Source organism: Zalophus californianus, chromosome 4, assembly GCF_009762305.2.
Source record: "Zalophus californianus isolate mZalCal1 chromosome 4, mZalCal1.pri.v2, whole genome shotgun sequence".
NCBI lineage: Eukaryota > Metazoa > Chordata > Mammalia > Carnivora > Otariidae > Zalophus > Zalophus californianus.
Genome location: NC_045598.1, coordinates 16,721,261 through 16,944,612, shown reverse-complemented (window position 1 = coordinate 16,944,612; position 223,352 = coordinate 16,721,261). Strand labels below are relative to the sequence as shown.

The window sequence follows — 223,352 nt, the reverse complement described above, 5'->3', positions numbered from 1 at the left end:
ATGTACCTTTCACCCAGTTTCTTCCAATGGAAACATCTTGCAAAACTTTAGTACAATAGCATAAGCAGGTAATTAACATTGATAGAGTCAAGACACAGAACATTTTCCTCAGGGCAAGAATCCCTCTTGTTGCCCTTTTCTGGCTGTGCCCATTTGCTTACCAACCCCACTCCCTCCTTAACTCCTAGCAACCACTAATCTGGTTTCCATTTCTGTAATTTTGTCATTTCAAGAATATTATATGTATGGAGTCATGCAGTATGTAATTTGGGGGGATTTTTTTTTTTTCACTCAGCATATTTCTCTGGAGATTTGTTCAAGTTGTTGCAAGTATCAACACCTTTTTTCTTTTTGTTGTAGAGTAATGGTTGCATGGTATGGTTGGGCCACAGTGTATTTAACCATTCATTTGATGAAAGACATCTGGCTTGTTTCCAATTTTAAGCTCTTACGAATAAGGCTGCTTTGAACCTTTGTTTACAGGTAACTGTGTGAACATAAGTTTTATTTCTCTGGGATGAATGCCCAGGAGGACAACTAATGAGTTGAATGGGAGTTGTTTGCTTTTGTTTTGTTTTGCTTTTAAGAGACTTGTCAAACTGTTTTTCAGAGTGGCTGTACCGTTTTATAATCCAATCAGCAATTTAGGAGTGATCCAGTTTCCTGCATATTTTTTTTCGGTTTCCCCGCATTTGTGCCAGCATTTAGTATTGTCACTATCATTATTTTTGTAATTCTGATTTCTTAATAATGAATGAGGTGGAATTTCTTTTCATGTGCTTTTTTTGCCATCTGTATATCCTCTTCAGTAAAATGTCTCTTTATGTCTTTTGCCCATTTCCTGATTGGACTTTTTTTTTTTTTAAGATTTTTGTTTATTTATTTGACAGAGAGAGACACAGTGAGAGAGGGAACACAAGCAGGGGGAGTGGGAGAGGGAGAAGCAGGCTTCCCGCGGAGCAGGGAGCCCGATGTGGGGCTCGATCCCAGGACCCTGGGATCATGACCTGAGCTGAAGGCGGACGCTTAACGACTGAGCCACCCAGGTGCCCCTCCTGATTAGACTTTTTAAGAAATTGTTGAGTTTTGAGAATTCCTTATACATTCTAGATACTAGTCCCTAGTTTGCAAATATGTTCTAGTCTGTACCTTGTCTTTTCATCCTCTTAACAGGTGTGTGGTGGTATCTTATTATCTGCACAGCTTTGGCCCCTGGGTCATTGCCATTGTGTCTGGCCAAACGCTAGGCTCCTTGTATCTCTACTCCTGACTGCTCCCCTGATTCCAGACTCATGCATCCAACTGTCTGCTTGATGTTTAGGAGGCACCTCTACCTCATCTCCAAAACGGAACTCTCAGTCTTACCCCAGACCAGCTCTTCCTGGAGTCTGCCCATCTCAGTTAGTGGCGGCTCTGTCTTTGTTGTTGCTCAGGCCAGACCCCTGGATCCCCACTTTCTCTCACATCCATTCCACCTGCAAGTCATGCTGGCTTACCTTCACACTCTGTCCGGAATCCAATTCCTTCTCACCACCTCTGCTCTTCCTGCCTTTCCCGAGCCATCATCCTCTCCCTCCAGGGTTATTAGAACAATTCCCTGTCTCCCCACTTCCACCCCCGCCCCCCGTGATGGTTAGTTTTCTGTGTCAACATGACCCGGGTAGATACTCAGTTATTCAAACGCTCATCTAGGTGTTGCTGCGAAGGTATTTTGTAGATGCGGTGAACATCTACAATCAGTGGACTTTAAGTAAAGGAGATGACCGTCGATAATCTGGGTGGGCCTCATCCAGTCAGTGAAAGGCCTGAGGAGCAAAACTGCGGTTCTCAACAAAGAAGGCATCTGCCTCTGGATGTGGCATCGGCTCCTGCCCGAGAGTTTCCAGCCTGCCAGCCTCCCTACAGAGTTTGGGATTTGCCAGCCAAATCATGTAAGCCAATTCCTCGAAATAAATCTCCTAGTGGTTAATATATATATCCTAGTGGTTCTGTTTCTCTGGAGGAGCCCTGACGAATATACTCCCAGACATCGTTCTACAGAGCACTCAGACTGATCCTTTTAAAAGTCACATCACAGTATTTGTGTTCTCAAACACTCCCAGGGCTTTCATCTCATTCAAAGAAAAGCCGAGGTCTTTATCATGGCCTGCAGAGGACCCCGGTTCTTCCCACTCTTGTTCTCTCCCCCTCAGCCTCCCTGGCCTCCTCGCTGCTCCTTGAACCCGCCAGGTGTCCATTGCCTTTACTTCCGGTGTCACCTCTGCCTGCACAGTTCTTTCTCCAGTGAGCGACTCACTGCTGCCATCCCGTCGATGTTTACTCGCCGGTCACCTTCTCAGTGAGGCCTTCCCTCACCACCCCGTTCTTGCAAATTGATGATTTTTTTTTTTTTTTTTTTTTTTACTTATGTCTGTATCTGCGTAACTGCCACCTAGATCAAGGTGTGCAATGTTTCCAGCCCTTCCTGTAGTTCCCTGGTCTACTTCCTGGAAATAACCACTCGTGAACTCTACCACCATTGGTTGATTTGGCTGTTCTTGATCTTTTTTTAAAGATGAAATCTTAGATGGGGCACCTGGGTGGCTCAGTTGGTTAAGCGTCTGATTTCTGCTCAGGTCGTGACCTTGTGGTCCTGGGATCGGGTCTGAGTAGGGCTCCCTGCTCAGTGGGGAGGCTGCTTTTCCCTCTGCCTCTGTCCTTCCCCCCACTCCTGTGCTCTCTCCCTCTCTCAAATAAATAAAATTAGAAAAAAAAAAAGAAATCTTAGACTATGCACTTTTCTGTGCCCGCTCCTCTATTTTATTTATTTTATTTATTTTTTTAGATTTTTTATTTATTTGACAGAGAGAGACACAGCAAGAGAGGGATCACAAGCAGGGGGGTGGGAGACGGAGAAGCAGGCTTCCCGCTGAGCAGGGAGCCCGATGCGGGGCTCGATCCCAGGACCCTGGGACCATGACCTGAGCTGAAGGCAGACGCTCAACAACTGAGCCACCCAGGCGCCCTGCCCGCTCCTCTATTTTAAAATTACAGCACAGCCCCCCTGCCCTGAGAACTCCCCAGACCCTTTGCCCACTAATTTTCCTCGTGGTTTCATCTCCACCAAACATATTTGCATTCAGTTGTTTAAGCACCTATTTGCCCCCACCAGAATAAGAACTCCACGTGGACAAGGCTTTTTGTCTGTTTTGTTCATCACTGTATTCCCAGTGCCTGGTGAACTGCCCACCACTTGTAGGCAGTCAATGCATATTTGTTCAGGAAATAATGAGTCTCCATTTTCTAGATGACGACGTTGAGGCTCAGAGAGCTGAAGCAACTTCCCCATGTCACACAGCATTGGTGGCAGAGACAGGATTTGAACTGTCCTCCGCCTGAACCCAAAGATTTTGCTCTTAAGCTGCGGCGTTTGTCCCTCCATGAATGAGAATCTAAGCACTCATATTCATAGGTCTTTATGGAAGGAATGTGTATTGGGCACGGGGGTATTGATTCATTCAGAATATTTTCTGAGTGCCTACTCTGTGCCAGGCAGTGTACTAGCACCCAGGGACATAATAATTAGCATAGACACATCTGTATGTTTGTACCTGTATTTCTGTGTGCATATGTGTGTGTTTACTGTAGTGGATAAATACATGCGTGTTTGTGTCTGGAGTGCTTGTCCATACGTGTATTTGCAGGTGTGTGTCTTCTGGTGTGTATGTGAGTATAACTCTGTGCCCAAGTGTGTAGGGAGATGAGACAGCACAGTTTCGGGACAGACCACCTGGGTTCTAATCCTGGCTCCTGTAAGCGGTGTAACTGTGGGCAATCTTCAAAATGCTGTACCTCAGTTTTCTTTTCTATCAAATGGGGATAATGCCCGTTGTCCACTTTCTGGCATGCCTTAGGGGATTGCTACTCAAGTTAGAGACAAGATTGGTGCCTGCCCCAGGACTGTTTGTCTCTGGTCTATGACAAGACAGGCACAGAAATTTCAGAAATATTTGTGGCATCGTGATATTGCCATAGCACCCCAGTGTGAGATCAGGGACTGGTCTCATGTTACAGGGTACAAACAAGTTTGGGTGTTGAGTTCGCAGTCAGACCATATACTGTTCCTCAAAAGACTGGAAATTAAAAACAAAACCAAACAAAACCCCTCAAAAACAAACCTAGTCTTTCACCACAGATAGTTTGAGAAGCAGGGGTTTAAAAGATTAAGCAGGACGATACATGTAGAGTACTCAGAACCACGCCTGGCACAGAGGAAGGATTCTGAGGGTTCCCTGTGGTCATGCCGTGGGGGTGAGTGTTGTGTATACGTGACTTGATGTGTACGGGGTGAGTCTGAATATGAGCCTGCAGCTATGGGTGTGTGTGTGTGTGTGCGTGCGCGTGCGCGTGCGCGCGCATGAATGTGTGGGTGTGTACCTGTTTGTAGCTGATGGCAAAAATGAGTGTGTATAAAAGATACAAATGTAGGGACCCGAAGGGGTATGTGCACCCCAATGTTTATAGCAGCAATGTCCACAATAGCCAAACTGGAAAGAGCCAAGATGTCCATCGACAGATGAATGGATAAAGAAGATGTGGTATATATACACAATGGAATATTATGCAGCCATCAAAAGGAATGAGATCTTGCCATTTGCAACGACGTGGATGGAACTGGAGGGTGTTATGCTGAGTGAAATAAGTCAATCAGAGAAAGACATGTATCATATGACCTCACTGATGTGAGGAATTCTTAATCTCAGGAAACAAACTTAGTGTTGCTGGAGTGGTTGGGGGTGGGAGGGATGGGGTGGCTGGGTGATAGACACTGGGGAGGGTATGTGCTACGGTGAGCGCTGTGAATTGTGCAAGACTGTTGAATCACACATCTGTACTTCTGAAACAAATAATGCAACATATTTTAAGAAAAGAAAAAGAAGAAGATAGCAGGAGAGGAAGAATGAAGGGGAGTAAGTCAGAGGGGGAGACGAACCATGAGAGACGATGGACTCTTAAAAACAAACTGAGGGTTCTAGAGGGGAGGGGGGTGGGGGGATGGGTTAGCCTGGTGATGGGTATTAAAGAGGGCACGTTCTGCATGGAGCACTGGGTGTTATGCACAAACAGTGAATCCTGGAACACTACATCAAAAACTAATGATGTATGGTGATTAACATAACAATAAAAATTATTAAAAAAATGAGTGTGTATAAACACATGGGTGCCTCTGGGTGAGAGGGGGGTCTTATGCATGTAGGTGAGTATGTAGGGGTGGGGTCTGGGGCAAGGGGATTGGGGCAGGCTCCAGCACATTTCTTGCTGCCTCAGGACCCTCCATCACTGGTGGGCGGGGAGGGGACCATGGCAGGAGCAGCCACAGAAATAGAGTCTCAAGCTTTACCGTTGTGCCATCCAGGGGGCAGCAGGGAGAAAGTGTCAGCAGTGGGCGGGCGGGGGCGTGTTACTGGCCCCTGGACTCCGTGTGCTGAGTCATCAGGGATTCTCAGGCAGGGCTGTTCCAAGCAGACACTTTAGTCTGATGGGTTTGGTGGGGATTGGGGGAGGAGGTGGGGGTGGGGGTGACTCTTGCTACAGTCCCACCTGGTGTGGGGGGAGGGGTTTCTGTGACTATGATACTAAACCTAGTAAGAGTCTTGGGGGCGGGGAGCTCCTTCTCTGTTTCTCTTTTCTCCTTGGTGACATCTTTTGTCACAGGGATGTCTCTGTCTGTATGAAGTGACTGAGACCGTGGATGCCCATTTAGAGTCAGGAGGGGCAAAGAGAGGTTGCAGCTACTCCCTGGGTGGGAAAGAAGAGGGTTGAGAGGAACAAGGGGTTGGTGAGGGAGCTGGGGAGGGGGCAGGAGACCTGGGTCAGTGTCTCTGAGCTGGAGCAACCCCCCATGAGATTGTGCTGGATCTCGGAATGGGCAGGAGAGTCTAAGGGGGAACCTGGGGTGGACCAGGGACCGAGGCAGGTGAACTAGTAAGGGGATCTGGACTTCTCAGAGGAACTGGGCTAGGACAGACAGAAGCTGTCTCTGGCATTGGGTCGGAGGCCCCAGGCTGTGTAAGGCAGGCCTTAAGTTTGCATGCTGGGCTCTAACTGGGCTGTGTGCCCGCAGGTGCTGTGCGACCCAACTGGCCTCACTGGGGGTTCTCAGAATCTCCTTCACCCAGTACCCCTAAGCCCCTGATAGGAGCTGGCAACCCTGAGGTCTGTATGTACAAACTGGTATAAAGAATCATTTATTATTGTTTAATATGGTAGTCATGTTTATATTTGCATTACTTACATAGTAATTCACAAAATATATCTATCTTGACTTGACACCTTTGTATCTGCTGTTCCCTCTACATGGAATGCTTTATCCCTGGCTTCCAGGAGAACTCCTAGGCATGTTGTAATGACCTGAGTACCTACTGGTTTCCTCCATTGACTGGGGACGTCCATAAGTGAGGGCACGTGGGTAAATCTCTACAGCATTCCTGGCACCAGCCTCATGTCTGGCACTCTGTGGGTGCCCAACTCATGTGCAGTGAGGTGGTACAAATGTCCTGAGAAGCTCTCCAGGGCAGGCTGCACATGTGGATCGTTTCTGTGCCCCCGTTGCATCTAATACAGCACCTTTTGTGTACTTGGAATACAGTCAGTACTTTGTGAATGAATGAATAAGTGAGTATTGAATGAATGAATCAAAAGACAGCCTCCTAGATGCCATTCTCTCTGACTTGCTACCCCATCTTGTTCCCAGGCTTCAGCCTCAGCCCTGCTCTACCTCTAACCCCCAGAGCATTACCCAAGCACTGGTTTGCTTCTCCAAGTCTCCCAGGGACACTGGTCCCATGAGATGCTCTCTCTAGAATGGGAAATGCTGCAAATGATAACACCTCCCCTTTTTTTAAGATTTATTTATTTGAGAGAGAGAGAGAGAGTGAGCGAGCAGGGGGAGGGGCAGAGGGAGAGAGAGAGAATCTAGCAGATTCTCCACTGAGCACAGAGCCTGACACAGGGCTTGATCTCATGACCCTGAGATCATAACCCGAGCCAAAACCAAGAGTCGGACGCTTAACTGACTGAGTCATGCAGGTGGCCCGATTACACCTTTTTGGACTTGCCCTTTTAGCATATTTAAGGCTCTGTAAAATCCTGAAGTAAAGAATCTGGTCAACTTGCCCAAGTCCAGATTTTGCCTAATGTATTTGACCATGAACTCTCTCTGAATCTGAATCCCCCCAGCCTTTTTCCTTTTTTTAGCTGAACTTCAAATAACATTTATTTGACAAATGTTTATGGAGAATCTACTATGGGTCAGGCTGTAGAGCGTGTATGTCCTGCAGAGCGTATGACAGACATGGATCTTGCTTTCTGCCCAGCAAGTTACTAAGAGCTGACATTTGTGAGTGTGAAGGACTTGCGATGCTCCATCTCATTTACTCCTCATCTACCCTCTAGGTGTTAGGTATTATTGCCCCATTTTACAGGCATGAAAGTGAGGCTTAGAGCTGTTACACGACCTCTCCAAGGACACAGAGCTAACAGATGGCAGAGTTGTGATTCCAAGGCTAGGGTCCCAGACAGCAGAGCTCAAAATCCCAAACATGAGTGAGTGTTCTTAGTATTGCTCCAGTTCCACACCCAACTGCAGCCCAGGCCAAATCCCCGCCCCACCCCCAATCCTGGCCCTAGCTTTGGCTCCATTCTTAGCCCTGGAAAACTCCTAGTCATGCTTCACGATCCTGCTGAGAACTTTTAGGAGCACGCATTTGTTCCCTTGGGAAACGCAGTGGAAAAAAAACCACCACAAACCATGAGTCCAGGCGATAATTTTTACAATTCACATTTATTTTGGAAAAAAAAAGTTCTGCTAAAAATACTCCTACAAAGGTGTTGGAGTAACAGGGTCAGGGTTGCTCATGGACACAGCTGGTGAGATTTCCTTGGTCACAGCAGTGGGGGCCTGGAAGAGCCAGATCTGACCCACAGCCCTCGGAACCCCAGCTGCATCACTTCCCAACCCCCCCCCCCCAGCATTGTCAGGAAAACCCATGTTCACGACCAAAGGAAACAGGGTTCTGTAAACCCAGCCAGACCCCCTGGCCCCCCCATTGGGAGCTCTGGCCTGCACGGCCCAGGCTTGAGTGGACACCTGGGATGGGGAGGGGGGAGTCCAAGTGCTCACCTGCACTGCCCAAGGCTCCGGGTTCCAGGAAGGTCAAAGTCAAAGAAAAGGTGCCCTGAACAGAATGCCTCCTGGAGATCTGGGCTTTGATTGGCAAAGGGTCTGATGGGAAGTGGGGCTGAGTGGGGGCCCCCGGTAGCAGCAGAGTGCAGTGTTTATGAGCGCAGGTACTGGGGTCAGAGACCACTAGCTGACTGTGTGACCTGAGAAGGCCCCTGCGCCAGTCTCTGAGTCTCCTAGTCCGCGGTGTGAGAATTATAATTGTACCTGGCTCACAGAGCTGTGTGAGGGTTAAGCGAGCAATGTGTATAAAAAGTTAAGCGTATTTCCTGGCACATTGTTGGCACTCGAGACATAGCAGCTATGATTAGGATTTGGGGCTGGGCAGGATCCACCAGTAATTACTCTTCTCTAGAGACCAAAGAGGCTGGCTGTCAGGGAGTGTCCCGGCCAGGCTGACCCTGGGCCAGCCTCAGGGACTCAACTACGTGCCCTCCACTCACCGGAGTCCCTGTCCACAGAAGGGAGCGCGGCCAGACTGACCACTAGTTCTGACCAATCCAGAGGCACCTCCCTGGCGTCCCAGATCCCATAGGCTGTGGCCTCATTGGAAAGGCTGAAGGGGTCCTTGGAATCGGGCAGGGGCTGTGTGGCCACGGACACTGCATCCCAAGGGTCCGTGGGAAGGCACCTGGCTCTGGGGTTCGTAGCAAGACCCTATGGTTGCCCAGTGTCAAGACTCTGGCTCTGAATGGGAAGGTGGGCTTGGGGTAGTTTCCTCAGCAAATCCCTTGCCCTGCACCTTCCACCCCAAATAAGTCCCTTCCCAAATGGAGCCACTGGGGCCCCCACTTGGCTTCTGAGCTGGACTGTCGTGCCCACCAGCTAGTAGGCACTGTGACCCACGTGCAGGCTTCGCTCGGCTGGAACACTGGCCCCGCTGGAAACCGGGAGGGCCAGGTGTGGGCATTTCTGCCACCTACCCGGGACAGAAATTCAGCATCACACCCAAAAGGAGCGGTCCTGGGCCCTTGCTAGGGTCCATACCTGACTCAAAGAATGGAACTTTGCTAGTATTTGATTTTAGCTGTTTTTCTCGCCGTCTTTCACTCTCTTTGTGCTCCATCAGCTCTAGGGCCCTCAGCTTTAGGGACCCGTGATGGGCCATGGGACTTGAAGTTTTAAGAACTGTCAGTCTAGAATCATATGGTGATGGAATCTGAAAAATGTGAAATCCTTCTGTTAGAATCTTACAATTATAGAGCTTGCAATCTTAAAATCTTGGGGTCTTTCCTCCGTGGAGTGTTAGACTGGATTCTTGCAGGCTCAGCTAGGCCCCCAGAGTGCGTGTCCTGGCTCTGACTTCCTCCCTTTCCTGTCCTCTTCCTCCAGCAGGGGCTGGGAGGCCCCGAGTAGAGGCAGGGTCCTTCGCTGGCTCCTCTCCCTCCTGGGAAAGCCATGTCTGGGTCTGGGCAGCAGAGCTTGGGGGTGCGGCGTATAGGACGCGCCAGGCCCAGCTGGAAGACCCACCCTGACTTCGCCTGGCCCACCTGGCCAGGTATTGAGTGAACAGGCCTGGATTGTAGCCTTGGGAGCTGTGGGGTCTCCATAGGGTGGCTCTGGGTGGGATGCTGGGCCCCTGTGAAGTATTAAGTTCCTCTTTCTTCTTACTGTATCGGCTTTCCCGAGGCAGCCTTCATGCTGTGAAGCTAAACTCAGAGAGACTCCGGGTCTGGCGGCGGGGGGGCGGGGGGGGGCGGTCTTTCTAATTTTCCTGAAAGCTTAGCTCAGTCGGAACACATTCCTGAGGGTCAGCCCAGCCCCCACTTCTTGGGTCCTAATCCATGTCTGAGTTCGGGCATCTTATCCGACGATGTCTTGCTTTTTGCTAATCCCTGTCTACGCCAGACCCTCCCTCCCAGCAGACATCAGGGCACAGGTTGTCATGGGAGAAGTGAAGAGATTTCCGTGTCTGGAGGAATCTCCTGGAGGAGTTTGTTAAAAGTAGATGCCCCTGGGGCTGGCCTCGGGGATTCTGACTCAGGGAATCATGGTGCAACCCAGGAATCCGTAAGAGGAACGGCCCAGGAGACTCTAACACAGGTGGGCCATGGCAGACATGTTGAGAGATCCCATGAGGCAGGAAGGAAGGAACCCTAAAGGCAGATGGCTTGGTTGGAATGCTCTGGGAATCACCTCTGGGAATCTGTTTCCTCACTAGAGGAGAGGGGCTGATAACACTGGTTAGAGCCCCACATGTGGGGTCTGGCCTATAGACCAGCAATTAGTGCAATGTCTGTGGCATCAAGCTCCTGAGGCGAGCCTCCCACAGCAGCGTCCCTGAGCCTTCCTGTGTCACAGAGCAGAGGCCAAGTCACTGTCTTTGGTTTCCCTGAAGGGGAAACTGGCCAGCTCCAAGGCCACTCTTCACACCAAGGGTTATGGCAGGAGCCATTTCATGGGAGGCTGGGTCAAGGCCAGCAAGTGGTCTAGGCATGCGAAGTGTGGCTCCCTAACCTCCCCTTGGGTTGCCTCAGCATAACACACTGTTGAAAACAGCAGGACCCCAGACAGGCCTTTCTACCATGTCTGGGTAATCTCAGCAGGGCCAGGCCTCCCAGAGCAGAGATGGGCTTCCTGAGCAGTGTACATGCCACCCATCCAACCCCTAGGCCCTGCTCACCCCTGCACTCTGCTCTGTGCCCCCAGGGCTCCGTCATGATCACCGGCCCGCCTTCCCATGCCACCACCGCCATCCACACCCACTCAACTTGGGTCATGCCTGGCGGCTCTTAGCGAGGCCTGGCAGAAATGGGGTGAGCATCAATTGGACAAGCTGAATTAAGAATCAGCACAAGTCCAGCCCTGCTGCTGCAAGCAGCTGAAATGACTCTTTGGATTATCTGCCTCAGTGAGTGAGGGTGGAAAGTGAAGCGGCAGGGCTTGGGTTCTCCTGGAGTAAATGAGGGCTTTTCCAGGGGGCTCTTCCTCCAGGAAGAGAGGGGGAGATGTGAGGCATCCTGCCCCCATCTGATGGCTGAACTGACTGTTCCTTCTAGGACCCACTGCTCCTTCTGCCGCTGCTCTTCTGCTCAAGAACTGGCTGTAGCTAGCCTGGGCATCACATTCAAGCTACCTTACCCTCCTCTTAAATCAACCCCCACTCCCCACCGCTCCTTTGGCTCATCCACACATGACTCCTCATGGTTGGACCATTCTGGCCTCCGTATCCTTGGTTACATTGTACCTCCCACCTGGAATGACCACTCTCTCTGTTTCGGTCATTTTCAAGACGGCCTCCTCCATGAAGCCCTCCCTGACGACCCCAGCCCATTTGAGCTCTCTCTTCGTTTACCAGCCAGCATCAGACACTGCGTGCCTTATGTCATCTAATCGAGTGTGGTGGAGTGGGCATTGGGAACAGATGAACACAGCCCTGCTCTGCCCCTTCCTGGCTGTGCAATCCTGAGCAAGCTACTTCCCCTCTCTGAGCCTCAGTTTCCCCCCTACCCATGGGAGGAAATAGTCCCTCCTCACAGGGCCGGTGATGTACAAAGTGTTTTGCATGCCTGGTGCACCCAGTCCAATTTTCTCATTTCACAAATGGGAGATGGGGGCTCAGTGAGGGCAAATGACTTACCCAGATCCACGTCTCAAGTTAGCGACAGGAGCTAGACTGCCACTCTGGGGTCAGGAGGCATCTTCCCTAGCATCATGGGGCATCCTGTCCTTTGAGTGCATTTACATTATTCTCTCTGGCAAGAATCTTCCAGCCTTTAGTACCGTCTCGGAACCACAGGAACCCGGGAGAGAGCCAGGAGAGCCTGAGGGCCTAGCACTGGGGCGGGGTGGGGGTGTGTGTGTGGCCTGGGCCCTGGGTCCTTTCTGGGCTTCAGCCAGGCAGGGAAGGGCTGCTGGGCAAGCACAGGAGCTGCCAGTCTTCTGGGATGAGCCCCTGATCAGAGAGGGTACAAGGCTAGTGACCGCACACAATGGGGTGGCAGAGAGCTCCCTGAGAGGTGGCAGCATGGGGACCAACCAGAAATGATGGGGAAAGTCCAGCCGATGCCATCTGAGCAGGAGGCACCGCTGGTTAATAAACAGCACTGACCCAGTCCCTTAAGCGTCTCCAACTGCCCTTGCCACCCAGCCCCTACTCCGAGGCTTCTTGGTCTATAGCACTAAGACCATCCTCTATTCTGATAGATCTGCCCACATCTTACCAGGTGATAGAGATTTTGAACATGATTCCCCAGGAAGAGCTCTGCTGATTAACAATAACCCCATCTGGGGGGCTTCGTGGGCAGTAGGAATACCAGCCTGGCCCTCCACAAATCTGCTTGTCACACCCCCTGAGAGCAGCTGGTCCCTATTTCCATGGTGCCCTGGCCCCTGTTTACAAGGCAGCTTTCTTTCCCCCAGTACCAACTGTGTGCAGAGCAGCCGGAAACTCCTCTGACACTGCTGGGCAGGTGGGGGCTGGCACTTGGGGAGGTTGAGCCAGGAAAGGATTAGTAACCAGGCAGCGGGAGGCTCAGAGTTGTGTGCCCAGGCGAGTGGGCTGCGTCAGTGGAAGGCGCTTGGCAGCATGGCCTGCCCCTCCCCGCCGAGCAGTGAGCAAGAGGTGGTGGTGGGGGCTGCCCCGGCAGCAGGGAGAGGTGGGCATCCGCCCGCACCCGAGATAGTCACAGTGCTATCTGTTAACCCTGAAGTGGGGACACAGAGGGTCTGGGTAGCACCCTCACTCCGAGAAGCAGGCACATGGGGGCCCAGGCCCACTGAGGACTCGGCCCTCAAGGGTGGATGGGCAAACGAGCTGGCTAGCAGACACCAGCCTAGCAGCTTAGGACAGGAAGCCATCTGACAGCAAGCACCGAGTGCCAGCCCCCCCTGTGGGGCCCCAGAGTAGTGGGGGGTGGGCTGGGGAGATGGAGTTAATCTGAGGAGCATCAGGGCAGCTCCCTCCAGAAGGTGACCTTGTGTGCTGGGACAGCTGCCACCCGTGCTGGGCAGCTTTGGGGCACAAAGGGCGGCTGGCTGGGCCAAGGCTAGCCAGTTTGTGGGCAGCCAGCCAATGCCTTCCCTGTGGCTCACTCTGCTGTTCCCCCCAGGGGCCCCTGCTCCCCTCTTAATCCCTTCCTTCCCTTTCCATCTTGGGTTCTGGAGAACAGGTGAGTGACAGACGACAGGCTGGTTCAGGCTGCCCCACGGGCCACCTGCGGCCAGGATCCTTCCCATGGGTCAGTTTCCATGGACAAAGGGGGAAGGTCCCGAGATGTGGAGTCTCTGCCTCTCCCTCCCCAGCTAGACTTGATATCCACAGCACATCCCCGCCTCCTCCTTCCACACAAAGATTTCTGATTACATGTGAGTAGGAGCCCATTTACAGAGATTAGCGTTGACCAGGATAAGGTGATCTTACCTGTGGCTTGGACTCGGGGGGTGGGGGGTGGGGTCCACGGCTGCTCCAGGACCCTCACACTGCCACTATCACAGCTTACATAACACCCCGACCCCCCCTTCCTCTGGCCCGGGAGAGCAGAGTGCACCCCTGTCAACTCCCTGCTCCCGATGGCTCCCGTAGAGGATTCCCCCTCCTTTGCAGGGCATCGGATGCTGAATTCTGAGCCACTTTCAACTTGCTGCTTTTGTTGCCTGTGCTCTTGACAAGCTAGAGCCAGAAAGGCCACGTGGACCTTTGGTGTCCTCCATGTGTTTTCTCAGCCCTGGGCCTTCTAGAACCCCGAGGAAGGAAGGGTCCCTTAGAAGAGCTCCATGGGTCACTGGACATGTCCCAGGGTGCCGGGGTCTCTCTTGGAACTTACAGAGAACAGGGGTCATTTTATAACTAAAGTGTTTATTTCCATTCAGTTCACTAACCGATTGTTCTGCTCACATGCCTGCTTGTTTGCTCATAGGAGGGAGTGTGTGGCCAGACCCCATGGCTGATGGATTCCTGCCCACCCCCCCACACCGCCCCAGGGCTAAGACCTTGAGACTCAGGCAAAGTTGTGGGGGGTGGGGGGGAAGGGGGTCGGAGAGAAACCATACACTTTCCCCTGGTAGAGGAAAGGAGCGTCTGCACATGTCTCTGAGGGTGACACTCTGCAGGGCTGGGCTATCACAGTGAATGATCCAGAGCCCGGCTTAGGCTCCCAGAGGCGAAACTGGGTTCTGGCCATCTGAGGGCACTTGGGAAACTCCAAGGGGGCCTATTTGCCTGGGAAGCACTGGGCAAGGAGGGTGGAGAAGGGACAAGGTGTGTGGTTCTGCAGCCCTAGGGCCTGCTTCCTTCTCAGTCTGGTGCTTTCAAAAGCAGTCCTGGGTTGGGGGCTCCTCCACCCTGGCCCCTCATCCTCCCAAACCTCACTCAGTCTCTGAATGGCCCAGATGGGCCCTGTGGCAGTTGGATTTGGTGAGGCCTGGCAGTCGGGGGCGGGGGGAATCTCTCTGCAGGAGGAGGAGGGAAGAGTGTCAATGAAAACCATATAAAAAATCCAGAAATGTGCATATAAAATCTCGCCCTTGGTGTATTGCCTAAGTCAGTAAGCAGAAAGCACCTTCTTCTGGGAGAAGGATCAAGTCCTCAAAAGGTAGGAAATGTCAAAGTGTCACTTCATTGTCATAAAAAAAACCCCAACAAACAAACCCCCCAAACCAAATCCACCCCTGACCAAAATACCCCCGAGTCCACGAATTGCTGTAAACAAACCCAAATGCAGGAGCAATCCTTCTCAGTGGCAGTCATAGCTGATGGCAGTCACCCTGCGACAGGCCTCCAGGCGGGGGCTGCCGGGCACCGCGCGTGTGCGACAGGGACGTGGCGCTGCAGTCTTGGGGGGGCTGGTCATCCTCAGGAAGGCTGACCTTTCCGGTGTCCCCATGGTCTCCCTGACTGAGGAGGACAAAAGCCCCCTTTCAGCCCCATGAGCCGACAGGAGAAACGAGTCTTTTTCATCGGAGTTTCTGAAATAGTCTCCAAAGACAGAAATTCTCCGGTTTGCCCAGTGGCCGCGGGAATGGCTCCCGTGGTGGCTGCCCGTCTGCCCGCCTGCCCCGTCTGCCTGGCATGTGGCTGCTGGGTGAGGCCTGGAAGAGCAGCCCAGGGACGGGGGAGAAGGGTGGCCCCTGTCTCCCCCTTCACATTGGTTTTCCTGAAATTGTTTCTTGGCTCTGGCCAGGACGCCTTCCCAGAGGGAGTTGGAGAGAAACTGCTTTTGGTCTCCGATTGGGACAAATCGCGTGGATCTCCCAAGCCCTTTTTTTCCCCCCTAAGAACAATGATCGCTTTCCTTATGAGAATCCTCTTTAAAAAATATTCCTTGTATTTCCCGCCCCCTCCCAGGATGTGTTTGCTTTTGTCCCCGTTCCCTTTTTTCCATCATCTGAGTTGCACATATTCCTGGTGACATCTCATGGCTGGAGCGCTGCTCGGTTCTTCCTGCTGCCCGTGGCCTCCTGGCAGGTGGCTGAGCCTGTGGTGGACGTGGACGGAGAACCAGGGGGCCGGCGTGTGGGGCGGAGGGGGCGGGGGGCCTGGAGGAAGAGATGAGCCGAGGCAGGTGAACGTCAAACCTCCACAGACTGGATCTGGTTCATCTGTGCCCGCATCACCTGGATACTGTTCAGGATTTTTTTCTGGTGGCCGGCCAAGGTGACCCCAACCCGGAGAATGTCCCTTTGGGAGAGAAGCATGTGTGTTAGGGAAATGTGGGGGTGGTGGGGGACTTTGGGCCAGGTGGAGAGCTGCCTGGGCTTCTCCAGGGGTTTCCTGCTGAAGAGAGCAAAGGACGGGGTGAGTGGGTGGATTCCCAGTGTTGGAGTGACTAGTGGAGACGGAAGGAACATGAGAATGGGAGTCAGGACACTCAGGGGCCCGGGGCCTCCTCTACGCCAGGGAAGGAGAAGGGAACTTGCATTTATGAAGTCCCCACTCACTTTATATCCCTTTGATCTTCCTAACAGCCTCCGGTTTACAGAAGATACCTGGGGCTCGGGGAGGTTCTGATTTGCCCTTGGCCACAGGCAGACCTGGGTATCGATCTGAATGTGACTCTAAAGTTGGCCATCTTGCTCCTTGGTCCCACACATCCCTGCGGGGACACTACCTATTCCTCACCCTCCAGAGCCCCCTGCTTGGTGGGATGGCTGGGGAGGAGTACTGGTAACGGTGGGTGGAGGCAGCTGGGCACTTACTCCATCATCATCTGTGACACAACGTCGAAGGAGGTGAAGCCGGCATTGGCGAAGCTCTCCTTGTACTGCCCCATCTTGATGGCCTCCAGCCACTCATCCACCGTGTTAAAGCTGGTGTAGTCGGGGATGGTGCGGTCCAGCAGTGGCAGGTTGATTCTGGAGGCAGGGGTGGGCAACAGAGATGGTTAGGGCAGGTGCTGGGGGAGGGGCGAGGGTAAGCATGGGTGCCACTGCAGCTTTGTACCTACACATGTGTATCCATCCGCGTGGACAAAGGTGAGTGTGTATGTAGGTATTTCTGTGTGAGAGTGGGTGTGCGTTTGCACCTTTATCGGTGAGCACACGTATGTGCGTATGTGAGCGTGAGTGTGTGTGCAGGACTCAATGCTGAGGCCACCTGGAAAGCCCGGGGATGCCTCTGAAGGGGCTGCTGGGAGGCTGGACACAGTGGTGAGGAGCGAGATGCTTCTCTGAGCCTCTGATTGTCAGGAGGAGGTAGTTCAGCCGGACTAAGTGTGCTACAGTTCGCTGCTTCCTCCATGCTTCTCCACCCTGGGTGTGCTCTAGGAAGCTGTGGATTGCTCCTCCAAAGTCTACCCAAGGCTGGCGGTGCTCACGGGAGCTGGCCAGGAGTGAAATGACCCTCACAGGGCTAAAAGCTCAGAGTGATTTTATCCGGAGAGTCAGGAGTGGCTGATGCAGGGTCATGGTGGGGAGTGACAGGTAGAGGCAAACGCAAACTGTGGGCCACAAAAACTTGGCAGGTGAAGGACTTGGGCCCAACGAGTCTCTGGACCAAGCCAACACTGGACCCCGAGGACCTCTGGCTGGACACCCCTCAGAAACTCTGATAGGGTCCCAAAGAGAAAGAGTGTGCAGGGCCAGGAGGGACAGGGGTCGGGGACAGCCACCCAAGCAAGGCAGTGGTGGCTCCAGGTCTGAAGGAGCATGCCCGGGGACCACTGGGAGGGGGCAGGCCTCAGCATCGCTGGAACCAACACTGGTCCAGCTGGGCCAGTCTCTTTGAGTTGGGGATGGAGACTGAGCGTAGGTCTGTGTGCGTGTTTATGTGTGGTATGTACTTCTGAACACGTGTGGGCTTGGGTGCCTAGGGAGTGTAGGCGTGAGGGCCTGAGAAGGGGTGCGTATCCATGTGTGTGCGGTTGTGTGTATGGGAGCATAAGCATGAGCTTTTGTGCCTAATGATGTGCAGGACTGTATTTGTGTAAGCATGCCTATGTGTGTGCGTGCGCACGCACGTGCATGGCTGTGTTGAGGAAGAGGCAAATGTAAGTTAGAGGGTCCAGGTTTGAGTGTGACGGCAGCCAGGCAGGAAACCCGGTGACCAGTCAATCTGTTTACCAACCAAGATTCTGGTAATTTTTCTTTAAATGCTGTCCTCTCTGACCATGCTTTAAAAAGTGCTTCCTTTACCATCTCTACCACTTCCTTCTCCTCTTCTGTGTCCTGGACTCCTCTGCACCCCAAGGCAGGTCTTCCCTGACCCCAAGCTGTAGTGCAGAGCCTTGCCTCAAGCAGGGGGAGCCTGGGCAGGGGGCAGGGGTGTGGGGGGGATTTGGAGAGAGGAAGGGCCGGCTGGGGATGGGGCGGAGATGTACTGGTAGGAGGGAGTGGGGCCAGACCAGAGCCATACCCAGAGGAGAGGGGTGCCATGGCTTTGAGGCTGTTGGGGTTTCGGATCATCTTGTCCAGCGTGTTGACGATCTGGCCAAACTTAGGCCGGTGGTTGCGGTCCTTCTGCCAGCAGTCCAGCATGAGCTGGTGCAGGGCGCTTGGGCAGTCCATGGGGGGCGGCAGCCGATAGTCCTGCTCGATGGCATTGATTACCTGGGAATGACACAGGGCCGGAGTGGGGGGGGGGGTGGGTGGGATAAAGAGCATCTGCCTCTGACCTGACCCATCCCCCCGCCCTCCATAGCGCAGGACAGACCTATTGGGTTGCCATGGCAACTGCCTCCGCCTCCTGGATGCAGCCCCAGGGATGGGCCTCACCTGGGTTCCCACCATCTATGGCCTCAGTCTGACCTGGGGGCTGTGTGCTGGCCCCCTCTCCCAATCTTGGGAAAACCAGCACCCTGAGATAACTTTTGCCTCAGGGTCTACCAGGCTGACCCTCCTGTGGACCACTTTTCCCCTCCCTTTTCTGAGCCTCCTCCTGGCTTTGATGGCCCTGAGGACTCCTCTCTCTGTCCCTTCTCCCCAGGGTGACAACAACTCTTATTTTCAGTGCCATTTACTGCTCCAGGTGAGAGATGTCTCTCGGGTCAGGCCCCTCAGCATGGCTGCACAAGGCCCCACCTGGCTCCTCTGTCAGGAAAAGGAGCCTCTCTCTAATCTGTCCTGCCACTAGGCCCAGATTCGCTTTCCCCAGCTGGACTGTGGCTCACCCTCCCTGCTCAAGAAGCTTCTTCAAGTCCTTCCTGTTCTGTGTCATTGCAAATCAAAATTTGTTGGGTTGGCTTTCAAATGCCCCATTACTGAACCTTATCATCCTTTCTGACCATGTTTCTACTGCTCCCTAGCATGATCACTTAGCATCCCACCTCCGGGCATTTGCACAGCTATTCTGCCCATTCAAAGCCCTCATGTCTCCAAGTCCTACTGCTATGTGTGTTCCCCCTGTCCTGGGAAGACTTCCTGACTGATCTTGCTCACGTGGCCCTTGCCTCAACACCTACAGGACTCGACACCTGCTTTCTCCAATTTAGCACCTGATTGTAAAGTCCCTGATGACAACAACTGATTCCTGGAATAATTGTCTTGCCCCCCAGTTATGTGGAAAACACCTCAGGGGCAGATACGGTCTCATTCAGGTTTGGCCACCAGGTGAATGCATCTTGGAGATTTGCTGAATTGTGGATGTGTAGGCCTTTCCTACTCTTGACCCCTGGGGAGTCCAAGGTCCTGTGCAGACATTCCAATCAGCCAGCACTGGGCTGGACCCAGCCCCCTTGGACACTTACGTCCTGGTTGGTCATGTCCCAGTAAGGTCGTTCCCCGTAGGACATCACCTCCCACATGACGATACCGTAGCTCCACACATCGCTGGCTGAAGTGAACTTCCGGTACTGGATGGCTTCCGGGGCCGTCCAGCGGATGGGGATCTTCCCACCCTGGGGAACAGAAGGAGGAGGGTTAATGGGTGGGAGGCTGACCCGTCCGGCCTCTACTCTCAGGACTACTCCTCATCCTATATGTCCTGTGCTGTATCAATCCCACGAAGCACCTCATTCTTTCTCGAACTCACCATGCTGCTTCAGGCCTTGGGAATTTGCACATGCTGCTCCCCCCTGCATGAGATGCCTTTTCTCACTCTGCCATCTGGAAACCTCTTCTGATCCTTTAAGTATCTCTGAAAATCTTTCCCTAAGTCCCCAAAAGTTGCTCACTCTTTTTCATCCTACAACTGGGTCCCATCTCTCTCCATCAAGGAGGCACTTCTAGAGAGCAACACTCAAATCATTTGCCTGGGTGCTTGGCTCTTCTTGTACTATTTCTGAGCTCTTTGGGCAGGGGCTGTGTTGTATTCCTTTCTGTTTAAAACTCTTAAGCAGGAGGGGGCGCCTGGGTGGCTCAGTTGGTTAAGCGACTGCCATCGGCTCAGGTCATGATCCCGGAGTCCTGGGATGGAGTCCCGCATCGGGCTCCCGGCTCAGCGGGGAGCCTGCTTCTCCCTCTGACCCTATCTCCTCTCATGCGGTTTTCCTCTCTCTCTCTCTCTCAAATAAATAAATAAATAAATAAATAAAATCTTAAAAAAAAAAAAAACAACACAAAACTCTTAAGCAGGAGAGAGCCCTGAGCTTAGGCATCAGGGACTCCAAGATCAGTCCTGCTTGCCTCTCTCGAGTTACTGCCCACCACCTTCCCGCTTACAGTCTGTGTTCTAGTCACATCTTGCCTTGAGAACATCTGACAACCTTTCACTGGCCCTTCAGCTTTTAGCTCCGATGTCAACCCCTCTTAGTAGGGGCCTCCCAAGACTGGAGTCCTGACTTATAGCTCTGTTAGTCCATGTTTCTCTGCACATCTGTGTCCCTGGACAGCCTATGAGCTCCAAGGGGGTAGAGACTGTGGTTTGTGTCTCTATGTCTCCAGCGCACAGCACGGTGCATGAGCAGGTGTCGGTGAAAACGTATTGTAGGGAGAGATGGACCTCTATGCCCTCTCGCCTGGTGCTGCGGCCCCACTGTTTTCTGCTTCCATCTTACCAGCGCACTGGTGTAGGTGGGGTCCGAGGTATCATCCTCCAGAAAGCGTGAGAGCCCAAAGTCAGACACCTTGCAGACCAGGTTGCTGTTGACGAGGATGTTGCGAGCGGCCAGGTCGCGGTGGACATAGTTCATGTCTGCCAGGTACTTCATGCCGGCCGCAATGCCCCGCAGCATGCCCACCAGCTGGATGACTGTGAACTGCCCATCATTTTGCTTTGGGAGAAGTGGAGAAAACATACAGTAAATGGAAGGGCATGAATCGGAGCTCTGGATCATCCACACAATGGAAAACCAGAGCAGGACCCTGCCACCCTGGCCTCGTGCTCGCTGTGGGAAGGATTCAGATGCTTGCAGGGGGTGGAGGCTTAGAGAGGCCCAGGAGAGGTCAATTTCAGGGTGGTGGAAAGAACATGGGCTTTGGAGTAGACATAGCTGGTCTGACGCTCGCTCTACCCTTTGCTAGCCGTGCAACCTTGGATAAGCGATCTGACTTCTTGAGTCTGTTTCTCCATCTGTGAGTGAAATGGGGATAAGTTGTACCCACCTTCCAGGGCTGTCTGAGTTAAATAAGAAGGTGCATGGAAGGTGTCTGGCACATACCAGATGCTCAGTAAATGTTCGTTAAATGACAACTAGTCTAGCAGCATGCTTCTGTGCTCTTTGTCCAGCTGGTTGACTGTGATCTGGGAGGGTCCGGAAACTTTCCTCTCTTGACCTTGTGCTCCGGACTCCAACCCCCAGCACACAGAGCTTTGGAGAAATCCAAAATCTGGTGAAAACCCTGGGCCAGGGTTCAAGAGATCTGGTTCTAGTCCTGGCTGTCACTTTGACCCTCTAGGTAAGCCTGGGCAAACTCTACCTGTCTTGGAGCCTCACTTTTCTCTTGTGCATAATGAGAAGGCTGGCTAAGAGCATAGATGGTAACAGATTTCAGGTTGTATGCCAACTCTGACTGACCGGTTGTGGTTTCCTAGATTGAAAAGGATTCTGAGATGGCTTCCTGATTTTGTGGGACAGAGTTCTGGGCTTGATTAGCAATGCCTGCCACGGGGAAGGGAATGGAAAGAGGCAGCATGCAAGCCATTCCTGACTTAGATCTTTCCCAAGACCCCATCAGGCTTTGACGCCATGAAGCTATGTCCACCGCTCCTTTTCCTCCCCATCCATGGGCCCCTGGCACTCTTGGCTTCTCCTACCCGGAGGAAGGAGTCCAGGGAGCCGTTCTCCATGAACTCAGTGATGATCATCACAGGCGTGCTCTTGGTGACAACACCCTCCAGGTGGATGACGTTGGGGTGGTCAAACTGGCCCATGATGGAGGCCTCGCTTAGGAAGTCCCGGCGCTGCTTCTCAGTATAGCCTGACTTGAGTGTCTTGATGGCTACAAAGATCTCTCTCTTGCCTGGTAGTTTTAGGTGGCCACTGCATACCTCGCCGAACTCCCCTAGGACACGCACACACCAAGAGAGGCAGGGTGTCACTTGCCAGGTGGAAGTGCCATCTGCCACTCCTTGTAGCCTCCACTCCTGGGTCCTGAAGGAGCCTTTTCTCCCCAGTGGTCAACTCATCGTCTTAGACAAAGAACCCCTTTGTAGAATGTGGGGACCCAGAAAGGTCCTAGCCATCACTAGGAGTAAGAGTAAACATTTCACAGCTGTCCCATGGTATTTGGCTGGGCATGGGATAAGGCTGTAGGGGAGGCCGGGGACATGGAGAATGAAGCACTAGACTGAGTCCAGAGAATGGGGTTCTAGACCTAGTTCAATCTCTGACATGATATGCAAGCTCCTTCCCAGCCCCATGCCTCAGTTTCCTCATATGTCGATGAGGTGATTTTACTGTATGTCTTTGAGGACTTTTCTACCTTGGGTATTCTGAACCTTCAGGTCTTGGAGGATCCTCTGAGGTTCCTGCCCCACATCCTATGCTCTGCCCCAAGAGTACTCCCCACTCATGGCTGAGGCCATGGTACCTGGGAGAGCACCAGCCACCTACCTGCTCCAATCACCTGCTCAATTTTGACACAGGAGATGTCAATTTCCTTGGCAAACTCCCGCACTGCCTCATTGGGGTCCTCATAGGTGAAAGGGTCGATGTAGATCTTCATGCCTGGGGTCACTGGGGGATAAGATCAGGCTTGGTCACATGCACAGGCTCAAGATGTGGACAGATGGAAAGGCAAGAGCTAGTCCCTCTGTGGAGGGAAATACACTCCCTGTGGCCCCACAAGAACCGGGCAACCCTGTGCAGGTCACCTGACCTCTCTGGGCCTCAGTGAGCAGATGGGCATTGAGCTGAGTAGAAGGGTGAGGAGAACAGAGAGCTCAGCAGAGAGAACAAATAGGCTCTAGCTCTTGTTCCAACTCTAACTGATTAGTAATGTCTTCCTAAAGGAGCTAAAGGACTGTCGGGATTGATTAGCAATGTCTGTTAAGGGTATGGGCATAAAAGGATAGATAGGTTTGTCACTCTTGTGTTAGAGAATCAGGGGGTGCAAAGTAAAGGAAGAGGAAGTCAAGAAGGAAGAGAGAGATTTGGAGCAAAAATACAGAAAGAGCAGGCAATAGCCCATGTTCTTGGGAGTCTGCTAAGGAGACCTCCCTTTCTTTTAAGGACCAATTTAAGCATCCTCTCCTTTTAGGAAACTTCCTGGCTGTCTCAGCTCTCCCAGGCAGGCCCCAGAGCCTGGAGGGCTGCCCACTCACCAGGGTCTGAGGACCTATGGTTTCTGGGTACACTTCCCAGGTCCCTCACTAGCTAGGTCTCAAACCTTTCTAGATCTCAAATTTCCTGGTGATCAGTGTGAGGCTGGACATGTGGCCTATTAATTTGACTCTTGATTCGATGTACTTTTTTATTTGATGCAGAAATCAAGGATGTAACTTGGATGCCGAACACCTAATTCTGACCCTACCACTGAGCCAGCAAAACACTTGGAAGGAAGGGAAGGATGATCCATCCCACATTCTCCCTCCCATATAACTGGTCTTCTGCTGCCCAGGTCTCCCTCTGGCTTCCCCAGCAACTTGCCCACATTCTCCCATTGCTCCAGGAGCCATGACTTTGGAGGCAGTAGCTCTAGGAGTAGGGAGCTGGAATTCCTGGGCCATAGTAAGGCTTGACTGGCTGGTGAGTGGGGCCATCAACCCTGCTCAGCTGTGTGACCTTGGACATGTTAGTTGACCACTCTCAGTGTCTATTTCAGACATTCCAAGAATCTAAAGTTGGAACCTCTAACACATGGGTTGACAAACTGGCCCACTGACCATTTCATAAATAAAGTTTTATCAGAACACAGCTGCATGCATTTCTTTGCCTGTGGATGCTTTCACACTCCAGCGACTAAGTTGAATAGACACAATAGAGATCGTAGGGCCATCAGAACCTAAAATATTTACTCTGTGGTCCTTTACAGAAAAGTCTGTCAACTGCTGCTCTAATACATTAGCTTTATTTTGGATTATTTGTGTGGGTGTTTGTCTAGCCCTTCATTTTATTTATTTATTTAAAAGATTTTATTTTCAAGTAATCTCCACCTGCAACGTGGGGCTCGAACAACGCTCTGCACGCAATATACACTCAATGTCTATAGAGCTGAGAAGAATCCAGGTGACAGAGATAAAAGAAGAATGACTGCAGCTACCACTGACCGAACCCTTGTGCCCAACACTGGGTCAGGCTCTTTATATGCATTATCTCATCTGTACGCAACAACTCTTGGAGGAACGGAATCATTATTCTCATTTCATGCATGAAGGAACTGCAGCTCGGAAAGCCTAAGTCATCTGCCCATGGCCACACAGCTAGCAAATGGCACAGCCAGGACTTGAATCCAGGTCTGTCAGACTTGAGCCTAGGGCCAACGCTCTTAATCATCATGCTCATGGCCTCCTGCATGCAATCCAACCAGATCTGGCCCAGGCCTCCTCCTCCTGGACTGTTCAGCCATGACTCCTTTCCCAATCAGCGCTCCTCAGAGCGGGGACATCAGTTCCTCGGAGATGCTCCTTTTCTCCCTCAAACTCAGTGCCTGCCCTGTGGTTCTTAGTGACTGACTTTCAGCCTCCCTCCAACAGGATTGAAGGAAACCCTTTCTGTCAGGCCAGCTGCAGAGGGAGGATAGGGATAGGTCAGCCCTGGGAGCTAAGGAGAAGTGCAGCAGGAACTCAAAGCTAACTTGGGCACTGCCAACCGATCAGATGTCATCCCCAAGCCTTGGCCAGGAGGGCTCTCTGTTGCTTGCAGAACTAAGGCAAGTGCCTTCACCTGGCATGCCAAGCTCTCCGTGTTGGGCCCCAACTATAGCTCCCTGCCCCTCTGTATGCCAGCAAAAAGAATTATTTACCCAAAGGTCCCAGACACACCTTATAATTTCTTGCCTCTGTGTTTTGTTTGTGGGGTTACCTCCACCTGCAATACCCTTCTCTTCCTCTTTGTGTCCAGATCAAATGCCACCTCCTCTGTGAAGCTTGCCTGGATCCTTCCAGGGGAGATCCATGCTTTCCCTTTAGGCTCTGAAGCCCTGTCTCTGAACCCACTTGTATTAAGTCTCCCAGATACACATGCCCACAGCCTCCTGCCACCCCTTTCCAGAACACTGCTGCCTGTGAGGACTTGCTTTCCACTCTCTCCCTCAGGGGGATGGAGGCCACCTCTGTCTAGTTCATGCTAAATCCCAGACCCTGGCACACAGAGGGTGCTCACGAAATGCTTATTGAAAGAGTAATAGCATTACCTACTGGAATTTCCTCTTTTTCTCTTTCTGCCTGTTTGGGATCATGAATACCTTTGAGAATCTGACAGAAGCTATGAATCGGCTCCTTGGAAAATTATTCACCTGTGTGTCACACTCCCAGATTCGGCATATAATTTTGGAATGTTCACGGGCCTGTGAAGCTCTCGGGGTCTGTGAACCCCAAGTTACGAGCCCTTGCTCTAGAATGTTTTCTCTGGAGTACACATGTGAAGGTGGTATTCAGTAGATGCTTAATAAACACTTATTGAATGTATGGCTCTGAGCTGTCCCTGCTTCTATGACCCTCTGGTTTCATCTCATCATTAATAACACAATCCGCTCACAATTCAGTGTGGATTTGCCAGGTAGCGGGCCCTGGTCTAGGTACTTTACAGGTACCTATCCAATTAACCCTCCTGACAACCCTACCAGGTAAATGCTATTTTTAGCCTGAGCCTTATGAAATTGTTAGTAGTTGACTGTTTCTGACCTACAAAACGGGCAATTTCATTTGGCTCAACCTAATATTATCCCCATTGTTTGGATGAGGACATTGGAATGAGAAAGGTTAGATGACCTGCCTAAGGGGACATGGACAGAGCTGATAAGTGGCAGATGTGGGGTTTGAATCCAGGTCATGTGGCTGTGAGTCTACACTTTCAACTGCCAGGCTACTGTTTTCTTCTGGATGCTTCCCCATCCTGTATCCCGGAATGGAAGGGGAGCTCCTTGCGGCCGAGCCTTGCTCAAGGCCCGGCTCCCAGGACGGGTATTTGCTGCACTGAAGCTGGATGAGGATCTCTGGAATCAGAGTCTTCAGAAAATACTGGGCTGTTGTTTGGGTGACTTATGACTGTCAGGGCCGCGACCTGCTGTCCTGAACCCAAAGGGGAAATTCAGGATGAGGGAGGCAGGAGGAACCATACATTCAGAGACCTGGTTTGAATTCTGGATCTGCCAGTACTAATAATCATAAATAAGCTCCTTTATGAGTTTGAATTGAGGATCAACCACAGTACTGAACAGTACTGATACTGCTGTGTGCCCTTGGGCAAATTACTTAACCTCTCTGTGCTTCACTTTTTTCCATATCTACAATGGAGCTCATAAACAGCACCTACAAGGTGCTGGTCTAGGTACTTAACTGCAAGGATCAAATGAGAATCTTTTTAAAGGGCTTAGTATAGTAGTTGGCAAATAGAAAACACTGAATAATTGTTACCTGCTATAGAGAAGAGTTGGCTATTATTAAATATCATTAGGAAGCACTTTCATATCCATTAATTCATTTTTTTAAGATTTTTTTTCAAGATTTTATTTATTTATTTGAGAGAGAGAGAGAGAGAGAGAGAGAGCACAAGAGGGGGGAAGGTCAGAGGGAGAAGCAGACTCCCCGCTGAGCAGGGAGCCCGATGCGGGACTCGATCCTGGGACTCCAGGATCATGACCTGAGCCGAAGGCAGTCGCTTAACCAACTGAGCCACCCAGGCGCCCTCCATTAATTCATTTAATCCTCACAATTCTGTGAAAGAAGCATCATTCTGGCTACTTCCCATGTAAAGATGCCAAGGTTCAGAGAGGCTCGATGACTTCCCCGAGGTCGCAGAGCTGCCCAGCGGTGGAGCAGGGATGAGAAACCAGGTTGGTCCCTCTGGGCCACACCCAGGTACCATAGACCGTGGTCCTCACTCAGCACCTGCTGAACGACGGGACACGTGAGCCAGTGAGGGTGACTTCAAGCCAGCCACACACATCTCCAGGCCTCAGCTTCCTCCTCTGTCCTGGCCACACAGGGTTGCTGGTGGGTGTGGGACCACAGGGCTGGTAGTGCTTTGAAAAAACCAAGGCCCTTTCTTAGATGCAGGGAGTAGGAGCTTGAGCTTTAGAATGTGTTGATCCATGAACAAATCCTGGGCTCTGTTTTAAAAATAAATCCCTGCTGTCCCCTGTTTCCTTGTTAGTGACTCACATGTTCAATAGTGATGCTCCCACATGGCTCCAGGTGACAGAGCGTGTGAGCCCACCTTGTTCCAGCTTAGTCGGATGTGGACAGCACGGCTTGGTGAGGAGTGTGGACCTCAGCTCTGGCCCTGAGCTGCTGTGTGACCTCTCTGAGCCTCAGTTCCCTCGTACTCAATTATATTACAAGGATAATTATAAGGATAAAATGAACAAACGCACGTAAAGCATTAAAACAGTTCTGGGCACACAGAACACCCTCAGTACAGTTGGCTCCAACTATAACCATGATTTCATTACTTGGGGAATAGGAGGGGGCGATGTAATTTATGACTTTTACTTTTAATGTACGGGTGATTTTTAATTTCGGTGTAGTTAAATTGTTCTGCCTTTTTCTTGTGAGCCTTCCATTGCTTTTAGGTTTAGAATGTGAGTGAAATAGTTAGCTAAATTGTCTTCTGGAAATTTTAATGGTTTAATTATTTTTTACATTTATGTCTAAAATGATTTTTTAAGCTCAGGAACATTTACTTCAAATTGACTGTTAACCCAGAGGCTTGATATCTAGAACTCCTCGACTCTGCTCTTTCTTGCACACGCAACATCCAATCCTGCAGCAAATCGAGTACTTTCAGAACATGTCAGAATCCAGAATCTTCTCTGGATGATTCCAACAGCCACCTCACAGATCTCCCTGCTTCTGTCCTTCCTGGTGTCCTGCAGCCCCTTCACTCCATTCTCCACACAGCAGCCAGAGAAGTCCTATCAAAACTGTAACTCAGACTGTGTCAGTCTTTGGTTCAGAACCTTCTAGAGGTCCCCCATTCCACTCAGAATAAAAACCGAGGCCCCGCCATGGCTGACAAGGACCTGCAGGCTGGGGCCCCTCATACCTGCCCTTCCTGCCTCCCCACTCTGCTCCAGTCACACTAGCCTCCTGGCTGTTCCTGAAACCTGCCAGGCACACTCCAGCCTCAGGGCCTTTGCACTGGCTCTTCCTCCTGCCTGGGAGGCTCTTCCCTCAGGTCTGTCCATGCAGCTCACTCCCACAGCTCGTTCGTGTCTTTGCTCAACTAAAACACTCTCAGTGAGGCCACCCCCAACTGCCCTATCTGAATAGGCAGTTCTATTGACCTTGCAGTTCTCAGCCCATCACCCTGTTCTACTTTGCCTTTTGCCATAGCAGTTTCATCTTCTAGCATGCCATGTGCTTTTCTCATTTACTACCTGTATTCCTTTTGTTCCCCCGCCCTCTCACCAGAATCTAAGTTCCTCAAGGGTGGGGATATGTGGTTTGCTTACTTGTGTATCCCCGGCTAGCTAAAGCAGGTGCCTGGCATACACAGCACGTCACAAAGACTGTGTGACACGTGAAGGGCTATGCCGATGGCCTCTCTTACCCAGCGGCATCTCAGAAGCCCCAGGGTACCCCACTGAGTACAGTTTGAGAAGCTACATCGGTCCCATCTGGAATTCCCTTTTGCCGAGAGAGTGGAAGAGAGGATGAAGGTTCTCCCTGCCCCCCTCCCCCCAGCCCGCCCCATGTTGGTTCTGCCAGGGTAAAATCGAGAGGAATCTATGCTCTGCTTTTGCCTCTGCCGGGCCCCTAGAGAGGGGCTGTCTGCTCTGGGTGTGCAGCGCCTGTGCCCCCAGTCCTGGCCTGGGATGGGATGGGGCCGTGGGGGAAGTGGAGGCACTGGGTGGGGGGCAGTGGCTACCAGAGGGGTCACCAAGGAGGAGCGACAGGGCCTGCCACCTCCCGGGCCGAAGCCTGGGGACCTCAGCATCTCATGCAACTCATGGATTTATTGTGTAAATAGGAATCTAGTGTCGGCTAAGTGCCGGGCAGCGTGCTGGTGTTTGGGGGCACAGGTGAGTGTCAGAGTCACTTTCACGTCTCTGGGTGCTCCCACCATAATGCTGGGGAGACAGGGACACGGCCATCACGATGCAGTCAGGTAAGGGGGCGCTGTGCAAGCACAGACGGGGCCCTAAAGCCAGGGTGGGGCAGGGGTCAGGGGAGGCTGCTCAGAGCGGTTTGTATACACTGCGGCTGAGGGAGAGGCAGAGTTACGTGGGTAAAGAGAAGGCGAGCGATGCTCCAGGCAGAGAGGACAGCAGGTGCAGAGGCCAAGAGGGGACAGTGAGCTTGGCCTGTTCAGGGAACAGCTTGACGTTGAGTCTGGCTGCAGCAAGACGGGAGGCAGTGGAAGGAGGCTGGAGAGGTGGCCGGGGAACTGACAAGCAAAGGGCCCAGGGGTGCCGGCCCTGCTGGGGTATACATACTGTGGCCACTGGTGTAGTGCTGCAGCTTGTCCGTGTACTCCGAATCAGCACGCTCAAACCCCCGTCTTCTGGAACAAGAGCAAAGGGCTGGAGCCACCTGGAAGCCCCGGGGAGCTGGGAGCCACAGTGGGTGATAGGGAGAGGGAGGGCAGGCCCTCAAAACCACACCCCTGCCAGAGGGCTCCCTGCCTTCCCCTGGCCCAGCAGCCTCACCCTTCCTGGCCACTACCCTCCCCCCCATCCCTTCCCACCTCTCCCACCTCAAATCCAGGCTCACCATTGCCCCATCCCCTCTCCAGCCAAGCCCTTCTCAAAGCCATCTCTCATGGCCCCAGAAATCCCAGGGCTTCTGTCCATCTGACCTTATGGCCCTGTCTGATCTAAGGAAGAAGAGCATTCCTTCATGCTGAAGTATTAGTGTCTCTATGCACCACCTCCATGAACAGTGGGCTTGTCAAGGCAACTCTAGCCCAAAGGGATGGACTGGAGCTAATGGTGGCCAAGTAAGTGGGAGAGTATCCAGGCCTGCCCAGGCCTCTCCCTGGCCCTGGGAATGATGGGACTATCTCTTCGGCTCACAGACACTGTTCAGGAATGGTTGAATAGATGGACAGTCAGGTCTGCACGGGGCTGGGGACACCCACCCACCTGTTGCACACAATGGCAATGACAACCACAGCAATGAGGAAGACTAGGCCAGCCGCCGAGGAGCCGATGATGAGTGGCAGCTTCTCCTGGATGCTTGTCTGGTACTCGGCTGGGGGAGAAAGCATGTGCAGTGTTGTCAGCCTGGCTCTGGGGGTCCTGACGCCCCCCACCCTGCCAGGCCTCCTGGGATCCCCAGACTCTGTTCCTGCTTCTGGGAGAGCACCTGTCCCATGCCGAGATGGAGAACAAGCCGGGACACACTCACAGGTAACCTTGGACAAGTCCGCGGACTGTCCGACCCTTAGTTTCTCATCTATAAAATGGGCATAATACCTCAATGTTGGTATGAAAATCAATCATAGTAAGAAGCTGACATACAGAGAGGCAGCTGTAAGCACAGACTCGGAGGCCAGACTCCCTGGGTTTGAGCCCTGGCAGTGCCTTCCTGTCTGTGATCTCTGGTGAAGTGACTTGCCTCTCTGCAGCTTAGTTTCCTCATCTGTAAAGTGGGGAGAATAGTCCCTATCTCAGAGGCTGGTTGTATAAGCACTTAGAAGGACAGGTGGCAAGATAGTAACCACTCAGTAAATATGAACTATTATTGTTATTCAGTGTTTCATTTTTTTGGTCACTGTGCTAAGTATGTTATGTATCGTGTTTGGTTCTCAGAATCCTCCTGTGATGCAGTGCCCATGATCACCCCATGTACAGATGAGGACACTGAGGTTTAGCGATGCCATGACTAGCCTGGGGTCACACAGTTAGAAAGTGGCCAAAGCCAGCATGTGAACCCAGATCTGTGTACGGGCTTAAATGAGATAATGCATAAAATGCACTCAGCATTGGCCCGGCTCTTCGCAACCACTCAGCACATTTTCAATGCCATCAACACCATCATTGTTTTTAATTTTATTATTATTACTTCTCATTTGCTTCCATGACCAGACAAGAGCTTGTGGCAGTCGGGGACCGGGTAAGTTCTGGGTCCTTAGCACCAGCGCACATTTGCTGAGTTAATAAAGAAAGGATCTTGGGACAGTCCCCCACACTCCAGGTTAATGACATCCATCCAACATGCAAGAGGGCCTAGAGAGGTGAAAATGCTGGCCACAAGGAGGTGGGGCTTTACAGAGGGGGTGCCGTTAGCGTTCCAGCAGAGATGGTGGATTCATTAGGGAGGGTGTTTGTGATAAGACGAGAATTCATGGGTCTAGGAGCCTCTGAGATGTTCAGCTAGGCAAAGGCCAAGGCCCATGAGCAGTGGTTAAAGCAGATGCCAAGAGGGGACGCTGGAGTCTGGTCATAAGTCAAGCTACCCTGGAGCTGGGCTGCTTGGTGAAAGGGCCACTAGACTCACAGCAATGACAACTCTGCCCTTAACTACTATTCGGTGAGCACTAACTACGTGTGAGACCTAGTGCTAGGTTCTATATGTTTAGCCCCATCTTTACACCAGTTTGATAATGATGGTGATGCTAATGAGATAGTTGTCACCATCCTCATTTATAGATGAGAAAACTGAGACTCAGAGCTGCTCAGGGCCACACTGTTAGGGCTGAGTCAGCACTGTAATTTCCATCTGTCAGAGCCCGTGCTCTTAACTCTGCAGAGCAGGAAGGTACTTAGAGACCATGGGGTCCCGGACTGGGAGCCACGCAGCACGTGGGCTGCAGCTTCCCCTTCTCTTCCCAGGGCAGACATCACTAATCCATCCCAGCACTTCTTCCTGCTGAACTTCAGAATTATTCTCAATCCAACTGCAAGTCATTGGAAGAGCGCACGGGTGAAACAGATGTGCTCTCAAAGACTGAATATGATGCTTTCATTTTGTAGACGAGAACAATTGGAGCCAGGGGAGGGAAGTGACTTGCTCAGAGTGTCTCTGCAACTTAGGGCTGAGCTCCTGACAGTCCCGTGAGAGGAAGCTGCCTGGCTGACAGGATGGCAGTGGGGGAGTCCACGTGCTGTCCAGCCATGGACACCAGTGGATGGCTTGTTTCCGGCCAGCAGGGAGGGTTGACATCCAGAAGAGGGGGCGCCTTTTCTAATTTGTACAAAGGCACTTTGAAGGAACGGGGACCTTTAAGTTTATTCTGTTTGTGGAGCCAATGGCCTCCTCTTGCCCTCTGGGTGCTGCTCACCTTCTGTCATGGTCTGGAAGTACATCTTGCCGCTGTAGCGCCCGTAGCCCGCCACGGTGCGTGCCCGCACCTGGAAGACATAGATGGCGCCGGCTTTGAGGCCCTGCACAGTGACCGTGTTGGTGGGGCTTTTTAGGGCCGTGGCGTTGTACTCACTGAGCTCCTGCCGAGGAACAGAGAAGACCATTAGCAAGGTGGTCGCCCACGGTGGGCCCAGAGCCCACTCCTGCCACTTAGGGTGGGTTTGGCCACTAAGAGAAACATCTGTGGTTCCCAATTCTTCACTCCCTCCCTGTAACAGAATTACACACCCATACTTTTTGCATGTGACTTCCCACAAAAGAAGGCAGAGTATATTTCTCTGCCTTGTGGATGCCGAATTTATCCATGTGTCTTGCTTTGGTCCTTGGAACATTCTAGAGGACAGGATGCAAGTGGAGGCTTTACATGTGCTTGTTGAGTTGGCTTGGCCTCTTGTGCTCCTGCCTTAGGCCATGATGGGGCTGAACCTGGGTAACAGCTGGTTCCAGAATGACAAACGTGTAGGGAAGATCTTGACGGAACTCCTAGGCTGAAACAGGGCCACCTCAGTTGACCCACAGACTCCAACCAATGAGCAAGAAAATAGGCACTTAGAAGCCATTGTATTTTGGGGACTGTTTATTTTGCAGTATCATCCTCAGTGATAGCTGATTAATGCACAGATGCTGAGTGGCCTAGACCCTGAGGTCTAGGCTGTGAATTCTTGGAGACAGCAGGAAGAGGGACTACCTTACCCACTTCTGCATCCTCCTCCCTGCCCCATGCCTTGATAGGTTACGTGGAAGGACCCCTGTTCAGCCACAGTACACTTGAATGAGGCAAGAATTAAGGCCCAGATGGGGAAAATGATGCTCAAGGTCATGTTTGAGCTTGTGGCTGCTTTGGCACTCAAAACCAGGCTCCTACATGGAGCTACCTCTAATGTCCAAGGCTTGAGTACCCAGGACCTAATGTTCCCTCCTTTGAGAGCTGCAGAATGCCAATTCTGACCTGAGGACTGCCCAGGGTGACCCAAGGAGTACGGGACAAGACGAAGCTGAGCTGCTGCAGCGGCAACAGAGCTGTGGCTGAGTTGGATGCAGGCATCTGCCAGTTTATATGATGTTCGTGCAGACAGCGGTCAGCTACCCCCCCAAACCGTCCCCAAACACCCTCTTTGCGCTAGGCCCTGGGGACTCTGAGGGACTCAGGCACGGGCGCTGGATTCAGAGAGCTCAGTTCAGAAACACAAATAGTGTGGAGACTTCAGCCCTTGGAGGAAGATCGAGAACGCCTCTGAGAAGCTGATGAAAGCTATGAACCTCTGTGCAGAAAAATGCACACCTGATTGTGCATGCCGGTCACGTGCATGTGTGGTGCATAGAGCCCTTGAAAACTCCCTCGAAACAAATTTGGTGAGTACAATGTCATTATGGGCATCATAGCCTAGAGGTTAAGATCACAAATTGGAGCCCGACTTCCTGGGTTCAAGTCCTGACTCTTCTACTTATTATCTTTGTGACCTTGGGCAAGTTTCTTAACCTCTCTTTGCCTCCTTTTCATCATCTGTAAAACGGGGATAATAATGGTCACAGCCACTTCAGAGGGTTGTTTAGAGGATAAATGCATTAATACGAATAAAGCGCTGAAACAGTGTGCTGTGGGCATGTGACCTCGTCTGAGTGGGGCCATCAGGTGAAGTCAGGCAACGCTCTCTGCAGAGTGGGGTTATGCAATGGAATTTTGAAGAACAAACAGAAGTCACCCGGGTAAAAAAAGGGAGGGCATGTTTGGCAAGGAGCACCAGGTGTGAAGGCAAGGAGGTGAGAAAGAACTTGGGATATGGGGGGCTAGAGAAGGGGCTGACTTGTGGGTGCCTCCTTCCCACCCCCTCACACCTCCCAGGGAGCAGCAGTACATAGGAAGTCTCTTTTCTTGAGCCAGCTCATCTGCCTCCTCCACTAGGAAGCCTGCTTGACCTCTCAGCCAGATGTGCCTCCCTTCCTCTGAGCCCTGGAGCACTTGCCTGGATGCCATAGGAGGGGGTTTCTGCTATGTCCCCTCATCCTGGGCACAAGCCGATCGCACAACCTTGATCATAAACTCCTGAGGGGAGTGGCTGTGTTTTATTCCCCTGTACTAAGCACAGAGACCTGCACACAGAGACCTGCTATGTCCCCTCATCCTGGGCACAAGCCGATCGCACAACCTTGATCATAAACTCCTGAGGGGAGTGGCTGTGTTTTATTCCCCTGTACTAAGCACAGAGACCTGCACACAGAGACCTGCCCCAATACCCGCAGGGTAAAGGCTGTACTCCTCCGCTTGGCTTTCCAGACCCTTCATGACTCACCCTTTGCCAGTCTTGCCTGCCACATCCCCAGTGTCCTCCAGGCTCTAGTTATACCCAAAGGCCTCCCCTCCCTTTCTTGGTAAGGCTGCCAGATTTAGCAAATAAAAATGCAGGATGCTCAGTTAAATCTGAATTTCAGATAAACAATGAATAATTTTTTTGTATAAGTTTTTCCCATGTAATATTTAAAACACAATTACACTAAAAAATTATTTAAAAAAATTTAAATGTAACTGGTGTCCTATATTTTATTTGGCAACCTTACCTTCCCCGGACACTCCGAGCCTTGGCCAAGTGTTGTTTCCCCTATCTGAAATACCCTTTTTCCATCTGCCTGTTCATCAAGACTTAGTACAAGTACCACCTTTGCTGGGGAAACTTCTCAGACGTCCCAGAAAAAGTTGCAGGTCCATTGTCTCCTCTCCCACCTGTTGTTCTGATGTGCATGTGTTTTCTCTAAGGACTATAGGCTTCCCGAAGGCAGAGACCTTGTCTCATTCAACTCCGGGACCGCAGACTCAGCACACAGTAGGTGCTCACTAACTACCGCCAGGAACAAATGAACGAACATTGTAGACTATTAAAACAAAAAACAAAATCTACGAACGCAGGTTGCAGTACCAAGACTGTCCTCTAGGTGCCGCCAGCCAACATGGAATCTGCTGGGGTTTGAAAAGGGGATGGAGTCGGCGGACTGCGTGGATGGGTGTCCACTTAGAGAGGGTGGAAGTTTTAAGTTCCTGATTATAGGATGGAGATGGGAGGTAACTGCCAGTGGCATAGGTGCCTCAGGAGAATGAGGAACGAACCTCGTGGATCGCTTTTCTAAAGCAGGGAACAGGACAGAGCGGGGGATTGGAAGTCATTTCAAATGCCGATTCTTCCCCTTACTTGCATTGTGACCTTGGGAAAGACCCTTCACTCCCCTGGGCTCCTGTTTTCTACTTCAGAAAAGGAACAATAAACGCCAACCTCTCAGGGTTGTTGTGGTCAAGTAGTGTCTGGCACAAAGGAACTGCTCTAGAGACATCAGTGCCCTTCTCTCCTCCCCCGTGGCTAAAGCGCCTGTATCTGAATAAGGACTAAGCATTGATGGGTTAGGGAAAGAAATTTAGCATGAAATCCACTAGTCCTGGGGCACCTGGTGGCTCGGTCGATGAAGCGTCGGACTCTTGATTTCAGCTCAGGTCAAGATCTCAGGTTTGTGAGATCGAGCCCCACATTGGGCTCTGCACTCAGCGTGGACTCTGCTAGAGATTCTCTCTCTTCCTCTCCCTCTGCCTCTCCACCCCCCTGCACTCACTCGTGCTCTCTAAATAAATAAATAAATAGATAAATAAAATCTTTTTTTTTTTTTAGATAAATAAAATCTTAAAAAAAAAATCCACTAGTCCTTAGTTTGAATCCTTACCCAGAGACTACCGGCCAGTGTGCACTGGGGTGCATTTCTTAAGTCCTATGAGCCTCGGTCTTCTCATCTTTAAAGTGGGATAACATCACCATATGCCACACAGAGTGGGTGTGGAGATTCAATAGGGAAAAAATGGGTAAGGCTTTAGCATAGTCTCCACATAAGGACTTAATAAATATTGGCTATCGCCCTCGTTGTCAACACCATGACAGGGTAAGCCTTCACCGATGTTCATGAAATGGATGAATGAATACAAAAGTGAGCGAGTGTCAGAACAAACCTCTCCTTGTCCATACTGGACAACCGTCCACACTGCTCCACGTACCCTGGACAACAACCAAGGAAGCCTGGATTTTCATAGCTCATCCCCACTGCACCCAGCCTTCTTTCCCCTCTGCTCTGCCAAGTAGAAATTTCTGTTGAATAAACACAAATCGATGAGGCCTACAGGGGCCCATCTGGCATAGGTGGCCCCACAAATGAATCTCCTCCTGGAGTGCTGGGGGAGCCAAAGGGAGAATGAACCTGCTCTGGGCAGCTACCAAAGGAGGCCACCTCCCCCAGGACGCTGGAGCCGATGGAAATAGCCAGCGTGGGTCTGGCCAACACCATTCGTCAGCGGCATCCAGAAGCCTTCCAGCAAAGTGGTTTTTAGCTCCGGGCTCCGGGCAGGCTGGGAAATCCCCAGTGGAGCGGGGGAAAGGCCAAACGGAGAGCCCGCTCCAAAAAGAGCCCTTTCTAAAGAAGGAAAGGAGGAGGGGGAAAGATGGTGGGGGCGGGGCCCACACAGGACCGCAGAGCTCGCTGCCTAACTTCCCTACCTGGGAAGATCTGCAGCCTTCATTAAAGAAATCAATGGCAGGCACCAAGAGGATTCCGAAGTGTTAGGGAAGAGCCGGCTGTGGACTTGTCAGAAATCCATCCCGCATTCTGGCTGTCCCTCCGTGATGGAAGCCTGAGAGGCTGGGGACCGAGACTGCTCCTACCCCCGGCACAGCCGTCTCCTCTGACACTTGCCATCAACCCGTTTTTCTTTCTATCCTTAGATCCGCCATCCTCCTGATTCCATCCATCCATTTCCGTTTTATCTCTGCACACCCTCTTGTCTGTTCCTGGCTATACCTTTCCACCCCTGGCAAGCACCACATCTGTACCTCCATGGCACAAACCCACACTGGCCCCAGGGAAAGGCACCACCATCCATTGGGAGCTGTCCTTCACACTTCTCTGGTCCCCTGAGTTTCAAAACCCCGTCTGAATCTGTGGGCTTCTCACCATCTCTGCGGCCAGCCCCTACACCATGCCACTATCATTTCTCACTTGGTGTCCCGTGAGAGCCCTCTAAAGGGTCTGTGTCCCCAGGACCCCCTTCTAGTCTGTTCTCCACACAGTAAGCTATAGGGATCTTTAACATAATCTGAGTCAGATCATGTCATTCCAGAACCTTCCAACGGCTTCCCATAGTACTTTAAATTGAATCCAGACTCCAAAGGCGTGGAAGGCCCAGCACAACCCAGCCCTGTCTCCCTCTCCAACTCCTTCCCTACTAATCTTGCTTTTGTTCATATTGCTCCTCCACACTTGCCTTCTCCTGCCCCAGGGCCTTTGCATGTGCTGTTCCTGCTGTCTGGAATGACTGCTCTCAACCCTTGTCTGTCTGGTAAACTCCTAGCATCTTTCAAGCCTCAGCTCAAATGTCCCTGGAATGAAGATTTCCCCTCACTTATACCCAGATCATGGGTCCCTCCTTGGTGCCCCTAAGGACCTTTGCTGGCCCTTCTGTGACTGACTGTGTCACAACTGGTCTCATGGCTGTTTATGTCTGGATCTGTCGCTTCCCCTGGACTGTGAAGGCCCTGAGGCCTCTGGGCATGTCTGGCTAATCACAGGATTCCCAGTACCGAGCCCAGGGCCCAGCCCAAAGTTGGTGACAATGAGTATTGAATGAACTGGTGTCCATCTCCCACTGGCAGATGCCAAGCTGCCTCTCACTGCACCCCGGGCCTTGGGAGGAGGGGCTGACAGTCGCACTGCCTCAGGCCTGTCCCTCTCTCGCCATTTGTACTTAAGCTCCTCCTTCAGAGCCTGGTCCTGTCCACCTTTAAACGGTCATCCCAGAAGCATCCCCGAGAGAAAACCGGAAGACAGGAGAGCCAGGTGAAGAGCAAGGGCATAGGCCCAAATCCGTGCTCCACCACTTAGCAGCTGGGTGCTCTTGGACAAGTTGCACAACTTCTCCCTGCCTCAGTTTCCCCTCCCATCCAGTGGGGTGAATGGCACTGCTGTGAGGAGGAGCGACACATTGGAGGTGGCGTGCGCTCATGACACGTGAGCAGGTGGTGGCCGCGGCTGCTGCAGCTGGTGTCCTGCTGGTCCTGCCACGGCGTCGGAGGCCTGGGGGTGCCGGGGCCGCAGCAGAAAGTAGGGCAGAGCGGCCTCCTGGTTCGCGCCTCCAGCAGCCTCCCCAGCCCCTCCTGTCTTGGTAGGAAATGGGTCGGAGGCAGGACCCGCGCCGGGATTCCTCATTTCCGCTCTAGTCTTCGGGGACAAACACTTTCGGTTTCGTTTAATCATAAAGCTTCTTAATTAGTTTTTTTCTTTTTTGAATTCTGAGTTGCTAAGCTGTCCCCGCCAGGGGGGGTGGAAGTGCTGGTTCCTGCAGGGCCCAGGGCTTCCCGGGCCTAGGAACAGCTGGTCTGGCTCAGGCTACAGGACGCCTGGCTCCTTCCAGGCCCTGCTTCCCTCACATCCTCCTCGGGACATCCAGCAGCACTTCCTGAGCACCTACTGTGTTCCAGGCTGGGGAAACAGCAGACGTTAAGGCAAGGTCTTAACAGGCCATGGGAAGGGATCCATTCAATTATTCCTTCAACCAATATTATCAAGTGTCTCTTTGATGCCGGGCCCAGGGTGCTGGGGAGAAGACAGTGAATGGGACAGATGTGGTCCCTGGCGTCTCGGAATGCGCTGCCTAGAGCAGGGGACGAGCAAGGACACCAGCAATCATAAACCAGCTGGGCGAGGCTGGACAGGAGTTTGCAGCCCCCTGAGACTCACCGGAGTTGGGCTGAGCCGGCAGTTAACAGCGTGGGAGGGTGGGGCTGGGCCTCAGGAGGCAGGGCTCCAGCCAGGGTGGCTGGAACTGCTTCTATCTCTCTTCCTCTCAGCCGTGGGGGAGAGCCTTCTTATCCATTTCCAGTTCCCAACCCTCAACCAAAGCGATTCCTATAGTCATTCACACCTTAGTCTGAATGCAATCCCCATGACACTTTTCCCAGGGGCCCTTGCAGCCTCTGTGGCTGTTTGGTGCCTCAGGACGCAGGGAAGAAAAGTCTCCAGTCACAAAGAGAGTTTCCTGGACCTCTGCTGTCGAGCAGCTCTATCCACCCCTGGCCCCCACCCGGAGCAGGCCCCACGTTCAAATGTAGACCTCACCTGGCCTCACAGGTGTAGCTCTTGCCCACCATGCAGCAGGCGGGGCAGACGGGAGGAAGGGAAAGCACCCTCCGCTAGGGCCGGGAGCCATGCCGGGCACTGTCCCTGTCCCTGTGCAGCCCCCAGCCAAGACAGCCAATCTCCTTTGGACTCGACACAGGAGGAAACTGAGGCTCAGAGAGATAAGATGCCTGCCCAAGGTCACACGGCCGGTTCTGGACGGAGCTGGGATCTGAACCTATGGCTTCTCACTCCTAGTCCAGTGTTCCTCTACAACACCAGTGGCTTCCAACCCCGGGCCCCTGGGTCCTAGAGGGCCCTGAGGGGGTAACAAGGGTCTGATTTTAAAAGCTCAAAGAGAAATAGCTCTCTCCCCATACAAATGGCATCCAGGCAAATGAAAACAAATGTTTTAGCTGGAATCAGAACAACACGGGGAGGGAGCTCTACTCTCACCCTGGAGAGCAGCTCTCTTGAGCAGTTTTAAATCTTGGCTTCAGAATGGGTGACGCTTTTCGGGAAACCAGTTCTTCAGAACCTCAGGCCCACTGAAGTCAAGAGGAAGGGTCTTGGTGAGGAAAGGGTCGTGACCACTGCCTTTTACTGAGATTGCTGGCCCGGTGCCCCAGCCCAGAAAAGCACAACTCAGAGAGGTCAAGACACCTGCCTGAGGTCCCACAGCTGGGGAGGACTGGAGTCAGAATTGAGCCTGGCAGCCTGACTTGGAGGCCAGTGCTCTCTCTGTGGCACGGGGGGGTCCAGTCTCGCGGGATGGTAGAACCCCAGGCCCCAGGGAGGTGGGGGTGGGGAGTGCGCCCAGGAGCACAGGTACCTTCTCATAGTACTGCAGCTCATAGTCCAGGATGACACCGTTGGGCTGGTCAGGCTGGGACCACGACAGGGTGATGCTGTCCACAGTGCGGCTCACCTGGTGCATGATAGACACGGCTGAGGGAGCTGGAAGAGAGGTCAGAGGTCAGGGATCAGGGGCAGCAGGAGAGGGTGCAGCCTCTGGCCCCACTTTAGAGGTACCCAGACGGATAGAGTGGAGAATCAGAGAGGGGCAGGAATCTGGCTGAGGCCACACAGCCCGCCTAGGGCCTGACGGGGGGCAGAGGGACTTGTGGAGGACCGTGGGTGCTGCTCTCATGAACACCTGCAGATTTCAGACACAGACAATGCTGGCCGTCCCCAGGGAGCTCAAGCCACACCAAGTGAGAGATAGATGCACTGGGCCCTTCTCTGGCCTGGCCCAAAACAGCTGGACGAAAGGTGTTCATTCTCTCTTGGAGCTTACAGCCTCCTGGACTGGGGAACTTACAGACCCAAGGCATGATGATGGGACTGTGGCACAGGGGAGCAGAGAGGGCGGGAGACTCCCCTGTTCCTTCCACGAATGTGCACCAAGTGCCTACTACGCACCAGGGATCTAGCACTGAATAAAAATGACCGCCAAAAATAAATTCATAAAAATAAATCCATAGCTCCTATGGAAAACAGTTTGGCAGTTCCTTCAAGAGTTAAACATAGAATTACCACATGACCCAGCATTTGCACTCCTAATTTTATATCCCCAACGACTGAAAACAGGTACTCAAACAAATACTTGTACATGAATGTTTATAGCAGCTCTATTCACAATAGCCAAAAGGTGGGAACAGCCAAGGTGTTCATCAATGGACGAATGGGTACACAAATTAGGGTGTACACATACCACAGAATCTTATTTAGCCATAAAAGTAAATCAAGTACTGACATGTGCTACAATGCAGACGAACTTCAAAAACATGCAAAGTGAAAGACAGACACAGAGGTCATATATTTTAGGACTCCATTTGTATGAAATATTCAGAATAGGTAAATCCACAGACAGCAAGCAGTTGGTGGTTGCCAGAGCTGAGGGTAGGGAGGAATGGAGAATGTTCTGGGCTTAGATAGAAGTGGTGGTCATACAGCACTGTGAATGCATTAAATGCCACTGAATCGTACACATTAAAATGGTTAATCGTATAGGAATTCTACCTCAACAAAATCCCTCCCTCCCCCTCTCCCCCTGGTGCTGCTAGTTAAAGGAAGGGGACAGGAAGTCAGGGGCGGCCTGTATAGTGCTAGGAGGACTCTTAGACATAATTTAGTCCCATCCCTTCATTTTACTGATGTGGAAGCTGAGGTCCAGGGAGGGGATGTGAGCTGCCCAAGATTGCACGGTGAGTTCATGACACACAGCCTTTTTCTTGATTCCTTATTTCATATTTCACCCAGGCCTATGTTTCTGGCCTCCTTTTCAAGTGGAATGAACTTATGCAAAGCACCTACTATGCATCACCCACAGGCCGGGGCCCTTTGCACCTGTTTCCTGAGCTGACCGTTGGTGAGGGTGCAGCATCAGCCCCACCGACAGGTGGAGACCCTAAAGCTCAGAGGGGCGAGGGGCCTCCTGAGATCACACAGCCCCCACATCCTCAGTAGGGGAGCTGGGATTTGAACCCAGATCTGCTGGGGCAGGGCTCGTCCCATGAGTTGGAGGCGGCCAGGGTACACTCCTGATGCAGTCCCTCCCCACGGTGTGACTGGAGTAAGCCTCCTTGCGTCTCTGGGCCTGAGGTTTTCATGGTCTCAGGAGCGGCTGAGGACTCACCAGGGTGACAGGAGCACCTCCTGCAGTCTCTCTTGGCTCTGGCTCCCGGGCAAGACTGTGACAAACAGATGCCCTGTCTTGGCCCACACAGGGATGTCTGAAGGTTGAGACGGACCCTTTTCCTCCTCATCCAAATCTTGCTTCCCAGGTGCTTTCTATGGATGTGAGCATGGAGCAGGGCCGGGTAGGAGCTCATCGGGACTTGAAGCCTGGCAATGACTCACCTGTTCCCTGCTCTGTTTCTGTCCCTTCAGCCTCAGGGTGGAGGGAACACTCTGTTGCTTAGAAGACCCAGGCTCTGCTCCCTGGCTTGCTGCTTACTGACTGTGTGACCTTGGGCAAGCCGTCCCCCATCTCTGGACCTGGCTTTGTCCTCTGCACCAAGGGCAGGCTGCAAGATCCCTGAGGTCTTGCAGCTCGAACGCTCCCTGCTTGTCCTTCTTTGGCAGCCCTCGGCCTGGAGTTGGATCAGCCCAGAGGCCAGCATGAGCCTGAGCAAGTTCGGCTTCCCTCTAGTACCCCTAGTACTGGTGGGAAATTGGCCCAAGGCACCCTAGACAGGGTGGGAGCACCAGCAAGAAGGACTTGGACCTTGGTCCCGGTGTCCCTGACAAGCCTGTTTCTTCAGCACCTGAGGGTGTGCTGCCTGGCTCTTAGCTTGGCTCCTGGCCCTGCCTCTCGGGAAGATCAGGACCCCGCTCCCTGCAGTCCTCTCCTCAGTCAAACAGGGGGACTCTGTCTTCCTTACTGCCTCCCAGAGAATCAAGAGACCCCAATGTGAGCGAAGGGGCCCTGCTAACCATTGTTTATTGAGCACCTACTACATGCTGGGCACCGTGCTATGCTCTGGACATGCATTAACCCATTTAATCCCCACCACAACCTCAAAAGCAGACCTCCTTCAGCCCATTTTGGAGATAGGGAAGCCGAGTATGGAGTAAAGTGTCTTGCCTAAGGCTATACAGAGAGTAAGTGGCAGCACAAAGCAATACATTCTCACCAGATGCCTGCGGATGGGAGGTGACATTTCTCGGGCTCCACGAAGTCACTTGAAGGACTTTCAGGGCTGTGCATACATGTATCATAGTAACAGTGATAAAGCCATGAACCTAACACTGACTGAGCCCTTACTCTGAGCCCAGCACTTTTCTAGGCTCTTTATACCTATCAACATAGGTGTAACAGGGAATTCTCACAATTGCCCCATTAGCTGGGGACTACTAACATCCCCAGTTTATAGATGGGGAAACTGAGACTTGGAGCTGTTCAGTAACCTGCTCAACAGTCATGCAGCAAGGCAGTGCTGGGCCGGACTTGAACCCGGCAGCTCAGGCTCTTCACTGGCACAGCGCCCGACTCCAGGGAAATGCTCCCCGGAGATTAGTGAGGTTAACTGCTAGAGCCCAGGGGAGGGCCAGTCAGAGTGCTCCGTGACTCAGTTTCCTCATCTGTAAAATGAGCCCGAGGGTAACGTGCCCCGAGGGCTGTTGGGGGGAGCAGATGTGTGAACTCGTGTCCACTGCTCAGTGTGGCATCTGGCAGGTGGTCAGTGCCGGGAGCGTTCACCCGTGTCACTGGGTTCTTGTCACCGTGCACTGAACTGCTGACCCGTGTCACCTCACTGGGTCCTCTCAACAACAATGCGGAATGGGGGTTAATATCCACAATTTGCAGAGGAGGAGACTGAGGCTCAGAAAAGCATAGTGGCTTCCCCATGGTCACACAGCTAGTGAGGCGCCGAGCTGGGCCTGGAGCCAGGTTATCCTGCCCCAGCCATGCTCCCTGCCACTGTCCCCTCATCGTCTGACCCCATCTCCAGCCCAGACCCGTCTCTCCTTCCGGAGCTGAGCGCTCCGTTCTTCCGGGCTGCCAGAGGCCCTGGCTCCTCTGTGGGGCCAGGCCGTCCACCCTCCTCTCCCGCCTGCTGTGGTCCGTGTCCACGGGCAGAGTGTGGCATCACTGTGCGTCTGTCATACCCGTGAGCCTCGGACACACGCTGCACCCACAAGCATGGGTGAGCCATACTGCCATCAAGCCACAGGGATGTGACCTCAGTCAGCTGGGGCTTTCTGTGGGCAACTGAACCCTCCGATGAGAAGATTTCAACCCGGCCCCAGAGAGGCAGTCCGGCGCAGTGGTCGGGAGCCGGAGGGTGGAATCAGACTTGCAAGGAAATCTGCTCCCCTCTCCCTGGTGCTGTGGCCTTCAGCAAGTTCTCTCAATCTCTCTGAGCCTCCCTTCCTCCCCCCGCCCATCCACTGCGGACCCTTCCCTGGCAAGGATGTCACGAGCACGAACGGAGAAATGCATGTAAAGGCTTGACCACCGCGCCTGGCACCTTCAGGAGGGAGAGCTTGTTAAAAACATGTCAAGGGCCACCTGGCTGGCTCAGTGCATGGGGCACGCGACTCTTGATCTCAGGGTCATGAGTTTGAGTCCCACATTAGGCGTAGAATTTACTTTAAAAAAAAATTAAAGAACACTTTAAGAGGCAGGGATGGGGGGCACCTGCGTGGCTTTGTCGGTTGAGGGTTCGACTCTTGGTTTCAGCTCAGGTCATGATCTCAGGGTCGTGGGATCGAGCCCGTGTCCAGCTCCCTGCTCAGTGGGGAGTCTGCTTGAGATTCTGTCTCCCTCTGCCCCTCCCCCCACTCTTGCTCTCTCTCTCAAATAAATAAATAAATCTTAAAAAAAAAAAAAAAGGGACATTTCAAGAGTGTAGAATGGTGCCAGGGGCTGTGGGCTGGGGGAAAGGAGGAGATGCTGGTCTAAGGGCACAAACTTCCAGCTGTAAGAAGAATCAGTTCTGGGAGCTAATGGACAGCACGGTGACTATAAGAAACAATACCATATTGTATAATTGTAAGTTGTTAAGAGAGTAGATCCTAAATGTTATAACCACACACGCAAAAACAGTAATTATGTGAGAGGTTGGTGGTGTGAACTCACCTTACTGTGGTAATCATTTAGCAAAATATACACATGAATCAAGACATCACATCGTATACCTTAAACTTTCATGTTATTTGTCAATAATCTCTCAGTAAAGTTGGAAAAAGTATTTCAATTCACAGAGTGGCTATGGGGCCAGCATGATGCTGGGTTCTGGGGCTCAAGAGAGGAACCTCTCAGGTCCCTGCCTTCCAGGGGCTTGGGGTCTAATGGGAAAAAGCATATTTTTTCACACAAGGATTGCCAGCTCCAGGCTGGAGCTCCTGGGTCCAAGCCCCCGGGTCAGGACTCAGCCAAGGTGACTCAGACCTAAGGAGGGGCAATGCCCTTCCCTTAGCTTCTCTCCCCGTGATTTCACCTCCCAACAGTGAAGTGGCAGAATGCATCCCTGAAGATTAGCGCACTTTTCAAACTTGAGAGGGCATAAGGAGATAACCAGGAGACTTTGTTAAAACTCACTTTACTGGGCACTCCACCCCTCTCCCCAAGATTCTGATTCAACAGGTCTGGGGTAGGGCCTGAGGATCTGCAGTTCTAACAAGCCCCCGGGTGATGCTGATGTGGCTGGTGTGTGGACCACACTTTGAGGAGCAGTGGATTCAGGACCAGAGAAGGAAGGGGACTCGTCTAAGGTCACACAGCAGCTAGGGGCTGGCATAAGAGCCTAGACTAGCTGAATCTTGATTGAGTATATTTTCCACCCACAACACCACTTCTCACAGCCCGGCTCCTGCAGAGACTGGCCCTCTCATCAGCCCAGGCTAAACTTCTGGAACCTGCAGGTCTGGAGTGTCTTGAAGCAGGGGTACAAGAAGTCGTTGGGGAGGTGCAGGGCTGAGGCTGCCCAGGAGCCTGTCCTCTCCTGAAGGCACTGGGGAGCCACAGAAAGACTGCAGTGGACAACCTGCTCCTCAACCAGAAAGCTTGTCATCTTGACAACACCTGAATGCCCCATGGTGCCCAGGGGAAACACAAAAGGAAGGTCAACCCCTAACACCTACTTGTTCACTCTGTGCCAGGCGCTTTTCCAGATGCTTTACATAGTGAACTCCTTTGACACTCATATGGACCCTATGAGGCGGGTATTATTATTATACCCATTTTATAGATGAGGAAATGGAGGCACTGACGTATGAAGTAACTTGCCCAGAGTCACACAGTTAGCAGGCAGCGGAGCTGGGATTTGAACCCTGGCCCACTCAATCCAACGTGTCCTTCCCTTTGTTGACTGTGGCTGATACGGGCTGAGCAGGGAGGTCTGGAAATCAGTGGTCATCAGAGGGCCCCTGAGGACACCCTGGTCCTGTTCCCGTCCCGTTGCTGCCAAGCGCACTCCGCCCGGCTCCCGCTGATTCACCTCGCCCACCACCACCCAGCCCGCCTCGGCTCCAGGAGCTCAGCTGTTGGTGGGGCAGGTCCCACACAGCCATGGGGGTCTGGGCTTGGTGGGCTTAGCTGGCAGGCTTGGGTTACAGACAGCTCACCCGGGCTCTGATCCCATAAGCCCTGTCACCCTGGGCGTGGCAAGGAGGCGGCATTTGCTGGGAAGATGATCAAGGCGGGCCAGTGGGGGCCAAGCAGGGCTGGCCTTTCTCCTGGAATCCGGGGGGATTGAGAAAAGGGAACAGCTGGATGTTCTCCCATCCCTCCTGCCGTCCACCGCCCACCCTGGGGTATCAGGTTTCCCTGTAAGTTGGTCTTCAGGGAATTCTGGTATTTTCAATTACCAGTCGGGCACGCCGGCAGGGGGCTGGGGTCAGTGGTGCCCTGTGACCCCTGCAAGGAGATGGAGCCCCAGGGAGCAAGCACAAAAGAGGCTTGTGGCTGAGAGGGGAAGGGGGAGGCCAGCCAGGCAGGGCCTGCTTGGCTGGAGCAGGTGGTCAGGGGCCCTGCTGCCCCCAGCGAGCCCTGGGGGAGTGTCCAGTCCCTTCATTAGCTGAGACTTGGGGAAGTAGCCCTCCGCATGTGCCTCCGTTTCCCCCTCTGGGCATGAAGGAGTTGAATGAAGAGGTCTCTCAGGGCCTTCCGGGACTAGGAGCCTTTGATGGGCAGGAAGACAGGAGGCCCGTGACCAGAGGGTGTAGGTTTGGGCTTTGCTCAGCTTCGTCTCCACAGCCCCGAGCTCTGAGGCAGGAAGGACACCCCTGAGAGTACTCGGCCTTTACCCTTTCACCGGTCAGAAGACCCCAGGAGCTTAGAGGAGTAGGGAGAAGTCGCTGGGCATTGGCAGTGTGAGACCCCCACCCCAAGCCCCAGTCTCAGATCCTGCTGCCTCTGTGACATCTTCACTGCTGTCAACAGCACGCCGTGACTTCCCACTGCCCCCCAAATAACACACACATGCTCCACGTGGCCTCCGGGCCCACCTGCCCAGCACCCACCACCTCTGTGCACGTGCCCCTCCACTCCCAAGTGCTGTCCACACTGGCCACCTTTCTGTTCCCAATCACACCAAGGTCATCATTCTTTGCTCAGGGCCTTGGCCCCACAGTGTTTCTGCCTGGACGCCCCTTGCCCCAGATCTCCATGGCCCCCTTAGAGAGCCTTCCCTGACCACCCACCCCCTCCCCTCCCCTGCCATCCCACAGCGGCTTTCTTTGCTTTGCAGTGTTAACAGGGACCTTGTCTCTCTTGTTCAATCCCTTATCCCTAGTGCCTGGGATGGTGTGACAGTGTGTGGCTCAGAGTAAGCACTTATCCATATTATTGGAGGAAGGAAGGAGAAAAAGAAGGGTAAGGCTCTCCCCTTTTTTAGCACCTTCAGGAACCTGGCTGAGTCACTGACCTTGGGGGCTGGGAGCCAGGGGAAGGCAATGCAGCTTCTGTGATGGGCACTAACCATTTGCTCTGCCTCAGACCCCGAGCCCACCTGTGATGTGACCTGCTGTGGTGGCCCAGAGCCTCTCGCTGACCAGCCGGCCTAAAATACCACAACAGGGCATCACAACTGCGCTTGCATTCTCCGGGACTCCTGGAGTTTCCAGTTGATAGCGGGGCCGCTGTTTTGACTGCGGCAATACATTAAACTCCTGATGATCCAGCTGCAATTCTGGGTGACCTCATCATAACCGTCACAACAGAATTTCCACAAATAAAACGCTTCCAGAAAATGGGCCTCAATTCTTTCTGATTGGACCAAACATTTGTGCTGTGCGTAGAAAAAGGAAAAGCTGAGAACTGGTGTCAAGGTGGCACTTTGCTATGAAAAAAAGGAGTTCTGTGGCCAAGAAAGGTAGAGAAACACAGAGTTCTAGACCCTTGCTTATGAGACCCACACTGTATACTCCTTTGTTCAAGGCTCTGAGAAGTCCTGCAGGGGAGAGACCCAGTTAACCTGGCAGTCGAGTTCTCCTTTGGCTTCAGAACCCCTTTTTCATGTAATAGTTATTAACGTCTTTTGGAAGTAGCAATTTGTGGAACATATTTTTTTGGGGGGGAAAAACCCCAAAACAACAAAAATTGGGTCTAGGAGATACTGTCTTTTCCCTTGAACCCAAGAAAAGCTCCTCTTTGCGGTGGCTGTTCATCTGCTCATTCACTATTCCCTGATTCAGCTTAGATTTAACAGCACCTTCTGGGTGCTACACAATCAGATGGAGTGAGGTTAATCATGTCTGTTTCACAGATGAGGAAAACGAGAGTCAGGTCAAGTCTCCTGCCTAAGGTACCTCAGCTCACAGGTGGGATCGAGACCCAGACCTGCCTGACTCTACAGCCTGGGTTGGTTTGTTCTCCCTGATTTCTTGGCCTGAGCCATGCGCATGATCAGGGCAGGCTAAGGCCAGGCCCTGGGCTTGGTACCACGGATACATCCAATGGCCCACCTGCCCGTGGGATGCTGGACAGTCTTGATCTTACCTGTGGCTGCTGGATGGGACCCAGTCCTACCCCAGCACCTGGACTAGCAAGGTGGTAAGAGCCTGAGCCTCAAATCAGGTAGCCCAGGCAGCATATCTCGCCCTTCAGTGCCTCCGGTTGTCCTCTATAGAATGGGGACAGGGCATGGATGTTGGGAGGTTAAATGAAAACCTGCATGTCACTTGCTTAGCACAGGCTTAAGTCCAGAGTCAGAGGCCAGGGGACGTCTGCCATATGGAGCTGTCTGGGCCACTCGGAATCTTCTGAATCTTTTTATTTTTTAAAAAATTTTACTTATTCATCTTAGGTAATCTCTACATCCAATGTGGGGCTCGAACTCATGACCCTGCGATCAAGAGTTGCACGCTGTCTGACTGAGCCAGCCGGGCACCCCTGGGCTGCTCAGACCCATAAGCAGCACTGTGAGTAGCTGAGTGGTGGTGATGGTGGTGGTGGAAGGGAGGAGATGCAGCATTCATTCAGGGTTCAGATCCCAGCTCTCTTATGCCCCAGAGACTGTGTGACCTCAGGCAAGTTACTTTCCTCTCTGAGCCCAGTTTTCTCACCTGCAAAATGGGATGTGGCAGACATGACTTACTGCCCGCCTAAATATCCATTCTTTCTTTCTCAAATTAACAAAATCTTGGTTCTTACCTAGGCACATTATGCCCCCCAAAAGACTATATTTTCCCCAAACTCTCTGGTAGCTACAAGTGGCCATGTGACAATAGGATTGCCAATGAGATATAAAGCTAATGTAATATGTGGGACTTCCAGGAAGTCTCTCTTAAAGGGAAGGGCCTTCCCATTCTCCTTCTTTCATCCTGCTGCCTGGGACATGGATGTGATAGCTGGAGCTCTCGTAGCCATTCTGGCCCATAAGAACAAGAAGCTGTGTGCTGGGAAGCTTGGATCCCTGATGATTCCACAGAGTTGCCCAAACTCCCATCTTCTGACATCCTTTACATATAAGAAAAATAAACTTCCATTTTGTCTAAGCCACTATGGTAGACTGGTTGTATTATTACTATTTTTTTGAAGATTTTATTTGTTTATTTGACAGAGAGAGAGAGAGAGAGACAGCAAGAGCGGGAACACAAGCAGGGGGAGCAGCAGAGGGAGAGGGAGAAGCAGGCTCCCCGCTAAGCAGGGAGCCCGACGCGGAACTCGATCCCAGGACCCCGGGATCATGACCTGAGCCGAAGGCAGACGCTTAACGACTGAGCCGCCCAGGCGCCCCTGGTTGTGTTATTAATCACCTCCTTCTATCTTCACTCTTTGCCCTGTAACTTGTGTCATCCTGTCCCCCAACTTTGGGCTGAGCCATGCAACTTGCTTTGGCCAATGGGATATTAGCAAACATGATCTAAGCAGAGGCTTGACAAGCCCTTGCATACATCTGCTGGCTGTCTTGGTTCCCTGTGATTGCCACAAGAACATGCCCAGGCTGACCTGCTGAAGAAGAGATACGCAGAACAGAGTTGTTGCCCTAGGGGTCCCAGCCAGGACCATCCTGACCATCTGACAGCAGCCAACCCCAAACATGTAATAAAGCCCTGAAAATATCCAAAGATCTGCTGAGTGACCCAGAATAGATGGGAGTGCAAACCCATGAATGTACCCCCACCAGGACCCGCCCGGCCGATCCGGAGCCCCGTGCTAGAAAAATGCTTCCTGCTTTTATGCTGTTGGTGTGGTTGATTGTCCAACAGCATTACTGTGGCAGCAGCTATCTGTTATTTTTCTTCCTATTCTATGCAGCCAAACTCAATCTTAACTGATACTCTAGGCCGGCAGTGCCTTCCCTGCAGAAAGCTTGGGGGGATCAAAAAGGCCGATGTGTGCGGAGGGCTTAGCCTGGGGAGGAAAGTGCCCTCTTCCTCTCCCTTCATTTCTCCAGGCCTGGGTCTCACCGGGGGCTCTCTCGGCCCATCTTCCTCTGATTCTCTTGGCCCCCAGGGAGAGAAGTAGGTGAGTAAGTACATGCTCAAGCGAGTTCTAGAGACTGAGCCACTGTATGCCTGTCCCCCAGGAGGGCAGGAGGATCAGAGGAAAACACACTGGCGGAAGGGGCTTTGGAAAGTTGAAAGTCTTTCCATGTGAAAGCCATGTGTTATTAATCACCTGGACGGGGGCCGTGACACCTGGCCGGGGTGTTGGAGACTGGTTCTACCACCATCTGCTGGGTCATCTCGGACAGCCACTTAGGAACCTCTCTGGGCCTCAGTTTTCCTCTCTATAAAAAAAGAGGTATGCACTCCAGGGCCCCTGACAATGCTGATGTGCTTTAATTTGGCTTATGTTACCTTCTGCAATAGGCAGAATGATGACCCCCAAAGATGTCCACATCCTGATCCCAGAATCTGTGACTATGGTACCTTACACAGCAAAAGGGCTTTGCAGATGTGATTAAGGTCATGGTCCTCGAGATGGGGAGATGATCCTGGATTATCCAGGTAGACCCAATATAACCTATCGAGTCCTTAAAGGAGGAGAAGCTTTCAAAGCCGAGAGTCAGAGAACCAGAGGGCTGGAGCGTGAAGAGGGCTTGAACCCCTTTGTAGCTTCTGAGATGCAGGAGCCATGTGCAAGGACTGGAAAGAGGGCACCTCAGGCCAAGGGCAGTGGCCAGTCGGCAAGGACAGGGACACCTCACTCCTACCATCCCAAGGCACTGAGTTCTGCCGACACCTGAACGAACAAGGAAACGGATCCTCCCTTAGAGCCGTCAGAGAGGAACGCTGCCCGGCCAACAGCTTGATTTGGGCCTGTGAGATCCAGACTAGGCTTCTGCCCTACAGAGCCGGGAGGCAGGAACTGTGGCTCGTTCTAAGTTGCTAAGTTTGTGGCATTTTGTTATAGCAGCAAGAGGAAACGAAGACACTTTCTGGTTTCATTTGAAGCCTAGTTGCCACGTCTCATCCACGGACTATGTGCTGGGTGCTCTGTCTACATTATTGCTGATCTGGCCACCATCCAGCAAAGCGGGAATGATACAGATCGATGCCCATTCTGCAGGCGCGGACCCTGAGGCTGGGGGAAGCGAAGCCTCCCATGCAGCCTGGTCACGCAGTGAAGACAGGGCCGTGCTGGATGAGGGCTGAGCCCAGCACTGATGATGCCTTTTTGCCCACACAACCCGCTAGGACGGGACAACAGGGGATCTTCCTAACTAGTCAATCTCCTGTTCAGTTCTGGCGATGCCAACCACTGCCTTTGCCACCCGGGCCGTGGTGTGCGCTGGCCCCTGCTCACATCCTGCCCCGCCTCTGCAGAAGGCCAGCACTGGGCCCCCAGTCTGCCAGCGCCTACCTGGTGACTGGGGACAAGTCGCCTGCCCCTCGATGCCGTACTTTCCTTACCCGTGAGACAGGATAATGATAGGACCCACCTCCTAGCATTGTCGTGAAGATGTATCGTCAAGGACTCGGGATAGTGTCTGGCACGTAGTAAACGAACCACGGGAGCCATTATTATGATTAGGGGGAACACAGAACGATCTCTGCTTTCTGACCGCCTGCCTGTACCAGGCAGCCTGGGAGGCACCTTGAGACATGAGCTCAAAGCCTCCCAGCAGTCCCTCAAGGAGGGGTGGTGACGCTCACGAGGAGATGCATTCAGACGTGGGCTAAGTGACTTGTCTAAGGCTGTGTGCCAGTGAGCAGCCAGGCTTGATTCAAAGCCAGGTTTGTTTGCCAGATTCCCAAACCCAGACCCTCCCCACCCCTGCTGGAACTGGGCAGAGGTGCGGCTGCCCGGAGCTTGCTCCGGGTGAGACCATGTCCAGCGCAGCCCTGGAGGGCAGCCAAAAGGACTGGACACGGCCCTGAGGATGAGCCCCACGTTACCGAAATGCTGCACGCGCCCCCTGGTCTGCACGGCTGTCTCTGCCTTGTGATTTCGATCTTGGCTTAAATGCCACCTCCTCAGAGAGTCTCTCTTCTGATGCCTGCCCTGAAGGTCTCCCTCCTCCCTCCCATCCCCTAGGTTGTCTGGTTTGTTTGTGTCAAGGACCAGAGACTCTGGACAGCAGCCTGAATCCCGGGGCTGCCCCTTGCCAGCTGAGTGACACTGGGTGTGTGCTTGACCTCTCCCCACGTCGTTTTCCTCTTCCGTCAAGTGGGGATGTGCAGCCCAGCCTGGCCTCCTCTCTCCAGGGGCCCCTGAGAGGACGCATGAATATGGGGCAGAAAGGTGTTCTGGAATGGTGGAGTGTGGTTCAGAGGTGACATGATGGCTTTATGAAGTCAGAAGACAGCTCTGGCCCCGGTGAATGCCAAGGGAGTGTGAGCAAGGCCCAGCCACTTGCCCAAAAGGAATACTTTTTCCTTTTAAGGCAATGAGTTAGATATTTATATATTGAATTTTAGGGTCTGATTAAAACCGACCACTGAATGCATTTGTCTGGAAATCAAGTCCCCAGCCTTGCTTTCCAGCCTGTCGTACTTCTCCACACCCCACCTCACTCCACGCTTCTCTGAGCCCTTCTGCAAATGTTCACTGAGCATTTGCTGTGGTGCACCCCTGGCCAGGTGCCGGGAAAACCGTGGTAAGTAAGGAAAAGCAGACCCATTGTGTACCACCACACGCTGATGGCAGGGGAGACAGACAGGAATGACATGATCAAAGACTTAAGGCTAAAATCTCAACTAGGGAGGCTTGAGGGCCACGGTGCTGGGGGTGTGTGATCAAGTGAGGAAGGTCAATAAAAATGAGCTAAGGTCTGAAAGAAGGGTGAGGAGAAAAGCAATCCAGGCAGAGGGACCATGTGTGGAGGCACCTTGTGCTCAGGAGGAACAGAAAGAACTCTCCCTCCAGCCTACCGCCTGCACTTCCCTCTCCTGGGACACCTTCTCCCTGCATGATTCCATCTCTGCTTCTTCTAAGCATCTCCATTCTGCAAAGCCAAGCTCAAATGCCTCTTCTTCCAGGAAGCCTTCCAGGATTTGCCCTTTTCCCATTCCCTAGGAGGCAATGCTCTCTCCTGCTTGTGATCTCTCTCCCCTCCCCGATACCTCCTTGGGCCCTCATTCATGGCATCTTGTATGTAGATGCTCTGTCCATGTCTCATCTTCCCAACCAGGGCATAGATCGTCAAGGGCAGAAACTGTGTCTTCTGCAGTGTAGACTTGCAGTCCCCTAGCTCTGGGTTTAAATCCTAGTTGAGGCCACTTAGTCGTGGCTCCACCTCTCTGGGTCTCTGTTTCCTCATCTGGCAAAGGGGAATAAGGTGGTGAGGGCGTGGTGTGGCTGCATGGTCCCCAGCTGGGCTCTGACCATCTGAGAAAGAGTCGGTTTGTCAAGGGGCTTGAAACAAAAAGGAAGGAGAAAGGTATTTATGATACAGAAAGCCTCAGGGCTTTGAGGTCAGACAGGGGCTTAGACCTGAGTTTCCCAAATCTGCCAGATGGTAAGAACTCTTGAGCCACTCGTTAAACATGCAGATTCCCAGGACCCACTTCTGAAATTCTGATTCCACAGGTCTGGGGTGGGGTCCAGGAACCTATGTTCTGGAAAAGCTCTCGTATCATTCTGATGCACAATGTGGTGGAAAAATTGAGGCCCCGAGGGAGGCAGTGATTTCCACGAGTGTGATGGGTTGGATCAGTTTTCTCAGTTTTGCGTCTTGGAACAGGATTATGTACCCACACCCCTTGCCAAGTCACTCTGCAGGGTTCATTTGCTGTGGGTGACTGTGCCACAGGCAGAGGAGAGGCGTGTATTTGTGTGGCATGGCTTGGCACGGATGCTTGCACTCCAAGCATTCACCATGACAGAAACAAGCCTGGGTGGCGGCTGGTTCAAGGGGAATGGGAGACATATGGAACAGACTGAATCCAACCCACATTCTGGAGTCATGCCCAGCCCAGAGAGCCCTGCTGCAGATTAGCTAAACCCTAGCTGCCCCCCAGACGAGCGAGTGAGAAAATAAATATTTATTGTTGTAAACTGCTAAGGTTTGGGTGGTTTTGTTATGCAGCATTATTGTAGCAATAGCTGACTGATACACCGAGGTCACACAGCAAATGAATGGCAAAGCTGGGATTCAAACTTGGGTCTGAATCTAGTGCTTGTTTCTCACTGCTTCTGTCTTTCAATTCTGAGGACCTCCCCCTTTTCCCCCACCCCTGCACCTTCTTTTCTGGAAGCCCTTCACTTCCACTCCATCCCATCTTTGTTCTCTGGGAACTTCCAGCTCCAGAAAGGAAGGGTCCACTTCAAGCAGCCCAGACTCTACTTTTTGCTACTAATAAGCTGAAGCTTCTTGAGTAGATAGTTCCACCCTCAGGGCTCCTGCATGGGTGTAGAGGAGGTCCCTAGAGCCAGGGAAAGAACCCCCACCCATCTACCCCCTGGAGCCTGTGGGGGGAGTAGGGAGCCTGGGCTTCCCTAACTCAGGGCCTCACAGCTGAGGCTTTCTAATCTGTTAGGTGTCTTTGCCAACAGCTGTTGGCTTTTGAGGGTTCTCTTGGATTGCCTGCCTTGAGTCTACTCCCTCTGGACCCCACTCTGAGCGGGGCTTAAATGCACCTATGACCCTGTAAGAACAGCAGGCCCATGCTCACAACTATGTCTCGGCTACAGCAAATACCACAAACACTCACGAACAAAACCACACTCCTTCTCGTACACAAACACACGGACAGGCAGGAGCACATTCAGGCATACAAATTCATGCTCAAACACACCCCGTTCCAAGCCCCTCGGATTCAGACACACCCATGCTCATGAATGCATGTATAAATAAGAAGCCACATGGCCACAGAACATGTGATCCCAATCATAAACACATGGTCACCCAAACACATACAGTGACACACCCACACATTCTTATAAATACACTCACTCACATGTACCATCAGACCCATAGTCACACTCAAGTTTCCGTGGACATACCCTGGATTGGGCCCAAGCACTGGAATCTGGTAGACCTAGTTAATTCCTGTCCCTTACCGTTCCTGCTTTGTGACTCAACTTCTCTAAGCATCATCTGTAAAACGGGGACATGGATGCCTCTTATTCAAGGGGGCCAGGGGTATGCAGTGAGGTCATGTATAGACTGTACCCCTCAACCTGGAGCTGGTTGGCCCCTCTCTTTCCATATTCTTGTTCATGCCCTTCCTCACTCTCAAAAGACATTTCTATCACTCCCTTAAACATTTTATTAGTCCTTTAAACTGCAGGCCAAATCCCGCCTCCTCCAGTAAGCCTTCCTAGACCTCCATCTCTGGATCCCCTGAGCACTTACTGTGTGGGCCCCATTTGACATTCAAAAGATAAGGTGGGTAGCCCACTCACTTTCTCTCCTGGGGCCTGGCCTCCCTTGGCTCTTCCTTGGACAGGGCCCAGACCATGCTCTCAATAAAGGCTTGGCAAGGGTTGTTGAGTGAATAACTGAGGGCCACACTCACAGTTTTCAATCCACAGGTACCATGTGGTCCTTGAAAATCTCATGTGGTCCTTGGTTGGGGGATGAGGCTGGGAAGTGTCACAGGTGACCCAGGGGACAGTGGTCTCAGTGGAGAGAAGGGGCCAGAAGCCTAAGAGGAGTGGACTGAAGAGGGAATGGCGATAGTAGTGAGACTGCAACGTTTGACAACTCTTTTTGCCACGAAGGAAGCAGGGCAGAATATGGAGGGTGACGTGGGGTCCCAGAAACGACTATGCAAGGTGAGCAGAGGGAGAAAAGCTTGCTGGAGCTGGACTGGGGTGGGCTGAAGGCTCCCAGGAGGTGCCTGTGGAAACTGCTAGATATCTACTGGCTGTCTCCCCACCGCCCACTGGGAAAGGATCACATCGCCCAGCCTCCTTTGTGGCTTGGTGAGGCCATGTGACCAGGTTCTTTCCAGGGGCCCGTGCCCAGAAGGGATGGGCTCCACTCCTGCCTCCCTGGGTCCATCTCTCTCCCACCCTTCCTGCAGACAGGCACACCTGTGCCTCAGCTTCCACCACGCACACAGGCGGGGAGCGTGGGGCTTGCTAACGCCAACGGAAGACCCCGGGTCCCCGAATCTCCGAGTGGATCGGACCTACCCACGAGCCTGGACTGCTCACCCCTGGGCTCTTCCATGAGAGAGGCCACCAAACACCGGGCCTTTTTGTTAGAGTAGCTGCACGCTTACCTTCAAGAGCACACGTTCACCAAACAACAGCAATTATCATAAACACCACGGCAACGGAGAGGTGACGCGTACTCTCCCAGAGGAGTTCGGGCTTCGAGAAGCGGAAGCCACTCCACAGAGGGGAGGGATGTTCGGAGCTGGGCCGGCAGGGTTCCCGTTCGGGTTCCCGGCCCTGCTCCCCCGGAGCGGGCATCTCAAGTGCTTACCCGCCTGGTTGGTGGTGATGTTCACGGAGGCGAACTGAGGGGAGAAGGGGCTCTGGTCGGTGACGCCGTTCACCGCCTGGATCTCGAAGGTGTACTGCGTGTGGGCCAGCAGGTCGCTGACGTAAATGCGCGGCTCGGTCAGGCCCAGCTGGCGGGGCGCGTACTGCACGTTGTCCCCGCAGCGGGTGCAAGCACCCCGGCCCGAGCCACAGCTCTTGCAGATGATGTTGTAGACCAGGTCCTCGCGGCCCCCTGAATCGCGGGGCGGGGTCCACTCCAGCATGAGCGAGGTCTCGTTGACGCTGGAGATCACCGCCTGGGGCGCCGAGGGGATGGCTGAAGGTGGGGAGAGGTGTCGGTCAGTGGGGGCTGCGGAGGTACGTTCCCAAGAGACGGCTCTCCGCCCACTGCCCTGGCTCCAGCCCAGGCCCCCAAAGGCTTCCTTCAAATCCCTTCTCCCCTCCATCCCCCTGAGAGATGCTTCTAGAATATAACTCTCGTCTTGCTGCACATCTGGTTAACGCTTTCCCCCTGGACTCCCACCTCCTCGGTGTTTGTTACTAGGGCCGGTCTTTGTGTGTTGGGGATCATACCCACCTGGTATCTCTTTCCCCTTCTTCCTTCTAACAGAACCCAATTTTATTCAGGGTGGTAAGATGTCCAGCTAGGAGACTAATTTCCTAGGCTCCTATGATGAAGGGCTGGCCATTGATATACTGCAGAAGTTGTTGGTCAGGACTTTTTCTTAAAAGGACACCACCGTAAAATGTCCCTTTGTCCCTTTCCTTCTTCCTCTGTCTAGAATGTGTGTGATGGCTGGAGCTTCAGCAGCAATGCAGGACTGTGAAGTGACCCAAAGGATAGAAACCACACACTGAGGATGGCAGCCCAGAAAGAGTGAGCCAGGTCCCAGAGAACCCCATGGATTTGCCGTAATATCCCAGGACTGCCTATCTTCGGGGTTCTGCTATGTGAGAGAATAGAGTCCTACGGTTTAAGCCACTGGGGTCAGCTCCCTGTTGCTTGCAGCTGAATTCCATTCCTGTCTAAACAGGAGATGGTAAGATTGCCCTCCTAGTCACTCCTTTCTTAGAGAACCTTGGCCTGAGATTCAGGCGGCCGCTGCCAGGTTAGAACACTGGGCAGGCTTTTCTGTCACACCTGTGTTGGTTCTCCTTCTGCCAAGCCTCCCATTCACCATCCCTTTGTGAATCGAGACCTTGACTTTATCCTCCATGTGACTGGCAGGAGGAGGTACGGAGCCAGATGTCAGCTCCACGGTTGCTGCGCGTTGTTGGCAGGGCAGCGACCCCAGGAACGGCCCTTTTCCAACCAGTTTTTCATTACCCCTCCCACCAGGTGATGGGCCGCTCCCCACTCAAGAAAGGCTGGCTGGAGCCGAGCTTTCTGCAGGGGGACTCAGGATGCAGTGGGGCATCGCCCTCCAGGGGCCCCGAGCGTACTTGTGCAGGGCATGTCGAGGGGGTCCAGGTCTGCTCTGTAGTAGCCGTTGCGGCAGACACAGTTGGTCGCCCCTTCTGAGGTGGTCCGGCTGTTGATAGGACAGTGCGTGCAGGCCTCGTCCCCTTGGTTGGCCTTGAAGGTTCCAGATGGGCAACCTGGGAGAGAAGACAAGGAGAGTCGCTGGGGAAACCAGATCAGGACTCAGGGCCACAAGGCATGGGGAGACCATGTAGTCTCCTGGAGGGGCCATGAAGGGCAACTGTTGGGAAATCCCATCTCCTAAGGCTCTTGGGGGTCTCCAGGCTCCAACAAGGCAGTCCTATCTGTGCTCAGAAGGTTCCAGGCTACCTGGTTTCTTGTCTCTGAAGCTGTCTATGGGTTCAGCGGGATCCCTAGCAATCCCTCTTCACCTTTTCCAGGTTGGCTGTGGCACCGCTTCTAGGGTGAATCCTGACTTACTCTGAAGACTCTGAAGAGGTCTGGGGCAGGACCCAGGGCCCAGTCTTGCTCACTGATGGCTGGCTGAGCCCTAATTCTTGTAACTAGATTCCTGGCTTCCAGAGGATTGTGATGATTACGTTACAGCAGGAAAGTCCTAGCACAGTGCAGGCCACATAGAAATGCGATGTTATAGAGCAGAAAAGAACACGGTCTTTGGAAGTAGACAGACCTGGGTTTGAGTCCCAGCTTGGCCTTGTGCTAGCCGTGGGGCCGTAGACAGGCGGCTTAACCAGGCCGAGACTCAGTTTCCTTATTTGTAAAATTATGATCCTAAGACCCATTTCTGAAGGCCACTGGGGGAGTTTGGTCCAGCGTGTAAGGCACATGGCAGGAGGCCTTGCACAGTATAAGGTGCCCAAGGAATAGTAGCTGTTAATTACAGTAGGTGTTGGATCAATTTATTTCACCAAAGGGAGCCTGCAGTACCAGGGACAGCCTGAGGAGGGAAGTGTTTGCACTGGATGGGCATTCAGCAATCTGGGACCTTCCAGGGGCTTTGGCCTTCTTCCCTGCTCTGGGAGGATGCTCAGGACGTAGGTTCAGGCCCTGCAGCTCAGGGTTTAGGTTCTACAAGCAAGGACCACTCCTGTGTGGACCTGTGTGCGAATCCACCCTACCCTAGCCCGGGGCTGGGCATCAGGAGGCCTGGGGTCCAGGCCCTGCCCTTTTCCTGGCCTCAGTTTCTTCTGCTGCTTACTGGGGTTCATCATCCCAGCTCTGCTGTGGAGCCTGTGGAGGAGAGATCACGTAAGGGGTAAGTGAGAAGGTGGACAGGGAAGCGCTTTGCAACGGGCAAGTTCCTCGTTGGGGTGAAAGGCGGCTAAACCACATACAGGCCAGGGGGGTTCACCTGGATCACATTCCAGGCCTGTGCGCTCTGTCACCTCTGGCAAGCCACTCCACCCCTCGGAGCGTCTGTCTTCTCACATGTAAATGGCTAACATCAGTTTCCCTAAATCATTTTTCCAGCCCCAGCCTTCCAGCTTATCCTCCGTGTTCAAATCTTAGCAAACTGCCCTCCCCTCAACCCCTCAACGAGCTCCAGCCTCAGAGGCACCCCTGCCCCTGGTGCTTACATTACTCGAGTTCAGAAAGTTTACTCCCCTGCCACAATTATTCATCAAGGGGTCCCCTGGCCATGCTCTTGGCTCCCTCAGGATGGGAGCCACGTCTGATTCATGGCTCCTTCCCCTGTGCCGAGCACAGAACCCGGCACTCAGCAGATGCTCCATACATACATCTTGAAGTTGCCTGCTAAAGTGGGAAGGGCTTGGGCTTTGGGGATCATGTGAACAGAAAGGCAGTGAAGAATGGTGGTTAGTGTGCAGGCTGCTTGGCAAATCCCCAATCTGCCTGTGCCAGCAGTGTGACCTCGGGCCAGTCACTGAAGCTATTTCCTTATCTGCAAAATGGGCACAAGAGTATCTACCTCCTACAATTGTTGTATGGACTACATTGGTTAAATTGGGGCAAAAATACCTAGAACAGTTCCTGGCATTACTGAACTGTATCTGGTTCAAACACCAATCTGCTGGGTGACCTCAGACAAGTAGTTCAACCTCTCTGAGCTGAAGTTTTCTTATTGGGATGAGAGCATCTACCCCATAAAGTGGCCATGGGGACCCCATGCGATGGACAGTGTCTGGCGGGAGGCGGGGGAAGAGGTTGTAGTTACAACTCAGGGCTTGCTGGATAAAACAAGCACTCAGTGTATACGCCCCAGACAATTCTCCCTGGGATGCTAGAAAACAGCACCCTCCCCCTGGGGCCCTAGTTTACCTGCCTTTTGGAGGGGGCTTCCAGAAGGTGGCAGCCAACTTAACAAAGACACTGACTGATGCCACCCTGACCAGGCCCCATGGGGATCTCGAGTCCAGCTCCAGTCCAGTCTTTAAGGAACTATAGGCAAGAGCAGAGTCAGGACTTTGATAGAACCACCCAGGGTCTCGTGACTCCAAGGAGGATGATGAGTGCTCTGGGGGTTATTAAGTCTTTCACTGGACAGATGGGGAAACCAGGGCTTCAGAGTGTAAATATGAAACAGCCAACATTTATTGAGTTCGTATGAAATCCTGGCACCGTCCTAAGGATTTAACCCATAGTAACTCATCCAGTCCTTACCCAGCCCTGTGATGGAGGGAAGGTTATCACTCCCATTTTCAGATGGAGGCGTGAAGGCACAGAGATGGGAGTCAGTTGCTAGGATGTGAGCTTACAGCGGCTCGGTCTCAGGTGGTCTGACTCTAGAGGCTTCCCTAACCACCACACACACTACCCTGTGCAACCTGCGTTCTTGTCAATGGTCCATGAGCGCTGAGCGGGGATTGGCAGCTCTAGTTCTGGGGGCCTGCCCAGGGCTCTCGCCACTTTGCTCCACTGGTTTTGGGGTCCTGAGTGCTCCTGTCCTCTGCTGGCTGGCTGAAGAGGCAGCCCACTGTCTTGGCACGATCCAGTCAAGACATGCAGCCCGCAGCTCTGGCTCAAGTTAAGCAGATGACGTCTCTGAGCCTCAGTTTGCTCTCCTGTAGAATGGGGGTACAGGGCTCCTGTGGGGATCTAGGATCATCCTAATAGATGCCAAAAGGTTTTGTTCCTAAGATCAGGACCCTCCTGGCTCCCTTTCAGGCAAGAGCCTGTCCAGCTTAGCACATCTCTTCCATCTGCTGGCAATTCCCTGGGCCCAGCTGGTGGGTGGCTGCCTACTCTCCCCTCCAGCCCCTCCATCTGGGCCGCCTTCCTGGCTGTCCTCTCTTGTCACCATGTCCTGGCCCCATCTCAGACTCCCCGGGCTGCCTCCTCCAAAAGCCTTCCTGCAGTAGGTGTGCTGCCCGGCCACCCCTCCACCTTCCCACTGGGCATCTGTGGTTTCTCTATCTATCAGCCGGTGCTTCACCAAACCTGTTCTTTCATCTGGGAAGGTGACATCACTCTCCACCCAGTCACAGGAACTCTGGATGCCTCCTCCCTACCCTCAGCCCCTGCTGCCAATTACCAGGTCTTCCCCCCACCACGCCCGTAGCAGTGCCCCATCCTGGCTCTTCTCTGCAGCTGTTCTACCCCTGCGGGCATCCAGAAAGCTCTTCCTACCGACTCCTTAGCCTCGTGTGGCCATCTGGCCTCCTCCTGCCCACCCCTACCCCCCCACCCAGCTTTCTAAAGTCCACACCTTTCTGTGTCACTTAAAAACCCACAATGGCACACAACGGAATATTATTCGGCCATAAAAAGGAATAAAGTTCGGATACACACCACAACATGGATGAACCTTGACGACATTGTGCTTATGAAAGAAGCCAGGCACAAAAGCCTACACAGTGTGTGCTTCCATTTATAGAAAAGTGTCCAGAATAGCCATCTATAGAGATAGAAGTAGATTAGTGGTTGCCAAGGACTGGGGAGAGCAGAGAATGGGGAGTGACTGCTAATGGGGAATAGGGTTTCTTTTTGAGGTGATGAACGTGTTCTAAAATTGGTTGTGGGGATGGCTGCACAATTCTGTGCATACGCTAAAAATCACCGGATTGTACGACTTAAATAGCTGAATTCTACAGCATGTGAATGATGTCACAATAAAACTGCAATTAAAAAAATCTGCAACAGCTCCCCAAACTCCTCAAGGCCCCCAGAACCCCAGGGTGGGCACCTGCCTCTCTCTCAGCCCCCACCACCCCAAGCCTCGTTTCCCCCTGCTCCACACAGTCAACCATGTATGGTGCCCACCCCAGGCCCACCTCCACACCTCTGGCCTCTGCACGTCCTGCCCTCACTCCCTGCAATGCCCTCCCATTGTTATCAAACTCCTACAACCCTTTAAGACTTGGTGGCAGGTACCACCTCTTCCCAGAAGCCTTTCCTAAGTCACCACTCAGGGGCGAGGTGCCTATTTTAATTCCTTACTCATGAATGTGTAAGTGCCTGGCTGGACTGTCAACTCCCAGTAAGATGCCAGGTACCTAGTGGGTGATGGAGGGATGACGCGATGAGCTGGAAGGGCATCCAGCTCAACCACCTTGTGTGACACTTGAGGAAATGGAGGCACAGAGAGGAGCAGGCCTACATGGCTCTTCGGCAGCAGAGGCAGATTCTGATCCCAGGTGTCCTGTGTAACTGTGGGGTATAAGGGGCCTCGGCTCCGGTCGGCCACCTCTTGGCCCACCCAGAGATCTGGAACAGCTGCCTGCCCTCAGTACCCAGTGCCCCAGGGGCCATGCTGCTCTGTTTCTCACCTGGGAGGGCATCTAGTCCTGCCAACGTGTGGGTTTCAGGCACAGAACTGGGAAGTAAACAGACTTGGCAGCTGCCCCCCTGGCCCCCAGGCAGGCGCCTTCTCTGAGCCTCAGTCCCCTCCTCCGGAAAGGGGGCCGATGACACATGCAAGGTGTGGGTGCGGTCAGAGTCTCTGAGTGGGTCTCCCTGCCCCACTTTGGCCTCCCCGCTAATCCCCCACAGTCGCTGGGGAGATCTGATTAGCATGAATCGGGCCCACCACACTCTGCTTATTTTAAACTCACCCGGGGCTCCCTGAGGCACTGAGGACTACCCCACCCCCCAGCCCTGGCCCATAAGGCCCGCCAGACTGGCTCTGTGGTCTTCCTGTCACTACTGGACGCTCCCCTGGCTCAACTGTGCTCCAGCCCCACGGTGGGCAGCGGTGTCCCTGCTTCCCATGGCTGATCTTCTTCCTTTGGGCCCCCACTTAAACGTCACCTCCTAGAGAGGCCCTCCCTGACCACCCTGGCCAGAGGGCTTCTCTCATGACACTCTGTCTCAGTCTCTGTTTCCTTTGTCGACCCTCGTCACAAGCTGTAATTATATTAGAAAACAGCTTATAAACTGTGGGCTGTCTTTTCTCTGCCTTGGAAGGGGAATAGGAACCAGGTTTGTCCGGCCCTCATTGGTTCCCTAACTCCTGGCAGACTGGTGGGAACATAGTGGGTGCTCAATACATACGTTTGTTGGATGAACGAATATGCCCCTTATGGGTGTCCCGAGAAAATACGTGGCCAGTGAAGGCCACGTTCGGTGCCGCGATTACCATGTCAGTTTCATCAGGCCATGTGGCTGCTCAGATCCCGCTTTACCTCTCGTCTTCACTCCCCACGGGTCATCCCAGGAGCCTGTCTACTATGGTGACAACGCATCCTGCTTTTCAGACTGGAAGTCCCGTGTCTCAGAAATGTCCTCAGTCTCTGGCAAGCCTCCGGTACGCGTCTCTGGGCCCATCTGTTACCCCCTTTCACCTGTTTGCAGTTCCCTAGATGCCCCGGCCACACACACACACACACACACACACACACACACACACACACACACACACACACGCCCCTTTGCCTGAATGCCCTTCTCCGCATCAATCTGCCCCCTGGGACGGGGGTCTGACATGGATGACTCTGGGAGGCCCTCCTCCACTTGCTAGAGCAGACACCTCCGACCTCCACTCAGTACCCCAGACACATGCTCTGGGCAGTGGTGTGCTGGTACGTGGCTGTCTGCTGTGGGGAGGGGGGAAGCCCTGATTTGTTGTTTGCCCATTTCTGTGGCGTAAAGACTCCCACCTGGGAGTCTCCAACCTCCCACCACTCCCACCAGGGCAAATTTCAAGCTACCCACCTGACATAACTGAACGTTGGGTTGGGAAGAAATGAGCATAGTCAGCTCTTGTCAGCCAAGCTGGCACCAACTGGCTCCATCCTACCACGGACCTAACCTGTATGTGACTCATCTCTGTGCTGACCATTGGTTGGTGAACCCTGGCTGGGGGAGGGGCTGGGTCTATAATCTCCACATCCCTAGCACCTAGTGCAAGGTGTGGCACATAGTAGGTGCTCAGGCAGCTCAGTTTGCTAAATGAAGGCAGGTCCGTCTCCCCAAGTGGATAGTGAGGGACTCGAGGGCCAGGGCCTTGGGTCCGATAGGCTGATATGCACACAGAACACGCAGCAGGTACTATGTAAATGTCATCTGTTATTACTCATCCAGCAGGCAGAGACAATCCTAATTCCATTTACCATGTGCTTTCCAGGTGCCGAGCCCAATGCAGGTGATTTGCATGGATTCTTTCATGAAATCTATGTGACTACCTGCTGAAGTGGTATCATTATCACCCCCCCCCCCCATTTTACAGATGAGGAAACTGATGCCCTGAGGGGGGCAAAATGTGCCAAGACAGAGCTGAGGTTTGACTCCGTGTCTTTGTGATTCCGAAGATCTCATTCCCAGGTACTCCTGGACGTAGAAATTATCGGGTGGCCTGAATGTCAGTACTGAAGATCATGTGGTCAGGCCTACGAGGGGACAGGGCTTGCTGGGTAACTCAGCAAGACAGAGGTAAAGCTTGACCCCCACACACAGGACCTGGGACCAAAGCAGCCAGCTAGCACCGGCCTTCTGCAGATGCCCAGATCCCTTGGCCAGGCAACCCAAGGCACGGATGGCAGCCGGCCGGGAGAGGGAGGGAGGATTATGGGGAAACAGATTTTCTCCCCACCTGCCCCCTGGGCTCCGGGGATAGGTGATAATTGACCGAGTGAGCCCTGAGTCAGGCCGAGGCAGGGCTCCATCTGGACCTGGCACGGCGGGGCCGCTAATTGGCACTGGGTGATCCTTGCAGCCTCCTTGGCAGACCTGCTACACTGTTCCTCACTCTCTTCCCAGAGATGCTGCTTTAATCCCCAAACCACTGAGGGCACAGCGGAGTCCAGTGCTCCGTCAGGCCCTGTGTGCCAGGCCTTGTTCGGGGAGGAAGGAGCTTCTCTGCCTTCCTGGGGGTCCTGTCGGGGCAGAGGGCTCTGTCGGGGCAGAGGCGGGCTCACTGTCTAGCTCCTGGGAACCCGAGCAGGAGGTCTGTTGGAAGTGGACCTGGGTGTAGACCATGGAGCTGGCCTGCCTCTCGCTAACAGTGTGACCAGGGCAAGGTCCCTCGCTCTCAGTTCCCTTGTCTATGTAACAGGGAGAATGATCACATCGACCTATTTGGGGGGAAGATTGTGTGAGTTAATCTAGAGAAAGCATGTGCGGCAGTGCCCGCCTGGATGACACTGAGCACGACACAAGTGTTCGTGTACTATCTCCATTCAATCCTGGCCCGCCACTTGCTGTGTGCTAAGCCCTGGGGATGCAGAGACGAAGAAGCTGTGGTCCCTGCCCTCAAGCACGTGGGTTCAGTTGGAGAGATGTTGAGTTATGAATTTATGCAATAGGCATGTATTAAGCCCCGACTATGTGGTCAGGCACTAAGACATGGAGACAAAGCCCCAGGCCCTGCCTGTAAGAGGCCATGACCGAGCAGGGGGCCGGCACACCTTCCTTTAACCAGGCCTGACTGCTGGCCACGGTGAGCGGAGGGAGTGGGTTCCCGGCTCAGCCGTGCCTGGTTTGATGGGCAGCTGGCTCACTTTTCTGCCTTGGGATCTCCAAGACGTTCTGGGTTTGGGCTGGGAAGAGGAGTTTGAGTGGATGGAGGAGAGTCCTGGGCCTGGGGAGGGGAGGCTGAGCTCGGTGCCCCTGTGGCTCCCTGCTCTCTTTGCTCTGTGAGCCTGGGCCCCTTCCTGCCCACTCTGGGTATGGCTGGGACCATCTCTATGGCCTCTGCCACCTGTGGGACTCTGCCCATGGACAGGCTCAGGCATCCAACCCTGGGTCCTATGTTCTCCTTGAGCTGTGGATAAACTGATTCGTTTATTTTCAGGGCCTTATGCTGTGACTACGTCTGAGCTGAGTTTGTGGTATTCCTGCGGTGGAGCAAGAGGGGTTGGGGGGGGTCTTCCTCATGCAATGTGGCTTTTGCATTTCACATACTTCCTGCTTTTGCTGCTGAGGTTAAACCAGTGGAGTCAGTTGCTCTGGTCAGAGCTGGGCAGGGTGCCTGATCCTCTGTGCCCAGCCATGCTGGAAGCAGGTGGCAAGCTTTTGGGCTAGGAGGAGATTCTGATCACTGTGGTACCTGCCATGGGCCTGATCGGTGCTGGGCCAGCAGCTTACACTGCTTATAACCTCACTCAGTCCTCACCATCTCTCTGTGTAGTAGGAGGGGTTGTCCCCATTTTCGAGATGAGGAACCTGAAGCTCATAGAGAGGAATGCCTTGTCCAAAGTGACTCAGAGCCTGTGCCGCCACAGTCCATGTCCTTTCTAACTCCTGCTTCCAAAGCCCTCAGTGTTCTAACCTGATGAAGAGTGCCCCACTCTGCCCTTCCAGTGTTCTCCCTCTCTCCTCCCCTGAGAAGGGGGGCCCTGCCTGGCCAGGTTAAGTCCAGGGAGTGCCTCAGGCTCATTCCCCTGCTGTGGGAGCTCCTACTGGGACCACCCAGGGGATGTCAGTCATCCCCCCCCACCCCCACATGCCTGGGCTACCCCTGCCTGCCCCTGCCGGGTCCTAGGATCTGTGGATCCTTGCCAGCCCTTGACAGAACTACAGAAGTCAGAAGGCAGTGGCAGGAACTATGTTAACACGTCTCCCCTTTGCCTGAGGGGAGATCCCAGGGCCTCCCAAAACCAGTCTCCACACTGGCCATCTGTAGCGTCCCTCCTCTGCTCAAGACCCTTCAATGGCTCCCCTGTGCCTGCGGCGAGCCCACCTGCCTTGGCCTCCAAGCTGCAGCCTGGGCCCTGGTCGCAGCAGGTGGCTTCCGCCAACCCCCAACCCCACCCCCCCCGCAGCTGTGTTCCATCTCCCGTCTCTGGGCCTTTGCTCAGGCAGTTCCCTCTGCTTTCTGCCCCCTGTGCCAGCCTGCCTCACTCCTTTTTACCCTTCCAATCTCAGCTCCACCCAAATCACCTTTTGACCTTCTCCTGGGATGCCATCCCCGACCTGGTTCGGGGCCTCTTGCCCGCGCTCCCGAAGCACCTGTGCTTTGCCTCTACCGCTGCATGATTACAGGTTCTGAGAGTCTGCCTCCTGCACTTGGCTGTAAGCCTGGGGACAGCAGGTACCGGCAATGTCTAGAACTTCCCAGCACCAGCGGCTGAGACGTGATGGACGGGAGGCCTCAGGATGTGTGTGTTGATTGACTGACTGAGACTCAGAAATACAGGATCTTTTGAGGGTCACTCAGCTGGTGTGTGGACTGAAGACTTGGTTCTAGGCCTCTGGAGCACCCCCCAGACCATGTCAGAGCCCCCAGAGCTCCTCCATGTGCCCCAAGGAACAGGGTTTCAAGCCATCCCACCCTCATCCTTCTGGGCACTTGGCTAATACCTGTCTCTACCTCCCGCCTTCCCACCTGCCCGACTGTGAGCATCGTGAGGCAGCCACCATACCTGCCCTGTTCAGGGACTGGCACAGAGCCTGCCACAGGATAGGCCCTCTGTCACACCTCACTGAATGACAGGCTACAAGGCCTGTAGGTGCCTCAGCCCCAAGGCCAGAGTAATCAGAACTTTCATGACCACTGGGTCTTCTGACCTCTACTCCCCAGGTGTATTCGTGTGTGTGTGTTTGTGTGCATGTGTGTGTATGTGTGTGTTTGTGTGCGTGTGTGTGTGTGTGTGTGTGTGTGGAGCGGGGTTGGAGCTCACAGTCTCCTGGGGAGCGAGACCCTGAACCCCACAACCTGCAAAGGCAGGTTTCACGCCCAGTGCGTCCAGCCCCTGGATCCTAGGTTGGGCCTGGGTCCCGGGTCCCGGCTCTGCCTCCCTCGTGGGTCCCTGCCTCCCTTCCTGCCATCCCCACACAGGGGCTGAGAGCTCCCGCACACCCCGCAGGCAGCCCCATTCCTCCAATTTCCTCCCAATTAATCAAGCTCTGAACTTTTTAATTATCTGCCTGCAGGGTGACTCCCCACTCTGGTGAAGCAATTAAGGACATTCTCAAGTGCTGAGTGGCTGCCGGGAGGCAGCTTTGACCAGGCCCTGATGGAGGAGGTGAGCGGAGGGAGCCGGCTGGTGACAGGAGGGGTGGACAGGAATGCCCTTGGGCCGTGGGGCTGCTGGGAGGTTGTCCCGGGGTCCTGGCCAGGGCCACTGCAGGAATCTGGGGCCACATTGTTCTGTAGCTAGAATCCAGCTTCACAGATCCCACACAGTGACTACGTGCCAGGCACTGGGTTAGATGCTTTACAGTCTCACTGCATCCTCACCTTGACCCTGGGAGAAGGAAATAGAATTATCTCTGGTTTACAGAGGAGGAAACAGAGGTTCAATAACATTAGGTGGTTTCAGAGATGCAGCTGGGATTTGAAGGCAGCTCTGCATCCACAGACATTTCATCTGTTGTCTCTTGGAGATTGGTATGGCCTATCAGAGTGCCCAGGGTCACTACAGAAGGGGGGTGGGTCAGGGGAAGACTTTGGAGATGCCACTCGAGCTTGAGATCTGCTGAAGAACATGGGCTCTCCACGTGAAGGGGGTGGGGGATGGCAAAAGGTGTTGCAGGAGGAGGGGGCGGCCTGCACACAGGCTCAGAGGCGTGAAATGGTGTGGTGTGTGTATGGGGAGCTAGAGATAGTTCAGGGTCACTGAAGCATGAAGCTCAAGGCTGGGGAGGCACGTGGAGTCTGGGTCACCGGAAGTCAGGAGAACCTTCACGATGTTCTGGTCCAAGCTCCTCATCTTATGACTACAGAATACACAACCCAGAAAGCAACAGTGACTTGCCTAAAGTCACATGGCCAGTTAGTGGCTGACGGAGCCTGGGCTGCAGCCCAGGAATCCTGACGCCCAGGTTGGAAGGGAAGCTAAGGGGGCAGAGGACTGGTGGCCATCAGATCCCTGGTTTCCTGCCTCCCACCCTTGCCTGCTTACCTCTCCACTTGCCTTTGGCTGCAATCTGTTCTCAACATAGCAGCCAGAGGGATTCCTGCAGAACAGGAATCAGCTGTGTGGTGCTCCTCTGCTCAAAGGTCTTTAGCAACTCCCACCTCAGCGTAAAAACCATAGCCTACAAAGCCCACTTTACCTCTCTGGTTAAATTTACCCATGGTATTTTATTCTTTGTGATGTAACTGTATCCCCCTCACCTCTCTGAACTCACCTCCTACTACTTTCCCTCTTGTCTACTCCACTCTGGCCCTCTGGCTATCCTGGAGCCCATCAGGCCTCCTCTCACCTCAGGGCCTTTGCACGTGCTGTTTCCGCTGCCTGATTCAAGTCCTAGCTCAGCTACTTCTTCACTATGTCCCTCTCTGAGCCTCACATCCCTCATCTATAATTGGGGTTAATGCTGCACACCCCACCTGCCTCCCCAGGCTAACATGGAATCCTGATGACAAAGCAGGGAACAGAGAGAGCTCCACAAAGGCCCTCCCTCCAGCTCTAGGCTATCACTGCAAGAGGGCTTGTAAAGGTCCTCACTGGGTCCTTGAGAAAACAGGCACTTTGATGAGCAGTGGGCTCCAGGCCCCCAGACCTTAAGCTGGATCCACACACTGGAGCCTCCCAGCCTATAATCCTCGGGACTCACAGATGCTGGAAAAGCAAGTGTTAAATAATAATCACAATGTGCTGGAGGGGAAGCCGGATGTGTTGGAAAGCTTGACACATCTGGCAGGGCCAGCCCGAGTCCCCCGGCACATCTGGCTGCTGTATTGACAGGTGGCGCAGTGGGTCACTGAGGAAGGGCCTGGCGGGTCCAGACCCAGTGCCACGAGGCGGGGTGATGGCCGGATGGAGCTGAGGAGCATCTCCCACGCTGCCCACAGACCATCGCCCTCTTGCTGGTCCCCTTCGGGTCATCCGCTGTACTTAGGAGGCTGTGCTCTAAGAGGCCAACTTGGGATCCAGAACCTAGTCGGCCAGATTCTAAAACCCCTGCAACGTTTTGTCGGCACCAGCTGCTCCTGCCGGGGCTTGGGGAGCCAGGAAAGGCCCCTCCCCTCGCCAGCTCGGGGTGTGTGTGTGTGGATTTTCGGGGTCACCTCACGTAGCACTTCCCTTTCTATGGGATCCAGAAATATGGTCATCAGCTCTACGTGAGGGAGCTCCCTGGGCTGAGACTGGCTTCCTCCCTCCTCCCACCTGCCCCAAGAAAGCCATGGTCATTAATAAAGGACACAATTAGCTGTCAGTGGAGAACATGTCTGGAATTTTTTACCTGCTCTGTGTGCTCGGTTAAGGCAACAAAGCCCCGGACCCCCCGGGGAAGCAGCTACCACACACCTTTCAGGGGCCCCTTTGCCTGGGCCCAGGGCAGGAGGCGCCTGTGACTTTTTCAGTGTGGGCTCCACAGGCCTGAGCCTGTGCAGGACAGTTTTTTTCCAGGCTAGTGGAGAAAGTGACCCAGTGAGAGAGATTTCCTGGCAGAAGCCATTTTTTTTTTTTTAACCCAATAGGCAATACAATTAAATACAGTCTTCCCCTTTCTGTGCCGACTTTGAGTCTTTGGGGCTAGAAGGACTTTAGAGAAAAGCTAGTTCAGTCTCTCATTTCACACCTCATTTTACAGCCGGGGAAACAGAGACCCAGGGAGGAGAAGTGACCTTGTTTGCAGCACGGGGAAACAAATATGCTTTTTTTTTTTTTAAGATTTTATTTATTTATTTGAGAGAGAGAGAGAATGAGAGATAGAAAGCACGAGAGGGAAGAGGGTCAGAGGGAGAAGCAGACTCCCTGCTCAGCAGGGAGCCCGATGTGGGACTCGATCCCGGGACTCCAGGATCATGACCTGAGCCGAAGGCAGTCGCTTAACCAACTGAGCCACCCAGGCGCCCTAGATTTGCTTCTTTTTAATGCAATTTGGATTTGTAGCCAAAGTCCAAAGGAATGTTTCCAAAGACCCTCCCAGTCACTCTCCACACGCCGCCAAGTCCCAGCTGTGCTGAGGCCGGGGAGGTGCAGCGGTGAACAAGGAAGACGGGGGCCCTGCCCTCATGGAGCTGAGGGTCTAGGACAGTGATGGAGGGAGAGAAGCACCAGAAAAACACAAACATTCCACGGTTTGTGATGGCCACGAAGGGGACCACCAGGGGCTGAGGCAGGTGTAGGGGGGTCACCTTAGGGAGTGTGGCCTTTCTGAATGGTGGCATCTAAAAAGACAATCCCTGGGGAGAAGCACATTTGGCCAAGCAGGAGCAATATTTGCAAAGGTGGGACAAGCTCAGTGCCTCAGTTTCTCATTCAGTGTAATGGGGGAGAAGCTGGACAGTACTGGGCACTTGATGCCCATTTGGCCCCGCTGTCTATGACCCCACACAGACACTACTATGCCTGGGAAGACGCTTGCTGCCTGGGCACCTCTGTCCTAACCATGCCATGAGGTCGGGATTTGTCACCCCTATTCTGCAGATGAGAAATGGAGGCTCAGGGCAATGAAGGGCCTTTCCCAGGGCATATGGACTGCAAGCTCAGGAGCCCAGGCCTCCAATACCTGCCTCTCTCTCCCTGACCTTCTGGGTGCTTTCCAGAACCACTGCTTTCCCCAGGAACGCAAAGTTGGTCTGCTTGAGCCCTGGCAACCTGTGACTTTAATGCTAATGAAAATCCCACTCAAGAGGGATGCCTCGAGGAACCGAGGAACCGAGGAAACGGGCTTAGAAACACAAACAGGGAGAGGGGGAGCTTACCCACATTCACACTGAGGCTCTTGGGTTGGGGGCCTGCAATCGCTCTCCCTCCTAGGGGTACAGAAACCATCACCTCCTCCCGTTGGCTTCTGGGGAGCAGGAGTGGGCCTTAGCTAACCCAAGCCATAAATCAAATGCACAAGATGTGGCTTGGCAGCCATCCCAGTGAAAAAGATCTGGGGGTTTGAGTTGACCACAAGCCAAAAGCTGCTGAAAGAGCCAATGTGGTCTTAGACTGTAAGAGTAGAAGCAGAGTGACAGCCCAGCATCCTCCCTGTTGTTCGGGCAGGGTCAGTCTTGAGTTCCTCATTTTATGGAGGTCCAATGAGTGACAGTGGCCAGGCTTCCAGCTCGTTTTCCATCTGCAGCCATCTCTGGGTTGTGCTGGAGTTGCTTGGAGTGGGGTCCCTGGTATGAACTCTCCCAGACAGCATTTTCTAGGCCCACAGCAGAGTTCCAGAGCCCCACTTGCCCTGGAACCTTCTCTTGTCTTGATCCCTGGGAAGGATGAGTTCTCTCCCGAATCCTGCTCAGCTTTTGCCTCCGTGTTCTAGCTCTCCTGGACACTGGAGATTTGTGATCATGTGTGTGCTTTCACTAGGGCCCGCCCTTGATGTGAGGATGGATTTACTCAATAAAAAAAAGCCCAACAAGTTTTTCCAAAGTAATGACTTTGCATCCAGCTCTGTGTGGGGCACTTGGAACAGAGTGGAATAAGACACTAGATTGAAGTCCACTTCAAGAAGGGGAAGAATGGATATGATCAGCTAGGGGTCTCAAAGAAGGTTTTCCAGAGGAGGGGCCATTTGAACTGGGTATCAAAGGATGAGTAGGAGTCCATGAGTAGGGCCGGAAGAAATGAAGGACATTTCAGGCAGATGAATAGTGTGTGCAAACGTATGGAGGGGGGAAGGGCAGGGTAGGGTGGCTGAGCTCAGGATGTGTGTGGGGGGCGGAAAGATGGGATTCAAGGCAAGAAAGGTGATCTGGGGTTATACCACTATGGGTTTTGTGTGCTCAGTGATGGAGTCTGGGGTTTCATTTTCGAAGAGCAGGGAAGCCAGTGGTGGTCTTGCGCTAGTGCTCAGATGGCCACCCCGGGGCCCTCAGTGCTTTCCCCTCAACAGCCTCCCAGGCCCTCGCCAACTCATGCCCCATCCCTGCTGCTCTGGCCTCTGCGCACCTACCCTCCAGTCTCGACTCTTTCCCTGTCTCCTCTCCTTGTTTTTCCCCATTCTCCCCTCTTGCAGCTCTCAAGTCCTTCTTCCTGTGTTGTGACCAGTCCCACCTCTTCCATCTAAAAATGGACTATAAAATGAACAGAGCTATTAACAATTACTGACAATGGCCACCACCATCTGTATCAAGGACCTACTGTGTGCTGGGTGGAGGGCTCCATGCAAGTTATTAGGGAGCCATGCGTCAGAGTGGTCAGGTGCACAGGCTCTGGAGTCAGGGTTCATCTGGCCTTGAACCCTGGCTCTCCCTACTGCCCTCAGGTAAGTTACTCAACTTCTCTTTGTGCCTCAGTTTCCTCATCTGGAAAATGGGTCTACCAATAGGACTTACCTGGTCAAGATGCAGAGTTAATACAGTGAGTTAGTGTCCTCCAATGATTCTTTTTTTTAATTTCATTTTTTAAAGTAATCTCTATGTTCTACATGAAGCTCAAACTCATGACCCCAAGATCAAGAGTTGCATGCTCCATTGACTAAGCCAGCCAGGCACCCCCATCAACAATTCTTAGAGTGATTCTCTAAGGTAGGTACTACTGATAGTCGCATTTATAGAAATAAGTAAGGTTCAGTAAGGAGACGTAACCCACCCTCAGGCAGCATCAGGGCAGGGAGGAGAAGAGTGGAGTCCTACATCTGGGGCCAAAGGCAGGGTCTTAACTACTCAATCCCATGGCCTCACATCTTCCAGGCTTGTGCCTGGACTGGGCCTAGGGACCCAAAGCTCAACGGGCTTCCAGCATGGTGGGGAAGATGCCCAAGTAAACAGGCAGTTTCCACAGAGTGTGATTAGTGCCAAGGGATACATGGGGGGAGGAGGTGCTGGGCTTGGGAGCAAGGAGGGCACCTTCCCATTGTTATTTCCTGGAGGTGATAATATCCCAACTATCTTGCAAGACAAAGAAGAAAGACAAGACAAAAGAGTGAAAGGAGGGACATGCTGGGCAGAGGAACAGTCTGTCCAAAAGTGTGGCGATGAGACACTGCACAATAAGACTGAGGACCCGCAGCAGGAACCTGGAGTCTGGGTGTGCAGCGGTGCAGGGTACGAGGCTGGACAGGCGAGCAGGGTCGGGCAGCAACAAGCCTCCCGCCCAGCGCTGGACGGTGTGCCCATGCTTCCATGACCACCTGCAGATCAAGTAACTCTGTGTATGGCATGATGGTTTGTGAACCCGCAGAGAACTGGGAAGAAGCTGGTCCAGTCCTTGGACTGGAACATTCTTGGATCATAAGGTCCCCCATGGCGGGGTAGGGACCTGGGGATCCTAGCCTCCTCTGCAGAGCTCCTTCGAGCCTAATCCCAAATTTTCCCAGGGATAGATGGCTTCTTGAAAGGTTATTTAAAAAACACCCCATTCCCAAAGCTTATAAAAATCCTACACCTCAGTTTTAAAGGGTCAAAGGTTGAAAATTATGAGCCAACAGCAAGATTTACAGAAAAAATGATCTCTGGCAACAGCCTGAATACTTCATGACAAACTGCCCAGGCTTGGTCATTTTAGAGTGATCACCTTTAAATGATGCTTCCAACTTTCCCCTAAATGTCTCCTTTATTTGAACAGTGTGTTTATAGGGCCTGGGGCTTCTCTTCCCAGCTTGCACTTTGGATTTTTAAAGGAGGAAGAAACTGGGAGAGAGAGAGGGAAGGAGAGAGAGAAAGAGAGAGATGGAGAGAGAACGCAAGAGAGACATCAAAGCAGAGGATGATGACAAACCTCCAATCTCATAAACTCTTCTCTTATTTCAATCTTTATGAAAATGGGGAGGCCTGGTTGTCTCTGAAAGCTCACAAACTTGACAAACACTTAGCTCTAGCACCTATAGGGAAGGACTCTAATCCTTGAAAAAAACTGGAGATGTAGATTGGGGAGGCAACTTCTGGTGAAGGGCAGCCTGCAGAGATAGCCCACGCTGTCACCAAGTGAGGGCTCGAGAGCATAGCTTCCCAGCTTACTTTCTCTGACCTCATGGCAACCCTGTGGGAGAGAGTCTCCTTGGTTACAAGAGAGGCCAGAACTAATATTTTAACATTTGTAATCATCTGATAAATAACAGCGCACACTTAGAGCTTACTCTGGGCCAGGCACTGTTTTAAGTGCCTTATGTGGATTAATTCTTATAATCTCAAATTATACTGTAATTATCCTCATTTACAGGGGATGGAGGCATGGAGCGGTAAGTCACTTCCCCAACATCACCGATTCGGTGAACGGTGGCGCAGAGATTTAAACTGAGGTGGACACCATGTGCTTTTCCTTACCCGTTGCTTGCTCACTACTTGAGGGGTGGGGCTCCAGACTGGGTGGGGGTTTTACTCAGCTCTGTCATCTCCTCTCCTCTCCTCTCCTCACAACATCCTGATGAACTTCTGGCCCTGTTTTACAGCTGAGGAATCCATGGCTCCAAGCTGCAGGCTTTGTTTACTTGACTGGGCTTGGAGTCCTTTTCTCAACCTGACGGATCTGGAGCCCTGCCCAGCTTTGGCTGGCTCCTCAGAGAGGCAGTACGGTGCAGTGGTTAGTGCCTCGGTTTAACTTCGACACTTCCAGGCTGGGTGACTGGGGGTGAGTCACATAACCTCTCTGTGCCTTAGTTTTCTCATCTGCAAAATGGGGACAATAAAGCTATCTCCCTCCTAAGATTGTTGAGAAGATAGCACACACGAAGCACTTAGAACACTGCCACGCATGCATTAAGTGCTCAATAAATGTTCAATAGTGTTTTACCGTCCTCCTCTCCCTGAGGGTGTGCTCTGTGCCCTCGACTCTGCTGTCAAACCAGATAGCCACTGCTCAGGCCCCTTATGTTACAGACAGCTGCCTGGCTGGGTCCTGCCATCCCTGTCGCCGTAGAGAAGGCAGCATCTGAGTTCAGATCCCAACCCCACCCCTTCCTGGCTGAGGCCTTTAGGCACATGGGCACATCTCTTGGGGGCTCCATTATCTGTAAAACAAGGGTAGTAGCACCTGTTTTAATAACACAGACGTAGGAGCTGAGACTTCGACTCAGACAGATCTGGGTCTCTGCTTCTTACTATCTGCATGAACTTGGGACAGTTGCTTGAACCCCCAGGGCCTCAGTTTCCTCAGCTGTAAAATGGGCACATGCCCTTGCCAGCTCTTAAGTATGAGGACCAAATGAAGTTACAGCTGGATGATGCCATGGGCCTGGCAGGCCTGGTCAAGTGGCTGTCGGGGTTAACCATGTCTCCTGCAGGGGTCATTCATTCAACAGACCTGAAGCCCTACTAGGTGCCAGGCCCTGTTCTGGCTGCTGGGGACACAGGAGCCAGCAAGACAAGCTAGTTTCCTATTTGTAGAGCTTCTACTCCAGTAAGGAAGATGGACAATAAACAGATAGCACATAAATACAGGGCAACGTGCTAGAGGGTGCTGAGGGAGCACTCTTCCAGCTGGGGTGGTAAGGGAGGGCTTCTCCGAGGAGGTGACACATGAACTGAGACCCTGAGGCAGAGATCTGGGGTGGGGAGCACACAGGGACGAGGACTCCAGGCAGAGGGCACAGCACGGGCAAAGGCCCTTCCTCAGGCCTTTGTGTGAAGAGCCTCCAGGATGCCTGTGTGGCTGGACGAGGTGAGCAAGGGGCAGAGTGGGAGGAGGAAGCCGAGCTCTAGGAGATGGAGCTTGACTCTAAGTCCACGGGGAGCCCCTGGAGAGTTCTGGGCAGGGCTGCGAAGTGACCTGAGACTGAAACAGGTCCCTGTGTGTGTGTGTGTTCAGAGAGCAGGGAAGTTGGGGGTATAGCTCAGGGGTAGAGCATTTGACTGCAGAGAGCAGGGAGGCTGCACCATAGTCCAGGTAGAGGTGACAGTGGAGGGACAGGGTGATGACAGGGAGGGTGGAGATGGGGTCGGGTTTCACGAGGACCCGCAACCACCTCTTCTGCCCACGGTAGCACCCCGTGTGAACAAGAGGGGGGCAAGCTCCGCTTCTGGGAAAGGAATACGATGTGTTTCCTTCAGAGCCTTTCACTCGTGGAGCAGTGCCTCCTCCCCAAGGACTCTCCATCAGCGAGCTGACTGCCCATTGAGAGCCAGTAATTAGGCTTCTGGGACAGGTGCCCGGGGGGCTGGCAGAGCCTCTCCTCTCTGGGCCGCGCGGAGCCTGTGGTCACGCTGCTCCTTGGCAGAAAGTTGAAAGGGAAGAAAGCTGCTCCCGGCATTCCGGGCCCCATTTTAAGGGTCCTCCTTTTGCCTCTCGCCCAACCCCAGGCATGCAGCTCCCCAGGCTGCCCCGAGGTCCCCCTACTCGAGGTCTCAGATCTCACCCACCTCCCAGCGTCTGTCTGTCCCCAGCTGTGTCTCATTCTCTCTCAACTCAGCTCACGCTGAGAGAGGCCAAGGTCGCCTCTTTGCCAGGGAATCAAAATGTTACACTGGCTGTACCCTGTGAGCATTCAAACAGGATCCCTCCTGGAGACACCAGGCTTCCATCCCAGGACTTAATCAAATGGTGGACATTTCAGGCACTGTGACAGGTAGGGGAGGGGTGACCTTGGGGCTGACAGGGCCCGGGGCTGCCATTCATATCTCCTATGGTTCCCTACTGCACACACCTTCAAGACCGACACACCGCTCCTGAAACCGGCCTGTACGGCACAACTTTCCAGAACAACCCACCCTCCTGCTTCCGTGTTTCCTGGGCATGGCCATGGGTGCGCCTTACAAGGACCCATGAGAGGGACATTATTATTATGCCCCTGGTGCTGAGGAGGAGAGCAAGACTCAGAGAGAGAAGTGACTGCCCAGGGTCACACGGATGGTGGCGGCGGAAGTGGGCCAAGACCTCCACCTCCAGCTTTGAATCGAGTCTGTTCTCCTTGCCCCGGGGCCCTCAGCCAGCCAGGTTCCCTCCTGCTCTGCATGACAGACATGACAGCAGGAGGCCCTGGTTAGGATCGGAGGAGTAACTGACAGGGCCACTTACGGGTGGTGACAGACAGAAATGGGCAGCAGAGCACGGGTCCTAAGTGAGCTTTAAAACTGATCATGACATTCGCTTCGATATGACACAGCCATCCTGGATAATTTAGGCACTGACCCACTGCCCTCTGTCTACTAATTAATAGCATTATGGGAGCCTGCCACAGTGCTCTAAGGGTGGGTGGTGTGCAGATTCATTCATTCAGCTGTTCATTCATTCACTCCCCAGTGATCCAGAACCTGCCATGTGTCAGGTACCTCACAGGACAGAAAGATGTTGGACACAACCCCTGCCCTTGGGTGCTGCTACCTAGTACTACAGCTCCGTTTCTTCCTTTTTTTTTTTTTTAAAGATTTTATTCATTTATTTGAAAGAGAGAGAATGAGCGGTGGGGAGGGGTAGAGGAAGGAGCAGACTCCCCTGCTGAGCAGGGAGCCCGACACAGTGCTTAATCCCAGAACCCGGGGATCATGACCTAAGCTGAAGGCAGACGCCTAACTCACTGAGCCACCCAGGTGACCCTACAGCTCTGTTTCTTCCCGCGGACTGGAAGCTTCCCCAGTGGTTAAGAAAGTAGCTTTAGGAGTCAGAACCTGTCCTGGGTGTGTGACCTTGGGCAACTTGCTTCACCTCTCTGTGTCTCAGTTCACCCCTAAGAGAAATGGAGATGGTAATGCTGCCTATCACATAAGGTCATCGTGGGGGTTAAATGAGTTAAAACAAGTAAAGTGCTTAGAACAATGTGTCCGCACAAAGTGCTTCTCTCTGTCCTTCTATGTTCTCAAGGGCTTGTAGGGTTTCCCGACCAAGGTCTTACTGTCCTGCTGGGAATCACTGAATTTTATTTCTAATGATGGTTACAAATAACAATTTCAGGTACCCTCCCCCCGCTTTTATAAGGATCCTGGCAGACAGCATGCAATATTCATTTGTCAGGATCTATCTGCTGAGAGTATCTTTGCACTTGAGTTTAAACAGTCATCATTATCCCTTCAATAAATATTTTTTTTGAATACCAAGCAATATTCTAAGGGCTTTAGCAGCATTATCTTATTGAGTCCTAACAATATCCCTGTGAGGTTGGCACTATTTCCCCCATTTTGCAGAGGAGAAAATAGGCTTAGAGAGGCTCCATGACGATCCACCCATCCATTCATCCACCCACCCATGCATCCATCCATCCCTCCATCACCCATCCATCCATCCATCCATCCATCATCCATCCCTCCATCACCCATCCATCCATCCATCCATCCATCATCCGTCCATCCATCACCCATCCATCCATCCATCCATCCATCCATCCATCACCCATCCATCCATCCATCCATCCATCATCCATCCATCCATCACCCATCCATCCATCCATCCATCATCCGTCCATCCATCACCCATCCATCCATCCATCCATCCACCCACCCGTCCTTCATCCATCTATCCATCTACCCATCCATCCAAGATTTATTGAGTACCCATTATGAGCCAGGTAAGCACTGTGCCAGTTCAAGTCCCAGCCAGTAAGAAATGAGACATAGTCTTTGCCCTATCAGGGCCTCTGGTCTCGCCAGGGAAAACCTACCTTTGTTAGATAATGAGCAGTATGATGAGAGCCACAAGTGCAGGAGGGCGCGGGTGAGTTGAACAGGGGCCAGACAAAGCACAAAGCTGGGTATATGTTGTTGGGTTTCAGCCCAACTAGGAGAACAACCTAGGAACTCCCCCTTCTACCTCCTAAGCCACTCCTCCTAAGCCCCATCTTTGCCCCATCAACATTGCAATATTTGTCAACATTGCAAACTCTGTTCATTGGGGTGGTGGCTCCCCCTGTAACACCTTCTTGTCACCTCCTAGGCCAAAGAGGTCATTGACCCCCTAGGAAGGCCAATGTATCTGGACTCTATACTGGGTCTCATGTTTGTCATGTGTTTGCTGGCTGAGTGCTGACTGTAATGTCTCCACTTTGGGAAGTCTTCCTCAACGACCGCCCAGTCCCCCTACCCTGTCCCTGGGCCATCAGGTGCTCTCTTCTCTGCATTCCCACAGAAACATGTGTGTATCTCCAACCAGCCCCCCCCTTAATTATTTTCCCTTTGACTTTCTTCTGCACCAGACTATGAGCCTGTAAGCAGGCCTTACTCATCTTTTTTTTTTTTTTTTAAAGATTTTATTACTTATTTGACAGAGAGAAATACAGCAAGAGAGGGAACACAAGCAGGGGGAGTGGGAGAGGGAGAAGCAGGCTTCCCGCGGAGCGGGGAGCCCGATGCAGGGCTCGATCCCAGGACCCTGGGATCATGACCTGAGCTGAAGGCAGACGCTTAACGACTGAGCCACCCAGGCGCCCCAGGCCTTACTCATCTTTGAGTCTAGCACAAAGCCGGGTATGTGGTGGGCACTCAGTACCAGCTGGTTTCAGGAATAAGTGGAATGGCAGAATGGGTGAGAAAATCTAGGGTCAGAGTCCCAATATGAACGGTTCTAGTCAGAGGCCTCAGAACAAGGGCAAGGTGAGGATTCAGGGCTGGTATGCAAATGGTTTCATCTTGTGCTTCCACTTCAGCCCCTTGATCGGTAGCTGCCTAGTGTTGTGTTGAGAAGGATCCTGGAGTAGCACTGGATTTAGTGAGAAGAGTATAATGACTGCTTCTCAACGTCTGGATTGGAGTGAGGGAGGAATGGCATGGGCGCTTCTCATTTCTGATATCCTGGGAAAGCCGTTTTCCTCTTTAAGGCTTTGTTTTTTCCCCATCCGCAAAACGAGAAGACTAGACTCAGTTATATCTGACACTCTAGGATCTGAGCCCCGCATCTCTTCTAGGGTTATCTTTCTTCAGGGACAGGAGTCATGTGCCAGCCTCGCCCAGGGCCTGGTATACAGCAGGTGCTCAGTGAATGCTGGTGGGATGAATAGTCCTCCTTGGTCATTGTGAGACTTGGGGGAGAATAGCCTTCCCACCCAGACTAATGTGAGGAAGGTGGGGCTGACAGAAGCGAAGGGAAGATTCATGCCCAGAGCCAGCTAGAGCTTCCTCTTGCCCCTGGGTCTTCTGAGCCCCAGGTCTGTCGCTCCTGCCCCTGGCTGGTTGCACGTACCTATCTAAACAGATATTCCCCTGACGCCAATCAGATAATAATCCCAGCCACGATCTGTGTTGCATTTTGATTCCACAAAGCATTTTCGGCATCATTATTGCACTCAAGCTTCACAAGGACTCTGGCAAGAGAGAGCGCTGACCCTCACCCTCAGTCGACAGACTGGGACACAGATGCTCAGAGAGGGCGTGTGATTTGCTAGGGTCACACAGAGCCGGTCTCGAACCCAGGTCTTCCGTTCTAAAACCTCATGCTCTATCCACCTGCCCCTTAGCGGCCAGCTCCTCTGGTCCACCGCACCGCCTCTCTCCTCATGGCCACTTCTGCATTTTCAGTAAAAGAACAGAGGCACAAAGGAAGTGTAACAGGAGCTAAGCTCTCCTCTTCCGTGAGGACAAGCCCTGCCTTGGGCCACATCTTTGAGGGAGAGGCCTCGGAGGGGAGAGAAGGGGTCATAAGACCTGAACAGCAGGATGCCGGCTGGACGACTGGCCTCCCAGGTCCTTCCCTGCGACCCCGGGCTGGGCTCACACCAGCTGGGTAAACAGGAGCCAGCCCATCCTGGGGCGGGAGGCATTCCTGCCCCTCTCAGACTGCCTGTCTGTTGCTAAGGATTCTGGGAAGGAGGCGGGGAAGGCTAAGGTGAGCAGCTGACGAGGAGCAACCACACAGGAGGACTGGTCTGGAACTGTCCTCAGGAAGACAGGGATGACCTGGGAACAGATGGGAAAATGGCTGGACCTGGTCTGGCATCCACCCTCTGCCCTCTCTCCTGCTACCATACAAGCCTGGTTTCATCTTACTCTAAATACTCTACAACTCTGGGTATGTTACTTGGTCTCCTGTGACTCAACTTACCTATCTGTAAAAAGGGCCTAGGGAGAAATCCTTCAGGACAAGAGACACTCTCTTTTCTCCCATCCCCACCCTCTTTTGAGAGATCCAGGCCCTCCAGGTGGAGCAGCTCCTTTAAACTTATGACCCTGTAAACACCCCCTTGTCCCTACACACAGCGGCCGGCCGGACCAGGGAAAGCAGATGTCTCCGTGTGTCTCTTCCTACCTCCTGCACCCCTTTAGGACTTTGTCTGCATCTCTGAGAACACGAAAAGCTTTCTGCCTTTCTTATCACCGCCCTGGGCTGCCCACCCCCTCGGACTGGTGGCTTTTCAAGGCAGGGCTTGTCTTATCCTTCTTAGTGTCCCTAGTGCCCAGGACTATAGCATAGGGCTATAGCAGGGCCTATAGCATAACAGATACCCATCATGGGGTTGTTCGCCAGATAGAAGAAATGAGAAAGAGGGCCGACCACACCCCCTCCCCGGCCCTGGGTGTAAGTTCCAAGGTGGCACCGCAGCTCTAAAATCCCCTCCTTTTCTTGAAACACACAGAAATGGTGAGACACAACGTGAGCCCAGGCAGTGAGGGCTCAGGGTTTGAACCATCTGCTGGGATCCAAGGCCACGGAGCACAGGAGGGTCCCTGAAGGTCAAGTTCAATTAATGGCTGTCCATAAGACCTTAGCGGGTTGATCCCTGACCCAGCGGCCGCCATGACGCACTTCCTCGGCCTGCGGGTTAAAACCCGCCAGTGCAGAGCGTGGATCGGTGCACCAAGGAGGCACCCCTCATGACGCCACAGTGGCGCTCTCCCCCCAACAGTGTTCTCAGATGCTGGGAAAACGGGACAAGCAAGGCGGCCCCAACCCCTTGTCTGGTTCATCTTTGCGCCTTGAGTGCCTGGTGCAGAGCAGGACCCGGCCGAGCCCGGGAATGAGGGGCTGACCCTGGCACTGGAGTGTGAGCCGAGCACTCAGCATGCCTCCCCTCGGACAACACACGTTCTGTGAGTGCAGACGATCAGAAGACTTGGGGGAAATCAAAAGCAGCTCCTCAGGAAAGGCCGGGGGGCCCCCCCCTGCTGCAGAGGCTGCTCTGTGGGGGGCAGCTGGGCCCCCGGGCCGGTGATTCATGTCTCGCTTGCTCGGGGTGGGAGCACCGGCCGAGTCTGAGCTGAATTCATAAGACCTTCTCTGTTTTATCTCACAGATGTTTCTGGGATGGATGTGTCAAGGAAAAAAAAAAGGCTGAAGTTGAAAAATCCCAACTCAGCACATGTCCTCCAGCCCCTGGAGACGTGACAAGGGATTAAAACGCCTTTCTCCTCATTTGCCCAACATCTCAGGAGAAAGCTAAATTGCATGCCCGTCAGGGCTGTTCTGGGCACCTGCTGGCTATGAAGACAACCTCCTCATTAGCGCAGCTTCCCTCTGGAAGCAAGTGCACAAAAACCGTGTTATGGGTACACGTGTGAATGTGTGTGAGCGGGCATGGTGTCACGCACCCCTCTCTGTGTCTCCACAACCTGTTCCCACACACGGCAAACGCGAGCTTCAGTGCTCCTGCTATGCGAGGCACCCATTTTATCCTCACCGCCCAGTGAGGCCTATGCTCTGATTTTCCCATTTTCTAGAAGATTCGCCTCCATGCAAAAACGCAGGCTCACGCACGCACACGTCTACTTGTGTGCACAAAACGTGCTCGTATGTACACTTCAGGCTTTCTCCATGCATCCAAATGCAGACAGATCTACACACGTGCATGTGCCTTTGTACATACATGTGTCACGAGACAGGCTGTCCATTGAGCTCATTCCGTACAAGTTGCTTTGCTTCTATTCCTATTCTTTATGTCATCCCTAATCCTGGCAAGGCAAAAGGTATTATCGACATCGGGGGTCGACAAACTATGGCCCACTGGCCAAGTTCGGCCTGCCACCTGTTTTTGAAAATAAAAATTTACTGGAACCCAGCTATGCCCATGTGGTTATGTATTGTCTATGGATGCTTTTCTGCTACAATGGCAGCATTTGGTTATATATTAACTCTCTGGAGCTTTACAGTTTGCTGACGGTGAATCTGCGTTTTTCGTAGGAAGAAACTAAGACTCAGCTAGGGTATTTCACTGACCAAGGTCAGGGACCAGGTAAGAGTTTAGTTAGTTGAATACCTGGCCACACACCAGACCTCTTCCCTCCTCCTTTTGGGTGTCTTTGCTGGTGTGAACTGCAAGCGTGCCTCCATTCTTGTCACTCTCTGCCCGTGCGTGCTTCTGCACCTGGGGGAAGGCCGGTGGGTCTGTGCCAGTGTGTCAGGAATCAATGTGCAGCATTTATAGGTTGGGTTCAAGGTTCTTAAATGCAGGTCATTCGAGTCTAATAATTTGTGTCTACTTAGTCACTTTCTGAGAAAGCTATGCTACAATATCTTACTAAGAATGTGAACTTGACAGGGGTGCCTGGGGGGCTCAGTTGGTTAAGCGACTGCCTTCGGCTCAGGTCATGATCCTGGAGTCCCTGGATCAAGTCTCACATCGGGCTCCCTGCTCGGCGGGGAGTCTGCTTCGCCCTCTGACCCTTCCCCCTCTCATCTGCTCTCTCTCTCTCAAATAAATAAATAAAATCTTAAAAAAAAAAAGAATGTGAACTTGACAATTTCTTCTTGCAAGTATATCACTTTGAGTTTTTTTTTTTTTTTTAAGATTTTACTTATTTGACAGAGAGAGAGAGAGAGAGAGAGAGAGGGAACAAGCAGGGGGAAGTGGCAGGCAGAGGGAGAGGGAGAAGCAGATCCCTGCTCAGGCTCCTTGAGTGTTTTTTAAAAACTTTTGAGGGGCGCCTGGGTGGCTCAGTCGGTTAAGTGTCTGCCTTCAGCTCAGGTCATGATCTTGGGGTCCTGGGATCGATCCCGCGTTGGACTCTCTGCTCCGTGTAGAGCCTGCTTCTCCCTCTCCCTCTGCCCATCCGCCCTGCTCATGCTGTCTCTCTCTCTCTCTCAAATAAATAAATAAAATCTTTAAAAAAAAAGCTCTAAAAAAATAAAAACTGTTTTGAAACTATGCCGGGAGTGCATGCAATGTCAGGATTGTTATACCTACCTGGTGAATTATTCATTTTGTCATTAGTAATGACCCCCCTCTGTCCCCAATAATGCTTCTTCTCTTAGTCTTTTTATTCTGACATTTATCTCGCTACCAGTTTTATTACAGAGAATATTTTCTGATACATCATTTTACATCTCTTTCTCATACCCTTTGCTCATCATGATCTTTCAGCTGTGTCTCTTGTAAACCGAGATGGAATTTTTCTCCACCTAAACTAAGAATCTCTGTTTTTAAACAATTGAATTTAATCCATTTCTATTTATTGTGGTTATTAATAGACAGTTGACCCTGAACAACACAGGTTTGAACTATGTGGGGCCACTTATATGTGGATTTTTTAAAGCTAAATACAGTACAGTACTGTGCACGTGTTTTCTCTCCCTTATGATTTTCTTAATAATATTTTCTTTTCTCTGGTTTACTTTACTGTAAGAATACGGTATAGAATACAGAAAACATACAAAATATGTGTTCATCGACTATTTATGTTATTGGTGAGACTTCTGGTCAACAGCAGGCTATTATTAGTAGTTAAGTTTTGGGAGAGTCAAAAGTGGTACACAGATTTTCGACTGTGTGTGTTGGGGGACAGGGTCAGTGCTCCTAACCCTGGCATTGTTCAAGGGTCAGCTGTATTTGACCTTATTTGTACTATCTTACATGTTTTATTTATCATCAATTTAAAACGTTTTTCTCCTTTCTTGCCTTCTGTGGCATTGGCTGATTTTTCTTTATGTTTTTTAATTTCCTCTGCTGGTTCAGAAGTTTTATATTCTAGTCTTTTATGACTGTCCTTACATTTTTAACATGCATATTTATCTCAACCAAGCCAAAAGTTACTTGATGTCCCCATCTACTTCCCAAACAATCCTAGCAAGTTTTAATACCAGTCTTATTCCTCCTATCTTTCATTTTATGGCTGTATTTTTGTTCCACCTATTTTTTTAAAAAATCCCCTAAATTAAAAAAAAAAAAAAAGTCACCCAAGGATTTTCCTTTCTTCCAAGCTTTTGTCAAGATCATCTCCAGTGTTGTGTGTTTGTATTCGTGTGGGGAGGCGGGGGCATCCAAGGCAGCTCAATCTGCCACATTCCAGAAAGTTCACCCTTTATCTGTGTACGTGTGTACTCATCAGCCCCCATGTGCATAACTGTGTATATTCAGGACTGAATGCTTACATGTGACTCTATGTAGACCTGCATGTCTCTCTGTATGGGAGCAGCTGCAGTCATTAACAAAATATTTATCATGGCCCCTCCCCTTCTATAAAAAGCATGGGCTGGGCCCTCAGGGTCTTAGATGGGGGTACCTAACAATTGTGACAATGTCTGATAAATGCTTTAACAGAAGAAGTCTGGAAGGCTGTAAGAGAGGAGGAGAACTTAACCAGGCTGTGTGGTCAAGGAAGCCTTCCTGGAGGAAGAGGCACCTGACCTCACTCCTGAGAGGAACAGACTGAAGAAGAGAGGCCTGGTGGGGGTGGCCCACTCTATGACCATCACTGGGTTGCATCCCGGCCCAAGGGTTAGAAACCATGTGGGGCGCCTAGGTGGCTCAGTCGGTTGAGCGTCGGACTCTTGATTTTGGCTCAGGTCATGATCTCAGCGTCCTGGGATCAAGCCCCAGTTGGGCTTCCCACTCAGTGGGAGTCTGCTTGTCTTCCTCTCCCTCTGCCCCTTCCTCCCACTCACACGCTCTGTCTCTCTCTCTCCAATAAATTAGAAAAAAAAAAAAAAAAGAATCCTTGCATGCCTTGAAGAAATATTGTGACGCCAACAAGAAAATGGTTGTGAATGTGCCAGACAAGCTGAGAAGGGCTATATTGGGGTCACGATGTTAAAATCACGGCAATGGTAACAGCCACCATTTCTTGAGACCTACTACGTGTCTGGCACAGTGTTACTTCTGCCCAGGCTGAAGAGGTGACACTGGGTTGCCCTTCCTACTAATGAAGTACCTAAAGATCAGAGAGTTGATGTGACTTATCCAAGGCCACACAGGAGATGGGGCAGGCACGGTGACTCGGGGCTCTGTGCTCTAATGGCCCTCCCCCTGCTGCTGCACCCTAGCCTAGATTCTCTTATCCCTAATTTCTGGCTCTCCAACCCTCTCCCCACTCTCTGCTCAAAGAGCCAGGGGCCTCCAAGGTCCTCCCGGACTGCAAGAGAAGAAACTGATGCTATTGGCTGCTTCATTCAGGGCCTGGGGAAGCCCAATTCTTCCCCTCCCCAGCCCCCCTCCCTCCCGGGGCTCCCTCTGCAGGTTTATGTGGGGCAGAGAATCAGGTTAATGGAATCCTGGCTGCCTCTGGCTAGGCGGGGGTGGTGGGGCAAATAGCCCCCCTCTGGAACCCATCATGGTCAGCCCTGGGTCTCCAGCCCAGACTAACCCAGCTCCTCCCGAGCCCTTGAAGAGCCCAAGGGATGGTGTCAACATTTCACACCTTCCCGAGGAAGCCCACATCCGCCTCTCCCAAAGGCCTCCCAAAGGCCTAGCAGGTTGCCTGGCACATAGTAGAAACTCAATGACGATTTGTTGAATAGATAAATGTTACTATTCTAAAGAGCATGCAAAGTGCCTACAGCTGAGTTTTTGTGCAAAATGCTGCCATTTAGGAGGGGTGGGGTCAGCAGGGGACAGTCATTCACATCTCAGTTTTGTGTTTGTAACTAGAGCTCACTTACCTGACCATAATCCCTCCCAGAGCCTGAACACCTAACCATGTGCAAGACATTCTGCGAGGTGCTTTACAAAAACCGAGGGACAGAATGGAGAGGCTGCTGATCTGGACCCGTACGGGACTGGCCAGGGCCTGCTGAGCTCATCCGGGGAGCTCTGGGGTTTATTGCTTGTCTTGTCATCCGAGGTTCGGATTTGGGGCTTCACACCACCCCTCTTCACTCACGTAGCTCCCCAGCTCTGGGCAACCAAATGATGGGCCATTCTGCCTCTGAGGTATCTGCTACCGTTTTCTGGGTTCTGTTTGCCAACCTATAAAATGGGGTGGTTGGACTAAATATTTATTGTGGATTCTAGGACTACTGGTGTAAAGGGAACACACATGAATTGCAAGCCTACTGGGGCCAAGCATCCATTCCCTCCTGGCAGCCCTGTGGGGGAAGTTCGATCATCAGCCCTGTGTTACAGTCAGGGAAACTGAGGCTTGGGAAGGTAATGTAGCTTGCTCAACTTACTCAGCCATGTGAGGACAGTCTGGGATTTGAGTGCAGAGTTGTCTGGCCCTTTTCCTGGTGTGCATGGCCTCTTGCTCTGAGAAAGCAACCACAGAGACTGCCAAGAACGGGAAGAAATTGTGCGGTCCCCGAGCGGGACCTCTTCAATGCCTGAGTACCTCCCCTTGCCCCTCAGAGCATGGTGTCTGCTGCCGGCCTCCGTGGACAAATGCTACATAGCCAGCACCCCTTAGCACAGCCCTGGAATTCCCGTGAAAGCCCTTTCTCTGTTTTTGGAGCCCAGCCCAGGGTTGGCCCACCAGTCCTGGGAAGGAATTGGTAGTTTCTCATTTCCAAAGAAAGGAAAAGCAAACCGTATACTCTAGTCCTCCTTCCCGCCAGTCAGACTCAAGCACTGTCACGAACCTGCGTAGCCATTTACCATTTACAAATCCCAACCTCCTTAGCCTGGCACTCCAAGCCTCCACCCAGTGCTCAACCTACTTCTCCTGCCCCATTTCCATCATCGTTTGGCGCCTTTCACACTGCCTGAGCAAAAGCTCCCTGATGATTCTTGAACACATCCCACACACAGCTGTCTCTGGGCCTTTGCTCCTTCTGTTTCCCCTGCTTGGAATGCCCTCATCATCATCCCTGTATATCCAGATTCTGCCTACTTCTAAGACCTAGCCCCTCCATCAGGAAGGCCTCTGTGATGCTCTGGCCGTTTCTCCCGCCTCTGACCCCATTGCACATTCTCTGTTTTCTCAAACAGCCCCCACCACGCTGTTTCTTAGGGCAAGGGGCTACTTTGATTCATATGCATCTCCCCAGTGCCCAGAACAGGACTTGGCCCTCAGAAGGTTATCTGAAAACAGTGAATGAATGAATGAATGAATGAATGAATGGCTGAATGAACAATGAGGGAAGGGTGTTGGGGGAAGATCAACATGGTCATCTGCATACCAGACAGGAAGGTGAGGGTCGGGGCAGGTGGGGGAAGGCCTTTGGGAATCACACACCCACGGCCCCTCACACCCCGGCTAGGAATCTGGGTGGGGCCTGCAGAGCCGACACCATGAGGCCTCAGGCTTCCTGCCCACACACTGGAAGCTGACTGAGCAGGCGCCTAAGACTCAAGTTAACAAAAGGAGAAACACCATCCCTTGCTTCCCTGCTCTGGGTACGCGTTGGGAGCTGTGAGGGGCCAAGCACAGGCTCAGGCAACTGCTCCCACCTTCCCAGCCAAGACTCCAGCCTCCCGGCCCTGCCCTGCGGTCTTGGAGTTGCCCCTTCATGGCTGCTGTCAGGGGTGATGAGTTAGTGGGTGTCCCGTGCTTTGCGCAATACATGTAAGAGGTTCTCCCCGCTCTCACATTCCCTAATGCTTGACTGTGACATTATAGCACCTGCAGATTGAAGTATTCTGCACTTCTCCACTACGACATTCTACTCCGGTAGCATTCTAGAATTCCTAAGACTACAAGTGAATGTTCTGTGTGTATGTGCATATTTACTGTAACAGGTCACAGTTCCACGGCTGTAACAGTCTAAAATTCCTGCTTGTAAAGCTAAATTTTTAATATTCTACAGCTGTAAAATTCTATAATTCTATGATTATGACCTTTTTATGCCTGCAATGTTCTAAAACTCTTGTTTCTTAGTCTTTTATGTGCTTAATTAGTCTTCTTCGCTCTTCTATGATTACATGATTGTAACATTCTATAATGCCATGATTATAACCTTTCCAGGCCTGTAACATTCTAAAATTCTTGCTTGCCTGTGATTTTAATGCTGCATAATTCTGTGGCCGTAAGGGTCAGCGACTGTAACATCCTGGGAGCTTGGGATCCTGGGGCGCCTGACCTCTGACATTCCCCGACCTCCAGCCCCTGGCTGCACTTCCAGCAGGACTCACAGTTCCTCTGAAAGGTCTCCGGCTTTCTTCCAGAGTCTGGGCCCTCGGGCTTCTTCCTGCCAGAGCGAGGATCAGGCGAACTCAGTGTTCATCAGTGCAGATGTAAGAGTCCTCAGGGCCTCAGGAGCTCCTGGGGTGGGCTGGGCAGGGATTGGGGGTTTCTGGAGGAGGCCTGGATGCCTTGGCTGGTTTCCTGCCTCGATTGTTGGGAGGGTCTTGGAGCAGCCCAGGCCCTGCTGGTATGTCCCACCAGGGTCCACGAACACCCCGGAAGCCCCGAGTCAGAAAAAGCCAAACTACCATGCAGTCTCCCCAGTACCTGTGGAGCTGAGACCCTGGTGGCATTTCCGCTCCAGATACTGAAATGAGATGGAAACAGCCCTGACCCCCTGGGGGCTGGCTCAGCCTAGACAGAACCGAGCAGGTGTGGCTGACCCCCTCCAGGGACAGAGGGGATGCAGCACAGTAGAGACTAGAGTTCTCTGTCCCCCAGCTCCTGCTTTGAAATGTTTGCCTTTGCCTGGCAGCCATCGGAAGTGGCCTCCTTCTCCTTCTCCCGAGTGTGTGTGTGTGTGTGTGTGTGTGTGTGTGTGTGTGCGCGCGCGCGCGCATGTCTGTAGCTCTGGTCCATCTCTGTGGGTGTCTCTGTGCATGTCCCTGGTATGTAGGTCTCATGCTAAAGCCCCATGGGCCAAGGCCAAGGCCAAGGGTCTGGTCACCTTTGGGCTGGTAATCCCTACAGTAGTTGCCTGGGCCCTGGCCCAGCAGTCTCCTGGTGAGTGAGAGAGGGAAACACAGGTCTCACACAGGCCCAGCCCCTACACTGAGAGCTGGGCTTTGAACTCCACGCTGGGTCTGTGTGAAGCACTCCGCCCCCAGACGTGGGGCTCCCGGGGCACTAGCTTGGGGCTCTCGTGCTTCCTCACCGCCATCACTGGCTGGTTTCATTGAGCACTTATTATGTCCCAGGCACTTTCCGTGGATTTCCTCAGTTAAGTCCTCCCAGAGACCCCAGGAGGCAAGTGCTATCATTACCCATTTTCCAGATGAGAAAAGAGAGACTTCAAGAGATGCGGCCCAAAGTTGCCAGTGAACTGGCGGAGAACTGCAGTTGAGCCCCAGGCCTGATGCCATCCATGACCGACATGCTATTACTGGCTAGGCTGGTGGCCACCGGCCCCTCTCCCGAGAATCTGGCTCCCGGAGCATGTCTGTCCACCAGGCTGGGGGTGAGGGATACGTCTCTTCCACCTGTTCTGCAGCCTCCCTGCTGTGAGCCAGGCACCGGGTGGGGTGGGGGAGGCTGTCGGGAGGGAGTAGGGGACACAGAGATGTGAGCAATTCAGTTCCTGGATGTGAAGACGGACGACACAAGGCGAGACAGGGGTCCGGGGAGCAACACATGTTCCCAGGGCTCCAAGGTCTGACTGACACATTCGTCTGGGGAAACCAGCGAGGGCTCATCTGGAGGTGGCGTGGTCTGAACTAGACCTGGAGAAATGTGCAGGGTTGCCATGGGGCAGGGCACAGGAGGAGAGAAAGGCAAGTTTTCTTCTCCTTTCATAGGAGTTTTGTGCACCAGTGTGTATGTGGGGGGTGGTGCGGGAGTTCTGAATTCCACACTAATTTACTGAGAATTTCAGGAAAAACTGGTTTGGCTCCACTGGCCTGAAAACAAAGATCAACTGGAGGTCAAAGGCAGGGGGAGGGGGCTTGTGGTGCATCCAGAGAGAGAATTCACCTCAATTCACAAACCCTCCCTGGGTTCAGACCTGTGTCAGGCCGTGGGGACAACGAGACGGGCCAGAAATAGATTCGGTGTTGGAAGAGCTCGCTGTCCTGAGGGATGGCGGGTCTGACAGCATTTCTCAGAGCTGGACAAGGCTCAGGCCCTTTGGAAAGGGAAATGTTCTTTTGTGGACCTTGGAGACTATCTCTCCAGACCTCAGATGCCAGGCTGGGAAACAAGGATGTGTGAGACCATTGAGAAATTAGTGCTACTTTACAAGTGGTCAGAACAAAACAAAAATGTTTTGGATCAGCATTAAAATCTAAACACAAATGTTAAATTCTCTTACAATTCCTAGACCCCTACGAATACATGTGCCCCACCCCCCCTACCGCCCCACAACCCCGATCCTGGACTCTGCAGACCAAGTCTGAGAAAGTGTGAGATACAACCTCGGAGCTGGTGCCACACAGAAACTATTCTCAGAGAACATATTCGTGAAGCCCAAGGCCATGGGGAGAGGGAGGTGCACCCTGCCTTTTCTAAAGAGCACGCACTTTACATATATTACCTTGCTGCTTCTGGAAGTCTTGCTGAGCCGGCTCGGCCTCTGCAAGACTTCACTGCCTTGAATAAGACAGCAGCCCCATCGCAGGCTTCTCCTGTCTCCTCATTCCACTTCACTAAACCCCTGCCGGGGGCCAGTCTCCTGATGGCGCCACACTCCCGCTCAAAATCCTGCCATGGCTCCCTAGTACTCTCAGGGTTACAGCTAAACTCCTTAGCAGGCATACCTGCCTCAGAGAGGGCCTCCTCACTCCTTGAGCCTGGGCCCCCACTCCCTGCCCTGCAGTCATAGCTCCCAGCTAAGACAAGGTGGACGAAGGGTCCTGACTCAGCTTCTCACTCCGCACATCTTCTGCCACCTGCCAGCCTCCCTTCAGACAATCCTCATTTGTCTAAGTACCTTGGCAGGTGCTTCTCTGGCTCCCATCATGGGGCAGGCACGTTGATTTGTTTCCCACCTGCAGCAGGACCTTGTAACGAAGGCAGCCACATCCTCCCTGGTAGTGCCTACTTTGCAAGGCAAAGTTCAGAAGCCTCACCTGACCCCCAGACTGGCCCTAGCACCCAGTTCCCTCCTAGACCTCCTGCTCCAGATTTGGGTTCTCTGAGCCAGCCGCACAGCAATTCCCCAGGCCTGGGCAGAGCACGGCGGGGCTCAGCGCATCTTATTCTCCCCTCCCCTGCCTCTTCTGGCTTACGGATGTGAGCGGGGCAGAAGCCCAGAGAGCTTGCGAGATTTGGAGTTGTAGCAGAGCTGGGACTGGGACCTGGGCATCCGGACTCCTGCTCAGGGGCTCCCCTCACCTGATGCAGGCTCCCTCTAAGTCCTCTCCATTCCTGCCGAAGGGTGGCTCTGCCTGGACCGTGAGGAAGTTGGGTGTGCAGCTCACCCCTGAAAAACTGCATCCTCAGTGGGAACAGGGCGCAACACCTAGATAATCAGCTCAATTTCACAGGGGCTCAGAGAGGTCAGGTGCTTTTCTTAAGGCCACACAGCCAGAAAGTACCAGGACTAAAATATGAATCCTGGTCTTTCAGAATGCAGAGCCCATGTCCAGAAAGTGTGGTCAGTTTATGGAGCCTGCTTGAGACTGAGACATGGTCACAGGCTGTGCTCCTGACTTATGAATGTTCTGGAAGCCACTGGTGACCTGCAAACACTCCCTTGAGATGGGGAGGAAAGTGTCCAGTCCCCAAGTTCTCTGCCCTCAGGGCCAAGGAGGAGCCAGGCTCTCTGTGACCAGCTTAGCCCAACCCTGGGCTGCCTGCAATGCCCCCTGGGAACCTGGCTTTGGCCAGCCCACCCTGCCCTGGCCAGGGGAGCCCTGGACAGAATGCTCACCGGGCTGCCGTCCTGGGCAGGAGCTGAAAATTAAATTAAAACCACGACAGGGACAGTTAATTAAAGCAGATTAGCGCGAGACTAATTAGGGACACTGACACTGGAACTATCGCACTCCAAGATGTTAATTAGCTGTTCATTAATGTCAGCTCCCCGTTCAAGAGAGAAATATGAACAGCCCTTCTCCGGGGCTTCATTCCGGAGCTGAGTAAACGGGCGGCTGCCCATTGGCAGCCTGAGCCCCAACCCATGCTCCCTCCCTCCCTCTGGCCCTGGTGTCTGCTCACTCCCTTTGTCTGCCTCCTACATCAGCTTGCGTATTGACACTGCCAGAGACCCTGGGCTCACGGGAAGGAAGAGCTCAGCTGGGGCCCAACACATGGAGACTTTAGAAGCAAGGTGGCTTATCTGTTTTGCAAACCAACCTTGAGCACAGGGAACCCCCTGTCCCTGCCTTAATCACTCTTTGGTCTGGGTCAGGAGGAGGCCATTCGCCCTTCCTCCCTCCCACTCTCCACCCCCTTCCTTCCTTCTATACATCCATCCATGCTTTAGTCCCTTCACCCAAATGTCCTTTATCTCCCATACACACAAACGCACACACGCGTTCTGTGTACAATTTCCATCCAACTATCCATCAGTTCATCTATTCGAACATCCCATAATCCCCTATATGCGCACATCAAAATTTGGTTACAATTTCCATCCATCCATCTGTCTACCATCCATCCACCCCTTCTTCCTTCCGTCCATCCAGCCATCCTTCTACCCATCCATGCACAAATCCATCTGTGAGCCACTGAGTCACGTATTCATCCTTTTCACCCATCCACTGATCCTTTCATTGAAAACCCACCTACTTATCAACCCACCCCCAAATATCTATCCTCTCTGCTGATCCATTCATCTAGACATTCACCCACCCACTCCTCTGTGAACCCATTTACCAGCCAACCTTCCATCCATGGATCCATCCATCCATCCATCCACCCATGAACTTACTGGTCCACCTGCTAAATGTTCACATAGCAGGTGGACCACCCCCCTCGCCACTCATCTAAACACGGATGCCTCTATCCGCCTACCAAATCACCCATCCATCCACTCCTCTCATACATGTCCACTGAACGCCGACTGTGTGCCAGGCCCTATGCTACGTAGTAGGGCAAGAGAAGGAATACAGAAAGGAGGAAGAGCTGAGACGGGGGATCCCTACTCTCATCTCCACTTTACAGATGAGGAAACCAAGACAGAAAGAGGCCATCCATCAAATGACTCATGCAACTGGTAATTACTGCCTATTACACACCACTGGAGGATACAGTGACAGACCTGGTTCCTAACCACAGGAGCACACAGCTTAGAGCAGTGATTCTCCAGAGAACATGGTGTAGGCTGCTCCCCCAAGTGCCCATAAGCACACACAGAAAACATTCTGTGGGCAATTCTAGTGAGTCTGCAAACCTCCCAAAAGCCCATCCACTCTGCTCAGGTCAAGATCCACGGTGCTGGTTGGGGAGACACACAAGTAAATACAACATCAAACCCCGAGTTCTGCACATTACATAGCTGACCCTTGAACAAGGGGGTTAGAGCCTCTGACCCCTGCACAGTCAAAAATCCATGGATAACTTTGGACTCCCCCCAAACTACTAACAGCCTACTGTTGACCAGAAGCCTTACTAATAACATAGAGAGTCGTCAAAGGCTTCCTGGTGGAGGTGATACCCACAGCGAGCTGGGAAAGATGGGCAGGGTTAGCTGAGAGGAGGCTAGCCCAAGTCCGTTTGCATGTTCTGCGCGCATGCCAGGCATGGAGCAGTGAGGGCGGGAGGGTGCTGTCTGGGGCCTGTGGGGGTGCTGGTTGGGCTGTGACTGAGCCCGCTGGGCGCAGGGACATGGCAGAGTTAAGACCTGAACCTGCCTCTGGCCCCACTTCTGCTGTTTCTCTGGGACTGGCTGGGGTACATAAGGGGCTCAGGGGGGGCTTTTGGCCTGGGGATGGGCCCTGACTGCTGCCAGACGGTCTCTCAGAGACCCCTGGGGCCTGCTGTCCTCTGCCAGGCAGAGGGAGCTCTGTCCAAGGCATGAACCTCAGCCATGAGGCTCTGGGGGCACATCTGCCCTCATCCTGACCTCCGTCTGAGGGTAGGGATTGGGAAGCGGGGGTGGGAGTCTCTGTGGGCACTGGGCCTGGAACGGTGCTGGAACCAGCTGAGAGTGGGCCATGGCAGGCACTCTGGGGGTCAGTCCAAGCTCCGGCCCGGAGGCCAGGGCATGTCCTACTCAGGGATGGTCCCTCCAGGGCCAATTCAGCCTTCCCTTCACTCTTGCCTGCTCCAGCCTCGCTCTGATGGCAGGCACCTGGCTCCAGATCAGTAACCCATCAGGTCAAGGTCATGACACCGGTTGACTTCATTGAAGGCAATTAGATCTTCAAAGAAGCAGGAGTTTAGGAGACAGAAAGACCCAGGTTCAAATCACACCTCTGCCATTTAGGGCAGACATAACTTCAAGAGAGTCACCTTACTGTTCTGAGCCTCAGACTTGAAAAAGGGATGATGAGGATATTGCCACTCTGGCATTCTTTTCCCATCTTGATTTTTAATTTGTTTTTGGCATTTGTTTTCGCTTGGTAGGCCTCTTTCCATCCCTTCACTTTTGATCCTTCACCATTTTGCTTTAGATGTGTCTTTCAAAAAGAACACGGAGCTGGATTTATTCTATTTTTAGCTCTATAGAAGAGTCATTGTCTATTATTGGGAGATATAACCTATTCACATTTATTGCAGCACTGTATTGGTGGATAGTAAATGCCTGACAAAGGTTATTCTTTCCTCCCAGCACCATCCAAGGGACATCATCCCTTATCCACTGCCCCTCCCACAAGTACTGCCTCTGGAGCCTCATATACTGACACTGGGGTTATATTTGCTAAGTAAAAACTACCGCTAGATTCTGAGTATCTCATAAGCTGACTGTTAGAGGAGGAAAGATCTTCAAGATCTGCAGACCAGAATACCAAGGGCCAAGGTCAGCCATCATTATTATAGATGTGGGAACAGAATAAAATTCTCTGTTACTCAGTCCGGGGGTTAAAAGAAGCCCCAAAGTGCCACTGACCAAAGGCCCTGGACAGGGAGAGGGGAAAAGGGAGAAATGAGAAAAAAAAAAAACCCAAAGGGACTAATCCAAGAACCAGAAGAAAGGTCCCAGAATGTTGGAAAGTTGGAGGGTGTTGTGCTAAGAGCTTGGGTTTTGTTACTAAGATAGGTTTCTGAATTTGCCTCTGCCCCAATTTTCTGCTCAATCCTGGGCAAGTCACATCCCCTCTCTGGGCTTAGACTCCTCTTCTGGGTTATCAGGAAGTTGGGTTTAGTGACTCTCCAGACTACTATAAAATTCTGCTTATACATCTAGAGGGGCAGTTAGAGTGATGCTAATGGATTTCACTAATGATTGTCCCAAATCTGATCTCTCCTTCCTTAGTAACAGCGCCTGATTTTTAGCTGGGCACATGGTTTCCTGGAATCAAGCTTACATTTCCTACCTGTGTTGCATGTGGGCGTGGTCATATGATTTAGTGCTGGACAGTGAGATGTTACAAAAATGGTAGGTGCAATTTCTGGACAGTGTCCCTAAAAGAAACAGGCATGTCTGTCATTAACCCTCTCTTCTTTCTTGCAGGCTGGGATATAGATGTGATGGCTGGAGCTCTAGCAGCCAACTCAGACCATGAGACCAAGACAGAGGGAGCATGGGACCTTGATGATGGTGGAGCTGTGATCCAGCCTTGAACTACTTACCTGGGACTTCATTTAGTCCCTCATCAGAGAGGAATAAACACCTGTCTTGTTTAAGTCTCTGTTATTTGGTTTTCTGTCGTTCACAGTCCAAACTGAAAGAGTTGGTTAAAAGCATATATTGCGAATTCAAACAGACCTAGTTTGAATTCTAGTTCTAACACCAACACTCTGAGTCACTTAACCTTAACCTCTCAGTTTCTCTATATGAAATGGTTATAACAGACCTAGTTTGAATTCTAGTTCTAACACCAACACTCTGAGTCACTTAACCTTAACCTCTCAGTTTCTCTATATGAAATGGTTATAACAATGAATATTTCTCAGGAGGATATGAACTACAGGTATAAAACTGTTGGCATAGTCTCTGTTTCACAATTAAGGGCTCAGTAGCTAATAGCTGCTGTTGTTGTTGCCCATATTATTCTCATCAGCCAATCTCTTTCTTAGGAGCTCCGTGAAAGCTGTGGATCCAGGAAGGGCCTATGGCGGGGTCACTCCCGGAGGAAGTGGGACGTGAGGCTGTGCCTGTAAGTGCTGAATGGATGAGACATGGGCAGCGTGGGTATGACCAGCCCTGCTCTCGGCTTTTCTGGAGAGTAAAGTCATGCCATCACTCATCTTTTGGCCTAACTAGCCCTGAGGGGGTGGTTAGGATGCAGGGAGAAAAACCAAAGCGCCATTAAAAAAAAAAAAAACAAAAAAACAACAACCAAAAAAACCCCCAATCAATTTGCAGCAATCCAAATAAAAGCCATTAGACGTGGCTTCCCCACTGGAGACACCCAGGGGCCTCTTCCCCACCAGGATCCCAGGAAATTGATTGGCAATTACTGACACTAATGGGGGCCGGAGAGGCCTGGTGACTTCCCCATCACTCTCTGGGGACAGCGATGACACGTGAAGATCTGTCAGGCTGAGTCCATCCTGCGGCGGTCGGGACCCCAGATCTAGCCAGAGACGGGGCAGCCAGCTGGGCTCGGGACCCCTTGGGACCCTCACCCCTTTACTTATTTATGGCTTCGTTTGACTCATAGTGAGTTAATGGCCCTACTGGGGCTGTGCAGATGGCAGGTCCTGCAACGGGAGGCTGGTAGGGGAACTGGGGAGGCTTCCAGGCCTGCCCTTCGACCTGGATCTGGGGTTGCATGAAGGAGGCCTCAGTCCTCACAGGAAGTCTGGGGCAGAAAGGGACAGAAAGGGTCACCCGACAGGTCGAAAGAGAAGTTGTGAGAGGCAGTGCCTGGAGATGGAAAGAAAAGGCACACAGGGCTACGGAGAGAGGAGCATCACAGGAGACCACGCCGTGGACCTGTGGAGTGGGCAGAGCCCTGGGCGGTCTCCTAGTTCAGCCTCACCTTCTTACAGATCCTTGGCAGCGAAGGCATGGAGAAGGGAAGGCACTGGCCCCAGGTCTCAGAGCACAGCCCCGGAGGAGCTGGGACTGAGCCTGACCGGCTGTGTAGTGAGCGAGGAAGTGAGATTCGCCCTGGTACAGGGCACCTGGGCTGGGGAGGCCATTCACACTCACTTATAAGGGCCATCTCGGAGCCTGCGGAGGGGTGAGTCCTGTCTCATGGGCAGGGAGACGTGTAAATAGATGATGAGAATGCGCAGGGACGGTGGCTGTGCTGGGGTGTGGGAGCTCAGCATGGCCCAGCCTTGGGGTGTGGTAGTTAAGGAAGGTTCCTGGAGGAGGTGATGTCCAAACTGACACCTGAGGGATACGTGGGTATTAGACAAGAGGGGAGGAGGAGGGGCAGGAGAGAAGGAAATTCTAGGCCAAGAGAATAGCAGGTGTGTGCAGAGGCTCAGGGGTAAGCCCAAGCACATCTAGCAGCCCAGCATGGCGGGAGACTGAGGGGCTGGGGCTGTCTCCAGATGGTGACGGGCCTTCCCTGCAGCATGGGAAGGAGTGTGAGCTTTCCTCTGTGTGCAGTCAGGATTCGTTAGGTAGATGCGACCAGCTTTCCATTTTAGGAAGATGGTTCTGGAACTGCCAGAGGGGAGGTGGGGGGAGGCAGGAAGCAGTTAGAAGGCTGCTGCCCAAATGCAGGGGAAAGACAATCAGGCCTGGACCAGAGCAGGGATGCAGAGGGATCTGAAGGGGAGGCGGCTACTCCAACATTCAGCAGGGGAAAATGGACGGGATTTGGCACCTGCCCGCATGGCAGGCATGGTGGTGAGGGGGGGCTGGAGGAGGGCTTGGGTGGGACTGAGGGAGGCGGCAACGGGGGGCTGGCCAGGGGCACGGGGCTTGAGGGATAGAAGGGATGGACACAATGACTCTGAATGAGGAGGATCCACGTGGTCTGGGGAAAGGTGAAAGGGAGGTGATAGACTGAGGCTCAGAGAGGTTAAGTGTCTTATCCAAGGTCACACAGCAAGGAGGGGCCCAGCCGGGTTTAACCCCAAAGCCTACAACATTTCCTACCACTTACGGAGAAGACTGAAGGGCCAGGCCCTTCCCACTCAGCAGCTCCATGTATTTTTTTTTTTAAGATTTTATTTATTTATTTGACAGAGAGAGACACAGCGAGAGAGGGAACACGAGCAGGGGGAGCGGGAGAGGGAGAAGCAGGCTTCTTGCCGAGCAGGGAGCCCGATGCGGGGCTCAATCCCAGGATCCTGGGATCATGACCTGAGCCGAAGGCAGACGCTTAATGACTGAGCCACCCAGGCGCCCCAGCGGCTCCACATCTTGTGCCCTGACCATCTGCCCCCTCTCGCAGCCTAACCCCGGGAAGCTTAGGGCTGCGGTTTCTCCTGCCTCACCTGTGAGGTGTGGGGCTGGCAAAACCTCACGCTGGCCCATTCTTGGCTACAGGCACGCCATCCTGTGGCAGATGGGCGGTGAAGCTGAGCTCACTGTGGTTTAAGGGCTTAGGCCCCTGAGAATTCGTGCCAGCCACAGGCTCTGCCGTGTCCAGAGTGACCTTGGGGGCCAAGCCCCTTCAACCTGCCTGCCGTGAGCTCTGGCAGAATAAGGCTGAAGATGGGCACCTGCTGGGTAGGTGCCTCTCTCAACCTGTCGGGGAGTACCTGGCCAAAGCACATTCCAAGCCCTGAAAATGTAGCTTCAGAGGCTAAGCCCCAGTGCCCAGAGTATAAAGACTGGAGATGGGGCCCCAAGGGGGCATTCTGAGTGAGAAGGGGCCTGCTGGGGGTGTGTGTGGCCACAGAGCGCTCTGTATGACTAAAAAGGCAAAATACCCTCGCAGCAGCGTGGGCTTTGGGTCAGGCAGGTGTAGCGGGATCTGGTCCTGACTGGGATACTTCCTAAGCTGTGTGACCCTGGATGAGTCACTAAACCTTGTGTGTCACATTATATATCTATAAAACAGGGATGATAGCAGTACCTGCCTCAGGGGGTGGTTGTGAGGATCCAATGAGTTAACACATGCTAAAAACAAACTTAGCACGCTGGGTGGTACAGTAAGTAATATTGCTTGGGTCCGGGGATGATGATGATGCCACGGGCGGTCACATCAAATCCACATATTTCTGGTCTGGCCTGGGCTGACCCTGTGGAGGGAGCAGGCCTGGCTATATTTATTCTTGGCCCACTCTCTCCCTTGGGGGCTGGCTGTGGCATCGAGTGAGGCTGCCCATCCTCCGTGGTATCGATCTTCCTGTCTCCCAGGAAGGCACGATGCATTTAGCGCATCAGTCAGCTCCGGCGGATCGTCCCGGCTGGGAGCCAGCCTGCCCATCTGCAGCTCCGCAAGTGGGTCAGGAAGTTGGAGGAAGTAAAACTTCTCAGACGGGCCCCGAGGATGGTCCAGGGCTCCAGGGGGTAGAAGTCCTCATCGATGTCCCTATAGGAGCCTTGGAGTGCGGATCTGGTTTGGCACCCAGCTCCCCAGGGTGACCTTAGGCAAATCACTCAGCCACCACCGGCCTTGTCACTTCTGAGTTTATAAACCTCATTCCCATCCATCACCTCATTTGTCCCTCACAATAACCCTGGGAGGTGAACAGAGCACGACTTATCATTCCCCCTTTACAGAGGGGGAAACTGAGGCTCAGGAGGGCTCAGCCACTAGCTTGCCCAAGGTCACGCTGCAGGTCAGAGGCCTGCTCAGGCCTTGGGTCTGTCTGATTCCACACCCAGGCCTACCCCACATGGGTGCTATGGGGAGTTACTGAGCAGTAAGAATGTTAGCCGAGGAGGTGATAGACCCTGAGAGTGGACCGTACCTCTCTGCTCAGTGACACGAGAGAGGCAGTGGGGGCTGGTGGAGAAGGAGCTGAGGGGGTCCAGGGGGGCCGTGGGGTGTGTGTGTGTGTGCGTGCATGTGCAGCGTGGGTCAGGGTGGAAACAGGCATTCCGGGCAGAGGGAATGGCATGAGGAAAGGCCTGGAGGAAGCTGAAGGCAAATCTGAGACATCAGGTACAGGTGGGTGGGGATAGGGTCCTTGGGCCAATGAGAACAACCAGAAGGAGGAACCCCAGGGATGGCAGTGAGGTGTGGAGAGGCCAACATGCAGGGGTGGGGCTGTGACCAGAGAGAGCCTTCCATGGCGACATGGGCAGGTATGAAACTTTCTGGTCAACCAGGGCCTTCAGCCCGGCTCACAATCCCTATCCCCCAGCCCCAATGACAGGACGCAGAAGGGCTGGGCCTCAGGGTCAGGAAGGCCTGGTTGAGGAGGGCTGGCAGTCCCATGACTGCAGGTCAGGCTTCCAGCCGGGGTAGAGACGGCCGAATCCACATCCAGAGGCAAGTGTTTACCCGGGAGGGGGCTGCCCTCTGACTAGTCCCCCCAAATGCCTGAGAGGAGATGGGAGCGGGAGAGTTGGGCCTGCAGAACAAGAGGGAGAAAGGGGGGCCCGGAGAGGTGAAGTAATTGGCTCCAGGTCACACAGCCCGTGAGTGGCAGAGCTGGATTCTAAACTCTCTCCCCCTGCTGCCAGTGCCCACGCTCCTTCTGCTCCTCAGAACAGCACATGCTCCAGTGGACTCATGGCTTCGCAGGCTGGGTCTTGGGAGAGAAAGCGGGGGGCTTGGGCTGCCAGGAGCTCCACCTCCAGTGCCAGGCAGGGCTCACAGCATGCCTCCGGCCCTGGACCCCCACCCTGCCTCAGGGACCTTCAGCCCAGGACCTCAGACCACTCTGGAAACCATGAACAACAGCCTTTGTAAACACAACAGATTCTGGAAACTTTAAATAGTTTTTGGAGCCTCCAAACAGCTTCCAGGACTGACAAATTGCTTCCAAAATGTTCAAATGCCTTTGGAATCTTTGAACAGCCCCTGAGACTTGGACCCGGATTGAGAGCCAAGAAGGGCCCGGGGCCAAGGCAGGACTCAGGCCGCCTTCCCAGCCGGCAAGTCCTCCTGCAAACGTGGGCTGGCGGCTCTCTGGCCGTGGCCTCTGCAGCGGGGCCCAGTCTCACCTCAGGTCTGACTGAGCAGCTTCATGGTGGCCCGGAATGAGCACTGGACTCGGAGGAGGAGGCGACCAGGCTTCCTCCGGCCTCTACCTTGCTAGGTGACTTCGATCAAATCACTTCTCTCTGGGCCTTGGTTCCCCCCACTTACAGAACGGGGTAGCTGTGTGAGAGTTTTAGGGTGTATGGATGTGCAGCCCATCTTTGGGATTCAAACCTGGCCCCCCCCGCCGCCCCTCCCCAAGCCCCAGTCTCTGCCCGGCTTCAGCTTGTCCAGAGTCCAAGGGCAGTGGGCTCGGGGAAAAAAGCACTGCCTCACCGGGCGGAGCAGGCACGTGGGGCCCGAGAGCGGCGGCCCCCAGCCCACGGGGCTCTACTGCCAATGGAGTGGACTCGACCTTTTCGCTTTTCATGGGAGCCGGATTCAAACCCCCACCCCTGGGCCTCAACAAGTATGTCTCAGGAAAGGCCTCTGTGGGTGCCCCACCCAGTGTGGCGCCGACCCCAGCACCTGGCAGCCTTTCTGCATGGCCACAGAGGGCGGCCGGTTCCAGCCACCCAGAGCCGTCTCCATGGTGACGGGCACGGAGCCGAGCTGGGCTTTTGAAGAACACTCATAAAGACGCAAACTTACCCCAGATGAGCCGTCGTGCATTTGTGAAGCAAAACATCTCGGGCCAACCCTGTGCCTTGTAAAACCACGGCTGGCCAGTGGCCTCGGCCGGTCTGGCGAGGACACAGCTTCTGACCTGCCAGGTGTGGAGCTCCTGCTTCCTCACCGTATCTTTGCGCCCCACCTCAGGGCCACCCACCCCACCTTGGCAGCTTTGGAGGTAGTTGCACCTCAGCTGGAGTCAGCTTCTTGGCTGTGTGACTCTGAGCAAGAGCATTCACCTCTCTGAGCCTCAGCGTCCTCATCTGGAAAATGGGCAGGAGGCTAAAATCACGCATTGTAAGGGGGACTGATGGAGCGATGGATAGAACAGGCACAGCGTGGTACAAAGTAGGTGCCGGCTTGCCTCCATTTCCCCCTCTTTCTCAGCGTCACTGCTGCATAGGCACATAGGGCCACTTCCTCCTGGCAGTGTCAGAGGCCCCTGTCCCCTGCTCCGGTGGCACCCTGTATGTCTACCTGCATTAGAGCGCTCAGCATCCTGAACTGCAATAGTCTGTTTACTTGTCTCGCAGCCAAGCCTGAGTAACGGGCATTGGTGCCCTACTATCTTCACCGAGGCACGCTCGAGGGTGGCCCTTGATAGGTCTTCAGTAACTATGTAAGAGCAAACCAATAAACATGGTGACTATTGTTTCTGAAGCTCAGATCGAGGGGTGTGGTCTGGGGAGCACCAGGGGGCATATTTCAGGGTGGAGGGTGAAGGGGATGACAGTTGGAATTGAATTCAGGTAACTGATGGGGGGTACAGCCACGGGGCCCTGGTGCTTCTCTGCAAAGGGCTCTGGATGCTAAGCTCTCCGGCTTCCACTGTAGTTTCCATTTCGCAGAGAAAGAAGCCAAGTTCTGAGAGGTGAAGTCACTTGTGGTGGCTGTTTGATGGGGGACAGTGATGTTGGCACCCATGTACTGCAGCCAGGAAAATCTGGGCATGCCCACCCATCTCCTGAGGCCTGCGGTGTCTGCCACCATTCCTTCTCTTCCCTTCACCAACATGCCCTCAAATGCCGGTCTTGAGGTCCTCCTCCTGTGGCACAGGCCCCTCTTGCCCCGACAGAGACAGACTACAGCCCGGAACAGGCATTGAGCTGCCCCCACCCTCAGCCTCTGACCTGTGATGCCCAACCTCACCCCCTTTTTCTTGATCCTGCCCCCCGTGGTTCCCTTTCCCTCCTTTACTCCTTCATGTCAGGCTCCAAATCGCCTGGAATGTCCCACCCCGAATGATCCACTCCAGTAGATAGTGCACCGTGAAGACAAAAGACCCAGACTTTGAATTCTGGCCCTGCCACTTATGAGCTGTGTGATCTTTGACAAGTTACTGAACCTCTCTGAGGCTGGATTTCTCTCCTGGAAAACAGGAGGAGAAGAGGACCTGCCTGACAGGCTGTTGCGAGGGTAAGGCAAGTTCATGGGTGTGGACGTGTTTTATAAACCGAAAAGTACTAGGGAGGTGTTGGACTTTAATTAAAGAACTACAATGGATTTATGATACCGAACCAAAACATAAATACATAATATGCCTAATTCTAATTAATTATAAATAATCATTGGAAAGGGTTGTGGCTGTCAGCAGCTGGCTAGGGGGCTGTGGGTGAAAGAGGAGAGATATACAATGCAGATTTAAGCTCCTGTGCCCGTAAGTATGGTCTGCAGTCATTCATTCATCTCTTTGTCTGTCCGTCAGTCTGTCCATCCACCAGCCCACCATACAACAATCTGGCCATTCTACCAACACTCATCAAACCCCTGCTGGGTGCAGGGTGCTTGCAAAGCTTCAGATGAGGTTAGCAGCGGCGCCCCTCCCACCCACAATGAAGATCAACACCAGCGACTGATCACGGAGCCCCAGTGACACCAGACGTGTTCCCAGTCCTCCTTTAATCCTCACGCCCATTTTACAGATGTGGACACTGAGGCTCAGAGAGGCTGAGGCCAGGGTCCAGCGACTGGGAAGGCCCTCCTCACCTCTGCGCCACGTCCCTCTCCCTCACTGGCTGGCCCTGACGTTTCCTCCTATCTTCGTTGGCAACATCATTTCATTGTGATTTCTGAGCACCTCACTCTCCACAGCACCCACTCACAACTTCCCTCATTCTGAAAGACCGCCCCAACAATGTAGGTGGGTGGGTTTGGCAGCCCTTCCCCCTGGTTTCCAAGGGCTCACAATTTCCATTTCCTTCCATTCCTTATTAATTTTCCTTCAAAATGTGTTCCATGATTTAACTGACATCACTGCCAGCCACTCTGAGTGGGAGACCTGCAGAAAGTTCCCAACCAGGCCCCAGAAGGGCCCCCCAGCTGTCCCTTCCCTGCTTCCTGTGAGGCTCTCTGCTGTCCTCTGCCAGGCGGGGCGTCTGGGCCAAGGTGGCCCTGGCTGGCAGGGCCTAACTCTGCTGTCGGTTCTTGCTCCTTCTAATATCCAGAGAGGTAGGTGCCTGCATTTTACGACAAACGGCCAGGGATGTGAAGATGGGAGCTGACCGGCTCAGGGCCACACAGCTGAGCAGGGCTGGGGCAGAGGCTAAGCCCGGGTCCAAATCTGCAGGCTCGTCCCCACTGGCCTAGTGTACGTGGTTTTCGCCCTCCACTCCCAGTGCCCAGGCGGGGTTATTTTTAGCTCCTTATCTAGGCCCAGCCACTCATGAGCACAGACTGTCTGGGGGACCAGCCATTTTGAGAGAGGAAAGTGAGGGAAAAGATGACATTCTGGCCCGGACAACCTGAGTGTGGAGGGGCCATCGCTGACCTGCTCTGTGGTCCTGGTCATCAGGGTATGAGCGGTCAAACCTGGGTTAAATGCTGAAGCAGAGTTCACAAGTTGTGGAGCTGGACTTGGCCCTCAGGGATGTCCTAGGGCGGCAGCGCTCAAAGCACAGAATGGCTGGGGGCTTCTTCAGACCAAGAGCATCAGAGATGGGCTTGGGGCCTGGGAGTTTCTCATTCATCTATCCGAAACCCTATCATGGTACAGAGGAGAAAATGGAGGCTCAGGGAGGACAAGGAACCCACTCAGGGTCACATAGCAAGCGGGCTATCAAGCTGAGACCAGACCCTGTTTCTTCTGATTCCCCAGTATGGGTCCTTGTCACCTCACCCCAAAGACAGGGAATAGGGCATTTTAAAAAGGGGCCCCTCGGGGGCTGCCAGGGGGCTGCGTGGGACGGGGATGAAGACTTGAGGCCCCCGGGCTCCTGCCCAAATATATACCCACTTTGGTGTGTCAGGCTATCAGAAAGTCCCTCATTTGAGCTTCTCCAGCCTTGTGGTGGGATGACAGGAGCTAAGTGACACCTCAGGGGAGATTAGGTGACAAGGAATAAGATGGGGCCCAGGTTGGGGTGTGTCAGGGAGGCAGAGAGGTTGGAGGACAAACTTCCTGCCTTGTCAGCTCTGCCGGGGGTAGCTGTCACGGGAAGGCCTTACACTCCCTGCCCCCATCCCCACTCACTGGGGAACTCCCCAAAGGCAGAGCTTTGCACTTATTTCCTCAGAGAACTCTGGGATGCAGAGGCGTAAGGGCCTTCGGAGACCTCTGGTTTACTTCCTTCTTTGAGTTTTGGGGAGACAGGGAGGACAGATGGATTTGGAGCTCCTGGAAGACAGCAAGGAGGAGGTGGCTCAATGGCCAAGCAACCGGCTTGTTCGTCCCCGGCCACCAGGGAAACAGGAGAAAGGCCAGCGGCCTGGGGAACCAGCTGTGCGGTCCTGAGCTGGGAGGTGGGCCCTTCCTGCTATAGGATGTGTCAGCAGCAACTGGGCTCCGGCTCCCAGCCCTGTGTCCCTTCTCTAGTGCCCAGTCCAACCTGCTTAGCCTTCAAGGCCCTTAACCATCTGTCCCACTGTCCTCTCTGCTCTCTCTCCTCCTTCCGCGCCCCAGTGATGTCACCAGACACCAGACTGAACCGGGTGCCATTTCCCCAGCACACGGAGCACTGGAGTGTTCATGCTGAACTCGGCGCCTGGCACGTCCTTTGGCCCATCTTCACCTGGTAGGCTCCTATTCAGCCTTCACAGTCAAAAACAAGGTTTGTTTCCTCAAGCGAGGCCCTGCCTGCCTTCAGATCCTATTTGAACTGACCAGACCTTCCTGGGCCCATGTATCGGACAACATAGACCTCTAACATGGCACCTCCCAGGGAAGGGAGGGGTCTCACATTCGTATTCTTCCCTGTGCCTGGCGCAGTGGAGGTACCCAGCATACACTGGGTCTTTTCTTGCTCGTGGATCATCCTAGGGGCCTAACACAGTGCTACATATACTCAGAGACTGGGAAGGAGACCCACTCTATGGTAAGGAACAGAGCCTTGGAGTCAGATGGACCTGCGGCCAAATTCCAGCTCCCCTGTGTGACCTGGGAGAGGTCTCCTAACCTTGCTGGGCCTCAGTTTTTTTATCTGTAAAATGGGAATAACTATGTCCACCTTGCAGAAAAAAGGAGAGGATTCAACGAAGGAACCTAGGTAAGGAGCCTAGCACATAGAAAATGCTAAATGAATGAATGTATGTGTGTATCCACACACACACACACACACACACACACACACACACAAAATATATGTTATACGTATTAATATATCATATACTCGTAAGAATGAATAAAGACCCCAGTTCCCTGGAAACTTGTTCTCAGGCACTGATCCCTTGGAAAAACATCTTAGAAGGGTTTCTGTCTGATCTGTAGACATCTCTGCACCCCAGCCTAAGCTCCACTTAATTGTCTTGCTCCGAGGGTGCCGAGTAAATATTCCAGGCCAGCTGGTGCCTGGAAACCGCCAATTGCCGGGGAGCAGCTCGTTAATTTTCCCGTCTCTGCATACAGACCCCGCAGCTTCTGCAACTCATCTTGGGAAATTGAGTGAAGCAGGTCAGGCCGGGGCCAGGGGTCGCAGGAAGTGGGGCTGGGGGTGCCAGGGGACTTGAAAGGACCTGCAGACAGGCACCACTGGGAAGTGGTCCAGGCTGGAGGAAGTGGGCCTGGAGCTGCCGAAAGGCAGATGGATCCCAGGCCCAGCCTGGCCCTGCTGGCTCTGACTCAGCTTTCGGGTCTCCACTTGGAGGGGAGGAAGCTGGGGGCTCACGGCAAGGCTGGATGCACACCAGCTCTCGGGGCAGCCAGCTTTGGGGGGCAGGAGGTCCCATGCCAATGGAGGAGAGGCTGGGTGGTGTAGTGGTCGAGAGCCCGACTCCCTGGGTTTGAATCCTGGCCCTGCTCTTGGGTCAGTTGTTCAACCCCTTTGTGCCTCAGCTTCCCCCTTTGTAAAATGAGAAGGGAGATGGGGAAGGGGACTCATGTCACAGGCCGTTGTGGGAATCAGATACACATTACGAGCTTAGAACGGTGCCTTGCATGTGGAGATTGCTCCGTAAATGTGAAGCTATTGGTACTCTGATTACCATCCCTTCCTCCCCGTTTGGAAGCATCCTCCCTGGAAATTCTCCTCCACAGACTGTGAGCCTGGACTCGACTCTGCGGTAACACACACGTCACAACCCTTACCAGCTCCGAGGGGTCTGCCTGCAGCCCTTCTAGACGGGGTGGAGGCGTGCGGTCATGGACTTGAGATGTCTGTCCTGGGCCCGAACAGAGAGGGGAAGCCCAGAGGCCGGTCACACGCCTTCCCTGGGACAATTCCTTTACTCGGCAGAGATTTACTGAGCTCCCGCTCGGTGCCAGCACTGGGCTAGGCCCAGGGATACAAAGGTGAGCAAAAACAGACAGGGTTTCCCCACTGGCATCAAAAGTCCAGTGGGGGAAGACTCTCATTAACTGGTCTCAAAAGTCCCTGTCAGTTTAGAACAGTGGAAAGGGCCGAGAAGGGGAGGAGGGTGCAGTATTGCCTGGCGGCGGGGGACAGGCCCCCTCCCTTCCAGCACTACTGTTCTATGTGACCTTAGCCCAGTCACTCAGCCCACCTGGGCCTCCGTCCCCTCATCCGCAATGGGCACGGTGACCCCTGTCCTGCCTGGATGGCTCATCTTTCTTGAAATTTGCTTTCCTTTTATGCCCCTGCCCTTTGCCTAGAATGCTTTTGCCCACTGTCCTCTTTTTTTGAGAATAACTATTCATCCCCGAGCACTAGCTCAAATATTCCCACCTCTCCCTGCAAACGGTCACTCGTCCCTTTGTGGTGCCAGAGAATTCCGCAGAGCCCTCTGCTACTGCGGGGTGCTGCCACGTACATGGGTCTGTGGCATCTTCCCTTCGATGGGAGCTCCTGGGGGGTACGGCTATGTCTGTGCTTCCTTCACCAGCCCCAAACCCCAGAGAGGGCCTGGCACATAGCACAGACTCAGTCCATGGGGGCTGAGGCAGGTGGGGAGCAGGACCAGAAGACCCTTTGACTCCTAAAAGGCTGGGCCTCTAGTATGCTTAGATCCAACTAGTGCACTCTGGTCAGAAGGCCTAGCCTTGCCTGCTGGTTCTGCTACTTCCTCGTCACGCTTGGCTAAGTTACTGAGCCGTTCTGAGCCTTGGCATCTCCGCCTATAAAACGGGGGTACCTCAGAATTACGCTGCGCAGACTCAGAGTCCTAGCTTACAGCAGGTGCTCAACAGAAGCCATTTCTCCCTTTTCCTTCCTTCTTAAGGTGGCACTGGGGGCCAGCATTTGTGCCCTGCTGTGCCCAGATCAGACACAAGGTTCTGGAAGAAAACACATGGGTAGCTTGTATTCTGAGAAGCAGGGCCCAGAAGACCAAGGAGACAGAGGGGGAGAAAGGAAGGTGGCAGGTCCCTCGAAGATGTCCTGCCAGAGTTGGCACCCACAGGCTGTTCCTCATAGAGGAGGACCCACGGCCCATGTGGGACAGGTCCTCGGCAATTCCCGAGGCCCAGCCTCTCTAGAAAGTGCTCCCATCCTTCCCTTGCGTGAGTCGCCCGCCTCTTGGTGCTGCAGCCTGAGTGCTGATAATAAAGGCACCTCTGTGTGTCTCTGGGGAAGCGGGGCTAGGGGCGGTGGTGAGGGGGGGCCCACAAAGCTCCCGCAGCTGTGTGTTTGCAAACAGGGGAGCTGAGCTGTGCAGAGGGGCTGAAAGCACTGATTGTCTTTAATTAAAGGAGGTTGGAGGCAGCGCGGGCTTTGACAAAAGAGGTTTCCAGCCTGTTAGCAGCTTCAGCCTACGCGGAGGCTGGGCTGCCCAGGCGCGCCCCCGGCTTTGTCCCCATGGGGCCTGGCCCCGTGGAGGGCACAGCCAACACCTGCCTGGTGGGGGTGGGGTTGGGAGCCAAGCACACACGCAGTAGGGCCGAATGAGAGCGCTGGGCTCCGGGGCCTGGGAAGATGTCCTTGTGGTGAAGCCCCCTCTCACTCACTTGCTCATTCACTCGCTCGCTCAACAAGCATGGCCGAGCACTTGCCATGTGCCAGGCCGCTGCTCAGACCTGGGGGCGCAGGGATGTGACAGTCCCTGCGCTTCGGGGGCTCCATATCTTAAGAGGCTGCACGGTACAGCGACTGCAAGCACAAGCCTGGCCTTGAACCCTGGCTCTGCTGTCTACGACCTGTATGTTCTTGAGCAAGTCACTTCGCCGCTCTGTGCCTCAGTTTTCCCATCTGTAAAAGGAGGATGATGAACACAGCACAGGCTTTGTGGGCTGTGTGAGGATTACCCAGGTTGCCTAAAATGTTTGCCCACCAGGTCACATTACAAACACCAACTGCCGTTATTCATTCCTTCATTTATCCAACTCTGTCCCTAGCTGGAGTCCCTGGAGGCGGTCAGTTACGGAGAAGAACCCTGGTCTAGGAGGCTGGCCGGGCTCTAGTCCCAGCTCTGCCAGTCACTTGTCCTGTGGCTTCCCAGCCTCAGTTTCCCCACCTGTAAAATTGCGGCTGGGCTCTGTAGACACAGACGTCTCAGTGACCCCTCCGGTGTCCTGGGAACTGAGACTGCTCTGAAGAGCCCGTCTTGCTGGGCTCTTGCTCCGGCTGCATACAAATGGGCTCAGCTTCCCACCCCAGCGGCTTCTTCAGCTCACTCCATTCTTTTGTCTTCTCTCTCCCAGGCTTGCCTTCCCGGGTCCTCAGACACATCTGCAGCCCCCTTAGCAGGCACACGTGCACTGGTGATCTCTCGCTCTCTCTCTCTCTCTCTCTCTCTCTCACACACACACACACACACACACACACACACACACACACACACACACACCTGCCTGATTCTCACCCTCACCCCCACCTGATGGAATCACAGTCTCTGTCCTGCTCCCACAATTCCAAGGCTTGCTGACTCCCTGGGTCCAGGGTGGGTGGGAGCGGGGGAGGTGGCTCATAGCCTCTGATGGCCTCCAGCCCAGCTGGCTGGGCTGGGTGGTCGCAGCGAGGTGGAGAGAGGGGGCAGAGGGCCCCAGCACTCTGGGGCCAGACTCCTCAGGCAGTGGGAGGGGAGGTCAGTTCCTGAAAGAGAGAGCCCAAGTCGGGCCACAAGGAGAGGGCAGGTCTGGAATCTGCACACGGAGGGGAGCACTGCTGGAGGCTGGGGGTTTACCCAACACCCACTCTGGGCCCACAGCCCCTGTTTAATCTACTCAAAGGTCCTGATGGGGAAACCGAGGCTCAGAGAGGATGATGTGGCACATGCTGAACCAGGACACCACTCTGGCACTTCAGGACCCATTTTCTGAAGTCCCTTCAGAATGAACAGGCCAGGCCCCCTGATAGAGATGTCAGGTGGATCACGTGGACTCTAGCGGCAGGGCGACTCATCCCATACCTGCAGGGGACACCAACGCAAACCTGTGGGAATCTAGCCTTGGTGGAAAGGAGAGGAGCAGACAGACAGAAAAACTATGCTGGCCAGGCCTTAGTCTTCATCCTCAGCAATGAATCCATTGAGGCCCCCACCTCAGTATCACTCAGGACTGAGGCTGACCTCTTCCCTAGGACCCCTGACCCCCACCCAGTCCTTCAACCTGCTCTTTATGTGGACCTCAGGGGCAAAGGGCTGTACCAGTTCTCCAGAGCCCGAAGGGGAATTCTCCCAGTTATCTGCCTTCCACTGCACTATGAGTCCCCTGAGGGCAGAGTCCAGACCGTCTCTCTTATCTTCCATGGTCACCCTGGAGCACCCTGGAGCACTACGTGTCAGGCAGAAACAATGAGTGCTCTGCCTGCTTTAGCTTATCTGAGCTTCGCACAGTCCTGCCAGCCTGAGTCTCCTGTCCCTACTTTACAGACAAGGGAACTGAGACTCAGAGGTGGAGGCTCCGGCTCAGGGCATGGAGGACATCTGAACCAGGGCTATGTGAATCCTGTGGAGTCTGTGTTGGCTTCCTCCCAGGCCTCACCTGGGCTGGGCATGGCGCTGGGCCTGCCCAGTAAGTGTGTACAGCAAAGAAGCTGGTGAGTAAGGAGTGTGCTCAGCCTGCCCAGATGATTCCACCAGTTGGCAGGTGAGGAGACTGAGGCAGCCAGACCCCCTCCCCCAACCTGGATGTGTGCACCACACCCCTCCCTAAGGGGGAAGGTGGGGGGCTGCTGGACCCCTGAGGATCTGGGTAAAGGACACTCTTGAGCCTACAGCTCACTACCCACCCCCCCATCCAGGCAGGGACAGGTGGTCCCCTTAGGGCCTGAGGGAAGAAGTGGAGAAGGGTGTGGGGAAGAGGTAAGGCTAGAGTTGGAGGCGAGATGGAGAGACTGGGGACGGTCAGATGGTGCAGCAGGAAGGGCAGACAGAGGACTAGACCAGAAGGTGGATCAAGGCAGAGAGCAAGAGAGGAGAGAAGAAAGGAGACCCCAGAAGAGTAGGGGAAGGGGAAGGAGGGACCAAAGGAGGGAGGAGGGAAGAAGAAAATGGGAAGGGGAGGAGTCGAGTTCAGAGGGAGTGGGGGTGGGTGCTGCTGTGGGAAGGGCTGGCAGGCCAGGGCTGAGCCCAGAGAGGCCCCCTTGGAGCTGGGGGTGGGGGTGGGGGGTGGGACGAGGTCCCTCGAAGGCTGTCACTGGAGCTGCTCTCCTAGCTTGAGGCACCAGCTGGGAGGAAGTCTGTGAGCAGGTCTGTGTGGCTGCATGTGTGCGTTCCAGGGTGTGCATGTGTATCTCAGGCCCAGGCAGGTGTGGGAAGCACACCGGGGTGTCTTTTCTTGCTCTCTTGAGTCCACATGCCCTTCTCATTTTGTATTCACAACAACCGAGCTGAAAGATTAATTCATATTTAATATAACCTTCACTGGCAGGAGGGGGGTTGGCATAGTTTATGATTTTAAAAAAAGGCACCAGGTAAGGAAGAATCAATCAACTGATTGATGTTTTATCCATCCATCCACCCACCCACCACTCACTCACTGAGCACCCACCATGCACCAGCCACCATGCTGGGGTGAGGGTACCCAAACCACAATCCCAGTATACTCAGATCTCCACTGACTGCCACAGCCTGGAGCGGTGGGAGAGGTTCGTGGGGGCCCTGAGCTTTAATGCTGGGTCCATAAAGCAACATGCTCTGTGAGTTTGGGCAAGTCCCTTGACCTCTCTGAACCCATTTTCTCACTTGTTACCCCGGGTGGCGATTCCTGCCCCCTGGGGTTGGTGCAGGATGAGGAGATAGTGCAGGTAAGGGGCTTGGCTAGACAAATGTTGGTCCTCTAATACTGTGCTCTCAGGCACTGTGGCCTCCTAACCACTACGGCTGGCCAGGGACCACCTGGGGACTCCCCTGGCTCTCCAGTCCCACCCTGTGGTGATCCTTACTAAGGGTGCTGAGCATCCTGAAGCTGCCAAGTCTGTCGGGCTGGGGAGGTGGCCACAGCTATGCAGCCCCGCTGGGGCACTGGGGTGGGAGGTGGGTCAGCCCTGCCTAGCCCAGGCAGCTGTGGAATGAGGATGGGGATGGGGGTGGGCAGGTGCCCCACCCTGGGAAGCCCCACACCTGCCCTGTCTCTCAGGCCTGTAATAATCAGGGTTTCCTCAAGCTATTTCTGCTTGTCCTCTAGGTCTTAGCTCAGGTGTCCCTTCCTCCAGGAAGCCCTCTGGGACTCCCAGGCTGAGTCCGGTCTCATCCCCACCCTCCAGGCCTCCTTGTGGGTTCTCATAGTCCCAGCTGCCCCGTTCACACGCTCCATCCTCTGGACATCAAGGTCTTGTCTTTCCTGGTCTCTCTCCACTAAGAGCTCCTGGAAGCAGAGACCATGTTGGATCTCTCCCCTGTGTTCAGGCCCCGCAAGAGGCCCAGCACACCACAGGCTCTGGCCATTTCCAGAGGTGCTGGGGCATTTGCTGGTCATGGGCAGAGTTGGAGAGAGAGGGAACACAAGCAGGGGGAGTGGGCATATTCTGTCTGGTGCTCCTGGGGACAGGGATGAGGCTGCTGCTTTCCCTGAGGGCCAAAAATCCACTTCCTCAGATACCATATCCCTCCTTGGGGAGGGGACATAGGGACTCTCCTTGGGATCAAGAGCTTGGGGGTGGGGTCAGGGTGACATCAGGGTTAGGGATAGGGAATAAGGAATTCCAACTCTGCTCTGACTGGCCTCATTTTCCTTAGCTGTAAAGCAGGAGGGAATCTTCCCGATGGTGGGTGGAGAAGGGCAGGGTCTTGGTCTTAGCCTGGAGGCCATGCCAAGGAGTGGCTTGTGGTGGCCCTCTCTTTAGATATCATCTTTCATTGGCTGTCCCCTTCCCATTACTTGGGACCCCCCCCCCCATATGTAAAGTATTTAGCAAAAGAAACTTCTATGGGCGCCTGGGTGGCTCAGCCGTTAAGCGTCTGCCTTCGGCTCAGGTCATGATCCCAGCGTCCTGGGATCGAGCCCCACATCGGGCTCCCTGCTCCGCGGGGAGCCTGCTTCTCCCTCTCCCACTCCCCCTGCTTGTGTTCCCTCTCTCGCTGTCTCTCTCTCTGTCAAATAAATAAATAAAATCTTAAAAAAAAAACAAACAACAAACTTCTAGACAATAGCCCATCCTCACAATCACATCGACCCGGAAAGCCTCTCCTAGGTGGATATTCTGGTATCATCCCCCACAGTAGGCAGACCCAAGCTTGGTGGCCAGCTCTTCTCCAGTTTAGCTTTGGTCCTTGACCCTCCAGGCCCCAAATGGGGAACCAAATGGCCCAAATGGACACTCACTTCCCCAAGCACCCCCTACAGGTCAGGGTGGCCACTCCTTACTGAGCCAGCCTGCCTCCCACCTCCCTTCCCCCCCCATCCCCCAGCTGGATTCCTCACTGAGCAGTGGGGACGTGACATTCACCAGCGTCACTTCTGGTCCCATCTGCAGAGCGCCCCCCACCCCCACCCCGGCAGCTAATCCCCACAAAGCCCAGCGCAGGGCCCGGCATGACAAGCAGGCCCTGCGTGCCTGCAACTCTAGCAGGCGTGCTCTGAGGGGCCGAGGCGGGATTCGGCGCGGCTGTCACTCTCTCTGTCCGCTCCTCTAATTGGATTCCCAACACGCAGAGGTCAGCAGAAACGCTGGAGAGAAGAGAATCAAAGGGAAGGGGCATTGGGGAGATAAAGAGAGGCATTCTTCCTGGGCCACAAAGACCGCAGCTCGAGGGGTGGGGGGGCCCCATCTGGAGGGGGAAGGGGCAGGGAGAGCCTGAGCAGGCGGCGCTGGGCGGCAGAGACCACACGGGCTTGCTTTCCTCCAGCCTGGTGCTTCCTCACCTCACTCACAACGTGCCTTGGCTTGTGTGCCATCCTGCCCCCCGTGGGGGTCTGGGCATCCTTCAAGGCCTGGCCTCTTACTCCTGCCCACTCTAGGAAGTGTTCTTGAATGCGGCAGGAAGGCTCAGGAGATGGATGGACCTGGGTCCCCATTCTGGCTTGCCACCTGCTACCCCCTGTGGGGTTCAGGCAAGTCCTCACGATTTTCTGTCCCCTCAGTTTCCTCCTTCGTGGGATGAGGATAACACCAGCTGCCACAGAGGGCAGTGGCCAGTGACATGAGTGACACAGAAGTGACATTAGCCCAGTCCTTGGCACATGGGGCCCGTGCACAGTTCACGTGTGCCCTTCCTTCTCTTATAGAAGAACCACGGCTCCTCCACTGGCCTGCCCAGGACCCACCTGGCTTTGGGGTGTTGTGTAGACACAGCCTCTCTCCCAGGAAGAAGGAGAAAGTGCTGCGTAAACATAACACCCGAGGAGACAGATGTGAGAGGAATGACAATCCCCAGCCTGGGCGAGGGCTTCGTCATCAGGCCTTTTCCACCCTCTTTGGCAGACAAGAAACTCTGGGCTCCGGGAAGTGAAGGGAAGTGCCCGAGGCCAGCCAGTTGGAAAACAGCCCCAGATGAGGACCCTGACCCCATCCCAGCACTCTCATTGAATGCCCCCAGGGTCCCGCATGCTTTCCCGTGAATGATGAGCACGTTCTGCATATCCATGTTGTCTGCACAACCAGCGGGGGAGGCGAGCAGGCCAGCCTTGCTACAAAACGGGCCCTGTTTGCTTTAAGAATATTGCAACTGCTGACTTTGGTTCGTGAAAGAGACATGAAGAGGACCTCAAAGGGAATTTCTAAGAGACAGAAAATCAATGGCCCTGACATCCTGGCCCACAGAAAGTGTGTGTGTGTGTGTGTGTGTGTGTGTGTGCGTGCGTGTGTGCACGGTCTGCTAGTTGATCCAGTGCTTGCGCGCGCGCGCACACACACACACACACACACACATATGCTCACAAACACTCACTTTCAAGTGCATGTACCCCTGGCTCCTGGCTGGATCTCCTGTGGGCGGGTGTGCACAAACGCACACATACCTATCTGACCCAGGACACACCCACCCAAGAACACAGGCAGGGACCCTCACGTGCAAGGATGGATGCACACGCTTGTTTGATGTGGCACACACATTCCTTTACACAAACCGGCCCAGCTGATCCAGCACACGCATAAGTGTGCGCCCCCCTGCACACACACATGCTGGGGCAGGTCAGGGAGACAGAGAGACACACAAACACAGGGGCAATAATGACTTGCAGTGGGCCCCAGGGTGACCTGCTTGGACAAGAGCCTGTATATGTCCCACCCGTGAAATGTACGCACCTGCTCTTACGTCCAGAAATGTTCCAGCCACACACGTGGATGTTGGGTCAGTGGGTGCACTTGAACACATACAGGCACAAAAACACACCGACAGCAGGCCCAGCAAACACTCTCACACACCGAATGGGGCCAGCACACACACACACACACACACACACATGCGGGCACACACGCTGGGATGCTCTGCACTGACCCAGCACATGTGTGCACGCACACCGCTCCCAGGCCTCCAGGGAGCTCCCACAGACAGACAGTTCTGACAGCAGGGTGTGGGGGGAGGGCAGCAGCCCAGGGCTGGGGTTGCCAGGGATACGGATGCGGGGCTTCCAAAGCTGCACGGCCGCCCAGGCAGCGCAAAAAGGCCAGCGACCGCTCTTAGGTCTTTAAAATGTTGCTAAACAGATGGCAACACCTTTAAGGGAAGAAACTTGAGTTTGGTTTCCTAGAAGAAGCCAGGGTAACATGAGGCTTTGGGCCGAGAATTTGCTGAGGACATAGGGACAGAGGTGGGCAGAGCTCTGATGGCCCCCAAGGCCCACCCAGCCCACTACCCATGTGTCACTGCATAATAGGGTTATGGGGCCTTACTGGCTGTGTGGCCTGGAGCAAGTCACCTGCCCTCTTTGAACCTTACTTTCCTCCTCCTTAAAAGGGGTTGGTAAAAGCCCTGAGGGTTTAGGTAGCAAGTTCCAGGCACTGACCCCATGCCACCTGCTGGGTGCTGTGCCCAAAGCTCTACTTTCATTATCATTGAATCCTTACGGCTTCGCAGGTAACATTCCATTTACTATTATACCCACTTTATAGATGAGGACATCAAGGCTTTGGGAAGTGAGTCACCTGTCCAGGGTCACAGGGGTAGTCAATGTTGGAGCCAGGACTTGCACCTGGGCAGCTGGCTCTCAGCTCTGTCGTTACACCCTCCCGGCGGGCAACGTGGGGTCATTATCCTCATGTCACAGATGGTCACAGCTGCCCTGCTGGCCTCACCTGGGGTACCATGAGGACCAGGCATTGCAGAACCAGCGGCTGTTAGCACATCGGAGTCGGTCTGTAGGTGGTGACGTGGACCCCCAGAGGCAGGAGGGGAGGGGGTTGCTCTGATAGGAACCCAGGGCAGGGGGGGCAGAGCCCATATTTGGACCCAGGCACCCTGACTCTGTGAGCTGCGCCTGTGCTGCTCAATAAAAGTACCCTGTCTGGTTAAAATGATGCCATTCCACAAGTACATATTAGGCGCCTGCTATATACCCAGACTTGCTTGTAACTGAGAGGGCATTATCAACCAGCCCCTGCCCCCTGGGACATGGACATGCAGCTTGTGCTCCAGGAGCTCTGCCAGGGCCCTGACGGGTGCCCGCCCGAGAAACATTCCTTCCTAGAGCAAGAGCACCCCGTCCCCTCCCCTCCCCTGTCTTCTGAGCTCCCTTAACTCCTTTGAGCCTCTCCTGAACCCTGTGAAGCTGGGACCGCAGGCCCCATTTAACAGCGAGGAAGCTGTGGCTCTGACCCACTGGGTCAGGCAGCAAGGTCAGGGCCAGAACCCACAACCAGAAGAGACTTGGGGTACTGGGCGCCTCTTCCCTGTCTCCTCCAGGTCTCTGTCCTCACAGACCTGGGCACACGGTGGGCTCCCCCAAGCTCCTGGAGAGAGATGGGCACCCCAGCAGGCTCTGTGCAGGGAGGGCAAACACTGTCAGGTGGGCGCAGGCAAGGGAGTGAGGGCCAGAATGACGTTTGGTCAAGAACACGAGTAAGATGGGAAGATGCTCTCTGAGACCCCCAGCTCCGAGAAGGATTTGGGATTTTAGGGGAAATGCCAAGTATCAAGAATAAGGACCCTCCATCCATGCCTAGAAACATCTGTCCTAACAACAGACAGACCCGCTGGGCATCCTGGCCATGGTGGTTCCCCGCCCCCCCACCCCCAGAGCCCACCGGAGGTGGTAAGAAGAAGCCCAGCCTCACCAAGGGCCTTTGCTAGTATCATCTAGTCTCTTGAGACGGGGTGAGTGGGCTCTGCAATAAATCTTGATTGAGTAGCTCCTAGGAGCTGGCACTACTCTAGAAAGTGGACACAGTGGTGGATAAGACAGAAATGCCTGTCCTCAGGGAGTACACATTCTGGCTGGGAGAGACAAGTAGTAAAGGACCAAGCAAGTGAGCACACAGTATGTCTGATGGTGGTAAGGGTCATGGAGAGAAATGAAGCAGGAAAGAGGGCAGGATGTACATAACCGTGTGTGTACACAGGTGCACTCTTTTCAGCACTAGGGCAATGGGGGGGTCTTGGTGAGAAGGTGACGTTTGGACAGAGACCTGAAGAAGGTGAGAGGGACAGCTGACAAAAGAACATTCCAGGCAGAAGAAACCAGCAAGGAGACCCATGTGTCTGGAGTGGAGAAGGCAAGGGGGAGACCAGTCAGAGAGACGGAAGGGAAGGACAGCTCTGCAGGGCTTTGTGGGCCATTTTTAGGACCTTGGCTTTTGCTCAATGCAAGATGAGGGGCCTTGGGTGTACTGAGCAGAGGACAGGCATGATGCCCCTAATTTTTAGACAGAACTCTGGCTGCAGGGCAGAGAGGATACTGTAGAGGGCAGGGGGGAAATAGGATGGAGACGTCCAGGAGGTAGTTGGGTATGTGAGTCTGGCTTCAGATGTGGCGTCCAGGCTGGAGATAAGCCCAGAGAGGGCATCTGAAGCCAGGGGCCTGGACAGAATTACCCAGAGACAGGAGAGAGAAGAGGAGGTCAAGGACTCAGCACTGGGTCTTTCGAGGTGACGATGAGCCGGAACTGGCTACGAAGCACCCAGAGAGGCAGCAGGGATGCCAAGAGACAGCGAGGGCCCAGAAGACGCAGTGGTCACTTTGTCAAGGGCTGCTGGGAGGTCAGGGAAGCTGAGGCCTGGGAACTGACCCCTGACTGGTGACACGGATGTTACTGGTGGTTCTGATTTTGAGCAGTTTTTTTTTTTTTTTAAGATTTTATTTATTTATTTTAAAAAGAGAGAGAATACAAGTGGGGGTGGGGTGGGGTGGGGTGGGGTGGGGAGGGGAGCGGCAGAGGGAGAGGAAGACGCAGAGAATCCCAAGCAGACTCTGTGCTGAGCCCGATGTAGGGCTCGATCCCACAACACATGAGATCATGACCTGAGCGGAAACCAAGAGTTGGATGCTCAACCTACTGAGCCATGCAGGCGCCCCGATTTTGAGCAGTTTTGATGGAATGATGGGGCAGAGGCGTGACATGAGTGGGTTCAGGAGAGGCCCTGGAATAGGACTGAGCTGCATGGATGGGGGGCTGGGAGGGTCAGTGCCTGGGCACCAGCGTCCAACAGGCCTGGCAACTGGCCGTGGTCCCAGCTCTGACCCTTCCCAGCCGTGAGGCTGGGGCAGCTCCCTCCACCTCCCCGAGCCTTAAAGTCCTCATCTAAAGAGTGGGGGCAAGACCCTCTTACTTCCCAGGTTGTTGAGAATCAAACGAAGTAAGAATTGTGAGAACATTTTTCTGACAATGAAACACTGTACATATATTCCAGGGGGAAAGAGGACCAGTTTTGGATTTCATTTCTGGCTCATCATCCATTAGCTGTGTGATCCTGGGCTAGTTTTTTTTAACCTCTCTGAGCCTCCACTTCCTCCTCTCTAAAAACGAGAATATCGACCGTAGCCAACTTCTGGGGCCTGTAAGGATTCAGTAAAGTATCATACACCAAGCCTAGGGCCTAAGCCTGACAACTAGCAGGCGGTTCCACCCACCAAGGTGTGTCCCGTCCTTCTTGGGCTTTTGTCTCTGTTATTTACAACTGGGGTCTGGCAGGAGGTACAGGGAGCTGAGGTAGGACCCTGACAGGATGCTGGGTCCCTGGACAGGCCATTTCATCTGACATCTTTGGGCCTCAGGTTTCATAACCATGAGGCTAGCAACCAGCCGCTGAGGGCCCTTCACTTGACAGAACGGAGAGGACAGGAGACAAAGCGAGTGTGCTGTTTAGACACCGGCGCAATAGAAGTGTGTGTTTGCAGGCCTGTCGGTTGGCTGGGCAGACAAGTTACCAGGACCAGGAAACAAATCCATGTGATTAAAACAATAGCATCATGCAACCTCCACGGAGTTCCATGGAAAAAGACTGGAAAGGCCTGGGGGAGACACAAAGAGCCAGACATACCAGACAGGGTAGGAGTCCCAAGGCCGGCCCACCTTTCGGGGGGACCCCGGCTGGTCTCCCGGCCACGGATTGGTTCATCAGCAAGGTTGTCAGGAGCAGGTTGTCACCTCTCACCAAACCCACCTCCCCACCCCTCTGCACACAAACCTTGCTTTCTCTGAGCTGTGAGGGACTCTCCCCTGGGGCAGACCACCTGTTCCCACCTGGGATGGAGACTGAGGTCCCCTGCAGTGTTTCCGGCTGTCTCTGAACATCTCAGAGACAAGGATCTCCAAAGGGAGCCCCGAAGCACTGGGTTCTAGTCCCGCTTCCACCCCAAAGTGCAGTGTGACCCCGGGGAAAGTTAGGTCCTCTCTTGATTTCAGTTTTCCTTGTCTCTAAAATGGCAATAGTAACCTTCGCCCTGCTTCTCTCCTGTGGGTATCGTGCAGATCAAAGTATCTCATGGGGTGAGACCAAATGCTATACAAAAGCAGTCTCTAATCTTTTCTGGAACAAGGCAGGGTGTAAGTAAATAAATACTGTACATATGTAAGACATTATAATTACAAATGGCATTTCCCACCCCCACCCCCACCCCCCCCCGAGCTATGGAAAAAACCCCACCAGTTTGGTAGAGTGCGAAGAATTCTCATTAGGACTTCAGGAGGCCCGGGTTCTGATTCTAGCTCTGTACCTGACAAGGTGAATGAATGTGGGCATCACCCCACCCTCTGCCTGTCCAAAGCCTTGTAGGGATGGAACACATGTTGCTCCTAGAAGGGCAGAGGTCTGATCTGCCGGCGAGGAATTAACAGTATAATGCCCCCCATCTCCCTGGGAAAGCAGTCTGGGGCGGGGCAGGGAGGGGGGGGTGCCTCAGGCTTTGGCAGGCAGGTCAGTTCAAGCCTCTTACCAGCTGTGTGGCCCTGGCCAACTCCCGGAATTCCCCTCTCTGGGCCTGTTCCTCCTCCGAAGTCAAAGTTCATCCCTAAAGGTTCCGAGTAGGGGGAACCCAGGAGAAACAGCAGGATGGGGGCTGAGGACAAAGGGCCCCGGGGAGGGGGTGCCCCAGCAGGGTGGGGTGGAGGCCAGAGTGGGGCCTGTGGGGCCTGAGCCAGCTGCCGCAGAGCAATGAAAATCTCTTAACCACACAGAATTGTTAACGGCTCCCAAATCCTGTTGTACCACAGGCTTAGAAAGGCTTAAACTGTTAAATGCATAAACTTCCTCAATAAACGGGCCTCTCTCGCCAGATGTAAAGGCAGCGGCTGAAGGGAGGGGAGCTTCCCCAGCTGTTGATGGTCTTGCCGGAGCGCTATGGAGACAGCCTGTGACCAAACCGTCCACCTGGTGCCAGGCCAGGGCGGAGAGAGGACAGCACGGGGGCTCCAGGGGCAGACGGCCCGGGTTCGAGTCCTGTCCCTTCCTAACCGGGTCACCTCAAACAACTGTTCACTCTCTCTGGACCTCAGTCTCCTCTTCTGTAAAACAGAAATGATGATCCCTGACCCCAAGGGGGACTGAGAGTCAGTGAGACCCTGGGTGAGAGCGGCCTGGTCCACAGGAATCTCCTAACAAACGTGAGCACTGGGTGCCCGCCACAGAGCCTTTCTGCCATCTGCAAGAGCGGGAGAAATCAGAGGTGGGGGGCACGAGAGTGCCCACCTACCTGTGCCCACCTCCAAGGAGTGTGACCATTGGCCCCAGTCTACTTCCCGCTCCGATGGGGGCGTTCAATAAGATTAGTGTGCAGTTAGAGATACAAGGTGAGCATTCGGAAAATGCTGTGTGTGGGCCGACGGGCTCTTCTGTCTGGCCAGAGGTTAGCCACGGGTGGGTGGGTTTCCCTCCTGGAGGCCTCTTCCCACCCTGAGCAGGAGGAGAAGAGACCCCCAGAGACTTCTCCACCCCTGAGCCTTTGCCCTGGGACCGCATTCCACTGTGCCCAGCATCTCCATAGGAAAGCACCTTGTCCTTCAAGGCCCAGACACAAGCCTCCCTCTTCCACCCAGAATACCTCCTAGTTGCCCCAGCAGGGTGGCCCCACAGTCCTGAGCAAGAGTCCTTCCATCGGTTATTTGTCAAACCTTTCACTTCCCCCATCTCAGGTACCCCCCTCCCCCGCCGCCGTAATCTGGGAGGTGATCAGGACAGAGTACATTCAGGCCTCTCCCCATTCTGGTTAATCAGTTGTCCCAGCAGCTGGAGAAAGCCAGGTTCCCATTCTGCCTCCACTGCTTACTGCTTACTGGCCATGCGATCTTGGGCAACAGACTGACCCTCCCTGGACCTCAGTCTTCTCATTTGTAAAATGGAGCTAATCTTATCAATAGAAGATTCCAAAAGATAACAGAACACAGCATGGAACACAGAGCTGCGCACACAGGAGGGACTGCCCAGTCCCAGCCCTCAGGACCCCTTGCAGCCTCTGCCGCACCCAGCCCTTTGACAACGTGGAACTAAAAAGCCTGGCAGCCCCTCTAAGCCTTCTCCTTTAGCCCAGCGTTTCTCCTCTCCCCATCCCCCACCCCTAGTTGGCTGCATTTTGTCTGGGGGTCAGCAAGAGGCCAGAGTTAAAGGTCAGTATCATTTCTGATCATCTTGTTTCTGGACTAATTCCTGCCTTTGGTTCCTTCCATTTTCCAAAGCCCTGAGAAAAGAGTCCCTCCTCCAGGTAGCCTCCCTCCTAAGTGCTCCAAGGCTATAGTTACAGATAGAGCCATCTCCCCCACCGCAGACTGGAAGCTCGAAGAAGGCAAGAAGGGCCTTCATCATCTCTGCAGTCCCCACATCTGGCCCAGGGTCTGGTGCACAGCAGGTCCCTGGGCGGGGGGGTTGTTATGAGTATCAGGGGCCAAAATTGTTCAATGTTTCTTGCCCAGACCGCTGAGGGAATATGAAGGCCATGTCATCCCACGCCCTGATATCCAGATCCTTCCATTTGGTTGACTCAGGGAGGAAACTGGGCTGAAGTGGCCCTCCCTCCCTTTCTAAGAACACCCACTCTGCCTGCCTCTGGGTCTTTGCACCTCCTCCTCCTCACCTGGCTAACTCCTGCTCCTCGCTTGGCTTCCACTTCAACAGTTTCTCTTCCTGGAAGCCTTCCTCGGAGCACCATGACCCCAGCCGATGCTCCCCTGGGTGGGTCGGGTGCCTTTGTCTGCTTCTACCTCCACTTTCTGCAGATGCATCTGTCGACCTCTCTAGACTGGGTGGTCCTTGAGGGCAGGGGCCATGACTGATCTTTCCAAACACCCCAATGCCTGGCACAGCACCTGGCATGAGAGGCACTCACTATGTTTTAGCCTCCTGGTCCTCTATGAAGACATCACTGACCCCTCCAAGAAGCAAAAAAAAATCAGAAGCTGGTGTTCAGTGAAACACTGACGGCTGGCTGGCTGGACAGGTGGACCAATGTATAGACAGACGGATGGATGGTTGTATACAAAGATGCTTTGGGAGCATACAGGAAGGAGAAGTGGGGGAAGGGGCACTTCAGTTTTTAAGAGCCAAGAATTGAATAAGCCGAGTGTGTTGGCCAGGCTCCCCATCCAATCCCCTTCTCAAAAGGCTGGCCTGTGTGGTCTCAGGCCTGGCCTGAGCCTGGTGCTCTGGAGAGGGTGTCTGTTAGCCCTCCCCCTCCCCTAGCTGGGCGTCTCCACCCTGCCCTTGAAGAGATGCATCACAACTTCTGTGTGGGGGTCTGGGCCTCTCCTCCCACCCACCCAGCATTCCAACCCTCACACCCTTTCCCCAGCCGGCACAGGCCCTGCCAGCTGGCGGCCTCTCTCCTCCTCACCCCAAGACTGACCGCACCCTACCCCACGGACTTGCCAGATGCATCTGGGCCACTGGTCCAGCCTCTGTGGGAAGGGCTGGAGCTGAGAGCGTGGTAGGAAGGAGGCCACCCCGAGCGTGGCCCAGGGCCTAACCCTGAAGGCCCAGAGACATCCCTGGGCTTCTCCCTACCTTGGCTGAGGCAGCACAGGATTCTCGGAGAAAAGCAGAAAATAAAGTGACAGGCAGAATATCTCCTGCTGGTGAGCATGCGGGGAAAGAGGTACTCTGGACATCTGCTGCCAGGAGGGTACCCGGGGCCGTGCCTTTTTGGGGGGTACCTTGGCAGTGCGCATCAAACCTCTAAAAAACATACATACCCTTTGACCCCACAATTCCACATCTGGAAACATATCTACTCAAATACCAGGAATAGCGCACAAAAATTCGGGAACAATGACGTGCATCCTGGCATTTGTTAAGATAGATAGTGAAAAGTGGCCAGCAATCTACGTGTCGATCAACAGAGGATTGGTAAATAAAGTATGACACATCTTTCCTATGGAATTCCAAGAGCCTTCCAAAATGATGCTGGAGATCTAACATGACATGGGAAAGTGTCCACAAAATATTAATCAGTCAAAAACCCTTGTGTATTTTTAGTGGGAAGTTCACTTTTTCTTTAAACATAATCAATATGTGTAAATACACCCAGAAGGATCTCCACCAGCCTGTTGACAGTGGCTATCTCTGGACGATTTTAATTTTCTCCTATTTGCTTCTCAGTAATTTCTAAAGATTTAACAACAAACCTACATTGCTTTTGCGATAAGAAAAAGTTTTTTTTTTTCCCTCAAAATAAAAAGCTCATCAGAGACCAAAAAAAAAAAACCCCAAAACAAACCCAAACATTCACAGCAGAAGACAGTTTTGGTAGAAGTCCCTGTTCTTATTTTTATAACACTTCTCTAGGTATCTTCTCATTTACTCTGCACGGCAGCCTTTGTGTTTGTCCTGTTTTACAGATGGGCAAACAAAGGCTGGGAGTCAGTTGCTTGCCCAAGGTCACACAGTGAGGCAGAGCTGGGGTTTGAAACCAGGTCTCCAAGGCCAAGGTCAAGGAGAGGCCATGGCTGCGGGGGGAGAGTGGGGCTGGGGGTTGCCAGGCAGGGCAGGGTGGAGGAGAGGGAGAGGCTGTGAGAAGCCCAGCAGCTGGGAACTGGGAGTCTAAGCTAGAGCCAGAGGATCAACATGTGTGTGCAACCGCCCCCCACCCCCGGGCCCCTCCCCACTGACTCGCAGCCCCTCTCCCTGTCCAAGCTAAATATTAAAAAATCCCATTACGCCCCAACAGCACGCAGCAATCAGGATCTCTGTGGAGCTGCCTCCAGATTGGTTATAGATGTGGGTCTGCAGTTGGGAGAGAGGAGGGCAGGGCCCCCAACAGGGGTTAGGAGGGGAATCTGATGGGTAGGGGCAGAGCAGGGGTTGAGCTAGGGAAGGAGAGACCAAGAGAAATAGGGCTACAGAGACAAACTTGGAGACACTGAGGCAGAGGCACCTTCCCAATTGAGCCCATGAACATCTGGAAAGAGTCAGACAGACTTGAGCTTGGGGGGAGCCACTGCTGCAGGGGAGGAATTCCAGCCCCCCTCCCGGAAGATCTGCTGGCAGCGAACCCCAGTGGGGACTGTCATGCTGAGGAGATGGGGGACTTGGGGAGGAGAGGGGGCCAGAGTTCTTCTGAAGAAAGTCCCCAGAGTCCCTCACCTGGCAGCTGTATGGCCAGTGCAGGTCCTGATCAGGCGCCCAATAAAAAGTGAACGTTGATGCCTGAGTAGGGAGAAGTCATACCTTGACACCCATCCCCAGTAAGGCACAGGACACCCACCAAACACACCCTCTACTATCATACCTCGGGGCCGTTATTCATGCAGTTGGTTCTTTGACCTACAGTGACCTCCCTCCCTTCACCATCCAAATCCTACTCACTCTTCAGAGCCTAATTCAAATGCCACCTCCTCCTTGAAGCCTTCCTAGACCTCCAGTCAGAAAAGATGTCTTCTTTCTCATATTCTCAAAATGCTTTGACTGGATATAATTCATTTCTGGAAGGACCACACTCTGCCGCCTTCTCCATGTGTCCAAGTCCCCTGCTCACCCAGGAGCCAATGAGCCAAACCCTGTATCTCAGGTGCTCTCCTCCAGCCTTCCCAGGGTGGCCACTGTCAGCTCAAATGACACTTCTTCCAAGAAGCCTTCCCTGGTCCACCTGGCTAAAGCGAGTCTTCCTTTGACCTCTATTGCTGCATCTTTCTGCCCCTTTCATTCATCACAGCTTTAACTATTTTATTTATCTGCTCATTATTTTTTTCCCTCCATCATCTTCTGTCCACCGACTCAGACTAAAAACTCTGGGAGGGCAGCGAACGTTGGTATGTGCCTGGCTCACAGATGGTACTCAATACATACAGATCTGCCTCGACTTACCATGGGGTTACGTCCTGATAAACCCACCATAAGTTGAAAATATTGAGTGGAAGAGTCACTTAATACCCCTAACCTCCCAAACATCAGTTCTTAGCCTAGCATACCTGAAGCGTGCTCAGTTGAGCAACATCGTCTAACACAAAGCCTGTTACAACTCATGCAATTTATTGAATACAGTACTGAACGTGGATAAAAGACCGGTCACGTGGGTGCAGAAGGGACGCACGTGTCACTTGTTTACCCCCCTGCTCACGTGGCTGACTGCCCAGCATAAGGGAGAGAGTATCTGACCAGCTGTCACCAGCCCAGGAAAAGATCAGAATTCAAATTCTGAAGTACGGTTTCTGCTGAATATGCATCACCATGGCACTGTTGGAACGTTGAAAAATGAGAAGTTGGACTGCTATAAGCCAAACCATCGTAAATTGGGGACCGTCTGTATTGGCTGGAGGGCCAAATGGCACACGGAGGGTATGTAATACACGCTTGTTGAGAGGTTGACTGGCATCTCCAGGGCCCTCCCTTCCCCACTACGCCTTGCCCACTGTTGGCACTGGAGGAAGTTGGTCAGATTTCACTGGCGTAGCCTACAGTTTTGGGAAACGCTCAGGGCGCTGGGAACTCCCTGCCCTTCATTAGCCGCCCTTGCCCACCCCTGGGATGGCTGTGCCACTCCCATGAGGACTCACCTACTCGCCATCTGTCAGGTAGACTTTATCCAGCCTTATCTTCTCAAATTTGTGTTAACGAAGCAATGGATTTTTTCCTATCAAATTATGTATCAATATTTTTTTAAAGATTTTATTTATTTATTTGACAGAGTGAGGGCACGAGTGGGCAGGAAGGGCAGAGGGAGAGGGAGAAGCAGACTCCCCACTGAGCCTGAAACCTGACGTAGGGCTCAATCCCAGGACTCTGGGATCGTGAGCTGAGCCGAAAACAGACGCTTAACTGACTGAGCCACCCAGGCGCCCATTACATTCTAGTATTAAATGGATCTTTCCAAACTACACTCTCCCAGAGATTCTGCTAACAACCCTTCCATCCCTTAGGGTGGATGCTCCCTGGGGTGGTGGGCGGGGGAGGCTGGGCCCGTGGTCATCCATCTGGCCCTGAGTCCTATTTGTCTGACTGACGGTATGTTACCACGGCACGTGTATAAGCTAATGGTCCTGTTACAGAAGCATGAGGGCTGCTTGTTTAAAAATGTTGATTCTTGGCCCCATCTCAGAACCACAGAACCAGACCTGGGGGAGTGTCTGCACCAGACCCAGGAATCTGCATTTTAATGAACTTCCTGGTGGATGCTGAGGCAGAGTCAAGGTTGAGAATCCCTGAGCTGGAGACAGAGAAAGGACCCTGTCAACCACCATTCCTCCATGCCCCAGGCCAGCAGAAGTGGTGCCTGTGGGACCTGGGCTGGAGCAGCCCCACATCTGGGTGGCTGCAACATAGGCCACAGCATCAGCTGGTGTCCTACTGGCTTCTGAGCTCATTAATCACAACCTGACTGGCCTCCACTCACACCCAATGGCTGGCTGGGCCTCGGCCTGGGCCTGGGGCAGGCAGGCCGGCGGTCCGGGGAGGTGGGTCAGAGGGGACCAGGGCCTACTCCTAAGGAGAAGCTCAGCCTTGGAGAACCCGCCTGTGCCAGGCAATCTCTCTGATGGCCCTGGTGACCCCAGCTCCTAGGACTCACACCCCATGTAATGTAATTCCCTCTCCTGGAGTGGGGCCTGAACTGCATGACTGGCTTTTAACAAAGAGAATACGGCAGAAGCGATGAGATGTTACTTTTGAGATGAGGTCATAAAAAGATTATGGTTTCTGTCATGGGTGCTCTCTCAAACTTTCTCGGGTCAGTCGCTCTGGGGGAAGCCACTGCCCATGTGAGTCCCTGTGGCGAGGGACTAAAGCCTGCAAACAACTGTGTATGTGAATGTGGAAGCAGACCCCGCCCCAGCACCACCATCAGATGACACTACAGCCCCAGGAGAGACCTTGCACCAGAGGCACCTGCCCTGAGCCATACCTGGATCCCTGACCCTCAGACACTGAGATTACAAATGCTTGTTTTCAGCTGCAACATTTTGGGGTGACTTGTTGGGCAACGATGGGTAACTAATGTACCTCTTCATCTGGGCCCCACCCAGGGACAGCTCTTCCTCCATTGCTCCCTGAGCCCTTAGCCACGGTCGTGCCAGACACTGTACCAGTCTCCCCAGTGGGATGTGCTGCTTCACATCCCCAGATCCTTGTAGAACCCTCCTCTGGAAGGCCGGGGCCACCTAGTCAACATATCCCTCTCCCAGGACTCAGCCCCAATGTCACCTCCTCTGTGTCACCTCCCTACCTCGCTCCACCAATCTGCCCAGCCCAGGTGGTTCCAGTCAGAGCCAGTCAAAGGCATTCCCTCCTTTGTTCACTTACAGCCTGTCCCCACCACTAGATGGTGGCTCCTAGAAGTCTGCGCCACAGTCACGTTCTTCTGTCCTACCTGATGTTCCGCACAAGGTCTGACAGAGCAGGCACGGGTGAGGTTTGATGAGTGAATAAATAATGAGCAAAGAGTGACTGACTCTGCACCCCATGGCCTGCCACCTCCCAAGGCTGTGCTCTTTTTACACTTAAGTACAGAAAACCAGCTCTGTTATCCTCCCCCAGAAACCAGCCTTTTTTCCCAATGCCCCTGACTCTTTTCCAGGACCGTCACCTCCGCACAAGCTGGAATTCCCTCCTTCCTCCTTTCTAGCCCAAGTACTCACGCCATTCTTCACATCCCTTGATCCTAGCACCGTGGATGGCCTGGCCAGACAGCCACCATCTCTCGGGAGCACGGCTACAACGGCCCCACAGGCCACTCCTCCTCTCTTGGGCACCACGGTTATCCTCCTGGGGACCTCTAAAATGCTCCTTCAGAGCATAGAGGGGGGAGCCATGGGGACGGTGGATGCGACAGCATTTTATAAAGGGTAGGATCATGCGGTCACCTCAGGCCACACAGTGACTGGCACTTCAGGAACCCTAGAATTGGGTCCAAACTCTTAGCCTGGCATTTGGAGGACCCCCAGGATCTGATCCCAACAGGGAAGGCAAGAGGAGGTGGTACAGGTAGGCTTTAAATCACCATCCAGCTCGCACCATGGAGTACTTGTACCAGGCCGGGCTTCGTATACATCACATCTCATTTTGTTAACATTTATTAAACTCCTACTGCGTACTACAAGCCATTATAAGTGCTTTACAGCCTTGAATTGTTGAGTCTTCACAAATACCCTAAGAAAGAGGGTTTCACGTGCAGCCCAAGGCAGACAGCTAATAACAGGCAGGGCTGGGATTTGAACCCAGGTCTGTCTACCTTCACAGCCTTCTTACCACCACGCAGTCCCTCTTACTAACTTCTTATGTTTGCCACCCACCTTCACAATTGTTTGCCACAATCAAACAGCACCTGCACTATTGCTTACTTAGGATTTATCCTTAAATCGCCCTAAACGGTGAGGTGGCTAAGGGGTAGACTTGGAATCACACTACCTGGATAAGACTCCTGGCTCCCCCACTTAACTCTCTGAGCCTCAACTTCTTCCTGTAAAATGGCACCATCCCTCCCAGGGTTCTTGTGTGGAGTAGTAAGTTAGACATACAAAGTGCTCAGCACACAGTATGAGTGGCGGTTAGGAGGCCTGGCTTCCAGCGGGCCTGCGCATCCCCCTGCCCCTTGCATCGGAAGGAAGCGTGTGACTCGCCTGGGCCGCTGAAGTGTGCAGGGGAGTGGCGCGTGCGCATGGCAGGCAGAGCTCGGGAGCCAGCACGCCATCCACCTCACACTTCTCTCCGCCCTCATGATCACCGCATTCCAAACGGTGGCGCCTCCATCCGCCTGGCTCCCTGAGTGGGGGATCCTCGGCCGACCCCCGATGGGCAGGGAGCATCGAGTGAGAAATAAATTTTTATTGTTTGGTCACTTCCGTCAAGCCTGGCCTGTATTGACGGATGCAGCAAAAGTCCAATAAACATTAATTTATCCCAGTTATTTACTAGGCCTCATTTCTTGATGAAACGACATCACTTTTGTAAATGAAGACATACGGCACCACTTGCTGTTGTTAATATTCACATAATAATTAAGATGAGAAACGTTTATCCCTGTGCCCGCGAAAATCACCTTGCCTGCTCCCTGTTGGACATACGTGTACCGCCGTTCTAGAAGTGCTCTTCAAACGTTGCCCTCTGAGACACGGAACGCTGGCTGCCGATTTGGGAAGCCCGGCCAGAGAGTGCCTCATGGTCGGCTCCAGGCCACTGCCCTTGCCAGCCTGAGCCACTTCCCCCCCCCCCCCGGCCCCCCCTGGCCCACGTGTGCAGCCGAGTGCCGCTCCACGCCCGCACAGGGGCACCTGCCCCGTCGCGGCCCTTACCTCTGCAGACCGTGCCATTCTCCACCGCCTCGAAGCCCGCTTTGCACATGCAGCGGCCAATGGGCACCAACCACTCGCCGTCCCCGTTACAGTACAGCTTGATGGGCACGTCCACCTCCTCGGCGTTGGCGATACAGCTGCCCCGGGCAGCCACGAGCGAGGTGCTCTCGGCCCCCGAGAGGGTCTCCTGGAAGATGGCGCCATTCTGGATGATGCGGGGGCACTTGCGGTAGAAGACGCGCACGGCGATGAGGGACATGCAGCCACCATAGTCCTGGAAGGCCAGGTAGAAGCCACTGCGGGACACAGGCCCAAAGCTCCGCACCTCCGTGTTGATCTTCATGACTCGGCCACCCAGGTCCACCTGCGAGAAGCTCTCGTCGGCCGCGATGGTGTCCACCTTCACCCATGGATTCTCCATCCAGTTGGGGAAGGTCTTGGTGGCCGAGTCAAAGTCGGCCTCATAGTAATAGAGGTTGAAGGTCTCCTTGCAGGAGCCGGGCACGCTGGGGATGCTGCTGCAGTCACGCACCGAGAACTTCATCTCCACGTGGATGCGGTGGGCGCCGCGGCGCCGGATGAACTTTGTCCGTAGCCAGTTGTTCTGGCTCGACTCAAACACATTGCACACCTGGTACGTGCGGATCGTGTTCATGTTCTCATCGTAGCCACTCACCTCTTCCCACTGTGGGTGAAACGCTAGTCAGTTGGGGGAGATGGGGCTCAGCCCCACGGGTCGCCCGGCTAGAGGGGAGACACAGACCCTGTCTTAGGGAATCCTTCAGTTGGACGGGGGTAAAGAGGACGCTTGCCACTGGGGGCCTCCTAGTCTAATGGAGGAGGCATACACTCTACCCTAGGCATCTTCTAGTCTGATGATGGCGACATGATTCATATCATCAGAGAACTCCCAAGCTGAGGAGAGACATGGCCTTGGCCCCAAGGAATTCCCCAGTCTGTGAGGGAGACATGCCAATCTGATGGGAAGGGCACACACCCTGTTCTTGCTTTTCCCCTGATTAATATGGGAGATGTGACCCTCACCCCTGGGGTGAGAAAGGAGATGTGGCCCCAGCTCCTGGGAAGCTCCCACCTAGAAGGGAAAATAGCGAGAGGCCCACCCTGAGGGGATTCCCTCTGCTGGGAGAAGACATAGCTTTGTGCTTGGGGAGTACTAGTCTGATGGGGGAGTCAGAACGTCTGCCTACTGGGAGCTCCTATTCTGACCAGGGAGACACAGTCCTTGCCCCAGGGGATTGCCCAGTCTGACAGGAGAAGAGCCTTTATCCCCACGATGATGCAGAAGATAAGCAGTCTGTTCTGGGGCCTTCCGTGGTTAAGATACCACTAAAGGGGTTAGGGGACCTGGAGAGAGACTTTCTGCCCTTCCTGCCTATGGCAGGTGTCTTGGCACCCTCTCTGGGCCCCAGACTGGCTCTCGCACATGCAGCTGAGAGTTCCCGAGCCCCACTGCTGGGGGCTCGGCAGTGGGGCTCGGGGCAGGGCCATGGAAGGCTGGGGATGAAGGCCACCGGCCCCATGGTGTCTCCTCACAGACCCTCACAAGCCAAGCTCACTCACATGCTGAGCCTTTGTTCACAATTCTGTGCCTTCCTCGAGTACCCTCTTGTCTTCTCTGTCCATCCTTCTGGAGCCTCTTGCAGCAGGCTCTCTCTGGCTGCACAGTTTGCATTCGCCGACTCTCCTGTGGGCCTCTGGGGACACCAGCCTGGGTGAGGGCCGGGCACCCTTGGGCCTCTCGGCCTGGTCTCCCCAGCGGGGCTGAAAGCCTGCTGAGAGTAGCTCCATATCCCTCCTGTGTCCCCTTTGGCACTGGGCTGGCTTTCCCTGGGCTAGAGCCAAAAGAGCCAAAACAGCAGAGCACCCCTTCCCACCCATGCAGGCCTGGGGTGGGTGCTGGAACAGGACCTCATTTCTTTGTCATGATTATCGCACATGCTATATTATCATCACCATTTTACAGATGAGTGAGTAGAGACCAGGGAAGTGAGGCCCCTTGACCCAGGTCACACAGACCTAGACCCATTCCCATGCTTGGGCACGCTGCCTTGAAACACAATGACCCACAGGTACCCCAGGAGTCCTGGGTTTTGTTCCAGCTCTGTTAACTTGATGCATGGCCTTGGGCAAGTCACTTCCCCTCGCTGGGCCTCTATTTCCCCAACTGCCAAATGGGACTGTGGGTGGGGGGTGGTGAGGCAGGTGGTAGTAGGGGTGTCACCCTCAAGTGGGTGTTCTTTATTCTTCTGCCTTCCTCAGATATCTGGGCCAAGTCTGTGCGGGGCGGTGTAGTGGCTGCCGGCCTGGGGAGGGTTGATGTTGTGCAGGGCCAGTGCCCGTGGGGAAGGCCGAACTGGAGCCTGCTGGCCCAGCCTCGACGTCAGCGGTGGCTCTGAAGCTCCCTACATTGCATTTTTTTTTTTTTTTTTTTGGTGGCACCATGTGACAAAGTCAGCCCCTTGTTACAACCACTGCTCTTCTTCAGAACTTAATTAGAGCACTTAATTAGAGCACTCTGCCTTTCTCCCCTCTCTCTAATTAACATGCGGAGGCCCTGCAGCCTAAACACCCCAAATAATTGCGTCCGGGGGCCCTGCAGCCGAGCCTGGCCTCATTCCTGTTAGGGTGGGGCTGCGGGCCCGGCCGCCTTCACAGATGGAAAACTGGTGACAAGAAAGAGCCACAGAAAGAGGCCTGACCCTAGGGCCCTGCCTATTGAGAGCACAGGCCTGAGGTGGGGGATGCAGCTCCTTGGGGCGGCAGCAGAGTCCCAGTGGGAGGAGCTGGGATGGGGGGAAGGGAAGGGAGGGGCTGGGGGAGCCCAGAGCCCTCTCCGGAGCCCAGGGGACGTAACGATATAAAAATGATACCCTGAGAGCGTAATGATATAAAAACTCATGACCGTGACAATGATGATGGTGGTCCGACTACAGCTACTCATCAAGGGGGGCGGGGGGGGGGGAGGGGGGCACCCTCTGTCAGGCACTGTGCTAGACACCGTGCAGGAAAACCTCACACCAGCCCTGTGCAGAGGACATGACCACCATCATTTCATAGATGAGGAAACCGAAGCTCGGACAGGTTAAAGAACTGGCGCCAAATCATGCAGCCGGTAAGTGGCAGAATTGGGACAGAATTTCAGGCACGTCGGGTCCCACAGCCTGTATGTAAGTTGGTGCTAGAAGAAAGAGGAATCTCAAATTCTGCCTGTTCTTGCTCCTGAGGGATTCACAGCCTACCTGGGCTCAAACCACTGGCCCCAGGGAAGTAGGGCCCTCATGGAAGTGTGAGGATAAAAGCGCAGGGTGGGGGAGTCTTGTGTTATGGGGACCCAGAAAGGGGGCCCGGAGGACTCAGTCACAGCCCTGGATACAAACCTGAGCCCCATCACTAACTAGGGGTAACGCCCCTGGCAGGTGGCTATAACTCTCTGAGCCTCAGTTTCCTTACCTGTAAAATGGAGGTGTTTCCTCCCCATATGATTGGATATGATGTGTATAAAGGTGCTTCCTTGATTCAGTATGTAATACAGTGGGTGGTCAGAAAATGATAATTCACTTTCCTCATCTGTAGAATGGGGGCAGCGTGAGTTCCTACTTCTCAGCCTCGCCCTGAGGATGCCACGGGATAAAGACTGAAAGCAACCAGCATGTTGTCATGGTAACCGGTGCTCCATCAATAGTAGGGGACCAGGAGGGTGGGGCAATGAGAGGCCAGCCTCGGGCCCTGAAGGAGGGAAAGGGGCTGGAATTTAGGGGCATCCAGGCCCTGCAGCAGAATCCGAGGTCTTCTGAGGGACCAGGCAGGGTTTGGGGACCACCAACTCACCCCTGATGGAGGATGCACGATCCAGCCCAGCTCCGCTGTCGCTGTGGTTGAGTCCATCAGCGTTTCTGTGAGGAAAGCAAAGAGTCACTGCCGCCCACCTACTGAGTGCTGTCAATCACCCCAAGACCCCCATCCCTCAAGGACCTCCTTTACAGAGCGCCACCTACTTCCCTTGCACCAATCAATCATCTGGCTGTACTCCTGCAGACTACCCTCCCTCTAGGTCTCCCACTCCATGATCCCACCCACTCCCACGTTCCGGCCAATCGTCTGATTCTACCCCTCCAGGCTCCACCCCTTAAAGCCCAGCTTCAGCCCTTCTGCCCATGGTCATGCCTCCTCTCAGCCCACCACGTCCCACCAACCTGGCTCCTGCCATTTCCCTCCCTTGTTGGTGGAGAAGGGTCTTAACCTGGACTCTCCTGGGTGGGCTTCAGAGAGTCCACCAGGCAACCCTGGAAATTTTACATCAAACTTAGGGTGTCTGTTTGCTTTTTCGGCTTGCATCAAATTCTCAAAAACTGGAATGTGGCCCTTAGAAAGGCCTCTCTTTGGTCCCAGCTGAGCCCCATCAGTTACCCCACCCTGGCTCTCTGGCCTACACCCTCCCCCCTTCTCCAGGCACCTGGAGTCCTCCATAGTGTCCCCACACTGGGGCTCCCTCCCCGAGGGCTCAGTCAACTGTGCTCCTAGGATAGGGCCCTAGGAGTGGGGGGTGGGGTGGGTGGGTGTTGAGTGTGAGCACTGTGCCAAGTAGCTCCAGTCTGTCACCTGCCCTCTGGGGGTTAAAGAAATTCAAATGAGCTTCTGAACCAGCCAGGGCCCCGCCTGCCCCTCCCCCGACTCCAGCAGCTGGAAGGAAGGAGCCACACAGCCTGTTGATGAAGACCGCCAGGGCCAGAGAGAGCCCCATTCTTCCCCAGATAAGGCCCAGGACCCCTTCCCACTACCCCATGGGGAATTCAAAACACTTCTTGAGCTGAACTGCACTGAGCAGATTTAAATTGACCCTGTTCAAGCATTCATTCAACACATATATCCTGATGCTCCTTATGTGCCAGGCACTGGGGACCCCGAGAGAGAAAACAGTGAAGGGTAAGACCCTACTATGGAGTTGTTCACAGTCTAGTAGTGGTGATAAGGCGTGAATACAAATAGCCATGAGAGAGTGGGCAGAGAGACCTAGAAGGTCACAGCTGGACCTTCCACACCAGCTAGCTTGGTGGGCATGGGTGAGGTACGCTTGCTGCTATGCTCTGCTTCTGGGCCCCCGCAGACCTCACGAATCAATGCCCACACTCTCTGGCTGCACGATGCTCCTGGCCTCTGTGTGCCAGGACACTAACACCCACCGCTTGAGATGCTATCCGGGCCCAGCCCCACTGCTTCATTTAGGAGATAGGGCAGCTGAGGCACAGACAGGGGAAGAGACTTCCTAAAGATCCCAAAGGAGTTGGTGGCAGAGTGGGAGGTGCAGATCCCCTGCTTCCGACCCTATAAACTTCTAGATACTTAGTCGGATAGCCTGGGCTGGATGAACTCGGCTGAGGACAGTGGGGGCAGGGTACACAGTGCCCAGGCTGCCGTGAGGGTCGGAATGGGAGCAACAAGATCTTGAACTAGGGCAGGAGCGGCGTGGATGGGAGGAAGCATTCAGCCAGAGGTGACCCCAGTCAGACCCATGAGCTGACAACAGAGGAAGCAGCAGTGTCCCCATGACCGCCTGTGGCTTATGTCTGCGGTCACTGTGTCCCTTTGCACGGGGGGCTAGTGAGGGGGGAGGAGGGGTGCCAGGGACGCTGGAGTCCAGTGCCAAGGGCGTCTCTTTGATGGCAAATTGGAGGGAAGTTCTATTGTGGGGCTTTGGAGCTGAAAAAAGGGTTCCTTTTCACACTCCGAATGCTACAGATTTTTCTTCCTGGAGAGAACAAGGGCTGAACTTTTAACCTGTTTTCTCTCATCGGCCTCAGCCAGAGACGCGCCAAGCCGGGCTCTCTGCCTGGGCCTGAGGAACAGCTGCTGGGAGCCGTGTGGAACAAGGGAGAGGAGACTCTGCTTGGGACTAGAAAGGGCTCGGGTGGGGGAGGCAAGTGTGCCAAGCAGGTGGCCCCACCCCTTGGCTGGATTCTTGGGCTGACCCAGAGGCCAAGCACTAGAGGATTCCACGGCCCAGAGGAGGGGCTGTGAGCTACATCCTCATTGTATGGGTGGAAGCTCAGGCCCAGAGAGGGCAAATGACTTGCCAAAAGTCACGGACTAAAGGCTGGTGCTCAAACCCCAGGCTCCCAGGGAGCTCAGGCTGGGGGGTGCTCCCACCACACCTGGAACCAGCAAGGGGAGGATCTCAGGAGGCTGGAAGTCAAGGGGCTAGTTAGTTCACAGATAGGAAGGGGCTAAGAGGGAGTGTGAAGTTTGCAGAATACCCTGGGGCGGGGGGACGGGATGCAAGAGGCTCCCTTCTCCCCATACCAGTCCTGGCTTTGCCCGGAAGGCTGCCTCTGGGAAAGCTGTTACCCCGCGGGGCTGTGGCCGGAGGATACCCATGGGTGCTCTCCCCGCCCCCCCACTTCCCCTCGGCCTTTTGCTTTTCGACATTGACACCTCCCTCCACGCCCTGCACATAAGGCAGGTAGGCAGAGCAGATAAAGTAGGGGTCGGGAGGTCAGAGGGACTTCGATTCTAACACCCACTCTGCCACCTACTCGCCTTGTAACCTTGGACCTGTAACCTTCCTAAGCCTCGGTTTCTTCACCTAGAAAATCGTCATAGTGCCTTCTGAGTGGGGCCAGGAGGATGGAAGGACAGGGAAGTGTGTTAACTTGGAGCCCCGCGCAAAGCAGAGCCTCAGTGAGGGGCCGATATTCTTTTTTTAGACGGAGCGTGGTGCTTTTTGTCTGACCCAGTGCCTGCACACATGCCATTTCCTCTGGGCTCATGCGGTGGCCCCTGAGAGTGAAGGCGAGTCCAAGAGGCTCTCCCCACACTCCAGACGGTGCTTGCCAACATCTGACAAACATCAGCCTCTAGCCCCAGCGCCTCAGCCTCCGGGGAGCCTTCCTGGTCCATCTGATGCTGCTTTCCTGGGATGTCCAGCATTTCCTCTTTGTTCCTCTCAAAACGAACACGAAAGTCACATTCGGTTCCCCAGGGAGTCTGGGGCTAGTCATTCTTGCCCCAGGAACCTGGGTGGCTTCAGGAAGCCAGGCTTCCTTCCACCACCAGCATTTCCTTCCTTCTCCCCATATCACCCCAGACATCTCCCCTCCAGCCCCAAAAATCTGCAAAAGGTAGAGAACTCATGGTCACTGAGATGGAGACCTTTCTATTAGGAGCTGGAGACCCTCACCAACGTTCTTCCAACAATGCCAAGACATAGTTGATACGATCCCATTTCATAGATGGGAAAATTGAGGCTTACAAAGGCTGGGGAACTTGCCCAAGGTCACACATCTTGCATTCACAAGCTGTGGTCCAGCTGTACGGACTGTGTGGGGCTCTCTCTCAGCCCTGTACCCCACACATACTGTTCCTTCTGATCATCTCCCCCTCCACACCTCCTCTGCCTGCCCCCAAGACCCAGCATGGGGCTTGGCACATAGTAGGTCTACAGTTAGAGGCCAAAATCACCCCCCACCCCCAGGCTAATGTTCTGTTCCACCAGAACAACATTCATGACTTCAGCCATTGCCACCTACAACCTGCGCTATATTTAGCTACTATTTATCTTCCAGCTGACTCTTCTTTTAAGTGCATTTTAAAGAGGAAAAAGTTATCATTATTATAAATGGGAAACCAACATCACTTGCCATAAAGAGAAGGAAAATAAGCACACGGCTATTACCATTAAAAAATGTTCCTCTGCAAACTACCTAACATCATTTCACTTCCCACACTTTGGGGACTGCGAGACTGTGCCGAGTTGCTTCTGAAGTGCTAGAAATGTCCCCATCCCATCCCCACTGTGACAATGACAATCCCTCATTCAGGGGAAGCTGTTTTCGCTGTACACAGATAATTAATCACCGTACGATGTGACAAAGGCTGCGACAGGGACGTGCAAGGGGTACTGTGGGTGTGGAAGGAGAGGAAGAAAATGCTCAGCTTAGGGATGGCTTTCCTGGAGGAAGTGACACTTGAATGGAGGCTTGAAGAATGAGTTAGGAGGGAGTCAGGAGAGGCTGAATGGGAAGGGCATGTGAGGCAGAGGGAACAGTGGAGGCAAAGGCGAGGAGGTGAGTGACAGCACGGTCCGTGGGAATGAGTAAGTGTTGGCAAGGGTCGGCAGCTCTCTGAGGCCCCCTGGCTGGACCACGTCCACCTGCCCACATCCCTGCCTGCTCCTCTGGTGCCCTCCACCCCTGCCCTGCCCCACACTGCCCTTTTCCTCGCCCCTGTTCACTCCCACCCCAGCGAGTCCTCTGGAAATGTCTGGTTTGCAAGCCCTGAATATGCTCCGTGACCATCTTTTAAAATCCCAATGGCTGGATGAGGAGACTGAGGCTGTGTGGACAGATTCTCAGCACCCCAGAGAAAGCTGGAACCAGGGCCTCCAGCCGCCAACTCGGACAGCCCGCCTCGGTGGGAAAACCGGGTTTGTGCCATGGCAGTGGCTTTGGCCCTAGCCCCGCTGCGGCCGCACCCCCTCTCCTTCCTGGAGACTGCACAGAAGAAAGCAATCAGGAGGCCCTGATTGCACAGGCTGGGGAGGCCCGTAGGCCCCTCTGGCTATGTGTGAACGAGCAGTGTGCATTTCAGAAATATTTGAGCTAAAAGAGGAGACACACTGAAGTCGTTAGTGTGGAGTCGACAGGAGGGTGGCTGCACGCGGAGGCCCTGGCGGACGCTACCACCACCCCCTCTTTCAGGCTGGGGCAGGCGGCCACCGTCTGCTCCCCAATCCAGCCCTGGTCAGCTCTGTCTGGCCGCTGCGGGGGCCGTGGACAGTTTGTCTGGACTAATCGCAGTGTGTGAGAGTTCCAAAGAGATGAGGAGAAACTTTCTTTAAGCACCTACTGTGTGCCAGGCATTGAGACAGGCACTCTAAATACGGCTTTAGCTCATGACGACCTGTGGGGTATATGCTATTAACCCCGTTTTATAGATACAGAAACTGAGGTCAGGGAGGTAAAGCAACCTTCGCAAGGGCACACAGGTGAATCTGGCATTTGAAATCACATCTGTCTCATTTTACATCTGCAGGACTGCTTTTTTTTTTTTAAGTGAGAGAGTGCAAGTGCGGGGGGTGGGGGCAGAGGGAGAGGCAGAGAGTCTTAAGCAGGCTCCACACTCAGCGCAGAGCCTGATGCGGGGCTTGATTCCACGACCCTGAGATCATGAGCTGAGCCGAAATCAAGAGTCAGACGCTTGACCGACTGAGCCACCCAGGCGCCCCCATCTGCATGGTTTTTAAGATGTTGCAGCTATAGCCTTAAAAAAACAGACAACACACACACACACACACACACACACACATACACACACACACACAATCACTAGGGCTCTCTGTATGTGTTTATTCTCTCCCTCCGTGTGGGCCTGAGTGAGGACAGGAGGGGAAAGAGGGAAGGGCAGCAGGGGAGTGGGGCTCAGACTGTCCAGGCTAGAACCTTGGCTCTGGCACTCTCCAGGGTACGATCACAGGTGAGCCTGTGTTCCTCTCTGGCCCTCAGTTTCCCATCTGTAAAATGGGTCATGTGAGCATTAGGTGACATCAAGTAGGGGAGTCCTACTGATCTGCCGTCTCCCAGGGCCCTCATTCTCGGGGAGCTCTGTCTCTGCCTCCTTCACTGCCGTATCCCTAGCACCGAGAACTGGTTCTGGCCCCCAGTAGATGTATTTGACCTCTACGTGGCAGCTGGGTGATGTTTCTAAAGTCCATGTCTGATCATGTCTTAACTGGGCTTAATGCCATTCAGAGCTCCCGCTGCTGGTGAGAGAAAGTCTTAGCTCTTAGCTCCCTGCCCTCAAGGCTCCTGCTGACCAGGCCAGTAAATTACCTTCCAGCCATACTCTCTTGTGTCACTAGTGTCCAGCCACCCTGAAGTTCCTTCTGCAAGCATGGCCCTGGTCACTTGACCATTCCAGGTTTCTCTGCCTAGAATGCCTGGCCCTTCCAGCTTTGTTAGCCTGGCTAACTTCTCTTCCAAAACTTAACTCAAAGGCTCTTTCTTCCTGGCAGCTGTCCCCGAATTCTCCTGGGTTAAGTAACAAGATCATGGTCATTCCGTGAACATCTAATCTACCTACTGTGTGCCAGGCCCTGTGCTGGGCACTGGGGATGTCAAAATACATTAGCAAATCCTTCCCTCAAGGACCTTCCAGATTAGTGCCTGACCCATGAACTTTCTACACAAAGAGGCAGGGTGAGAATCCTGGTCCCGGTCGGGGGCCGGGAAACCCAGGGGCAGAAGGTGTTAGCTTTGACCAGGAAATTAGCAAGGCGGAGGTGGCGTTTGAGCTGTGGCAGAAGACGACAAGGGCATGCCATGTGCAGGGCACAGAGGCATCAAAGGCTCAGAGGCAGGAAACTGCAGGGCACTTGGGACAACAGTAAAATCTGAGGAGTGGTTCTCAGTCGTGAGCTCTGGGCTAAGAGTTTAGCATTCGTTATCTCATTTCGTGGTACTGATTTGTGAATTAGGTAGTACTTGATTATCTCCCTTTACAGATGGAAAAACTCAAGTTAGGAGAGATGGTTCAAGGTCTGCATGGCCAGGGAGGGGTGCATCTCTGTCTGCCTCCCGTCAAAGCGCATGTACTTACCCCTGCACCATGCTAGAGTTTCTGTCCCATGTGTTAGGAACAAAATGCTTCATGGAAGGCTATGGGAGCTTAGGATGGGGCCAGAACTTGTAGGGCCTTCAACGTGAGTCTAAGGAGTTTGGATCTCGGCCCACAGGCAATGGGGAGTTATGGAGGATTCCTGAGAAGGGTAGTGATGTGGTCTCTCCTGAAAATGGACAGACTCCTCGTAGTTGTTCCCTTGGGTCTTTGCTCCAGACTGGCCAGCAGCCCGCAGCCCAGGTAGCAAATCAGCCTGGTGCATGACCCAAGCAGCAGATGCTGCTCTGGACCCTTTCCGGCTGCTCCCTGTCTGGGGCTAATAGGGCTGTGGTGACTCGAACACAGGCCTGTCTACCCTACCATGGGCCATACCAGGCAGTCAATGGCTGGGAGTTGGAGCATTCTTTCCACGGTCCACAACCACATTAGAAATTCCAAGAGGAGGCAATAGGCAGGAACCAGGAGATGAAGTTCAAGGCCATTGACAAACTGGGTGACTTGGAAAAGTCACTTCACCTCTCTGAGCCTCAGTTTCCTTGTCTGTAAAATGGGGATCACAAAATCCCTGCTCTGTGTACTTCGCAGGGCTGCTTTGAAGATCCAAGGAGGCATTGGGTGCAAACTTTTTTTTTTTTTAAGATTTATTTATATATTTGAGAGAGAGAGAGAGAGGAGTGCATGAATAGGGGTGGGGCAGAGGGAGGAAGAGAGCGAATCTCAAGCGGACTCCCCACTAAGCATGGTGGAGCCCGATGCAGGGCTCGATCTAATGACCTTGAGATCATGACCTGAGCCAAAATCAGGAGTCAGACGGTTAACAGACTGAGCCACCCAGGCGCTCTGCACAGGGAAGGCAACAGTGAAAATGGCTAACGCTCATGGAGGCTGATGGTGGGCAGGTGCTTCATCCGCACTGTCTATCTCACTGTTATCCCAGAGCAAGCTTCCGGGGAAACCGAGGCTTGGAGAGAGAACTCCCCCAGGATCACATGGTCAGTAAGGGGTGGGGCAGAATCTGACCCCTTTGGTCTGACCTGGAAACCACCAGGCTATGCTGCCTCACAAACGGGAGGGAAATATCATGGTTTCATGTCCCATGCCCTTGGTCCATGAGCCAGTCACACCGCACACCCTGCAAAGCTAACACTATTGTCCCCATCGTGTGGATGAGGAACCCGAGTTCAGAAAGGCTAAGAGCCTGCCCAAAGTCACACAGCCAGAAAGAAGCAGAGCTGGATTTGAACCCAGATCAGCCCCATTGGCTTCCCCAAGACCTCTCCCCTGAAAACCAATGAAGATCGGCGGCTACCAGTGTCTCGGCCCAAAGCAAGGCAAGTGGGGGGTGGCAGTGCCCAGAGGAGCCCCGATCCGGCTCCAGGAAGACCGCGGACTTTCTAAGGTGACACCGGCCAACAGGCAGCACGTTGTTTTTCCAGCTCGGGGGCCCCCGCTCCGCCCTCAGCCTCACGGAAAGGAGACCCAGCTAATGTAAAATCCTTCTGCCCCCTACCCCTCCTCTGCCTCGGTTGCCTGCCTGGAGCCGGCTCTTGTTTTCTCAGGCTCAGGCAGAGGAGTCCCCACGACGCCGGTTCCTCTGCTCCGTCCCCCGCCTGCCCACTGCTGGCCTGGGCATCTGCCAGCGCCGGCCGCCCGCCTGAAACCCAATCCTCCGGGCCAGCCGGGTTGCTCGCTAACAGCGGGCCGCATTGTGCGGCAGGGGCTTCGGGAGAGTTTGGATTCGCTGCTTGGGGACCCACTTAACCTCCGCAAAGGACAGGATGATGGATGGAGGTCTGGGAAGGGGTGGCTGGGGGTAGGGCGGGCGGTAAATGAACACCAGGGCTTGCCTGCGGAAGGGGGGCGGGGAGGGTAGCAGGCACGGGAAGAGCTCTGCACACAGAAGAGCTTCAGGAGTCCTCACGACAACCCTGAGGGAGGCCGGTTACCGGTCCCACTTGACGCACAAGCAAGCTGAAGCTCTGAGAGGTTAGGTGACTTGGCCAAGGCCGCACAGCACATCAGAAGTTGAACCCAAGCCTATTGCCCTTGAGCCTTCCTGACGCACCAAGCTGCCTCCTGCAGGGAGCTTCGGCTCTGTGAATTTTAACATTTAAAGCCCCTTTCCTTAAGCAAATCCACAGACCCTTCCCACCTATTAAGTAGGTAATAAAAATAAAGTGATGGCAGTCGGCATTACTGAGCACCAACTGTGTGCCCTGTGCGGTGCCGAGCGCTCCTTGACTTCGTTTCCTGAGATCCTCACAATGACCAATTAGTTCAAAACAATTGTCATGGCCATTTAGAAGGAGGGGAGAGAATGTCAACTATTCTTCAATAACAAAAATTAAGAAAATAAGCGAGAGGAGAGGAAACTTGTCCCCCTGCCCTGCGACCTTGACTCATCAGCCCAACTGGACTGTGCGCGCCTTGTGGGCCAGGCTGAGTGTGGCTCACTGCTCAAACCACCTAACCCCCCACCTCGTCCCCACCCCCGACCCACCCAGACATCAAATGCTCTCTCCTGCTTACACCATCAGTCTGGGTGTCTGGATTTCTCCTCCGGGAAATATGGTCTTTGGTATCAAGATGACTCCATATATTATATCATCATTCTAAGTGCTTACTTAGTGCCAACCACTGTGCTGTCACTGCTCGGATGCTCACAGCATCCCATGAGATAGAATTATTATTGTCCGCATTCACTCGTCCACCCATCATCCGTCTACCCATTCATTCACTCACCCTCACTTACCCTCTCCATCTGTCTGCCATGCCACTGGCCCAGTAACCCACCACCAGTTCGCCCACCCACCAGTACCTCTAGCATCCCACTTTGGTAATCCATTCAACATTCATACCTTTCTCCATTAAACCAACTTCCCTTCCATCATCTCTTCCTCCCCAGCTTCCTACACATGTGGGGAAATGAGCTTCGGAGAGGTGAAGCACCTTGCCCAGTGTCACATAGCTAGTGAGCAGCAGATCCAGGAGCTGAACGCAGGTATGCTTTGTGGCCTCCCACTTTCTCACTTTATTTTTAACTGTCCTGTTGCACACAGGTTTACTATTATGTCACCTAAAATCCTTCTGGATGTGTGTGGAGTGTAAATTACAAATCAATAAGACACAGGCCACTGTAAGTCCAAGCCAGGGTCTGTCAGGTTGGAGTCAATTAGCAAGCCTGCTGCAAGACCTGCTGGGACTGGATTTATTTGCCTAATTGGCACTGGTTTCTCCCAGTGAAGGGCAATTAACTCAAATCCCAGAATCCAGACCACCCCTCTGCTTCTGGGCAAGATGTCAGGCATTTAGCTACATGAAATTTTATTGTTCGTTCATCTACCCACTGACCTACACCCCCACTCATCCATCTTTCCAACCATCCAATCCTTGCAATCATCCATAAACCATCTTGCTATCTACTCACCCATCCACCTACCTATTTACCCGCCTGCACACCCTTATCCTTCCACCCATCCATCTACCCACTCACTTATCCAACAGTCCACCCACCCATCCATCTACTTACCCATTTTCATACCCATCCATCCACTGAACCACCAAATCCAAGCAAATACTTAGGAAATCATTCTGCCTTCTTGCCATTTGACCATCCACCCATCCATTCACCCTCTCACTCACCCCCTCCATCAGTCTACTATTCCATTCCCCAATAATCCACCATCCATTTGCTGCCCCATACATCTAGCATCCCACTCAGGTATCCCTCCAGCCATCCACCATCCATCTTCCCATTGAACCAACCTTCCTCCCTCCCTCCCTGCCTTTCTTTTCATTTGTCTACCCACCTGACCGTTCACTTACTTGTCCTTCCATTCACACCACTTATATATCCAAAAATCTGCTACCCGTCTATCTACTGCTGCCATCCAGCTAGGCTGCATTTATTGAACACCTACTATGTGTTAGGCCCATGCTAAGTATTGGCAAATCAAAAATATACACTGTCACTTTCCTTAAGAAATGTTCTGATTTGGGACAAACTCAGAGGAGACTTCCCAAATGGGTGACACCTGGCCTGAACCCCAAATACTGACTAGGAGACAGCCAGGCTGGAAGAAGGGGAGAAAGAGAAGGAGAAAGGAACAGCTTGTGCAAACACCAGGAGGAGAGAAGGTGGACGGCCCCTACAGGGAGCCATAAGAGGGAGAAGGAAGGCCTAGGAGAAGGGACTCCAGACACCGCAAGGAGCCTCGAATGCCTGGCCAAATGGCTAAGATCATCCTGAGGGCGGCAGGGAGCCACTGGAAGGGGGTGGGGAGGTGGCCTGATTCAGCTGTCACTGCATTCTCTTGAGTCCATTGATTCATGGGTCTCTTGATCCATTTTGTAGATGAGGAAATTGCAGCCCAGGGGTCAGAGAGGTACAGAGGACTGTCCCAGGCTGCACAGCTGGTCATGGGCAGAGTAAAAATTCCACCCTAGTTTTGATGGCTCCAAAGCCCTCGCTCATTCTGAGAGTAGCCGCAGTTTCCAGAATGCCTGCCTTCCCCCTATGTTAACACTCCCCTCCAGTTACACGTCTGTGGCCGTCGGCAGCAATGGGTGCAGTGACAGAACCCCCAGGGCACCGTCTCTGCTCGGCGTGACTCCACCTTCTCCCTCGGGGTCCCTGGGCTCTCTTGCCAACTGCGCCTGGCATCTCGGGCGGGTAAGCGCACATGGCTCTGCTGGGGTATTCGCTCATGTGTCCGTGTTTCACAGGAGAGCCACCCAGCAAGTTCCTGCCATCGCCTTCGTGATCAGAGCCTCCATGTCTTCGTCATCAGCTACTGCTCATTCCCTGTGGCCCCCGACCCCTGAGATGAAGCCAGATGAAGAGCCAGGCCTGAGAGCTCCTGGCATGAGCTGCTGGGGCTTGCGGCATGGCTGTGCTCAGAAGCGCTGATGACAAAGGAAGGACCTGGGAAGGAATAGGGCTTGAAGTGAGGGGGCTTTTAGGGTGGGGAAGACACTGGGGGAGGGGCACCCTGAGCCAGATACAGGGAGGGGACAGGCCAGACGGGGAGGGAATACCACCCCTGCCACCAGCATCCCCATCACCATGGAGAGACCGTTCACTGAGCACCTACTCTATGCCAGGCCCCGTGCCATGCCATGGACATCCAGGATCGTACCTGAGTTCATCCAAGCTTCCCAAAAACCTTCAAGGGATGTAGCACTGTCCCCATTTTGCAGATGAGCAAACTAAGGCTCAGCGAGGCCAAGGTAGTGGGCCAAGATCTCCTGCAAGTCGGTGACAAAGGTGGACTGATTTCTGAGCTGTATGACCCAAACTCTTTTCATGACTCCAAGGCAACTCTGGGGAGTCCACAGGCTGGGGGGGCAGTGGGTGAGGGCCAAAGCAGGTGGTGGGATCAGGAAGTGGGAGCTTCCAGGTCTGAGGGTGGCAGCATGGAATCAGGGAGTAGGCATGGTCTGATCTGCAGGTGGGAGGCTGTTGCCAGGGAGGGTGAGTGCTGAAGCTGAGTCCTGTGCTCTTCCTACCGCAACCGAAGGTGCCTTTGCAGCCTGACTGAGTGTGAGGAGGAGGGCTCTGCCTGCTCCAGGAGGTACCCGGGGGGGGCTGTGATAGTCACATCACCTGCAATGGGCTTTTCTGGGCTTCTGGTAGTGGCTGGTGGCAGAGGAGACTTCTTGCCCATGTGAGAGATCCTTTCATTTCATGAAGTCATGGAAAGCTTCCAAGGGGAGTCGGCCACCATGTTGGGAGGGCAGGGCCCCTCTTCCTCACCTATGATTTTATAGCACTGCCCTGGGAAGCTGACCAGGTATTGCTGGGCCAGGCAGAGATGCTGCCATCAGTCGCCCTGAGGGGATGCTCCAGACCTGTCTGACAGTCAAGACCTTCTATGGGCTGGCCCTGGCCTCTGACCCCGACTGCACCTCCCCCCAACCCACAGGGCCAGGCTCCCTGTTGGAGGCCACGCCTTCAGCTCTCCCACGGCTGAGCCTTTGCCGTTGGTCGTACCCCTGCCTGGAACACCCTCTCTGAAAAGGTGGGAGAATGGCAGGCCGGCATGCAGATAGCAGGAGCGAGGCCCAGGGCAGGAAGGAGGAATTCCTTAAATGGGCTAGACCCTTCTTTTGCCCCCATCGCCTACCTAAGTTGCTTCGCCTTTCCCCCTACCTTCTTCACTTGGAAAACTCCTCTTTACCCTTTAAGACTTAACTCAGGCATCTCTTTTTCCAGGAAGCCTTCCCTGACCACCCTTGACCCCCTTCCCGGGCTTGGGTTAGATAGGCTTTCTCTGGACAACAAGTTTGTCTGATGCCCTTTCCTAGCTGGTATTTGGACGGGGCAGGGGTCTTGCAAGGGGCTGGCTGCTGAGTGGAACATGGTGGTCCTTGGTGTCCAGGGTGACCAGGAGCTGGCTCCCCCCTGGGGCACAAGGAGAGGCTACATCAAACAGTGAGCAGATGGTCTCAAGCTCACAAACCTGACAGGCTCGGCCTGCCTCAGAGCTGAGCCAAGGAGGAGGGAGGAGCCTTCCCAAGCTGCTGGCTGTGCCTCTAGGCTTGTCTATCAGGGAGCAGGAGACCACAGGACCTCTGGCTGCAGTCAGGCCGGCTTCCTGCCCTGATCAGCCCTCAATCCCGCAGGCCCACATGGGCCTCTTCCTCACCAGGAATTCTGTGGCGGTGGTGGTTGCGGGGGCAGCTCTGGCAGACGCGATGCTGGCAGCAGGCCGAGGAATTCCTGTTCTAATTGAGAAAGTGGGTCTGGAACCTCATGCATCTCAGCGTGCTGCTGTGTACCCTACTAGGGATGGGATGCTTCTCTGACAGGGTCAAGGTGTGTGGTGGGCGGTCCTGCGCCCTCATGCTGACCGGAGCTCCTGATCCCTTCCCTGCCGGCCCTCTCCTCCCCACACCCACCCCGGGTCTGGCCCTTCGTGACCTCATCCGGGAAATGGGAGCACTAAACAAGACTTACCCATAGGTGCGGATGCAGAGCTCTGATCTTAGCACAGGGCCTGGTACAGTCACCCTGGCTCGAGAGAGGTTAGTACCAGTTTTTATCACCCCTGCTTGCCAGGAGGCCACAGGACTGAGAACAGCTCCCAGAGAAACCTCCGGGTAGGGTGGGACGGGCAGCTGCGTTTGAACAGGGATGATCGTCGGAATCCGGACGTCCGGCTCCTGAGTACCTACTATGTGTCAGGCACTATGGAGCTGCCATTTGGTCCCCACTCGACAGATGAGAAAACTGAGGCTCAGAGAAGGCCAGCGACTTGCCGGTGGTCTCTAGGGAGCTGGTGGTAGCATGGGGATTCTGAGCGAGGTCTGGGACTCCGTGCTACCTCCCGTCAACACTCAGAAAGTCCCCCGTGCTGGGCCTGGCAGGGAGCATTAACTTGGCCTTATTTAAAGTTGCAATTATCTGTCCCATTTCCCGCTGGTTATAGCTGAGCTCTCCGGGGAGGCGGGAAGACCCTGATGGAGGATGCCACGAACAGGGAGTTTCTCAGGAATCCTCCCCTGAACCTGTGACTAAGAGCACAGAGGACGTTGCTTCTCTTCCTGTCCCTGGGCCTCTCTCCCTCTGCCCCTGCCACAGGGAGCTGACCAGGCCAGCACGGTGGCTGGGAGGGTGGACGGATGCCTTGTCAGTCCTGCAGAGGCAGCAAAGGGCTCACACCACGGGCCGAGGCGCAAGACAGCTCCCAATGTAGAGATGGGGAGACTGAGGCTGCAGTGTGCATGGAACACAGACCCAGAGATGGGCCTCAGAAAGCCCACTGAGAGGTGGAAAGACGGAGCTGGGCAAGGGCCCTGAGGACTGAGCAGAGAGCAACAGGGCTCACAGAATGGTTCAGGCTTTTCAATGGGCTGCTGCCTCCTGAAGGCCTTACAGGGGACAGAGTGCCATGGGAGCCCCGTTCCACAGACGAAGAGCCTCAGAAAGGAAGGGCTGGGCCAAAGCTGCATGTTGGCCGCTCGGCGGTATGGCCAGCATCAGGCTCAGTGAAGACAAGTCAGTGGGCCAAGATCCTGTGCAAGTTGGTTGAGGAAGGCCGACTTGATTTCTGGGCTGTGTAACGCAAACTCCTTTCCTGACCCGCAAGCCCAGATAGTCTGACTCCCCGCCCCCCCTTTCCCCACTCAGACACAGGATGATCCAGGCACACACCCACTCCTCTTTCCTGCGTGCAGTCTCAACAACAGCCCCCCACCCCATCTTCTCCCCTCTGATTTCAACAGGCTCCCTCCCTGTGCACCTGCCGTGCAGCTGCAGCCCCTGCCTGGAGCTCCCAGGCTGGCTAGAGGGATACGCCAGCAAGCAGTTCTGGTGCTTGCCATGAGGGTGAGGTGCACATGCTGGGCTGGGGGACAAAAGCAGCAGGAGAGTAGGAACCCAGGTGTTGGGTCCAAACACAGGGAAGCAGCATATCCTGCATATCCTAGGGAGCGGACGGTGTGGGATCAGCAGCCAGATCTACATTTGAACCCTTCTTCCTACCCCAGTGACCTCAGGCAAGCCACTTCCTTCCCTCTCTGAGCTGTGGAATGGGGATAACATTAGCACCTGGCAGGTGGCTGTGACAATCAGTGAGCTCATGCACGGAGGATGTTTAGCCCAGTGCCTGGCTAGAGTAAGTGCTCAGTAAAATACTGGCTATCATTACTAAAACTCCAATTTCTATACAACCTGGCACAGTCGCTCAGTAAAGGAAGTTCTGGTATTGTGGTTATCCCCAACATTAGCCAGACCCCTCTGGTCAAGGCTAAAGCAGACTCTGGGTCTGTGGTAGATAGAACTATGTCCGCCCCTCCCCCGCACCCTGCTCCCCGCAACGGGGTCCATGTCCTCATCTCCAGAACCTGCGATGGTTTTACAGAGCAGAAAGGACTTCGCAAACAAGATTAAGTTGAGGACTGTGAGATGGGGAGAGTTCCCTGGATTGTCCAGTTGGGCCCAGTGCAATCACAGGGATCCTGGCGAGAGGCAGGAGGGCCACAGTCCGAGAGATGGGGGGATATGAGCAGAGGGCGCAGACAGACGGAGGGGCTTACCAGCCAGGGAAAGAAGCTGGAAGAGGCAACGAAATGGATTCATCCCCAGAGCACCCGGGGAAATGCAGCCCCACTGACGCCTTGATTTCCGCCCAGGGAGACGCAATTCAGACTTCTGAGCCCCAGGGCTGGAACATAGGAACTGTGCTGTTTTAAGCCACTGACCAGTCGTCATTTGTTACAGGAGCAGTAGGAAAACCACGATACCATCCTCAATGGAGAAAGTGCTCATTTCTGGCACCCTGGCAACCGCTCCAGCCTTAAGAACCCATCGAGGAAAGGCCCAGCCCCTCTGCCGAGAGAGGGCAGTGGTGGGGGCTGGGGGGTCCGCGGCTGTGCTGATGACAGTCCCCTCTCCAGCATTCCCAGCCCTGCCTTCCAGCGACACACGTGTCTAGGAGAGGCCTGTGGCTGTGGCAGGGCAGATGCTGGTCCCATGTCACTGGGCACCGGTGGGCCCAGCGAGTCTCTGTTCTGGATTCATGAGAGAGCCGGTAGGGATGGGCCATTCTAGAGGCTACCGTCTATCTAGTACTTACCACGTGCCAAGCCTTGCTCAGGGCCCAATCTTCACAGAGCCTGGGAACTATGAACCAGCCCCATCATACAGATGAAGGAACCGAGGCCCAGAGAATGAAGCAACGTGCCCAAGGCTGCCTGGCTTCTGCAGGTACAAGAACAGGCGTGGGCAGCCCCGGCCTCTCTGGATTCCCTGTCTGCAGCCAGGCCATGCAGTTCTGCCAGTCTCACCAGCCAGGGGCCCTCCGTTGCAGGCCGGGCTGTGGCACCTGGGGCTACTCCCTGCCCCAGATCCCTCGGGGCCTCGGGGGTGTGAATTGTGCTTCCTCGGCCTCGCAGAGGTCGGCACAGGAGGCAAGGCCACAGGGCGGGAGGCCCTTCCAAGCGCCGGGCCCCGCTGGGGCGGAAGAGGCGCTCTGAGAAATCGCGGAACCAGGACCCCTGGATGGATGCCAGGCCTTGCTCATGGGGAGCCGCGGCAGCTCTGTGCAAAGCGCCCTCCCACATGACCTCACTCAGCCTTCCTCCAGCTCACCGGCCCCTTCCCATCTCACAGAAAACAACGAGAATGAGAATGATTAGAGTAAGGGCCACTTGCGGAGCCCCTAGCTATACCAGGCGCCAAGCTAAGAGCTGGTTGTGGTCCTCTCATTCTGTCCTGTGACGCATCCCCCGGGAGGACACTCTGAAATCACGCTCATTTTCAATTGGCACACTGGGGTTCAGAAGCCCAGCCCTGCACCCCTCCGGGCCTCTGTTAATGTCCTTGCCGTACAGAGGAGCGAATGGGCCCAGGGAAGTTCTTGGCCTGCTCCATGCCCAGCAAGTGAGCAGAGGGGTGGGCTGCGAACCCAGATCTCCGGGCCCCAGGTGAGTCCGCCTTCCTTTGGGCCACAGGGCATCGCCTCGTGTGACATCCTTGGGAGGCAGGGGTTCCAGCTGAATGCCCTGGGGACCTGGGTCCGCCCAGTGGGGTGGCATATGGCTCTAAATGCATCTTCAGCAGGACCCCACAACCCTGGACACGGGCAGCTAGGAGCTGGGAAGCTGGAACTGGGGGGTCCCCAACGAGCTCCGGTACTAATGGGGACTCTGCCTGTACCCTGGCCCCTCCTAGGAGCCGTTCGCCTCAGATGACTTCCTGGTGGTGTCGGTGCCAGGCTGGGAGGAGGGAGGAGGCAGGCTGCGCGTCTCTGCCACAGCAGGCCTCAGAGCCCCGCTCGGAATCCCAATTGAGCTATTTTTAATGTGCTTCAATTTTCATTTTCTTTTATTGGAAAACACAGATGGTGACTTGCTGCCCCTCACACACTGAGCAAGGCGCCGGCAGGGAGAGATGTGCAGCGAACACATGTACACACCTCCTCCCGTGGCAGGGGGAACCAGAGCCAGCAACCAGGTTCTGCAGCTGCTCTGGGCCTCAGTTTCCCCAGCCGCAAAGTGGGGCTGGCTGAGGCGGCCCCCAAAGCCCCTGTCAGCCGCACAGTCTCTGAGGGTCTGGGCTAGAGCAGGGGAGGCGGCTCCAACCAGACGCTGGTGGCAAAGGGTGTCCAACGCGAGGGACAGTGTCGCCAGAGAAAGAGAGGAAGGACAGTCGCTGGCCGTGGGGAATGATCCTATTTAGCACTTCCAGCCACACTCTGAGGATTTCCTATTTCCATTTTACAGAAGAGGAAGCGGAGGCCCTGCCTGAGAGCCCAGCTACTGGGCTGGGCTACAGCCCAGTAGTCAGGTGGGTGTAAGATCCCTGCTGGATACAACAGGGGCAGAGCCGGCCACTCACTGACCCAGGTCTGTGCAGGCACATCGCTGCTTCTCATTCTTGCCCCTCTCCAAATTGCTCCTGTCCGCTGTTATTTACTTTTCTCATTATAAAAGCAATACATGCTCATTACAGACTATTTGGAAAACGTAGCAAAGTCAGAAGGAAATGTGAAGTACAAAATCATCATCTCCCCCCTATTGTCCCTCCACCCCTACGTGACCTACCGCTAACATTTTGGTATGTTCTTTCCGCTCTGTTTTTTAATTCACATGATTTGTGATGCTTTTAACATCATCTGGTGGTGGCGGCACAGGGTAGGGGTGGGCTGTGCATCACAATGCACTCAGGTGCCTTCTAGAAACACCAATCCTGGCTGTCCCTTACCCCATAAGACAGAACAAAATAGAATCTTGGGAGAGCCTGAAAGTTGGTGGCTGGGGATCTGTATTTGCCGCCAGCTTCCCAGGTGATGCGGAAGCAGCCAGCCCGGATCAGCCCACAGACCTGCACTTAGTAAGACCGTGGGCTCCCGAGACGGCTGGAGCCACCTGGCTGGACCATGCTCTGAGCTGTGTGGCCTTGGATGAGTGAACCCCCCTCTCTGAGCTGCAGTTTCCTCGTCTGGGAAAATGGGAACCTCCTCTGCGGGGTGATGGTGAGGAGGAGAGAAAAAGGCCAAACAGGATCTTACACCCACCTGATACACGGCCATCCTCCCAAGGCTGTCCTCCTAACTGTCCCAAAGCCACCAACGTAAGGGTCCTAAGGCCGCTTTTCTGGGGTACAGCTGGTACGGGGGAGAGCGCCCCAGAGGAGAGAGAAATGGCTACAACAGAGGAAGCAACCACCATAGGATTTGGGGGATGATCAGCTGTCTCATGTCCCCAGGCACATGAGCCCTCCTGGACTCAGGAGCACCTGGGAACCACAGGCACGTGCCAGCCCTCCTGCAGCCAGGCAAGACAGGATGCAGATTCTTGGGGCCCAGGCTTTGGGAAGGATGGGAAGCTGCTCCCTGAGGCTCAGTGTAGAGCCACCTGGAGCCAGGGAAGAGGAGCCCAGCTGAGGCAGGGGGCACTTTGAGAAGGAAAACCGCAACAGATGTTGATCAAGACCCTGTCTCTGCCTCCCCAGAGCATCCCTTTCCACGACACAACTCAGACCCTGTCACTCCAGGATTATCGGTGGCTCCCCACTACCACAGGTGGAGGGCCAAATGAGACTGGTAGTCATTGCCATTCACTTACTGAGAACCCACTATGTGCCATGCTTCCAGAATGAAGCTCCTGCCGTTCCCTTCCCTGCTCCTACCTGCCTCTCCTACTCCATACACCAACCACTCTTGTCCTTAAAAAACCAGGCCCCCTAGGGGCGGCTGGGTGACTCAGTTGTTGGGTGTCTGCCTTCAGCTCAGGTCATGGTCCCAGGGTCCTGGGATCGAGCCCCGCATCGGGCTCCCTGCTCGGCGGGAAGCCTGCTTCTCTCTCTCCCACTCCCCCTGCTTGTGTTCCCTCTCTCGCTGTGTCTCTCTCGTCAAATAAAATAAATAAAATCTTAAAAACAAACAAACAAAAACCAGGCCCCCACTGCCATGCCTGGAATTGACCTTAACCCAGCCCACCCTACCTGCCAAAATTCTGTTCATCCTTCAGGGCCTGGCTCAAAGGTCACCTGCTGGGCCCCTCAGCCCCCATTTCTGTGTGTCCCTGCCCCTGACTAATGCTGGGATAGAATGGTTTGAGTGCCCCACCCCCAGCAAACTATGGGGTCCAGGGGGGCAGGGTTGGGTCAGATTCTGTTCTCTCTGAATAAACCAAGCATGAGCGTCTCTCTAAGCCTCAGTTTTCCTAGCTGTAAAATGGGTGAGTCATGTTATTTCTCTCACCTGCCACCTGAGGATTGTCATCTATACCAAATTAGAAGGTGTGGATACATTTTGAAAACTGTAAAGTACATAAGCCTTAAGCTGATGGGCAGAGAGAATGTTCCATGGGTGGGATCTGGAGCAGGTCCCTGAGGTCCCCCTGCCACACACACACACACACACACACACACACACAAGCCTGCTGTCAGCTGGGCCCAAAGTCTGGCGTTGCAGGCCGTGGGCTGCAGGAGCCGTCAGGCAAACGGGGTTGTGGTGGGGGTGGGGGGCCCTCTGGAGGGTGCCACTCTCATCAAGGGAGGTGAGCCGCTAATTGCCCCAGGTGAGAACATTTCCCACATCTCCTCTACAGTGTGTCACAGACCACAGTGGGGGTGGGGCTGCAAAATGCTTTGAATTCTCTGCCCAGAGGCTCAGAGACACATAGAGGGGTAGCCCTTAAAGGCAGAGCCATGGAGGGTAGGTGGTTGGTGTGGCCAGGGGCCAAGACCGGACTCCTTGCAGATGGTGGCCCAGCGCTCCACAGTTTACAAGGCACTTGCCCCTTCATTGTCTCGTGCTTTTCTTACCACAATTCTGCAACATGGACATTCATTCATTCATCAGACCTTCCCTGAGCATCTACTGTCTGCCTGCCTCGTGCTGGAGGAATGGGTTCCAGCCCCTGGGGCAATGCAGTCTAAGAGGATGTGGGGACAGGAAGAGCATGGAGCAGACAGACCACCCTTACACGGAACAGAGGATAACAGGTACTGAGACGAGGGGCGCACAGGGACACCCAGGAAACAGGTCTCAGCGGCCTCATCGTACAGGTGAGGCCAAGGGTTTGGCTCAAGGCCCACGGTGACTGACGGCTATGCTATGCTCCTTCGGGATGCCCTGTGGCCGGTGAGGGAGTGAGCCAGGAAATAAAGGGAAAAAAGGTTCCAAGCAGAAGAAAGAGGAAGGGCAAAGGCTCCGAGGAGGGAGCAGTCGTTATCTGACTCCAGTGTGTTCATTGGCTACCTGGTGGATGGGCGCCACGGTGTCCTACTAGTGGATGTCACGGACCCCCATTCGGGAGGCAGCGCCCGTGCAAAGGAGCGCCGGCTGCCACCTGATACCTGGCCCCGCGGGGCTTTGATCCAAGGACTGACTGCCTGGTGCTCTTGCCAGGTATGGCCCATCTCCCTGCCCCTGACCGGCAGCTGCCTAAGGAAGCCCTTCCCAGGAGGAACTGCCTCCCCTCTATGTTGCTTCATGCAACCCTCTCTGACCCACTGCCTTTCCAGGTTGAGATGCCGGACATCTGGCAGGGTGCGCTCAAGTTCTGCAGGGTCATCCCCAGCTTTGCAGACCCGCATACCTGTAAATAATAGCTTACACAGAGTGAGCACAGTCTTATTTTTAGTAACATTTAGGATCCGCATTACACAGATGAGAAAATTGAGGCACAGAGAGAGGACAAAATTTACCCAGAGCTGGCAAGTAAAAAGAGCGAAGATTTGCATTCACACCTGACTCCAGACTCTAGTCTGCTCCAGTCCTTCTAGAACGCCCTCACTCTCTTTCCCATCTAGCCAAATCTTACCATACTTCAAGGGCCGCTGCCTTTGGGAGACCCTCCTTGACTGGCCCAACTCACCTCAATGCTCCCTACAGCCTGTCTGCATGTGGGTCAGCAGGGTCTCCTGGGGGGCGGGCCAGGGCTCTCGCAGAGACAGAATGACCCAAACCCAGAGTCCCCGGCAATAGCAGCCCACCCATCCCCCAGAGCATGCAGAAGGTCCTCCTTTCTCTATCTGACATCGCACCCTGCCATTACTCTGAATTTTAAAAACATAGTTTTTAAGTGAAAGACGTATATGCTTATTATAAGACACTGAAACATTATTGAAGCGTATAAAATGGAAAGTCAAAGCACTTTCTCCAGAGGGAGTCACAATTAGGAATCATTTAGACATTTCCCGTGCATTAAATGTATATAGAAAGGCATAAATGCATATCTATCTCTTTGAAAGTCACAAATGAAATCATACTCAACATACTGCTTATAACCTGCTCTCAACGTTTTATAGACATCTTCTGACCCTGGTACAGAAGGTTCCGGCACATTCATTCTCCTGGCAACTGGTAATCTAGTGTGGGACAGCTTCCTCGTATCTAAGATTCGAGGATGCAGCCCCTCTCTGCTCACCCCTCAGGGAGTCTGTGAGGAGAAACTGAGGCAACAGGTGGGGGGAGGGCTCTCAGGAATGGTGGGTAGACTAGCATGGGGTTGTGCCCTCTGCTGGGCCGGCTGGGTTCCAAGGTGGAAGTGGGGTCAGAGCAGGTCCATGGGCTGGAGAACATCCTCCCACTCTCCCCTCTTCTAACAGGCTTGTCTCCCACGCCCATTACCCCCGCCTGCCCGGGCCCACGTTCCCCCACACCTCATAAATCTGCAGACAGCCAGGCCTGCTCAACCCCGCCGGGACACACCCCCCCCCCCCCCCCCCCCGGCCCCGGAGACTCCCAGATAAAGCTGCAAACTGGCAGAGGGTTGGGTCTCTAGGGCCCGTTCGGCACCTCCGGCCCAGGCCCTGACCCAACTGGGCCTTGCCCCGGGGGGTCCTAGGGGTCAGTCTGACTGAAGGTTGCCTGTGCATGTCTCAGGGGCCCTTTCCAGTCCAGCTGCCCAGCTAAGCTTCAGCCTCCCCTCTGGACCTTTCCACCGCCCATCCATCCTGAAACCGCAGCTACACAGACCTTTCCCGAACACTCCTTTTATCATGTCACTCCCTGCTCGCGGCCTGTTGGCGGCTCCCCACGGCCTGTGGGAGAGAGTGCACACTTCCTCCCCCGGCGGCCCTTCCAGCTCCATGTCTCCCCACCCCCACCCACCCCAGGGGCCTTCAACCCAGCGGGCTGGGCTCTTCCCACTGCACGTTCCCACTCTGCCTAAGTCCGCGGAGTGAATACCCATGTGCCCAGAGACAGATGTGGGCTGCACCCCCCTAATGATGTGACCGTGGGCACATCACTTACACTGTTGGAGCCCCATCTTCTTAGGGGACAAAGAGCTGCCTTTCTAGAGTTGTTGTGTGGACTGCATAGAAGGAGCTATGCAGGGGCGCCTGGGTGGCTCAGTCGGTTAGGTGTCTGCCTTCGGCTCAGGTCATGATCTCCGGGTCCTGGGATGGAGCCCCTTGTCCCTCTCCTTCTGCACCCCCTTGCTTGTGCTCCCTCTCAAATAAACAAATAAAATCTTAAAAAAAAAAAAAAAAAAAGAATGAGCTCTGCCGATTAGAAGCCCAGTGCTTGGCCCTTCCCAAGGACTGCCCTCCTTTCTCCCTGTGCTGCTGCATCATTGTCATGATCATCCTATCAGCAAACACACACCCAGCTTGTGCCCGGACAGCTGGAAACATTTGCCATATCTCAATTTATCTAATCTTAATATTCCTATAAGACCGGCACTATATTACCCCCATTTTACAGATGAGAAACCTGAGGCCCAGCGCAGTGAAGTAATTGTCCAAGGCCATGTGACCAATTGGGGGTGGGGGGCAGAACAGAAACTTGAGCCCAGGGCACCTAGCGTCCCCAGGAAGCCCCTCCTCCAGAAAGCCTCTGGAAGCTTAGTGAGATGGTCCCCGCTCTGTCTTATGTCATTTCTCTCGTAGGAAGAATTCAGAGTCACCCCGAGGGCACTGAACCTGGGTGGGGGCAAAGGGTGGGGAGAAGGGGGGACAGTTGGGACAGATGAGCCTTTCTTTCTGGGGCTCTGTCCTTTCCACAGACCACAGCTTTGCTGACGGCAGCCTCCTGCCTATTCAATTTTGGGGACCACCCTCTCCTGCATCCATGTAAAAAATATTTCCTGGTCTTTATTTTTCAAAACGCTTTAAAAGTGAGTGAAAATGAAATCTGGGGCAGGCAGGTCAGTGTTGTGAAAGGACAACCGAGCCTTCCAGCTTCCACGCGGCTTGGACAAGCCCCTTTTGCTCCCCGGACCTGTTTCTCACGGGGGTAGTCTTCGAGAGGATTCAGGCGGACCAGACACGGCTTCCTGGAACGCTGCCCAATGAGACCGTTTCTCCTTGTCCAGTCCCCTTCAATCCCCTGCCCTCAAAGAGAAAGCCTCCACTGGGGGCTGCTGAGACCTTAACACCTCCCTGAAACATGGCTGGTGTTCTTAACAGTGAGCAGCAAGCGGGCCTCAGACTCAGGACCTGTGAAGAGCTGCCCCTGGTGCTCCTGCTCTTCGCCTCACCTGCAGACCTCTCCTTCCCGCCCCAGTGCCTGAGGAGCTTCTACCCTTTCACACTTAGCAAACAGGGACAGGCATGGGAAGCAAGTCCCCATGAGCAACCTTGGCTAGGGAGGGGGACGGGGTGAGTCTGAGGCTCTGCCCCGACATCCTGGTGACACCGAGCCCCAGGTGCCCGCAGCTGTGATCGGCTTCGGGCCATGCCTTTGCATGGCCTTTGCTTGCTTCCTGGTGCCCCTCTGGCCCCCTAAACCCCACCTCGGGCTCCCGTGCTTTCTGCCAGGGCCCAGCTAGGAGAGGGAACATCGGGCTGGAGCCGGACCATGTTACATCCTGCCCTTTCTCTGCTGTGTTTCTAGTCAGTTACCTTCTGCTTGTGTCGAGAGATATTGCTGTTTTATTTATTGCCGTGACACGGACTTCCCTTCTAATACATTTACTCCAGTAAACAGAAAAGTGGGTCATTTCAAGAACAGCAGTGAGAACATCGCTCGAGCAGGTAGAAGTTGAGACTGACAATCGGGTGCCACAGGACCAGAAAGGTTTCTGTGCCCCTTTAAGCCCTAACATTCTGGTTTGGTCTGGGGACAATCCTGCTATTTTTGGGCACTGAAATAGCTTCTTGGCTGCCCTGTCTTTCTCCTGGGGTGGCCACAGTGGGCCCGACATCTCTGGCCCACCGATGCCCCGGCGTGCAGAGTGCTCAGGCTGCAGGGTCCCGCAGCAGAGCCTGGAGCCCCCACCCTGACCTGAGGGTCTCGGGCCCAAGTAAAGATGTAGCCAGGGTCGGGGAACAGACTAAGTCCCTCCCTTGTCCCCCCAATCCCAGCACCCTCTGGGCTCGAGGCAGAGGTTCTGGGAAGGCCTCCTCACCACATCTGGAGCTCATTATGCTGAGAAGCTGGAGAGTCTGAGGATATAAATGGGTCCAGCAAGGGTTTAGATAAATACGGGGATGATAGATCCGCACCAGGTTATTGAGGGGAAGTGAAAGGATGTTCGGGGAAGATCCTTAACCTTGTCAAGCTCCTCGACAAACTGTCCCCGGGGGGGCCGTCTACTCAGCAGCGTCATCTCCTGCCTCTCCCCCACACGCAGCCCAAGTGCGGCCAAAGGCAGAGACAACGCCCCCTCAAGACTCCAAGTGCGGATCCCTCTGCCTGGTGAGCTCTTTCCTTCCCCTTTCACTGGTCTCCGGGAAGCCCTCCCTGGCCACCCAGGCTGGGTGTGGCGCCTGGCCTTCCTCCACCAGCGCATGGGACTGATTGACTTGTATGTCTGCCCAACTACCCGACTCGGCCACAAGAGTCTAGTGGAGGGCCCAGGGTGTCGTAATATATGACAACAAGAACCGCCCCCATTTAGTGAGTGCCTGCCATGGGCCGGGATGTACACTAAGCGTTCCACATGCATCCACTCATCTAAGCCGCACAACACCCTGGTCAGGCAGGGCCTCTGAGCATCCCCTTTTTACAGACAAGGAAACTGAAGCTCAGAGAGGTGAAGCAATTTGCCCAGGGTCACACAGCCAGAAGGTGGGGCACGGAGCTCAGGCTCTTTCTTCCACACCGTGATACTTCACCCAAGTTGTGGGGGAACAAAGACTGTGGGCTGGGAAAGTGAATGGGAAACCGAGTATCCACTCAGATCCAACTCCGTAAGGTCCTTTCCAGAGCCTCTTACCAAAAAGGGGGTTTTAATTCCCTTGCATGTCTTGTCTACACGGTAGGAGTGCTGCACAGTGATTTTTCTGTCACACAAGGCATGTAGACGATCATTCATAATGGGTAGAGTGCCTTGGACATTACAGAGAACAATTCATCACATAAGTCTCCAAGTAACCCTGCGTGGTAAGTTTCATTTGACAGATGAGGAGATGGAGACTGAGGAGGAGAAATGACCCACCCAAGGCCACAGGCGCTAGCGTTCAGCCAGGGTCCAGAGCCGTCCACAGGGTGACGTGCCAACCACTGCCTGGCTTTGGGAGAAGCTGCTCCCCACCCTTGGGGCCTAGGTCTTCTCGTCTCTGTGATGGGGACAGTGACCCCTATTCAGTCTCCTCTTCAGTGGAGCCTACTGCCCCTGCAGGACAGAGGTGGCCCTATGGCTCAGTGACTCCGAAAGAAGCTGAGCCGTGACACCCCCTCCTGCCTTTCTGTGTGGCCGGCCCACTTCAGCTCACGTACCCCCACCCCAGCTAACTGTCCCTGATCTTGTTTAACCTCACTTTACACATGAGGACAGCAAAGCTCAGAGAGGCTAAGCATCTGGGTCCACGACAGGACCACAGTCTGAACCCGGCTCAGTTATGTCCCTGTAAGGCAGAGGCTGTGGAACCTTCTGGAAAGGTATGAAGGTGGGAAGGTGAGCACTGACACGCAGCTGAGGGCAGAGCTCTGCACTCGGGCTGAAACGAGTCCTGGGAGAGGAGGTAGAGAATGTGATGAAAGTCAGCTCAGAGGTGGCCAAGAGGCTGTTGGGGCCAGGGCCTGTCTGTGTTGGGCACGGCAGACACGGGGATTGTGTTACCAAGACACTTGCAGGCAGATGAGTGCCTCTCAGCACTCCCGCTGCCTGGTGCCCCATCGGCCCCCAAGCTCGAGGGAAGCAGACAGGTGTGAGCTGCAGGTGAGCATCCCACCCTATCTGCCCGAGTGGCTGTGTGACCTCGGGCAGGTCCTGTCCCCTCTCTGGGCTTCAGCTTCTCCATCGATAGGAGCGGCTTGGACTAGAATGGAGCTTCTCGAACCTGTCATTCCTGAATTATTTTTAGGACTTTGGCCACACCCATGTAACCACTTGAACTCTGCTTTACCTTTAAATTAAGTCACCTGTGTTTACTGAAATACGCTCATTAGCGAAGGAAAGATCAGGTTGCTACTCTAACTAGAAGCAAGCCAGCACTGATTCCTATAACCAGACACAGTTTGGTGAGGTGGTGGAGAACATAGCCTCAGCCTCTTCATCTGTAAGATGCAGATAATAACAATGCCGATCTCATAAAGTTGTTATGAGGATAAACGGAGTTTATATTTGCAAAGCACCGGCACTTAGCAAGTGCCGTATATGTGTCTGTTAAATAAAAATACAAAAACAAGCCAGGCACCCTGGAAACAAGACGACACCCTGGCATTCCAGCTCCCCAGTAGGGTCTGAGCCTGAGGCCTGCTTTTCCCTATTGAAAAGAGAGATTAGCGGCTGTCAGAGAGGTGTGAGAGACATGTTGGCAGGAAACAGAGACTTTCTCTGTGAGTAATCAACAGGCGAGAGGAAGGGAACTTTCTTACTGTGTGATTCACTGTTATTTAATGCCATTTCCGTGTCCCCCCCCTCCCCAGAATCTGTGCTGTTGGGACACCCTGGAAAACACAGGGCCAAAACACATCCATCCCAAGCCTGGCTCTGAAGCCCTGGGACTCCAGGAAGAGAGGAGAGCAAACCTCTGACGCCACACGAGGGTCCGGGCCAGGGCACCCTTCGACCCCACACCCTTCCCTGTCCTGCCCGCTGAAGACCCTCCCACCGCTCGCCCTGGATTTTCTCGGTCTGCCCCATTTCAACTGTCCCACTCCGTTTCTCTTCACAGGGAGGTGGTACCTGGTAGGCATTGAGCCTAAAGATTCTGGACTTTGAATTTCATTTCTGACTTGCCTCAGGTGAGTCACATCCCTGGCTCGGCTGCATTTCTTCACCTGCCAAATAAGGATAAAAGTACCTACCCGCGGGGGTTAGCGCGGGCATCAACGCGAGAAATGCCGCTTAAGGGCTTAGCACAGCTCTGGGCACAGACCTAATGTACAATCAGTGATAGTGGCCATTGTTTCAGATAGATGCAAAATCTGAGTTAGGAGTCCTTTGTCTGACCGTGCGTCTTGATTACAGTAACTGTAATACTTCATGCATCCCCTCCTCATACCCACCCTTCCGTCCGTCTGTCCTGAGGGCGTCGCGAGGGCAGGGACCAGCTGGCTCCTGTTGGTGCCCTCAGTCCCCAGCGTAGGGCTGGAACCCCCCCCAGAGGCCCAGCTGCCCGAGTGTTTGTTGAATGAATGAATGAAGTCATGGCTCAGGGGGACCTAAGACAGCCTGAGGACAGGGAGAGGTAGTGTCTACCCTTCTCCATCCTGGGCCCCATCTCTTCAGCTTCCTTTCCCTTTCCCTGAACATAGCACTGGAGGGACAACTCTCCTTGTTGGGAGCTGACGTCATGCCAGGATTTGTGATGTCACACAACCAAAACCACCTTCTGTCGTCACCCACAAAATTGAACACCTTAGTTGGAAGCCCTTGATTCACGCCCATATCTCTGCTGGAGGTTTTTGAGTGGAGTGTGGGGGGAGAAACGCCAAAGGAAATGCACATCTCAGGCTCTGCCCGCCATTCCTCTCTTTTTCCAGGGTACCAATATGTGCTGGTGACCAGCAGTCACTAAGTACAGAAGAATGGGACAGGCCCTGATGATATGAGCTCACAGATAAGAGGTTCCATGACATGTGTCAGCCTGCCCTGTTGGGGGAGTATTTATAAAATACTATATACTCAGCTCTTTCTAGAAAGAATCTGAGGGAAATTTATAATTAAAAAAAATCTATATACGACAGCTAAATTACATTTATGTAAAAAAAAAAAAAAAAAAGCATCCCCAAACCCTTAGCGGTAAGGGAAAAAAAACTATTCCATGAATCAGGGATGAGATCGTGACTGTAATCAGGAAACAATGTTTTGCCCTGAGCTTCCTGGCAGCCAAAGTGAGAAAGGAAACAGGTTGAGGGGGGAGAAGAGGAAGGAAAATCAGAACAATGGTCAAAACTTATTGAGTGCTCACTCTGTGTCAGGTATTAAGAGCTTTATGTGTGGAAACAATAGAACAATATAACAAAGTAGCCCAGTGAAAGAGAGAAGACCATCTGCCTCATTTTACAGATGGTGAAATGGAGGCAAGAAAGGCCTGAGTTGCTTGCTCAAGGGGCCAACAAACAGGGGAGCAAAGACATGAACTAGGAGATGCAGCTCGAGAGTCTCACTAGCGGTGAGCCAGCAGGCTGTCCCGCCACGCCTCGTTCCCATGCTCTCTCCCTGGCTTCGCTCAAGCCTACCAGGCGGCGTGATTCTCTTCATCTGCCAAATGATGTAACTGAAGCACAGAGAGGTAAAGTGACCTCCCCAAAGTTACACAGCATGCCAGTGGCACAGTGGGCCCTGGCCAACCTCCCTGTCCTTCCCTTCTCAAATACTGGCTCAGCTCCACAGCACGATAGCTTTTAGAGTTCATGCCACTGACAATAGGAAACAAAGAGTTCATTCCAGGTGGCAAGACAGGTCACATCTCAGTCCCCAGATGGCAGGGGCATCCCGGTAGCTAACCTGCCTGCTCGCCCACAGGCCGCCCCCTGCCGGCACAGGTCCCTGCTGACTGGGGGTCTGGCAGTGCCGGTTCGTAGGCCACAAGCCACGCCGAGGTGTTTGCTTTGCTCCCCTGGGTGGGTGAGTAATCTCAGAGCCCCTGCCCCTTGTCTATAGCTGCGTGGGGTGTCCGCAAAAGGGATCTGGAGGATTCCAAACCCCTCTGGACTTGCCCTACCAGGATCACAGAGCCCCTGGAATAGCCTGTCCAGTCCAGAGTCCACAGACCTTGATGGAGTTTGACCTTGGGCATGTAACTTCGTTACTAGGGGGTAACATCAAGGACCAGCTAAAATAATTCAGTAAAAGCAATTAGCATAGTGGCTGGCACATAGAAAGTGCTTAGCCCATTTTTAGGTATTAGTAATGCAGTTAACCTGGCCTGGGCCTCTCTGGGGTCCACAGCTGCTCTGACCACGGTGGACAGACATGAGCCTGCCTCACTGGGGGGGCCCCAGCCCAGGGACGGAGGTCAGAGCAAAACACAGATCTGTCCTGTCTACCGCTCCTCCTGGGTTTCTGGTATAAAGCAGCTGGTGCAGAAAGTGGAGTTTCCATCCCAGCCCTGCGTCCAGCAGGCTGTGTGATCTGGGGTCAGCCCATCCTCCTCTCTGGGCTTCAGTTTCCCCTTCTATAAAATCAGAGGCTTGGACTGAGGGGCTCCCCCACCCTGACTGCTCGTCACTTCATCCTTTACCTCATCTGACTTCCCAGCACCTCCAAGGAGGGAGGCGGCATGGGTCCTGACCCCCGTCCAGAGAGGAGGAAAGCAAGACTGAGTGAGAAGTGAAGGGATCTACACCCCGAAGCTGCTGAAGAAAGAAGGGTGCAGTAGGAAGCATGTGGACACATCCTCAGACAGAGCTGGGTTTGGAGCCCAGCCGCTCCACTCCCTAGCTGGAAGGTCGTGAAGGAAATGCTTCACACCCTCCTGACCTGATTTCTCCACCTTAAGGGGTGGGAGGGAGACCCCTTTGCAGGAGAGGGTCAGGAAGAGGAGTGTGGCCAGAGGGTCCAGCACAGTACACAGCTCACCCTAGGTGGTCAACGAGGAGGCTTTGTTATTCTTCTCAGAAGACCAATTTCACCATCTCCTCTCTTTCCTGCAGGAAAGTCTGCAATGGCTTCCTGTTGTTCCAAGTATGAGGCTACACAGGGTGGGGCTTGACCAAGAGCTGCAGGCCTCTCTGCTTCATCCCCTCCTCTCCCTCTCCAACCCCCAGGGTCCTCTGGGCCACCACTAATCCATACTCCTGCTGGGTCTTTGCTCAAGCTCTGCTTCCGGCTTGGTGTACCCTCCCCTCCCTCTGAGCCAGGTCAGCTCCCACTCATCTTTCAGACCACACTTGTATGTCACTTCCTCCAGGAAGCCTTCCTTGGTCTCCCTATCAGATCCAGTCCTCCCTTACAACCTCTTCTGAAGTAGCTAATATGTGGTTGTCCCATGTCTGTGAGGTTCTCTGATGATTGTCTGCTCTGCCAGCAGGCTCTAAATTTCTTGAGGGGCAGGTGTCTTGCCTGATCTTCCCACTGCTGTATCCAGCCCCTGGCTCAGGGTCGGCCCACAGTAGACGCCCAGTCATTATTGGATCTTGATCAAGTGCAGAGCCAACAGAGCCGATCACTATGTGGCTGGAGGTCCTGTTCACCAAGCCTTGGTGGCATACTGAGAGGTCAAACTGATCCCACCGTGTCCCCACTTTGCAGACTGATTGCAGGGGTGTGGAAATGCATAGGGCAGGGGCGGGGGAGACACATGCTTTGAAAGATTAGCTGCAGACTGTCACAGAAACTAGATGAGTGCCAGCTAGCCACTCCGGTCACATCTATAGGAAGAAACCAGTGCCTCCCTAGGCTTAAGCCTGCCAACCCCTCTGGGTCCAGCCTGGGCCCCGCAGGACATCAACAAAGGTCCCACTGCTGAGCACCAGCTGTGTGTCAGGGCCCTGCATGGATCATACTTCTCTCATTAAATTCTCACAACCCCGTGAGGTAAGGATTGTCACCCTCTTCTAGAGATGAAGGGAACTAAGGCTCAGAGAGGCGGGGTCACTTGCCCAAAGTTATAATATCAGAACGTGGAGAGGGACACTGCTTGGATAGCTTATCTTTTCATTGAGGGATAATATGCACACAGTAAAGTGCACAGATTTGACATGTATAGCTCGATAAATTTCTCAAATGTCTATACCCGTGTAACTACTACCCAGAACATTCCCCGTGTCCCCTTCCCTGCACCGACCGCCGTAGGCAGTCACTAGCCTGACTTCTACCACCATTGATTAGTTCTGCCTGTTTGTGAAGTTCCCATAAATGAATCACTCAGATTGTATTCTTTGGTGTCTGGCCTTTTTTGCTCAGCGTAGGGATTTTAAGATTTATCCACAATGCTGTGTTACCAGCAATTTGTTCTTTTCTATTGCTGTGTGGTATTCTCTTGTGTGGATACACCATGATTTATTTACCCAGTCTTTGTGGATGGACATTTGGGTCTTTTCCAGTTCGGGGCTATTATGAGCAAAGCTTCTGTGAACATTCTAGCCCAATACCTGCCCTGGTGAGCGTGTGCACTCATTTCCTTTAGGTGTACACTAGACAGAGTGTAGGACTGCTGGGCCATGGGGATGGCATACATCTGGCTTTATTAGAAACTGCAAAACTATTTTCCAAAAGGCTTATGTGACTGTACTCCCATCGTTGTCCCAATCTGCTTCTTAGGGAAATCATGGTGTAGGGTGATTGTGTTATTTTGGATAAAGGTGATTTGTTGTGTTAATAATCACATGTGATTGGACTCTTTGCAACACTACCAGTGATTTCCATTAGAAATAAACTCACAAATCCCTTTGTCAGACTGCCTATGTGCAATTTGGGGGTTCAGGCAAATGTGGCCCCATTGATAGCTGACCCGGATATCAGGTTGGGCTCTCCGACTCAGAGCCGGGGGGGGGGGCTCCAGTCCAGAAGCCGATGAAATGACCATTTGTAGAGGGGTAGGAAGAGGCCAGGCCCTGTACGCAAGGCTTTTATTTATTTCCTTTAATCCTCCCAAATGTATTGTGAAGCAGTAATGACTTTCCCATTTTACAGAGGAGGAAAGCGAGGCTCAGAGAGGGATGTGCCTCAGCCTGGGTCTGACAGGACGTCAGTGCATGGAAAGAGTGGCTTTCTGGTATTGCAGGTCAGAAGCCCATCAGGACATTAAGAACAGCTCCCTGCTCAGCAGGGAGTCTGCTTCTCCCTCAGCCCCTCCCCCCTCTCATGCGCACGCTCTCTCTCTCTCTCTCTCTCTCTCTCATTCTTTCTCTCAAATAAATAAAAAATAAATAAATAAATAAAAAATGAATAAAATATTTAAAAAAAAAAAAGAACATTAAGAACAGCCCCGGAATTATCGAGCCCTAGGTTACTGTGACCACTAACAGCCCCTGCATCCCTGAGCGAACGATACCTAGGGCAGAGTCTGTGCTCAGTAAAGGCTTGCTGGTAACTGAAAGACCAAATGAGTGTAGCTAATGTCAAGATGGAAACAGAACAAAGACCCCTGGGCAAAGTTGGGGGTTAACTTCCCTGCCCAGACAGACAATACCAAAGCACTTGCAATAGAGGGTCAATAAACACCGTTCCTCTTTCGTGCTGGGGGAGGCCCAGGAGCTGGGAACGCTGTTCAGAGCTCCAGCTGCTGGTGTTGCCCCCACCCCAACCGTTGCCACCGACATTCCATCCATTACTCCTGACTGGCCCCCTATGCCTGCCCTGACTGCAGAAACGGCCGTCTGTCTCCAACATGTCTCGTTCCAGGCACCCTCCTCCAGCAGCCAGGTGGTCTCAAGGCCAGTGGCTCTGGGACGTGACCACACCACGAGCCCAGAGCTGTGCAGGGCCAGGGCCAGTGTAGTCTCTGGGCTCATCCAGGCGAGCAGGGGGGTATGCTCAGACCTCGGGAGCTGGGGCCCTGGGGCTGGCCCAGGCTTGGGGGGCTTTAGGTAGGTTCCCCTCTCCGAGCCTGTTTCCCATCTGTAACAGGAGGAGTTTGCAAGGAAAGTAAAATAGTGCAGAGGAGATGTGGGGCAGTGATGATGTGCCTGGGCCTTGGAGGCCCACGCTGGGTTCAAATCCCCACTCAACCTCGTCCCTTCTGGGGCAGGTGCCTTAAGCATACTGAGCTTCAGCTTTCTTACGCCTAAAACAGGGAGAAAAAATAAGAGCCCACCTTACAGATGGGCAAGAAAGGCAACTAGCCCGGTACATGGCACGTTTCAAGCCCTCGTGCAGGTTGAAACTATTCCTGTTGCTCTCGTCATTACTGTTCTTGCTCTGGCTGGAGCCGACGCGAAAGACTGATCAAGTTTTTTGCTGGGAAGAAAACCGAGCTGTCAGAGAGAATGCATCCTGCCTTCCCTGAGGCTTTTAGATTTCATTCCAAATCTCTGAACAGGAGGAACAGATGGGCCGCACGGTCCATTCCCTCACTCAACAAGTATTTGAGTGCCTACTATGTGCCAGGAGTTATTCTAAGTGTCAGGCAGTGAGTGAGCGCCTCACAGGTGACTGCGGTATCGGTGAGGGGCAGAGGGCGGAGAGAGGGAATCCCCTTATCTCTCAAGGAGAGACAAGATGGCTTGGGATTTAGATAAGAGGGAGACGGGGGGACGGGGGGCTGGGAGGAGAGCAGCCAGGTGTCAGGAGGCGAGGGAAAACAGACAGCTCTAGGAACTCGGTTTTTAGGAGTTTTACTTAGAAGGAGGATAACGTAGAAGGGACAGACTCTCAAGGTGTCAGTTTAGGAAGACAAGTCCCAGCAGCCCTGGGGTGAGTGAGGAGACCTCTCCCAAGCCTGCCGCTGGAAGGAGAAACTCTGGGTGGCAATTGGATAGAGTAAGAGGGTAAGAACTTGGGGGGGGGGGTCTCTGAAGCCAGCACCAGCCCCACTGACCACCTTTTTAGCCCACGCCCATGGTGCCCACAGAACCCTACGCAGCCAGGCCATGGTTGCTGGGTCAGAGGAGCCCCTGGAGGGCGGCTCACCCTCACCTGGTGCTTACTTGACCAGGCATCAAATCAAGAGCTTTGCACAAACCCCGCCCCACAACCGAGGGAGGAAAGTTCTATTCTGCTCCCCCTCTTACGGATGAGGAAAATGAGGCTCAGGGAGCTGAAGAAAAAGTCCACACAGCAGTAACTGCTCTAAACAGGGGCTTCTCCAGCTCTGGAAGGGAATGGAGGGGGTGGGGAAGGGCATTCCTGGGGAGGGAACAGCAGGAGTGCATGGGCAAGGCAGTGTGAAAAGGCAGGGTGAGTAATAGGAATAGCAAGACACTGAGGGTGGCAGGACACACGGCCATAAGAGGCGGTTTTGGTCGCCGTACGGACAACAGAGACGCTCAGGCACGCTTGCTCACGGCTGACTGCACGGTGGTGCCATGGGCAACCCGCTAGCTCACAGGAACCCCGCGTCATGGGGCCAACACCTAAGAACTGTGGAGGCACAACAGGGGCTGCTCTTGGCATTTACAGGGTGGAGCCCGGGGGGCAAGATATTCTGCAATGGGCAGGACAGTCCCACAAGAGGAAGAACTGTCCTGACCCCAAATACGAAGAGCAACCTTGTTTAAAAAATAAAAGTAGATTAGATTAATCACGAGACCCACCCCCCAAAAGGAGAACCATACCCCAGTGGCCCTATCTGAAGAGAATTACAATAAGGCCGAATGACGGGGACATCACCCAGACAGAAAGGACCTGCCCGGGTTGTTGGTACCACTGAGAGAGATCTCAGGGTCACTGGGGACCTCAAGCTGAGTACAAGGAAGCAACAAAAGGCTCAGGCAAATCGTTTGGGCCTGAAGCTTCAAAAACGGGGTTTATTTAGATAATCCCTCCCCAGGCCTCCCTGCCTCAGCGCCTGGTTTCTCTAAGGATTTATTTTGTGAAAATGTCTCTCTCAACAAGTAAGTTATCCTACCCTGAGCCGATGAGGGAATTCTTCTCTGCGTTCAAAACCACAAACCCTGGGCAGCCCTTCTGCGGCCCAGCAAACTTTCTGCAGCGTCAGGTTATGAATCACTCATCAAATCCAAGTCTGATTCCAGGCCAGGCAGGGTGTGGGGGCAGGGAGCCCGAGCTGTGCTCCCAGCTCCGGGGCTGGGGCTGGGGCCAGGCTGCTGTGCGGGGCAGGCTCAGACCAGTCTCTTCTGATCCCGACTCCCCAGGGGTCAGCCCTCTGGGCCACCAGAAATGCCCAGACTGGCTTGGGTCTGACCTCTGATGCCAGGCCCTCCACACAGATGAGTTCTTTGGGGCCTTGGAATGGCCAGGTGAGCGGGGCAGTTTAGCTCATTTCAGAAATGAGGTTCAGGGAAGGGGGAATGTAGTGAAAAGGAGGTGACAGCTAAGCCTAGAAGCTCTAGGGACCCACTCCATAACCCTGAGTGTGCCTCCATCTGCCAACCCAGACTCCCGTGCACGCTCGCCCCCTTGCTGCTGATGCGCCAGGGGCACCATCCCCAACCTGCCAGACTGCGGGGACACCTGGACCCTCGGGGCTCCTCCATCATGGCTTGACAACACCTCTCCTCCTCTCTACCAATCTCCAGGCCCCGCGCTAGGCTCCTCTCCCCCGGAAACCCCTGCAGCAGAGCCCTGGCACATAGTAGGTCCTCAATAAACATCTGTTGAATGCAAGGCATGAATACGTGATAGGAAGGACTGACGATGGCACAATGCTCTCTCGATAGCTAACGATGAATAAATGAAAGGATCGAAGGCTGCCGCATGGTCCCCGAACAGAAAACTGCAAGGAACTCATATGGAGATTTGAATCCCGCCCTGCCACTTACTAGCTGGGTGACTTCAGGGAAGTGACCTTGCTTCTGGGAACCTTGGTTTTCTCATCTGCAATATGGGGAGAATGGTAGCACCTACTCCAAGGCGCTATTCTGAAGGTGCCATGGGATAAGGTACCAGCAGAGCTCAGCACAGCACCTGCTACCCAGGCACGCTCAGAGATGGAAACTCTTACTCTAGTGACCGTCACCTGTATTTACCACTGATGCTTGAGGGCTTGGGACCAAGAACATTTGAGGTTTTCTGGCTTTGGAAGGATCATCAACACAGACATGGATAGAGCCAGGCATATTTAGGAAGAAGAAAATGATAAAGGGAAGAGAGGAAGGGAAGGCGAAGACCAGACTGCCAAGTGAATAAAGCTGTCAGTGCTTATGTGAAAATCATCCCCAAAGAGGGGGCTGGACCAGGGTGGGCCCCCGAGAAGCTCTCCAGCCCCAAAGTGGGGATTTCTCATCTCTGAGACAAGTTGGTGTTTTTCACCTGTAAATGGCTTCATTAGGTCCTGCTCAAGGCAGGGCATGAACTCAAAGAGCTTTTGAAGGCTGGGCTGATAAAAGAGCCACCTTGTTCTGGCCCGAGACCCAGTTCCAGTTTCCTTCTAGGTTCTGCCTAGTTTTCGATGCATCGGGAACAGCCTGTGCATTATGATCACTTCCTCCCACTTCCAAGGTCTTGAGAGGGCGTCACGCTGAGTTGTAAACGCTTCTAGGATAGAGGAGGAAGTTATTTTTATGGGCAGACAGTGTCTTCATTCATTCCCTCATTCATAAAGCAGCAGTTTAAGAGCCTGCTGGTGACAGACCTTGTGCTGGGCATTGGCAGCCCAATGATGAATAAGGTCAGAAAGTTTCTACATTCTAGTCTAACAGGGAGGCCAATGTGGACAAAATTAGCTACACTTTGTTGTTATAAGGTCATCTATAAAGGAGTTATGAACAAAGGCCGAGGGTGGGTGCAAAGCAGCATGTACTAAGGAGAGGGGACATTTGAGTTGGGCCTTGAAGGATGACTAGGAGTTTGCTAGACAGAGACGGGCATTCATTCTAAGCAAGAGCTAGAGCCTGAACAAGGGTCTGGGGGCACAGGAGTTTATGACATATATGTATGGAACCTAGAGCTTATGGATGAGAATGACAAGGACAGGCAGGGAGGTCAGCAGGGGCCAGGGCAACAAGCAGCTGGGGGTTAGTAAAACCAGGAGAAGGTGTGTGACTTTGATTTTTTAGACAACGAAGAACCCAAGATCTGAGAAGGGGAGTAATATGGTCTGAGCTGCAGTTCTGAAGACTCAGTGGTGATGCTCTGTGGGGTCCAGAGATCACTGAGATGGTCCAGGAGAGGAAGGGTGAGGCCTTGAGCTCAGGTGGTGGCTGGAGGGATGGAGAGTCAGGGAGCAGGTGGAATGGCCAGGGAGACAGGGAGGCACAGATGAAGAGGACTGTGCTCACTCTGGCCCAGGGACTCTCCCAAGATCCGTAAGCCAGTCAAATTAGGAAACTGAGGCATTGGAGGACTGGCCCAAGATTCCTGGTCAGGCCAATGGCTGGATTCACAGATACCCCGAGGCCTCTAGGGGGAGTCTCTCTTCAGAAAGAGCCATTGCCAAGGTGGCAGCTGACATTTCTAAGCCAACCAGCCGCCCCCAGCCCCCCCCTCCCCGCCCCCCCAGCTCTGATGAGGGGCAGTGAGGGGGCAGGCTGGGTCCTGTGTCTCCATCAACGAAGTTCCATTATCCTCCGAGGCTGGGTGACCCCCTGCCGCCACCCCACAGTGCGCTGGGAAGAAAAGCTCCTCTCTGACAAGAAAGCCCCATTCCGGGCTGGGCCCGGGGTCTGGGCAGCGCCTTTATCCACGGTGACCCTGCCACAGTGTCAGGGGCACAAACGTGTCGGGCTGCAGAGGCTGCCCCCACCCCCAAAGGGCCTTGCACTGAAGCTGTGAAGGGGCCTCCTATGGGAACCAGACTGCGGCCTGCAGGCCCCACTGATGCCCCCAGGCCTCGTCCCACCCCCCGGGGGAATCAAGCTCTGGCCAGCGCGGTGACCAAGGCGGGCTGGTGAAGTGGGGGGCGGGAGGGGGAGCTAAACAGAGCCCCTGCTTATGTGCTGGGAAGGGGGCCCCGAGGAACTCTTTGTCCAGCCTCTAGAATTATTTGGGAGGGAAGTTGAAGGGCAGAGTCTTTTGTGCCTCTGGGCCCAGCCCCTGGGCCTCACTCCCCACACCAACCAGGCAAGAGGGGCCTACTTGTCCCCAATCCCTCCGTCCTCCCCACTGGCCTGCTCGCTCCTCGCTCAACCCCCTCCAGGTACAGCCTTGCCAAGGAGGAAAGGGAGGCCTCACCGTGACCAGCCTCCTGCAGACACACATCCAGTCAGCGCAATCCCTTATACACACACACCCGCTCTGCCTATGGCACCAGTAATAATGACCAGCCCATTGCCTTTATCCAGACCTTCCTCTGTGCCAGGCATGTGCTGTGTGCCTCCTTGTGCTATATCATCATCCTCATTTTACTAACGGGGTACTGAGGCTCAGAGAGGGAAAGAGGCCCAGCTGAGGTAACAGAGCATACACGTGGCTGAGTCGGGATTCAAACCCACATCCGTCAGACTCCTGAGCCAACGCTCTTAACCACCACACAGACTCCCGTGGCCACCCTGCTAATGAGGGGTGAACTGGCAGGGGCTCTGCTCTAAGTCCCGTGACCTCATCACCTCCCTGGCCCTCGGGCAGACTCATTTCCCAAGAGCTCTGAGGGCCCTGGAAGAATGAGGAGGTTACCCTGGGGTGGGAGGGGCGGTTTCAGGGAAGACAGGCTCCCCAAATTATATAAAGTACCATTTGGATAAGTCCAAAGGAGTCCAGGGGAAACCGCAGATTTTCCAGTCATCTAGAACGGAGAGGGGCTGTCCCCAAATCAGACCCCTTAGAAGTGGACAAAGAGCCACCATGCTGGGAGTTCCCAAGGAGTCAGAGAACCAGGTCCTCACTTGAGCTCCCTGTGCTCAGGCCCCGGGGTAAGCCAGCACTCTTCCCGCGAAGACCGAAGAAACTATGGACTTTGAACTTCCTCAGAGCCCCTGGTTCTCCACAAGAGCCTCTGGAGGAGGCTGTAACACTGTACCCCCCGCCTCAGGCCAGGGGTAATGGAGTACAACCTGCAGACCGGGGCAGAGCTGTCTCACATCCCCACTGGGCAGGCTTAGTGAGCGCTACCCTCTCTGAGCCTCAGTTTCCCCACCTCGCAGGGCTATTAGGAGGATTAAATGAAAAAATGTATATATGGCATCAAACACTCTGCCTGCCACAAAGGAGGTGCTCAATGAAAGGATACTGTCATCATTATCATTTGGCACCACAGAGCTCCCCTAAAATTGTACACAAAAGCATGTGTGCTTGTCTCCAATTTTCCCGGAGGTGGGAAGTTCACAGCTTCTTAAGGTTCTTCATGACCCCAAAGAAGTTAAGAACTATAATAAAAAAACACTGGTGTTTCTATAGCACCCTCCTGGGTTATACATATCTCCGGGCCTCAGTTTCTCTAAGACTGGGGGGCCCCGCCCTTGTTGCCTCGAGAGGATGTTCAGAATCTCAGTCGAGATTGGAGGTAAAAGGACCCTGCGAAGTGTTGGGGTTGCTCCCGAGCCCCACACAAAGGGGTCTGGGAGAAATACCAGCCCCCTGCCCCACCCCAGGCTGGCCTCTAGTGGGGGAGCCCAGGGCACAGCTCTGTCCTTCCTATTCAGGAGCTCCTGATGGGAGTGGCCTCTTGGGTGTAGTTTGATTTCTGGAAACAGGAGGCCAAGGGTCCAGAGTCCTGAGTCCAACTCCTGGCTCTATTCCCCACCAAGTCCCACCAGCCTGATATAATAGTTTTGAGCATGGGCTCTGGACTCAGAAGATCATGGGTTCAAATCCCAGCTCTGCCACTTACTGGCCACATGGCCTTGGGCCAGGTACCAAATCTCTCAGAGATTCAGCTTTCTTATCTTGAAGGCAGAGATAACAATAGTCCTGCCTCACAGTTGATTCAACAAGGCAATGTAACTCACACGGAGTAAGGCTACAGTATATGCTCAAGACAATTATGTGAACCTACTTTATAAAGTCAACGCCGTCTTAATACTTTCTGTCATTCCCATCATCACTCATCCCCGTATGACCTTGCACAAGTCCTTTGTCCTCACTGGGTCCTGCCCTCCCCGTCTGAAAATAAACGGGCGAACTAGAAAGGGCAGAGATAAAGGGGCAGCCAAGAAGGGGACACACAGAGCAGGTGAACAGTCCTGGGTTTGAATCAGAGCAAAAATCCACTTGGGCCAGCGCTATCACCTCTCTGAGCCTCGGTTTCCCCATCTGTACATGGGCTTCATTCTTCATCTCTATTTGACAGACACTGATTGGGTTGATGTGTGGAACATGCCAGGTCCAGGGCTAGATGCTGCTGGCAGAAAGATGATAATGGCGGGGTGACCCCTCCAGGTGGTGGATCACGGTGTCAGCCTTGCTAGAGGTCCCTCAAGGGCCTTGGATTGTAAATCAGAAAATCGAGGGGAGGTCCCCTAAAGATTCACCTGCTAGGCAAAAACAAAACAAAAAAAAGAACCCTCCGGCAGAGCCACAAAAGGCAGCTTTAACTTCTAGTCCTCTGCGTGCGTGTGTGTGTTGGGGGGCGTGGCATGAAATGAGGTCATTGTGGAAATGGACTATTTTTGTTTCAACACAGCATTTTAAAAATACTCTTAATTATATGAAGATGGCGGAAAGGTTTTCTCAAAAAATTGAAGAGAATTGTTAGAGCTGCCCTCTGGCCGCCCCCAGCCCTCCCTAGGTCTTCCTGCCTCCCATCTCCAGGCATCTGCTCGCCACCTTCCCCAGGCCCCCCTCACCTTTCCCAGGGCCCTGCAGCTCTCCTCTTCCACTCCTGGGAGGCAACTGGCCCACACATCTGGGCAGAAGGGAGCCAGAATTCACTGAGCCCCACCCTCTGAGCCCTTTCCAAATTTCATCCTCACAGAAACCCTGGGAGGCAGCTCTTATCCCCTCCTCACAGACGGGGACACTCATCACCCCTGGAGCTCAGAGAGGCTGTGTCCCCAGCCTGAGGTTACACAGCCTGCACATGGTCTCTGGGGCCCTGAAGCTGAGTCCTTTCCTCTGGAGGGTGCTGGCTCCTCCCCCCGCCCCTGGCAGCCGGGCTGGGCATGGTCTGAGACCCAAGAGAAAACCCTAGGACTACGGGGACCCAGGATCAGGCAAATTCTCCTAGGATGTGGACTGGGTTGGGGCACGGCCTGGACAGAGGCCTCCCCACCTCTGGCTTCTGTGCCCTGCCCTCTACCCAGTGCTGATGACCATTTATTGAGCATTTACTATGTGTCACAACTGAGTAAGTTAAATGCGGACTATCATCATCCCCCATCTACAGGTGAGAAACTGGGATTCTGAGAGGCACAGCCACTTGTCCCGGGTCACGTCTAGTAAGAGCTAGCGCTAGGACTTGAACCCAGCTGGCGTGGTTGTGGAGCCCCCCGCCCCCGCCCAGGTCAGCCACCCTCCACTGCAGCCTGCAGCCCAGCTTTCTTTAATCATCTAGGATCTAATATACGTCTACTGTTCAACCCAGTCTTCTCACTGAGACTGACCTCCTTGAGGGTGGTAACAAGGCCTAATCCTCTGTGTATTGCTCTAAGGATCTCAGCACTCGCCGCGTGCTTCCTAAGCACGGGTCCCAGGATGTTGGCCACACAGTCATGCCGGCTACGGCAAAAGTCCCAAGTCTCATCCTCTCATTCTAGATAGACGAGCCATAGCCCAAAGAGGGAAAGGCACTGTGCAGTCACCCTGGGGGTCCTGACCAAGGCTGGGTCGGGACCCAGGCCAGGCCAGTCCCCTGCCCTCTGCCTGCCGGTCCCCCAGAGCGGCCCAGCATGTGCTGGAGTTGCTGGCACAGCTGCCAAGAAATTGGGTTGTCAATAAATTATTAATTTATGTTAGAAACAAGAAGACAGATACTGCCATATCACAAATGCCAATAGAGCCTCTTGGGGCAGGTGGAGGGGTAAAGGTTCAAGACCAGAAGAAATGCACTGTGCTTCCTCCCCTCCCGTCCCTCACCCCAAACTGAATGCGGCAGTTCAGGGAGCAAAACCAGGGCAGTCTATTGACAGCTTCCCACCCCGGCCACCACCATCTCGGGCCTGGACCGCACCTCATGGTGTCTCCAGGCCTGTTCTCTTCACAGCAGTCAGGGCAGCGCCTCGTGAACACAGATCAGATCATTCCACCCCCTCAAAACCCTCCATTGCTCCTGTCTCGTCAAAGTGGAAGCCAAGTCCTGACAGTGGTCCCTGTCCCCTCTGATGTCACCTCCTCCCACTCGCCTCCTCCCACCCCTGGTCCTCCTGCCCCAGTGCACTGGCCTCATTGCACGGTCCTGCCTCAGGGCCTTTGCACTGACTGTCCCTCTGCATAGAACACCCTCCTCCAGGTCTCCACAGCACTCCCTCCCTCACTTCATTCAGGCCTCTGTTCAAACATCGCCTCCTCTGAGAGGCCTCTCCCGACCCCTCTCCTCTGCCCTCGTTTTCTTCTCAGCACCCTTACCACCCACCCGGCTCACTGGATACTATTTCCAGTCTTGCCCACTAGAAGGAAAGCTCCCTGGATCAGGAAAGTCCATACCACCTACAGTCACACAGATAAGAGGCTTGGATGTCAAGGTACCAGGCTGCAGACCCCCAGAGGCCAGGGACCTGCTGGCAGCCCCCATCTGAGTGAGAAGCAGGGGAAGGGTCAGCAGGTTTGATGTCCACCATATCTGAGCGTACCTCTGTCCCCACTTACCCACTGTGTGGCCCCACCAAGCCAATTCCCCTCTCTGAGTAGCCAAAGCCTCCTCCGTCGTCAGGAGAATAACCCCAGTGGGCTCTTCCTCCCAGGGGGCTGTGCGCATCCAGTGTGCGAGCTCCTGAAGGCAAGGCCCATGACGCCTGAAGCACTGTGGATCTCCCCACCCCCACCCTGGGGTCTGGCCCTGTGCCAAGCCCCTGCAGACTTCAATACTAGTCTGTTCAATTAAAGAGAGATGACGGGTGTCACAGCACTCTGCCAACTGTCACCCAAAAGAACAAACAGAAGCGTATCCCCCTTTCACTTATCCTGAGAACTGTTCGTTCGTTCATTCATTCATTCATTCATTCATTCATTCTTCCAATCAGTACATATTTACTGAGCACTTACTATGGGCCAGGTACTATGCTAGGCCTGGGGAATCTAGTGATAAAGCAATTCAGCAGTGGTCCCTGGTCTTATAGAATTTACAGTCTGATGGGAGGGACAGATGAGCAAAGAGACACACTAATTATTTTAAAATAATGACTTTGACAAATGCTGCAAAAGATTGGCCTGTGGAGCTGTCAGGAAACTCAAGGAACCTTCCCTGGAAAAGCGGAGGATGGGTAAGAATTATCCAGGTGATGCGTGAAGGGAACAGCATTCCAGGGAGAGGGACCAGCCAGTGCAAAGGAAGTGCTGGAAGGGAATGTGAGGGATGGAAGGTCAGAGGGGCCGGAACCCCTAGATGAGGTGGGTGATGGAGACAAGCTAGAGAAAGGACAGTAGCTAGACCAAGCAGGGCCTCTGGGCCATGGCAACAGCTGGTCTTTATCCTAAAAGAAATAGGAAGTCATGGAAATGTTTTAGCGAGAGAAGGTGGAATTCAAAATCCAATTCTAGGCTATGTTCTCTCAACATACGTCCATATGTTTCTGTGTCTGTGTCCTAGGGTGGCCAGGGTTGGTGGTGTCAGGCTCAAGTCCCCCCCAGATTTGGAGGCTTCAAGGCCAAAGATCCTCTCCTCCCAGCATCTCAGGCCAAGTTGAGAACGCCTGCCAGGACTGAGAGTTCCCAAGGTGTTTCAGTGTCCGCTGCCTGAGGTCTACTCGCTGACCAAGGTCTGCCCAACAGAACAGTTGTCACAGAGAATTAAAATCCGCCCAGAAACTCAGGAACCTCGGCGCGGCTCCCCCTGTGATCCTAACTGGGAGGCATTACCCCGAGTGAGCAGATTATCAGGATGTGTAATTTCTGGAATAAACACAGCTGTGTTTGTTTCTCTGAGCAGCGCTCCAGACAGAGCGGCAGGCCGGCCGCCGCATGCAGCTGGAGCCTCGCACCTTGGGACAGCCACCATCAGGGAGAAGACGCCCCTCCCGAGGGCCACCGGGTGCTGCCGTCCAGGTGGATCTGTCTGGAGGCCAATTTGGGGCCCCTCAGGAAGCCAGCAGAGAGATCACGGAGGTGCTAGCGGCCCAGGAGAGGAAATGCGTGTCGAACGACCTCCAGAGGCCTTTCCTCTTTGGGATGGGTGTTGGTCACAATCGGCAGGACACCTGGCCATAGAGTTGTCAGCTGGGACGGTGGAGGGGAGGGTAAGGCCCTTCTTAGTGGGAGAGGTCCATGTGGAAGGACCCTGGGAAGGCCAGCGTCCAGCTCGGGAGCTTTCCAGATAGGAAAACCGGGGTCTGGGGAAGGAGAGTGGGGGGGGGAGAACAGAGCGAGAGATACCACCATACCCCCAGCTCTGCCTTGTGCCACGCCCTGAGCTAGGTCCCAGAAACACCATGGCATTCACTCAGCTCTGCAGCAGCTGTGCACCTGTGGGGTCACCCAGAGCAGGGCTTTAAGCCCAGCAATATCGCCCAGGGGCCCTGTGATCAGGGGCAAGTCATAGAGACGCTCTGAGCCTCAGCTTCTTCATCGGTACGGTGGAGATAATCATACCCACTCCGTGGGCTGGTTCTGAGAGGAAGCAGGGTTCTGCGCGTAAAAGGCTTTGTGCAGTGTTCAGCACACTGTAAGGGTCCACGAATGACGGTGATTCCTTATTCATCCGTGCGTTTGCTGACGATTGACGCTTACTATGTCCCAAGCACCATGCTGGACACTTGCAGACAAGAGACAAGAAGCCCCACCTTTACGAAGCTTAAAATCTTACAGGGAGAAAAACAATGATGAACTGATGCTCTGGGTTTTTTTCCCCCATTATTATTATTCCCATTTTACAGAAGGGTAAACTGAAGCCCAAAATGGTTAAGTCATTAAAAAAAAAAATCTCCATTATTTATTTTTATCGCACCTCGCTCTCAAAAGGCCTCATCTAGAGGCAGCTGTTAAATGCTTAATCCAAGTCTCTACAGCAGGGAAAGGGAGCCGCTAACTTTAACAGTCCTCTCTCCCTCGTAAAGAGCTTTAGTGGATACGGACCCAGCCCCAGGGTCCAGGCCTACAGCTGGCTCTGCGTGACTTCAGGCAGGTGCTGTCCGTTTCCAGGCCTCAGTTTCCCCACATGTCCAGCTCCAGTATTTGGAATGTTGGGATGGTTCCTGGTGTGCTGCTCGGGTTGTCTAGGCTCTGTGGAAGAGCTGAGCCCCAGCAGAGTGCCCACAGCACTCCCCTGGCACAGAGGGGTGAAGTGGATGGGGTGCGGTGGGGAGGATATGATCCCAAAGAGCACTCTGGGAGCTGGAAGGCTCCAGCGAGGAAAGAAGGGGCCAGGCAGCTGCCCTCCCCTGACATGTTCACTCTGTCAGGGTCTGTACCATTCTGGCCCACCTTCCCGGTATATCTGCTACATTCTGGCCCTGCCCACAGCCAGAATAGCTGGCTGCACAGGATTGCCCTGCACCCAGGGTCTGGCTTATTTGAGGCCAGACCTGGGCGGCCCCTCCAAGCCTCGAGCCTGCCTCTCCTTGCTCTGGATCTGCCCTGGACACCAGCCTCCACGGCCACCTTCCTGGACCCTTTCCTGCTTTTTCCTGCTTTCAGTGGCTCCCCGCTGCCTCCAGCACCAAGCCCAAACACCCTAGCTTGTACTCAAGGCCTCTCTTCCCTGGCTCAAGCCTTCTCTGCCAGCCTCACTTCCCATTTCTCTCACACACCTTTGTTCACTGTGGCTTCTGAGAAACTGCCCTCTTCCAGCCTCTAGGTCTTCACTAGGCTGTTCCCACTGCTAAGAACGCCCTTCATTCCATTCCTTGTGTGTCAAAAATCCCATGTAGACAAATATGCCTCCTCTGACAGCCCAGGCTGGAAGACATCTCCCCTTTGCGCTCAGTATATTCCATCATCTCTGAACCTCCTTTTCACCTGTAAAGCAAGTGTTAATAACTACTACGCACAGTTGTTGAGGGGACTCCGTGAGAACATGTCTGAAAAGCAGCCAGTATGGTGCCTAGCATGTAACAGGGACTCAGTGGTGGGAAGCGGTTATGATGATGAGGTTAATGAAGGAAGAGAAGAAAGAGAATAAGAAGGGGAAGGGAATAAGAGCTGGAAAAGAAAGAAGAGAAAGGAGAGCTGTCCAAACCCTCTACTGGGATATAATTCGTTGACATCAGAATGTGAATTCTGTTTAATTCCTGTGTCCTTTGGCATCCTACAGGCTTTCATAAATGACTACTGAATGGATAAACAATGGATGGACGGATGGTTGGACAGATGGATGGATGGATGGATAGAAGGAAAGTGGAATATGGAAAGGAAGGAAGGATGTATGGACAGATGAACAGAAACAGATAGGTCTGGAGGAGACTGAGCATGCTATCCCAGAAGACTAGCAGCATAGTATCCCACTGGCAGATGAGGATTCTGGGACCAGATGCCAGATCTGTTCCCCCTGGCTCCAAGCTCCTGTGCCCCTGGCCAGCATCAGTCTGCTCTCAAGGTTGAGTGAGTGGAAGCTCAGGGCAGCGGATGCCCAGGGGAGTTCCCGCTCTTCCTCCACCTGTCACCAGCCTCTGAGAGCACCAGCCCCTGACAGCAGGAACATATCTCCAAAAGTATGAGCCAAGTCAGTGGGAAAATAGGATTTACTTTACAGAAATTCACTTTGGGGGCCAACTTCTCCGGAACTCCTCAGTACAGAAAGTTTGGCAAATCCACCGTCAATGGCTCAGAAGGTTTCTCTAAACCTGGGGAGTATATGCTGTTTGCCAGCTCTTTCCAGGGCCAGAAACTGGAGAATAAGGAAATATCACAGTCTAGATACCAGAGGACATCTAGAGAGGTGGAGAACTGAACTGTGGTTCTGGTGTTTGTTAATTTTTCCACCCATTTATCCACCCAACTATCTAAAACATGCAACTATCCACCCTCATCTAGCCAGCCAGCCAACCAACCATCCATCCATCCGTCCAATCATCCAACCAACCTTCAAACTGTCCATCATTCATCCCACCATCTAATCCATGCAACTATCCATTCACTCATCCTCTACCCATCCAGGCACTCACCCATCTAACCGTCAATCACTCAAGCACCCATCCAACTGTTCAGTTGCTGTCCACTTATTCAACAAGGATGGTTCAGGACCTCCCAGTATGGTTGGGGGGAAAGCAGACATGTTGACACACTACACAGTATGGTCTAAACTACACATTATAAAATAGGCATGTACAAGGTGCCACCAAGATCACAGAGGCCACCAAGGATAGTAGACTCAACACTGCACACAGAAGCAGGAGGGACCAGAGAGAGAGGTCGGAGCAAACTTCAGACAGGAGGAGATGCTCAAGCTTGGTCTTGAGAAGTAGCAGAAATTAGCCAGAGAGAGGGCCACCCAGGCAAGGGGGCAACAGGAAATAGCATGGTGGATTCTAGAAGTCCAAAGGCCTGAGTCCTCATAACCACCTGGTTAACTGTGGACTGTGGGCCAGTCCCCACTTTTTCCAAGTCCCCTGGACTCTATATTTTCCCCTCATTCCCAGAAAGAAAGGGCCACATCCTCCTGCAGCTGGGAGCCATGTTGTCATCTGCTGACCTGGGTTGCGTTCTAGTGGTTACAGTAGGGGTACATCTGGAAGGGAGAAAAGTGGGTCCCCCAGCGTTTTGTGGGAAAGGCTTTGCTGTCAAGCAGACACAGATGTAAATCCCAACCTCATATTTTGCTCCAAGTTACTTAACCTCTGAGTCTTTCTTCCTTCTCCTGAAAACGAAAAAGCCACGGCTAGCTCCCCCCTTGGCCATGGCGGGCACTGAATGAGCAATCCAGGCTGGAGGTAACCCTACTTACTCTTCCCAGCCGCTGCCAAGGTTCAATATGTGATCTAAAACAGTAGTTAAGAACGTGGGCTTTAGACATACATGCGTCAATTCTCGGTAAACACTAGTTCTTTATCCACGCCTGTAACTTCTGGTCAAACACGCATACACATTCACACATACCCATACATTGAGGGATGCAGATGTGGCAAAAGTGTTCACAACTGTTGAATCTAGGTGAAGGATCCATAGGTGTTTATTTTACTACACTTTCAACGTTGCTGTATGTTTGAACTATTAAAGAGAAGAAGAAAAGAAATCAGCTCTTTGTTGATCTGTCTTGAAGTCAGGCTCCCTAAGTTTGGGTTCAAGCTCCATTACTGACTGTAGGCAAATTATTTAACGTCTCTAAGCCTTAACTTTCTCATCTCTAGGATGCAGGTCATTGTAACACCCAAACACTGTGCCTGGTCTCTAGCAAGTCCTCGATAAATGTTAGTTGCTGCTTTATTATTACTCTTCTCATGGAACAGCTGAGAAACTGAGGCTGGGAGAGGTTCAGCAAACACCTGCTTTTCATACGTTCTCTCTTTTAATTCCCCAAACGACACCACAGGGTGGGTGAGATTATCCTCATTTTACAGACGAGAGGAAACCAAGGCGGAGGAGGATGAAGTGACCCACCCAAGGTGATACAGCGGACACGTCAAAAAGCCAGGACTTGAATGGTCTGCCCATCTCCAAAGTCCAGGATCTTCCTCCAGTGTCTCCTGCCTCTTCCACGTCCCTGGACCCAGGCCAAGGGGACATCAGAACCCTTTCAACTCCAGAAGGGAGTCCCAAGCTTTGCTGGCATGGCTGGGCTTCCGGGCCGGCTCGGGGACACCCAGCATCAGGGCCTTTCGGCTGTTCTCCCGAGAGCCATGGGAGCTGCCATCTGAGGCCGTGGGGAGCGACAGCTGACACTGATGGGGACAGGCAAGGGGATGGATCGGCCGGGGCCCTGACTCGAACAGACTCCCTGGGCCACGGCCTTTCGTGGGTTCCAGAAAGGCCCTGTGGGCTCTGGCCGAGGCTGTTCCCAGGCTCTGCCTCCCTGTGAGAGGCGGAGAAGCCCCATTCAGGCGGGACGCATCCCACTGTGAGCTAAGCCGCTTTCTCCCCACTTACACGTTTCAGATGCTTTTTGTCCTTCCGGCTTCCCATGGACTCAGGCCAAGTGACAAGTTGGTGCTGTGGACATATGTCGTCGCCATAATGGGAATGTTGACCCCACGCTCTCTCCCTGCTGTGGCCAGGCAGCTTGCACCCCGCCCTGGTGCTTGGCATGCCCTGTTCTCAGCCACACAGGACTCTTTCCAGCTCCCCAGCGCACCACACACTCAGGGGCCCCCATCCGGCCCTTTGCAGATGCCCTCCCAGTGCCTGGAATGCCGGCCTTGCTGTTTCTTCCCTGGCTATTCCTTAAGAATCATCTAAGAAGTTGCTTCCTAGGAAGACTTTCTAGCCCATTTCACAGAGGAAGAAATGGAGGCTCAAGGAGGTAAGTTAAAAGGGCCAGGGTCAAGCTGTAGAGTCAAGCCGAAGGTCCAACCTGGCATGGTTCTATTGCAAGACCAGGTGCTTTCCACTCCAGCAACTCTGCCCCAAAGAAGAAACCCAACGGAAGACATTCCCTCTTCCTTCAAACATGGCTGATGCCTGCAAGAAGGAGCTTATGCTTCTGGGTTGTTCCGGAAGGCAGGAAAAGGAAGCATGGAGGAAGTTACAGGAAAAGAAATCCCCCAATTCAAGGTTAAGAGGCATTTCCAGCAACCTCCCTACCTGCTGTGTGACCTGGGGCGAGTCACTTCAGCTCTTAGCACCCCAGTTTCTCCATCCGTAAAATAGAGATAACGATGCTCTTGCTAGTTCGCTCCCCCCGACACACCTGAACTAGAACTTGCAAACTGCCGGCCAGTGAACAGATCAAGGCAGCAAACACAGTGTGGGTCGACCAGAACTATATTTTAGGATGCACTATGCAAACATTTAAAAGCTCATTTTTCCCATACACATCAAAACTTTGGAAACCAGAAGATGTGGCAAAATTGAACCCCAATTCCAGCACGGCAACACGGTCAGGAGCGGGTAGCACCTGCCTTCCTTGGAGGACAGGTACCGTCTCCGGGACACTGTTGTCTGTCTAACACCCGGCTCCCACTCAGAGCTCAGTGTCATCCCCCACCCCCCGCCCCAGCTCACCACTGACACAACATCTCTGTGTGCTCTGAGCCAAACGGTGGTCCAAACTTAGATCTGACAGCAACAGGCCACTAGACTTCGTAGTTTCCACCAAGGCTTCCCTAACCCCTGTGGTGCCCTCGGCCAAGGCGGGAGTGACAAACCAGTCACACCATTACAGGCTCTTTGACAGTTGAATGAAGAACACAGTTGCTCCTTGCCTCCTTGGCTTTCTGAGGTGGGTGAAATCATGATCCTCAATTTACTGATAAGGAAACTGAGGCCCCGAGGGGCGATGTGTCCTGCTCCGGGCCACAGGAGGGCCTTGGCCCCATTCTTCAAATTTGGTCCCACCACACCAGGGCCCCCTTCTCCGACCTCATGCCTCATGCCAGATCTTGAATTATCTATGATTCTGGCTGCCGTTTTTAATTATTTGTAATTTACTGCATAAACATCTATTTTGTGCCTGTCATGAGCTTTGTGCTGAGCATGGGATAAGGTGCCTTGCCCTCTCACGGGAGACACATAACCCTGGAAGCCAGTGCAGGGAGGTAGTTTGGGGGGTGCAGTGGGAGGGAACAGAAGGCAGGGAATGAGGTTTCTGGCTTCCTATTCCCCGCACCCCTGCACCAGACTATAAACTCCCTGTGGCAGATTGTCTCCAAATATGGCCACCAATAATGCCTCCCATTGCTAAACACAAAGCCACTCCCCCCATTAAGCGGGGGGAGTCTAAGCCTAAGTTTGGACCACAGGTTGGCTCAGAGCACATGGAGATGTGTGCCAGTGGTGAGGTGGGTGGGTGGGAGATACTGAGCTCTAAGCATCCCTCCAAAGACGTGTTGAAGACTGTGGGCAGTGCAGGATCTTAATGTGTTATGCAAGAATTGGGGCTTTCCTGGGAGCACCTGGCTGGCTCAGTGGGCAGAAAGTGTGACTTTTGATCTCAGGGTTGTGAGTTTGAGCCCTATGTTGGGGTGTAGAGCTTACTGAAAGAAAGAAAGAAAGGAAGGAAGGAAGGAAGGAAGGAAGGCAGGCAGGCAGGCAGGAAGGAAGGAAGAAATGGGGCTTTTCAAAGGAAATGATTGAGCAGAAAATCAAGCCCAGGGTATTTCCCCCCACCTTAAACCGATAAGGAAGTCTGGGAGGAATCTGAAATGGCTTTGTGACCTTTTTTTGGCGGCAGGGGTGATGTTTTGTGACGTTGGAGCCTGGGTCTTCAGAAGTCTGGGCAGTTTCTGCTTCACCATCCTGGGAGCCAACCACCATGGAAAGCAAGTCAGTCTGGACTACTGCTGGTGAGAGATCCTGAGGAATATGAGAGCGGGCCCAGCCCCCGCCATCCCGACCAGGGCCTCAGAGAGGTATGTGAGGCCATGATGGACCTTCCGGCACAACTTAGCTGAGTGTGGGCTTGCAAGTGATCCCAGCTGATGCTGCACGGAGCAGAATAAATGCCCAGTGGAACCCAGACTGTCCATGGAATCAGGACAAATAATAACTCATTGTTTTACGGCAGTAAGTTTTGGGGTGACTTGTTATGCAGCAAAAGATAACTGATACACTTTCCAGGAGCAGAGCCCTGTACTTTTTATAGCTCTCCCCTCCCCTGCCTGGAGCCTGGCACTGGGCATTGAATCCAGGAGCTGGAAGGGGCCTCCCAAACCACAGAATCCCATCCCTTGACTTTATGGCAGAGGCAGCTGAGGCCAGAGAGGAGCAGTAATTTGCTCCAGATCACACAGAGAGACGGGGGCAGATCTAGAAGGAAAACTTGAGCCTACAAGGGCGAGAAGAGTTACACAAACGTGTAATGCAAGTTGGTAGCAAGTTACCCCTAGCACTCATGCCCTCTGAAGAGGCAGCCACCATTCGGTTCCAGCCGACTGTGGTCGTGTGGGACGTGGGCCCAGGGAAGCCAGATTGTCTGACTTTTCACAGAAGCCAGAAAGAGGATTTCTCTCTAAAATCTCTTGATTTTTAAATGTTGGCTAAGAATTCAAATTGGATTGATGATCTCTGGGCCATTGAGACTGGCCTCGGGCTTCCAGCTTGGTCTGGCGGCTGACCTTGGACAAGTAGTGTTATCCCCCCAGGCCTCAGTTTCCTCATCTCTAAAATGGGCCCCCTGGCTCCTGCCCACTTACTGGGTTGCTCCGAGAACCCAATGAGCTAACGGGTTTGGAAGTACAAGCTACAAATGGCCCTGTGGCTCAGTTCTCTGTGGAGGCGCCCCTTACAATGTAACGAGTTAACACCCGATTTGTCTAAGTTAGAACAACATTATTCTGGCCATTATGACAGAGATTGCATTTTTATGGCAGGTTTGTGAGTTCCAGAACCCTCCCGCTTGCATTATCTCAGGATGTTGATGGAGTCAGAGGCTGGACGGCTGCCTCGGAGACCCTCGCCAGAGCCAAGGCTTTCCTCTGAGCTGGGGAGGCAAATTCCAGAAGCAGCTTGAGTGGCGGTGAGGAGCAAGAGCTTTGGAGTCACCCGGACCTGGGTTTGAATCCCCAACTCCCACTGCCTAGGTTTAGGTCCTTGGGCTAAAACTCTATGAGCTTGTTTTCTCATCTGCAAAACGGGCATAATACTAAAACCACGTGGTGGCTCCTGGGGCAATTGCACCAGATGACCCACACAATGCCATTAGTAGAGTGTCTGGCACAAGAATCCATGACGGTTATCATTACCATGGCACGGAAGTTGGTGCCTGGCTGGCAAGGGGCCCGGAAGGAAAGCATAGCCATAGAGGATCCTACGGCTTTCCTGAGGTTAGGGAGGCAGAGCTGGGGAAGGGATGGGTCCCCGACACAGAGGCTGAAGGGGCCTCTCAACTACCCAGGAAGAGTCAGATCCTTGCCCTATAAGGCTCAGAACTTAATACTGTATCTCTGGTCTTTCCCTACGGTTAGTGAAGAGGGGTGACGGAGAGCTGGAGCCGGAGTCCCCCTAGAGAGACAGCACCCACATTCCCTGACTCTGAAGCCAGTTTGCTGTTGGTATCGGGTACTGCCGACCGGTTAATATTTACAGCACGCTCGTCACACACAGCCGAGGCGTACACTCGGCTTTACCTTGTATGGATTAACACATTCATTCCTCACAACCATCTCAAGAGCTGGAACCTACTGTTATCCCTATTTTATTTTTTTAAAAATTTTATTTATTTATTTGAGAGACAAAGAGCGAGAGAGAGCACAAGCCAGCGGGGAGAGGGCAGAGGGAGAGGGAGAAGCAGACTCCCTGCTGAGCAAGGAGCCCGATGCGCGGCTCCATCCCAGGATCCTGGGATCATGACTGATCCATCCCAGGACCCTGGGATCATGACTGAGCTACAGGCAGACACTTAACTGAGCCACCCAGGTGTTCCTGTTATCCCCGTTTTAGAGAGGAGGGAGCTGGGGCTCAGAGGGGTTAAGTAATTCGCCAGAGGAACACAGTAAAGGCCGGTCTGACTCCAGAAGCTCTTTCTTGTAGTCCTCAGGCTATGCTGTTTATGGAACAAGAGAAAAAGCGATCAGGGCTAAGCTAAGGGCTGTGAGATTTCAGAGAAAGGGACAAGTACTCTGGCAAGGAGTGAAGATGCTGACATTTCGTATTAATGACAACCAATGAACATCGGGGTCGGCCCCGGGTCAGGTTGCACTGCTGGTCATTGTATATAGCATCTCATTTAATCCTCGCGCCTAGCCGCTGAGAAGCAGATGCGTTTACATCTCCGGTTTCTAGAGGAGGAAGCTAAGGCTCAGCACATCACTTGTTCAAGGCCACAGAGCAGGCGAGGGCTCCTCCCTGAGGACACCCCCACCCCCAGGGGGCAGCAGCAGGGCGGCAGATGGTTCCCGGAAGCTCACCTAGCATGGCCCAGGCTAAGGTGGCCTGGGGCAAGCTCCCCAGGTGACACAGGGGTGCCAAAGAGACAGGTGTCCCTTCTCCCACCCTCCAGAAGGCAGCTGCCTTAAGAGGCCCTAAACGGCTTTCAAGCAGCCTTATCAGACTGAGCCGATCCCAATCAGGAAGCTTCCAGGTGCTGTCACATCAACGGCCCGCCCCACCCCTGGGAGCTGTGCAAACATTCTTCCCTGCCCTCCCCCAGCCCAGCCTCTCTGTTCACCAGCAGGCAGGCAGCCCAAGCAGGTGGCGCTAACTCTGATTGATTTCACTTCATTTCAGTCTTTTCCAGTTTCCCGCTGTGGCTTCTCTTCCTTTTTCCCAGGAGTCCTGTGGTTTACCTTCGGCCTCTGGGGGACAAATCTGCCTGCCCAATGGAAAAGACCAGGGGAATGTGTTAAAGATACAGACTCCCAGGCCTTGTTCCTGATCTACCAAATCTCCAGCTAAGTCAGGCAAGCGGGCCAGGCCCACCTCCGCCAGGAGGCCGTCTTGATCTTAACCCTCCACCCAGGGAGGAAGCACAACTCCCCTGCCTTGCCCGGTGCAGGCCTCCTGTCCCCAGCCAGCTCCATCCACACCTTCCTGCAGCCTAAACTCATAGGTGAGCCCTGGGTGGTAGAGTTGCCCATCTGCCACCCTGGGCTTCGCTGAGAGCCTAGTACAGCAGCAGAGAGAACCTCACCCCTCCCCTTCTCTGAAGCTGATGCAAAACCTTGTTGAAGTTGGTGGGGGGAGGCAAACGCACCAGGAAGGACAACCTCGAGGGAGGGACTGGGGCCACAACAGAGCAGAAGGGCTGGCAGGGATGGGAGCGAACCTGGGATTCCAGAGTTAGGGGAAGCAAGCCCCCCACCCCCACCCCACTGCGTGCCCTGGTGTAGGCCGGTGTTTTCACCTTTAGTGAGCAACTTCTGAAACTAAGGACCCTCTTCCTAGGAAAATCTGCATTAACATCCAGCACTCGATTATAATCTCAGGGTGATCACAGATCCTCAGAACTAAGGAGGCCTGTGGACCCCTGTTGAGAGTCCCTCTGGTGTAAGAACCCAAGCATTTGCCCCCAACAGGGCCCTGGAGGAGGAGACAGAGATGGAGTTCTGGGCCCACCCACACTTGTGGGGTCGCCATCCCAAGACTGGGGGATGCTGGGAGCCTGAGCGATGGGTTGAGAGAGACATTGAGGGTTGATTTGTTGCCTGGACAATCCAAATGCCAAAAAGGGGGCCAAATTAGGACACGGCCATCACGGACTACGCCTACACTCCAGAGGAAGGGACCTCAAAAGGGCTGAGAAGAGCATCTAATGTTCACGGCCATGTGCCTGAGTGTCTGACACTTTCTGTGGGTGTCCACAGAAACCCCTGGGGGTAAGAAGTCCAGGGAATCTGAGTTCCTTGCCCAGGACACAGCATGCTAGGATTTAAACCCAGGTCCGACTGCCTTAGAACGTGGTGTTTCTTCTCTACCCCACACTGTCTGTGAAGTCGGTTGGCCCTGTTTCCCCACCAAAGCCAGAAAGCCTTTCCCCTACCCCGCACCTGACACAGAGCGGGTGCTCATGGATGGATGGGGGAATGAATGAATAAGTCAGCTTGCTTCTGAATTCTACAGATTTGGGTTTTAAATCTAAGCCCAGATTTCCCGGCTAAGACGGATACATGAAAGCAGCCTCCTTTAAAAATGAAAAGCGGAAGAAACAAACATAAAAGGAAAACGAATTCCAAATTAATCCCACTGAAGGTCGATGGGTCTTAGATAGGTAATGCCCAAGAGGTGCGCCCAGGAGAGAGACAGGGGGAGGGAGGGCTCCCTCTAGCCTCACAAGGAGGGGATGGCGTGTCTAGCACATAGCTGCGGCTCACCCATTTGAATCCTCAGCCCCGGCCGAGCTGTGTCCTGTATCCCTGCTCCAGCCAGGCCCTCAGCTTCTCCCTCCAGGAAAACTTCCTTCATCTCCCTGGCCAGGTGGACTCTCCCCTTCACCCCCGTGTCATTCCCCTGATACTCATCACAGAGCACAGTGTGACATATTCGTTCATGCGCTCACTTGACATACATTCATTCAGTGTTCCTTAGCTGAGTGTGTCATTCAGGCACTGAAGACCCGAGGGACTGGGCACAGTTCTAGGCACTGGAGATGCCACAGCAAACATGGCTGATAAAAGCCTCTTCCCTCCCAGAGTTTATAGTCTACTGGGCAAGATGGATACAAAACAAGGAAAGGAACAAAGCTCTGATACGGTTTTGGGTGGCCACGGGTGTTATGAAGCAAAACAAAGCAGGTAGGTTAGAAAGTGGCCGAACTAAGTTTGTTTTAGACGAGGTAATCAGGGAAGGCCTCTGGGGAGGTGGCATCTGAATTGAGCTCTTTTTACCACAACTGTGGACAGAAAAATAAGCCAGGTGAGCTCCCTCAGGGAGCTCACAGTCTAGCAGGGAACAGCCAAGCTGGCTCATCTGAACATCCCACACACAGGACGGCAGAGATCTTCCCAAACACAAACCTGGCCAGGTCCCTCAATGGCTCAAGAATCTTCCATGGCTCCCCATTGCCCTCAGCATCAAGTCCAAATTCCTCAGCCTTCCATCCTAGCCTTTCAGGACTTGCCCTGCCCTCCACCTTCAGGCTCTTACCCCCTTGCTGCCCTCAACACCCATCCTCCTCAGATGCACCCAAGCGAGTCCCCAGTCCATGCCTCCTCGTCCCTACACATGCTGCTTCTCTTTCCAGGTAAAATTCTCCTCATCCTCTAAGTCCTAAAGGCAACCTCCTTAACTTTTGAGAATACAGTTCTTTATTGTGACAGGTGGCTGAGGAAGTTTCATTACAGGGAGAATGAAGTAGGGAGAAAACGAGGCAAAGAATAAAGCCATAACAGAGGAAACAGCCCTCTTCCATCCTAAACCGACTCTGCTGCCCCAGGTGGCGCACAACTTCCTCCTGGCCACACTCTGGGACACACTGATCACATTATACAGTGCCAACTGTTTTCCCTCTCAGCTTGTCCCCTATCTCCCTGCTGGCCCCAGGGTCCAGCACCACACTGGCCAGAGAGGAAGCTCCATAAATATTTGGAGACCAAATGAGCAAATGCACGGAGACGGATTTTCTCTAGACTTCAACCTTTGGATTCCATCTAGTGGCTGGTCTGTCACTGGCCTCTTCTCCTGTTGGATGTGTCCCCAGGGCATTTCCATCCCTCTCTAACCCCCACTCCAGATGCTCCAGACTGTGTTTCCCTGGGGTGTGGGGGGAGTGTCTCATGGTTTGGGGGAGATACTGAGCGCACCATATTAACCCTGGAGCCCCCCATCCCTCAGTACACATACACCTTCTCTACCCTCTCTCGTTCCAAAGACTGGGGGTTTCCTAGGGTCTTCACGCTCAGGACAGCCTTGCTACTACAGGGTATGAGGAGCAGGGAGGGAAGGGAGTGCCGGCTGTGTGATTCAAGGGACTGGGAGCTGCAGGGGCAGCCCTCCCAACAGCCCAAGCTTCACACCTGTCTCCACAGACCGTGCTGTTCCCAGTTGAACCCATCTCTTCTGGGATGTGCCACGAGCAGCCCTGCCCACCCTCATCTTCCACCCCCCAAAGGCCACACATTGTTCCTCAAGGTGGGCTTTTCTCGTACACTGCGTGGTCTGAATCTCACAAACAGAGGCAGGATGGGCGCTATGATTATGCCTTCATCTGACGAGGAAGAAACAGGCTCACAGAGAGGAAGTGGATGCATATCATGGAATCCCAAGAGAGCTCCTAAACCATTTTACGCACAGGGAAACTGAGGCCCCTATAAGGGAGGAAGCTGGCCTAGGGTCCTGTAGTAAATTAGAAGCAGGGCCTTGACCTCCACCTCACACCACATCCCCAACCGTTTGGCCAGCTCCTTGTTAACCCCTAACAGACTAGATTCCTTCGTGTCTTGGGGGTGGGGGGCAAAGGAAGAGCCCGAAGCAAGGTTTGGAGTGCCCCCCAGCAGCCATCTCCTCCTGTGATGTCAGCAGCTGATCAGCCCTGTGTCCAGGGTCCACAGCCCACCAGATCCCGACCATCCCCAGCCAGGGCCACGGCCGGACAGGCATGGGCCTTCCATCTACCCCATGGTAATTAAAAACACACCCAGGCCTCTTCCAACGTGAGAGGGGCCAATTTTCTTCCCCTCCAGTACTGCTGACTGCAACCTAAATAGCAATATTTATGCCAAGCTCCCCATAATACTGTAAACATCCCAATGTATAGCGGGCCAACACATGAGTCATTTCCCCAAAGCCATAGTTAATAAGTGGTACCTCAGCCATATTCCAGGGAGCTCCCGCCAGCAGCCAGGCCCCAGGGCTGCCCTCTGCACCCAGGACCCGTGGCACCCTTGGTGCCCCAGTGGCCCCACTCTGGGAAACCACAGGCAACCGCCAAATCCTCCAGGAACCAGAGGACAGCTGCCTGAGTTGGAGAAACTGACTGCCATCTAGGGACACCCCTCTGCCCCCAAACTGCGGTCACTAACGTGCTCATTTACTGAGAGAAGAACTAAAGTTACAGCACGGGGTCCCCCATCATGCCGTTTGCAGAGGCCACAGTCCTGCGTCTGGTCTGATCAGGTTTTTGTTCTGTTTTTTTTTTTTTTTTTTTTGAGTTGCAGAAGGGGAAGGGGCTTCCCACCATCCCAAAGTGGCTTGAGATGAGGGAATGTATGCTTCACCCCTCAGCCGGTGGTGGCAAAATCCTAGAAGGGCTCACCCTGTTTAGGGGCAAGAAAAGCCAGCAATTCAACAGAGCCTGGGCTTCAGAGACCTCAGCCCTGGGTTCTATTTTTATCACCCAAAGGCGAGCCACTGACTTTTCTGAGCCTCGATTTCCCTTTCTATTGAAAGGGAGGCACAATCATACGCACCTGGCTTCTGTGGAAGACTTATTTTGGGGGAATCCAACAAAATTGTGGGTGGGAAAGCACTTTGCGAAGCTTAAAGTACCTTGTCAACTGTGCAGCACGTTGTAAACCACAGAGAACTGCGTATAGTGCGAAGTACTTCATAAACTGTAAAGCGGGTTGGAAACTGTAAAGTGCAGGACACATGAGAACCATTATTCATATTCCTTTCTTGCCCTACAGGCTTGGCCATTTCTGGTGGACACACCCAGACCCCACTAACTTTCCCTCCAGAGCAACCTGCCCTGGGAGACCTGGCAGCCACCCTGACCCCTTGGGGGTCGGGTGGTACCAACACACGAAGCCATGGGGAGAGGGACCAGCGACCCTGGCCAAGGCCAACACATGGCAAGAGCATCTGGTCTGGCCCTGGCGGCAGCTGGAGAGTTCCCGGGGCTCCAGCGGCCACGCTGAGCTCTGCCGCCAGCGGGGCGGTGGCCGGCAGGGGTGCCCGGAGACCCCGCGCCGCGGAGAGATGCCCACGGACCCATCCCCCCCACCCCCGTAGTCCTCCCGGGGAGGGGACCCCATTGTACGCCGCGGGCGATGGGCAGACAGGCGCGGGGGGCTGGCGCGTTCACTTCCACTCTGCCCGTCTCCCCCCGCTCTTCGGGGCGCCGGCCGCATCCCGGGGACGCAGATCGCGGGCCCCCACCCCCGGCCAGCCGCGGTGCCTCCCTCCCTCTGCTCCCTGCCAAACTTTCCAGCCCCGACTGCGCGCCGGGCCCCCGGGCCGGCGCCTCTCCACCCGGTGCCGAGCCAGGCCAGGCCCGCACCGAGGGGGTGCCCGGGCCAGGGGCGGCGAGCGCGCGTGGGCAGCCCCCGGCCCTGGGCGGCGCTCGCCGGGCTGGCTACAAAGCCTCGGCAAGATGGTCCCTTCGCCTCCTCCTGGCACAGTCAATCAGCGCCCGCCGCTCCCCGGGCGCCCGTGGGGCCCGCGCCTCCCGGCGCGGCCGGACACACCTCCCCGCGGCCACCTGCGCCCGGCGCCAGCCCCCGGGCAAACTTTGCGGGCCGCGGGGCGGAGGTGGGCGCCGGCGGCCGCCCGTGCCCGGCCTCTCCCCGCCCCCATCGCCCGCCCGCCCGCCCGCTCACCTTCCACAGCGGCGAGCAGCGGCAGCAGCAGCAGCGCGGCCCCCAGCCTCCGCAGGGCCATGGCTGCGCTTCCCGGGGCCTCGGGCCGCGGCGCCGCGGGGCCCGGGCGGCAGCGCGCGCCCCGGGCTCGGGGGGCCGGGGGGGAGCGGCGAGGCGCGGCGCACACACAGCCGCCGCCACAGCGCAGCCAGCAGAATGAGCCATCCAGCCCGGGCAGAACGGGGACCCGGGCTCCGCCAGTGCTGGGCACGGCCCACCTGAGCCTCGGGCGCGGGGGGAGCCCGGCCCGGCCGCCGCCCCCCGCGCGCGCCCGGGACCCCAGCTGGCCGCACGCGCCCCCCGAGCCGCAGCCCCCCCGGCGTCCGCGGGGCCACCCCGGGGGCGGCCCGGGCTCTGGTGCGCGGAGACCTCGCGCGTCGGGGCGACGGAGACCCCGAGCTCCCCCCGCGCAGCAGTGGTCTCTCCCGGCGCTGTGGCTCCTCCAGATAAAGCAGCGATTTCAGCCCAAATGTTTCTGAATTTTTATTGAATGCTGCAAAGCCGGAGAGCGTCTGGCGCGGCTGACAGGGGCAGGGAGAGGGGACCCGGGGGGAGGGCGGGGAAGGGGCTGCCCAAAGCGAGGGCTGGCCCTACCTGTCAGGGCCGGGGAGTGCCACCCCCTTGCCTCAGCCCTGCCACCGGGGTCCCTGCGCCTCCGAAAGGGACCGAACTGCAATGAATGAAAAAAAAAAAAAAAAAGAGAGAGAGAGAGAGAGAGAGAAGGGGGGGGTGGAGATGGGAACAAAACAGGCGGCTTTCCCAGGCGCTGGAGCCGGGCTGGGGCCTCCGCCTGGGAGAGTGGGCCTTGGCGCTAACACGAGGGCCTTGGGGGCGGGGGGGGGCGGGGGGGTGTCAATCCGTCAGGGGTGGGCCGGGCCTGGCAGACAGACCCCAGGCCTACCCTCCCTGCCTTGTTCTGAGGGAGTCCGCGAGCCCCTCCCTGCAGACCCTTCTATCTGTACATTAGGTTTCTCTTTCTCTGTTCATCTTGTTTCTGATGCAGTTTGGGGGTGAAAGAGGCTGATGGGGGGTATCGGCGGAAAGCTCCTTCCCCCCGTGGAATGGACCTCTCTGTGCAGCCATGGTTTTGTGCATGGCTGTCCCTTCAGGGAGGACACAACCCCTTTTCCATCCCTGTGGGCCTAGCCCTGCTCTGACAGCCTTCATCACCATCATCATTAACAGGCTTTGCGGAGGCTGGATGGTCGGCAGGCTGCAGGGGGCTTGCGGGAATCACCCAGGCAGGGCCGCCGGCCTCTTCGAGCTGCCTCCTGACAAACAAGACTTAACCAGGAGCTTCCTGCTCTGTGGAGTGGGTGTAAGAGCCCAGTAGAGCCCAAACTCTCAAAATGTCCCCCAAATCCCCTCCCTTCAGGGCCCATCCTACAGTCCTTACCAGGGAAAGGGCACCGCAGACTCTGAGACCCCATCTAAGGTTTGGAAAATTGGGTCATCTTTGGAAGCTTCAGGAGTCCCATCCTAGAAGGTCACCAGGAGGAAGCGGGCCCTGACCGCTGGGGGAGACCTCTTGGGAAGAAGAAAGTGGGGTGGGGGGTACATCCCTCTCCCAAACCTGTTGGTTCCTCCTTGACCAGGGTCAAGATCCGCTGGGGTAGGGCTGACCTTTATTTCCAGTTCTTGTTTGTCAGACTCTGCAGAGGACCCACGGTTTGAGAGACCCTGAGCTTGGCCCATCCTGGGGGCAAGACTCCCTCTCCCGGGCAGAGCTGCCCCAAGCTATTGCACACACTGGAGCCATCATCCAGGTGCCCCATCCCTTTCCAATTCAACAAATGTTTCTTCAGCACCTGTTTCTATGTGCTCGGTGGACCCAGCTCTTCTGCTTGGTTTCTGTCCCTCACCGCCCTTGTCACCACCTACCCACCCCATCTGTACCTCCCTCTTTGACCCAAAATAGGAACAGCAGTGGCATTAATCATGGATCTGGTACCAGGTACTAGGCAAAGCTTTGTTTATACCTTGTTCCCTGAACCTTTCAACCCTGTGAGGTAGGTGCTGACCCTTTCAGATAAGGAAACTGAGGACCAGATAACTCGTCCAAGGCCATACAGCAAGTCGGAGCTAGGGTTCAATGCCAGGCTTGTCTGACCCCAGCTCTGGCCCCTCTCAGGCCTTTCATGGATGCTTCGAACTCAGGGAGTCATTTATCAACTTCCTGTATCCCCTCTACACTGATAAGGAAACTGAGGCCTGAAGAGGGAAGTGACTTACTCAACATTATGTAATTAAGTACAGATCAGTCCAGGGGCTTTAACTGGCTAAAAAGAAAAATAATGATAATGATAAAATAAAGCCCCCTTGGCTCCCATCTTTTTCTCCCTAAACAATACCTTATTCCCCATTTGGGATCCTACAGGGTGGCAGGGTTCTGCCGTCTGGCCGGGCTTTTCCTCACTGGTTTCTGGCAACTGCCCTCAGCGGTGACTTTGTCCCTGCTGTGCACTCCACCAGGGTGCCCCCTCCACTCTGCCGGCTTGGATTTGCGGCCCCCCTCCCCCCCGCAAGAGCTTTAATTGACCTTGGCCTCACTCCCTCTCTGAGCTTTTGCACTTTTCTGTTTCCTGAAAGATGGTCAGCCCCCTGCAGAACCTTTGCTGGGCTCTCTGATTGTTTGTTTCTGATTTGCATCTTATCTCCCCAACCCCTGCAGACTGTGAGCCGCCTGCAGGCAGTGCCCAGACTCAGAGCAATACACTCGCAGGGCAAGAGGCCCCAGAGAGCACCTGACCCAATCCCCTCAGCAGCGAGGAAGAGGCAGCTTAACTTCATTTGTCTAATGACAACAGCTACTCACATTTGCAATCACGCTTTAACAGTTTACAAAGCAGTGTTCACACCCATCAGCTCGACTGATGCTAATTCAACCAGCCTATCCTGCCAGCCAGCCTGGCAGCAGTGGAAACTCCATTTTTCAGAAGGGGAAATTGGGGCCCAGAGAGGGAAAAAAAAGTACTTACCCAAGGACACACAGCGGATTTGGGGGCGGGGGTACAGCTGCAACTAGCCTTCAGTCACCTGATTTGTCCAGATCTCTTTCAATCAAATTTGATTAATAAACATCAATGGGGCACTTCCTACATGCTAGACATGGGGGAGGCAGGGCCAGCTGTGAAAAGGCCCTGCTCTTCTAGAACCTTCCTTCTGCCGCATAAGACCTATATATGGACAAGATAATTAAGGTACTGATACATGCCAGGAAGACACTAAAACAGGGTGATGGGGCCTTGGGTGACTGAGGGGAGGCAGCTACTCTAGCCAGGGGAATGAGAAGTCCTCTTTGAAGACTGAAACATAAACATGACAGCTAAAACCTGGATGACGGGGGGTCCGCCATGTAAAAGTGTGGAAAAAGAGTTCCAGGGAGGAACTGCAAATGCAAAGGCCCTTAGGTGAGAATATCCTGAACACCTTCTAGGAATAGTAGCTGAAGCACAGCAAGCAACCGGAGTGGGGAGCAGATTAGGTGAGGGAGAAAGAACATGGATTGTATTTTAAGCACAATGGGCAGGCATCGAGGATTCTAAGGAGAACATCGTTGTGTGACCTTGGGCAATGCACTCACCCTCTCTGGGCCCCACTTGCCACGAACGCAGAATGAGGGTATTGGCTGAGGTGGTTTTGAGGCCACTTTCTGCTCCGACTCTCCGTTGTTGTGGATTCAGTGGAGACAGCAAGAGCTGTGTCCTCATCTCCCCCATACCAGTGGACGACAATGAGTTCTGGACCCCCTCAGCTCTCCCTGAGGCCTTCTTCCTGAGGGCTTTCTGAAAAGGAAATGTGTTATGCTGAGTGACAGACATAGAGGTCACCTCCCAGTGAACTAGGTCTCCGACTCCCATCCTAATGCCCTTTCTCTGCCCACATGCAGGACCCACGGGCGACACGGCCAGTGGTGGGTCAGACCATAGCTGGAGCCAGCGCGAGACCAGGGGGAGTTCAAATTCTAGTTCTGAGTTCAAGTTCTAGTTTCGTCACTCATTTGCTGTGAGACCTTGGACAGGGCCCTTCCCCTCTCTGGACCTGAGCTGGCACAAGCAGATCTCTCCTCACAGATCCTTCCTCATGAACTCATAGACTGGCACTGTCCAATGGGATGCAATACAAGCCCCATACACAATTTTTTTAATTTTCTAGTAGCCACATGAAAAAAAAAGAAACAGGTGAAGTTTGTTTTAATATATTTATCTAACCCAGTATGTCCAAAATACTACCTTTTCAACACGCAATTAATGAACGATTTTACATTTTTTTTTCATACTAGATCTTTGAGATCTGGTGTGTATTTTATATTTTGGCATCTCTCAATTTGCACCAGCCGCATCTCAAGTGCTCTGCTCTTAGCTACATGTGGCTAGTGGCTAGTGGTTACCACATTGAATAGCATAGATTTAGACACTGACGTCAATAATTACCCTATGGAGCAAAAAGTGCTCCTTAATACAGGCTGTGCAAACACTCGAGGGGCACAGAGGAGGAAGTCACCCCCTCCCTCCAGAGAAGGAAGGTTTCCTGGAGAAGGTGACAATTGAAAGACAAAAAAATCTTATTGACAACCAATATCTTTCCTCTCTCTTTTAAGAAAACGTTTTCTACCTCATGATAAAAGGGGAACATACCCACTGGTAAAAAAATAAAGAAAATATAAAAAAGTTCAGAAGGAAAACAAAACCACCCATAATGTCCCCAGCCTGAGAGCCGTTGTTCATGTTTTGATCAGTTTCCTTTCAGGCATTTTTCTAGACACAAGTGTTTTGCCCATAACAATAGTCTTACTGAACGCACACTGCTGTGTCCTATTTTTTTTTCTCACCTAGCACTGCAGGGCGGGCATTTCCCTGGGTTGTTAAAAACTCTCAGGCTTCCCTATTGCTATTACCTGTGTACTATTCCAGGGATGGGATGGCCATAAAGCTGGCAACCTTTTGTGCCTTGCATGTACCCCTCACCTAAAGGTACCTGCAAACCCAGCTCCGCTTTGGATGCCCCATCCGAGCACAGAGCCTGCAGGGATTGTGGCGAGGAGCAACCAGGAGGGGAGGGTCCCCTGAAAGTCTCGCTGCGCCTCACTCCTCACTGCGGGCCCTGGGTCTTTGTGACTTGGAGCTGAAGGCTGGGCTGGGCTGAGGCTCTGAGCAGCCAGACTCCCCACTGCCACCTGGCGGCCTCTGGAGTTCATGCACCCTCCGGGAGTGCCCGTGGAAGGTAAGAGGCCCAGGCAGGAGGTGCTGGGGTTGGGGCGTTTCCACTTTTGACCCCTGGGTCTCCACCAGACTTTGTGATCAGCCTTCTGCAGTGGAGGTCATCTGTGTGTCTATTCTGGAGAAGAGCTTCCCTCCTGCTCTCATTCTGAAGGGCCATAGGTTTGGGAGAGGGACAGCCTGGGTTCAAACCCAGCTCCACCTTTTATGAGCCCTGTGACCTTGGGCTAGCCTCTCCACGTTTCTGTGCCTGGGTTTCCTCATCTGTAACAGAAGCTAATAATAGTGTCTTTCTCCTAGAATGGCGAAATGAGACATTACATGAAATGCTCACCATGGAGCCTGGTCCTCGGAAGGTGCTCAGTGTTTTAAATTATTTGACATCACAGGGAAACTAAATGCAAAGTTTAGGGGATGGATCTTATTTAGCCTCATCCTCTTTCTCTAGGTCTCTGCTCACGACCCTCCAGCTCCTGGAAGTTTTTCCTGAAACTCTAAATCTCCAATTGAGCCACTTTCTTGCTCAAAAGTCCTCAATGGCTTCACACCCAGCTTTACCCTGGACCACATGCTCGCCATCCCTTCTTCAGAATATTACTCAGCTTCCAAAGGCCTGATCACATACCACCTCCTCCAGGAACCCTTCCATAGATCAACTCCCCCTCTCTCAGGGTCCTTAGCATCCTGATGGCACACACCGTAATTTCCTTCATCTTGTGTTCTCGCAGCCTCACGGAGGGCAAGAGTCTGGGCTTTGGAGTTAAGGAAGGTACGTGTTCAAATACTTTACTGCATGATCTGAACCTCTTCGAGCCTCAGTTTCTTTCTTTGCAAAATGGGCCCTAATCCTTACAGGTTTGTTATGAGTACAGAATGAGAGGGCATAATGCAAAATGCCTGCCCCGAGCAGGTACCTATAGGATGTTACTTTCCTTTTCCCACTAATTCATGCTCTCTCTAGACAGGAAGCCCCTTTGGGGCAGACTGCGTTCTGTTCCCCTCTGAACCCCAGAGGGCCTGGCATCTGGGGACACTGTAATTGTTTGCTCTAGTGAGTTGCATCTTCTCTCCCAGCAGCAGAAAGAACCTGCTTGGCATTGGAAACAGGTGGTAAAATCCTCCTCAGTATCCATGAACCACAGGAGTTACTACTTAGGGCCAGAGTCACGTCCCCCTGGGAGTAGTTCATAGCCCAGGGTCCTGGTAGGGGAGGGTGGGGGAGGATTCTGGTGGGCAGCCTGTCTCCACAGCCTGTTCCCACCCTTCATCTGCTTGGATCCTCACAACAATCTCATGAACAGGGCAGCCTTCCCCACTTTATGGTGGAGGAAACAGCAGCTGGGAGAGGAAGTGACTTAGCTAAGGTCACTCAACACACTCCTGAATGCTGGGCCAGGAGCCAGGTTTCCTGACCCCCCGATGAAGGCCCTTTTGAAGCCCTTTTAAAAAGGCATCAGATTAAATGTTAGGAGACCCGCGTTCAAATCCTGATGCCGCTGTTTACTTTCTGCGTGGCTTTGTCACTTCCTGAACCTTGGTGTCCTTGCGGCGGGGCCCCCGTTGGGAGATGAAAGGCGCAGGAGACGGGAACCACCTCTGTAAACTGTGGGATGCTGGATCCAGGTAAAAGTTTGTGAGGGGTGCCCACCTAGCCCGATAGAGGATGCTTTGATCTTTGTGCCACTCGGGAGTACATAGGGTTTTTATGGCTGCTTACCTGGCCAGCCGTTTCCTGATTCACCTACCTCTTGGAGTCTGAAAGAGCTATTTGGGTGGATGCCTGGTAACAGAGGTGCAGCAGGGTGGGGTTGCTGGGCGGGAAAGCTGGGCGCTGGGTGTGGAGGCGCTGAAGACCAGGAGGGCTGCCCTCCTCCAGGCACACTCAGTAAAGACCCAGGCTGGGCTGGACACTGGGGTTGTGGGAGCACAGAGAAGTCTCAGGCAGTCTTTAAGGACAATTGCTCATGAACAGAAAAAGTCACAGAATCAGGTGTAGCTCAGTTCTCTGGAAAGGTTCCCGGGTAAGAGTGGAGCCCCAGCAGGGCAAAGATTCTAGCTGGTTCACACTGAAACAGGACCAGGCACGGGGAGGTGTTCTAGAAATATATACCAGCCAGGAGAGCGGATGGATGGATGGATGGGTGGGTGGGTGGATGGAGAGGAGGGAGGATGATGACAAACAGGTATACCTCCAGGTGGTGATGACATAGGAGTGGTGACCATTCTCTGGATCATGAGAAATGGAGTCAGGACACATCTGGCAATCAAAAACCAGGAAGCTCTACTCTGTGATCAGGACTTAATAGAACCCAGCAAAAGGAGGCCCAAACATGACTTGTGATCATTCAGAGTTGAAGGCATCTCTAACAACCACTGAGATTATGAGAGTAATAATGAGAGTTGTCATGGGCTATGCTGAGCATTTCACCAATGTGATCTCATTTACCTCAATATAATATAATATAGAGAATATAATAATTCTCCCAGGGTGCTTACCTGAGGCTTCTGGGCCCTTCCTTCTCTCTGCAGACTGTTCCCCGCTGCATGCACCCTGACTGCCTGACTCTGCTTCTTGGGAGAGTCTGGGGTTGACCCAGCCAACACTTCTATGCCACATGGACAGAGGAGAACATGCCTCCTCACGGGCTCCTGGCCAGTCCAAGGGCCTGCTGCCCTTCGGTCTTGTGCTGTCCAGGGTCTCAGGTGGGTCGGAGCAGTGTCAGGATTAGAACTCAGATCTCCTGGGAACAGGCATCAGGGGTCCAGGACAGGTTCTGAGAAGAGGAAAAAAGAAGGGGCTTTGAGGCAGTGGGCCCAAACTTCTCAGCCTTCCCAGACTTCCCTCGGACAGACTCTGTTTCTGGAAAGTGGACCTCAAGATGTGCCTCAATACAAGTGATGATGAGGCTAGAACCGGAGAGTTTCTAAATTTGGAAGAGCCTGGCATCAGCTTCTCCACCCCTCTCATTTTACAAATGAAGGAACCGAGTCTGAGAGAGGGAAAGTGATTAACTCAAGGTCACACAGCAAGTTAGTGGTAAGATGTTCCCTGGGTTATGGAGTGGAATTAGCAAATGTCTTCAGACTTCCAACTATGGGGCTGGGACAAGGAGCTCGAGGGGAGCCCAAGGAGACCAGGCAGGTGGCTCTCATCTTTCTGGGACCATTGCGGAGGCTGAGTGAATGAAGTTCAGCGCCGTAACTGCCTGAGATGGCTTTGGAGAGCAGCCAGCTTGTCAATTCTACCTATTAACTAATAGTCTATTATTTTCCTCTGGGATTAATTTTTAAATGCAAACGGTATGTTTTATCACACATCTGAACACTTAACATCCACCGATCACTGATCTTTGAGCGGGGGCCAGGCCTTCCTTCCTCCAGTGGTTCCAGGGGCTCAAGCAGCCCCAGGGGAACACAGGAATGAAGGGCCACGCGGCTGCATGTTCAAACCTCTGGTGCCTGAATCCCGATTCTGCACCATGCCCATGACATATTTGGGAGGGGTGAGCAGTCGGGATAGCCTTAGGGGACAATGGTTGAAAATCCAGTCTTCTTCCTGCCCCGGACATTTTCCTCCACATAATTAATATCACAAAGAGAAGCTGAGTCTGCTTTGGATTGTGGGGATTATGCAAATGAGGCCATAGAAAGGGAGATTTCCAAGCTCCTGATTGCTCTGCTTGCAGCAAAGCACCCAACACGGCCACGGCCAACGGCTGGGACAAGGACCATGGGGAGGCAGTTGGAGGGACCCTGACTTAATAGGGCCCAGCCAAGGGCCAGAGATTCTAGAGGGAATCTGGAGGCAGGTTTTCCTGGCAGAGAGGAGCTTGGACTGATCATCCCTACAGGAGCTTCCTTCTCCAAGCAGACGGAGACAGAGGAGAAAGGGTGAAGCCCTTGGAGTCAGCTTGGGATCCGAACCCCTGCTCTGCTACCTGTTGGCTGTGTGGCCCCGGCCAAGCCACCTCACTCCTGGAAGCCTCGTGTCATGTCATCTGCGCCACCCTCCCGGGGTTGAGGTGAGCACCAAATGAGATGACATCCATTAAATGGTGCTCCTCCTCTGTCACCTGCCTCATGTGGAAAGAACATAACCATGAGTCACATAATATAATAATGGTAGTAGTATAAACAATATAATAACCTAACATCAAACTGTATGTAGACACATACAACACATGTCATATAGCAGTGAACGTTTGATGAGTACCTACAGGAGCTGGAGACTGTTCTGAGTTCTTTACGTACATCAGCTCATTTAAAGGTCATAGCAGCCCTATGAGGTAAGTACTAATGCACCCATTTTATGGATAAGGAAACTGAGGCAAGTTAAGAGACTTGCTAAAAGTCACATAGCTGGTGAGTTGCTGAGCTGGGATGGTTAGCTGATTCCCGAGTGTGAGCCTGACAATCACGTTTCTCTCACCCTCCTCAGCTAAGGGAGGAGACCTGGGGTCTGGGCCTGGCTTTCCCTCAGAGTGCGGGACCTAGGTGTCATAATCTGGCATCCCCGGGAATGTGTGCGTAAGGAGGGACACATTTGTTATGTTCTCATCTCTGAGCAGAGCCTGGGTGGTTAGGGGCCCTCATTACCAGCTGTTTATTTTTTTATTTTTATTTGTTTATTTGACACAGAGGGAAAGAGAGTAGCAGGCAGAGGGAGAGGGAGAAGCAGGCTCCCCGCTGAGCAGGGAGCCCAATGTGGGGCTTGATCCTAGGGCCCTGGGATCATGACCTGAGCCAAAGGCAGACGCTTAACCGACTGAGCCCCCCAGGTGCCCCTCATTACCAGCTGTATCGATGCCACAGAAGGGCCCTAATGTTCGTCAGGTTTGACCTGCCCATTTTACAGTCGGGAAACTGAGGCCCAGGGAGAGAGAATAACCCATCCGAGGTAGCAGCTGGAGTTATGAGCAGGTCTCCTCCCTGCCCCCACTCACACAGGCGAACAGATTTCTGAGCCACTAACAGCCTCATGGGCTGAGAATGTTTGCTGAGCTTGAGTCATGAGCTCGGAGCGAGACCCTGGGGTGGGGACAGACATGAAAGCTGAACAGCCTTCACACTTGTCTGACCACAGAGAGAGGCCCAGACAGAGAGGGGGGCTCTGGGTCAGGTGCCGGGGCAGGGGGTAGGTTGTGTGTGTGGTGGGGCGGGGGTGGGGGCAGAGGTGAACAGAGCCTGGATCCTGCCCTCCAGGAACGCACAGCCTGGTGGGAGAGTCAGACCCGTGACTGTCACACTCGCTACCACCACAAATAGCATTTATCCAAAGCTTACCCCGTAGTGTGCATTGTGCCATAGGCTTTATGCTCATCTTTCCTTATTAGTCTTCACCCCAATCGCTGGCTGGTATAATCGTAATATACAAACCAATGATATAATAATAGTAGCACATATGGAATATAATGGTACAGCCTATAGAGTCATATCACATCTAGAAATCATAGCCATTTTACAGATAGAGGCTTTGAGGCTCAGAGAGACTGAATTACTTGCCCAAAGCCACACAGCACTGCAGCAGGTGAAGGAGGGGGTCCTCACGCCCGCTTCTGCGGGTCCCCAGGGCCTGTGTTCTCCTACTACTCTGTCCAACGTGGTGGCCACAGGCCACACATGATATTGAGCAGCTGAAATGTGGCTAGTACCAATTGAGATATGCCATAATGTGAACAGACACTGAATCTCAAAGACTTAGTAAGAAAAAAAAAGAATGTAAGCTATCTTATTCATAGTTTTTTTAAAAATATTGGTGACATGTTGAAATAATATTCAAGATATATTAGGTCAAATAAAATGTTATTAGAATTAGTGTTACCAGTTCGACTTTTTTTTTTTTTAAATGTGGCTACCAGAAGATTTAAAATTACCCACGTGGCGTGCACTTTAATCCTTCTGGATGGTGATAATAGGGCTTTCTGCAATGATACAATGGACCGTTCTGCATGGTCCACTATGGTATTACTAGTCACAGATGGCCATCGAGAGCTTGGAATAGGACGATTGTGACCGAGAAAGTGAATTTTTAATTTTATTTCATTTAATTAATTTATATTTCAATTTCAGCAGCCGCCTGTGGCTAGTAGCTGCCTACAGACGGCGGACTCCAGACCATTATGCTTTTCTGCCCCGTGAAGACAAATAAGCACCCCCGCGCATTAGAGGATGCCTGGTGGATGTGTCTATACTGGGTATGGGGGCTCAGCGGGTATTGCTGTCTCCATGTAGCTGTGGAAACGGAGGCTCAGGGAGGTTTAGAGATTGCCCAGGGTCACACAGTTCAGGGGTGGTAGTCAGGACAGCCTCACTCCAAGCCCCAGGCTTGTCCTCAAGGTTTGTCCCCTCCTTTGCTGGGGAGACTGTCTCCAAGGACACTGGCCTGGAAACCCCTCCCTCCCCCCAGCCCCAGAGCCCACCCCAGAGCCCGCCCCACCTCCTGTCACCCTGCCGGAAACTCTCAGATGGGATCACCTGCATCTGCCTGCTCTCAGGTACTGCTGACACCTGCCACAGGTCTCCTCGCTTCCCCGCCTCATCCCTCAGCACTTCACGCTCCATGGCAGCTTCTCTGCGCCGGCCACGCCCTGTCTCATCCCAATCCTCCGGCACGCCAGCCAGACCCTTTCCATCCTGTGCCATCCTCTTCTCCTGGAAGAGTCGCTGCCTTGCTCATGACCTGCTGGATTTCCGTGGCTTCTCAAACATCTCCCTGTACTTGAGGATGCAGACCCTGAACTCCTGTCTCGTGGGGAAGCAGTTACTGAACACCAGGCTGACCCTGGCCTGGATTCCAAGCGCCACTCTGCCACCAAAGTCGGGGTGACTGTGACTCTAGGCAAATCATGTCTCTCTGAGCCTCAGTTTCCTCATCTGTAAAATGGAAATAATGACCCCAAAGGGTTCTTCCGAACATGCAGTGTAGTAAGGGATGCAAAGAACCCTGTTAATTATCAAATGAAACACAAATAGGACAAAGGATTATGGCCCTCGCGGTGAACACTCACACGGCCTCCACCAAGCATTTTCATGCTGTCGTGGTTTGAAAATATGTCCCCAAATTCTTAGGTCCTCCTCCCTTCGGGAGGTGGAGGCTAATTCCCTCCCCTGGAGGATGGTCTGGACTTAGTGACCCGCTTCTAATAGCACAAAGCGGGAGGGATGCCGTGTGACTCTGGAGACTAGGTCATAAGGAGGCATTTGACTTTCTCCTCTTGTTTGGATCATTCTAGAGTAAGTCAGCTGCCATGTCTGAGGACACTCAGGTACATATCCGGGGGCCCAGGTAGAGAGGAACTGAGGGTCCCGCCATCGGCCGCATGAGGGAGGCATCTGGCGAATGGACCCTCCACCTGCAGCCAGACCGTCACATGATTGCAGCCCTGCCGACGTTCTGACTGTGACCTGGTGAGACCCTGAGCCAGAACCACGCATCGAAGCCGCTCCTGAATTCCTGACCCACAGAAACCGCCATATGATAACTGGTTGTTATGTTAGGCCAAGAAGTTTGGGGGATAATCTGTTACACAGTAATAATGAAAACACACATAGAATCACATTTAACTTTTGTAACATAATGATGTAGGTGTTATTATCCCCATTTTACAGATGAGAACACTGAAGCTCAGAGAGGAGAAGATGCTTGCCTAAGGCCACTCAGTAAGGACGTGGTGGACTCGAGACCTCAGCCCTGGCCCATTTGAATTAAGAGCTGCTATGAGTGGAACTATGTGCCATACACCTCCTAGAGGGGCTCCCATGGTTGAATACAGGCCTTCCTGGAGACAAGGGACTTCCAAGAGACAAGGCATTTGGATCATGTGTGGCCCTGGACAGTTCCCTTGGCTGAACTCATCCAGACATCCAGGGGTCTCAGGAAAGATACAAATGGAGTTCCTCATACCATATATCTGAACATTTAAAAGGTAAAAAGCAGGGGTGCCTGGGTGGCTCAGTCGGTTAAGCATCTGCCTTCAGCTCAGGTCATGATCCCAGAGTCCTGGGATCGAGTCCTGCATCAGGCTCCTTGCTCAGCGGGGAGCCTGCTTTTCCCTCTGCTGCCGCTCCCCCTGCTTGGGCTCTCTCTCTCTCTCTCTGGCAAATAAATAAATAAAATATTTTAAGAAATAAACAAAATTTAAAAAGCAAACCAATCAACAGTAAATGAGTTATGACAAATATACCTTTGCTATAACAAAATATAAAATATGTATAATTTATGGTTTCTATATGACTGAAAGTCAGTAAAATATCAAAGATTATTGGATCGAATTATTACCACACGTCTGGGCTATCTCTTGAGGGGCTGATGATATTTGAATGAGTGATAACATTTCATAAAAACCCCCCATGACTCATAAGTTATATATCTACTCTATCAATTTTATTTTTCTTGCCTTTATTTCGGCAAAATCAGTAATTGTGTTGTTATAATCAAGATTTTCACATAATTTCTGTTCCGCTGATAGTAATGTGAAATTAGACAACCTTTCTTAAGTCATTGTATTTCTTAGATGGTTTTTAATTAATTTCAGTTTGGGAAACACTTGCTCTGTTGAGAAGGTAGCAACAAATTGTCGATAATATTCTTAAAGCAATATTTAGATTAGGAAATGAGCCATGAATTTTACACGGCAAGCGTGAATGTTGTAATGGGGTTGCATAAGGTATGATTATTGTGGAAAATACTACAAATAGTTGAAGTTCTTCATATAAATCCCATCATGTGTTTCTCGATTTTTACTGTCAAGGCAATATCTAGAGCCAACAGTCATGGAAGCAACCGGCATCATGCTTTAAGCTTGTTACATCTGGACCTCCATATATACAAATGTAAGAGTATTATGAATTATTTAGTAATTTGATGTCTTGATATGTTCTTCAGCTGTGTAACTTTTGCGGATACCAGGCCCTTTTTGGAGTAACCTCCGGAACCATAAGCTGGAACAAGAGGAGAAGCAAGGAAATGCATGCTTGGTCCCACTGAGCACTGACGGCATTTGTACTGATAGAAAGGACTTCACAAGTGAATTATTTTGTCTTTTCTCTTACCTAAGAGCAAAGGCTTTCCTCAGCCTGCTGAAAGCCTCCCCCCGCGCTCCAAGGCAGCGTCCCCCTGCAATGTCAGCCGTCCCACAGCCCACAAGCGTTGGTGGCATCTGGACGCAGCCGTCCTTTGTGTCGAGGACACGGAGCGAGAGATGAGCAGAAAGCGTTTTCCTCGCCTCCCTGGGGCCTGGGCCGCGTCAGTCACGAGAGCGGATGTTGATGGTGAGGGACTATGCTGGTGCCAAGTGACTGGGGCTCACGTGTTCCTTAATCAGTTGTTTGCGTCTGTGACATGGGGGTCTCTGTGCCCCTCCTGTGTGGTCTGGTAGGGCTGTGGCTGGTGTGGGGGCTGGCAGAAACCGAGAGGGTTTCAAAACTTTCATAGCGAGAGGGCTCATGTTCGCCGTTCTAGTAATTCCTCTTCTTATAATTATTTTATGAAATGTTCTAAGACAAATACGTTTCTCTCATTTCTGGCCTAATTTTAGTGCCATTGCTTTATGAAGCATCGACTGTCATTGCAGAAGAGCATTTTATATATTGGCCTCTGTATCGTTATGAGTTATAAAACGTTTTTTTAATTGTGGTAGAAAACACATAATATAAAATTGACCATCTTAACCATTTTTAAGTTTAGTCGTTTAGTATATTCATGGGCTTGTGAGATGGATCCTGAGAATGGTTTTGTCTTTCCAAATGGAAAATCTATACCCTTTCAACAACTCCCCCCGCCCCCCCCCGCCCCCCATCCCCAGCCTCTGGTAACCATCATTCTGCTGTTTCTATGAATGTGACCACTTTATATACCTAGTTTCTAGTAGTTCATTTTTATTGTCTTTTATAAAACTATCAGTAGTCTATGACAGATTGGAAATTGACAAAGCAACACAGTCCTTCCCAATGGTAGTTTGAGGAGCAACACTCACAAAGGGCAGAGCCTAGGACAGAGTAGGTCTAAAGGCATTTCAGATTGACTTTGCTGGACCTCAGTTTCCTGAGTGTAAAAAGGGGTGACAGAGTAGTAGTACTCTGAAGGGCTCTGAAGCCAGATCACCCCGGGATGCTCCAGTGATTGGAACTCCCACAGTCAGGACCGGCTGACTGGCCAGGCAGCCACCCTCCGTCCCCTCCCGGTGGGCTTTGCTCCAAGTCCCATTTCACGCACTGAGGACTCTTTTGTCTCCACTGACACCTGGTTTCCTGCCTTTGCAGTCACAGAAAGGCCTTCTCATGGATGACACATAAGGGCAACTTCCACTGCTCATGTCCTGGCCAAAGGTCCACAGCACTCCCCGCACCAAATCCACATTCCTCTTCGGTTGACTATCACTCCTGTTTGCCATGATTCACACAAGGGCTGGAAGGGACGAGCTGGGGTTCATGAGGGTGCAGCCAAGGATGGGGGCCACCCCATGCTAGAATTTCAGAGCTGAAAGGGACTTGATTCTATTTTTTCTCTTATTTCACAAGTAATACACAATCATTGCAAAACAACGCCCAAAGATGGTAAAGATGGTACGCTTATATTCTTCTTTAAGATCTTATTTATTTATTGGAGAGAGAGAGAGAGAGAGCAGAGTGAGAGAGCACAGTCAAGGAGAGCAACAGAGGGAGAAGGAGAAGCAGACTCCCCACTGAGCAGGGAGCCCCACGCTGGGCTCGATCCCAAGACCCTGAGATCACGACCCGAGCCGAAGGCAGACGGTTAACCTGCTGAGCCACACAAGCGCCCCAGTAAATGTATACATTTAAAAGCCACCCATACTCCCAGAATCCAACGATGATAACCTTTAACATTTTAGTGAATATTTTGCCCATTTTTTTCAAACATACATTTTAAAACAACAACAGTAACAGGAATGTGTTACCTGTGTTGTTTATAATCTGCTTTTTCCATTCAACATTTTTTCCCGCATCTGTATACACATTGCTACCTCATCAGTGTGAGTGGCTGCCGAGTATTCCATTGTGTGTATGTTTGGCAGTTGACAGGACCAATGTCCTTTGATTGAACACCTATTCTCTCTCTCTCTCTCTTTCTCTCTGTCTCTCTTATCTGCTTCCTCACTGTTATAAACAATAAGCAACATTCCTGAAGTCAATTTTTTCATCTTTTCCTCAGAATGAATTTCCAGAAGTGGAGTCTCTAGGCCAAAGGATTTGCATACTGTATTTAAAAGACTTTGGCGGGGCGCCTGGGTGGTGCAGTCGGTTAAGCGTCTGACTGTTGGTTTCCACTCAGGTCGTGATCTCAGGGTGGTGAGATTGAGCCGAGCGTCGGGCTCTGCACTGAGTGCAGAGTCTGCTTGAGTTTCTCTTTCCATCTCCCTCTGCGCCCCCATCCACATGCACTCTCTTTCTCTCTCTCTAAGGTAAATAAAATGAATACATCTTGAAAAGACTTCGGCTATAGGGTTTGACAGTATTGATGAATGTCACCTTCAAAAGTATCAAGAGTGCCAATTACAGCTCATGCCTGCCAGCACTGGGTATTATCGCTTTTTGTTTCATTGTAGTTTTAATTTGTATTTCTTTGTAGGATGTTGGATATGTTATTATGCTTATTGGTCAATTACACTGAAAAATATTTTGGAGCTTATCTATCCAGTCCTTTATTGTGACAGCTATGACAACAGGCACAGAGGTGAGGAGCTTCTTCCCCAAGCAAGCTAGGGATAGCCCAGAATGGAAACCAAATTTTCCGATGCTTGGTAAAGGAGGTTTTCCCATGATCCTGGGGTCCCTTGAGTCGACAGAGGGAGATGCAGGGTTATGAGTCAAGAATGGAAAAGGCTCCGCCTATGTTCCATGTCACTCTGTGGCATGAAATGAGTAACTCTTCCTGTCTGTGCCTCAGTTTCTCACCTGTAAAATGAGGAGGCTGAATGAGTCAGTTGTGCAGCTCTTTTTTTGCCTCTAAGATTAGGATATTCTACCATCTCCAAGTTCCTTCCCATTGCTAATAGTTATAATGAAAATCTTACAGGTGCATAGCCCCTTCTGGTGTACAAAACATTTCTGTGAAGTAGAGAGGAACAGTTGTGTCATTAATGCCATCTCACCAATAAGCCAATGGAGGTTCAGAGAAGCTCACATGGCTTGACCTGTAAGAACCACCACAACTCGGGGGCAAATCCCCTAGCCATCGTCTGAAACATATTCTAACAAGATAGCTGCCTCCAAACTTCTGTTTAGAAAATCTGGATCCACCAATGTCTATCCACCTGGCACACGTTCATTCAACTACAAAATCCATGGAGCGCCCACTGAGTGACAGGCTCTGTGTCAGGGGAGGGCGTACAGAGATGAGCAAGGAACTTGTACTCTGGGGAGGGAGACACAGCAAAATGGACCCTTTCAATAGAAGGCAGTAAGTACTTTGAAAGAGGGCAACGTGAGGGTGGTGGAAGCCCACCCGGGGAGATGAGAGGCATCAGGGCAGGCTTCCTGGAGGAAGCGATGCCTGACTCTTAGCTTCAAGAGAGAGTAAGTGATAGATAGATGAAAGACTACGAAGGGATTGGGGTCAGAGAGAACAGTGTGGGCAGAGATCTAAAGACAAAAACGGGAACAGCACCTGCGGGGAATTTTAAAAAGGTCACAGAGCTTGGATTCAATCCAGTAACTGAGCAAACTGAGAAATACTTATTTATTAATTCATTTCAAAGTAGCAATAATAAACCCATTACACGTTAAAATAAATAATAGATTTTTATTAAAGATAACTGTACTTTCCAATATAAAAGTCTTTAGTGGGCAGAGTGACATTGTTTTAAATTCTGGCAGATCTATTTTATGTCTGGCTTATTATCGCGAAAAACTTTTGATCTCACAAACTCCCCAAAGGGGTCTTGGGAATCCACACTCTGAGGCAGATGAATGGATGAGGGCATCCTGGAGGCACAGGGGCCAGCGAGGAGGCGGTTTTGTATCCTACCCCCTCCTGGGAGCAGGGCAGTGTGATGACGGAGGGCCGGGGGTGGGAGGAGGAGGGAGGCTCACAGGTGTTCGTGGGGTGTTCGTGGGGATGCGGAGTCTGGGTGCCTGCTTAGCTGTTGGGGTGCTGGCTGCTGAGCCAGGGCTCTGGTGGAGGAGCAAGTTTAGGGAGGCGATGATAAATCGTGTTTGGAACTTTTGGGGCTCAGAGTGTCTGTGGTCCCCCACAGACTGGCGCCTGGGCCTTAGAAGGGATGGGTTTGTGTGGGAGAGAAAGTGCCACTGAGGACGAGGGCAATGGTCCCCAAGCTGGGGTGCACCTACTGCTGTTGTGGGACCAAGGGGAGAGGGGGTGGTAAGGGGTGTGAGGCTTGGACTGCTCACCAGACAGCCAGGAGCCATGGTGGGGGGGTGCATAGCTGTGGGGTTCTGTCTCTTCCCAGCCGTGCTGAGCTGCATAATCCAAGCCAGCTCCATGGAGGTCCAGCCAAGGAGAGGCTTAGTGAGGGCTCAGCTCAGAGGGGAAGTGGGGACACAGTGAGGGGTGAGCTGGGGGCCCAGAAGCTGAGTTCTGGGGAGGTGGTGCACGAGGTGTTCAGGGGTGGGAGACAGTCAGGCCTTCAGTGATGAAGAGACTAGAGAGGATTCTCCTCATCTTTGAATCTCTGCTGTGTTTCGAGAATTTGGACACCTTGCCAGGTGGAGGCAGAAGCGGAGGTAGCGATCTTCAAGATGGGCCCTTCTGGCATTAAGCCATGGGCCTGACCTCAGCTCTCTGCTCTGCTACCGTTCTGTGGGGTCTCTTACGGTTGAGCAGGGTTGTGGGAATGCCAGCCCCAGGCTGCCCTGGTCCTTCCTCAGGCAACGGGGTGAGCCCCCCCACGTGCTAGCCCCACGCGGGCCCTGGGCCCTCACGTGATGTCAGCGGTCCGCTTGCCTCCATCTCCCTCCTCAAGGGCATTGTCCTCAAACATTCTCTCCCCAGGTGTTGGCAAGAGGGCTTCCTCCGTAGTAAGCCAAGGAAAAAAGAGGACTCCCTCTTCTCAATATTTGTCCACAGAATTCCTGGACAGATTGTTGTTGCCTGGACACGAGTCACGTGCCCACTTTTGAACAGGTTACCACAGTCTGAGAATAATGGACTGTGCTGACTGGCCAGGCCTGGGATGTGTGCCCACCCTTGGACCGGGAGGCGGGAAGGGTGGGGGCTGCATTGTCAGCCCCTCCGAAATGACATAGACTGCCAGGAAGGACAGGAGTTCCCCCAGAGGAAATCTGGGAGACCGCTGCCAAGAGAAGGGGCTAGGCCTCGGGCCACTGACAGCCATTTCCTCAGGCTGAAGCCCACAGAGCCAAGGGTCTTCCTTGCCCATAAGTACCAGGCGTCCCGCACCCCCCCTTACATGTAGCATAGAGCCGGGGCCCCCACATAGCTCTTGGGCGTTGGTCAGACTTGGCTTCCATCTCGGCTGCCCAACCCCTGGCTGTGTGACCTGGAGTGAGTCATTTCTCTCTGGGCCTCAGTTTCCTCCTCTGTGGAAGGGAGGAGAGGACACAGAGGAGAGGCCATGTGAAGACAGACATGGAGACTGGAGGGACGCTGTCAGCAGCCAAGGAACGCCAGGAACCACCACAAGCTGGAAGGGTCAGGGAGGGGTTCTCCCTTCATCGTCAGAGGGAGCGTGGCCCCGCCACCCTTCGGTTCCAGGCCCCGGGCCTCGGGACCTGTGAGATGCTCTGCTTTGGTTCTTTCAAGTCACCTAGCCTGTGGCTATTTGTCGCAGCAGCCCTGGGATACCGATACGCTATCGGGAATTTTACTTACTTTTTGTTTTATTTTTTATTTTATTTATTTCTGTGTTCATTCCCCATGCTTCTCCCCAAGGGATCAGCCTCATGAGGACAGGTGCCACCTGTCTTTGTCACTGCTGTGTCCCTAGTATCTGGAACAGGACCTGTTGCATAGTAGATGCTTCTGAAACATTTGGCTAAATCAAAGATTGGGTGAATGCATGAATCCCCCACCTGGCATTCTCGAAGGACATTTTCTCAGCCTGGGCCCAACCGGCCATTCCAGTCAGGCCCTTCCCAGACCCTTCCTCCCGCACTCCCCAGGCATTTTGCTCTGACAAATGGCAGTGGTGACAGGCCATGTTCCCATCCCCTTCTTCCCCCTAGACACCCCCGCTATCCCTACAAGGGCAGTGCGGTCTGGTGGAGACCAGCTCAGAGGTGTGGGGATCCCAGACCTGCTTTAAATTCTGGCCCTGGCTTGCCCAACAACATCACTCAGACTGGTCCTTTAGCTCTCAGTTTTTTCCTCTGGAAATGGGGATAGGATCCCCATCCTTTCAGTGCCTAGAACACAGTAGGTGCTCAATAAATGGTAGCTATAGTCAACTCTCCTTGGACATCCTGTCTTCCCCACGAGGCTGGCCTGAGTCTTTTCCTCCTGCAGGAAGCCCTCCCAGACCACTCCCAGCCTGACCCCAGCTCTCCACCGCTGACCCTCTGAATGGCTCTCTTGCCGCTCAGCACAGTCTGCCTGGGATCATTAATTCTCTTTTTGTGCATACGTGGCCCGTCTCCCTGGTTGCCTCAGCCGTTGGCCATGTTTTAATGAGGATTTCTCTTTGTGAATAAAGAAGTAGGTCTTTGATCTCCCTTCTGGAATTGGCTGTCTTTGATAGTCTGCACTGAGTAACTGCTGAGAGCCAGGCCAGAATTCAAGTCTGGGCACTGCTGCTGGCTCTTGGACTCTTGGCAGGTGGCCTTCCTTCTCCAGGCCTCAGTTTCTCCTCAAGTATAAAGGGCTCATGCTGAGCAGACATTCTGTTGTATGTAAATTTGCTAATCCATGAATTCAGCGAAATGTCACCTTAGCCTCCATTTCTTTTGTAATATCTGCTTCTTAAATTTCAACTACAAATCAGCAATTATCCCCAGCTTACTGATGAGGAACAGTGAGGCCAAGAGAGGTAAAGTAACTTGTCCAACCCCCTCAACCAGGTATGGATGGGATAGAGGCAGGATTTAAAAACCTTGGGTCTCTAATTCCTAGTCTCATTCCCGTGATCCTCACCCCCCAAGGCCAAGGTTAACTGGGAAGGCTGTGGTCAGCTGGTGGCATCTTGGGGTGAATCAGAATCAGGACCCACAGGCTCACTGTGCTCTGAGAAGGGAAAATCTGAGAGCTTTGGGCAGGAGGTCAGGTTGGGTGATTGAGATGGGGGTCCCTAGGGGCACAGTGCATGGGAGGGTTGTCCAGGGAGGCTGGAAGAGACACCAGGATTTGGAGGAAGAACCTTTTCCAAAGGTAAATAAAGTTTTTATATAACTTCTCCAATCACTCAGTGGCCCTGGTTCTTGGGGATGGAATGTTTGTGAGACCATGTACCCCAAGCTGGGTGCACAGAGGAAGAAGGTCTATGAGAAGAGCAAAGAGTTGCCTGGCGCTGGCGACAGGGCTGGAACTGGCCCCACACCACGACCTGTCTGGGAAGCTCGCAGGGGAGACCCCGGTTCAGGGAGAGGGACACACAGTCAGGTTCTCTGGGGGGAAGTGTGCATTGGGTGGGGGTGGGGCAGGGCGAGCAAGAGAGAGGATAGTGTGAGAGAGACAGGAGAGACAGTGTGTGAGAGGAGAGACAGAGAGACAGAGAGACAGAGAAGTGGAAAGCAAGCAGCAAAATGATAGACAGGAAGGCAGGAGGAGAGAGGAGAGAACCATGGACTCACTTCCATTCTCTGGGCAGAGCCCACTTCCCGGGCTGGGGAATGGAGGGGCTGGGACAGCTTACTGAGCCTGTTTCCCCTGGAGCATGAGGACCCTGACTGCCTTGCCCCTGTGTGGCTCCTCAGTGGAGGGAGTCTTGTGGATCCAGGGCCAGATTCCTTCTGGGAGGGGCGAGGCTGGCTGGAGGCCTGAGCTTTGCTCAGGAGCTGGGTGACCTTCTGAGAGGCATGGCCCCTTTCCTGAGCCTCAGTTTCAGCATCTGTAAAATGGTCCGAGTGGGGCCAGCAGGGGTGTGTTTGTGTAGAGGACAGCATCTGGCCTCTGATATCCTGGGTTCCAGCAGTCCTGGGCTCAGGGCCTCACAGGGCTGGGAAGTGGGGGGTGGGGGCAGCTGGTCCACGGTTCCCTCCTTGGAAGGGATTCAGCCTGGACCTCAGCTGCTACCTCCCCTTCCGCATCCCAGCGCCTCCCTCCCCCCTCGCCTGGCTCCTTCCTCACACCACCAGATAAACCCCAACCCCGGGGGGAGAAATGAGTGTTTGGGGCCAGTCGTCGAGGGGCAGAAACTCAGTGTTTGCTTCTCTTCCTGTTCTGGGATCCATCCTGCTCTGCCCCATTTAATACCGACTGTGGCTGCCATTATTGAGCACCTACCGTGTGCCAGGTCTGAAACTAACGTGTTGAATATGTCCTCTCATCAAACCCTCAGAATGACCCTCTCTGCAGGTGCCCACTTCACGTTTGAGGAGAGGGAGGCCGGGGGAGCGCCGTGACCAGCCTGAGGATGTGAATCAGAGACAGCAGAGTGGGGCCTGGGGCCCGCGTCAGGGGTCCCCCAACTCTAGGACTACAAAGGTGCTGGACAAGCAGCCAGAGAGGTGACTTTGGTCCCCGTTCTGCTCCTACCCTCAAGTGCGTCACCCTCCTGCTCTGAACCCCAGCTTCTTCATCAACAAGGTGGGACAAATAACATTATCTGTCCACGCCTCAAAACTACTGTGAACCGTTCCAAAACCAATAACAGCTAACACTGTGGGACACTTAAATGTGAACTAGACACCATTCTAAGTGACTCTAAGTAATGATTTAATTAATTTAGTGCTCAGAACAACCCTATGAAGTGGTTAATATTACCCCATTTTACAGGTGAAGATCTTGAGGCCCATAGAGGCTAACTGGTCCAAGGTTCCACATGGAGTTATGGGGGCCGGGACCAGGGGCAAGATAGAGCCAGGACTTCATGAGGTCTGTGACCTTGGGCGGATCACCTTCTGTCCCTGGGCCTCAGTTTCCCCATCTGTCCAAGGGCTGTTGTGAGAAACAGAGGTGCTAGAGAGCCTTGGCTGAGGGAACCGCAGTTACATGGATGAGCGAATTGAGATTCGGCCTCAAGCTGAGATCCCAGCTCTGCCATGTAGCAGCTGGGTGACTCTGGGCGAGTGCCGCCTTGCTGAGCCCATTTGTCAAACAGGGTCCTGCAAGGAACACAGAGGTCTGCACACAAAGGGCCCCACTGAGGGCCTGGCACTCGAGGGAGGACCTTGGATCTCAGCCCCTCTCCTCCTCCCTTGTCCCTTTGCCCCAGCCTGGCGTACGGGTGTGGGAAGGGAAGGCACAGGGCAGGCAGGGATTAGCCTGGGGTCCCCCTCCTGGGGCGGTGCTTTTAACGGTGTTCTCCTGACGGCTCAGCCCTGCCCCCTCCCAGGCCCCGGGCCAGGCCTGTGTTTGCCGTGGGGATCTGGGCCGGCCAGGCCGGTCTTTCATTCCTGGGCAGCTTTTGCTTGCTTTCTGCTGTGGGGCCAGCCGGCCGGCTATGCCCGGCTCCCTGGGAGCAGATGGGCCGCAGTGGGAAAGCTCAGCGCTGGCCCTAAGAGGATTGGCGTCTTTCTTCCCACCCTTTGTGCCGCTCCCTGAGGCCGCCTGAGCCCAGACCACAAAGGCCGCTTGTCTGACTGCCTCTGGGGGCGCAGGGGTCACAGCTGACAGCGGCACCCCGTGTGTGCTGGAGCGCCTGGAGCACCCAGGCTCTGGGAAGGACCAGAAGTCCCGGCTACCCCCTGGGGTTAGCGGAAAGCATGCTTCACGCAGGGAGTAGGGGTGATGCTTAGGACACGTTCAGAGAGGGTCTGAGTCCCCGCTTATCACCTCCCTGAGAGCCCGAGACCCAGAGGGGTTAGGGCAAGTTAGTGCCCTGCCCGTTCTTGCACCCGGGGCCCCCAACACCCAGCTTTTCCCTTCCATCGGCAAAATGTGCTCTCCCTTCTCTGCGGGCTCATTCCTCATGAGAGTGGGGATCGGGAAAACCTGCGGAAGGAAGGTTGGGACAGCAGAAATGGGAGGCACTTGGCAGGCTGCAGCCGAGAAACCAGGGAATCTGAGACCAGGCTCCAAGTGAGAAGTGGCTGCTGCGCAGAGGAAAGGGACAGGGATTATCTCACTGATGGGAGAATTTATTAAAATTTTTATTTGAGGGGCGCCTGGGTGGCTCAGTCGGTTAAGCGTCAGCCTTTGGCTCAGGTCACGATCCCAGCGTCCTGGGATCGAGCCCCGCATCGGGCTCCCTGCTCAGCCCGGTTTGTCCTCTCTCTCTCTCTCTCTCTCTCTCTCTCTCTCGATCACTCTCTCTCTCAAATAAATAAATAAAATATTTTTTAAAAATACCAAAAAAATAAAATAAAATTTTTATTAAAACAAACAAACAAAAAACAAAACAAAACAACTGTTGAGTGCTTGCAGAGGAAACAGAGAACTAAGATCAGACCCCACACTTGAGGGCCCTCAGTGCGCAAGGGGGACAGATCCGAATGTAACGGACTCTAGACCGGGGGTGCTCCGCCTTGGCACTACGGACATTTGGGGGCAGATGCTTTACTGTTGGGGCCATCCTGTCCCACCAGCTCTCAGTAGCAACTCTGCACCCCCCCAACTGTGTGACAAACCACGTCCCCAGACATTGCCAAATATCCGCTGGGGAGCAAAATCACCTCGGTTGAAAACCATTGGTCTGGACAACAATTCTGTCCTTCACCTGTTCATGTATTCGACCTGTGTCCTGAGCTCCGAGGGTGTGCAGCGCGCTCTCATAGGACCTGCGGCTTCAGCTGTGGCGTTCCGGGTGTTGAGTTTATGCCCATTACATTCGCCTGCTGGAGGAGGGAGGGAACTATGTCATGCATGGATAAAATTGGGGGTCAGGGTGACCAAAAGGCTCCGAGAAGGCAACGCTTACCCAGGCCTGGAAGAATGATTAGAACATACTGGGACAGAGAAGATGGACTAGAGAGACATTTTAGGCTGAACAACATGCAATGGCCATTCTGGATTTGTTCCCCAGAGGTTCACGGAGGGCCTGCTGTGTGCGGGGCATCTCCGAGGGTGCAGATGGACAAAGACAGGCCC

The 223,352-nt window shown here is 53.5% G+C and overlaps 1 protein-coding gene across 2 annotated transcripts; it reads right to left on the bottom strand.

Moving 5' to 3' along the window:
* Nucleotides 1-14,022: 14,022 nt before the first annotated feature.
* EPHB2 (EPH receptor B2) lies at nucleotides 14,023-137,519 on the bottom strand. Of its 2 annotated transcripts, none has more exons than XM_027581421.2 (15): nucleotides 137,311-137,519; nucleotides 133,462-134,146; nucleotides 58,822-58,977; nucleotides 57,359-57,694; nucleotides 40,414-40,538; nucleotides 32,362-32,524; nucleotides 30,221-30,329; nucleotides 29,573-29,640; nucleotides 22,588-22,710; nucleotides 21,789-22,036; nucleotides 20,590-20,805; nucleotides 19,342-19,491; nucleotides 18,012-18,205; nucleotides 16,358-16,513; nucleotides 14,023-15,839 (listed from the first exon to the last, which is right to left on the bottom strand). In XM_027581421.2, the coding sequence occupies exons 1-15, from the start codon at nucleotides 137,365-137,367 to the stop codon at nucleotides 15,731-15,733; spliced, it is 2,895 nt and encodes a 964-aa protein (XP_027437222.1). In that variant the 5' UTR covers nucleotides 137,368-137,519; the 3' UTR covers nucleotides 14,023-15,730. The 2 variants fall into 2 exon arrangements, with proteins under 2 accessions (XP_027437222.1, XP_027437230.1); XM_027581429.2 differs by having other exon boundaries at nucleotides 29,573-29,637.
* Nucleotides 137,520-223,352: the final 85,833 nt, after the last annotated feature.

Coding starts and splice junctions, on each gene's coding strand:
- EPHB2 (XM_027581421.2), bottom strand. CDS start 137,367: ATGGACTCAACCACAGCGACAGCGGAGCTGGGCTGGATCGTGCATCCT. Junction 29,641..30,220: donor ATTGCCATTGTGTGCAACAG/GTGGGTGGGTGT, acceptor CTCTTGTTCCAG/AAGACGGGGGTTTGAGCGTG. Junction 22,037..22,587: donor TGAGCAGGTGATTGGAGCAG/GTAGGTGGCTGG, acceptor TGCGTGTCCTAG/GGGAGTTCGGCGAGGTATGC.